This window comes from Doryrhamphus excisus, chromosome 11 (assembly GCF_030265055.1).
Source record: "Doryrhamphus excisus isolate RoL2022-K1 chromosome 11, RoL_Dexc_1.0, whole genome shotgun sequence".
NCBI lineage: Eukaryota > Metazoa > Chordata > Actinopteri > Syngnathiformes > Syngnathidae > Doryrhamphus > Doryrhamphus excisus.
Window position 1 is genome coordinate 12841445 of NC_080476.1, and position 286646 is coordinate 13128090.

The 286646-nt window shown below is 46.8% G+C and overlaps 11 protein-coding genes and 1 long non-coding RNA gene across 34 annotated transcripts; 6 read left to right on the forward strand and 6 right to left on the reverse strand.

The window, feature by feature from the left end:
* The first annotated feature begins 9177 nt into the window (after positions 1 to 9177).
* Positions 9178 to 14297, forward strand: vdac1 (voltage-dependent anion channel 1). The gene is made up of 9 exons (XM_058087895.1): positions 9178 to 9281; positions 10974 to 11043; positions 11175 to 11224; positions 11732 to 11884; positions 11960 to 12012; positions 12082 to 12309; positions 12509 to 12659; positions 13243 to 13300; positions 13503 to 14297. Exons 2-9 carry the CDS (start codon positions 10977 to 10979, stop codon positions 13592 to 13594), a joined length of 852 nt encoding a protein of 283 aa, XP_057943878.1. The 5' UTR covers positions 9178 to 9281; positions 10974 to 10976; the 3' UTR covers positions 13595 to 14297.
* A 471-nt stretch (positions 14298 to 14768) lies between these two features.
* Positions 14769 to 18542, forward strand: c11h5orf15 (chromosome 11 C5orf15 homolog). The gene is made up of 3 exons (XM_058087107.1): positions 14769 to 14907; positions 16843 to 17660; positions 17825 to 18542. Exons 1-3 carry the CDS (start codon positions 14796 to 14798, stop codon positions 17957 to 17959), a joined length of 1065 nt encoding a protein of 354 aa, XP_057943090.1. The 5' UTR covers positions 14769 to 14795; the 3' UTR covers positions 17960 to 18542.
* Positions 18543 to 54217: 35675 nt separating this feature from the next.
* Positions 54218 to 127444, forward strand: fstl4 (follistatin-like 4). 3 transcript variants are annotated; one of them, XM_058087238.1, is made up of 16 exons: positions 54218 to 54357; positions 61672 to 61825; positions 62596 to 62638; positions 89203 to 89445; positions 106155 to 106345; positions 108287 to 108407; positions 114399 to 114565; positions 117360 to 117480; positions 118104 to 118265; positions 120186 to 120320; positions 120469 to 120495; positions 121004 to 121122; positions 121862 to 122011; positions 122523 to 122630; positions 124299 to 124408; positions 124620 to 127444. In XM_058087238.1, exons 2-16 carry the CDS (start codon positions 61682 to 61684, stop codon positions 125317 to 125319), a joined length of 2541 nt encoding a protein of 846 aa, XP_057943221.1. In that variant the 5' UTR covers positions 54218 to 54357; positions 61672 to 61681; the 3' UTR covers positions 125320 to 127444. The 3 variants fall into 3 exon arrangements, with proteins under 3 accessions (XP_057943221.1, XP_057943222.1, XP_057943223.1); XM_058087239.1 differs by lacking the exons at positions 54218 to 54357; positions 61672 to 61825; positions 62596 to 62638; positions 89203 to 89445 and adding an exon at positions 99455 to 100212; XM_058087240.1 differs by lacking the exons at positions 54218 to 54357; positions 61672 to 61825; positions 62596 to 62638; positions 89203 to 89445 and adding an exon at positions 100288 to 100613.
* A 5227-nt stretch (positions 127445 to 132671) lies between these two features.
* LOC131138483 (uncharacterized) lies at positions 132672 to 138174 on the forward strand. Its single transcript, XR_009132093.1, has 3 exons — positions 132672 to 132920; positions 133691 to 133750; positions 137622 to 138174. It is a non-coding gene; the product is annotated as an uncharacterized LOC131138483 (long non-coding RNA).
* A 22109-nt stretch (positions 138175 to 160283) lies between these two features.
* irf1b (interferon regulatory factor 1b) lies at positions 160284 to 164488 on the reverse strand. Of its 3 annotated transcripts, XM_058087038.1 has the most exons (10): positions 163998 to 164455; positions 163530 to 163623; positions 163181 to 163280; positions 162929 to 163096; positions 162815 to 162846; positions 162503 to 162632; positions 162320 to 162433; positions 162193 to 162215; positions 161937 to 162057; positions 160284 to 160853 (listed from the first exon to the last, which is right to left on the reverse strand). In XM_058087038.1, exons 2-10 carry the CDS (start codon positions 163614 to 163616, stop codon positions 160711 to 160713), a joined length of 918 nt encoding a protein of 305 aa, XP_057943021.1. In that variant the 5' UTR covers positions 163617 to 163623; positions 163998 to 164455; the 3' UTR covers positions 160284 to 160710. The 3 variants fall into 3 exon arrangements, with proteins under 3 accessions (XP_057943021.1, XP_057943020.1, XP_057943018.1); XM_058087037.1 differs by having other exon boundaries at positions 162320 to 162632; positions 164002 to 164488; XM_058087035.1 differs by having other exon boundaries at positions 162320 to 162632; positions 163998 to 164482.
* A 4383-nt stretch (positions 164489 to 168871) lies between these two features.
* acsl6 (acyl-CoA synthetase long chain family member 6) lies at positions 168872 to 184765 on the forward strand. 2 transcript variants are annotated; one of them, XM_058087033.1, is made up of 21 exons: positions 168872 to 169077; positions 173643 to 173863; positions 173939 to 174053; positions 175888 to 175952; positions 176066 to 176167; positions 177448 to 177547; positions 177626 to 177804; positions 178011 to 178043; positions 178128 to 178179; positions 178801 to 178874; positions 178958 to 179035; positions 179767 to 179901; positions 179983 to 180117; positions 180217 to 180312; positions 181420 to 181492; positions 182792 to 182880; positions 182965 to 183081; positions 183147 to 183290; positions 183355 to 183456; positions 183584 to 183655; positions 183994 to 184765. In XM_058087033.1, exons 1-21 carry the CDS (start codon positions 169032 to 169034, stop codon positions 184132 to 184134), a joined length of 2169 nt encoding a protein of 722 aa, XP_057943016.1. In that variant the 5' UTR covers positions 168872 to 169031; the 3' UTR covers positions 184135 to 184765. The 2 variants fall into 2 exon arrangements, with proteins under 2 accessions (XP_057943016.1, XP_057943017.1); XM_058087034.1 differs by lacking the exons at positions 168872 to 169077; positions 173643 to 173863; positions 173939 to 174053 and adding an exon at positions 175654 to 175749.
* Positions 184766 to 191893: 7128 nt separating this feature from the next.
* On the reverse strand, positions 191894 to 239701 carry rapgef6 (Rap guanine nucleotide exchange factor (GEF) 6). Of its 12 annotated transcripts, none has more exons than XM_058086628.1 (33): positions 239233 to 239701; positions 231873 to 231943; positions 231378 to 231434; positions 230938 to 231021; positions 225076 to 225145; positions 223639 to 223779; positions 208937 to 209071; positions 207998 to 208178; positions 207788 to 207924; positions 207485 to 207643; positions 206503 to 206655; positions 204595 to 204759; positions 204018 to 204125; positions 203374 to 203577; positions 202936 to 203044; positions 202604 to 202847; positions 201924 to 201935; positions 201105 to 201262; positions 200931 to 200945; positions 200397 to 200637; positions 200149 to 200316; positions 199840 to 200055; positions 199240 to 199451; positions 198968 to 199091; positions 198390 to 198413; positions 196806 to 197026; positions 195963 to 196136; positions 195726 to 195872; positions 195537 to 195656; positions 195125 to 195368; positions 194236 to 194759; positions 193653 to 193967; positions 191894 to 193489 (listed from the first exon to the last, which is right to left on the reverse strand). In XM_058086628.1, the coding sequence occupies exons 1-33, from the start codon at positions 239305 to 239307 to the stop codon at positions 193467 to 193469; spliced, it is 5031 nt and encodes a 1676-aa protein (XP_057942611.1). In that variant the 5' UTR covers positions 239308 to 239701; the 3' UTR covers positions 191894 to 193466. The 12 variants fall into 12 exon arrangements, with proteins under 12 accessions (XP_057942611.1, XP_057942621.1, XP_057942623.1 ...); XM_058086629.1 differs by having other exon boundaries at positions 191895 to 193489; positions 208937 to 209068; positions 239233 to 239700; XM_058086630.1 differs by lacking the exon at positions 201924 to 201935 and having other exon boundaries at positions 191895 to 193489; positions 239233 to 239700.
* Positions 239702 to 241271: 1570 nt separating this feature from the next.
* On the reverse strand, positions 241272 to 246780 carry cct8 (chaperonin containing TCP1, subunit 8 (theta)). Of its 2 annotated transcripts, none has more exons than XM_058086659.1 (15): positions 246614 to 246780; positions 245619 to 245709; positions 245459 to 245538; positions 245227 to 245376; positions 244969 to 245149; positions 244826 to 244887; positions 244614 to 244751; positions 243899 to 244077; positions 243520 to 243586; positions 243183 to 243270; positions 242985 to 243100; positions 242843 to 242914; positions 242607 to 242771; positions 242397 to 242516; positions 241272 to 241527 (listed from the first exon to the last, which is right to left on the reverse strand). In XM_058086659.1, exons 1-15 carry the CDS (start codon positions 246671 to 246673, stop codon positions 241456 to 241458), a joined length of 1641 nt encoding a protein of 546 aa, XP_057942642.1. In that variant the 5' UTR covers positions 246674 to 246780; the 3' UTR covers positions 241272 to 241455. The 2 variants fall into 2 exon arrangements, with proteins under 2 accessions (XP_057942642.1, XP_057942641.1); XM_058086658.1 differs by lacking the exon at positions 241272 to 241527 and adding an exon at positions 242122 to 242252.
* Positions 246781 to 246896: 116 nt separating this feature from the next.
* On the reverse strand, positions 246897 to 250926 carry LOC131138083 (uncharacterized). Its single transcript, XM_058086696.1, has 5 exons — positions 250782 to 250926; positions 249966 to 250279; positions 249612 to 249901; positions 249433 to 249528; positions 246897 to 248116 (listed from the first exon to the last, which is right to left on the reverse strand). Exons 2-5 carry the CDS (start codon positions 250272 to 250274, stop codon positions 247963 to 247965), a joined length of 849 nt encoding a protein of 282 aa, XP_057942679.1. The 5' UTR covers positions 250275 to 250279; positions 250782 to 250926; the 3' UTR covers positions 246897 to 247962.
* Positions 250927 to 252800: 1874 nt separating this feature from the next.
* On the reverse strand, positions 252801 to 262129 carry tmigd1 (transmembrane and immunoglobulin domain containing 1). 6 transcript variants are annotated; one of them, XM_058086704.1, is made up of 7 exons: positions 261906 to 262129; positions 261627 to 261829; positions 257591 to 257801; positions 255724 to 257497; positions 254438 to 254743; positions 253930 to 254321; positions 252801 to 253222 (listed from the first exon to the last, which is right to left on the reverse strand). In XM_058086704.1, exons 4-7 carry the CDS (start codon positions 255800 to 255802, stop codon positions 253211 to 253213), a joined length of 789 nt encoding a protein of 262 aa, XP_057942687.1. In that variant the 5' UTR covers positions 255803 to 257497; positions 257591 to 257801; positions 261627 to 261829; positions 261906 to 262129; the 3' UTR covers positions 252801 to 253210. The 6 variants fall into 6 exon arrangements, with proteins under 6 accessions (XP_057942687.1, XP_057942686.1, XP_057942684.1 ...); XM_058086703.1 differs by lacking the exon at positions 252801 to 253222 and having other exon boundaries at positions 253650 to 254321; positions 257602 to 257801; XM_058086701.1 differs by lacking the exon at positions 252801 to 253222 and having other exon boundaries at positions 253650 to 254321; positions 255724 to 257463.
* slc47a1 (solute carrier family 47 member 1) lies at positions 257172 to 264703 on the forward strand. The gene is made up of 17 exons (XM_058086710.1): positions 257172 to 257466; positions 257680 to 257781; positions 257856 to 257924; positions 257989 to 258137; positions 259326 to 259368; positions 259441 to 259485; positions 259578 to 259675; positions 260145 to 260242; positions 260319 to 260432; positions 260501 to 260568; positions 260632 to 260740; positions 260810 to 260885; positions 260946 to 261015; positions 261667 to 261799; positions 262070 to 262164; positions 262478 to 262543; positions 262633 to 264703. Exons 1-17 carry the CDS (start codon positions 257266 to 257268, stop codon positions 262948 to 262950), a joined length of 1854 nt encoding a protein of 617 aa, XP_057942693.1. The 5' UTR covers positions 257172 to 257265; the 3' UTR covers positions 262951 to 264703.
* LOC131138073 (multidrug and toxin extrusion protein 1-like) lies at positions 264167 to 268980 on the reverse strand. The gene is made up of 15 exons (XM_058086668.1): positions 268867 to 268980; positions 268732 to 268800; positions 268525 to 268673; positions 267454 to 267496; positions 267345 to 267389; positions 267161 to 267258; positions 266897 to 266994; positions 266054 to 266235; positions 265862 to 265970; positions 265686 to 265761; positions 265543 to 265612; positions 265338 to 265470; positions 265027 to 265121; positions 264494 to 264557; positions 264167 to 264426 (listed from the first exon to the last, which is right to left on the reverse strand). The coding sequence occupies exons 1-15, from the start codon at positions 268951 to 268953 to the stop codon at positions 264236 to 264238; spliced, it is 1509 nt and encodes a 502-aa protein (XP_057942651.1). The 5' UTR covers positions 268954 to 268980; the 3' UTR covers positions 264167 to 264235.
* Positions 268981 to 286646: the final 17666 nt, after the last annotated feature.

The following is a 286646-nucleotide window of genomic DNA, read 5'->3' on the forward strand; positions in this document are numbered from 1 at the left end:
GCAGGAAGAGGCCAGGCAGGAAGAGGCCAGACAGGAAGAGGCCAGGCAGGAAGACGTCAGGCAGGAACAGGCTGGCAGGAAGAGGCCAGGCAGGAAGAGGCTAGACAGGAAGAGGCCAGGCAGGAAGACGTCAGGCAGGAACAGGCTGGCAGGAAGAGGCCAGGCAGGAAGAGGCCAGACAGGAAGAGGCCAGGCAGGAAGACGCCAGGCAGGAAGAGGCCAGACAGGAAGAGGCCAGGCAGGAAGACGCCAGCCAGGAAGAGGCCAGGCAGGAAGAGGCTAGACAGGAAGAGGCCAGGCAGGAAGACGTCAGGCAGGAAGACGCCAGGCAGGAAGAGGCCAGGCAGGAAGAGGCCAGGCAGGAAGAGGCCAGGCAGGAAGACGCCAGGCAGGAAGAGGCCAGGCAGGAAGAGGCCAGGCAGGAAGAGGCCAGGCAGGAAGAGGCCAGGCAGGAAGAGGAGGAAGATGCAGTGGCGTGTATGAAACATGAGAGGGCGTGGCGTTGCCAGCCTCCATGATGTGGTGTCTGCGTTCATGACGTTTAGTCCTGGTGTTCAGGAGGAGCGTCGGCCTGATGAGGAGGAGGGAAACGAGAACACGCTTCAAAGTTGTCAGTCGGACCAAAAAAGAGTTTTCATGCATTTTTCATGCTGATTATCTTCCACTTCCTGTTTGAGAAATATTCACACGCGCGCCGTCTTGTTGGACTTCATCGGCGGTCGACGCCCGTCTGCATCTGGGAGGGCTGAATGAAATCCAAACAGACATTAGCATAACGCTGCATATTTATAGAACATGGTGGATGCATATTAATAACCAGATTAAAAAGGACGGTGTCAATGTATGCAAATGTAAATTATAGATGACTTGTGTTGTTTACGCGTCTTGATTAAATATAGACAAGAAAAAGGAAGACGTGAGCTCATTTTCACGCCACCAAGGGACCTTGTGGACACGCGTGTCTTTTATTGATCACCTTGTCCTGATCGCCTGCGCTTTGCTACGCCGTTAATACACTACTTCTTTTACCACATGGATCAACACTTTGGGCAAATAAGTCTTCTACCTGATGGGGGGGGGGGGGGGGGGGGTTGGTGGGACAGAGCCAACCCCCTTCCTGCCCGTTTGAGGCCAGAAGACACGCACACGCCGATATATTGATTACTTATTATTATTTATCATCCCAGGCCTGGAGCCCATCCAACATTTCTTCAGAAGGAGAAATCTTGTCGTGCCCCCCCCCCCCCCCCCCCCCCCCCCCAACCCGCCCCGGAAGCTAACCACGTGTCGAACCACGATAAACAGCACGGAACAAAATGCTTTGAACAACTTGTGTCGTCTTTCATGGCCCAACTTCTTCATTCATATTCAACACTCATTTTGGGGAGTAGAAAACAAACCCCCCCCCCTTTTTATCTTCCTTCAATGTGTCTTTGAAAAAAGATGTTATATGGAATATGGAGGAATATGATTAATAAAAGTCATCAACTCATCCTGCTTCTACCACAGCCAAGCTAACAAGGAATAAATAAGGGAAGGGAAGGAATAAATAGAAACAATAGAAAACATTGGGAAGGAATAAATAGAAACAATAGAAAACATTGGGAAGAATAAATAGAAACAATAGAAAACATTGGGAAGAATAAATAGAAGCAATAGAAAACATTGGGAAGGAATAAATAGAAACAATAGAAAACATTGGGAAGAATAAATAGAAACAATAGAAAACATTGGGAAGAATAAATAGAAGCAATAGAAAACATTGGGAAGAATAAATAGAAACAATAGAAAACATTGGGAAGGAATAAATAGAAACAATAGAAAACACTGGGAAGAATAAATAGAAGCAATAGAAAACATTGGGAAGGAATAAATAGAAACAATAGAAAACATTGGGAAGAATAAATAGAAACAATAGAAAACATTGGGAAGAATAAATAGAAACAATAGAAAACATTGGGAAGGAATAAATAGAAACAATAGAAAACACTGGGAAGAATAAATAGAAGCAATAGAAAACATTGGGAAGGAATAAATAGAAACAATAGAAAACATTGGGAAGAATAAATAGAAACAATAGAAAACATTGGGAAGGAATAAATAGAAACAATAGAAAACATTGGGAAGAATAAATAGAAACAATAGAAAACATTGGGAAGAATAAATAGAAACAATAGAAAACATTGGGAAGAATAAATAGAAACAATAGAAAACATTGGGAAGAATAAATAGAAACAATAGAAAACATTGGGAAGGAATAAATAGAAACAATAGAAAACATTGGGAAGAATAAATAGAAACAATAGAAAACATTGGGAAGGAATAAATAGAAACAATAGAAAACATTGGGAAGAATAAATAGAAACAATAGAAAACATTGGGAAGGAATAAATAGACACAATAGAAAACAAATAGAAAGGAATGAACAATAGAACATCTTGCAGAGTGGAACGTCAACAAATCAAAGATGGCCTCTTCTTCCTCCAGGCGGGGGCGCTGTGCTGCATTTTCAATACTGTATTGCTGTTAGTTGATTTCAAGGTACAACTGCATTACAAGCAGTACTACACAAAGCAGTAAGGGGGTGTGGTAGTGCTAAATGGTAATGTACTGTATGTACAGGATGTGGTATATGTAGTATATGTAGTCCATGTAGTGTATACCTGAACCACGCTGCAACATGTAGTATCATATTCCCTTTTCCGGAAGTGACTTTCTTCAGGTCGGTCATTGGCGCGGACATGAGGTGAAAGTAGCAAGAAATAAGAAGTAGAAAGTAATACTGTAGTTTTCCGCCCAGATGGATGAGTGGAAGAGTTGATCTTTTATTAACGAGGGAACTTCCTAACGAGCTTGGGCGTGTTTGAAAGCCTCCATTGACTTGCTAGCTAGCAGCTTATCAAACATTCATGAGATCTGCTGGTTTGCCGACCAAAACAACAAACATCTTCAACTTTGGGATTCTTTGGGGCTTTCAGTGCAGCTCAGGAAGCCCAAAAGCCTCCGAGAATCCAACCATCGCACGCACGTTGGCATATTGCATCACACCTTGCACGTGGACCGCAAGAGCGTTATGATGAGCATAGAACAGGAAGTCTGGAAATATCACAAAACACATGCCAACGCACAATAAATACACGCATGGAAGGGTGTGTACTGCAGTAAATAAACTGTAATACTAGAAGGGAAGAATAAGGTCATTTTAGTAGCATGAAGCTGAAATATTCAAGAAAAACAGACAACGTATCTGGCCTGTAGCCACGCCCATATAAGGAGGTCCGCTTCTCTGTGATGTCACAAAAGATCATTTTTGCCACGCCCTCAGGAAGTGAGCGTTTTAAGCCATCCCAAACTTCTATCAGGGCTCACTTGGGGAAACCTCATGATGTCATGGTCTGCTGTAGTATTAACATTATTATGTATTATTATGTATTTCAAGTAATGGTTATACAAGGAAAAAGTTATCATATTATGGGGACAATATGGAAATATTATGGAGAAAAAGTCATGTGAAGTGGAAATGTATGAAAAGTATTTAAAAAGAAAGTTGAAGTACTTACAGAATTACTAAACATGAAAATGGAAATAATCGACATGAATGTGAAATATTTGCAAAATGAAGTCAAATAATAAAAACGACAGTAAAAAGTTGCCAATGAAATGTAAAATATTTATTTAAAAAAAGTGAATGAGCTCCGTTAAATGAGCAAAACACAAAAGAGGAGGAGGATCACGCTTGGCCTTTCAGTGCACAGGTTAACCCCCCCCCCCCCCCCCCACACACACACACATGGGGGGGGGGTAAATCTGGCAGGCAGGAAACAAAAGGCCTCGTTAATGCAGAGACTCACTGGGGCCTTTGATGTGGATCCAAACCACACACACTAACACACACACACACACACACACACACTAACACACACACTCTTAGTGCAAAATACCTCCAACACGTTTTAGCAGAAAAAAGGATGGTAGTTGTAGCAAAGATGCTATTATGCTACTAAAAGGTCATGCTACACACGTGAATAAAAACATGCCTTTCTTGGTCTAGTTGCTAACTTTCTGTGCCGATCTTCATTCATTCTTTTAGCTCATGCTAAGCTAAATATGTATATATAAACATTGCACATTCCATCATTGTAACATATATATGTAGACATAGTATATATTTCACCTTTAATCATGCTAATGTGTTAGCATGAACAAATATAAGAAGTAAAATAACAACTAGAATTGGCCTCTGGGGGAAAACTGTAACTTAACTTAACTGTTTGGCGTTAGCTCACGTGTTAGCATGAGCTAACGCCAAACTGGAGCATGATGCTACGGTCCAAACATGGGCTCCAATGCTCATCAGAGTCAGAAAAGTTTATGGACTCAAGAAGAGAATTATAGTAGGTGTTAGCTAATGGGCGTTAGCGCTGAGGAGAACCTCATGGTGATCAGCACATTCGCTCAGAGAGCTAGCCACAAGAGAAGCTGATGCAACTGAGCATTAGCATTAGCTTAAAATCTGAGTCATGACACGTCAATATTACTGGCTAATATGTTAGCATTTCCAATGGAGGCTAAATCAGAACCAGCATTTTCCATTGGGCACAGGCACTAAATGAGGGGCTAGTTAGCATAAGCTCACAGAAAGAACTTAATTTGCTCACAAAAACTGATGTGAATGAGTCGCTAACGGGAAGTAGAAGCTACGGTGCTAGCTTTAGCGACAAAAGGGAGCGTGCACTAATCAGAACCAGAACACTTGAGCGTATTCTGGGATTGTTCCACGGTTTAGCGTGAGGTCCAACAGGAACTCATGGCTCATCACTGTACTCATGCTAAAGCATTAGCATTAGCACAGAAAGAAACATACAGCCAATGCTAATCAGGATACTCCAATATTGATCTCTGGTGAAACATGATGCTAACATGTTAGGAAGCGGATGCTAACGCTAATCCAAACCACACTGAACCTTTGTGTAAGTTTTAGCACGATGGATATTAGCACAATCATTAGCACTTACTTAGCGCTAACACTTTCACATATGCTATCACTGAATGCTTCCACTTTGGATGGCAGGAAGAAACGCAACGGGTCGTTTTGGAAAGATGCACCAGTTCTCAGGAATGCACACGCACACGCATACATGCACACGCACACGCAACATAAATGACGGCGTGTGACAAATCAGCAACAAGAAAAACATCACATTGTGTTGGCGCCCTCCAGAGGGGACCATGGAGTTGGGCGGGGTGGGGGTGGGGGTGGGGGTCTTGTTGGCTTATTAAATGTCGGGTCCACAGTGGTCTCTTTCTAGTGGTGATGGGGTGGGGTGAGGGGGGGGGGGGCACAGATGGCAGTGGCCAGCCTGATCTGGAATCAGTTTTTCCACAGCAAAGAGTCTGATGTGGCCCACGGGAGGATGTGGATCCACATGATGGATATCATTCTTTGGCGAGTGTGTGTGTGTGTGTGTGTGTGTGTGTGTGTGTGTATGCGTGTGTGTGTGTGATTGTTTCCATGCCTTCCAGTAAAGGATGAAAGATGTGTTGCAAACATTTACACAAACTAATCACACAACAATACATGGAAACAATAATAGTTGTATATTCATTCATTCATCCATTTTCTACCGCTTATGCTCCCCAGGGTGGGGGCATGCTGGAGCCTATCCCAGCTGTCTTGGGGGAGAGGCGGGGTCCACCCTGGACTGTTGGATGGTTTGTTGGTTAGCCTGGTCGGCATGAAGGAACCGACCAATGACTGAGGGGCAGTGAGTTCGTAAGTCCCGCCCCTAGTGCACATATTCCAACCATTCCCGCGGACGTCGGTCCCACAAAGGTGTGCACCCAATTTCACGGCTCGTCGTGGAAACACCCTGAAGTGGATGTAGCGCTGCTACGTGAGAAATTTCAAGTCACTGTGACTTATGGCTTTCGATGAGAGCGCCACCATGTGGCGTGTCTGTCCTACAAGTACCAGCCTCGTGGGTGGCACCCGAATGGCAGCCGTTGGCTTGTGCAGGTGTACCTAATGAAGTGACTGTTGCCATCTGGTGCGACACGGAGCAGCCCTTACCTGCCAGGTAGTCATGAAATCGCGATTTCCTCGGCTGCTCCCTCCCGCCCGTGTCTCGGGGCGGACGTCTGGGGTCGGAGGCGCCGGCGCGCTGAGATACCACGCCGCCCCTTTGATGTCGGCGAGGCACCTGGGGGGGGCGATATGGAAGAATTTGTTGATGAGGCTCGACGTGGCGATTTCACGCTTGATGCTGAGGAAACGCTGCAGCGTGACGCGCACGCGTTCGTCGATGTCGATCAGAAGTACGGATCCTTCAGCAGGAGCAGCCGGGAAGGCGGCCATCTTGGAATGCCCCTCTACAAAATCAGTAAGCCCGTTTTAGAGGGCCTCGCTAAAACTCAGCAACATTTAGCATGTCACATCATGTGACCTTTCAGGGGACCCCAACGCAAACACCCAAAACTCACTGGGTGACGCCCCCTTCACTGTTGGTGATGTCAATCATTGTTGTCTTTGTTGGGGGTGGGGTTGGGTTTGGGGGTGGAGTTGGAGTTGGGCTTGCTTCCTGTTCCTCTCCTTGGTTCATGAAAGCGATTGGATGTCCAAAAGTAAAGAAAAAAAAATGTTGTATAACAAACAGGAAGTCGGCCATTTTGGGTGAAACCTATGGCGTATTGCCAAGGAGCCATAGGATGTGGGCGGAGCATGGCAACAGTCTGCCACTAAAGTTTAAAGCTAATAAGCCACGCCCACAAGGTCAGATCTTCATCCTGATTGGTACATCAGATGACGATGACACCTTGAAGCTCCGTGTAGGTCACTTCCTCAGTCCGTCTCAGCGCCACCCCGTGGCAACAGGAAATGGAACCCCGAGTGGCCCGGTGCTCGCCGCTTCATGCTAGCTCATTAGCGCCATGCGTTGGCCCGTGGAGGACAATCCACAAAAGTGTATTGGCGGACTAGCCAGGACACACAACATCTTGATTTGAGATTTTAACACGTTAGCGAGCTTCCAGCTGATCATGTGACTTCATGGCATCATGGCCTCCTTCAAACAACGACCATAAAAGCTTTGGTGTGTAGAAGCAGGACCAGTGGAAGACAGGACTTCCAGCATGACATCATCAGACCTGAACATGGAAGGCAGGGGTGCTCCACTGCTGGGTCGGGTCCCAGAAGGGGGTTGTGGACCTGCCTGGCCCACTCTCATTGTGGGGGCCGCTGTACGTATCAGTGCTACGTATCAGTGCTAGTCAGTAACGTTGGCTAGCATGCTGATGGAAGAATCCGCCAATGCATCCGCCACTGCACCCCCACTTCCCACACGGCAACACAACAGGTGTGTGTGTGTGTGTGTGTGAGAGAGAGAGTCATGCCGTAGGTGTGTCAGCGATGTGCAGATAACCGCACACACACACACCAGGCGAGTGGGAGTCAGACCGCCACCAGGCTGCGACATTGTCTGGCGTCTGATCTAGCGAGGTCGAGACAGGAAGGACGACGTCGCTCTCTCGCTCCTTCCCAGCACGTCAACCGCACGAGACGCTGAGATAAACAAACAAATCAAGATTTATACGCCCTTTATTTCCTCCCCTTGGCTTCCAGTCCGTGGATTTCCACGTCAAACCACACAAACGTCACACAAACGTCACACAAACGTCACACAAACGTCACACAAACGTCACACAAACGTCACACAACGCAGATATCTCAAAGTCAATACAGGAATCCCACTTTTATCATAATGCATTGTGTCCTTCTTCATAAGTGCAACATTTATGGCACAGAAACCCACTTTGGTAGCATCATTAGAGCCCTCCAGACATGAAATAACACCCCTATAGTCACCTATTACCCAATATAGTAGACATCATAAGAGAAAACAAGACATGTTTACCACCTTCTTAATACACTTTTAACATGATTAGAGCCCTGTAGACATGACATAACACCCCTATAGTCATCATAAGAGAAAATGAGACTTGGGAAACCCCAAATTGTCCATAGGTATGAATGTGAGTGTGAATGGTTGTTTGTCTATATGTGCCCTGGGATTGGCTGGCCACCAGTCCAGGGTGGACCCCGCCTCTCCCCCAAGACAGCTGGGATAGACTAATAATAATGGATTAGATTTGATGTCATTCTGGAGACATGAGTTATGTGAATGAAGCTGAATTACTCTCCAACAAGATACAATCCTATTGTTGCTCTCATGTTTTTTCATTATTTGACTTTATTAGCGGAACTTGAATTAGAATGACTTACATGAAAATGATTTGATTTCCTTTTGACTTCTCCGTGCTGTGTAGCGTCAAAGCAGGCGTGAATAATAATGGAATTAAAAAGAAGTCCGGTTAGGAAAAGAGGTGACTTGCCACTACTGACATCTGGTGGCCACGGGTGATCACTACACCACCCACGACCAACAGCTTCACGACAGCGCAGCAGCACCGCAGACAGTCACTCAGACACAGATAGTGTCCCTCACGTGTCCGGAAAAACACCACGCTGAGTTCAGGGTGCAGATTTGGGGCCGAACATGGGCACTATTTTGTTTCACAAGAAGGCCAGGGCGTTTTTTCCGATACAAAATAGAGCCAGTAATATGACAATCCCAGTTGTTAACGAGAGATCCCTACACTTTACCGACGTCATAACTTGACAGCAAATTAGGAGCAAACAGGAAGGGATCCGTCTTGCCCTCCATAGCTCCCGTAGCATCTTTGACGGCTGCTTGCCATTGTAGTGATGGTACGCTTGATTCCTTTTACTGACTCGAGTTTTTTATGAGTCACTCACTGAAGTGACTCGAAAACTCAATCCACTCGAGTTTGGTTTCACTGTGGGAATCCACAGTATTATGCAGTAAAGTCAACAAATTCTGGTTGGTTAAACAATATCACAAGCGACCAGTGCAACAGAAACAAGACGTGGGAAGGAGAATTGATTTGAGTCAAGGAGCAAATGTTTCGCTGTTTTCCACTGGGTTAATACATTTATACAAATGCAATTACATTAATAGTTGCACAATTAATGCCACGTTACCCAATTTCCTTTATACTGTAGCTCATATAGGTGAATAAATTAACAGTGACGTCCCGGTTCAGTAAAAGACTCTCGAGATTTGAACGACTCGGTCAATACTTGACCATCTCTAGCGTATTGCGTGACTTGTAACGTGTGCGACACGGTGCCTCCTCCTTCTCGCCTCCCTTGTTCAGACGTCCACACGCTCCTTCTCGGCCCGGACAAGCAAACCACACCCGAGGTACGGATAGTTCTCGTCTAAAAGTGATTTTATTTGTGGCGTCAATGTGTTACGGTTTAGCATGTAGCTGTGTTGAGCTACTGACGTATGAAGAGCAGCCGTCATGCTCGGCCCTCTGCTAGCTTGGCGGCTAATGACTTTACGGTGCGGTCATTTGGCATGACGGCAGGGTTGAAGGCCAAACGTACCACGCTAAGCCCAATTAGCCGGGAATACCACCCTTTAATTCAGCTCGGGTCACAAACACATAAATGTGCTATATGGGAATCGGTGGGGGCGTTTGCCCGCTGTCCACCTTGGTAGCAAGCTAATGCTAACTGTCATCACCTCTATGTATGGCTCAATTGGACTTAAACCGAAACCTTTATAACCAACATGTCTGTCTTAAACCTCAGTGCCACGTCTTTTATGTAATGCTAAAACACCTCGGCTGCTTTTTTTTTTTTTTTACGGCGGCGTATTCCTTCACTCAATGATCTTTCGGATAGCTTCCTGACCCCCACCAAGGCCATCCATCCCTCAGCCATCATCCATCGTGGGTCACTGCTCAGCTGGAGCCTACTTTGGTGGGGTGCACCCTGGACAGGCCAGTCACGTGTCGCTGATTGGATGTCATACAACTTTATTTCAGAACCATCCCTTGAATCCTCAGTGGCATTGCGGGGAATGCTGGAGCCTATCCCAGCTGCCTTTGTCCAAGGGCGGGGTACACCCTAGCCTGGTGGCCAGCTAATGGCGGGGCACAGAGACAGAGATGTGCCATGATATGGAGAGTCGATGATGCATGAATATATTTTCACAGTTTCAGGCGGCCCCCAGAGATCAATCATAGCTGTCAAGGAGTTTGCCGCCCCTGCTGTAGGGTCTTCACCTTCTGGGCGTACGCTATCAGAGTTGAGCGTCATGTTATCCCGAGGCGCCGTGCTGTTGTAACACGTCTGGGGTAGAACAAAGAGGGGACGTCTTGCTCAACAAACGTCTTTTTACAAACCCGCACGGCTGGGGATACTCGAGGCACGTTTTCCCACAGTGACATCTTTACCCCGGGGTTTCCCGTTCCTTTATGTACTTGTGGTGAGCCACCACATTCCATAGGAAGCCATAACAGACGTGGTCAAACACACAGCGGACGAGATAAGCTGAGGTTCAGAGACACAAAAAGTTACTGACCGCTAACTTTTCCAGTCGGTGGAACCTCACTCCATCCACCTAATGGATTTGTTTTGGGTGGACACGGCAGTGGGATGGGCGGGCGGTGTAATAATATTGTAATAACTATAATTGTAGTAATTGGAATGGCTTGCTTGGTTCCAAATGAAGCAAACGTTTACCACACGCAACTCCGCCAGCTCGGCATTGGGTAAGAACCTCTATATGTTCCAAGATAAGTACATCTCAGTTTTGTCATGAAGGTGAAAAAGCTCATTGGTCATTTCAACTTCACTCTTTAATCTTCTTTCTCTTAATATTTGATTCATTTCAACTTGTTGTAATCATGACTATTCAGCCACAAGCTGCAAATGGCCCCCGGGTCGCACTTTGGACACCCCTGCCGTTCCTGTTTAACCGTTCCTGTTCCCAGCCAAGCGCGCCCGTTTAGGCAGCAGTCTAGTCGGGTGTGGTGAATTGCCGCTCCCAAGCAGTGAAGACTGTGTTGTCCTTAGCGTCACGATGCCACGCCCATCTTTGCAGATCATGGCCGTACCTCCGACCTACGTTGACCTGGGAAAGTCTGCCAGGGACGTTTTCACCAAGGGATACGGTGAGCGCCATGCTGTTATCCATCCAAAGCTGCTGAGTGTCCCTCAGGATGTTTTAGGACTATATTTAGCAGGTCCCGGTCGTCAGACGCACACTTTGACCCCCTCGCTTGTTGCTGTCGTCTCTCCGCAGGCTTTGGGCTCATCAAGCTGGACTTAAAAACCAAGTCTGAGAATGGCCTGGTAAGACGGCAGCAGTAGTGATGAGATTATCTGCTTCACGCGCGAGCCCAGCAGCCTCCTGCCCTGATAACCGCTCTGCAGGGTGCTCATCAACGTTAGCGACATCCCAGCAAGTAGCCCACCCCGTGTCTCCCGTGCGTAGGCGCTATGCTGCGTGAGTAGCGTGGCGTAGCCTAGCAAGCGTGCAAGGAGGCTCACAGGAAACACACGGCACATAAGTATAGTGGCCCAACATGATTTATTTCTTTGGGGGGGGGGTATTTCCTGGCTGCCATCTCATATGAGTGGTGGAATGTCCATAGGATGAGACTTTGGACCTGAGAGTACATTGGTGGAGCTCTAGCAGGACGTCCAGGTAGCACATAGGGGGGCTCCGAGCGAGAGAGCGGACGGTCAGTGGGGATGTTGGGTCATGCCTTAAAGGGTGGTCCAAATGTAAGAGTGGCCGCCTTTGGAGCTAAATCTTCAACTTGAAGACCCATGTTGCTGTTTCGCTTCCGTGCGCAGGAGTTCACCAGCACAGGCTCTGCCAACACCGAGACCAGCAAGGTGGCCGGGTCCCTGGAGACCAAGTACAAGTGGGCGGAGCACGGGCTGACCTTCACGGAGAAGTGGAACACCGACAACACCCTGGGCACCGAGATCACCATCGAAGACCAGGTTGGTGGCCGCTTGCAGACGTAAAACATTTGACATCTTGCTCCTTCCCAGTCATCTGAAAGCTCCTCTTTGCAGTTGGCCAAGGGCCTGAAGCTGACTTTTGACTCCTCCTTCTCGCCAAACACCGGGTACGGTACGGCTTGAGCAGGAAGCGGGACCCTTGGCGTTGTGTAACCTCCGTGCCCTTTGCCCCGCAGCAAGAAGGGTGGCAAGCTGAAGACGGGCTACAAGTGCGACCACATCAACCTGGGCTGCGATGTCAACTACGACATCAACGGCACGGCTGTGCACGGCGCCGCCGTGGTGGGCTACGAGGGCTGGCTGGCCGGCTACCAGATGACCTTTGAGGCGGGCAGGAACAGGATCACCCAGAGCAACTTTGCCGTGGGATACAAGACGGACGAGTTCCAGCTGCATACAAACGTGTAAGCTAGTTTGTATGCAGGCGCTCGAGCGGCTACGTCGTCCAGCTGATGGGATTTAGCGTACCCAGTGGACACAAGCCAGTTAACGGCACACACAGTGGGCAACCGCTCGGCTAAGCCTGTCTGTGACTCCTGGGGTCAGATGGAGTGCATCCGCTTTGCTGTCTCCAATCCTGCTTTGTTTGCTTCGCTCTTGCAGGAACGATGGCACCGAGTTTGGCGGCTCCATCTACCAGAAGGTCAACCAGCAGCTGGAGACTGCCGTCAACCTGGCGTGGACCGCCGGTAACAGCAACACCCGCTTTGGCATCGCCGCCAAGTACCAGATTGACCCCGACGCATCCTTCTCGGTGTGTAAGCTTCACTACGGCTCGCCGCTTTTAGTCTGAGCCAGGGGCGCGTCACAAAGAGCCCAGGGTGGGGGCCTAAACGTTAAAATATTGAAAAATACAATTGAACAAAAAAACTTAATTAACTAATTAAGTTTGTTTCAGGGAAATATCAGTTCCCAACTAGAAAAGGGAGGAAAGTAGCTTTTTATGAAAAAATACATTTTAAGCACAAATACACAAAAATACGCTCTTTGACGCAAATACACAGCTCGGATATGGCAACTACACAGACCACACTAAAAGGCTGCTTTTACATCAAAATCACTGATTTACATATCTAACACCAGTTTCACATTCGGAACTGAACCGTGTGTACACGCGTGTTCATGAGTTCATATGTCCCTACGATGCATTATACCTGCTGTCAAATGCGCTTCTGCCTTCATTTTTAATATATACCTATTCTTTTTTAATATGGCAATGAAAGCAAACAAAACAAAGTTGTCATTTTTGGGAATTGAGTTTGAGGGAAAAAGCGATGATGGGAATGAAGGAAGTCCTACTTTAGACCAGGTTTGATTGACTGTGTCGTCTCTCACAGGCCAAGGTGAACAACTCCAGCCTCATAGGCCTGGGATACACACAGACCCTTAAACCAGGTGAGACCCCAAATAACCTTAGCATGAGCTTTACCTTCATTCCATCTAGCGAGCAGGAGCCGTGTGAGGAGCATCAATTACTTGTGGTGGTCCTGGAGGCAACTCCCACAGGAAGCGGGAATCTGTCGCTGTGTTCAAATGTTGAGATGTTGAAATGGAAATGAATGAGGGCTAATTTGCGCGTCTGATCCCACGCACGCAGGCATCAAGCTGACCCTCTCCGCTCTCCTTGACGGCAAGAACATCAACGCCGGCGGCCACAAGCTCGGCCTCGGCCTCGAGTTCCAGGCGTAGAGGCCGTTGCTGCCAAACACCACCCCCTCCCGCCCCTCCAGCCCTCCCGACATCCCCCCTCAAATTACATAAATTATAAGGATAATGATTCGCCCCACCACCCCCCACCCCGGATGTGCCACGACAGTGGATGAATAGTGGTGGCCTAAGTCGGACCGCCACCCACATTTAAAGGACCACGTTTAAGGGAACATTTATGTTTTGGGAAGAAAACAGAAGCATGAAGGGAACAAGTAGCCTCGAGCACGGCCACCCTGGCAGCCGATCACGTGACTAAAGAAAGATTAGAACACGCAGAAGAGCTTCAGAACCAATAAGCATTCCTGCCTCTCACAAGGCAATGAAATCATTTATTTTTGTTCAGCTTGAGAACAACAGAACAAGATGGAAGCAGCTGGAGGTAGCGCGCGCACACACACACACACACACACACACACACACACACACTCCCATGTGTACATTCTGTCTCTCGTGTCTTGTTACTTCTAGCAACACTAGTTTATGGGCAGCCCCGTGTAGTTGAATCCAGCTGTGAAGTCTTATGGAGGCAAAGGCGGGGTTAGATAGCTGCGTCCTGTGGATGAGAGTTACTGAATGCGTCCAGGACGCGCTTCGTCTTCCACTCATGTTTTTGTGGGCGTCGTGCGCAGTGTTCATGTGACGCTATTGTCATTTCCTGAAGAAATAAACATCTCCAACCAGTCGGCTTTGTGTACTTCTTATTGTGAGATTCCTGCGTCTAAAAGATACAAATGACAGAAGTCTGCCCAGCAGGGCTCACATAAGATTAGGAATTAGAAAAAGAACCAACTTTGTCTTGAATATTTCAACTCTGCTGGTAAAATATGACTTTTTATGTTTTTTAGTTTTCTTGTAAAATTCTAATGTAGCTGCCCGCAAGAGGTCCCCATACCGTATTTTATACACCCCATATATCAGTGCCTGAAAAGCAATGTATATTATAAAGCGATGCTCTTGCGTCACTATGGCAACCACTTCCCATTGACCTCAGTCACGTTCATCTCCATCATAAAGGCTTAACACCTTTACAACACATTTCCTAGTTGTGTCAGTCGAAACGATCACAGCTTCTGTTGTTCGATACTTATTAGTTATTTAAAAAATGCCCACAGTGGTGACGCATCATAGTTTCGCTTAAACCACGCCCCCTCCCCGCCCCCCGTGCCTGCTGCCAGTAAACATGGCGACGATGAGACGAAGCAGGAAGAACATTTGTGCCCTCTCCCTTCTCATTTACCTCCAACTTTTGGTCGGCGGCTGCCTGGCGGCTCCGATGAACGCCACCTCGGAAGGTAAAGCCGTGTTCGTGGCGTTTATTGGCGGCTCACGTGATCCGGAAGTTAGCTTGCCAGGGCTAAGCCGCGAGGCTAGCTAGCTAGCTAGCAGGTCATGCTAGCACCAGCAGAGTCTTTTAAGGCTTTGATTGACAGGCCGACAGCTTCCGTCACAAGTTTCTATTGATGTGACAAACGTTTATTACTTTAAATATATGACATTATTTACAGACAAGACCTTATGTAGAGTTAATATGTGACATTAATTAGTTGCATACTATCTTTTCTTCGCTCGGACAACACTCGGAAAGTTTTAATTGATAAACCATCGAATGTGTTAATTATGCCTGTATCTGTGTATTGACTTACTCAGCTGCAGAGAGCACCAGGCTTTTTATACGCACACAGGGTAGCCAGGTTGTTGAATAACATGTGATCACTCCTCCTCAGATGTACTATACGTGCTAACTATCTCCTCTTTAAAAAAAAGTAACTTCTTTATGATGTACTTATTTTATTTACCGCTAACTGTAGTTTGTGCATTGGAGCGAGTGTACCTGTTGATTTGTCCTATGAAATATGATGACATCACTAAGAGCACATCACTGTTACCAGGAGAAGCGGAAAGGAGCGGAGCCAGGTGCACTGTATTCGGGCACACGCTCCGAGCAGCCGGTGTGATTTGATGTGATTTTTAAAAAATGGAAATCAACGTCCCTATTCAAAACACAACTGTATTGTGTTGTAACTGTGTTCAATGAAAAACATATTTAGAGTCATATCTTTTCATTGTACTTTCCTTACAATGAATGTTAAAATGTCGTCTGGTTCCCCTGGACCCTATCTTATGCATGGACTGGTCTTGTGAGACCCCTAATGTCCCCCTAACGTGTATTGCACAGGCGTGTAGGTTGGGAATGGGTTCCTTATGTGGCCTTTCTACAAAGACGATGTGTTCACTCGAGTGTTGATGCTGGCGCTGCCCCGTGTTGATGAATAGCTCCTTTCTCCTGGTGGACGCCTCAACCCCTCCTGGTGTCCTCTCTCTGAGCAACGCTGCCTGGTGCACGGCATTCATTTAGGGAGCACGGGGATGCTAGATCACCTCACATGGTCGTCTGAATGGAGGTTATTCAACGCTCTTGTTTGCCGCATAGCAGCCGTTAGCGCCACACACTTAGGTTCCTCGTTAAGGCCATCTAGCATATCAACACAGCAGGGGAAACATGTTCTTTTGTCCCAATACGACTTCCAATAATAATAAAATAAGTATATGATAAAGAAGTTATTGAATCATGTTGGTCTTGGCAAGTAGAAAGTATTTGTATTGGTTTGAAAATGATCTCTCCTAAGCATACTTATATAATTAACACAACAGTTTAAATAGTTTTTGACTTTTGGATTATTTGTGTATTCTTCCTATTCAGTTATCTTTTTCAAAGAGGCGATAGTTAGCACATGTAGTACATCTGTGGAGGATCATGTGGTATTCTCCAACCTGGCAACCCTGTGCAGGTATAAAGGGCCTGGTGCTGACCGTCTCCATATTGACCGCATGTGTCTGCTTGTTGAAGGACTTTTTTTGGAATGTTGCCCATCATTCCCAATCGTTATTTGAAACATGAACACACATTTCCTTCCCTTTTGGGTGGATGTCATGGGAAATGCATATTTTGACCAAAACACGGCAACAATGTGGGCAGAGTATTGGGATTTGCACCACGGGGTGTCTCATGAGTAGGATGAAGGTTGCATGTGTTAAGATGACGCTAATAACTGTTTTGGGGTGGTGGGGCGAATCATTATCCTTATAATTTATGTAATTTGAGGGGGGATGTCGGGAGGGCTGGAGGGGCGGGAGGGGGTGGTGTTTGGCAGCAACGGCCTCTACGCCTGGAACTCGAGGCCGAGGCCGAGCTTGTGGCCGCCGGCGTTGATGTTCTTTCTTTGCAGATGACCCTGCAAAGAAAGCAGACGGGCCTCAAAGTCCTCCCCTCGCCGGCATCAAAGACGGCACTCAACCAGAACCTTTGGCAGCTGAAGTCAACGCAGCATCGAAGGATCCAGCAGCACCCAGCACCAACGCCTCGGAACCAGTCCAGATCCAGCAAGTCAACATCACCCAAACGGCATCCAGTCAACCCAAGGCGCCCAAAGAGGACCAAAGCAGCCTGGTCATCATCGGTTCCTCTGCCAACGACCCGAAGCAAACGTCTGAAGGACCTGAGCGTGCAGGACCACAGGAGGCCAAAGCCACCACATCCAACATCGTGGTCACAACAGACAAACCCAAAGCTGCTAAAATCACGCCGGAGACCAAACCACAAGCAGCCACCACCACCTCCACCCCCATCTTTGTCAAAACCCCCCAACTCACCAAGCCCGCAGTGGAGGACACCACCGCCCTGGACTCTAAATCCTTGGCTACTCAGAACCCAACCGCCGTTCTGCAGGACCTTGAGTTGGAACTCCTGCAGCCCGCCGGCAAAGAAGCCACGGATCAATACGGAGACGACGACGATGACGACGACCAGGACAACTACACCGACAGCGAAGATCTGGAGGCGGAGTACGGTCTGGAAGCCGGCGACGCCACCGCCAAAGACCAGACGGTCATCCGAGTGGAGGCGCCGTACAGGAAGGAAGACCCCAGCTACAAGGGGCCCGCCCTCTACAATGCGGACGACGAGGACTCGCACTTCTTCTTCCATCTGGTCATCCTAGCCTTCCTGGTGGCCATCATCTACATCACCTACCACAACAAGAGGAAGGTTGGTCCTCACATATACACTTCCTGTCCGCGTATGATCTGTGCATCCTTTTACTTTGGGGCCGCTGGGGGCAGGGGGGGCATTTAGTTGCTGTTTACTTCTGGGGTTGGGGTAATGCTAACAGGCTGGTATGACATGGTCACATGTTCTTCACCCACGTCCAGATCTTCCTGCTGGCTCAGAGCCGCCGTTGGAAGGAGAGTCTTTGTTCCCGCAACACGGTGGAATACCACCGCCTGGACCAGAACGTCAACGAGGCCATGCCGTCCCTCAAAATGACCCGCGACTACATCTTTTGAACCATGAGTCCAGACCCCCCCATGCTGGCCTTGTTGGTGGGCATCCATGTTTGTTTGACATCCTGATGTGTTTTTCTTATTTTCTACAGGTCTGCATTTCTTGGGTTGTTTCATTTCAAGGGGGGGGGGGTGTTTTATCTGCTTTTATCTCCCCCCCTTCTGATCAGACAACAAATGACACTTTGAGTGTGTACTCCTGGTAAAAGTCCTATTTATGCAGAGTAGAAAAAGAGTTGATTGGAAAGGATGCTGCTACACGCCCCCTACTGGCCACATGCTGCCATGCAGGTCTCCTGGCCGCTCCTCTTTGCTTTATGACTTCGGTGAAGTCCCTGTCAATCAGCCACACACCCCCACTCACTCAGTCTTCACCTTGTGTGTGTGTGAGAGAGAGAGAGAGATGCCTGCCCTGCGGAGCCCCACATTACCAACATGAGTACTTTTGGTTGCCTTACCAGCACCCTGCTAGGCCTTCTGCTGTCACGGTACGCTACTCATTCCATACTTGGCACTTTCATATCACGTGTATCGTTAGCATCCATGCCATCATCCTCCTTTGACAATAAAGCACAAATCAAATGAAGAGCGCTCAGCCTCATCCGTGCACGATGCTTGTTTTGATTTTGAAAAAAAAAGCATATATTTCAACTTTCTCAGCCTCTGTAAAAGTGTTCTCACATTATGAATGACATGACTTTATTTCCATAGTATAACTTTTTTCCCAAGCCAATTCTCCAAAAATGACAACTTGATGTAGTTTGTTCTCATGTATTTTGTCATAATATATTTCAAGCTATTTGATCTTTAAAGGGACCAACGATGCCCATGATGGCCGTGGTATGGAGTGGTGGACTCCTGTAGAGCAGCTACACACCATAACCCGCACACAACGCTTTCTAGATCTTCCACAATCTGCACCCATTCCAGCTCCCAGCATGCCCACCCTGCTGTGATTGATCACGATGGATCCAAAACAAGATCTCCTTATCATGCCAGGAACGTTGGAAGCTTCTGGATCGTCAAGGTTCCATTTTTTTCTCATCAGAGAATCCAACTTTCTTCCCCCTTCCAAGGTCCCATGTTTGATGCTCCCTGGCGATCCCTTTTTTCTTTATGAAAGCCTTTTCCCGCAGATGGCGTCTGATTTGTTATTGCTCCGCAGTCTGTACCAGTAGGGACCTTCGTTTGGGTCCAGAACCGCCCCGTGTCTTGACGGACAGCCCATCCATCCTCCGGCTCATTTTTTTGTTGGGTAATGCTGAGGATCTTCCCTGAATGTAGCCATCAGGAGGGCTGACCGTGTCAATGCCTGATGGCTTTTATAGCCTGTGGTCTTCAACCTTTCATCAGGTGAAAAAAACATTTCACTTTATTATTATTTATTAATGACAAGTTCCATGTTTGATTTCTAAGTCCCCCTTCTTGCTTTTGCATCTCGTAGCTCTAGTAAACCCTCATTAAGGTCCTAATGTGCAAAATGAATATTCATTTTCTACCGCTTATCCTCACTGGGGTGGCGGTGCTGGAGCCTATCCCAGCTGTCTTGGGGGGGGTGTCCCTCCTGGACTGGTGGCCAGCCAATCCCAGGGCACATATAGACAAACAACCATTCACACTCACATTCATACCTATGGACAATTTGGGTGGCCAATGAAGGTAACAGTTTTTCATTCATTCATTCATTTTCTACCGCTTTTTCCTCGCGGGGGTGCTGGAGCCTATCCCAGCTGTCTTCAGGCGTAAGGCGGGGTACACCCTGGACTGGTCGCCAGCCAATCACAGGGCACATATAGACAAACAACCATTCACACTCACATTCATACCTATGGACAATTTGGAGTCGCCAATTAACCTAGCATGTTTTTGGAATGTGGGAGAAAACCCACGCATGCACGGGGAGAACATGCAAACTCCACACAGGGATGCCCGAGGGTGGGATTGAACCCTGGTCTCCTAGCTGTGAGGTCTGCACGCTAACCCCTAGACCACCGTGCCGCCCGGTAACATTTTTTTTTTCTTTAAGTCATAAATAAGAAAGTGTAATTATTTCCAGAATATTCCAACTTTTCAAATGTGTTTTTCTTTTTCCCCAATGTTCCGACTTTAATATTTCCAGTATGCTGCTGAAATGCCAATATGTACCTTCCCCACATTAGAGCCATTGCAGTAGAGGCCTTTGGCCACCAGGGGGCAGGATGCACACAGCAATGGCGGCCGTGTGTAGCCAGAAAAGCACAGCAGGGAAGTTTGATGAAATCAAGGAAAGTAAACATTTGCAGTCTCTGCTGCCTGATAAGAAGAGCAAAGCTTTTTGGGTGGAAATGAAATTAATCCAGATGTTTCTCCACACGGGACGTATTTGGGCTTCCTTCTGCCGTCAATGTTGATGCTTCCTAAAAGGCTAATGTGGAATGTGCCGCCCATCAGCCTTTTCATGTGCACTGTTGGTGTTTGCAGATGAAGGCTGAACCAGTGCCTTAGTGCCTCGGAGCCAGGCACTGCACATACGGGGGACGGGGTGCTGCTCCCGTTCTGGCCAGGCCACGTGGCGGCAGCTGGACTGGACCAGTGGACTGTTGGATAGGTTGGTGGTCAGTCATTATTTATTATTATTATTTCAGCACCAGCGTCTTCCTTCTGTATTTATGGGGGGGGGGGCTGGTCTGAGGCCAGAGCTTATCAGGCTCACCCTGGGGGTCTGGATGTTAAAAAAAACCTCAGCGTGGCCAAGTACGTCCATCCACACAGCGCTATCACAAATCAAAGTCTATCCAGCCCGGGTGCTGTGTGTGAGTGACGGGAGGAAAAGCTCTGACTGGTTTGTCCACTAAATACGCAGAAATACAGTACTGAGGAACTGATGGCTAAGGCACATACATTTAGAGTAGTTACTGAGGAACTAAGACCTTCAGATCTTCAGCATCTGGACTAGCATTCCCCCTGGCCTCCTGGGAACGCTGGCATCACGTTGGCATCACGCTGGCATCATGCCCAAAGCCATCGTTCACCTCAGGAACAAGAATGGCACAGCTAATCACGACTAACTCCTTTTTGTACGTTCCATTTTGAGATATCAGTCATGACCTAGTCAGAGGTCAAAGGCCATGTTCATGAAGTCCATGGTGTCCATCCAGATGTATCTTATGTACGTTACGTCCTCCATCCAGCCACCACTGACGTAAGATGCTCATGTCTCATTTTCTTTACTTGGCTTCCCTCCTTGACGGCTGCCATCACGCCGTCAAGCATCTCCACCCGCCGCCTCGTCACGTCAGCGTTCATCTTTGATCACCTTCTACGTGTGTTTTATTTTTAGCTTAGCATTTCATGGTCACTCTGTCCTCCGTCTTGTCTTTTCTGCAGCTCCGTAGGGTTTTTTGTTTTGACAGGAAGACATAAAACCACAATATCTTTTCCAGCAAAATATCCATATGATAACCGTTTACATTCATGGGATAGCGTTGGTGCTTTCATACTAAACAACCACTTTGGCAAGGGGGCGGGGTTTGGGGCAAAGCTGGGTCCGGGTCTCTTCCCCTACGAGACCTTGACATGGGGGCAAGGGACAACACCCCCAAATCAACTCTGTCAGAAAGCAAAGCCCAAGACATCTCCAACCATTGCTCGTCTCCGTGAGCAGCAAAGCCAAAGAAGGATGCGTCACGTACGGACGAGAGGTATCGCTCGGTAATGGAGGATGGCGTGTAGCTCGCCATCTTCGACTTCCTGCAAAGAAAAAAAGCAGCAAAGTAAGACAAAAGCGTGCAGAGTCGCCGGCGTGTTCTTTGTGTTGGACGCCGCCGTCAGCCGTCGGCCTTTGCCCGGCTTTGAGGAGGACACAATGGAACAGAAGGAGCGGCGGATAAAGCCTCTCAGGAGCTGTGAAAGGAGTCGGAGGCAGCAGAGAAAGAAAAGGTGAAAGGGAATTATTGACGCAGGAACAATATTGAGCTGTGGGAATTGGAAACAAACAGGCGGCTTTGCTGGCCAGACAATAAAAACACGTCTTTGGTCGCCGACTGCTGGCTTCCACGCCGTGAAGGCGTCTTCTTACCAGCCGCCGTCTGGACGCTCTCTATGGCTTCTGGTCTTCAATAGATCAAGTAACTTGGCTTGAGGAAAAACCTCAATGAGGCGCTGATGATGTGGCTATCATATGGAACATGACGTGAGGTCACGTAGCGCCTTTTTCACCACGGCGAGTAAAACCTCGGCCAGATGATGTCCTGCGTGTCCTTCACTCGGAGCCTCATCAGGACCGTCGTCTGCGCCGCTGCGGCGTCCGAGGGGATCTATTGGGGTGTCCAACAAACCACCATCTGCCCTCCACCATTTACCGCCACACGTCTGCCGCGAAACCTCCTTCCCTTCGTCCCCACGCGCCACCTCCATCACGGCGCCACCTGCTGCGCTCCTGGTGGAGGTCTCTCCAGAGAGTCGGACTACTTCTGCTTTCCACTTTGACAGCCCAGCTGTGGCGGCGGCACCACATGCGCACCGCCTCCTGCACCCCGTCTCTTTCCAGCGGCCGCACTTGATGCTAACGAGAGCCGACGGCGAGTGTTGGGAAGGGCGCTAACAGCTGGGGGCTAGCGGCGGCCCTGAAGGACGCTCCGCAAGCAGAGAAGGAAGCTCAGGTGTCAAATGCAACAGCTGCTTCCTCTCTGACTGACGTAAACAAACGAAGGCCAGAGCTGAAACGGCGCTTCGTGCATCAGGGCATATCATAGCAATCCCCAGGCAGCGGGCCAATAGGAGCCCTGCGGCTGTGGGAACACGCCACGTATGGAATGGACCACCTCAAACGCTCAAAATAAGGGGTGTCAAACTCAATTCTAAGGTTGTTACCCCCCCCCCCCCATGTCTCATGAGCAAAAAAAGCAGCGCTTCAGTCTCCATGGAAACGACCCGTCTGTATTTCCAGGGAAGCCATTTTTAAAAATAGCGTCTGGCTCCCTAAAACAAAGACCTTTTAAGACCTTTGGGCCTGAAACGTTTCCGTGTGGATGACGGTTCTTCTCCGACTGCCTAAATGGTCATCTGGGTCGAGCTACAGCGCCACCCGCCACATTACCTGGGAATTAATTTTGAGGTGGCCGACACCACCGCTCTCATTCCAGACGACATCTCTGTAGGACGTCTCACTCTGATGGAAACGTGATGAAGGACGCCTTCTTGCTGAGGAAAATGGATAGCCCAAAAGCAGACGCCATCTGCAGCCTCGTCAGGACAAACGGTGAAGGTTTCCCCGAACATGCCCCCCGTGACTCCGAGATTTATGAGCGCCAGCCACATTCCGTGTTCGGAGCGCTGGAGCCGTGATGAATGTCCGACTCTGCACGTCCGGCGGTCGGCTAAAAGGCGAGCAGGAATCACAGGTGGGAAGGACGCAAGGGCAGAAGTGTTTACACGTGTTACACAACTCCATTGCTCATGAGTACAATGGCAGGAGATCTGCCAAGGTCAATCCAACATTTGGGTGCTTTGTTCCACTTCCTCCTCGTGCTGGTGACTGAGAACAAACAGGAAGCACCAATGCGTGGACCAAAACCCACCAACTAAGGAAGGAACTGAAGATGTGGGGAGCAATCAGAAGCCCCAGACGATCTTCCCCCAGTAGTAGACTGAGCTGGAAACTAAGAATATTCCCAAAAGCGTTGAATGACCTGAAAACTGCACCAGTGGTCCAACTACCTAGAAAATGAGTAAACAAACCCAAAAGCTCCCTGCTTACCTTCCAGTGGAACATTGAACAAACAAAAGCAGGAAGAGGTGCCGAGTCTGGAAGATCTGGAAAGCTTTGTGTGCTTTGTAGCTGCTCTATAGGAGTCCACATCTCAGGACAAAGGCCCAACACCAGCGTCATAGGCCCCTTTAAGGACAGCCACGCTAGTGTGCTGGTACTAGTACTAGTACTAGCTAGTACTCTAGTATTTCATGTGTGGTGCTGCCCGCTGGCAAAGTATGTGCAGCGACATTAACATGCTGCTGCGGCAGGAGTGAACCCCTTCACGGACAACACAATCACCTCAGGTCACATGACCTGTGAAGCAGGAAGTACCTGGCGTGTACAGCCCAGGAAGTAGCTTGTGTGTGTACATCCCAGGAAGTACCTGGTGTGTACAACCCAGAAAGTACCTTGTGTGTACATCCCAGGAAGTACCTGGTGTGTACAACCCAGAAAGTACCTCGTGTGTACAACCCAGAAAGTACCTTGTGTGTACATCCCAGAAAGTACCTGGTGTGTACAGCCCAGGAAGTACCTGGTGTGTACAGCCCAGGAAGTACCTGGTGTGTACAGCCCAGGAAGTACCTGGTGTGTACAGCCCAGGAAGTACCTGGTGTGTACAACCCAGGAAGTACGTTGGAGTAAAAATAGAAAGTGCAGGAAGCAGGAAGTGTTGATCCCAAAGCGAGAGAGACAAGTTGATCCAGCATGGCCGCCTCCCAGCGTGCTAATCTACATGCTATATGTCTTGATATTTATTTAGCATTTTGGGGCGGAAATCCCACATTATCCCGGGACACGGTCTACTTCAAGAAGCGGGAGCAAATCCTCTCCGGGAGGAAGCTTTTCCTCCGCTAGCGATGTCTGCGGCGGTGACGGCAGATTAGGTTAATCTTCAGCGTGTTAGGGCCCGGCGCCACGCTTGTCACTGAAGGCGGGGGCTACCTGCCGCGGACTTCCTGGGCAGATATGGCGTGATGCCTTCATGCTGGGGGCAGCGTGGAGGATGAGGTTTCACGGGGTAACGAGTTCACTGTCGGCTGTCGGGATGAAACGCCGATGGACCGCCAACATGCTGCTGTCGGAACGCGGGAATGCATGCGGCATATCGTCGCTTCCGAGGAGAATATTTCCCCAGCAATTAAGGCGGAGCTTTAAAAGTAGCTTCCCTGGGGTGGCCAAGATCACGTACCGCAGGGACAACAAAGGATGCAACGTAGGAAGAGGATACGAGCTAGCTTAGCTTAATGTATAGACAAACAACCCCCCCCACACACATTCATTCCTATGGACAATTAGGAGCGGCCAATGAAGCTAGCATGCCAGCTCCACATGGAGATGCCAAGCAAAGATCCCAACCCTGGTCATCCCATCTCCTGACTGTGTGGCCTCCATACTAACCACTCAACCACCGTGCAGCTAGTGTAAAGTCCTGGTTAAGATCCCGTTAGGAACGGTGAGGGCGTGTCGGAGGACGTGCGGACCTACCAAAGAGGCGTCGCTCCTAATTGGCTTAGTGACGGCCTTGACAAACGAGGCTTAGTGGCAAACGAACGCATTCATTGGATCAGTTCCGCTCACTTTTGGCTGCTCCCGCTCGTCTCCCGCTCGTCTCCCGCTCGTCTTCTGCTGACAGCAACGTTTTTATGGGACTCGCCTGGCAGGGAGTATATTTCTACTATTTCTAGTATTGTCAGGTACATCAACAATGATATGATATGATGGGATGTTTCCCTCGGTTGTTGGGTGACCAGTCAGCTGGGATAGGCTCCAGCATACCCACCACCCTGGTGAGGATAAGCATGGATCGAACAGCTAATGCTAGCACTGCTAATGCTAGCGCTGCTAATACTGTTTACACCCATTCTGGCTTTAACGCTAAACTTACCATTAAAAATAGCCTAGGAGTCTCAGGGACAGTTTACAATGACTTTAAAGAGGAGGAAATGCTTAGCAGCCATTGAAGGTTCATTGGGTTCAAGTCCAAGTGAACCCCCAAAGACCAACCAGACAGAGGGGTGGTACAGTCGGTCCAAAGCTCACGTTTGTCTTGTCTAGGATGTTACGTCCCAGGTGATCGGCTAATCGATCCTCTAAGGGAGATGAAGATGGTGACGCGTCAATCAACCAGCCTTGTTCAAAGCAGAGGTAAAATGTTCCATTCCTAAGCGGATCCCTATTGAGGTGATTAAATGCCCCCCCGCTAGCTTCCTCCTGTAGTCCCCGTAGTCCCCAAATAACAAGACAGGCTGGGCAGGTGGCATCGCCCCACCCCAACATCTTGCTGTCATGTGGCCCCCAAACACTATTCCTATGGGGGGGGGCAAGGCTGCAAAAGAACACGCTTATTGTTGACATGAAATATGATGATGTAATATACATGTCATGTATAGAACGGTTTAGTCCAATAGCAGCGCTGGATGAGCCCCCCCACACATATTCCCACAGACTGCCGCCTTCTATTCCTCCCTTCTTCTTTCCGATCCGAGGCCGGCTTTGATGGCGCCGTTAAATATTGAGCGTGCATCCATATTTCACAGGCCGAGCCCACACCAGCGGGGTCGGAGGTCAACCTGGTAAAGATGGGAGGGGAGCACGCCGCTCCTAATTGGCCCAACCTAATCTCCTTTCCCAGCGCCACGGCCTGACCTCCGCCGGTGGGGCCGACCCCGTCCCACGCTCAAAATGAACACGGACAACCAGCATGGTGATGATGGTGATGATGGTGATGATGATGATGCCTTCTATAACAGCATATTTTCATAATCCCGCCATGCAGCACGCCTGCCGCCATTTCTTTAGTTTTATTTGTTTCTGGTAATATTTCAACATGTTAAAATGAATTTTTCTACCATATGCTGTAGATATGACATCATAATATTGGGACTTTATTCTGGTAAAATATGAATATGATGGATATCCATATAGCATCCATATAATATTTGGTCTGTCCTGCCTGTCCTCCGTGGCTGAGGTTGTAGAGGTTGCTGGTTGGATTCCCGGTCAGTGAATAGATTCCGTTCCCTCTCCATTGGCATCGCTAAAGATGGTAGCCACCAACTTCCTTGGTTATCCTACATCCTTCGCTAATGCTGACATACGTGACATGTGATGGAGAGGCCGTCACCGCGGCAACTTGAAACGGTGTCGCTTCCCTGACGTCATTTCCATCTCCATCCTAATTTGGCTTTCGCATCCCCCCCCCGGAATAATTCATGGTGGCCTCGGCTTGACGAGGGAATGAAATGGGCGGCGACAAGAAAAGTGACGGCGGGAAGGCAGAGCGAGCAGCCGAGCGGGCGGGAAGCCTGAAGGCCGAAGGGGGGACCGCCCGGGTGACGACGAGGGGGAGGCGGAGCAGCAGCCGCTCGTAAATTCTTCCAAATTAGCCGAGCTGTCATTTGGCGTACGAGCTCCTACTTCCTCTTTGCCTCCTTCGGCGTCGTCGTTCCGCTCTCCGCTGGCCTCGGAGGACGGGAGTCCTGTCTGAATATTCATTGGCCTCATTTGCATATCACACAGATGGCGGGGAAACAGATGCTCGTTACGGCGACTGTCAGTCCTCCAAAAATCTGCTTGGGTGACAAAACAAATAAAGTTACACGGGAGGATGGCGAGGATGGCGAGGATGGCGCGGCGCAACAAACGCCTGGAAAAGGTCCCGCCCTTTGGACCGTCACGTCTGTCCTGTCGGGATGTCCCGTATGAGATGGCGTGCGGCGGCCTGACGTGTTCCTAACATGTTGCTCCTGTATTTTCATCACATCGCGTTAGCATCCCCGGCTTGCTAATAGGAAGCGGAGGCCAGCGTCAACATAGAATATCATAACGAAAATCATGCTATTGGCTAGCATAGACATCAATATGAAGATCATTCATATTTTACAAGTTGAAATATGAAAAACAAACAACAAAATCAAGTTCTTTGGCTTGGGAAAAAGTCTGAATGAAAAAGAATTTGGGGACTTTTCTTAAAATTTGTGACCTGATCTGATGCCTGGTCTGGTCCCAAGGGTCGGGGGCCCGGGGGCCCGGGGGCCTGGGGGCACCCCTAGCGGTTAGGATCGTTTTGGTCTTTTCTGACTTCTGGCGGCGGACTGCGTTTATTTGGCCGTCCTTCTCGTCTCAGCGGCCAACTTCTCTCCTGGGCAGAAGCTCCCACTTCCACGGGCCAAATGTGTCCTCTCACACAGCTGCTTCCTGCTTCCTGCTTCCTGCTTCCTGCTTCCTCCTTCCTCATTCCTCCTTCCTGAGGAACTAATGTAGTAACCAGTAGAGTAGTTAGTGAGGAACTAATGTAGTAACCAGTAGAGTAGTTAGTGAGGAACTATACTAACCAGTAGAGTAGTTAGTGAGGAACTAATGTAGTAACCAGTAGAGTAGTTAGTGAGGAACTAATGGAGGACTAACCAGTAGAGTAGTTAGTGAGGAACTAATGGAGGACTAACCAGTAGAGTAGTTAGTGAGGCCAAGGTCAGACAGGGTGCTTCCTCCTGAGCTAACGGCCTTCCTGTATATCTTATTGTAAAGGGTTAGCAAAGGTGTAAAATGGCCGCCACTGAAGGAAAAATGTGTGGAATTGAACGAGTGCCAGCGTAGTGTTCATTCCCGAGAGGCGGCTGGCTCGTTTGAGTGCCTTTTTTTGCCGTGATGAAAAGTGTAGTACATTTGTGAGTTGAAAGGCGGCGTCCTTCAGTGTTTGACAGTCCTTGGTGTATTTTCATATTTTCATATTTTAAACGCGCCATACGCCGGCATTCGCACGGTACAGCGTGCCATGAAAGGACGCTAATGTGCTGTCACGCTTTCATATCGCTGCCTTTTCATCACGCTCACAAACCAAAACCATGAAAGACACCACGCCGCTGCTTCTTATTTGGTGTGCTTTAATTTTAGAACATCAGCTGACGTTGTTGACGTATGCAACTCACTCCCGTTGTTTGCTTTCCTAGCAAAAACATAAGAGATAGCATATTGGGAGAAGAGCTGCTGTCCAAGAACAAAAACGCTTGACAGTAGCTAAGACCGCACGGTGGACGAGTGGTTAGCACGGAGGCATTATATATATGTTGTGGGGTCTTTTGTGACCTCTTGGGGTCATTTTGGTCGGCCCGCCGCTCCTGGGAGGGTTCACCACTGGTCCATGTTTTGGCCATTTGTGGGTAATGGCTCTCCCTGTGGTTGGCTGGAGTCCCAAAGCTCACTCCATTCCGTTAAGTTGTGTTTAACAGGAGAACAATCACTTTTTTCACATGAAGCTTGTGACTATTAATATTAACCCTTAATAAGATAAAGTTTCATTTCCAAAATTGTCCAGAAAGTGTTGTCATGGACTAATATTGGCATTTCTTTCATCACCTGGAACATTGAAGTGGGATCAGGAAGGGATCAGGAAGGGATCAGGAAGGTGGCAAGTCTTGGCTGATTTTGTCCGTGTTCCTCGTCTGCGGTGATGAAGAAGCATCTCCACAAAAGAATGCTATTTGTTTGGCCGCGCCCTCAATAAGCGTCTCTTTTGTGAGGACGTGATCTCTCCGTCAGGCGGACGCCAGCGCCGCTTCTCCGGCCTGCACAAGAACAATGAGGCCTGAGGAGAAGGTAGATGTTTGATTCTTCAGCCTGGAGGGGAGATTGAAGGCGGCGGCCCCTCCAGGCTGAGGGCTTTCTCATCTTGACACGCCGCCCGAGCACAAAGGCCACGGAAGTCGGAGCCGGGAGCCCCGTTGCCACCGGCGATACGGTCTGGGGATCAATGAGCACGGCCAAGGATCATCACGGAGGCTCTCCTTCTTCTTTTTCTCCTTCTCCTCCTTCTTCTTCTCCTTTTCTACATTGGTACTACAATTCTAGGTCAGAATGTTTTAACAACAGAATACCACCAAAGCATCATAGGTCCCGTTTAAATGAGCAAAGTTAGTTTGATTGATGTTATTTTAGGTGTCCCTGATGGTTTTTCCTGTCAATCAATGTCTAATCAATAAGAGACATCACTGCCTGGATGGACGAGGCCCTGGACCACCAACCCCCCCCTCCTGCTGTGCGTGGAGGAGTAAAGGAACCAATAGCGTGGCTGTGCTGATGGATCAAAGTCACCTTGCGCTGCACTGACCGCTCATTAGACTGTGTGGGGGGCGGGGGGGCACGCCAACCTTTGACCCCCGCCCTGCCAGGTACATTTGTCCTGTTGGCCCATAAATTAATGAGCCGCCGCCGCCGTGTTTGTGCTTGCCTTGACATGCTCTTACTTTGAAGGGCAACATGACGTATGATGAAAGGGTCAGCTGGATGACCTCCAGTCACCTTGGATTTATTTTCCTTTTCTTCTGGCTTATTTAAAAAGTAATACACGGTAATTAGCAGACAACACTTATTTTGAAGGGTCTTTTATAGCCCACAGTTTGTTTTATTCATGAAAGCCTCGACTCGTCCGTTTTTACCTCCAAAGTCCAGCATCCATCAGGACCCACCAGACCCCTGCATGACCTCAATGACCCACCAAGGACTTGGCTTACTTTTACACCTGTATCACACCTCAATGACCCACCAAGGACTTAGCTTACTTTTACACCTGCATGACCTCAATGACTTACCAAGGACTTAGCTTACTTTTACACTTGCATGACCTCAATGACCCACCAAGGACTTGGCTTACTTTTACACCTGTATCACACCTCAATGATCCACCAAGGACTTAGCTTACTTTTACACCTGCATGACCTCAATGACCCACGAAGGACTTGGCTTACTTTTACACCTTCATGACATTTATTTTGACCCCAAAACATATTTGTTCTTAAATATTTCAACTCCATGCTAGTAATACATCTATTTATTTTATCATTAGAAATTGATTTTTTTTTCCTCTACATTTTTAAGATTTTATTCTTGTAAAATTACAACTCCTTTTATTTTGACATCTCTTTCAATTTTTATGCTGGAAATGTTTGTCCCCTTGTCCCCTTGACCGCTTGGCCCCTAGGCCTCTTGGCCCCTTATCCCCTTGGCATAGGGGCCCTGTTGGGGTGGCAGGTGGTAAAAACTCACTTCTGCTATTTTCCTCCCGAGTATTTCCAGTCCTTCTTAGGTGGTCCATCATTGAATGTGGTAGAGGATGGTAGATAGTAGATGGTAGAAGATAGTAGACGGTAGAAGACCGTAGATGGTAGATGGTAGAAGGTAGAAGATAGTAGACGGTAGAAGATGGTAGATGGTAGATAGTAGATGGTAGAGACGGTAGATGGTAGAAGATAGTGTACGGTAGAAGATGGTAGTGCAGTTGTAGCGAAGTGACCTGGGGGGGTCGTGCGTACTTTGACACGCCCCCCAATAGCACCAAAGCATTGAAGGTGGATGGAAGTCTTCATTCACGTCATGTTCACCTTGTCAGTGAAGTGTTCCCCCCCCAGCATCCTATTGATCCAACATCCTACAGACCCCCCCCACGTGCCTTCCATGTAAAAGAGCTGTATAAAGCATCTACATCTCATCTTAATTAGATATTGAAGTCCATTAATTAAAACATTATCTCTGGAAAAACACGAGGGGGCCGACTGACGACTTAATCGATGGGATGGAGGGATGCTGGCGGCTGTGAGGGAGGACAGTTAAACACGCGCACAAACACATGTATAGAGACTGGGGGGGCTGGGGGGGGGGGCTTTGGTGAGCCAATTGACTTGTTTAAGAGGATTTGAGCTTTTTTGTGTGCGACTGGCGGCTGGACACGAAGTCAATGAGCTTTAAAGTGCTACTTTGTTGCTGAATGTCATCAGACAAGCAACATGGCCGCACTCAAAAGACGCTCCATTGTCCCAGGTGTCATTCAAATGGACGCTTGCAGCGCCTCCGACACGGCCCCGCTTAACCCCCCCCATTCTTTCTTTTGTCTCCAGAAGTATCCCATTCCCAGAGAAAACATCATAAGTGGATGCTAACTTCCATACACGGAGATATCCCCCTCAAATGTACAGCAAGGGGGCCCCCCTTTTGACCCGTTCAGGCCCAGTCCACGACTGCAGTGAGAAGTAGAAGTGAAACCTGAATGCAGTAAAAGTACTAAAGTAGGATTCCTAATGAATAACTGCAACATCTGAGCTAACAGGTTCATTCATCAAAAGCATTCCTTGGTGGAATCCCACATTCCTGCAAGCTCCAGCATTTACCAGCCTGGGCGCTTCCATCTGGGCAGCCCCCATTGGGCGGCCTTCTCCGAGTGAACAAATGATGCACCTGCAGCTTTTTGGGGTCTCCGCGGCCCTGATTCCACTTTCCAGAGCAGCCGTGCGTGGCGGCTAATTGCCGGCGCCTTCAAATATTTGCTTTTATTAATGTGGCCTGGCGCTCAAATCCATCTCCTCAACATGGCTGCCATCTGCTCCTCCCTAAAAGGAGGCGCGTCATCAAGATGGATCATGTCGTGTGTGGTGAAGTGTCAATGGAGGCAAAACGCACAATGTTTTGAAGGGCGGGGCCAGGGGGCCACCCGGGGGCTGCCGCCCGGGGGCCGCCCCCTAATGAAAATGAATGTTCCGCTTGGAGCGGCTACAATTCCATGGGAAGCACGACATGCCAGGGGTTGTCCTCCAGGCTCTTGGTTTACGATGGTGGGATGGAACCACCAGGAATGCCACCCAGATCGTCTTTCTATGTCATGCAGAGGAGGCTTTCTCACCCAAGTAAGGGGGGGGGGCTTGTCGGTATCCATCACCCACAAGCCACATGAGACGCCCCCCCACAAATCTACCTTGTTTTGTTTGAGGTACTGTAACAGAATACTTTGGTACTTTGTGTTTACCAACATTTGGCTTTCCCAGGGGCGGCACGGTGGTCTAGGGGTTAGCGCGCAGACCTCACAGCTAGGAGACCAGGGTTCAATCCCACTCTCGGGCATCTCTGTGTGGAGTTTGCATGTTCTCCCCGTGCATGCGTGGGTTTTCTCCGGGTACTCCGGTTTCCTCCCACATTCCAAAAACATGCTAGGTTAATTGGCGACTCCAAATTGTCCATAGGTATGAATGTGAGTGTGAATGGTTGTTTGTCTATATGTGCCCTGTGATTGGCTGGCGACCAGTCTAGGGTGTACCCCGCCTTACGCCCGAAGACAGCTGGGATAGGCTCCAGCACCCCCCGCGACCCTCGTGAGGAAAAGCGGTAGAAAATGAATGAATGAATGAATGGCTTTCCCAGCTTTGGGAACTGCTTAGCCAAATACGCCCTCATTATGAATATTCCTAGTTCGACCACTAGGGGCGGTGCAGGGAGTCTCCCTCAGTAGAAGTATGACTCCACTTCCTCATTCCGCTGAGGAAGGCCTGATGGAGATGAAGACGTTGCCTGCGCGTCTCATTGATTGATTCCTGTTTCAACAGGTGAGTAACCATTTCAAGTATCATTAAATATACAAAAGTATAAAGTATTAATATGCTGATATGCTGATATGCTAATATGCTCTGTTTCTGTGATGTTTGGGGAATATACCAGTGGTGATGTGGCTACATTTGAACATTCTGATATTCCTGCTTGTTGGTGTCATTGATGAAGAGAAATTGTCCTTTTGGCTCCAGACTTTGATGCAATATTGATACAATATTGATGTTCATATATTTGTGACTTTTATATATTTGGTCATGTTTGCATGTTTGTTGTCTTAGCCTGCCACTTCCTCCTTGTCCTCACATGATGCTTCAGTATGCACCATGAAGACATATTTGGTTATTCATGCAAAATTGTCTCATTTTAGTAAGAAAGTGTGAGCTTATGTTTGAAGAATTTCACCTAATAATAATAATAAGAACAACTTATGTATGTCCATGCTTATTGATGCAATGTCAGTCCATTCTGCTGAGGAAGGCTTGATGGAGAAGACATCACTTGCGCGTCTCATTGACTGATTCCTGTTTTACCAGCCACGATGCCGGCCGTGACGTCGACCACGCCAACCACGACGACACCGACCATTTACAGCAGAACTCTAATCCGTTGACGGGATGCCACCCTGAGACCTGCACCACCAACACCATGAACAGAGTGAGTCCTTCTGTCAGTCATTCAGTGTCTTGGTCTCGGCGGGTGGAGGCGGGGCTGCTTGCATACACATAGAGTGCAATGTGACGTAGTAGAAGTTCAACTAGTAAATCCCAATATCTAGATTCTCATGACCCCCCCCCCCCCCCCCCTTGTATTTAGGAAAGTATGACCACATTTTCTATGCTCTAACAGCCAAATATTCCATCCATGAATATTGAATACTACATTATGGAAATTGACTCCTGGCCGTCGGGTCTGGAAGCAACTAACCACGATAGACGAGGGATGATTTGGGTTGTTGGCGTGTGCTTCAACGCTGCAGGGCGAGTCCCAGAGTCCAATCCAATGAGTTTTTCTTCTTTGACCCGGGTTTACTGTCCTTCGTGTCGTCTTTCATTAATGTGCTCGTTTCCTGCTGCTGTGTGCTGGTCTCGTCTTTCTTTTTCTACTTTCTGTCTTGTCTGGCGACAGAATACATTGGAATTCAGCTTTATTGATGACATCATCACATCATGTGTTAGCTAGGGCTGCTTGTAAGGGGCGGAGCCTATTAAGATGATGATGCCTGGAGCGTGCAAAGTGCAAAAGGTTTGCCGGAGACCTCCGTGACGTCATGGCGGCGGCTTGGCGCACGTGCCCGAATACAGTGCACCCTGCTGCGTCATGCTCTATGCTCTGCTTCCTCTCTGCTTCTCCTCTGCTCCTCCTCTGCTCCTCAGTGGCGTGCTAGTAGCCGCGTCAGGCCATTGTGTTTACTGATGAACAGTATCTGTTTTGTGATACTGCTGTGGCATCCAGGAGAGAGGATTCCATTCCTTTCTTTCCAGGATATTTGTGTCAAAATCATTTCATTCCAAAGTTGGCACGTGTGCGAAGGAAGGAAACATCTTACTTCATTCGCTTAGTTCCTCTTTCCTTGTTTACGTGAGGGCCACGCCATGAATTATTAGCAGCCAACATTGAATTCATTTGGTCTTCTTATCTTAGCCTCGCCTTTGCTGCACTTTTACTGCATTTGTCAGCTGCCTCTGTTTCATTTCTTGCTTATCACTTTCTCATTAAGCTCCCTGGAGTCTTGGAGGGCCATGCTGGTCTTGGCTCTTGACAGCATTCACTGACATTCGTGGTCTACGGAACGTTCGCGTGCAGGAGAGAAAAACGTCCTGCTTTATTTTCATCATTTGACTGTCATAAGCAGCGGGAAATAAGACAGAAACAAAACACCCGTGTGGTTTGTGTTGGCTCGTGTTGACTCGTGTTGGCTCGTGTTGGATTGTGTTGGCTCGTGTTGGTGTGTTTTCTTCTTGGAAACCCTTGGCAACCTTTCAATGTACTCTACTGAAATAACATGCAAAAAATTAGCACCCCTATAGTCACTTTTATACTCCTATTAATGGACACAATAAGTGAAAATAAGACATGATATATCCATTTTTTTCCAGGACAGCAAATGTCCTACAGTGGCAATCTTGTCACATGACTGACACCTAGTGACCACCTTAGAATACTACATACCTTACACTCATCCATCACCCATCCATCACTCATCCATCACTCATCCATCACCCATCCATCACCCATCCAACATCCATCCATCACCCATTCATCACCCATCCATCACCCATCCATCACCCATCCAACACCCATCCATCACCCATCCATCACCCATCCAACACCCATCCATCACCCATCCAACATCCATCCATCACCCATCCATCACCCATCCATCACCCATCCATCACCCATCCAACACCCATCCATCACTCATCCATCACTCATCCATCACTCATCCATCACCCATCCATCACCCATCCATCACCCATCCAACACCCGTCCATCACCCGTCCATCACCCGTCCATCACCCGTCCAACACCCGTCCAACACCCGTCCAACACCCGTCCATCACCCGTCCATCACCCGTCCATCACCCGTCCATCACCCGTCCATCACCCATCCAACACCCATCCATCACCCATCCATCACCCATCCAACACCCATCCATCACCCATCCAACATCCATCCATCACCCATCCATCACCCATCCATCACCCATCCATCACCCATCCATCACCCATCCATCACCCATCCATCCATACGTTGTGTATGCATGATGAATGAGCAGCTCGCTGGCTTGGCCGTGACAAAGGTCACAAAGGTCACTCTGTGGGCGTCTGAAAGTGCCGACTCAGGAAAAGAGCATCTCTCCGACCTTCCAGTCTTCCAGAAAAAATCATTTTCTTTGTGATGAATCATGAAGTCCAGCACTGAGACGCCATGAAGATACTTCAGTCCAAACGAAAATAGAAAGTAAAACCAGTCGTGTGTCGGGACCAAGATAACATCAAGATGTCTAGGAGAATGCAGGACCAGCATGCTCACCTGCCGTGGCTTGTTAGCGTGCTAGCATTAGCACTAACGTTGTAATCTTATATCCGCATCTTTCACCTCCACTTCCTCTAAGCTGCACACGAGATTGGAATTCAATGTGCCTGAAAGGTGGAGCTAATATCCATATGGAGTATGTATATGATTGATTTTTGGATATGCCATTTGGGGGGCGGAGGAGGAGGCAGAGGAGGAGGAGGCGTAGGAGGGCTGTCGCACCGTGTACACGGCGCCATCGGGGGCGCCACTCACTAAATGATTCATGGAGTGTTTTCTTCTGCCTGGACTGACATTAAGGTGTGACCCACTTCTTCCACTCCTTGCCCGTTCATGTGGCACCAGCACCAGTGGGCGCCCACTAGGGGGCGGATGGCGATATTTCACCCTCATGTTTTGCTGTTGTTTCCTGATTAATTTATCTCGACCTGCTTTCATGCGGCAAGACGTCATGTGACCCCGTGCGCCACTTCCAGCGGTAAATGACATATTTATACCAACATACAGAAGTTCCTCCACGCGTCGGCAGGCATGCTCTCATGGATTTTAGGAAATATGATTGACATATAATATGAACTATGGTGTATTAATATGCATGTGCTGTAGAGAAACTGTCTGTCTATGCTGGACCAATGAAAACGTCCCATTCATCAATAAGGCTACCGGTAGATCGCCAGCTGGTTTGGGTGGATCGGGTAAACGCCACGTTGACGTTAAGCTCCCCTCCTGATTGGCTCTTGCTGACCCGCAAACGTTACCCGTTCAGTGGTAGAGGCTAACGTGACACGCTAACGTTGGGAAGACATTCACGGATTGGAACTTAGGCTGCACGGCAGACGAGTGGTTAGTGCGCAGGCCACACAGCTAGGAGACCCAAGTTCAATTCCACCCTCGCCATCTCAGTGTGGAGTAAATACTCCAAACTTGTTAACCTTTGGGAGGCACGTCGTCCATCAGCGGCGTCGGCGGGCTGCTTCCGATCCACGCCGTCGCCATCCCTCTTGAGCAGCCTCAGTCTGCACATTGCATCACACCGTATTGATCATAGTGACGTTTCCATGGCAACCACCGGCACCTTTCCATGTATTTCACGGACGCATGTGGCTCCAGCGTGGACATGGAAGTCCCTTTTCTGATGCGTGGTCGAGTGTTGGAGGCGATGCCTTCACTGACATGCTCAGTCGGGGGTCGGGAACCTTTGGGACCATTTCCGCGAGAGGCGGAGCACGTTCTTGTAACATGGAATACAACTACAGGTGTGCAAGCGTTTTACACTTGATTCTTTGGATGAAACGGATGGTTCCACTGATGCTTCCACTGATGGTTCTACTGATGGTTCCACTGATGGTTCCACTGATGGTTCCATGGATGGTTCCACGGATGGTTCCACTGACGGTTCCACGGATGGTTCCACGGATGCTTTCAATGATGGTTCCACTGACGGTTCCACTGACGGTTCCACTGACGGTTCCACGGATGCTTCCACTGATGGTTCCACTGACGGTTCCACTGACGGTTCCACGGATGGTTCCACGGATGGTTCCACTGATGGTTCCACTGATGGTTCCACGGATGGTTCCACGGATGGTTCCACGGATGGTTCCACGGATGGTTCCACTGACGGTTCCACGGATGGTTCCACTGATGGTTCCACTGATGGTTCCACTGTTGCTTCCACTGATGCTTCCACTGATGGTTCCACTGATGGTTCCACTGATGGTTCCACGGATGGTTCCACGGATGGTTCCACGGACGGTTCCACTGACGGTTCCACTGATAGTTCCACGGATGGTTCCACTGACGGTTCCACGGATGGTTCCACGGATGCTTCCACTGATCGTTCCACTGATGCTTCCACTGATGCTTCCACTAATGGTTCCACTGATGGTTCCACTGACGGTTCCACGGATGGTTCCACTGATGGTTCCACTGACGGTTCCACGGACGGTTCCACGGATGGTTCCACTGACGGTTCCACTGACGGTTCCACGGATGGTTCCACGGATGGTTCCACTGATGCTTCCACTGATGGTTCCTCATAAGAGTTTTTTGTCCTAAAATGACCTTTTCTTCTAACATTTTGACTTTATGAGATGATTCCATTTTTCTGATGTCTAGTTAAATGATGTTTAGGGAATGTCCACCGAGCCAATAAAACTAACATATGCGCGCTGCAAATGTCCCCCGGGCTGCATTTTGGACACCACTGTTTTAATGTAATTATTTGTGGTTTGTGACACCCCCCACCCCCATACATGATATTAGGATGATTTCATAATACTGCACTAAAGCTACCATAATTAGCTTTGATTGTTAGCAAGCTGCCAATTAAAGGTGGCAGGCATTATCGCCGCTTCGCTCGGCAGAACCTCGTTTAGAGCCGTGTGTGTGTGTGCGAGTGCATGTGTGTGTGTGTGTGTGTGTGTGTCCTTTGTGTTAGCTGCAGATTGCCTCTGAAAGCGTTTCCATGTGTGATTTCTTTGGCCCGTCTTCATCGCTTGTTGTCTTTTTTTTAAATTCCACGTGTTGCCCCCCCCGCCCCCGGACGCTTTTAGAGGGCCTGGTGGTGTTCTCTACCATCAGCATTCTGCATGTGAGTCCGTCCTTGCCCCCAAGGGTGGACGTACGTGGGCATGCGGTACTGTGGGCGTGTACCAGGTATAGCGTTGACGTTGTCTGGCTTCCGCCACATTTCCTCTGATGGGTGACTTTGTGGAGAGATAGTATCTCATTCACCGTGCCTCCTCCATTTTGGATCGGGGTGCCCCTCTATGCTCGGCATTACGGTAATGATCCAGCAATGAAATGGAACGTTGAAGTCAGCCAAAAGGCGGCAAATAAAAGTATATCTGAGAAGTTCATCCAGGGCGGGGCTCTTCCTTCTCTAGATATCGTTGGACTAGCGCTCCTTGCGTGCTGCCATTTGAGTTCGGAGCACGCCAGCCGTAGAGCATCGTTAGACATTGCTCGTCACGGTGGCTCAACGCCGCCCCTTTAAACATCAGTCATGGGAAAATGGAGTAAAAGTTCTGACCCACGAGGGGGGCGTGGACCTGGGCCGGCTTCCCTAGCCGTGATGGATATTGTCTTTATGAGCTAATCCACGACGAGGGCCGGCACGCCATTAGGCTTTATTGATGTCCGGCGTGTGGCGGCACACCACAACGCCATCAAAGTGGAGCGCTGAGGCCGAGTGATTTAGCGGCGCCATCGGGGCGCTCGGGCCTTTCACCTCCAAGGACGGTCAAGGTTAATGAGCGTGTCGCCGTCGTGCGCTCAAAGCGATGCATCATCACTTTTGGATGTGGAAGTGAAAATGTTGAAATTCCTCCATCTCGCCTCCCACGTCTTATTGGTTTACCGCAGCGGAGCAGCTTGCTAATTCCGCCTCTCTTCACGGCCCCCCCGGGGGCCATGGAACACGTATTTGCAGCTCTCTGCGGGCTTTGGAAGACTAGGCGGCATTAATAATTGCTAGAAAACATGAAAAAGCAGTAGGAAGGCTCAATGGCTCGCTCGCTGGTTGGTGGCGACGCTGCTTGCTCAGCATATTCCGCTCTGGTGGAGCTTCTGGAAGGTGGCGCTCCGTTTGACTGGGACCCCAACTCGCACGGGAATGTCATGGAAGAACGCTCATGTTGGCCTTCAGCTGCTTTCGCTAAACGTCTTCACGTTTTCATCTTTCATGGCCATGCATCATCATCCTCACATCGTCTTCAACACCTGAAACAAAGATCCTCTATGTGACAGGAGCGCTCTGCTCCTTTTTAGGATCTCCTGCCAAGATATGCTAGTCAAAGATCCTCTATGTGACAGGAGCGCTCTGCTCCTTTTTAGGATCTGCTGCCAAGATATGCTAGTCAAAGATCCTCTATGTGACAGGAGCGCTCCGCTCTGTCTTAGGATCTCCTGCCAAGATATGCTAGTCAAAGATCATCTATGTGACGGGAGCACTACTGTTTTTAAACATTTGTTCTTTCGGCTTTTCCCCGATTACGGCATCGCCACAGCGGACCTTTTGATCAGACGTCAACAAGTCGTGCAATCGGGACGTGTGAGCGTCAGGTACGCTAACATACGCGTGAAGCCGGCGGTCAGCGTTTGATGGGAGTGATGCATGCTGGGACTTTTCAGTCCCCACCACCTTTTTCCAGGTCAGCGAGCCAAGCTGGAGGGAGGAAGCGATCGGTGAGCGTATGGAAATGTCAGCGCGTCCCCGGGGAGGACACGCGGGCCGGCGCCGTGCTCCGGGCCGGCGCGGGGCGGCCCAAAGAGGAGGGAAACTAATTGTGAGCGTTATTGATTGCCGCGGCCGATCTGCGGCGTCCGGCGGGCAAACAAGATGGATGGACTTGTCAGCTTGTCATCAGGCCAGCTTTGTTGACGCTGCGCCTCGGGGCGAGCGGCGCACCATCCAGGTTAAGTGAGGCGTCGCCTCGCCGCCGTCTTTGACTTTGGAGGACCGTCCCACTTTACAAAAGCGCATGTACTGTGTAGTACTGATGGAATACTAGCATGTACACACAGTACTTGACTCAATGCAGTACTATTTGAGCCAATTTCTTTCTTTGCTATTGAAATCCTCCTCATGCTATGCTATGCTAGTTTAGATTATAAAATACTCCTCTTTTCTTTATTTTGACTTTCTTCTGGTAAAATGACAGCAAAATTACATCTTTCCATTTTTCATATCTTATTGTAAAAGCTCTTCTTGGAGGAGGAGGACTCTTTTATCATAATATTTTGGCTTGATTATCTTAGACCCTTGGAAGAATAAGCAGTACAGAAAATGGATGGATGATAGATGGATGGATGGATGGATGGATGGATGGATAGTTGATGGATGGATTGATGGCTGGATGGATGGCTGGACGGATGGATGGGTGGGTGGGTGGGTGGATGAATGGATAAATGGATGGATGATGGATGGATGTATGGATAGTTGATGGATGGATTATGATGGATGGATGGATGGATGGATGGATGTATGGATGGATGTATGGATGGATGTCATAACAATATAGCTAGCTACCAAGCCAATGGAAGTTCAATGGAACTTTATGGTTGGACTTCATTCTTGTTAAAGAACTCTGTTTCTTTGAGCCACAAGTGGCCCCCAGCCCGCACTTTGGACACCCCCGGAAACTCGGCTGTGATGTGAGCAAAGGAATATTTTCATTTTGGTTTGGCCTGCATCTTCATCCCCTTCATGCCAAGATGGCGTCCTTGTCACGGCGCGCCTGATTGGTCGCTAATGTGTAGCGGCGGTGATAAACGGTAGCGACGCAGCGACTCGGGAATCGTACTCTGGTCGCCCGGGGCTACTTTGGTGGAGAGGCTCCCCCTTAGCACTGCCCCAGCTAGCAGGATGCTTGACTGGCCTTCAACCAGCAGTGGCGGAGTGAGAAGAGATTTGAAAGTCAACAGATTACGTTGACTTCAGCACCGAGCTTAGGCTGCCATGACGCCCCCCCCCCCCCCCCCCCCTTGGATATTTGGGACTAATGATGCATGTAATACCTGTCCTGGCCCGGGATGACGCGTTCTCCATCAAGACTAAGGGCTATTTGGAGAAGGTCCGTGTGGGCTGAACACATGTGCCATCTTGAAGTGCCAGCAATGACCCGCCCCCAACGGGAGGACGCGCCGTCCTCTCATCAGCATCAGTGTGGCATGGCGGACGCAACACAATTCCTAGAAAAAGCAGCTTTCATCCAACCTTTCATCCAACCGTCTTCATCTTGGCGTAGCTAAGCATTGACTCATGATATCCACAATATGGATTATATTATTGATTCATGTTTAGAATATGACTCTTCTTCTTCCATCATTCCTTAAAGGGACCTACGATGCTTTACACCCTTCTGACCTACAACTGTAGTACCAATGTAGTATTCTGGTGGTAAACCATTCTGACCTACAACTGTAGTACCAATGTAGTATTCTGGTGGTAAACAACTCTGACCTACAACTGTAGTACCAATGTAGTATTCTGGTGGTAAACCATTCTGACCTACAACTGTAGTACCAATGTAGTATTCTGGTGGTAAACAACTCTGACCTACAACTGTAGTACCAATGTAGTATTCTGGTGGTAAACCATTCTGACCTACAACTGTAGTACCAATGTAGTATTCTGGTGGTAAACCATTCTGACCTACAACTGTAGTACCAATGTAGTATTCTGGTGGTAAACAACTATGACCTAGAACTGTAATACCATTCTGACCTAGAACTGTAGTACCAATGTAGTATTCTGGTGTTAAACCATTCTGACCTAGAACTGTAGTACCAATGTAGTATTCTGGTGGTAAACGATTCTGACCTAGAACTGTAGTACCAATGTAGTATTCTGGTGGTAAACCATTCGACCTATAACTGTAGTACGAATGTAGTATTCTGGTGGTAAACCATTCTGACCTAGAACTGTAGTACCAATGTAGTATTCTGGTGGTAAACCATTCTGACCTAGAACTGTAGTACCAATGTAGTATTCTGGTGGTAAACCATTCTGACCTAGAACTGTAGTACCAATGTAGTATTCTGGTGGTAAACCATACCAAAGGTTCCCATCATGAGGTTTCCACATTGGGAAGTGAGACCTGAAAGAAGTCTGGGATGGCTCAAAACACTCGAGACACAAAAACGCTACAAAATGCTAAAATGCTAAAGCTACTTAGCATTGAGAGACGTCTTGAAGTAACGTTTTCCTGAGAACTTGGGACTGTCCAGACGGGATTAGGGATCCAGCACATTAGAAAGGATACATGGCCTTTATGATGAAGTCCTGTGAAGTGGGCGTGGACCTCTCCCACAGTAAAGAGCTGAGCGCCATCACTTCCTAACAAAACGTCTGATGATTCAACTACGATGTCTTTGTTCCGCCGCAAAGACGTAAAGTTGGCCGACCTTGCCACTCGCCGCCGTCCACATATGGCGAGGATCAAACAATTAACCTGCGGTGATTGGCCAGGCCGTCCGACACGCTAATTAGAGCTAAGTGGCCCCGAGACCGGGAGGACTCACTGGGGGGCCGGGGTCTCCGCCGCCTCCAACCGCAGACTCCTTTGCTCCCGACTAATTTAGTCTTCACTCGGGCGGCTTTTTGATGTTCCTGACTGGAAGTACGGAATAACCTCATTTCCTGGGAAAATGCTATGGAAATATTATATGAAAACATTATGGCAATAAAGTCAATATTATATGAAAACCTTCACAGGTCAAAATAGCTAAAAATGGAAAACCAAAAGCAACTAGAACCCAAATAATCAGAGAACTAAGATCTCTTACAGGAAAAACAGTAGCAATTTAAGGGGAATAAAGTGTTAATATTAGGAGGAAAAAATAATCTCATTTTAGTAGATAAGAGTTCAAATAGTAGAAAAAAAATACTTTTTTTAAAGTCAGAATATTTTGAAAAACAAATAGTAAAATATTTTGTTAAAATGAGTTTATAGAAACAGTTGTAATATTCCCAGAATAAAGTGGGAATATCATGGAAATAATACCGCACTGCATCCACTCGGCATTGCAGGAAGCATTAAAGCATTGTCGCTAACGCTACTCGCTAGCAGATACTGGAGAGACACGGCACGACCCCGTGTCCTTGGGGTCCATCCGTGGCGATGCAGGTGAGGGAGCGCGTGGGTAACCGTGGCAGCTGGAGCCTGAAACGGGCCGGCCAGCGCCGCCGTAATGTGCTGCCGAGCGCCAGCCGAGCTCAGCCCGCCGGCGTCATTCCATCTCGCCTCATCCAGCAAATGGCGGCACGCCGCCGTTCCCAAGGTCAGGCCACGCTACAGCGACTCCTGCAAAGAGCGGAGATGGCGGCCGACGGCCACCACGGCGCTCCTGGAGGAGGTGGGTCCGCGTTGAGTAAGAAGTGCAGGCGCCGGAAAATCACTCCTTGCTTGGCGGCGCTCTCAAGTCAACCGCATCAACATAAAATGCAGCCAACACCCGCTAGAGCCGCTTGTGTTGACCCGTGGAACAACACGGATTAGCAGGAAATAGACCTGCAAGAACCTTCAGCGACCTCCGGAAAACACGCTGGAGGGTCTGAGCCTGGCGGGGCGGAACTCGGACAGTAGAACTAGATCTCATGTGGGCTGACTTTGGGGGAAAACAGGAAGAAAAAGCTTGAAGTTGACAAATACGTTCTTACGTAGGTTCTTCTTCTCGGCCTGGCACGTTCCTAAGAGGTCCCAGCAGCACTCCAAAAGGCGTCCCGGGACACCCCCAAAACGGGTGGAAGAAGGAAGTTGATGCCAGTGAGGACTTTACACAACGTTGTGTGTGTCCATGTTAAGTTGGGGGGGGGGGGCTTTCATCCCACCTTTCTTATTGGTTTGGGGGGGGGGTTGTGAAGGCGTCGGTGGTTTGGTGTGGCTAACGTTGTCTAACGACACAAATCAGCCCGTCTTTCACGGCCGTCATGGCGCCGCTTCCCTTCAAAGCGTCACAATAATTCCCCCCAGGTGGAGCGCACGTCGGCGGCTGCTGATTGGTCGCGCCGACCCACCGCAGATGAGATGTCACTCAAGTGTCGGTCCGAGGCGGCGCCAGCAAATGGAGATAAAACAAATGACATATCGCCGCCGGGCCGCCACAAACACGAGCAAATGTAAAGCTTGCCGCCGCCGAGCGATGCCATAATCACATGACATGCTAACGTGACGTTTCACAGCGCATCAAACTGGGGCGTTACAATGACACTTGCGGAACGCCACGCGCATTACGCTCTCATCACATCCATTTCCCTTCAAACGGCCGGGGCCCCGCCCACAGCACAACTTTGCCGAGGCGCTCAAAGGCCGACCGATGCTCGCCGTGATTGGATCGGATGTCGTTTCACACTCGGAGATCACAATCCTTCTTTTGGCTCGTCAGGATTCTACCATCTAACACACACAGCGGGGGGGTGGGGTGGGGTGGCTTGGCCTTCCTGACAGCATCTTTGTAGGTACTAAGAACGGTACTAAGAACGGTGCTAAGAATGGTGCTAAGAACGGTACTAAGAACGGTACTAAGAACGGTGCTAAGAATGGTGCTAAGAATGGTGCTAAGAATGGTACTAAGAACGGTACTAAGAACGGTGCTAAGAACGGTGCTAAGAACGGTGCTAAGAACGGTGCTAAGAACGGTACTAAGAACGGTACTAAGAACGGTACTAAGAAAGGTACTAAGAAAGGTGCTAAGAATGGTGCTAAGAATGGTACTAAGAACGGTACTAAGAACGGTGCTAAGAACGGTACTAAGAATGGTACTAAGAATGGTACTAAGAACGGTACTAAGAAAGGTACTAAGAAAGGTACTAAGAATGGTGCTAAGAATGGTGCTAAGAATGGTGCTAAGAACGGTATTAAGAACGGTACTAAGAAAGGTACTAAGAAATGTACTAAGAATGGTGCTAAGAATGGTGCTAAGAATGGTACTAAGAACGGTACTAAGAAAGGTACTAAGAAATGTACTAAGAATGGTGCTAAGAATGGTGCTAAGAATGGTACTAAGAACGGTACTAAGAAAGGTACTAAGAAATGTACTAAGAACGGTACTAAGAACGGTACTAAGAAAGGTACTAAGAAATGTACTAAGAATGGTACTAAGAACGGTACTAAAAAGGTACTAAAGGTTAAAGGAACCTTTCTGACTATAAATATAGAGCGTAGTGTCCTGCTGTTCCCGTCCCCAAGGGTGGCATCAGGAAGTCTGCACATTTGGAAGTGAACCCTGGAAGAAATTTAGAATGACTCCGAACGCTCACTTTCAAAGTTTTTGCTGACACGCTTTTGGACTTCCTGTTTCCTGTAGAGCCTTTCACACAGGAACATGCATGCCGAGCTCCTAGAGAATGGACTTCTGCCACCCGGTGGCCGCTTTTACTGTGAAGTTGCATCATCACCTCTTTTTGCCATGGTGCAAAACAACGTAAAAGATTCCGTCTTTGGGATCGGGTGTCCGGGATGAAAAAAATGTAGAATTGTTGTCATTCCGCCACATTGGAGGCTTTTCCAGCATCAAGGTCTTTTGAAGGTCATGGAAAAGACTTGAGTGAGGGTGGTAAGAATAATGATATAAGATCATAATGTCATATATATATATAATATTAGATAATAATAGAAGGTTTGTATGGCTTCTTCCTCTTCTGGCTTTTCCCTCCAGGGTCACCACAGCAAATCCATCATGTATTTGTGCGTATTTGTGTGTATTTGTGTGTATTAGTGTGTATTAGTGTGTATTTGTGTGCATGTCTGACGGTAGATTGGGTAGATTGGGACCCCTCGTGCTGCCGAAATTCTCGACTTTGTGAAAAGTCGTGTTGAAGTACGCCCAGCTCCTTTTGTAGTAGCCTGGGGGATCCTTGGCTTGGAAGCTTTGGGAAGACTGGGTGGTGGTCCCGGGTCCAAGGGTGTCATGGTGGTCTTACAGCAGGTGTGCCCGCTGGGCCGTAGCGGATGGGGGGGTGTGATTGCAGGATCATCGGCGATCAAGGCGAATGAGATGGAATCCATCATCTTAGCATGGCGCTACCTCGATGGCCGCTCCTCCGTGAGCTTTTATGAGATGAAGCTATTTGACGTACTTCATTAAGTCAGGCCAGCGTGTCAATGAGCGGCCATTAAGGCTTCTTTCCTTTGGAACGCTTCTTCCACTTCTTCAAAGATCAGCTGCAGCATCCTTTGAAAATGCTCATGCTCTGCTGGGAACACACGGAACACGGCTCGACGTCTCCAAGAGGAGGAGGAGGCACATCTTATGATGGATTTCATCTTCGTCCTTCTCCATGTCTTTAATAATAACTGACAGAGAAGGACCATATCATGCCATGCCATGCCATGCCATTATCAATGACAAACCTCCACATGACAGGTTGGACCTGCCACCATCCTATTTGACTGTTTTTCATTCATTCATTCATTTTCTACCGCTTTTCCTCACGAGGGTCGCGGGGGGTGCTGGAGCCTATCCCAGCTGTCTTCGGGCGAGAGGCAGGGTACACCCTGGACTGGTCGCCAGCCAATCACAGGGCACATATAAACAAACAACCATTCACACTCACATTCATACCTATGGACAATTTGGAGTGGCCGATTAACCTAGCATGTTTTTGGAATGTGGGAGGAAACCGGAGTACCCGGAGAAAACCCACGCATGCACGGGGAGAGCATGCAAACTCCACACAGAGATGGCAGAGGGTGGGTTGACTGTTTTTAATCTGCAATAATGTTATTCAGACAACAATGGCCGCTTGTTGCTAGGAAAGCCTAGAAGCCGTACACGGACTCCTCTAAAGTATATTTACTGCATTGTCTCCTGAGCAGCTAGTATCAGGTATTTGCTGCCAGATCCTCCACATTAGGGAATACTATCCAAGTCTCCGTTTGGAAATGGCCTCAGCCGGATTGTGCAAGTCGGGGGAATTAAGCGGCTAAATGGCAGCACACGTCAAATGCCAGGAGGACCTCATCATGCTAATAGCCCCGCTAGCGGGGGCGGCCGCCCATAAGGACTTTTTTAGTGATTTTGTGAAATGGTATTTTATGGGCTGGCTGTGTGTTGGATGGATGTTCCTTCTGTTGATGGAGGCCATTTGCAAAGGAGATCAAAATGTCCAGTGTGACATTAGTGACATTTCCACGCCGTGGAATGTCCCAAGTGGACTTTGGATGAAGATGTTTTCCACTTCTAGGAAAGATGGCAGAGAAATTCATCTCATTTGAATTCTCCGGCCTTTGTGGTAAATAGCGTCGACGAACCGGATGAAGCCGCGTGGTTATGGACTTTTTGTCCCAGCCTGGTCCTGCGGCGTCCGTCTGGGAAGATGAACTTTGGCATCCGGACGCTGGATTCCATCTGATATCATTTGTAAATAATATCATCTCCCCCTCGTTGATAGCATGCCGTATCTTTGAAGGCTGCAAGGAAATACTGCACGGTGGCTTAGTGCTGACGTTTCTCCAGTGAAGGCCACATCAAGGAGGCAACTTTGCAATTTTGATATTTTATAAAGATATGCTGAGAAGTTATTTATATTTCAAGAAAAAACTGCCTCTCAGCTTTGTCATATCGAGGAAAAAGCCTACTACAGTCGTCCCTCGTTATATCGCAGTTGAAATATCCCGACCACACTGTATGGGACTTCAACATTTTTATAAATGATGACTATTTCCTGCTTGACTACGGCCTGTTATTAATCAATAAATATTGTAAGACAAGTTTTATGTAGTATTTTGGTCAATAAGCATCAGTGATGTTATGAGACATGACTTAAACTATATTACTTTTCACACTGCATGGAGACTAGCTACTGAACTAGCACAGACCAACCCACATGACATGGCTGGGATGGGCATGACATGGCTGGGATGGGCATGACATGGCTGGGACAGACGTGACATGGCTAAGACAGACATGCCATGGCTAAGACAGGCATGCCATGGCTGAGATGGACATATGCCATGGCTGAGACGGACATGACATGGCTAAGACAGACATGCCATGGCTAAGACAGACATGCCATGGCTGAGACGGACATATGCCATGGCTGAGACAGACATGACATGGCTAAGACAGACATGCCATGGCTGAGATGGACATATGCCATGGCTGAGACGGACATATGCCATGGCTGAGACGGACATATGCCATGGCTGAAACAGACACGACATGGCTAAGACTGACATGCCATGGCTGAGATGGACATATGCAATGGCTGAGATGGACATATGCCATGGCTGAGACGGACATGCCATGGCTGAGACAGACATGCCATGGCTAAGACAGACATGCCATGGATAAGATGCCATGCCAAGTCCTGTCAGCACTTGGGAGTGTGACCAACCACAGTGGAGTGGGCATGCCTGGAGGGGGGCGGTTTTGTCGGGAAGCAGGACATCCAAAGAGAAACAGCTGAAAATGAAATGAAAGAGCTCAGAATTACTGCAGTATTCCAATACTTAGTATTACCTATTATTCCGACATACTCTTAAGTGTCGGTGGTACACCATAGTGTATTAGTAATGTGTTCTGTGTAGAAGTACTTGGTAACACGCTAATGCTGGTAATGCTAATGATCTGTGTTTGTCTCCAGCAGGGGGCGTGTCTACATGAAGTGTTATTGTCTTGTTTACAGACTGCAACTCAGCACTTGGTAGATGCCATATAACACACTGTGGTAACTAGCATAGCGATGTGGCGCTAACGTGCTAACAGCTTAACATATCAAACCTACAGCTTTCACTTCATTTTAACATCTGTAGTGAAACCTGAATTTCTGCCGGGGACAAGTTGAAGTGCCCCCTCTACTGGTGGCTTGTATGCAGTGCAGTCCAGCAGTGCCACGCCCATGGGGGACCAACGTGCGATTGCAAATATCGGTGCTAGCGACTCCTCCAGGTGTTAGCGACTCCTCCAGGTTAGCGATTCCTCCAGGTTAGCGACTCCTCCAGGTGTTAGCGACTCCTTCACGTTAGCGACTCCTCCAGGTGTTAGCGACTCCTCCAGGTTAGCGACTCCTCCAGGTTAGCGACTCATCCAGGTGTTAGCGACTCCTCCAGGTTAGCGACTCCGCCAGGTGTTAGCGACTCCTCCAGGTTAGCGACTCCTCCAGGTTAGCGACTCCTCCAGGTGTTAGCGACTCCTCCAGGTTAGCGACTCCTCCAGGTGTTAGCGACTCCTCCAGGTTAGTGACTCCTCCAGGTTAGCGACTCCTCCTGGTGTTAGCGACTCCTCCAGGTGTTAGCGACTCCTCCAGGTTAGTGACTCCTCCAGGTGTTAGCGACTCCTCCAGGTTAGCGACTCCTCCAGGTGTTAGCGACTCCTCCAGGTGTTAGCGACTCCTCCAGGTTAGCGACTCCTCCAGGTTAGCGACTCCTCCAGGTGTTAGCGACTCCTCCAGGTGTTAGCGACTCCTCCAGGTTAGCGACTCCTCCAGGTTAGCGACTCCTCCAGGTGTTAGCGACTCCTCCAGGTGTTAGCGACTCCTCCAGGTTAGCGACTCCTCCAGGTGTTAGCGACTCCTCCAGGTTAGCGACTCCTCCAGGTTAGCGACTCCTACAGGTTAGCGACTCCTCCAGGTGTTAGCGACTCCTCCAGGTTAGCGACTCCTCCAGGTTAGCGACTCCTCCAGGTTAGCGACTCCTCCAGGTGTTAGCAACTCTTCCAGGTTAGCGACTCCTCCAGGTGTTAGCGACTCCTCCAGGTGTTAGCGACTCCTCCAGGTTAGCGACTCCTCCAGGTGTTAGCGACTCCTCCAGGTGTTAGCGACTCCTCCAGGTGTTAGCGACTCCTCCAGGTGTTAGCGACTCCTCCAGGTTAGCAACTCCTCCAGGTGTTAGCAACTCCTCCAGGTGTTAGCGACTCCTCCAGGTTAGCGACTCCTCCAGGTGTTAGCGACTCCTCCAGGTTAGCGACTCCTCCAGGTTAGCGACTCCTCCAGGTGTTAGCGACTCTTCCAGGTTAGCGACTCCTCCAGGTGTTAGCGACTCCTCCAGGTGTTAGCGACTCCTCCAGGTTAGCGACTCTTCCAGGTTAGCGACTCCTCCAGGTGTTAGTGACTCCTCCAGGTTAGCGACTCCTCCAGGTGTTAGCGACTCCTCCAGGTTAGCAACTCCTCCAGGTGTTAGCGACTCCTCCAGGTTAGCGACTCCTCCAGGTGTTAGCGACTCCTCCAGGTGTTAGCGACTCCTCCAGGTTAGCGACTCCTCCAGGTGCGAGGCTGCGAGCGTCCGGCTAGCAAGACGCTTTCATCTGTTAGCATCAAAAGCAGAGCCTGGGAGAAACAAAGACACATTCTATCATGGAGAAATGACAACATCAAAACACTACAAAGGCTGTGTGTGTGTGTGTGCACACGTGTGTGTGTGTGTGTGTGCGTGTGCAAAGCAAACATGGGAATGATGGCGTTTCCTTCAGGGGTGAATTTTCATTTTGTGTGTTGCCACCAAAGTATAAATGTGTGCCACTCCAGCATTTCTCATCGGGGACCTGCCTGGAATACGTGCACCCCAGCGTCGGAGTGCGTGTGGGGTCACGCTCTCGTAGCTCTGGAATGTCGTAATCCGCTCCAATCTACGCCGCCATTCATGGTCCAAAGTTGCTGGATGTTCAACAAAAGGAAAGTAAAACCTTGCGTTGTTGGCTGTGACGATGACGGTGTGGCGTTTCTGTCGTGGGAGTGGGATGCAAATATGGATGGTGGCGATATCTACATCAAGCTCCTGTGGCTGTAGGACGTCGGAAAGTTGCTGCTTTGTTGACGTTCCAAAATATGAAAGCGGCAAGGTTGTATGTTCTCCTTTCTGACCGGCGGGCCTACTGGGAGAAACCAACGCTGCTCTAAAGCGGGCCTACATGACGTACCAGGACTGGACTGAGACCGGAGATGATGCCACCCCTGACCTGCCCCCAGCCCCCCTGTCACACGCCTGGACCTCGTGAAGGTTTTACTTCATTGTGAAAGAGTTGAGCAGCCCACCCAGTCACATCGTGCGAGTGAAATGTTTGGGTATCTAACGTAGACGGATGTGCGGGAGAATCTTCCGCCCCGCAGCAGCGAGGACATAAAAAGGAGTAATGGCTCCGTCTCCGTCCGCTTGCGTCTGGGAAGACGCGAGGAAGACCTTTTATCGCTGCCATCCGCCTCGGAGACGTTGAGGTTGAGGGGGGAGGACATTATGTTTGTGATGTACGGCCGCCAGGGCAAACACGGCTAAGCGGGTGATAGCCCGGCTAATGATGACTGCTAGCTGTTAGCGGAGAGGCGGGCTGGCGGCGTAGCCCCCGGGAAAGCCTACACGCCGCCTTCCTCCGCGTCGTCACGTGGAGGCCGTCCTGCGGCGTGAAGTGGTATTTGCGCCATTTAGCCGTGATTGATTCGCCGCTCGGGCCGCGCCTTCAGCGGCGAGGTTGCGCTCGCTCGCCGTTCGCGCTTATGAATTGATGTCCTGCGGTCAATAATATGGATCCCGACGTTCCCACTGCGAGCGTGAAGACGTGATGTTGTTTGTGTGCGCAGACGGTCTGCCAAGGCCGCCCACCTCCTAATTTAAAGGCACGCCGCCCCCACGGCCGAGCCCCACCCACCCCAACGCCGTCTAAAGATGGAGTCTTGTGTGGCGTTCAATGCCCACGCGGCAGTGAGAGAGCAAAGTGCAAAATAAGCAAGCCCCGCCTCTTTCCGCCTGTAAGCTGATGCAAAGAATGAAAAGTTGAGGCTGATTATTGCAACCAAAATCCACAGAAAAGCAAAGAAACCCCCCAAGGAAGTATCTTTTGGGGGGGGGGGGCAGGTTTCTTCTTTGTGCCTGCAGCTTCTTACTCTCACTGATTGCAATTTTAGGACTAAAGTTGCTTGATTTACTTTTCATTTTGTCCTGATAAATGTTCCATGGAGCCTAAATGTTTAATGCCATATGCAAGTTTGATGGAGGCCCCGCTCCTCTCTTGTTTGGGGGGGCGGGGGGGGTAAGTCTACTCTAGGCTATGTAATTGGGCTTTATCTACACTTCCTGACTGCCGCTCTGGTCCTTCTGGATATTCCTTCATCAAGCGTTCCTTGGAGCAACGACATCCACACCCGGATGTTGGTGGTCTGGGCTGGGGGGGTGAAGAGGAGGTGGAGGAGGAGGCTCCTCAGAGAGCTACCAAGAAACATGGCAGCGGAACGCCAAGAAACGGACTGGAAGGCCAGCATTTATGTGGTGGAGGTTTGGTGCTGCGGTTTTGTGGCCGTTTCCCACCAGCATTAGGGGGTCTACCAGGTCTACCAGGTCTACCAGAACCTTTTACTCACTGCTATAGTCCCAAAAACACATTAGATGTTACCCATGCTGTGGAAAGCTAATGCTAAAATGCTAAAGCTACTTTGTGTCTTGAAGGAACCCCTCTTCTTGAGAACTTGGGATGGTCCAGTCTCTACTTTGGATGGGATTGGGGATCCAACGTATGGATGGATGTTAAAAGTGGACATTTGGAAAAGAACAATTGCTATAGTATTTTTATATACGCTGGTCTATATACTGGTCCGTACGCTGGTCCATACGCTGGTCCGTACGCGGGTCTATACGCTGGTCTGTACACTGGTCTGTATGCTGATCTATACGCTGGTCTATACACTGGTCTACACGCTGGTCTATACACTGGTCTATACGCTGATCTATACGCTGGTCTATACACTGGTCTATACGCTGGTCTATACGCTGGTCTATACGCTGGTCTATACGCTGGTCTGTACGCTGGTCCGTATACTGGTCTATACGCTGGTCCGTACACTGATCTATATGCTGGTCTATACACTGGTCTATACACTGGTCTATACGCTGGTCTATACACTGGTCTATACGCTGGTCTGTACACTGGTCCATAAGCTGGTCTATATGCTGGTCTATATGCTGGTCTATATGCTGGTCTGTACGCTGGTCTGTACGCTGGTCTGTACGCTGGTCTATACGCTGGTCTATACACTGTGGTTGATCAACCACAGAGTGGTATGGTTGTAAATGTGGGCATCCATGACCCATGAATCATGAAAACAAATTCACGTCCAGTTTTGGAAGCAATTTTTCCTTGGCTCGGTTTTCCAGGTAAACGTGAGCAAGTTCAAGTGTCCAGTCATTATTCCTGGATGTCCGAGTGGAACTACTGTCTGTTTGGTGTTAACCTTTTGGGGTGTTACTCACATAGTTTTCTATGGGAAAGCTGCTTTGGTTAGAGCCCGTTTTGGTTTGAATGGGACCTCGATGAATGACGCTAACCAAGGCACGGTGTGGAATCATGGACTGGGAATCATGGACTAGGAATCATGGACTAGGAATCATGGACTAGGATGCTGAGCTTTGCTTTTCAGGCCCATAAAGAGACAAAATACAATGAAGGCAACAATGTAATTGAAGTTTAATGGAATGAAAATGTCATTTAAAGTAAACCCTCAGATAAAAGTACAAGAAGAACATACTAAAATACTTTGTCATCGATCCCCAAGCATTCAATCACGCAAACGGGAAGCAAATAAGAAAGACGATTTTTGAAGTCCTGTCTTCCGCGAGTTGCCCGGTCACGTGTCCGCTGACGTCAGCAGGCCATCAGGTTTAAATAGGGCAGCGGAGGCTGGGAGGCGGGAGAAGAGGAGGAGGAAGACGAGGAGAGCAGCGAGGAGGAGCTGGAGGATGAGAGTTTGCCATCGCGGTGCCGCCAGTCTTTGCACACTTTGGACTTTTACTCCCATTCGTTTTTCCCCTTCCGGTCCTCCTCGGAGTCACGCAGGTAAGATGGCACAAGTTTGCGTGCGTGTGCGCGTGTGTTGCGCCACGGCGAGCGGACGCCAGCGCCAGTCTGCGCCAGTGTGGTTGTTTTCCTCTCCGCGATGCGGTGCAGTTGGTCGGACGCCGGGCTGGCGGCTCGACGGAGACGCTGGGCTCCGGTAGCTACCGGTAGCTTCCGGCAGGTGAGGTGATGGCTGCCTTTCGGCGGGACTCGAACGTTAAGACGCTACGTTATGTCTGCCGGGAGCTCTCCGCGGTGCTGAAAGCTTGTCGCACACCGCTCTCTTTTTTTTTATTATTTGGATCCGCTCAACGCAGAGCAGAGCTGGGGAATTCTCTCCCAGGCTGGAGATCCGCCTTCCCGTCTTCCTGCTTCCCGCTTCCCGCCTTCTTACGTGCGTGCGGAGTTTGCATGTTCTCCTGTTCTCCTGTTCTCCTGTCTCCATCCCCAAAACATGCGTCTTATGTTCACTATACATGCTACATCGGGGGTGTCCAAAGTGCGGCCCGCAGCACATTCTACAAACACCCTCCACCCACCAGCAAAAATAGAAACATTCATAGTCATTTTACAAGAATAAAGTGAAAATATTACGGAAAAAAGTTATAAACTAATAACAGTCATAACTCAATGGAAACAAGAGAAATTGGTGGTAGCATAAAGTTGAAAATATCCCAAAAAACAAATCAATTTGATAAAACGAGGCTGACGTTGTCATGTTATGAGAATAAAGTCAAAATATTAAGAAAAGAAAGTTGCAATTTTATGACAATAAACTCATAATATTATATATATATAATAAGAGAAATAGTTTTAGTTTTATTGGTGCAACATCACCGCCATGGCGGCCTTCTTGTGCAGCTGGGATAGCGTGATACCTCCCGTAGCGTGATACCTACCTCCGGTGGCGTGACATCAAAATTATATTTCATCAAGAAAACCAACAGAAGCAAAAATGGTAAAATCAGCAGCAATTTTACTGAAGTAAAGTCAAAATAAAAAAAATGAAATAGAATGAGGTCATAAAATGATGAGGGCAAATATCATCCGAAATCGAATTTTTAAAAGTTGTAATATTCTGAGAAAGAAAAGAAATACCAGCTGCCATAAAAAGTATGAGAATAAAGTCCAAATGTGATGGGAATAAAGTCAGAATAAAAATAGTAATTTTAATAAATAAGGGAAACTCAAAGTTGGCATTTTGGGAAAGGGAGTTTGGGGCCAAAGTTCTAATATTATGGGAATGAAGAAGAAGAAGGCGAGATGAAGATGAGATCAGGAGATGTAAACGTCTGTTCTTCATCTCAGCAGACCAGAAGGCTTAGCAAAGCCTCAATGAGTCATGGCCATTTGTTTACTCTTCCTGCTAAATATCCATGGAACCTTAGTTTGTCCTACAGCAGGAAGTAGCGGGTGTCGCATATTTGTGGTTATGGGCGGTTCCTACGTCTTATTTCCACGCCGACATTTCTCCTGACGGTCTTTCCAAAGGCGGGACCGTTTGTCAGCAACACGCCAGTCAGCCAACAACGCCGCCGATGCCGTTCCCTCCTCGCCAAGTCCTTTGTCGCTTGTTCGTTTTGTCACCGCTAGCAGCACTTCCAGGTCGTGTGTGTGTGTGCGTGTGTGTGCTGCATGATCAAAGAGCGACACAGTTTATGCGACGTAATACAAGAAGAATGTGAATAATTCATACACACACAAATGAACTCAGCATGCCAGGTGGTTTTGGAATCCCAGGAACAATCTGGGAATTAAAAACAAGATGGCGTCATTTCCAGACGGTATAACGCAGCGGGATTCTAGTTCCAGCGGTCCAGAAGCCCGTGGTGGCCTGGGATATTTCCGACACAGAAAGTTCTGTCACTGCGTCTTCTCTTTAAAAGACCCCCAGCTAAAGGAGTTCTTCTTAACGTTTTTCTTCCAAAAATCGTCCAATTCCTCGGATTGTCAGATGTTTTGTAGAATCTTCACAAAATTCAAACCTAAAGATGTTTTTTTTCCTGGCGGTGCCCCTAACAAGATGACAAATGAAAATATAGGGGTGCTATTTCCTGCCTAAAAAGGCTCTAATCATGATAAAACCAATATTTAAAACAGCTTTTTTTATTCTCCAAAATACCCAAATATTCAATTTATCAACGTTGAATCCAATATCATGGAAATTGATTGATAGTGTTTGGGTCTCTAACGGAGGGAGGGGCCACTGCAGGTCAAGGTTCAAGGTCAATCGGCCGCTATCTCACCAAGTGCTGAACATGATACCGACCGCTATGAAGTAGAATATTCTAATAAATTCAACCCTCCTAGCAAGGCAGGGTCGTACGTAGTACGTATGCAGTAATCTACTACTACAGACTACTGCAGTCTTGAGGGAATAATTCAATTTGGGTAAAAAATGTAGTAATCAAAGTACTTTGATTTTTGCTGTCAGGTTCCGATCCCGTCCTGGTGAGCCTGGAATATGATCCCCCATTTTGTCCGTCAAATTAATTCATTCAAATCTTTCATGTATTTGACTTGTTGCTAAATGGCTGCTCTGGCAGTAAAATCCACAACGAAACGCAAGCTTTTCCTCTCTATGGAAGGACAGCAGTGACAAGCCCCTCGCAGCTCAGCCGCACGAGAAAGGAAGCATCGGCAGTCAAACAAGACGGCTCAATCGGCAAACATTCCCATTTAGTTGATGCTATTATTCATGTTCCTTTCAGGCCCTGCCCCCCCCCCCCTCCCCCCACCCCCCCAGGGTCATACATCAGCGCTATGCGGCCCACCTAAGTGGTGCTCCCATGTGGTCCAACGTGTTGATCTTGATGAAGGACGACGGCGCAGCTGCTGCTGCAGGAATGTGAGATGATGGCCCGTCTTTTTTCTCGTAGATCTCATCTTTTATTTACGCAGCTTCCAGCCGCGCGGAAGCAAAAAGGTGCTGCTCGGATGCAAGCGCCCACGACTCCTTAAAGCCCCGGTTCTGATTCCCAACTAGACGGGAGGTGGTCCAGGTTACCCCTCGTAAACCCTTCTGGAGAACATTTCCAAGATCCTCTCATCTTCTGGAGCAAATAAGCAAGAAAATCCCCTGGGGGCGACCCGTCCTGCTTCCTTCTTTCCTTCCCTTGTTTCCTTTCCTCTGGCTTCCTGGGGATGGTTTGTGTGCCCGGCAAAGAAAAGGCCAATAAAAGGAGGCGTACGCGCATGAGCGACAATAGCGCTGCGTCGCAGACGGCGAGTCACGCTATGCGCCTCATCTTTGGCCGCTCGCTGGCATCCTGGTGAGATTCCCGTTGGACCGGAACGTCATCCTGCCCACAGAGAAGCCGATCTCCGACGTTAAGAGGAAGAAGAAATTGACAAAAAGCAAAAGAATTCTTGTTGTCTTTTCATTCCGGTTGTCCTCGCATCCACTTGAAATTCCGCTCACTAATGTTCAACTTCCACAAATGACCTTTGCTGCCTCGTCCCACTTGAGCAACGACGGCATCTCTCCGCAAACGCTGGACTTTTTACAGCCGGGGTTCTGGGAAAGGTCGCCTCCCTGCAGCCAAATTAGACCTCAGTTGTCCTACTTTTTGTTAACATTTCATTGTTGAAGCGCCGAGCAGCTTCTCAATTCGTGCACACGGTGCTAGCGCCGCTCGGCTCGCAGGTGGAATGTTGGTCCTTCCTCAAATGTCAGCTTTTGATCGGACAATCCGCTTTGATTGCACTGCTAGCATGAGCATAACTCCGGCTAGGACTTGTAAGGTAGCACTAGCGTACATGCGGACACGCTGACTCAATTAGTGGCCGCTTGCCTCCACATGCTTTCCCTGACCCAAATAGCCTTGGGTGTCTGGGCATGTGAGTCTGCCCATCCTCGTGTCTCTTTAAAAGACGGGGCTAAGACTACAGGTTTCTTTATTTAGAAAGAAATGGTCAGAAAGCGGGGCGGCACGGTGGTCTAGGGGTTAGCGCGCAGACCTCACAGCTAGGAGACGAAGGTTCAATCCCACCCTCGGGCATCTCTGTGTGGCGTTTGCATGTTCTCCCCGTGCATGCGTGGGTTTTCTCCGGGTACTCCGGTTTCCTCCCACATTCCAAAAACATGCTAGGTTAATTGGCGACTCCAAATTGTCCATAGGTATGAATGTGAGTGTGAATGGTTGTTTGTCTATATGTGCCCTGTGATTGACCAATCTTGGGTGTACCCCGCCTTACGCCCGAAGACAGCTGGGATAGGCTCCAGCACCCCCCGCGACCCTCGTGAGGAAAAGCGGTAGAAAATGAATGAATGAATGGTCAGAAAGCTGGAGCGGACTCAAAGCCCCCCCCCCCTTTTTTTCCGAAGGCCGCCTCTGCCTTCCTGACCGGACGGAAGGACGGCCTTCAGTGAACACGCAACACGATCACTCTGCCGTGCCAGCGATCCGCTCATCTGGTATCAGCCCCTCCATTTCACCTCACGTTTGGGAGAATGAGCCGGAAAAGAGCAAAAGAGCTGACAGGTGTGTCGGCCTCGGGACGGCCTCTTCTGCTCCCGCTTATCTTCCCGACAACAGGAAGGACGGGAGCTTCCCGGGCGGGACCGATGCCGCCGTGGCCTGCAGAGATAAGGTTGTGAACTGTCGAATGGCGTAATGGAGCCGCCTCGGCGCACCGGCCCTTCGAGAGCTGACAGGAAGTTGACGGAATTTTAAACGCTGGCGGGGAGATATTCCTCTCCTCCAGTTGGACCCCATTAGGAGATTTAATTAATGATGAGGAGGAATAGCAGCGCCTCACGGAGGAAGACTGGATGCCAGTAATTAAAAATCATTTTGGGACGGCCCGTTTATACAAAAGTTTGATCAGGATTAGACGACTGCTACTTGTCAACCAGTCTTGCTCAAATTTGACACCTTCACGGTAACGTGGGGGTTTTGTAGAGCTGTGTGAGAAATTTCAAGTCCACAGCGCCACCATGTGGTGTGTTTGTCACGGAAGCACAGGTAGCACAGTTGCAGCTCATTAGGTGGCGTACCTTCACCCCATGGGGGAGCGCACCTTCACCCCACGGGGGGGCGCACCTTCACCCCACGGAAGGTGCACCTTCACCCCACGAGGGCCGCACCTCTACCCCACGGAAGGTGCACGTTCACCCCTTGGGGGGCGCACCTTCACCCCTTGGGGGGCGCACCTTCACCCCTTGGGGGGTGCACCTTCACCCCATAGGAGGTGCACCTTAACCCCACGGGGGGGCACACCTTCACCCCATGGGAGGGGCACACCTTCATCCACAGGGGGGCGCACCTTCATCCACAGGGGGGGCGCACCTTCACCCCACGGGGGCACCTTCACCCCACGGGGGCACCTTCACCCCACGGGGGGGGCGCACCTTCACCCCACGGGGGGCGCACCTTCACCCCACGGGGGGCGCACTTCCACCCCACAGGAGGCGCACGGGGGGCGCACCTTCACCCCATGGGGGATGACAACTAAATGACAACTTCATCCATTGTCTTGTTTGTTTTCATAACATTACCAGCCAACAAAAAGATGTTTGTAAATATATTTGAATACATTATTATCTCCTGTGGAGACGCCATAATCAGGGAACAAAAGCAGAAAGAAACAAACAAAATAGTCAGAGAAGCTAAAGACAAAGCAAGTAGGAAGTGTATACAGTCGGTAATAAAGCTGCCCAATTCCAGAGAATTGGTATTATTGGACGCTGAATGATGAGTATGGGGGGGGGGGGGGGGTGCTGGTTAACCGTCATGGTTGGAATGGAGGCTAAGCACGCACGTAACGTTGTACTGACGCCGCGCTCCTCAGCGTTGGCGCTCACATGAATGGCCGACTTGTCTGTGAAATGTTAATACGTGAACAAAAGCGGCGGTGCTAAAGTCACGGCGGCCATTAGTATTCATGCCGAAAACTGCACTCAATCCTATTAGCTGCATTTTAAACATGAATAAAATTCATTTCTAAAGGACTGACTGCTGGCAGAACAAGACCACACCTGCACTGAGCAATGAGATCCGTGTGCGTGTGCACGTGTGTGTGCGTGTGCACGTGTGTGTGCGTGCGTATTAAATGAAGCCGTGTGGTAAAAATGAATATTTGAGGTTGACCTGAAAAGAGCAGCAAGAAAGAAAGCGATCCGTCTTAAAGGCGTTCCTGGCGTTCCTCTGGCTCCCGTGATGAGTCCGTCATCCCGTCTTGGAATATCTATATTTCCTTCCATATGTCTCCCCGCAGGAAGTAATCAAGTACGGAACTAAAATCCAAGTGTTTGTTGATGTTTTGAAGAAAGCGTGTTAGTCGAGTGCCACGCTCGCCTGATTGATGAATTTTAAGAGGGAGCGCTCACTCTGCACCTCTTTGTGTGTCCCATTAGGAGACAGTGACTGGCAGATCTCATTTGCCGTTTAATTTCATCAGGGCGGGGGCTCCTTCTGCCCCGGGGTGATTGCCGCTGAAGGCTGGTGGCGAGTCCTGGAAGAGAGGGACTCACTTCCTCCTTCCGTTTGGTCTTAGAAGTCATTAGTACTTCTCCAACCAATACTTCTACTGCATTGTTGGGCTTCCTGGTCTCCTACAGTTCGTGCGTGGGCGACAAAAGCACAGAACGCCAGGCTGTAACTAGCAGCCATGATCAGCTACATGACCAGCTGTGGCTGGAGGCAACCGCCTGATTTCACAGATTTTGTGATATTTTGTCTCCAAGATGGCGGCGTAAACAAATGGGATGTTAAACAAGCAGGCGAACGCAAGCCAAATGTTAGCAAACATCTTTCCATCCATTTTCTATACGCGTGTCCGTATGCTGGAGCCTATCCCAGCTGACTGGGGGCCATTTTAGCTAACGTTTAGGATGTTTGCATGGCAAATGCCGCAACCGGGGCAGACGTTAACCACCGTGACCTAACACGTAATTTGGAAGTTAGCGGGTCATGTGATCATGCGGGTCATGTGACTTGTCAGCAGCAGATGTTGTTAAGCGGAATGAAGGCTCCACGCCGCTTCTCCTCTTCTCCTCAATCACACCTCCACACTTGGTCAGACTTGGTCACAGCAGCCGTAGCGGCGCCGCTCGATGCTAACAGGGTGACTAGCAACATGTGGCGACACGTGGACGTCCATTCCCGACTGTGAGGAATAGCCCAGGACTTGACAAAGTATTTTCACGACCTCCACTTTCTCTCCTACGGTAGAAACATGATGACGCAGCATTTCTAGTATTTCTACTCTTCATCCCTCCTTGGTCAAGTTGGCAGGAAGTCATTCAACCGCAAAGCATCGCAGCCTGGAAGTAATGGAGAGAATCTTTCCTCTTCCTGTTTGCCGTCACAGGGAGCCTCTGATGGGCAGCCTGGCTGTTTGGGTTGCGGTCCTGGCCGCCTTGTCGGGCTGCTGCCAGGCCGGAGGACACCAGGGCGGGCGCAGAGACGACCCGGATGCCGGGCCGCCATCTACGGGGTCGCCATCTACGGGGCCGCCATCTACGGTAAGTAAAAGAATGCACCAAATAATCTACCGTCTTCCTTACCATTATTCCCAAAGGCATGGAACGGGGTCAGGTTGTCCTGGAAGGCCGCTACTCCTCCGCGTTGAGAGGAGCTGGATGAGGAGAGCACGCCTCCCTGGGGGGGTGTTTAGGACGCCTCCCTGGTGCGGTGTTCAGGACGCCTCCCTGGGGGGTAGAAGGCCTCGGGGAAGACCTGGTGGTCCTTCAGTAAATCCTGTTGGGAAAACAAAACGTCATCTTTGCCTTTTCCGTGGTTTTGGGGGGGGCTTTGGCGACCCCAACTAAAGCGGGGGCGGGGGCGGCCGCTGATGAGCTCACCTGGAGAGAAATGGAGGCCAGCAGAGTGTTGCCCTCGTCAAGATTGTGGCTTGCAAACGGCCGTGGTTCATACCACCTCCTCCTCCTCCTGCTCCTCTCATTTGGAGGTGATGAATGGTTAGCATAGCATGAATGGTTAGCATCCTCATGGCTATGGTGTACTTGCTAACTGGAAACGCTGCAGCTAAGGCGGTAGACGCCATCAGGTTGCTACCACGTACTCGATAGTCCTAGAAGCAGCGGCACAGGAGACATTGCCGACAAACATGGCTGCCTCGATGGCGAGCGTCTTTCCAATTAGAGCGAGTGAAGGGCCTCATCTTCCTGCCTGTCCACCTTCTGGCTCATCATCTGCACCGGGGGAGGGGGGCGGGGGGTAGAAATTGTGGCTGTTTTCCTCTGCAGTGACGTCTGGTGTGTGTGTGTTGCAGGAGACGAGGAAGGCGGGCGGCGGCGGCGGTGGCGTGGACCAACGTGAGTACACCTTCTGTGTTGAGGTCCAGCAGTCTTTGTGTTTGTGTCACTTTGCTGGGGCTTTGGCTTTGGGTCGCTTTGACAAAAAAATACCCCCCCCCCCCCATCTTGGGGAGAACTGGCATCATTGGGTCGACTCCCAGTATGTCTGAATGCTGTCCAAAGTGCGGCCCAGCAGCTTTTTTTGGTCCGTAGCCTGCCTCATTTTATTTAGTGAGGGGGGTCACACACTGTAACCTTGTTGTTTGCGATGTCGTAATACATGCACCAATGAATGCTTGCCTTCAGGCCCCTGTAGCGTCTAAAAAAATCATGCATTAAAAGCTGTGGCTGTAGGCAACCTCCTGAGATGTTTTTTTTTTTTTTTTTAACTCATTCCATTCCGGCCATTTTTCAAAAGACAACCCCTTCACTAGCAGCCATTTTGAACAATTTGGACTGATCACACAGAACGTTGTGTTGTGGAATATGGAAATAACAAAACAACGAAACAACAACGCCAACATAAACAACACAAATAAGCATTCATATACGAATATACCATCCACTAGTTACACTTTTATCTTTGGGAACTCTACTGTGTGTTAAAATGTCCCTACAATGCTAACCTTGTGCACGCTACACTCCTCCACGCTTCCCACTTCTTCCTTCCTGTCATGTGATTCTTCCTCTATGATGCTAGCAGCTCTTATCATGTTTTTACTCCTATAGCTGCTACATTTCAAAGTGGGGGTCCTTCGTAGTGAGGAAGCACTTTGGGCGTGTGACCAATCACAGTGGAGTGGGCGTGCCCGGAGGCGGGCCGTGGGTGGACTAAATGAAAAGACGGTTTTGGCAGGAAGCAGAAATCCCATGGAACGCTGCGGACGTTCCCGCTGTTGTTGTAACATTTATGGGAAGCAGCGCTCGCCAAGCGTGGTGTTTATTTCTTGGAACGCTCTGCTTCCCTTCCCGGTCTCGGATTGATTTGTGTTTGCCGACTTCCTCTGGTGTCGGACAGCCAGCCGTGCTGACAGTCGTGGTTTTGTGTTGTTGCAATGCTTTGCCTTCAAGTTTGTTTTCCTTTTTTCTCAGCTCTTTAGGAGAAAAAAAAGTTTCCCGTTCAGTCACTAATTGTTCATCTCCGCTTCCCCGGCAAACACCTGCCTCTTACGTTCCCATCAGCCTCGCACAAATCCCGACAGGACACAGGTGTTTCTCTGACAGGCATCTCCATAACGCTTCTCATCACAGACGTCAACACACACACACACACACTCACACACTCAGCATGACAATAAAGCCTCATTGCTGGCTGTGCAGTCATGTGGAAACACAAAGGAAGTTGACAGGAGAAGAAAAGGATGCCCTAAAGGTGACACTTGCTCTATTTGTGTCATCTCCACAACCAGCGTTTGATTGGGATTTACAGCAACTTCATACTTTGTGTGTGTACGCTCCACTCTCCACACTCCGCCATGTTTGTGTCTTCAGCCGCGTATGCTAATAATAGCATCGGTCGCTTTGCACCTTTTGGAAATTACAAATGGCCACGTTTACTCTGCATGAACTCTTTTGTTAGCATGGCGTGGTAGCCTCGTGATGACACCGCCTACACACTGCAGCATAGCATAGCATAGCATCGCGTAGCATATACGTATCATATGTAATTAATTCTGAAAATGAATAATAAATAAAATAATAAATGAAATAAAATAAAATAATAATAAAAAATATTATTTTATAAATAATTTAATAAATTTAATAAATAATAAAATAATAAAAACACTATGGAATATCATATATCGGAACATATATCATATGTATATAATAACTTAGAAACGGTAAATAATCAAATCTGAATAATAAATGGGCAAACAAAATAAATACTAAAGTAAACTATTTTAATAGTAATAATGATGAAAACAAACAGCTAATATAATGTAATATATTCTCATATAATATAAACATAATAATACATTTAAAAAGGTAAATCATAAATACAAATAATATAAAATCACATTACGAAGAATGATGAAATATACAAATATACATAATCCTGCCCTCTAATTGATCTTTCAGACATGGTGATTAATCATGATTAATTCATGAAAACCCATGATTAGAGTCTAAATATATGATATATTCATTGCAACATAATATGATATAATATAATAGTATTGTATTGTACAGTATAATATAATTATGGTTATGGTTGCAAGATTGGATACACCTTCAGAATACAAAGACATCAAAAATCAAACTTTTCAGTGCTCGGTGCTAAGGTGCTAGCATGCTAGCTGTTAGCATTTGTAACAATTTTATGATTTTCAAAATGCCAATATGTACATGGCAAACTATTACACTAGAACTATCTTCGTATATGCTAGCATGCTAACTTTTAGGAACTTTATCAGGCTAGCTGTTAGCATTGTTAGCATTTGCCTTTGGTTGGCATACGGCCCAGGTTAAAAAAAGCTCGATCAGGCGTAGCAAAAAGTCACCAAGTGGATGTAAAATACCGTCTGAGATGTTAGCAAGTGCTAATGTGTTTACTATCGTGATGGCTAACGTTTGCTATCGCATTTGCTAACACGTATGGTCACTTGTTTATCGTTTTTGTTTGCTAATATGTTTCCTATGGTGTTTGCTATGGTGTCGTGCTGAATCACGCCGGCCCCCTTCTAAGACCAGCAGATTGGCCAAGACGCTGCTCTTCTCTCACATGCAAATATTGTGACATTTAAGCCCCCCCCCCCCCCCCCCTCGTCATTTTCAAATGTCACCAAATATGCGCCACTCGCGTCGTCGTCTTTCCTCGTCCCGTTGAATATCATTTCCGTGTACGGGAGAACGCTGACTCATTCCTTCGCCGGACCTCCGCGGCCTCATCACAGTTTGTTAGCGTCACCAATTAAAACCACGGCAAGAGACGAGGCGCCTAAACCATCGCCCCCGCCCCCCTCGCGCTTCATTTAGACGCTAATTAGGCGAGAATTAGTGCCGACAGGGTTGACCGAGACTCTGTAATAAGTGCAAAACGACTGGGGTTGGGGGGGGGGGTGTTGGTTGAAGGAGCTTCAGGATGAGAAGTTCTCAGTATCAACGATGCTAAATCAGACGCTAGCATTTTGGCTCTCATATTTATTTTTTTTACCTGCTTTGGTACTTTATTTGTTTGTTTGTTTTTTTAATCTGTTATGATTTAGTTTTTATGTTTGATTTATTTACATTATTAATTCATTTAAAAATATTTAGAATATTATGTAATATATTTATAATACTTAGTGTTAAGTATTTTTTCTAATTTTTTCTAAGTATTGGAACTTTTTACATGTTTAAAAATCTTCTTTTAAAATAAAGTAAATACAAATCAAATGTTTTTATTGATTAATCAGAAGGCTATTTTGTGGAAAAGGCAATATGAATATAAAGATTTGTAGAAAAGGAGAATGAAGAAAAGGATGCCAAGGGAAAGCATCAAAATGCCAACAGATGGCGCCGTCTTGTCGGCGCGTTTCAACAGGAGCCGTCATGAAAAGTGTCTGCAAGTGTGAGAACATCTTGAAAAACAATCAGTGAGTCAATTAGCGACCCGGCAGGTTGGCGTGGGGGCAACTTCTTCTTTGGCGACAGGTGGCGAGGCGGCTCCAGCGCTCCGGCGGGGGCCGAGGATGGATGCGGGCCAGCCGCTAATAGAGTCCTCGTCTTTGGCGCGACAGCTGGCGGCGCCGCCTTTAAAACACGGCCGTGCCTCCGCCGCCGTGCCACGAAAGCTTTGTTTGTGTGGTGGCGTGGGCTTTGAAACACACATCCAAAAATCCTACGACACGCCGTGCCTGCCGTGCCTGCCATGGCTGCCATGCGCTATAAAAAGATGAGCCAGGAGGAAGTCGCTTGCTAAAAATAGAAAGCTCGCTCAGAAGCACGCTAGCTTATTTAGCATCAATGTATGACAGTAGAAGCCATAAAATGACTGAAAACGCCAATAAGGTATTAATACTTGCTGAATACAACTTTAGGTATACCTGCACGAGTACCACCATGGCCACCGATGGGCACAGTGATACCAAAGTAGCGATACTAATGATACCAAGCTTTAGTTCCAGTTCATTTCCAGAGATTCGCGGGCGATCTGTTACATTTGTCCACTTCCTGTCTTCTCAGTAGGATTTGTTTTGTGTATTTTACACATAGAAGTATAAGTTTATGTAACCATATAGTGACACTTTCCAGATGTCATTCATGTACAAGTTGAACAGTTTTGGTCCCGGTATTGACCCCTGGGGTACTCCGCATGTAATATTTACATTTGCATGTATTCTCTTAGCTTTACATATTGCTTCCTGTCAGCTAAGTAGTTTAGGAAATAATACTTGAAAATGAATGATTAAAAATAAAAGAATAAATGATAGCTAATAATAAATATCATTTCATTAATAGTACATTATAATATTATAATTAGAGATGTCCGATATTGGCCTTTTTGCCAAAAAACGATGTCGTCCAAGTCTCACTTTCCGTTACCAATATCAGCCGATACCGATACCGATGATATTGGTATATCTACTGTGGTGGAATGAACACGCAGCATTTCTTGAAATATCGCTTTTCATGATCAGGAAGAAAAAACGATACCAATATCAACCGATATCGCATTTTTATGCTGCTATCGGTCCGATTATTATCCAGAATATTAGTAAATAATATGAGGTAAAAATAAAGACAAATCTGTAACAAAATAACTAATAGTACAATATGAAATAATATGTACTCATTTATATTACATTAAACATAATAATAAATAATAATCAAGAAAATCCTAATTAAAACGTACTTCTTATATACACCACAACAAAGTACACGCATACGCATAGTAAATAGGAAATTAGTACCAAAGTACACAATATCAGCCAAATGTACTTCAATATGCCGGTATACTTGGTAGCTCGGCATCATTGTATTTTCTATGAAGTATAGTCGAAGTATGAAGTATAGTTACCGCCAGCATCACGGACGTGATTATCGCCATCGTATCGGCCGAATTCCACAGCGCCTTCTTCCCGATGTCGTGTTGTTAGCATGCTGACATCGTGCAGGTGTACCTAATGAAGGGTCCTGCATGGTAAGCGTCCTTCTGCCGTTATGGGAATTCATTCCCAGCAGGGCTGGAGCTGGCTCCAGTTTTCCCGTCTCCGTCGTAAATCTCGAGGAGTAGCGATCCCATTAGGCTGAGCTAGCGTAAAGACCAACCGGGCTAAAGTTGGCCGCCATGCCAGACCTTGCCAAGTCGTAAAAGTCAAAGGGTCTTTGTTCGTATCCGCCCCGCCTTTGGCGTTACGCTTTGGCGGTGACACGGAATATCCTGGAAAAATTAAACCGTAGCGTAAATTTGAGAGCTTGAAGATTTAAGACGTCACATTTTCCGTTTTTTCTTGTCTGCGGTCGTTAAAACGTGATAGCTTTACTGCTCACGTCTCCGCTCGCCGGCGTGAAAGCTGTAAAGGCGGAGTTAAGGACATTAAGGCCATCTGCTTTAGCACCCTAAAACACACACACGCACACACGCACACACACACACACATGATGACACAATCAACACAAACACCAGCAGGCGGCCTGATTATCTTGTTATCGGAGTCACGCTAGTTTCCTGCCAGGTAAGATAAATGAGCCGTTAGCAGCGGTCACATGATTGCAGGCGCAAAGAAAACATCGTCTTTTCTTCACCAGCTGCTCTCCAACTTCTTTTGGTCCGCCTCTCCAATGTGTGTGATCGCCATGGGAACCGTGTGGCATTAGGGAATTAGCTGCGCTTGGGGGGGGGGGGGGGGGGGGGGGGGCGGGGCAGGTAGGAATAAAGTATCTACCAAGTACCTGCCAGGCCAAGTGGAAGGCCTTGGTGACGGATGAGTTTCCAACTCAGACGGCATCAGACATAAGGACGTAAGGTGTCCACTTCAATAGTCAGATAATAAGAAATATGACTGAAAATGAGAAATATCCTGATGGATTGTGAGTTTTGCTAAAAGCGACTGAAGTCCATTTTATTTAATTTTATTTATTTTATTTAACATATTTATTTAAGTTTTATTGACTTATTGATGTTTTACTTTAGATTTATGTTGACATTCCACTTCTCTTGACATACGTGGACTCCGATTATTATGTCTCATATTTTCTCATCACATTCATGAAAACGTGGTCTTAATAAACAATAGAATCCTCTACTATGGTGCATTATGGTATGGTGTATTATGGTATGGTGTATCATGGTATGGTATATTATGGTGTGGTGTATTATGGTATGGTGTATTATGGTATATTATGGTATGTATAATGTGGGCATCGTGTGTGGTCTGGTATGGTGTATTATGGTATGGTGTATCATGGTATGGTGTATTATGGTATGGTATATTATGGTATGGTGTATTATGGTATATTATGGTATGGTGTATTATGATATGGTGTATTATAGTATGGTATATTATGGTATGGTGTATTATGGTATATTATGGTATGGTGTATTATGATATGGTGTATTATAGTATGGTATATTATGGTATGGTGTATTATGGTATATTATGGTATGGTGTATTATAGTATGGTGTATTATGGTATGGTGTACATATTATGGTATGGTGTATCATGGCATGGTGTATTATAGTATTGTATATTATGGTATGATATATTATGGTATGGTGTATTATAGTATGGTGTATTATGGTATGGTGTATTATGGTATATTATGGTATGGTGTATTATGGTATGGTGTATTATAGTATGGTGTATTATGGTATATTATGGTATGGCGTATTATAGTATGGTGTATTATGGTATGGTGTATTATGGTATGGTATATTATGGTATGATGTATTATGCTATTGTATAATATGGTATGGTGTATTATGGTATGGTATATTATGGTGTGATGTATTATGGTATGGTATATCATGGTATGGTGTATCATAGTATATATTATGATATGGTATATTATGGTATGGTGTATCATGGTGTGGTATATTATGGTATGGTATATTATGGTATGGTGTATTATGGTATATTATGGTATGGTGTATTATAGTATGGTGTATTATGGTATGGTATATTGTAGTATGGTGTATTATGGTATATTATGGTATGGTGTATTATGGTATATTATGGTATGGTGTATTATGGTACGGAGCCTGCATGGACATGTCCTGATCGGAATGCTAGGTATGGAGTTGAAGCCAAGACTGAAAGTGGAGTTGCTGACCCAGCTAAAAGGGTCTGATAGTCTGGTGAAAGGTGGATGTGATGTGTTTGAGTGACAGGCGTGGCTGTGAAGCTGAGCTAGCATCCTGCCAGGGCGGCGTGCCGGTGCAGACCCAGTAATAAGGACTCTAATGGGCCCTAATGGAATCAAAGTCGGGTTGGGAATGCCATTTGTGTTTGCTATCAGCCTCTCGGATGTGACAGGCCGTCGCTATTGTCTGGCTGCTGGCAGCCCGACTAAGCGGGCGCTTTTGCCAAGCGGAAACTTCAACACGCCAGCTTCCTCTGAAGCTCTCGGCCGCACGCACGCCGTTTCTCCATGTTTTTTTTTTCTTTTACGCGATGACATGAAGGCACACAAAAGCAGCAGCGACAGACGAGATGATATGAAAAATATCAAAATACTCCAAGAATAACTTCATAGTCCATCACTGCCGCGTGGATGCACGATTCTATTTTTAAACACATCGCCATAGAATGCTGGAGGTCCTGGGGAGTGAATAGCAACGTGCCTGATGAGAAATGTCTTGGCTGTTAATGACTCAACTATGCTTTTATTAATAAAATCTAATGTTTTATTGAAGCTGAAAAGATGATGAAACATTCAAACTACAAAGCTGAGGCAGGCTGATGAACGTGGCTGGCTTCTGCTTCTCGGCTTGAAGTCCCCTGGTTGGCCCCCAGGTTGGTCCCCAGGATGGTCCCCAGGTTGGTCCCTAGGTTGGCCCCCAGGTTGGTCCCCAGGATGGTCCCCAGGTTGGTCCCCAGGTTGGCCCCCAGGTTGGTCCCCAGGATGGTCCCCAGGTTGACCCTCAGGATGGTCCCCAGGATGGTCCCCAGGTTGGTCCTCAGGATGGTCCCCAGGTTGGTCCTCAGGATGGTCCCCAGGTTGGTCCCCAGGTTGGTCCCCAGGGTGGTCCCCAGGGTGGTCCCCAGGTTGGTCCCCAGGTTGGTCCCCAGGGTGGTCCCCAGGTTGGTCCCCACGTTGGTCCCCAGGGTGGTCCCCACGTTGGTCCCCAGGGTGCTCTAGTCTGAGTCTGAATCCGCTCTTTGTGTTCGCCCACTCCTTGTCTCCGGGGAGGGGGGGGTGAACATGTGTCAAAATGGGCACCCCTACTGTGTTGTCTGTCGAATATTAGCACCAACACCCTACATGGGGGCGCTCCTATGAAACCCCCATGCTGCCGGATTGACTTGAAATTTCTCACACAGCTCTAGAAACCACCCACTGTTACTGTTACGTCATATGAAGGATGTATTGAATCCGTACAAACCACTGTAGGATTTACTGGCACCAGCGTTGAATGAAAGCTAACACGCTAACCTGACGACATTTCACCTCACCACGCACCCTGTCTCGGGTGGGGGGGGGGGTGTTTGGTCACATGGCATGACACCTACATTCATTATGAAAGGTTGAGGTGATTTATGCTAGCATGTCTTGTCAAGCGTTTTGACACGACCAATAGGTGGTACCCCCCGCCCCCCAGGTGTTGTAGTGTTCTTAGTTTGTTAGCATAGAATCTGTAGAATGAAAGACTCATGGACGCGTCAGCCTTCAAGTCTTTAACAGGAAAGCCAACATGGCTGACAGGTGAGAATCTGCCTTTTGTGTTTCGGCGCTTCGGCAGAACCTGTGCTGATGTTTCGTCCTGGGAGAAATGGCTTGTCACCGCCTCGCCCCCTCTTCCCTCGGAATGGCAGCTGAATTATGGCTTCTTCCAGCCAGAGACAGCTCATTCCCGTACGTCAAAATACGCCCGCTCGCCACGCCATCTGATGCGTGGCCCATCCTACCTGCCGCCGCTTAGTGTGGCAAGTCGCCGTTTCATTACGCTCTCCCGCTCTGTCTTCGCTCACCGATGTCCTTAACCAATGACGCCCCAGCTCGTTCAACGCTGGCGCCGTCCTCGCTGATGCATTTCAAAGAGGTGAGCATCCTGGTGGTCTCACCCGGGAGTCTGCGGCTCCATTTGGCACGCCGTTTGCACAAATTGCTCCATTTTGTGTTTGAATATGAAACGCGGTGGCCAAATGCCACGGGAGAACATATCCCCCGCCTCCTAATGGAGCGTTTAAGATGCGAGGTCTTCACTCATACGCCGGCTCGGGTGAAATTGTACGGAAAGCAAACATCCGATTGGGAAGCGCCGTGTTGTCGGATGGAACGGAATGAGTCTGCATGACGGAATAATTAAACAGCGGCACCTTCACTACAGTCGCTCGCAAAACCGCCGTCTTTTCAGAATGTACTCCAGCTGTACACAGTTCAATGAACCGCAGCTCCTCTGTGCTGGCGGCACTCGTGCGGCACGGGACCCAAGACACTGACACCACCAAGGAAGTGGTTTATGAGAACTTTACAGTAAATGTCGGAATTCAAGTTTCTCCTCAATGAACCACAGCTCCTCAGTGCTGGTGGCACTCGTGCGGCACGGGACCCAAGACACTGTCACCACCAAGGAAGTGGTTTATGAGAATTTTACAGTAAATGTTGGAATTCATGTTTCTCCTCAATGAACCACAGCTCCTCAGTGCTGGTGGCACTCGTGCGGCACGGGACCCAAGACATTGTCACCACCAAGGTAGTAGTTAATGAGAATTTTTCAGTAAATGTCGGAATTCATGTTTCTCCTCAATGAACCACAGCTCCTCGGTGCTGGCGGCACTCGTGCAGCACGAGACCCAAGACATTGTCACCACCAAGGTAGTGGTTAATGAGAATTTTTCAGTAAATGTCGGAATTCATGTTTCTCCTCAATGAACCACAGCTCCTCGGTGCTGGCGGCACTCGTGCAGCACGAGACCCAAGACATTATCACCACCAAGGTCGGGGTTAATGAGAATTTTACAGAGAATGTCAGAATTCATGTTTCTCCTCAATGAACCGCAGCTCCTCAGTGCTGGCGGCACTCGTGCGGCACAGGACCCAGGACACTGTCACCACCAAGGTTGTGGTTAATAAGAATTTTACTGTAAATGTCGGCATTCATGTTTCTCCTCAATGAACCACAGCTCCTCAGTGCTGGCGGCACTCGTGCACACTACCACCACCATATGCGACCATAGGTAAGACAGTCTGGCTTCAGGCAAGGCATGGAAGCCCGGTAAAATCTGCTGGTTTGAAAAGGAGTAAACTAGTTGACCTTTGAGACGTTCCGTCTGCGTTAATGATGCACGGCACTTTTATGGACCGCTAGCTCACGTTTGATTGGCTGATCATTCTTTGTGTACGATGCCGTGATTTACCCAGCAGACAAATGAAAAATGAAAGCATCTCTCCTAAAGCGCCCCCCTGAGAGCAGCAGAGGCGCGCGGCCCCCCCATCCCCCACTCGCCACGTCAACGCCGCGCTGACAGATGAAACATCAGCGCGTAAAAAGTGCCAACTCATAGCGGCTGTTAGCCTTTATTATCTCTCTCCTGCCGCTTTCCCGCCATCTGTCCTTAATGTGCCATTGACTCTTTTGATTTGTTTGCTGGGCGACACCGTAAAAGTTAACGGCGCCGCTGCTGTAGACGAGCAGTAAACACGAGCGCTTACGCTGTGCAGCACGTGTCCACGCCTCGTATTTCATGGAGGAAAGCAGCTCTGCGGCACACATAAACCATCGGTCAACTTGCCGCCGCCGCCGCCGAACTCCTGCTTTCAAGGTTTCCCTTTTTGGACACTAAAGCTCAATTTAGACCACAAAGCGACATGATAGGGTTTTCATGGCCATTTAAAACGGTGCCTTTGCTGGTGCTGCTTCTGATAAAACTGCCGTGCTCACCAAGACAATCCTACGGAGGTCAACACGGTCATCTCTCATTAATTCATTCAGGACAGAAATGGCTGGGGAAGTGAAATAACACCTCTATAGTCATCATAGTCCGCATTGGAATCCTCTTTACAGCCCTCTAAATATGCTTTTCAACATTACTAGAGCACTCCTGACATGAAATAGCACCCCTATAGTCAGTCACCTTTAGGCTCCTATTACTTAATATAGTGGGCATCATATTAGGCATTGGAATCCTCTTTACAGCCCTCTAAATATGCTTTTCAACATTACTAGAGCCCTCCAGCATGATATAGCACCCCTATAGCCATCTTGAAATCCTATTACATAATATAGTCGGCATCATATTAGGCATTGCATACCTCTTTACAGCCCTCTAAATATGCTTTTCAACATTACTAGAGCTCTCCTGGCATGAAATAGCACCCCTATAGTCACCTTTAGGCTCCTATTACTTAATATAGTGGGCATCATATTAGGCATTGGAATCCTCTTTACACCCTTCTAAATATGCTTTTCAACATTACTAGAGCCCTCCAGACATAAATAGCACCCCTATAGTCGCCTTTATATCTATTACATAATATAGTGGGCATCATATTAGGCTTTAGATACCTCTTTACGGCCCTCTAAATATGCTTTTGAACATTACTAGAGCCCTCTGGACATAAATAGCACCCCTATAGTCGCCTTTATATCTATTACATAATATAGTGGGCATCATATTAGGCTTTGGATACCTCTTTACGGCCCTCTAAATATGCTTTTGAACAGTACTAGAGCCCTCTGGACATGAAATAGCACCCCTATAGTCACCTTTATATCTATTACATAATCTAGTGGGCATCATATTAGGCTTTGCATACCTCTTTACGGCCCTCTAAATATGCTTTTGAACAGTACTAGAGCCCTCTGGACATGAAATAGCACCCCTATAGCCGCCTTTATATCCTATTACATAATATAGTGGGCATCATATTAGGCATTGGATACCTCTTTACAGCCCTCTAAATATGCTTTTGAACATTACTAGAGCCCTCCGGACATGAAATAGCACCCCTATATTTGCCTTGATATGCTATTTAGGAGGCGTGTGGGTCCAGTATCGGTGGGTGTAGTGGTATAGTATAGTGGGTAAAGGTGTGACCTAGGAAGTGGGGCGTTTAAATGAAGCAGTAACGTCGGCAAAGAGAAGTGCTTCTGTTGCAGGATGAGCGTAATGAATTCGTGCTTCTCCTGGTTCTCCTGGTTCTCCTCGTTCTTCGGGCCTCTTCGGCAAAATGCTGAGCGAAATGTAATTACCTTCATGTATCATTAATAGGCCATCCCGCCTGTTTAGACGGGAGCGGGGGAAGGAGATAGCGTACGATTTAGGCGCATTATGTTTCAATATGGATGTAAATACTTAATATCAGCCCAGAGGAGGTCCGTGGTGCGCCACCCAGCAGCGGAGGCGCATTTGTCTCCCATTATTCCCTTTCAAGTGCAAGAAAAGCTGCTTTTAATTTCTCCAACGCCTTTTTCATCCCAGTGGTTCAAAACAAGCTTTGGATTCTTCCGGGCTACATTTTGGGACAACATGCTAATGATCCGACGTCTGTGGTGGCCTTTTGACCTTCCTGAAGGTCGTGTGCCGTGGCATCCTTTTACCATGTGTGGATGTTCCCAAGCCTGGGTGCTGGATGGTCCTTGGATGGTCCTTGGATGGTCCTTGGATGGTCCTTCACAAGCGGGTGGTGGTCCTCCACACCAGGAACTTCCTTTGCTTTTGTCTGATGGTAAAGCAGGCGTGTCCGAGGTTGGTCGTGGACGTGTAGACGCGCTAAGAAGGTATATACGCCCTATTTCAACATTTCCATGCTTCTTCTGAACGGCAACGCTAGCAGCATCTCCAAGACGTCCTCCTGGCAGCACGCTAGCATGAAAGAAAATCTGTGTCTTCATCTAATTAGCAAACAAACCATCAAGACCTCCATCCTAGCCACGTGTTGATCTCCACTGGACTCGCAGGTCTGGTCTCACCTGGAGATGGCCTCCTGCTGGCGCCTCTAAAAGACTTGGAGACGCTTGGAGACGCTTGGAGCGCGGCTCCGCCAGGAGGAGATGAACTTGAGCTCCATTGCAGAGGATTAGCTTTTAGAGAGTTGGCTTCCTTCTTCACGTCTGCTCTCAGGGAATGTTGGAATGCTGACTGTCTTCCAGTGGCACGAGTGCTACTTGGACGGGTCTTAAAGATACGCTAGCTTGGTCTTCAGGGTTCCCACACGTATGTGAGGATCACTGGAGACAAGAACATGTATTCAGTACTCCAACTGGTACGCCAGGTACTTTGGGGCCATGTTACTTCAACGTTAGTGATTAGTGTGTGAGGCTCAGGGATGAGGAGATGGTCTTCAGGAACGTGTGAGCTTCAATGAACATTCCGAAGAGGACATCCTGGTGTTTATCCATGCTAGCTCAACAAAAAATGTCTTCAATGTTTCCAAAATGGATGGCAGTCTCCGTGTTTGGAACGTCGTAGTTTGTTACTCCGTGTCGGGAAATGCGTGCAGGTTTCATCCATGACCTCCAGGGTGGGATGCAGCGTCTCCGGTTGGCTGATGGATGCTTGGTCTCGGCCAGGAATCAAACCTGGGTTGGACTTTTCCTCCTCTTCAGTCGGTCTGCTCTCCGCAGGGACGGCAGTTAGCTGATAAGTGGTATTTATAGCCGCCACGGAGCGCAGCGCGGCACGGACGGACCAGGAGAGGCTGGACAGGAGGCGGGGGGGGGGGGGGGGGGGGGATTCTGGGAATTGGAGCTTTATTTTTATTAATTGTGTTTGGCATCTCTCGCTCCCCTCGTCCAACCTCCAGCTCACTTTCCTCCCAAACATTCTCAGCGTGAAGAATTGGAAATATTGGAAACGGGATGCTTTCTGCTGCTTGTGGCGGAAGGAAGCAAGGAAGGAAGGACAGAAGGATGGAGGGGGCGAGGGAATGTTTTCCAGGTCAAGGGCAGCAAGGAAGCACCTTGATTTCTGAGAGCAACTGATTGCTTGGCTGCATCCATAAGATGCAATCACGAGACGCCGTTCATGGAGGACGGCTCCGATCCTGATGACTCCTGACTCCGCCCCCCAATCCCCTGTCATCACCTTTAAAAGGTGTACTCCTTCCCAGTTTTGTCCAATTGACCTCCAGCTGGTGTCCTGAACGGGAAAAAGGCGAAGCCGATCATCACGTATGACACGTTTGACGCCTGCCTCTGATTTTTCTGGCGCTTGCTTCATCTCTTTATTGCGTAAGACCAAACGAGCCGCTTTGGGGACGCGTCTCTGAAAGACAAAGACGACGCCCTCGTTAACTTGAGGCGTCCTGTCCTTGGGGCCGCCCCCCCCGAGCCTTTCATCCCCCCAATAACGGGACCTTCCCAAAGGGCGGGTGATTGCACGACTCCCCTTTCTTCCCAGGTAACGACGCCGTAAAGTCGCCGTTTACGAGCAGTCAAGTCGCAGCCGGGATTGAGTCTGCATCCTAATGGAGGCGGGGCCGTTCCCGAGGCTTCCTGGTGCCGACTGACGAGGTTTTACTTTTTCACACGGAAACGACCGATGACCCTTCAAATGAAGCAGGACCGTTTTACTGTGTGGGGGCGGGGGGGGGGGGGGGTCACCACATTTTAAAAATAGTTTCAAAGAAAACAAAAAATGGAAAAATCTGTCATAAAACAAGAAAATGTCAACATTATTTTTTCAAGTTGAAAAAAAACGCTGGTTATCATTCAGGCCGTCGTCGCTGTCGAGTTCGCCATCTTTTGGGTTCATGGAAGGAAGACCAAGAGTGAGGAGAGCCAATCCAGAGCTTTTATCACTTATTATACGGCTGAGTGCGTCCTATATTGCTGGGGGGGCCTCGCAGCCATCCGTCAGACCCCACAGGCAGGGCCCCCCCCCCCCCCCCCCTGATTGGCTCGCATGGGTCACGCTGCTCTTTACTTTGCTTTTTCTGAGGTGGCTCGCATTTGCGCCGCATATTCGCCACCGCTGGTGTCAAAGGGCTTCGTCTTCGCCTTTCTCACTCGCAAAGCCTGCTGGGAATTTGATGTTGGTTTTCCATAATGCATCTTTCTTTAATATTTCATCTTAATGCTCAGAAAATGACTTTTTCCCCTCATAATGTTATTCTCCTTGGAACACGGTGGTCGAGTGGTTAGCATGCAGGCCACACTGTCAGGAGATGGAAACACCTGGGTTGGAATCTCTGTGTGGAGTTTGCATGTTCTTCCCGTTTCTCCTGGACCGCCTCTCCCCCAAGACAGCTGGGATAGGCTCCAGCATACCCCCCTCCCCCGTGGTAGAAAATGGGTGAATGGATTTTTTTTGTAGTTTTCTTGCAAAACAAAAAGATTTAGAATGTGCTGCGGACTGCAAATGAGCCCCAGGCCGGACTTTGGAGAACCCTTCATTGAAGAGGTGGTTGCTGACAGCCGTGATCACAACCAATTAGCCTTGAAAACGTGATCGCTTTCTACTCATTCTCCTTCGTTAAGCTTAAAATCTCACCCAATTCTCACGATGAAAGCCTCGTAGGCCAAACGCTGACTGTATCATTCCCAGCCCCCCCCCCCCCCCCCCCCTCCCTGTCCCCCCCACTCGTCTCTCGCACGGTGCGGCTAACAATGACACGGAGCCAGCCAGATCCTTAACTGGCGGAAATCACTGCGGCGGTGGCGTTGGCGTGCGTGCCGTGGAGGCTGCATCAATCACAATCCAGCCCCCCCCCCCGCAGAATTTTTAATAAGAAATGGAGCAGCGGTAATGAATAACACAAGTCAAGCGTATACTGTTACTAATGATCTGTAGATTAGCCATTATGTGGCGCAAAAGTGCTGCCAGACACTTCATAACTCTCCCGGGGCCACGCGGCCGTCGGAGCCACCAGCTAGCAAAACAAATGATGCCATTGTGGCGGCGTATGGCGTGCGTGCGTGCGTGCGTGTGATGGATGCTTCCAATTATACGCTCATGCGCTTTGCCGTGATGCATCGGTGTCACTGAAACCTTACCAAACCTTTTAGCATGACCACTTCCTGTCCATGAGAGGCCACTTCCTTCATATGTCCAGCAGGTGGCACTGTGCTGAAATATCGCCGAATATATGTACTATGTATGCCAGCTCTCCCTGTCCTTTATCTGCTGTGTTGGCCGCAGAGCCAAGGAGGAAAATGATTGCGCGGCAGGAATTCTGCCTAGCAACAAGCAATGGTGTCCAAAGTGCGGCACTCGGCACATTGTAAAAATAGAATTTCACAAGAAAGGCATTTTTTTTTTTTAAAGAGCAGTAAAAATGGTAAAAACCATAACATCAAAATACTGACAGGAAAATGTTGATGTTTTATGGGATTCATAATTTTAGTAGCCTTGAGTTTTGAAATATTAAGGAAAAAATATGTTGTTTTTGAAAAGTTGTCATGAGAAACAAACGAAACAGAATCATGAAAAAAGCTGCAATTTTAGAAGAATAAAGTCAAAATATTCAGAGGAAAAGTTTATTGGAATCAGAAATGAAGCCACAATTTGAAGACAATAAACTCATGATTTTTCCATATGAGGAAAAATGATGACAATGAAAGGAAAATAACTTTATTTTTATATTTAACTTTTTCAGCAGCCTAATTTCCCCAAAATGGCAAATTGTTTTGTTTTTCTTGGTACTAAAATGACTTTTTGGACTATTTGACTTTATTGCCAAAATTGCCTTTTCCACCTGTGCTGCTGCCGTTTGTTTTGTTTTTGTTAAGTGATGACTTTAAGATGGCGGCGTGGGCCAGTCGCAACATCACGGCTTCCTTCGCCGGCGCTTCCTGTCGGAGAGAAAAGGAAAGACGCCAAGTAGAATTAGCAGCCATCATTTATCATCCCGCTGTTTGTTGTCACTCCTGTCACACTCGGCTTGTGTCAAGTCTTCTCTCAGCCGTCGTGTCGTGAAAACAATCAGGACACGTTTGCCTCCACCGTCGCCAGAGACATATTTAAGAAACGGGGGGAGGGGCAGGAATTAGGAGAGATGTGCAACTGATTTCTAGAAATGAAAGGCAAAGTGAGAAAAAGCGAGCAAGAAGCAACACAACGGCACGAGATCAGACGTGTCATGTGATTGTCCTCCTCCATTCCCGCCATTTGCTTTTGTGCGTCCGTGTGGGTGCTTGGGTGCTTGCGTGTGTGCCGGGTGGGGCTACTATGAGTAGAAACAAACTAAACAAAAGAAAGTTGTCATTTAAAAATAAAACCCAACAAGAGCAAAATGAGGATCCATTGACAAGAATCATGAATCTAGCCAGCTCTCCCTGTCCTTTGTCTCTTCTGTGTGGCTTAGCGGAGCCGAGCATGAAAATGATTGGGTGGACCAGTGGTGTCCAAAGTGTGGCTTACGGCTCTTTTTTTATTGTCCCGTGGTACATCCCAAAAATATCATTTGACAAAACAGCAACAATAAAGTCAAAATGTTAGAAGAAATAAATAACAAGAAAGGTAGCCTGAGGGACAATCTGGCGAAGAGTAAGTCTGGCTACCAAGCTTGGAAGGCAGGAAGTGAATCGGCAGCAGGTGTGAGTAGACGAGGACTGCCTCCTGCCAGTCGGAGGACCGCCTCCTGCCAGTCAGAGGTGCGCCTCCTGCTGGTCAGAGGACCGCCTCCTGCCAGTCAGAGGTGCGCCTCCTGCTGGTCAGAGGTGCGCCTCCTGCTGGTCAGAGGTGCACCTTCTGCCGGTCAGAGGACCGCCTTCTGCCGGTCAGAGGACCGCCTCCTGCCGGTCAGAGGTGCGCCTCCTGCTGGTCAGAGGTGCACCTTCTGCCGGTCAGAGGACCGCCTCCTGTCGGTCAGAGCTGCGCCTCCTGTCGGTCAGAGGTGCGCCGTCTGCCGGTCAGAGGACTGCCTCCTGTCGGTCAGAGCTGCACCTCCTGTCGGTCAGAGGTGTGCCTTCTGCCGGTCAGAGGACCACCTCCTGCCGGTCAGAGCTGCGCCTCCTGTTGGTCAGAGGTGCGCCTTCTGCCGGTCACCGGTCAGAGGTGCACCTCCTGCCGGTCAGAGGTGCGCCTCCTGCCGGTCAGAGGTGCGCTGCAACAACAGGGCAGAAGGTGGCAGTAAAGCAACTACACGGGTCATGACAGGAAGTGTGGCCGGCCGTGATATAAAAGTACATGACTATGCCGTAAATGCAGTAAAAAATGACAATGAGGGTCTCCGAGGTCAAAGCCACCTTGGAATGCTGTCCCACATTCCCATGAGCAAATGATTAGGTTGTTTTAGCCAAAGGATGGCTGGACTCAGCACGGGCGCTGTCCGTGGTGCCCATAAATCAATGGCAGCCTATTAGAGATAAGGCAATGAAGCCATCCAGCTCCTTCCCATTGTGGTGGTGGCGCTGGCTAATTAGCGGCGCTATCTCCTCCTGGCTGGCATGTTCTCAGCCAGCTGAGGGCAAAGCCAGGCCGGCACAAGTCCATCAAAATGCAAATTCTGCCAGAGCTCGTTTGATCCCTTATTTATGTTGACAGGCTGGCACTCATCCTGCCACGTTGCCAAGGTTGGATTAAGATTGAGATGACCTTTTCTACCGTCATGTTCATGAACACATGCTGGTGCATCGTAGCTGTGAGGGCAATATTCTTACGCCACTTGGTAGACTTCAACCTGGGCCGGTCTGTGGGATCGGACCTGTGGCCTTTTGGTCACAGGCCACATTCTTATGCCTAGGATAGTTGGGGGAATCCAACCCGTGTATCTTTGTTGCCAGGGGCTGTCCGGTCTGTAACTGATCATTTGGCACGTTCGTGTCCTTACGCTAAGCGGTGGACTCAAACCTGCGATCCTGCAGTCCTAGTCTGCATTTTCACCCATGCCCAAGCTAGTACCACATTGTGGACGGAGGCTATAGGACCTAGTCTTGGCTAAGCTAGTTTACCTTTGCCCTGGTTAGCAGAATCAAATGTGTGGTTCTTTGGTGACCGGATGGGACAGTGGAACAGTGGACTGGAACCCCAGGCCCTTTCTGAGATGGCCCTTTATCGGTCACGGGCCTCATTGATTTCCTATCCGAGTCGGTTTATACGTTTAAAACATCAAAAATTGCTCGCACTTTGCATTCTCTGCCGATGCCAGTCAGTGGAATCGAACCTGGGACCACTCAATCAAGGTCAACATTGAAACCCTTTGGGGGCAGTCAGCATTCTTGACTCGAATGAAACGTGGATCCAGTCAATCACGGCGGCAGTTGTGCTAAACCTGGTCCCAAAGCCAGGATTCCTGATTGACAGGCCTGCAGCCGTTACCCAATGCCGGCCGCTGGGTCGCCATCTTCACCACTAAGCTGAAGTCTGAGTTGTCGCTTTTACTCGCCTTAACTCCAAGAGTAAACTTTCTAATTCAATCTGGATCGATCCAGCGTTTTCCCAGCCGGGGCTTTGGGGGGGGGGGTAACCATGGCAACCGGCCTGCCCAATGATGTGCCGGTCTTCTCAGGAGCGTCGTTTATTTCTCACTGAATATTCCAGCCTTGCCGACTCTCCCTCTTCTTCCTTCCTTTGGCCCGTGGCGGCATCCCGCATCCTCTTCACGCCCCGTCCCAGCAGACCCCCCCCCCCCCCTCGCCCCCCCGCCTGTCATGGCTGTTTTCCTTGGCGGTAATCGAGCTAATGCTCATCCTGGTGGACGACCGACGGCGGCCATTTGGGTCTGATGCAAACTTTATGCTGGCCGGGACGTCGCCTCGTGAAAATGACGTGGCGTTCGCCGGTGAACTTATTCTCACCCTGATTCGTCCTGAATGATTGATGACTGGCGGGGCGGGGGGCGGCTTTTAGCGTGCCCCTGCGGGGGCTCGCGGGGCTTAGCGCTGCTTCCCTGCTCATCATATCATGGCCGGCAGGCAGACATGTTGACGTTTCTCTCGTTGGCTTATTGAGCCGAGCCTTTTAGTGCTAAACTTCTTTTACCTTAACCGGCCTCGGCAGTCAATGCTAACGCTAACATGAGGCCTTAAAATAAACATTCACTTTGCATCCTTCTGGGGCCCAGGGGGGTCCAAAGGGTTTTCCAGCGAGGGCCACATCGGGTGTGCCGCTGTCATATGTTGTAAAGATATGCCAAGAAGTTATATGCCGCATATAAGACGCATACGTCTCAGCCTTGTCTTACACTGGAGGTGGAAAAGCTGATTCATATCTATATCATTTCTATTGTTGGTTAATATTTCAACAAAAAGAATGAAGTCAAATATGAAGAAAAAGTGCTGACGTTGCACAAATCATCAAAATATCAAAAAAGTGAACTTGATATCAATATTTTTATGACGAAATAAGCTCATCATTTTAGTGTGTGTGAGGAATTAGCGGCCATGCTAGCATGCTAACGCAGCGAGTGGGGAGAGGCCGTTACTGCATCATAAATGACAATGATTTAGAGTGCATGAGAAAGTCGAAAGGCAAACTTTCACCGCGTGGCCATGCAACGCCACCGATGTTGTAATGGTGCTAAAATGATGAGTCAGCACGACTAGCGCCAGCGTGGAACCCGCATGACTGGAAAAATAAAGAGGTTGCCTACAGCCACGCCTTTGCCAGTTGGGGACTGTGGTGGTTATTGGATGTGTAGAGCAATCTCCCAGCGGCGATATCTGCCTTCGCGCTGGTCTTTGTTCCAGAAGGCCTTAAAGGGAAAGCTGGCTGGCGTTGGCCAGCAGACAGGAAGTAGTTTATCGTGCGTTTGCAGCAAGAATGCTAGCTAAGCCGTCAGGAGGTATATTTGTTTGTTGCCTGCGGCTTGAAACGGATTACATGTACATTTTGCCAAAAAACTATTTGGCAGTCATTTGCAGGTACAACTTTTGTGTTGTGTTGTGTGTGTTTGTGTGTGTGGAGGGGGGGGGGGTACACAAATAGTTAGCTTTTTGGCGTTTGTTGTATTTTTTTTCATGTGAATCAAGTCCAAATGTAAAAAGTGCATTGTTTGGGGAGCGCTTGAAGTTTAAGGAACAAGAAGACATTCACACATCCCATCCATTAAGAGCATTAATATTACAGGTACACACTACTCACACACACACTACTCACACTACGACTGTGTGTGTGTGTGTTTGTGTGTGGCGTGCGTGGCGTGTACGTGTAAGCCCCCCCGCCCCCCCCCCCCGCGTGTACAAACTCATTTTCTCCATGGCGCTCCTTCATAAGATATTTACATTGGCATCCATTATGGATGGTGATCAGATTGAAGCTGAGTGTTCCTGTCCTGTCCCCTCGCTGAACCCATCAGTGGGTTTGCACGGGGTCCTGGGGGGGCGGGGGCCCAACAGTCCCAAACAGGACTCATTTTTGTTCCTGAAGTGGGCTGACGTCACCTCTGCCTCACTGTCACTTCCTGTATGTGGGATGACCTGGTGTCCCGATACTTTTGTCCGTATAGTTTATCATCATCATCGTCACGCGACAACTTGTTTGGGATTCCAAGCATCAGTCCCGTCCAAAAAGACCCCCCCCCCCCCCCCCCCAGCTTTCTTTCTGGCCCGCTTCGTCAACGCAGCCTGGCTAATCCTGACATCACGCAGGGTCTTCCAAGCCCCGCCCCTTTAGGCTTTATGCACGCTAACACGCACAAACAGTCTGACCGCTTTGTGGCTGTCCCTTGGAAGCTTTCTCCTTGATTGGCTTTGCTGCTCTGTCATTTTAATGGTGACCATGACGACCAAATATATTTGAAATATCACTATATTGCAGTATCTTTCATACCAGTACCATGTAGTAATGCTATAGTAGCGTATTCTGTCATTTACTTTACTATACGATACTATACGATGTGATACTGTACTATACGATACTGTACTATACTACACGATACTGTACTGTACTCTAGACTAGACTAGATTATACAAGACTAAGCTACAAGATGAGGTTTGTTTTTCCGTGTTAGCAATTACGGAATGACGTTAGTGACATGTTAGCTTCTTCCATTCAGGTTAGCATGTGTAAAATGTACTTCAATACTTGAATAGTACACATTAGTTGGATATCTGCAAAGGCACGGGAAATACACGGAGTCCGCTCGCTAAGGGATTCAAACCTCTACGAGGACACGCGTTTGATGCTAACGAGGCAGCTAGTGGCTGCTCCAACTATGCCGCCATTTTGGCAACACATGGCGGTTTCCTGACGACGTATTTCCACACTGTGGCCGCCATGTACGCCCCCCCCCCCCCCCCCACGCTGTTTTAGCCGTCCTCCTTGCGGCCTACTTTTCCCGTCCATCACTCTCCCGTACGACACCCGTCTGCCCGCTTTGCACGCCGCCGACAGCCGCCTGTCAACGCCTGTTTTCCATGCAGCCTGTTCTGTTTTCATGTATATTCCATCTTTGTGTGTGTGTGGGTGTGTGTGTGCGTGCGTGTGTGTGTGTGTGCACGTCACCTTTCCATTTTTTCATTTTCCTGATGCTTTTAATCCAAAAAGAAGAAAGGGCTACCTGTCTACTTCCTCTCGGGGTAGCTTGAGGCGAGAATCATCACTTGAACATAAGAGCTGTCACTTGAACGGGAGGCCGATGGCGGCTAATGAATTATTCACAACTTCTAATTCCGGGATGTTCCGTCGCCGACTCTTTTGTCTGCTTCCGTATTGTCGCTGTCGGGTGGCGGCCGGGGTCGCCCATAGGATGGATGGCTTGGGGAGGGGGGAGGGGGGGGGGCAGAGCATTCCTTTTGTGGATATTTCCTACAACGGAACATAATCTTTCCCGGATTACTGTTATTGATTTTTTTCCCTTTTCAAAGAGAGCAATGGAAATACAAATAGTCTGTTCCAGGGTCAAACTGGCCACCATGGAACCTTCAGTTGTGCTTTATATATCACTTTTTATGACTTTATATAATAATAACCTTTTGTGGATATTTCCTACAACGGAACATAATCTTTCCCGGATTACTGTTATTGATTTTTTTCCCTTTTCAAAGAGAGCAATGGAAATACAAATAGTCTGTTCCAGGGTCAAACTGGCCACCGTGGAACCTTCAGTTGCGCTTTATATATCACTTTTTATGACTTTATATAATAATAACTACTAATAATAAGAGGTAGAAACATGAAAAAGCAGAAAGATGATGTTACAAATATTTCATACTAAATAATAAAGGATAGAACAAAACATATTTTAAAATGAAATATATATCTCAAACGTTTTACCTAAAAAAATGCTTCTTTTTTTTTAGATGAAATAAATACATTATTTAAACAACAAAAGGGTTATGCTGTCATTCGGGGTCTAGGGGTAGCGGGGGCCAGCTGGGTGACTTCCCCTCCCCGACTTCGAAGTCTTCAGCTGGGGGAGACATACCCTTTAAACGGGGTCATCAGGTAGGGAAGGTCATCAGGTAGGAAAGGTCGTCAAAGCGGGAGGGTCATCATTTTGGGAGGTGCACCCACTTGAAACAGAAGAAGTGTGGCCTCGTAGGCACCCCCCCCCCCCCAGCCCCCCCAGGGTACCGTGGGTGTAAGAGTAGAGTACACATCTGCAGGCTGTGTATTGTTCAGCTTTAGGGTAGAACTCCTTGATCATCACGTCTTTTTTTAAGGAGCTCTTGAGTTTTGCTGATTGCGGAGGCCGTCACCCCCCCCCTCCCACCCTCCCTCCCCTGCCCACCCCCACCCGCCCCACTTCATTTCACAGTGTCGACTTGTAATCACGTTAGCATGCAATAAAAGCGCATCCTCAATGAGGTTAGCGCTAAAAGTGACTTGAAGATGGAAACATCTGCAGCTTTATTTTACGTCTCCGTACGCAACTTTCACTTCTCGGCTTTTCCGTCTGCCGTGCATAAAAAAAAAAGAGAGAGAGTTTGAACTTTCCCTGAACTTCCTCAGCATCTCCTGTTCTTCCGACGTGAGAAGTGGGCGAAGCGGGAGGACTTCTCTCCATGCCGTCCCAAGGACGTCTTTCCATCAGGACGGCTACTGTGAGCAAACATCACGCCGTCTCGTTGATGTAATTGGCCAGAAAACAAATACCTTCCCTAATTAGCCGCCAGGCTGGCTGGGAAATAACGACTTCATTTTCACACAAATGGACTCGTTTAGGGCGCTATCGGACGTGGGGGGGGGGGTGGACTATCTTTGATTAGGAACCATCACACGGCCCCCACTCGGCACCGCTCCACTCACTTCCTCACGCTCGCCCACCAAGCTGCTGGTTCTACTCCATGCGTCCTGCTGCCCTCAGTCTCCTCATGGATAAAATATGCCTCAGATGGTATCGCTGTCTGATACCGTATCTTACCATACGGACGTCTGTATCAATACAATATGATGGATGGTATCACTGTCTGATACCGTATCTTACCATATTGACATCTGTATCAATACGGTATGATGGATGGTATCGCTGTCTGAAACCGTATCTTACCATACTGACATCTGTATCAATACAATATGATGGATGGTATCACTGTTTGATACCGTACCTTACCATATTGACATCTGTATTGATACAGTATGATGAATGGTATCACTGTCTGATACCGTACCTTACCATACTGACATCTGTATCAATACGGTATGGTGGATGGTATCACTGTCTGATACAGTACCTTACCATATTGACATCTGTATCGATACGGTATGATGGATGGTATCACTGTCTGATACTGTATCTTATCATACTGACATCTGTATCAATACGGTATGATGGATGGTATCACTGTCTGATACCGTACCTTACCATACTGACATCTGTATTAATATGGTATGATGGATGGTATCACTGTCTGATACCGTACCTTACCATATTGACATCTGTATTAATACGGTATGATGGATGGTATCACTGTCTGATACCATACATTACTGATAATGCCACCAATGTCTTACAATATGATATCAATGCACCAACGTCTTATATTGATATCAAGGTATCATACGATACAGTATCACTACAGAAGCATGTAATAAAGATGATACTGTATGTTTGGTATCATTGATACAGTAATGATAAAAGTGTCCAACATTGATATTGTATCGTGTCATCCCGTGTAATAACACAGTTATTCATGGTATCGTCTGTAACGACTACACGGTAGCGACTGTATGGTGCCATCCCGTCATGATATCTAATACACATGATATCATTTCTGGAAAAGCTGCCAACGATACCGCCTGATCTTTTCAACCGCTCACATGATATCTAACAAACCGATAACCACAACATTGATATCACCTGGCAGGGTTGGCCTCACCCATCTCATATTGATATCAAGCTGTACGATATCATTGTCATACTGTTATCTGATACAGGGTTGATACTCCAGCAGCATGCTAACATCATATCAACACTGTGATGCTTTAAGGCTGGCAATACAGTAGCAGCACATCCAGATCAAATATTGTGGGGGGGGGGTTCTAGAAGGTTGCAGCAGTGGAGTGTCAGCACGGCGCCATGTGCCGCACGCCGCCATGTGCCGCACGCCGCCATGTGCCGCACGCCGCCATGTGCCGCACGCCGCCATGTCCCGCACGCCGCCATGTGCCGCACGCCGCCATGTGCCGCACGCCGCCATGTGCCGCACGCCGCCATGTGCCGCACGCCGCCATGTGCTGCATGGCACGGAAGCAAATGAAGATATTCAGCTGTCAAAATGTCAAGACGATAAAGAGTCCAAACGGGCCGCAGCGGCGTTGTCCTGCGAAGGCGTGATTAGCTTACACAATCACTGATTGAGAAGTCGCCATCCCCCGACGGGCGGCAGAGGGCGGCCATTGGGAGTCAATACAACAACAATAGTCGCCCGGGCGGGATTAGCGCGTGGCATTTTTAGCCTTTCAAACAAACCCACGCCATCTTTGAGACAAAGCACGGGCGTAAATGTCAAGCGTCTCGCGCCTTGTAGCTAACGTTTATCGCCTTTTGTTGCGTCGTCTTGGCGGGCGTCTCCCTCGCTGCCACGACGGGCTGCGGGAAGGAAGTACGAGGAGGAGATGAAGGAGAAGAGGCGCCGGTGGGCGAGTGCCGCCGCCGGAGGCTCTCCCGCACTAAGCGTTTAATCTCCGGCGCCCGGAGAATACAAACCGTCTTGTAATCGCCGCCGACCTTGGCGTCGACGCAGAGGTCGCCGGGGGAGGCGGCTCGTTTGCATTTCCCAGCGATGGCCAACAATTAGTGAGGTGGATAAGCAGGAAATCAACGTCTCCCCCACAGGCTGCCCTCCTCCTCCCAATTAGGGAATACATCCTTCATTCTGATAAAAGAGCAGCCGCCTCCTTTTACCATCGACATCAACTCAATTCATCTGTTCCAGGGTCAAACTGTGGCCACCACCACATTTTGTCATCTTAGCTTGCGGTGGAATCGTACGTCTCCTTCGTCATCATTTGCTTTGCCTTTCAGCCAAATGAACGCTAGCAGCGGCGGCCGGAACGCCGCCGGTCACCGCTGTGTTTGTTCCCCAAGGAGCCAGGAATGTGGAATGTTGGCCTTGGTGGAGGTAATAAATACTAAAGTAAGTCTCTCCCCTTTCCGTCCTTCCTCCAAGCACCCCCTGGCCCAGACGGCGGTCCCTGCCGGAGGATGTACTGCGGACGGGGTCGTCGGTGCGCCCTGACGGCCGGGAGCGGGCGGGCCGAGTGCGTGTGCCAGGAGAAGTGCCGCCCCTCCTTCGTGCCCGTGTGCGGCTCGGACGGCCGCTTCTACGAGAACCACTGCCAGGTCTACAGGAGCGCCTGCCTGGAGAGGAGGCGGGTCTACGTGGTGCACAGCAAGGACTGCTTCTTCAAAGGTACGCACTGCTCAGGTACCACAGGAAGCGCAGGAAGCGCAGGCGTCCCTCCATTCATTCCATCTCACGTCTGGGAAAACATTATTAATTATTCTCATATATGAATGTGGATGGGAATGGTTGTTTGTCTATATGTGTCCTGGGATTGGCTGGCCACACAGCTGGGATAGGCTCCAGCATACACCCCCCCGGATGGATGGATGGATTTTTGCTGGCTTTCTTTTTTCAAAATATTTAATCTTTCTTCTTAAATAATATTTGTGTTTTATAATATTTTTTAATTCCCATAATATTACAACCTTATTCCCCAATTGTTTTGACTAGATTCTTGTAATATTAAGACTTTATTCCCGTAATATTATGACTTTATTCTCATAATATTATGACTTTATTCTCTTAATATTAAGCCTTTATTCCCATACTATTTTGACTTCATTCCCATAATATTATGACTTTATTCCCGTAATATTTTGAGTTTATTCCCATAATATTATGACTTTATTCCCGTAATATTATGACTTTATTCTCTTAATATTATGCCTTTATTACGATACTATTTTGACTTTATTCCCATAATATTATGACTTTATTCCCGTAATATTTTGACTTTATTCCCATAATATTATGACTTTATTCCCATAATATTATGACTTTATTCTCTTAATATTATGCCTTTATTACCATACTATTTTGACTTTATTCCCATAATATTATGACTTTATTCCCATAATATTATGACTTTATTCCTGTAATATTTTGACTTTATTCGCTTAATTCCTGTCCATTTTTTCTGCTGTGGCCCCAGCTGGGTGAAGGTTTGGACACCCCATTGTGCCAGATGTGTTCCTTTGTTCCTATTTTGTGTGCCTGGAGTGGATCCATTGGATTGACAAGATTCCCTTTGGGTTTCAAAGCTTTTGGCTTTTCTTGGCCCTTTTGGAAGGACGGAACGTAAAAGCCGAGGCCGTGCTGTCCAGTGATTGTGATTTTGGTCAATGGCTGCCGTTGACAGAAGAGAAGGTTCCTGTCGCTGCCAGGCAGCCAAGGTGGTCTTCCAGGCTTCCTTCATGTCTCATTATCCAGGTCAGATTAAATGTCCATCCTAATCCCTCCGAGGTGCGGCTGTGTAAAGAGACTAGCCGGGTCTCTTCCTGTCCTCTCTCATGCACGCTCACATGCCGTCGTGGCGGCGGTTTTAATCAGCGTGTTAAGCCGGGAGGGATTCCTGGTCGACATCACCGCGCATTGCTATTCCACATTAGGGACTAACGCTGGCCGATGTGGTCTGTGGTGGGCTGTGGTGGGCCGTGGTGGGCCGTGATCTTTCAAGGCGTACATGACTATATAAACATGGAAGCTACCAAAAGAAAGATTAGGAAAAAAGTTAGTTTCTACCTTTTTCCCTTCTTTAGTAATCAGCAGTAGAACATAGGTAAGTTTCAGGCAAATATCAGCTCCCAACTGGAAAAGGGAGCATAACTTTCACTTTGAATATTCATTTACAAATATAACACCATCAACTGTTTACTATTTTCCCTTTTGGAACTGAAGCGTGTGTGCACGTTTGTGTGCACGTGTGTGTGCACGTGTGTGTGCGCACGTGTGCCTGCAGTGGTTTTTATGATGGGCTGTTGGGGATGATGCAAAGCTGCAGTAAAATCCTGTTGTTGTGTCCATCAATTCGGGTGCTTGTGTGTCGCCTCCACCATCATAGCAACATGACTGCCACCTGGTGACCAGCGTGTAATACTACACTACTGCAATACTACATTTTTGAATGCCTTATTGGTGTATTTGTCTTGGTTTTATGCTTGGTAATTTAGGAAATAAATATTTATACTAAAATATTTTAGCCAAAGTTGCAAGTGGTGATCATCAATTTCATCAATTCATCAATTTGTAGTCACCTGACAGCCCTCTTTATCTCTGATTGGCCCGTTTGGGGTGCCCGATGTTGGCACTGCCCCCCACTGGCCTGGGACGCATATTGCAGTGCTTCAACCCCCTTTGTTTGGCTACGAGGCGACTTAGCAGGTTCTCGTCAAACAGACGCTCCTGCCGTACAATCAGGGCACGCAGGCCGCATGCTTTAGAAAATGACATTTAGTGTTTTGTCGAGGAAGATGGAACAAATTGCTTAATGGCTGTTTTGGAGCGGAGGCCTTCTGGGAACCCCCCCTGCCCCCCCGCCCCCCCAGCCTTCCATTATCCCTTTGCTGCGTGATCCACTTTGAGAGCCGCTTCTCCACGCCGCTGATTAGTCTTTATTGTGACGGCGCCGCTTATTGCATTAGCCGTCAACGCCGTGCCGTCTCGCTAGCCCTTCGGACCCTGACGCCATTAGCTGGGCCCCCAAGAGCTGGATCGGCTGATCTCCTGGTCCTTGAACGTGTCTGATGGAGGCTGCATGGAGACAGGAAATGCTGGATGCAGGAAGTTAGCAAAGTCAAAACGCCGGAAAGTGAAAAAGTTGGCGGTCTGATAAGAGCTTGATTCTGTCCAGGCGACCCCAGCCCCCCCCCCCCCCCCCCCCCCCCCCCGCGAGGTCCCCCTGCGAGCCCCCCCCCCCCCGACATCCCTTTATTTGTTACAGCAGGCTTATTAACGAGCTGCCCCGCCTCCTCTTTCTCTATTTGAAGCCAACGTGAGCCTTACCTCGTTTACCCCCCCCCCCCCCCCCCCCATTCATTACGGCAGACATCTTTGCCACCAAATGGATGTCCTGTCCCAGATAGAGATGTCCCGTGGTTCCTACTCTGGTCCCTCGCCTCGCGAACATCAGTCTCCACTCCCCCCAACACCACCCACGGACAAGCTGCACGTCACCCCCCCCCCCCCAACCCCCCCGCTGCCTTGAGAATAGTAGAATAGTAAACCGCTGAATTTTAAGTACGACTCCATTGCAGTACTTCAGTACTACAATCACGATTACATGACAGTAATCTATCATTCATGTTGCTGACCTATCATGATGACATCATCATGATAGGGATGGATGGATGATGGATGGATGAATGGATGGATGGATGATGGATGGATGATGGATGGATGATGGATGGATGGATGCATGACGTATGGATGGATGGATGATGGATGGATGGATGGATGATGGATAGACGGATGGATGGATGATGGATGGATGGATGATGGATGGATGGATGATGGATAGATGGATGATGATAGATGGATGGATGGATGGATGGATGGATGGACGGATGATGGATGGATGATGGATGGATGATGGATGGATGGATGGATGGATGGATGGATAGATGGATGGATGGATGGATGGACGGATGGATAGACGGATGATGGATGGATGGACAGATGATGGATGGATGATGGATGGATGGATGGATGGATGGATGAATGATGGATGGATGAATGATGGATGGATGACGGATGGATGGATGGACAGACGGATGATGGATGGATGGATGATGGATGGATGGATGGATGATGGATAGATGGATGGATAGATGGATGGATGGATGGAAGATGGATGGATGGATGGATGGATAGATAGATGGATGGATGGATGGACGGACGGATAGACGGATGATGGATGGATGGATGGATGGATGGACAGATGATGGATGGATGATGGATGGATGATGTATGGACAGATGATGGATGGATACAGGAGGCTGTAATTAATTGAGTCGAGTTATTAATTGGTCATCTTGCCATCATTGCGTAGAGAATGGGAGTGGATGAGAATGGAGTGATATTTGTCGTAATTCCCAGTGGGATGTGTTCCCAATGTAGGAGAAGTAAAGAAGTCCACATGGAGCCAAACGCGTCTTGAGTCATGATGATGTTCCCATGAAAGATGAAGGTCAATGAAACAGACTTCCACGGGAGCAACGGATGTCGTTCCGATACTCCCAACGATGACAATGATGTTTTATCGCGTGCTCGTCGCTGGAAGTTTGTCTTGGTCCTCCTCTGCCCGGCTCGTTTGTCATGTGACACGCGTCTCCCTCTCTGGCCCGTGAGCGTGTGGCTGGCGAGGGGGCTGGCGAGGGGGCTGGGTGGAAGCCTGAGTGTTGGTGTAATGGGAGCTGTCAGATGTGTGAATGTACGAGCGCTCGGCCTGCTGGGACGTCAGACCAGAGGGCAAAGCTAGCTGGCCTCCATTGACGCCTCGCTAACTCGCCGGCTGACTGATTGATCAGCTGAATGGCCGCCCTGCCACTCACGGCCCCCCTACCCCCCACTCCCGGTATATTGAGACCGTAAACATGTCCTATTCGAGAACCCACACCATTCCTTTCTTGTTCCCACACATTTTACAGTTGGATCCCTCGGTGGAGGTCATGGATGCGCCTTTCCAGACGCTAATTGCCAATTATTTACAATATATATATATATATATATATATATATATATACATAATATTTTCACTTTTGATTTTCTATTTTTGCTGGGTTTTATTTGTGGTTTTCTTGTTGAATTCTATTTTTAGGATGACACCACTGAGAGAATTATTGTCAAATGTCCTAAAAGTACCCACATGGATGGATGGTACATTCCCACTCTCATCCAAAGTCAGCCTGCGTTTGTCCCGTGATGTCCGACTTCCATGATGGAAATGTCAAACGTTCACGTGAGGATTGAACGTGGTGCCTTTTGCCGTTGCATTTCCCCAACCCAAAGTGGAGTGCAGCGTGTCGGCCTGCCCTTGGCGCCCGTGGCGCCCTTGGCACCCGCCATTAGCAAGTGCAGCACTTGGGGGGCCAGCGGGTCTATTTGCATCACGGCGCTATGGACTACGGAGAGGCGTCTAATTCGAGGACCCACTGGGAGAGGCGACCCCGCAAGCTGCCTGAGGAAACCTATCAGTGCGTGATATTGGGTTTTTTGGACTTGTTTTTTTTAGCTCATCCCTCCTGATTTCCTCCGAGAGGAAGCTTTTTTTTTTACTCTTGTTTTTAGCGTGGCTACAGGTGGCACCCGCCTTCTGTCCTGGACACCCCCTGTGCTGCCCCCTGCCTGCTGGACACACACCTGCAGGCCATTGTGACCCCCCCTCCGTCCCCCAGTGTGGTGCATTCTAAATATAGAATATAACAAAATAAAAGCAAAAATGGAAAAATGTTTACAAGAATACTTTACATTAGAAATATGAACGACAACAATATCGTAATATTGTATTGCTTTTTCAAGTTAGAATACTATGAAAAATAACAAAATATGAGAATAATATTATATTAATATTATAAAATATTACGGGAATGAAGTCATAGTCACAAGAAGAAGTTATAGTTGGATGGGAAAAGAAAAGAAACGATAGCAGCTCTCATTTTAAGAATGTCAAATATTAAACCATAGAAGTTGTATTCTTACGATAAAAGTCGCAATTTTAGGAACATGAACTTTGCATTGAGTTGAAATATTAAAGACATTTTTTACAGAAGGAATAACATGAGAAACAAAATAAAACAAGGAATATTAGCTTGAGGCAAAGATGATCATATTGTTGGTAAAAAGTCCAAATATGAATGGAATAAAGTCATAATTGGCAGAAAAAAGTACAAAAAAGGAGTTGTCAAATATTTTAATTTAATTTAATTTAATTTAATTTAATTTAATTTAATTTAATTTAATTTAATTTAATTTAATTTAATTTAATTTAATTTAATTTAATTTAATTTAATTTAATTAATTCCATTTTAATTAATAATTTTTAATGTAATGTTCGGATGTAGGCCCGTGAGAATCATATCACGACTATCGACAGTGTATGACATGTCCATTATGGATTTATCTGCTATATGCTATATGCTATCTGCTATCTGCTATCTGCTATCTGCTTCCCAGTCAGCCTTATCCAAGGCGTGTTTGTATGTGATCGTATTCTGTAAGGAGAATACCAGCGTGAACTGGAAAAAAAACCACTGCAGCTTTTCCAACCGCCTTGGAGGAGCAGCTCCTTTGCTAAAAATGCCAACACACACACACACACACACACACACGTGGAACACATTAGAAAAAGTGTCATTTCGCTCTTGCCCGCGGGGTCATTCGTCACGCCAGCGTAGCGAGGCCTCCTGTGAGTGACAGACACGGCAGCGGCGTCCTTTTAGTGCAAAGAGGGCGCGTGGGCGAGCGTCCCCGCAGCTACGCTTGACTCTCCAACGCGTCCTCGGAGCCCTGACATCGCCGTCCAGTCCTCAACTGTTGTCCTTGTGTCCTCTCTCCTCGTTTCCTTTTCCCTTACTCACTCATCCACTTTATACATCAGCATCATCCCGCACTCGGGAATCAGGAGTTTGTTCTGGAAGCTCCCAGATGAGGCGTCCGAACGCTCGCTTTTTCAAGTTCATCTTTTCATGACAGCACGAAGGGAAAGGCTCCTCTGGCGTGGACGCCATAGCATCTCGGACCCGCCTGCCCGCGTATACACAGGCTTCTCTACACATTCTAAAATCAGTCAGCTGTAGATGTAAGGTATTACGATGCAGGAAGTAGCGCAGGAATACAATTAGCCTCATCACAGACTATATTACAACACAGGAAGTAGCCTGCAGTCGTGTCATTGCATAGTGGATCACTAAACAGGAAGTAGCATAAACATACAATTAGCCTCCTCACATTATATAAACATACAGTTATCCGATTACTCGGCAGGAAGTTGATGTAAATGTCCGATTAATGAACACGTTTGATCCTCTAAATGTCTAAATGAAACGTCTTGCTAAGCGGCGCCTGTTAATTGAGCGTTCTTGTAGCACTCCGCCCCCCGTGGATTCATGGAGCATCTTATGTATTCTATCATCATAGAATAAAGGCGTGGGGCCCCCGTGCCGCCACCCCACTGGGACCATGTGCGCCCCAAAGCTCCAGAGCTGTGGGCCCCCCGTGCCGCCACCCTGCCGGTTGAAAGTGGAATTCAAGGCGCTCGCCGTTGTTTTTCTTGGCAAGCGTTTGAGGTAAACGAGGAGGAAGACGAGGAGGAAGACGATGACGTGATGACTTCTGTCGTATGTATCACGTATTTCCTCCTCTTACTTTTCCTGGGAATCAAACGGTGGTCCTGCCGGGCGCTCGTTAACCTTCCCAGGCGACCAGCAGGTGGAGGTCGGTGATGAAATGGCTTCTTGGAGAGATGGCCGCCATCCTCCTTTTGCCTTCAGTGGGCTTGTTGCCATGGGAACGCAACGGCAATGACACCTCAGCTGGTGTGTGTGCACGGCAGGTCGCCAGCGTGCGCAACCTCCAGAGGTTGTTGTTATTAATAATAATAATAATAATCATAATAATATATAATAAGACCTTTACATCCTCCACTGTTAGCCTGCATGATGACGTAACGTGTGTTCATCTCCAAACCAGATCGCCACACGTTGCATTTCAAATGCTGATTTATCTCCATCGGCGAGGGGGCGAGGGGGGGGGGGGTTAGATGGAGATTGGGGGGCGTGCGTCTCGACCAGCATAGATCAAATAGATTGCGTTTCTTCTCGGAAGCTTGAGGGCCGTGGAAAAATTAAAAGTGGTGTTGGGGTGGAGGGGGGGGGGGGGGTTAAGATGGCCGATTGAAAGAGAATTTGAGAATCAATCCGTCGGGAGGTTTTTCTATCAGCTAGCTAGCAAAATATGATATATTTGAGTTATTAAAAATATGATTTGATTTCATATGAACAGTATTATACATTATTATTATATTTGTATCATACATAAACATATTATCCATACTTCCCCAACCTAGTGGCCTGGACTGTTTAGTCACTCACCTGCAGAGAGTACCGGGCGGCCTATTTGTGCTGGCGTTAATTAAGTGGAGGCGTGGCCAACATGTCAACACGTCTGTGACCAATTCAAGTGAAAAGGAAATAGAATTAGCCATGATCATGTTCGATGGCAGTGGCGGTTGGGGGGCGTAATCAGGTCCGTTCCTACGGTGACAGCAAGTGTGATGATGTCACTGGTATGTTTGATGACATCCGTCCGTCCGTCTTCTTGGAATCATGGCTGCCTTTAAAGTAAGAACAGCAAAAATGAAAGTGAAAGACCGGACCAGGATGTGTCCGTGTTTCCAGAATCCGGGATCTCACAGCCTCTGAAAGGATGTTGGAGCAAAACAACATCTCCTATTTGTCGCACACGTTGTGTCAACCCTAAACTTCATACGTCAGTGAGTTGGTCTGAGATATGATGGACAGATATGATGGACAGTACTTGGTCGGGATGGATGATCCCAACAACCAGTCATTCAGAAAGGAAAATCATCTGGTTTTTCCTACCGCTGCATATACACGTACTGTGTACACATACACACATCTCCACATGGAGTATACACTGTACATGCTGTAGGTAGTAGTTGGTTGAAGTAGCACAGTTCCTGGTTCCTGACCATGGTTCCTGGTCCTGGTTCCTGGTTCCTGGGTCCTGGGTCCCGGTTCCCGGTTCCCGGTTCCTGGTGCTGCTGCCCAACGCCACCATGATGAATGCTTGATCATTGAAAAAGAAGTGGATGAAGGACTATTTAATGAAGCACCCCCCCCCCCAAAGTGAGGTCATCAGACCTAATTCTTACTCCAGGTCTCCGTCTGCTGACGCATGGGCTTCCTTTCAGTCAAAGCGCTGAAACTTTCCCGCCTTTCCGCCTAGTTTGATTAAATTCCTGACTTTGATGATCTCCGGTTCTTTATTCTCTTTGAGCCTGGCTTGGCTTTGGACGTGCGGTTTTGTAAGGCGTGGCTGTGGACGTCCAAATTCGGTCATGTCGTCAAACGGCGGCAGCCTTTGATGAACTGGCGAAGCTGGTCTCATCGGGAGACTGAGAGATGATGATAACGGCTGGCGAGGCTGGCGAGGTGCTGAAGGAGCTCGTTATGGCTGCTGATGGATTGGTGAGAGGTTCCGCTCCAGAGTGGCGGTCCCTGGCCAGACGCTCGCAGCGCTCGGCCCCCTTCCATCCAGGTGGTCCGGGCAAACGCTCTTCATCATCTTCATCATTGTGACAACAGGATGGGGGGCTAAGACAATATTTGGATCGTGTGTGAGAGAGAGAGGTCCTCCATCATGCAAAAGTGACCTCCTCACCGCCTCCATCCCACCCTCGCTCCGTGAGCACGCTCAGTACGTGCATCCTCCAGGAGGCGTCATTTTGGGCCTTTTCTGTTTCTACAGCGACTAGGCCAGGGGGGTCCAAAGTGTGGCCCGGGGGCCAGTTGCTGCTCTCGGCTGTTTTTTTTTGTTTTATTGGCTCATGACACATTCTAACCTCTGAATATATAAATATAATCATTTTAACAGCATGAAGTTGAAATATTAAATAGAACAAATAAACAACAAATAAAATTTTAGTTTTGTAAAATTTTATAAAAATGTCAAGTTGGAATAATAAAAAATATAGAAAATAGAAAAGAATACAGCAGAATGAGATTTTTCAGGAATAAAGTCAAAATATTAAGTTGTATTCCAACAAGAAAAATAAGTTTTTATAGGTTTTACGGGAATAAAGTCAGAATATTATGAAAATACAAAATAAAGTAATTAAGGAAAAATTAGGTTGGGGAAAAAGTTATAATATTATGGGAATAAAGTCATAATAAAAGCTTGTTGAAACTTAAAAAAAATAATTTTACTAAGATAAAGTTGAAATATTGAGGTAAACCTTATGTATTATTTTTATAATTGGGGAAAAGTTATAAAGTTATAAGAATAAAGTCAAAATAAAGTCAAAGTATTATGGCAATAAAGTCGTAATTTTTAGAAGAACGTTTAAGATGAAATTGTTGGAACAATTTAATAAAAGAACAACATGATGAAATGATTATGAGAATAAAGTAAAAATACGAAGCGAAAAAAGTTGTATTCTAGCAAAAACAAAGTTATGGTTTTTGAGAATAAGCTGACGATATTATGAGGAAAAATGATGTCATGTGTTGATCGTTAAGCCCTTTGAGGCTCTTTATACTTTATACATAAACTTGACTTGACTTGACCTGACTTAAGTACTTAAAAATGCAAGTCTTTATATTATGAAAGCCAAATTCAAACACGATGGGAATAAAGTTGTATTATCACAAAACTAAAATTGTCCAAGATGATTGCAGAAGGGAATTGAACGGGAAGGCTTCCTTCATCATGTGACACAAAGAGTCCTGACTCCTTATTGGTTCTGATCTGCTTCATATTGAACTCTGTGTGAAGTTCACGGGAAGGTTGGACTCTGGTTATTTGTGGCACTGATCTCACAATGCGGGCCTTTTTTCCTTTGTTTGTTCTGGCAACTCCAGAGATTTGCCATCATGTGCTCTAACGAATCAAGCGGGAGCAATTAATGGTGAATATGGAAGGAAGGGAAGGGAATATGAGTAATTAGCAGCCCAAACACAGGATTAACTGTCATCTTCCCCTGGGGGGCCAGACCCAAATATCAATAATGAAGCCCCCAAAAGACAAACGTTGTTGTTATTTTTCTACAGTTGCGCAATTTCCTAGCCCAATTCGGCAAAAACAGACGCTGATGAAGTGAAACCATCCGAGAAGAAACGTTCCATCATTTTTCTCCCCCCTCAAAGATGAAACGGTTGAAATAAAGTAGTTGATGAAGGCAGGACAAGATGGAGTCCGTCTTTGTCCAATCTTTTGGTGATGAATGTGCAGCTGAAAATCTCGCTGACGCGGCTTAAAAGTGACCCGCCGTGCTCGGCATTTTCATTTCACCTTCCTCGCCAGCAGACAAGCACCTTGGCCGCCCGGGATGGCGCTAAAAACGTAGCTAAAATATGATTGTCAAACCAGATAACAAAGGTAATAATCAGCATGCTAGCCATTAGCATTGTCAGCACAAGTTAGCACTTTTTAGTACATCGCAGTCCCACTCTTGTTAGATGTTAGCATATCTACTGTTAGCGTGTTAGCATTTAACGCACTAATTCCTGATATTCTGCGTAGCACATTGAGATTTACTAGCAACTTTTGTCAATATTTATCTGCTTACTTTGAGATGCAGGCCAGACCCTTGGTGAGGAAAACTTGCTTTGTTTTAATTAAAAGAGTGAAGGAGAATTGAATTAGATTTTTTTTTTTTTAAGTCGGCGCCGACTCATCGTGTGACTCGTGTTTTATGGGCCGTGGCGGCAAATCAGTTTTTGTTTGTTTTCTTGTGATGGAGTGCCACTTAAACTGATGAGAGATTGAAGATGTCGGAGGTATGAAACACACACATGCACACACACACATTTACACACACACACACACACACACACACACACACACGTCACTCACTCTTTCCTGCCGTGATTGGACGTACGGTTGCTTCTTGCTCATTTAGTAACAACAAAGGTCAGTTCTCTGTTTGGTCTTCTCCCGCTGCATTGAACTCATCACCAATCATGCAGCTCGCTTGTGTCAAACGCACTTGTATACGGCCGCCGCCGCAACCCGCACGCTAACAATGGCGGCTTAGCAAGTACGAGGCCCGTAGGACCAAAAAATACAAACATGAGCCATCATTGGAGGGCTTGGAGGGGTCTTCATGTGACACCTAGCATCTAGGTGTCTTCATGTGTCACCTAGCATCTAGGTGTCTTCATGTGTCACCCTACCATCTTGGCGCCACATCGACGTGTCGTGGCCCACGTCGTTCTGCTAATTAAGATATCACGTCAGGGCGTCCAAAGCGTGGACTGTCAGACGTTTATTATTCTTGTTTATTCTTATAATTGTGAATTCATGACAATCAGACTTTTTTTGTCCAAATATTTGGGACTTTGCTTTGCTGTTTTTTGAAATTATTATAAAAAATATTATAAAAAAATAATGTATTTCAACTTTATTGTTGTAATTGTCTTTCGGTCTTCATGACTTCAATGTCAAAATATTTGTAGATTTTTAAAATAATTTAGATAAGTTTTTTTAAAAAAAATTTAAAAAACTTTTCAAAATCTAATATCCTTTTTATTTATATGTTACTAAAACGCAAAGAAACAAAACAAGAAGTAAAATCATTTTTGGAAAAAGTTATGACAATAAATAAAAATTATTAAAATCATTTTAAAAATCTACAAATATTTTGACATTGAAGTCATAAAGACCGAAAGACAATTTACAACAATAAAGTTGAAATACATTATTTTTTTTATCATATTTTTTATAATAATTTCAAAAAACAGCAAAGCAAAGTCCCAAATATTTGGACAAAAAAAGTCTGATTCTCATGAAAAACATCACAATTATAAGAATAAACAAGAATAATAAATAATAAAATAGAAATATTAATAATAAAAATAAAATAAAATAATAAACAAGAATAAACTCGTAATATTATTGGGAAAAATTGAGTCGTTTTATCAGAATAGTTGAGATGCACGTTTTCATGCAATATAGATCCAGTGGGTTGTTAGCATAGTGACATATGTTAATTCATATACTCATTATTCATATGGTGTCATGAATGGAATCCTAACTGTAACATTTGAATAGTAATATTCATGTTATTGAACAATAATACTGCCATATATTTTCCCAGAGACACGCCCCCAAAAGGTTATTTCCTTTTCATTGAGTTTTCTTGTGGTCACTAACGAGCCTTCCTGTGGATGTTCTCTGAAAGCGTGTCGTTGACCTTTGACCGCAGCTGGAATGATATCTTGCCATGATTCCCCGGAACAACACGGAGTATGAAATGGTTTTCCTAGCTGGCGGGGCAGGGAAAGGAAAAGAGAGTCGGTGTGGCGGCAGGTAGAAATGGGGGCTGAACACACCATTAAGCAGAAAACACAGCTAATGAAGGAGCAAATTAACAAAGAGCAAACAAACACGCCACGCGTGCCGAGCGTCTGCCCTCGTCCATACGGTCGTTTGATTCCCTGACGCTAACGAGGGCACGCCGTTCACTGCTGGTCCGAGTCTGGAATCAACCAAATGAAGGAAAACATAAAGAAGGACTGAGTGCTAAGCGCTAACCTCGCTAACCTCGCTAACCTCGCTAACCTCGCTAACCTCGCTAACCTCGCTAACCTCGCTAACCTCGCTAACCTTGCTAACCGGCAAAACTCCTACGTTGCAATAATCTTTGTCATGTCTATACATAATAATAATAATGATCATTAATACTATTACAATTTAATACAAGTGTGAACATTTCAGGCTAAAAACTATGATTTGTACTAATGTTTATTTGAATATGAATATTGAAGAATATTTCTCTTATCGGATTGGGAATGTTTTGCCAACAGAAAGGCACAATGTGGAACAGGGGAATATTTTCCCATTAGATGATATTCCCGTGGCTACGACGTTAAAATGCCAAGTCGACGCTTTCCCAACAAAGTCACAGCTGGAGCGACGGCGCACGACATCAGGTCGTTTTTACGAGCGGCGTTCTCAAGGGACGAGCGGCTCTGCCTCCACGGCAACAAGAGAGACCGCCGCTAACAGAAAAAAAAATGTAATTACCGTCGACGCTTGTTCCAGCTCACAATCAATTAGCCGCAGTAGAAGCTGGCTAATTATTTCCAGCTAAGGAGCGTTCGAGCAGACAGTCTGTCATTATTATCTCCACCAAGCATCGCGTTGGATTGTTTCCCTCCAAACCGCTAAACGTGTTAGCATGACCCCCCCCCTTCCTGGTCAGTACCCCCATGCTGGGCTGTCCATCAGCCTAAAATATCAGACTGTAAAAATGCTTTTTATGTTCAGCTTTCAACTAGAATGCTCAACTTTAGCTGCTGCTAAAAGGTGTTAGCATTAGCTCATTTCTTCGTACAAATTCGCTCCCTTGTTGTTTTAAAAATGTGTTTTTGGGTTGAACCTGCTAAAAAAAAATGCACAATTCCACTTCCTGGCGTCTGTCACGTTGTTTTACACCGCAAAAATCTGCAAGATTTGACAGTCCGTCAAATATGCTAGAACACGTTAGCTAGCCTCACTGGAAGGTAAAACCATCACTCCTAAAAGCTCCTAAAAGCAAAAGTTGGAATGCTCGGCTTTCCCAACAGGACGCTGAACATTCGCCATTTTGGGTACCACCCGCTGAAACGTGTTAGCCTGACCTCACTTCCTGTGTTGTTTTAAAGCCTAAAATATGAACGCCAAGCTAATGTCAGATTTAAAAAAAATGCATATTAAGCATTTTGTCCTGCTAAAAAGCACGCGGGCTGGAAAAGGATTTGAAAGCGGGTCACCCTGAGCCTGAGTCCCAGCAGGGAAGCCTTTTGTTTGTCGGCGAGCGTGCACGTACGCATAAACATAAAGACGTGTGCGTGTTTTGTGGGCGCTAAGGCGCAGCGGGCGGCGGTGTTGTTGCGCTTGAACCCATGTTGCGCTGCGCCGCGCTGACATCTCCAAACACGTCTGGCCGCCTCCTACTGCTAAACCTTCATTTGGGATTATTGGCGCCCGGGTTGATTAGCGTTGAAAGTGGCGGAGCTGCCAGCTGAGATTAGGAGGAAACGGGCGGACGTCACCTCATGGTTTATTCACGGCGGACAAACGCGTCACTCCGACATCAGTCAAAAAGCGTCAGTGGGAGCGTGAAAAGAAAGACGACTGACGCCGCTGAAAAGATGGCCGCCTCCTCCCAGCTGTCGTCTGCCGTTTATTTACTCCGTCGCTATCGAGTCCCTGGCGGCGTGCGGCGGATGCGTTTTGGCCCGCCCTAATTGATTCCGGGAAGTGTGAGTGATGAATAAACGCGGCGTGCGGCCTCATGAAGGTTAGTCGCTAGAGGAGATTGAGACGCTCCGAATGTCCTCAACGTCCATGTTTACCTTTTGTCTTACGAGATTACTGCTAATTACGTCAAATTGCGCCAAGACCGCTCTTTCTGTTCAACACGTTTAGGCTGCGTTCACACTTCAGTTAAAGGTTCTCGGATTTGGGCTTGCGTATGATAACCCCATGTGACGGGATATCGTGGTACTGCCATGGCGACCGTGACGGAGGACCACAATGGATGTAAATAGCGATAACATGAAATCAAAAGCACTAAAGGGATGGAGAACCACCATCCACCAGCACCGGCCTGGACTTTGGTGGACTTTGGTGGACTTGGCTTTTCAGAGAGGTTGCATCCCACAGATAGACATATTGGCATTCAATAAAGTATGAAAAACAAGCATATGGATATAGAATGGATTGGCGATGCCGAGGTCTCATGTTTCAAGATGGCGCCTCCAGTGGTATTTTCCACAGCGTTTTAGCGATGGGGGTTTCATGCTATGGATTCCATGAGTGAATCGGCCGATATTGAGCACATTATTAATCATCAATTTAACTTATACTTCTCCACAATTCCAAAATGGACCCCTGACAAATAGGCCATTATTCATAAATGAACTTTTGGGTGGACATCTTTAGTTTAGTTTTTTTTTCGCCATTATTTGTGTCAAAAGATTTTTGTACTCATTTTTGACTCAAACCTGAATTTTGTCAATTACAGTAAACCTCGGATATATCGGATTCAATTGTTCCCACTGGTTTTGTCCGATATAAGCGAAATCCGTTATATTCGTATACCGGAAAATGTCCGCTTTACGCATATATCGGATTTATATCCGGTATATGCGTAAATCGGATTTTATCCGTTATAAAAAGGCACTTCCTTGACTATGTTTCCAATGTACCTGGACGCGCAGGCAACGCTGCAAACGCTGCAAATGACGTCGTATAGCGGCCTGTCACGATTCGGCGAATCGGAGCGCCACGATGCGGCCATCCGATATATGCGAGGGAAATTTAATGGAAATGCATTGGAACGGGACTGGAGATTTTGTCCGAAATAGGCGAAATCCGTTATAAGAAATCTGATATATGCAATGAATTTTTATTGGAAATGCATTACAGAAAAATCGGTTCTTTTTTATCTGTCCATTGTGAGCGAATTTCCGATATATCCGAGTCCGATATATCCGAGGTTTACTGTATATTGTTTAATATATTGTTTAAGAATTTTTTTAGTTGAAGATAAGATAAAAGAATAGAAATGACTATGTTTATGGAATAATTAAGATAATTCAGCAGTTACTGTAGAATTACCAAGAGTTGAAGCAAATATTCTTAGGTAAGCTAGCGAAGATTAGCTGGTGAGGAACCTCCATAGGAGACGCCACCAAAAGTCCTAATATTATGAGAAACAAGCAAAAACAAAATAATGTTTTATATGGACACATTTTAAGGAACAACTCTTTGAATATTATGAGGAAAAATAAAAATAATGTTGTTTTACTAGCATAGAGTTGAAGTACTGAAAAAAAACATACAAAATAAAGTTGGCATTTAAGAAAAAAGTAGTGTATATAATATCAAGTCCAAAGATTATGGGAATAAATAGTTACTCCTTTTGTAATGGTAATGGTAATGGTAATGGTTTAATTTCTACCCCTCCATCTGGTACTTTTACAATCACTAACTGTTACATTTGTTCACTTCCTGCTTTCCTAATTTAGTTTAAGGTTTTTTTTTGTCTGTTTTTTTTAAATAATGTACCTGTACCGAAGTTTGTGGACATCTTTCCATTCCACCCCAGTTAATGGTTTCCCCTTTTTGGGGGGGTGGTGCGGCCCCAAAACCCCCCAAATACACAAATATGTCCCTAGTTTATAGGTCATAAACTAGGGACATATTAATGTATTTGAATTTTGACAGGGACTGTCCCCGTGTCAGGTCAACTGGGTCCTTTCTTGAAGGAGTTGAACATGAAGATGGAGATGACGGAATTCCAACATGGCTGTGTCTGTTTCTCACGGCAGGCAACGCATGCACCATGTCCGAGTACAACCGTCTGAAGAGCCTGCTGCTGGACATGACGGCCCCGCCCGGGAACAGCAGCCAGCCGACCCAGCAGGGGGACATGGAGGCCAGGAGGGTGCTGGTGGACACCATGTTCAAGTACCTGGACGTCAACCGGGACGCACGACTGGTTGGGGAGGAGCTGGAGAAGGTTGGTTGGATTAAAGCTTATTTTCTACGGGCGTCTCAGGCACATCAGGTCTGAGGTGTGTTACCAAGTGGAGGTGCGGTGCCATCTACGGTACGGCTAGTATGTCGCACATGATACAGCGAAGAAAGAAATGATCGCTATAAACAAGGGACGACTGCCACGTTCCAGTGGCGATCAAAGGGATGAATGTTTTCTGACGATGCATCGCTAATTAGTGTGAAATTTGCCCTGCCATAAGCAAAACGTTGCCAGCGTTGAAGTAGCAGAATGAATACGTGCTGCCAAACGGAGAGAAAGAAATAAAACATTGCAGTAATTAATCTTCTGTCACCTCGCCGCGACTGTCAGCCGCACCACGCATGTTTAAAATTAAAAACTCTTCGTGATTTATGGGCTCACTTTTTCAAGCAGGAATAAAAAATAATAATCATTTTATTCCCGCAGAGCTTCATGGAGATGCAACATCAGATTAGCATCAATTCTAATGTTGACACGGAGGAAGGAATTTATTCCTGTGGAAACTTGCCTAATTCTTTCACTTGTCAAATAAAGATCAATTCCAAGACGAATCCCAGGCCTCCCTGCGGTCCCAGATCCGACCGCTGATGCTCTTTACTTCCTCGCCATCGGCTCAGACGCTATCAGCACCCGCGCGCCTGCAGTCCGCCGCCGGCTAAAGAAGAATAAAGCTGAAATTAAATTTGCCATATTGGTTAATCTGCCTGGACACGTGCACGGCGCCGTGCGTGATCAACTGCAGGAGATAAAGATACGCCAGGACGGGTTGGAGGCATTTGAACCTCCGGAATCATCCTGACTCCGTTGGATGGAAGCGGCATCAAGCGGCAGCACGAATGGAAACAATCTAGTCATCAACGCTTTAGCGATGCACGCTTCAACCGGGGGCGTCACTAGGTTCTGAGGATGGGGGGGGGGCTCAGCTCTGCAACCATTCTGTCCAGTGGACAATTATGTAATATTATATAATATATAATCATCGTGATTGTATTATTAATTAGCCTATTACTATCATCATTATTATTCTTCTGATTATTACTACTACTAGTTTAATTAGTTTAATTTTGTCAGAGATTTTTTTTGTACAAATTCTTTTTTTAATTTTTTTTGTAAAAAAAAAGATATATTTTTTGTAAAAAAAATGTTTAAAAATTTGTAAAAAAAAAAATCTATAACAAAAAAATCAATAAAAAATATAAAATTATTTAGGGGGGGCTTAAGAACATTTAAAATAGGCCTAATGACACCACTGGCTTCAACGTACCCAAACACCCCAAATGAACTGACCAATTTACGGCACCCCCCAACATGAAGGTGGCATCCTCCGTCCATCCATGGGGGGGTGTTCAGGCACCTGACCAGCAGGAGGCCTCGGGCCGCTCACATAAATTTACAAGAAAAAATATAACATTTCATTAAATTATGAACCATCAACTGGTTTAACTTTTTACATAATCAAGCGTTTATTTCTTAAATGGACGTTTTCCGTGGTGCAACTGGTGCTTATTTTAGGGCAATAGAGTATCTAGTATATAGATACAGTTACAGTATCTAGTACAATACAGTTCCAGTATCTAGTATAATACAGTTCCCGAGGGAGTCAAGAAAGATGACATTTAAATGAAATGGTGGATTAGAAATGGAAAAGAGGTCAGTGGGACAACATTTTCTATATCAATATTCAATTAGTCAAAACACAATTAATTAATAAACAGAAAAGCAGGGCTTCTGCTTCACTTGCTGGGTATAAGGTTTTTTTGGGGGGGGGGCACCAAATAATCTTATAATCTTATAAAAACCTTATTTATGTCTTATTTTCTCTTATGTGACTGTAGGGGTGTTATTTCCTGTCAAGAGCGCTCTAATCATGTAAAGTCATTGAGTTTTAGCTCATGAAGGAATTCCTTGTGTCTGCTGCGACAGATCTCCATGAAGGAGCGCCTGGATGAAGGTGTGCTGCGGTGCGCCATGCGGGACCTGCTGCGCTACGACGACTACAACAACGACGGACACCTCAGCCTGCACGAGTTCTACACCGCTTTCCGTGAGTCTCGCCATCGCCACGAGTTGCGTTGGCCAACACCTCCTTTCTTAAGAACAGACATACTTTCTCGATTAGAAAATTCCAATATGAAAAATGTGGGTATTCCATCTACACGTTAAAAATGTCGGAATTCTGGCCAAACTCCAAAAAGTGACTTACAAAGCTGACAACAAGGCGTGGCTTTTGACAATTAGCACGCCAAAGAAATTGAAAAGCAAGGAATAGCTACATCACCGTGAAGTGCTAAGGTCCACAAGGATCTGGTTCCGATCCGGTTTGAGCTAAAAGCACCTGGTAAACGGCCCCCTGCTCAGCTTATTTGCGTTCCCGGGAGTACAGGACGCCCGCTAAAGTGATAATGTCAGCGGTCACGAGGACATGAAAGGCGTAAAGGCGTCCATGCGTCCACCATCATGCAAGTGGGAGGCGCTACGCCAACACCCGGCGATGCAAAGCAGCCTCCAAAAAAAAGAAAGGATGAGCGACTGTGGCGTTGGAACGCGGCCAACCTGTGAAGCTCCATTAATTCCAGCCGCTAATTTAGTTGGCTAATGGCCGCTTGTTGTATCGTTTGGTCACGCACCCGTCACCCTGCCTGATCTTTATGCACATGGCGGTTCAAGGCCGAGTCACGTACGGCGCCGTGTTTGATGTCCAACCAGGAGGGGGTGGGACAGATTAAAGACGCCGCTGACTGCGTGACGCTGAAGGTTAACTGCTGGCCAACATGGCGTCATTAGCCTGTGATGGAAAGGAGCGCCAAAGGGAGTTTTCCGGCCAGGGACGGTCCGGGAAGCAGCCAGGAGGCCCAGGTGTGTTTACCAGCCTGGTAATGGAGGATCCTGGAAGCCGCATGCTGGATCATTGGCTCAACTGATGTGTGGAAGTGGTCTCATCTCAGGCCAAGATGGAAATGAAGCCTTGGTCACGGATGACGTTAGGCCTGCTGTTCTTTTTTTAAATGACATTCTATTTTTAGAATGCGCCCACATCAATCAAAACACCAGCCACGGGGCGCACTTGGGTCTGCCCGGTCTTAGAAGACGTTTGCTGTCGTCCCAGCAGTGTCAGGTCTTTGTGGTTCAAAACACCAGTCATTAAGAGAGACGTGCTGGCAGAGGCCGTCATTGGTTGGAGGATGAACTGAAAGCTTGGAAGAGGTTAAATTCCTTGGCTCCAAGCCCTGAGACTGAAGCTGTCCTATCTAGTCTTTTAGCATGATGTTGGCCTAAGGGGCCAAATGTCTTCTACTTGCTGTTCCTCCTCCAACTTTGTTATCCTTCTCCATGCACCAAACAAGTCTCATCAAGTGGGACACTTTTCCCACAACTTTCCCTGCCGAGCGTCTAATTAGGTTGAATCTACTTTTCCAGAGCTCCCATTGTTCTCCCGACTTCCTCTAACTTCTTTTCTTCTTCTCCTCGCCTGCTTGTTTACGGCTAACCCTGGAATTACAACGGGGAAGCCGAGCCAGTCCGTCGTTGCAGGGCCACTCGGCACATTTGACTAATGAATCTAGAGAGTGGAGCGGCGTGGGGGGGTGGGGGTTGGTGGGTGGGGGGGTGTTAGAGTGTGGAGGATTGGAGCGGGAGATGGAGAGGAGCAAAGAGTTGGGACGGTTACGGAAAGCGGATCACAGCTTTACACCAAAGCCCTCCATCCAAGCATGCTTTGTGCCAAAACAGCCCCGACCCTGCAAATTATATTCTATATGAGACTGAGGGCACCACTAATGGCTAGTAGTGTCCCCTTTTCACTACACGGTAGCCACACAGCTCAATAGAGCTTTGATGGTGCTTTGCTTTTCCTTCCAGGACACTATTATCTTATCCTAGGCGAGACTGAGGGCACCACTAATGCCTACTAATGTCCACTTTTCACTGCCTGGTAGCTACACAGCTTACCATAGGTTTTTCTAGTAGCCTGTTTTCTCTTTCAAGACAGTATTATGTTATCCTACACGAGACTGAGGGCACCACTAACACCTACTAATGCCTCTTTTTCACACCATGGGAGCCACACAGCTCAATAAAGCTTTAATGGTGCCTTGTTACTCCTTCCAGGACAGTATTATTTTATCCTAGATGAGACTGAGGGCACCACTAATGCCTACTAATGTCCCCTTTTCACTGCCTGGTAACTACACAGCTTACCGCAGGTTTTACAACTGGCCTGTTTCCCTTTCAAGACAGTATTATGTTATCCTAGATGAGACTGAGGGCGCCACTAATGTCCCCTTTTCACTGCCTGGTAGCTACACATTTGACTAAAGCTTTACTAGTGATCTGTGTTCTCCTTCAAAACAGTATTATTTTATCCTAGAGGAGACTGAGGGCCCCATTAGTGACTACTAATTCCCATTTTTTACTGAATGGTAGCTGCACATCTCACTATGGTTTTACTAGTGGTCTGGTGTCTCTTTCAAGATATTATAAATTTGTCCTAGATGAGACTGAGGGCACCTCTAATGCCTACTAATATGTCACATGTTGTGAATGTGGGCTAGCGAAGGCAGCCTTCGCATTTGAAGGTGCACAACAGCGTCTTGTCTTGCGGTCATCCGGCAGCCTGCCGGAGAGACAAGAGGCAGGGATGCTGGGCCGGTCGTCATGGCAACTGTCTGTTTAATATCTGAATCATTTATTTAGTGCAACACTTATTCCCCCAAGCAGGAGGAGGAAGAAGGATGCAAAGAAGAGTAGCTGTACAGGAAGTGCATGATCAACAATTAGGGACCCTCACGCTGTGACCCCCCCATAGTGTACATACCGCAAGCAGATGGAACGCCGGCGTCTTTATGGGAGGCGGGAATGGGCGCCGGCCAGTTGGAAAGAAGCGATCATTTACAGGCGAGGCTGAATGAAGAAACACAAGCGTGAAGCTAGGAGGCCATCCATTTGTTTTATAGCAGCAATACACTTATGGTGCAGCCCCCCGCACCCACGTGCTGCCTGGATTTATTCACTACCAGGTGGAGTGGACCTCAGGGGGGGGGGCTCTACGCCGCTTCGCTGGAAAGGCGGTGCTGAATCACGCGTGGTGGAGGTTATTGATTGAGCTGCAAAATAAACTCACTCGACGAACAGGCCCCCTCCGCAGTCAGCCATCTTGCTAAAGCAAGAACACCGGCACGGCAGCGTATATGCCCAGTAGCCTGGTCCTAAATATGATACAACAGGCTGGGCAACCTGAGGCCCAGGGGCCTTTATTGGTCCGCCGCATGCTCTGTGAAGAGAATTCAACAAGAAATGTACAAAATAAGTCAATAAATAAACGGGAAAAAACAGGAGGGCATATGAAAACACGAAAAGAAAAAGGTGTTTTTTTTAATTAAAACAATTAAAACAATGAATAAAATTGTCATTTGGCAAATTTGCTTGCAGAAAAAGTGGTAATGTTACAGGAATAAAGTCATAATAATAATAATAAGAAGAACATTTACAAGAAGGAAGTTGGAATGAATTTAAAGCAGAATAAACCGCAGAAATTTTACCAGGATAGAGTCTAAATATTAAGAGAAAAAAAGTCATATTCGGACGAGGAAAAAGGTTTTACCTGAATAAATAATAAATTATAATGAAATTATAATTATTATGATGAAAAGTCCTCCGATTACCAAAACACTGTTTGCATTTTTCCACCCACCGCCCGCCTCCTGGCACGCCCACTCCACTGTGATTGGTCCCACTCAGCTGGTAGGGTTGGGACACAATACGCTACAATACACAATACACGACGCAATACACAATACAACATTCTAACTACATTTATAGCTCAGAAATATTCAAAAGTCTTATTCTAACAAGGAAAAAAGTTGCAAGCTAACGTGAATAAACTGGTATTAATATGAGGTTAAATAATAAACTGGTATTAATATGAGGTTAAATAATAAACTGGTATTAATATGAGGTTAAATAATAAACTGGTATTATTATAAGGTTAAATAATAAACTGGTATTAATACGAGGGTAAATAATAAACTGGTATTAATATAAGGTTAAATAATAAACTGGTATTAATATGAGGTTAAATAATAAACTGGTATTATTATTATTATTATTAAATGTCATTTTACTAGCATAGACTTTGAATTGTAAAGGCATTTTTTTTTTTTAAAGTATGATGCGAACCCAAATGTTTGTGAGAAAGGCAGCATAATAGCAAGAATGAGAATGGTTGGCTTTTTATTTGGGAGGACATCATGGACCCCAAATGGCGACTCAAAGTCATTCATACCTGCTTTGCTGGAAGACAAATTGCTCCTGATGTTCTTCCGTAGGCGATGCCCAGTGATCCTCACACACACACACGCGCCAGAGCGTGCCCCGGTGTAAAATCATGCTGACGACCTCCCAGCGGCGCCATGCCGGCCGTACTACAAATCTCCATATTCTCATTGTGAGACCTGAACAATCCACCCAAAGTCGCTCCTGCTCCTCGCTTTTCCCTTTCATGGCCGCCCCGACTTTACACGTGTAATTAGCCGCAGACATGCAAATCCATGCAGGAGCTCCGGAGGCTTTGCTTTGACCTGCTAGCCTTTCCCTCTGCTGCCGTCTTATGTTTAATATCCCACCTTAGCCTTGATTCACAGACCAGTCTTACCAGGAATCCTAGACGCTTCCCACATGGAGAACCCGCCTGGCCCACGTGCGGACGCTTGGATGAAGTAGTAGGATTTTATTTGTTGTATGTATTAGAAATTATTAAAAAAAACAGCCGTGCTTCTGTCATTGGGATGATGTTGGAAAAACATGCAGAAACACAAAGATCCTCTATATAGGACAGGAGCGCTCTCAGCATTTTAGGGACCAGAAATGGTCAATAAAGCAAATCCAAGCGTCCGTCCTTCCTTCATGGCAGCCTTCTTGGTGGAGAAGTAGAAACAATGGTGGAAGGATGAAAGATGGCGTTTGTGGAGTGTCTTCAGACGCCATCCAGGCTTCCTCTCATAGTCGGGAACTCATTGTGACGCAATCGGGAACAAATTGGAGTCCACAGGCGACGCTGGCCTGCGGTCCGCATGGCTGGCCAAGGATGTCATGACATTACCTGCGGAATGGCGCCCTGGAACAGCCCGCACACGCAAGCTAGCCATGGCTGTCCCGCTAGCTTGCTAATCAATCTGCAGCGCTAAAGCAGAGGTCTCCTCATTCCCAGGAATGCGGCGTCCGCTGGAGAGCGAGGCGTGATGGGAGGAGAGAAAGGTTGACTGGAGGTGCCTCGCCATGCTGGGAGCGCCAGGCAGGAACGCGAGGGAGCGTGGCGAACAGGAAGTGAGAGTGATGGCCGGCAGAGCACGTACGACATCTCCCAGGAGGAATCAGGAACGCCGCTGTTGCTTCTTCCCATGTTTACGTGGCCGAGCCGAGGAATGATGACGGACAGGCCAATAACGTCCTGCACAGACGCCCTAAGAGCACGGAATGATTTCAAGCCCACATTCATGGACGCCAATATTTCATTTGCTCTGCTCGTCCATTTTCTCCCCGTGGATGCGTGACTTTTCTCCGGGTACTCCCCCCCCCCCCCAGCATTCCGAAAACATGCTAGCTCCATTGGCCACCCCAAATTGTCCACAAGTATGAATGTGGGTGGGAATGCTTGTTTGTTTGAGATGAGTTCAAATGCCTCCAGTAGAATGGGAGCTTGGAGTGTTTTCCAAGACGTGTGCGGATCGTCCAGAAAGACGGATGGCAGGAAGCCATTGTTCCAAAGAGCATCAATTAGCCGTAATGAGAAGCGTGATATTTAGCCGGCCGCCCGTCCTCGGCCGCACGGCCTCTTCTTATTGCGGGGCAGCTGCTTGTCCTCCTGGGTGGGTCGGTAATGAGGCAGCCCCCGGAGATGTATTAAGGCAGGACACTTTGTGCCCCGTCAGCATATTTTCCTTACTTCCCACCCGCATTATTTCTCCATCTTCTCCCACGATTAGCCGGTCCTAATTGCTTCCCGGTGTCAGCGGAACCAACGGTCTCTCCGTCTCCGCAGAGGTTGTCCGGCTGAGCCTGGCGGAGGACCAGCGAGTCAGCGTCTCCACGGTGACGGTGGGCCTCAGCGCCGTCCTCACCTGCGCCATCCAGGGCACCCTGCGGCCGCCCGTCATCTGGAAGAGGAACGGCATCGTGCTCAACTTCCTGGACCTGGAAGACATCAATGTGAGTTTCCTTATTCCGGTTTATCGGCTTTGGAAATGCTAACAATGCAGCGGATAGCATGGATAGCACGGATAGCACGGATAGCATGGATAGCACGAATAGCACGGATAGCACGGATAGCACGGATAGCATGGATAGCACAGATAGCATGGATAGCACGGATAGCATGGATAGCATGGATAGCACGGATAGCATGGATAGCACGGATAGCACGGATAGCATGGATAGCACGGATAGCACGCCGACAGCCTGCGTGGAGCCACATCGGCCCAGCTCAGGTGCTGAATGTCTGGGTGGTGGGGGGGATGCTAACATGCTAAAGCTAGCACCCCATCCTGATGGGTGGTGTCCAACGGTTGTCCCAACGAGGGACACTTTGGTATTTTCTAGATAGCATTATTACCTTTTCCCTAAAATGGACGATGGACTTTAGTTTGGCAAAAATGTTCCAATGTTGAAAGGTTTCTCCGTTTCTGGGAAGACAGCGTGAAGCTGAGGTAGAGGCTGCGTCCTCACGATAGCACGTAGGCTTCTTTATCTACGGTAACGTGGTCACGTGGTCATGTGGTCACGTGGTAACGAGCGTCAGAGAGCGCCACGCGGTCTTGTCTGGACACAGGTGGCAGCACAGCGCTGACCTGTCGTTATGCGGCGCCGGGTGGCCATGTGCTAATGACATGCTAATGAGCTGCCATGTTGACCCGCCGCGATGACAAACGATGTGAAGCGTTGAGGTGGCGAGTGCAGGTCGTTAAATCATTTGCTTTATTAAATTACTGAGGAAAGGTGAAGGTTTCATTTGCAGCATCAAAACAGACGAGGCTGTTGTACTTCCACTTTCCACCACCAGGGGAGCATTGTTCGGTCCGATAAGCTATCTGGTCAAAAGAAGATGTTTTTTTTTATTATTGTTACATTATTATTATTCGAAATAGTGCTTTGTACTTGTGGGCTCCATATTTAATAACGCAGCGTTAAGCGAGTCATCAGGCCGCCAAATCTCTGGGCAAAGCTTTCTTGAAAATTACAGGGCAGTTGATGATGAGACGGGAATGAATAATACATTTGGCTTTTCTTGAAATAATGGCCGCCTTCTCTGGCTTATTTGCGTGGAATGTCATCTGTTGGAAGAAGGAAGTCGGGGGGGCTTTTATTCACTCAGTCTGGATGAAAACACTCACGCCTGACGCTTACGTTTTGCATCTCAAAGTCAAACTAAACTGGAAAAAGAAAGGAGAATGGAATTATCTGGAGTGTGTCTGTTGCCCACCTTCAACGTTCCTTGCCACGGAGAAGCCTGTCATTTCCAAAGAAAAGCGAAAGTGTCCTTTGCTGTGCGGGCCCGTGCATCACGCTTGATGAGCTGAAAGGTTAACGAGAGCTTCCGTTATGTTGGAATCTTCCATTTCCATTTGGGGCGCTAATGTGAAAGCATCTCGCTGAATCGCTTTAAAGCATTAGGCAAACTACGCTAACACGATGCCCACACCGCATTCATCGCACGCCATCAGACGTCCTCCACGCTCACGCTCACATGCGATGGACGTCACGTGTCATGTGACCTGCGTCAACACGAACCAGACTATCAATACTTGGACTCAGACCCAATCCTGGGGACTTCTTATTTTTGTGACCATCCATCCTTCCATTCATCCTTCCATCCATCCATCCATCCATCCATCCATCCATCCATCCATCCATCATCCATCCACCCATCCATCCATCCATCCACCCATCATCCATCCATCCATCCATCCACCCATCATCCATCCATCCACCCATCATCCACCCATTATCCATCCATCCATCCACCCATCCATCCTTCCATCATCCATCCACTCACCCATCAATCATCCATCCACCCATCCTTCCATCATCCATCCATCCACCCATCCATCATCCATCCATCCATCCACCCGTCATCCATCCATTCACCCATCATCCATCCATCCATCCATCCACCCATCCACCCATCATCCATCCATCCACCCATCATCCATCCATCCATCCACCCATCATCCATCCATCAGTAGAACATAGGTAAGTTTAAGCCAAATATCACTTGTCATCAAAAAAGCTTTTGTGAAAAGTGTAGCCATCTACAATTAGCCCAAATATCTAAACAACAATGCCACAACACAAGCAGCACTAAAATGGTTCTTTTACACGGAAAGAACCATTTATTTACAAAGAACCATTTATTTACCAAGAACCATTTATTTACCAGTAACCATGTATTTACCAGTAACCATGCATTTACCAGTAACCATTTATTTACCAGTAACCATTTATTTACCAGTAACCATTTATTTACCAACATAGCACCAAGAACTATTTGGAACTGCAGTGTTTTTTTGTGGGAAGGCTGAAACTCCTGGGAACATTTGTGGGAGCAAGTTTAGCGTCAGAGTGAGACCTCATTTCAAGGGTATAAAATTCATGGAGCTTTCTGCCTTCATCCCGGGACAACAGGCGCCGCCATTCGTCACGCTAATGGGCGTTATATTTTTAAGCCTTGCTATTTATCAGGTGGGCGGCGTGATGACCATCAAATTCCCAAACGTTTGCTTGGCCTCACCGGGGGAAGCCGCTGATTCATGGTCCCGCTCTTTTCCCGTGACGCATCCCTGTGAGATCCCGACGCGTTCTATCAGGATGACCAGATTTCTCCAACACCCCGCCCCCTCGGCCCCAGCCCCCGCATCCCATTCTTTCCCCCTATTCCCCGTCCTCATCTTCCTTCTGCCCGATTGCCTCTTCAGACTCCTCTGACTTAATATGTGATGTCTTCCAGGACTTTGGGGACGATGGCTCGCTCTACATCACCAAGGTGACGACCATCCACATGGGGAACTACAGTTGCCACGCCTACGGATACGAGGACCTCTTCCAGACGCACGTGCTGCAGGTCAATGGTCAGTCATGGCGGGGGCACGTGGCACCACGTCTTTAGTTTAGTCCATGTTGATGACAAACAGGAAGAGTGCAGGGGTGTCCAAACGGTTCTCCTCCAGCCGGGACCACATGGTGGACACATAGTGCAACATGAAATATTAATAAATTTAATATATTATTAGTTTAACCTGACTTTTGAAATAAGGACTTTACAATAAATCAGTTGTTTTGGGGAATAGGAAAGAGAAAGTGAAAAGTAACATTCCACATTTTCCAAATAGAAAAGCCGTTGGTTGAGTTGACCTGTGAGTTGGTGGCTTTGTTGTTGCCCCCCCCCCCCCCCCCCCCCCCCTCCAGCAGGCTGGGTGGCGCAGCTCACAAAAAGAAGAATTTGCGTCCTTGTGAGCAGAAAACAACATTTAACTTTACCTGTCATTCATCCCGGCGTTCCCCCCCGGCGCCTCCAAGCAGGCCAACATCTATTTCATGCAGGAGTCAGTAATGAAGCAGCCCCAAAGCTCTTGGAGTCTTGTTATGTGGGAATATATTTCCGTGCCGGGCGGCTCAAACTAATCCTGTTTGAGTCCCGCAGGAGGGCGGGAGTTGCTGGTGGTCTTACCTTGTGTGTGTGTGTGCTCTCCAGTCCCTCCGGTGATCCTGGTCTACCCAGAGACGCAGGCCCAGGAGCCCGGTGTGTCTGCCAGTCTGCACTGCCACGCCGACGGCATCCCGGATCCCAAGCTGCAGTGGCTGAAGAACGGCGTGGAGCTTCAGCCGCGCTCGTCCAAGCAGCTTTCGCTCATAGGTGACGCGTCTTTCCTTCCTCTTCCTGCTGCCGCTTTTCACAATCACGCAGCCGCCCAACGCCGCCGGGGTCTTGGCAGCGCCAGGACGTCCACTTTTTGTTGGCGCTCTGCTCCCCATGACGACATCCACAAAAGCAGGACCGTGAAAAGTGTGGACTCTGGGAGAGAAGGAAAAAAGGAACTAAAGAAGCCAGACTTCAGTGTTGGTTTTTCCGGCCAACTTGTCATGAAGGAACTTCATTGGCCGGGTGTGCATCGTTACCCGCTAACAGCCGGTTAGCATGCATCACATGCTTCACTGCACCACACCCCCAACAACAGCACAGTGCTCCCGTCACCTTTCACTGACGTTTTTACACTAAATCATTAAAAACAGCAACACATCTTTTCATATAGACATCTTTAGGTTCTTAAAAACAGCAGAGTAGGTCCATCATCTGGAGATCTTTGACCAGCTCCTCAGCAGTACGTTCTTAAAAACAGCAGAATAGGTCCATCATATGGAGATCTTTGACCAGCTCCTCAGCAGTACGTTCTTAAAAACAGCAGAGTAGGTCCATCATATGGAGATCTTTGACCAGATCCTTAGCAGTACGTTCTTAAAAACAGCAGAGTAGGTCCATCATATGGAGATCTTTGACCAGCTCCTCAGCAGTATGTTCTTAAAAACAGCAGAGTAGTCCCTTTGACTTGCGTTTTTGTAGTAGGTACTTAAACCTGCAAGTAGTCCTGTCAGATGGGGGATCTTTGACCATCTCCTTAGCAGTACGTTCTTAAAAACAGCAGAGTAGGTCCATCATATGGAGATCTTTGACCAGCTCCTTTGCAGTACGTTTTTATAAACAGCAGAGTAGTTCCATCATATGAAGATCTTTGACCAGCTCCTCAGCCGTACGTTCTTAAAAACAGCAGAGTAGGTCCATCATCTGGAGATCTTTGACCAGCTCCTCAGCAGTATGTTCTTAAAAACAGCCGAGTAGTCCCTTTAACTTGCGTTTTTGTAGTAGGTACTTAAACCTGCAAGTAGTCCTGTCAGATGGGGGATCTTTGACCATCTCCTTAGCAGTACGTTTTTAAAAACAGCAGAGTAGTTCCATCATATGGAGATCTTTGACCAGCTTCTTAGCAGTACGTTATTAAAACAGCAGAGTAGGTCCATCATATGGAGATCTTTGACCAGCTCCTTTGCAGTACGTTTTTAAAAACAGCAGAGTGGTCCCGTCATAGGAGGATCTTTAACTAGTGTGTGCAATCGGGTCTTAAAAGCGGCCAAGGGGGGATCTTGGACCATGTTTGCGGCCTTTGCTGCTGTACAGAATGAGAAGTAGACTTAGCAGCACTGATGGCTGCAGGCCTGCAGAAGAAGGTCCAAAGGATGGAGCCATGCGTTGCAGAAGTTCAAGATGCGATGAAAGGCGTGTTTTCCCTCGATGCCGCTACCAAGCATTTCACTCCTGATGCCAGCCATGATCTTACTGGAGGGGCCGACGCACAAATTGGCAGGAGGAGTTGGCGTCCAATCACGTAGGAGCTGTGCAAAATGCAGATGGTTGTAAGAAGCTTCTAGGAAGGTGTCAAAGGGGCCGAGCTGCCTTTTGTGTCTCGGCGCCACGGCACCAGCAAAGAGGTCCTCTGTGGCACCTGTCATTCGCTGCCACCCCTCATAACCCCCACCCACTCCCCCCCTCCCCCGTGGCGCAAAGTGGGATCGGAGCGCCGCGTGCGTTGAACATCAGAGAGCAGCTGCACATCACGCCGCTTCTGATGAACACCTGCACGCCAACGCGGTCAGCAGCCATTGTTTAGTTTCAAAAGCTCGCCTCCCCCGTTTACACTCAGGCTTCACCGCAGGTCTTAAAATGCTGCTGTGCCAAGTCATCAGTCAGCTGTGAGTTATTGACAATGTTTTTGTCTCCCAGCAAACGGCAGCGAGCTCTTCATCGGCAGCGTCCGCTACGAGGACACGGGCGCCTACACCTGCATCGCCAAGAACGAGGTGGGCGTGGACGAGGACATCTCCTCCCTCTTCGTGGAGGACTCGGCCAAGAAGACGCGTAAGCTCACAGAAGTTGACTGAATGATTCCATCAATATATTCTATATGATATTGACTTATGACTATATATGTATATATCTATATATATATTTATATATTAACGTGACCTTTTCTCTTTCTGTCTTTTTATTCTGCGGTTGGTCGCAGTTGCCAACATTCTATGGAGAGAGGAAGGTAATTATCTTTATCAGGAAGCTGCTAATTTGTCTTCATCTCCGCTAGCATGCTAATAGCACAGTAGACGTTAGCATGCTAACATGCGCTAAAAGCATAGCAAAGGTGCGGTATGTCTGCCAAGCCTTGTTAGTGACTTTATTGAAATCATATTTTGATTTTGTTCTCATAACATTTTCCTCCGAGCTAATTGTCCCAAAATGAATAAATAAAGTTTTTTCAGTATTTCATCTCTATGATGCAGGTGACAAGTTTATTCTCCTAAAAGTCCAACTTTCTTTCTTTTTTCCCAAAATATTTGGAAGTTATTTTGGTAAAATTCCTTTTTTTTCATTTCTGCTGTTGTTTTATTTTGTATTTATTGTCGTCTTTATTCCCATAACATGTAGAAAAAAGGTCGCCATGTTGGTTCTGGCCTATGTTGCGTTATCGAGGAAACATCATCCCGCTTGAGCATCACCTGCTGTGACCAGAAACTAACATCCCTTTTCTTGCGACCGTGCTCCAGGTTTGAGCGTGGGCAACATGTTCTACGTGTTCTCGGACGAGGGCGTCACGGCGCTGCAGCCCGGCCAGTGTGAGATCCACCGACAGATGAAGAGGACGGAGAGGATCGCGGCGACATACGTGAGGCCCGTTTTATGTACTCATCTTTGATGATCTGGAGCGTGGCGGTCCTGACAGGATTAGAGCCCCTCCTGGGCGTCACCTGAGGAGACGTGGATGTGTAACGGGATTACTGTGGCGCCGTGGAGCGTCCCTACGCGGCGGGAAGCTGTCGCTGGTGAAAGTTGCTTGTTCTGCAAAGAGCTTTGTTCTTTTACGGGCGCCGCTGATTCTATTAGAGATCGATACAAAGTCAATAAGCGGCGTGTTAGCCACTTCCTGCTGCAAAAAAGCACCAAGTGCACTTTTGAAGGAGGAAACGCTCGCTCGATGTTCCTTAGTCATGGCTTTGTTCGGGACCACCGACGCTAAACACAGCAGACATTGGGGTTGTTTTGTTTTACATCCATTGGTGTTCTGTCCTCTCATTCATGTCCTTTCAGTACATGAATCATATTTTCATATGTTTTCATTTTGTGTCCTTTTCTCTTACTGATCACAACTAAATGGATTCAAGCTTGTTCTTTCTGTTATTATGCAGAACTTCTTTTCACCAAAGCTCTATTTTTGTAGACCAGGCATATCTGCCCCCTTCATCTTAACATTAACGCCTCTCAGTGCCTTTAAATGCGCTGGGCCCACTGGACTGCACATCAGAGACCACAACAACGTGGACCACCTCGTTGGACACCCGTCGTTCGGTCCTGCGTCATGAATGGGTCATCAAGCCTAACTAGTGATTATTTATCCACCCCCCCAGGAGGAGATGTGCCCTAAAGGTGAGGGTCCGGCCCCCCAGCGCTGCGTGTGGTCGTCGGCGGTGAACGTGCGGGACAAGTACATCTACGTGACCCAGCCCCTCCAGAGCCGCCTCCTGGTGGTGGACGTCCAGGCGCAGCGGGTGGTGCAGGTGGGTGGTGCAGGTGGGCGGAGTGCTGCGATAATGGTGACCTCCACCAAGGCCTCAAGTAGCCAAAATATTTCGAGAAAAAAGTCCTAATCTAAGGAGAGAGAAAACGTAATTTCATGTGAATAACGTTTGGATATTCTGAAGAAAATTATATAATATATAGGAAAATAAGATAGTATATGATAGTATATAATAGTATATGATAGGAAAGAAAACAGAATAAAGTCATAATAATGTCATTTTAATGCAATCTTTGGAGAATTGGCTTGGATGAAAAGTTCTAATATCCTGGCAATAAAATGGTCAGAAAAGTTCTTCTTTCAAATATGGATCGAATTTGACCCCAATTTTCCCAGGACGTCCTTAGAATAATAATAATAATAATAACCAATCATAGAAGATGATATTTTTTCAAATGTAAGCAATCGAAATCCAAAGAAGGAGCGACTCTTCCTTGGCGGAGGTCACAAGAAGCACAAACCCATCCCAACAGAGTTGTTCCCTGGTGCAGGCCATCGCCACGGACCCCTTTCCAGTCAAGCTGCTCTACGACAAGTCACATGACCAGGTGTGGGCGCTGACGTGGGGCGACATGGACAGGACCCGCCCCACCCTGCAGGTACGTCTGCTTTGTGTTTCCTTGCTTGGTCTCGGGCCTTGGCATCACACGGACGGGGGAAAAGGGGGGCGATGCCCGTTTTGTGCTGAGTCACTGTTGGACAGGAAAAGAAAGATCAAACATAAAAGATAAACATCAAATAAATTGTCTCATTCTATTTTGTTATTCATTCTTCTGATGAATTTATATTGATGGATTTATCAATCGATTTATGAATGAATTATTAGTATTAGTATTACAATTTTTAAATTTTTAAATTTTTAAATTTTTAAATTTTTAAATTTTTAAATTTTTAAATTTTTAAATTTTTAAATTTTTAAATTTTTAAATTTTTAAATTTTTAAATTTTTTTTATTTTTTTATTTTTTATTTTTTATTTTTTTATTTTTATTATTACTCTATGGTTTGTTTCTAGTATTGTGGAAAAGGCATTTTGTCATGGATGGCCTCGTATGGGCGTACCTAATGTTGTGTCCAGCTGAGTGTGAAGGCGCCGCCCGGTGCCTGACGTCCCTTTGGACCTGACCTGTGGGGGCTGGGGTGGGGGCGGTATTGGGGCCCTGTTCCCATGGGGGCTGGGATCCAATCATAGCTGTAGTGTAGTTTACTGCGTCTGCTTAGTTAACAGGCCTCGGCGAGAAGTGATCCTCCCTCTTTGAGGATCTTTGCGGGCAGGTGGCTGCTTTTTGTATTCCGATGCCATTGGAAGCGCCCCCGCCCCCAAACCCCCGCTGCGGTAAATAGCGGCGGTAGTAATAGCTGTGTTTTACATTTGTCGGCGCTGTAATGATATTTATTATTTGTGGATAATAATTCCCGATGCAAGCGCGTCTTCAGAGACGCGTGTTGTTGTTTGCAAATGACAGCGCAGCCTGTAATCTGAAACGAGGCATGTGTAGCGTTATTTTTTCATGACCAAACGGCTCCTCCTGACGCCATGAAACAGGAAGAGTAAAGCCAGCAGCTTTGAGGAACTATCTCGCCTGCCTCATTAAATGTTTTTCTTCTGTGGGAAGTGGCGTGGAATTAGAACGCTGCGTGTCGCCAAGGTGACGAATACAACTTCAAGGAAAGAAAGTGACTTGGAAGTCACGTGAAACACGCTAATAAAATACCATAATTACCATCTTCCACCACCGGGGGCGCTGCTGCACTACACAGAGGAATAATACTTTCTTTTATGGGATGTTAGCTTAACCTTCTTCTGCTGATTCTTCTTGAAAGTAAGGATTGGAGATGCACCACGACCAATACCGATATCTTCCTGCTTGCCAAGACCGATATGATGCTGATAAGTTATCTGCTGATGATGAGCATATATCTGCTTTTTAAAAACCATGGTGGAACACCAGGAAGTACGAAGGTCTGGATGGAATTAGGATGTGACCTAGCGGACCTGTGGATGGCTCTTATGAAATATCACCACACGACTGGAACATCACTGCTATCAGGAGAAGCAGTATTGGCTACATCTGGAATATTTATGTTTCATTTTTATATATGATGCAAATAAGAATATGACATATTATTATTATTATTATTGTCATGACATATTTCCTGGATCGACAGTTTTTAGTCGGACCAGGAAGACCAAGTGGAGATTTTGGTTGCCTGAATGATTCCAATGGAGGAGGGGATTTATTCCCGCTTTCTGTGTTTGACCTTCAGGTGATTCCTCAAGCCAGCGTGGGAGAAGTCCATCACGCCATGCGGACCACCTTCCAGCGAGTCAGCGACTTCTTCATTCCGCCAACCAACCTCATCATCACTCACGTGAGGTAAGGACGCACCGCCGCCGCCGCCATTGACGTCCACAGAGCACATGAGAACGTTAATGAGAAGGTCGGATGCGTACGAATCAGATGGAGAAGATGATGAACCTACCTAGGTTGGAATCCCCCTCGGCCATCAGCTGGGATAGGCTCCAGCAATGGAAAATGGACGATGGAAGGTTTTTCATCTTCCGTTTTCAACTTTCCTTTTTTGCAGGTTCGCCTTCGTCTTCCTGAAAGATGAACCGGCCGTCCACAAGGTGGACCTGGAGACCTTCCACCGCGTCAAGACCATAAGCTTGAAGAACTACAGCTGCGTCCCGACCAGCATGGCCTACACGCACCTGAGCGGCGTCTACTTCGTCCAGTGCCAGACCAGAGGGCGGCGACGGGCTCCGCCCCTGCTCCTCATCGACAGCGTGACGGACGCGGTCATCGGGCCCAACGTCGCCGGCGTCGGCGCCTTTGTGTCGCCGGACGGCCGCCACATCGTGACGCCCGACCCCGGCAGCGCCAAGCTGAGAGTACAGACGGTGTCTTTCCAAGGAGAGATGAGCCTGACACAGGAAGTGGACGACCCGGTCGCCGTCTCGGACTTGGTTTTCCAGCCGTCCTTCGCCGAGTCCAACAGGTACGTGGCGGTGGCCTCCTCGGACTCCACCACAGACCTGCTGTTCGCCGACCTGTCCTCGGGTCGCACTGAGGTTCTCCGGGGCCTCAAGGAGCCCCTCGGCCCTCCTGCCTGGCCCTGGGGGGGCCCCTACCGAGTGGTGGTCTCCAGCGGCTTGTTCGGACAGTACCTCCTGACGCCGTCGGCCGAGTCGCTCTTTATCCTGAACGGCGAACAAAGAACGCCGCACTGCGAGGTGTCAGACATCAAGAGAGGGAACACGGTGGTCTGGGTGGGCGAGGTATGAGTCCGGAAAGAAAAAAGGTCCGAGTAGTTGGGATTGTTCTCCAGATGGATGTGATTGTGGACTCAAACGAGGAGCGTAACAAGTTTGGTTTATGTATTAGAAAAAAGAATGGAATCAATATAAGAGCCCTTGTTGTGATGTTCCTGCTGGGAGAACGCGTCAATGGCGTCCAGTGCAACCATTATTATTGCACTTCCTTCCATCCTGTCACAGCAAGTAGGTACCTGGTTGCCCCCTGGTTGCCCCGGGTTACCAAACAGCAAACTATGCACAATGCTCACTTTTTTAGATGAAAAAAGCTTTCCGATTGTTTTGTTGGTCGTCTTCACTCGTGCTGCGTACGATAGCCACCTCGTGTCCACCGTCTGTCCTGTCTGTGTCGTATCCACATGCCCTGATAGCTTTCATGCCCCCCCCAAAAGAGCCCGACTGGCCCGGTCTTTGTTCGGTCACAGAAGAAAACTAACCAGCAAACGGCAACATCTTGTCTTTCGCCGTGTCATCACGCCGCCTCACCCAAAGTGGACGCTACCATCGCTCCACCGGGGGTGTCCAAAGGCCGGTCTGCAGGGCCACAAAACCCACAAAAATCTAACAAGAAAAAGTTGTCATTTTTCAAGGATCTTTATGAGTTGTATAAAGTTGAAATACTGGGATTAGTCCAGTGTGGAAGGAATCCAGTCCTGTAGCGTTCACTGTGGGAACAGAACTGGAGGAGTCCACTGGTGTGTGGGGTTGTCCTTCCTTCCTGATCAGTTTGTCCATCCGGTTTATGTCTTCTTGCTAGTGCTGCCGATGGATGAAGTAGCACGTTTTCAATGTGAAGAAGCAAGAAGAAATCTGAAATGCTTGGAAAATACCAAGATCGTTTTTCACTACGTGACCCCCAAGACTTTGGACACCCCTGCACTTGGCTGTCTGACCGGCTGTGAGTATTTGTACCACGGGTATCCAAAGCAGGCGGAAGGTACTGCTAGCTTTCTAGTACACGTCGATACGTGTACGATACATAAACGCTGTGCATATGTTAGCAAACATCGCGAAATACGCCGCACACAAAAGGCTACACAACAACCCACAAAAGACAAAAGGAGGTTATGCTAATGCTAATGCTAATGAAATAACGCTTGCTTTTCTGATCATAATAAACCACGGATTGTCGTAGGTTGGACGATCTCTTTCTAACTACCCAAATATTCCAGTCAGGAATAAAGAATACTCCTTTGCTAGCAACAAACCCCCATCAAGAAATACTCACAATAATTCGACTCGTACTGGCGCGAAGTACTCATAATCATTCAACTCGTACTGGCTCCAAGTACTCACAATCATTCGACTCCTATGGCTCCAAATACTCGCAATCATTCGACTCGTACCAGCTCCAAGTACTCACAATCATTCGACTCATACCTAGCTCCAAGTACTCACAATCATTCGACTCGTACCGGTTCCAAGTACTCACAATCATTCGACTCGTACCGGTTCCAAGTACTCACAATCATTCGACTCGTACCGGCTCCAAGTACTCATAATCAATCGACTCGTACCGGTTCCAAGTACTCACAATCATTCGACTCGTACCGGCTCCAAGTACTCATAATCAATCGACTCGTACCGGCTCCAAATACTCGCAATCATTCGAGTCGTACCGGTTCCAAATACAACAGCAGCTGTCGTTGTTTCGTTTTCCTGTGGACAAGATGAACGAGTCATGTGATTTCGTAACATCGTGGGCGGTTCACTGACAGCGATGGTTTTTCTTCGCCCGCCGTTGACCTGCGGCGACATCCGGCGGCCCGTTCTTGACCGAGTCGGTTTGGCTCCGGAACCCGCCTTGAGGCGTGCATGCGACGCCTCAGATACCTTTCGTGGTCACAGTTTATCGTGTCTCGTCACGGTTGTCGCTTTGACCTCGCCCGCCGCGTCCGCCGACCGACCGCGTGAGCTCGCTCGCTAGTCAGCTCCCTGGCCGACATGTGCGAACACAGTGGGTGTGGTCAGGGAAATGTTGTAGATAACATTGTTCATGTTTAGGTCACATGACTGTACAGTTTTCGGTATGCATTTTGTGTCTTCTGGTTTACCAGGAAATTGTTTTTGGTAAGAAAAAAGATGAATAAAAGACATAAAAACCCAAAAAGGCGTCACTTGAGCCCTGCTTTGACCTTTCACCTCTTGACTTTCCCAGGTTTGATGATGCACCCCCCCCCCCCCCCAACCCCTGGGTCGGGGATCACTGGGCTTCTTCCTCCAACAGGAATTGAACTTCACCATGAAACTATTAGTTCTTTGCCCTCATACCATCGTCACCTGCTTCTCTTTGGCGTTTAGCACATTTGGGTGCTGTGATGGCGCCAGATGTGATGCACCCGCCGAGCCTCTTTAGCGCCGCGAGCAGAGGCGCTAGCTAGCACCTGGAGCACCAAAGGTGATAACGTCTGCTTAAAAATAGACCAGGAGGCAACGGAAGTGGAAAACAAACCAAGAGCCCAAAACTAAGCCTAAAACTAAGCCTAGACCTAACCTAAGCCTAAACCCAAACCTAAGCCTAAATCTAAGCCTAAACCCAAACCTACGATAACCCTAAACCTAAGTCTAAACCCAAAAATAAGCTCACCCTAAACCTTAGCCTAAACCAGGGGTGGGCAAACTACGGCCCGGGGGCCACATGCGGCCCACAAAGCGTTTGAATCCGGCCCGCCAGTTGCTTTCTAAGTATTTCAACTTTTAACATACAAACTGGCAACATGACTTGCAAGTCTGATGTCTTATTTAGTAAAAAAAAAACAACAATAAAGTGTAAAATTAAATTACATGGTTTGATGTGGTATGATGTTTAAAGGGACATGAGAACATACAGCTGATAGTAGTAACACTTTTACAGATAAAATTAGACAAATAATTCAAGGAAAATGATAAGAATAAAATAGTGTGTGTGGGTGTGTTAAATATATGTTGTGGCAATTTTGTTAACTCAATGCGGCCCACTAGTCAAAATATTTGCCTACCCCTGGCCTAAACCTAACCCTAAATCTAAGCCTAAACCCAAACCTAAGCTCACCCTAAACCTAAGCCTAAATCTAAACCTAAACCCAAACCTAGGATAACCCTAAACCTAAATCTTAGCCTAAACCCAAACCTGAGCTCACCCTAAACCTAAGCCTAAATCTAAACCCAAACCTAGGATAACCCTAAACCGAAGCCTAAACCTAAGTCTAAGCCTAAACCCAAAAATAAGCTCACCCTAAACCTAACCCTAAGTCTAAGCCTAAATCTAAACCTAAGTCTAAACCCAAACCTAAGCTAACCTTACCCCAATGTGGCCCTGAGTTTCTGCATCTGGCCTAGGGATTAGGGTTAGGGTTAGGGTTAGGATTATCAGGCGTGTATTGGTGTATTGGTGTATTGGTGTATTGGTGTATTGGTATATTGGTGTATTGGTATATTGTTATATTGGTGTATTGGTGTATTGGTATATTGGTGTATTGGTATATTGGTGTATTGGTATATTGGTGTATTGGTATATTGGTATATTGGTGTATTGGTGTATTGGTATATTGGTGTATTGGTATATTGGTATATTGGTATATTGACCGATGCCAAAAGTGCAGCCAATCCATGATGAGGTGAAGCGTTGACGCCCCATAGCAGCTGCTTGTGAAGATGAGGATGAAGTACGAGATGAAGGACTGTGATTTGTCCGACTAAAAGACTCTAAAAGGCTGCCAAGAAAAAGGAAAAGAAAGGAAACTAAAACGTTCCATCTCCCCTGCAAGGCTCTTCCCGCTGCTTCTTCACCGCCCTGTCAGGATCCCGAGGCGTTCCTGCGTCGGAAGCATCGGAAGGTGGAGACGTCAAAGTGGATCCTGATGAATTTGAGCTGTCATCTTCATCATCACCACCCCGGGATGTCACTTCCCACCTTCCCACCTTCAGTCGGGGGCGTCTGCATGCTAGCACCCTCATTGTGTCGGCACAGGTGACTGGCAGCTAGCGTTGGCGTCTAACACGCTACAGCCTCCGTATGGCGTTGTCGCCGTGTGGCCTGCTAATGAATTAGCTAACACGGGAACAACATGGAAGAACGAGCGAGGGCCCCCTACCTGCACCGTCACCTCCGAATGACGGACTTGAGGCGTGAGTATTTTAGCCTATGGTCATCCATGTGGGCGGGGCCTCTGGGGGTCAACCTGATGTAAACATGAATAACTTGGCTCCACAAGGTCAGATCTTCATCATCTTTATCATCGTCGGTGTGTATGATGAGGATGACATCATGAGGTTATGCTTTGGCCACTTCCTGAATTAGTCAGCACGCCATCCAGTGGCAACAGGAAATGACAACAGAAGTGTGTGGGGGGGGGGGGCATTGAAAACTGCATGAACACACACACTTTAAAAACACACCTTCACAGCTTGGGTCTCGGGTCTCGGGTCTCGGTCTTAGAAATGAAACTCCACCCACTGTCGAGGTGTTTCCTCCCAGCCAATGAGGAGCCAGAAGATCCCCTGTCCACATGAAACATGTCAGACCTTCACCCAGGAAATGACTCCTGCAGGATTACTCATGTGATTGACAGCTGGAGGAGAGTCAGGCCAGGTTGAAATACAGGAAGTGATGTCATTGGGATGTTTATGTCCTGCCCGAGCGGAACCTCGGATGACTGCTGTCTTCCATCTTTGGAGAAGACTTTTAAAGCGCCGTTGTGATCTCCTGCACATTTTTCTGTCCGAGGTCTCAAAACTGATGCATGGCGAATGAGGCGGCATGATGGAGAGATCGGCGATGGAGATGCGGCTCCGTCCAAATCCTCTGTGAGAAGCTCCTCAGTCCCTTAGTCAACATCTTCTGAGCCTTTTTTTTCAGAAACCTTCTTGACAAATGAGACCTGGACCAGATGAAGGAGGACGCGGTGGCTGGCTCGGGTTGGAGGTTCTTCAGCGCTTCTAGTGCTCTCCTTGGCTCTCCTTGGTGTCGACCAATGCTGGAAGCACTCGTGCACACTACATGGAGAAGCGTTTCCTTGCTACGGTGTTGTTCCTTGACAAGATATGATAAAACATGTGCTGATATGTTGTCCTTCTAGTCCATGAAGCTGCTGTTGCGTATCAGCAGCTAGGCGGCCACGCTCTGTTTACACTCTCTCTCTCATCTGTTTACACTCTCTCTCTCATCTGTTTACGTTCTCTCTCTCTCATCTGTTTACCCTCTCATCCCTCCACTACGCCCTTCCTGGTCCACTTCACCCTCTCATCCGCGAGCACAAACACGCCAGAGAGGAGAGATGTTTATTTCCATGCGGACTCCAGTCTCTCCGTCATTGGTGAAGACACCTTTTGGCCATCGCAGACCAACGTGTGACCCAACATTTCAGCAGCCATATTTTCAGGAAAGCAACTCACGGTGCCGAGTCAGCGGTCACATGACCCACCAGCGGACCTTTGGAGGGGAAATGTCAAATCAGCATAAGGTCCAGACGAAGAAAGCTGCTAAGTCCGCTGTCTGTTCACGCTGCCCTTTGCTACCATTTGGGCCGCTTTTCGTTGGCAGGATGGGATCGAGTCCTGACACGGCTGGCGACACCCTGACCCAAGGACCGAAGACCAAAGGAGGTTTGACTTTGGCTGCTTTGGATGGCATCAAACACTTTGGATTGGTCTTATAACAACATTTTACAAGAATAAAATTGTGAAGGAGCGGCACGGCGGTTGAGTGGTTAGCGCACAGACCTCACAGCTAGGAGACCAGGGTTCAATTCCACCCTCAGCCATCTCTGTGTGGAGTTTGCATGTTCTCCCCGTGCATGCGTGGGTTTTCTCCGGGTACTTCGGTTTACTCCCACATTCCAAAAACATGCTAGGTTAATTAGCCACTCCAAATTGTCCATAGGTATGAATGTGAGTGTGAATGGTTGTTTGTCTATATGTGCCCTGTGATTGGCTGGCCACCAGTCCAGGGTGTACCCCACCTCTCGTCCAAAGACATCTGGGATAGGCTCCGGCACCCCCGCAACCCTAGAAAATGAATGAATGAATGAAAATTGTGAGGAAAGATAGTAGCATAAAGAGGAAATATTAAAAAAAAACACAATGTTGTCATTTTTGGAACATTGGTCATTTGTGGAAAAAGGTCCAAATTTTATGATGAAATATTTGGAAGATTAAAACAAACTTGCTTACTTTGTATTTAAACTGCTGGTAGATGCTAGTAAAACCTGCTAATATCTTCCACAATGTAAAGCACGTCCAGCTTCACGGGCCAATAAAAAAGATGAACAGGAGGTGAGCCACCTGCGATGGTCCACACGGCCCATAAAGATCTAGCAAGCCTATGGTTAGCTACCAAACAAAACACGGCCCCAACTTGTCTTCTGTTTCATTCATCATCTTTCAGCCGCCTGGAAGCAGAGCAGCTCATTCATTCCATCCCACTAATGTCCGCCTTTGTTGTGGGCCTGCCCCGCGTCCACACGCCGCCTCCAAGTCCTCCGGTCCGTCCGTCCGTCTGTCTGGGACTCCTTTTGCTTTGGACTATCAAAGCTGGTGAAATGACCCGAGGAAGTCTCGCTCTCTCACGCTCTTTCTGCGCTCGGCGCTCTTCAATTATGCTTTGTGTTTCTCTGCTAGCTAAAGGCCTGCTGGGCCCACTTTCAACCTTCTCGTCAGCGTCCTGCCAAGGACAGACGAGGCTGACGGACACAAGGACTGGAAAACCTGATGCAGGCAGGAGGAGACCGAGGAAAGTCCTGCCTTTGCCTTTCCTGTCTTCCAATCATGGCCATCTAACTCAGAGGTCCAAAGGTTTCTCCAGCGAGGGCCGCATCGTGGAAATAGAAAGGTGGGGCTTTGCCGTCTTCATATTTTGTAAAGCAGCACATGTACAGTAGATACGCTAGGATTGTATCTACTGTACACATACTTCCATCATTCCCAATCCTTATGTCAAACATGGACACATATTTCTTTCCTTTTTCTGCGCCAGAAAAGGATTTGAAGTGAGTATTAATAGTATCTTATAGTATAGTATAATAGTATACCATTCTTACCATTTTGCCTCTTTCTCTTTTGTAACATTATGACTTTATTCCCATATATTCCCAGAATATTTGGCTTTATTCACATGAGATGATAACTTTTACCAAGCCTAATTTTATACTACAAAACACTATTTTTCCTCATGATATTATTATTTTTTATTTATTTATGGGTTTTTTTTACGCAGGTGTCCCGCTCTGAACTATTTTGTGTTGGTTCTCCCTATTTCCTGTTTTATTTTGCTAGGACTTCCTGTTTTGCAGTCACCTTGATTTCCTTTCCATGGAAGCTGCAAGTCCCAGCTGGTTCCGATTGGGAATTAGTTGGCTTCTTCAGGAGAAGGTGGCTGGTTTCGTTTGCTGGTTGATTGGGAACGTTTGGTTGGCTTTGGACCAACGTCTGCTTATACGTTTTGATGCTATATGCTACGCTAGCTATTTTTAACTTTTAGCCACGTTGGAAGGAAGCTCGTCCTATTATGAGTTTCTGCTTGTGGTTGCATTAAAGCCTTTTTAGCTGCACTACGCTCCTGTGTCCGCATCCTGGGGTCACGACCACGCCGAAAGGTGACACCATCATTTTATTTTCCAACTAGTTCAACTTCCTTCTTGCTAATTTTCTTCCTGTAATATTATGCCTTTATTCTCATAATCATTCCCGTAATTTCATTGTATTTAGACATTATTCACCTCATGTTTTCCCCAAACTCTTTTTCCAGAAATGACTAACTAGGCCACTAAGTAACCGTGCAAAGCACACCGTAAATGAAAAACGTTGAAAAAAGCAAAGTGTGGCTACTTTGCGGAATGTTAATATAAACCACATTTATTTTATTTTTATTATTATTTTTGTGGTCAAACTTATGTACTTAAACTTATATGGCCTGTACTGTACGTAATTCGAATGTGCTGAGGGCCGATACATGAACAGCCACGGGCTGCACATGGCCCCGGGGCTGCAGCTTGCACACCCCTGAGGTTAACCACTGTAATTATATTCCAGCTGTTTCCTCATGGATCCGGTGAGAGAGGCTGGCGTTCCCTGGATGTAAAAAATCACCGCCATGATTTGACTTTACCGATTTAAGAGCGCTTTCACTCTTCCGTGGAAAAATGTCAGTCGTTGGAGAGGGAAGAGGGAAGAGGGAAGTCTGCCCCGCCATCCTTCCTTTGAGGTTAAATACTTAGCCCCCCCCTCAGACCCCAGCTGTCCTATGCAGTCTTTGAGTAAGACCCGATGAGGCGTGCTCGCTTGACAGCGTCTTCTCAGACCAAACCAAAAGTCCGCCCGACATCCATCCAATTCAGGAGTGACATAATCCAATCTTCTTTTCCAGGTGTGCCAAGTCATTCCTGGTCGGAAGATGAAAGAGGGACTCCAGGACTCCGATTCATCGGTGAGTCCTTTGCTGGGTTTTGCTTCATTTGAGTGGGTCCCTGTGATTTACCGATCGATTTGGGATGTCACATTTGCCGAACCTAAGCGGCTGACGTTGAATGGGAATCTCTAAAGCAGACTCGACAACCGTTTGGCACAAAGCATTCTGGGTAGAGACCATTGTCTTGACGTATGCCGCCCTAAATGTCAACAATTGTTCCATCACGGTTAGCCAAATAGCCGTTTAGCAGGCGTCTAAGCGCCTTATGTTGTAAATAAACATTCGTGCTGGCGGTGGACAAAAGCAGCAGATCACCGAGGACAATGCTGGTCCCAAGAAAAATGTAATCCACTAAAATCCTGCTTGCATTCATTAAGGAACGCCACTGACACAATAGAGACGTTATTAATGGACATTTTCATACTCGCCGCACTTATGGAAAAGCGTCAACTCAGCCGCCAATTAAGTTTCTTCATGTTGACTACTGCGTGACCTTCATCCATAAAACTAGCTTAACCATTACACCAACCCTAAGCCTGACCCTAAACCTAACCCTAACCCTAAACCTAACCCTAGAGTTAGGCCAGTGGTGAACATGTTGACTTGGCTGGCATTGAATAAGTTAAGCTGTTTTTCTTCATTTTTATATGTCTCCTGAGAGGTTATGCTTTTTCCCCTGTTCAAATGTCATATGCAAATGATATGCAAATTAGTCAATAATCAATGGCCACAGTGATTGGGAGACATTCTCCGTTCAATTTGGAATTGGTGCATACGGAAATGAGTCGGCAAGCCTTTCCATTTTCTCATGCACTCCAAATGATTATCAATTAACTTTTTGAGTTTTTTGCCACGGCCTAAAAATGGCACCCGTGTCGGAGGTTGCGCACCCCCGATCCAAACCATCAAGACTTGAAGCAGCAGCAAGTCCACGGGGACGCCGACACCCGCTCATTATTTCTCCTCGCCTGCACTCAAACATTCCACAAACACTTGGTGATGGAAGTATCGGCGTTCCCCGCGTGTTCATCAGCGCGTGAGTGCCGGAATTCTCCGGGATGCTGATGAGGATGATGTGGAGGGTTTTGTTGTCGGGCTTGCTCCATGTGCTACAAATACCAAATAAACCAAAACCTGAGGGACGTTTTCAAATAAAAACAACACGGAGCAGCTCGGAAAAGACAAAAGCTATCATTTACGTCCGCATCCACCTCAGGGCGGCCATTATCTTCTTGGAAAGACGCTTTGCTCCCAGAAGAAGAAAATGCACAAGTCCAACCTCAAATGGCCAAACATTCCTCCTTTGTAGCCAAGAACACATCATCAGTTCTTCATGTGGACCAGACTGAAGCTTTCCTTCAAACACAGGAGGAGGATCCGCTGATCCCTCGTTTATCACTGTTCCGCTGATCCCTCGTTTATCACTGTCACCTGATTCCAGACTCCACCTTGGTCTTGGACTGACCCCAAGCAGGATTCAGGAACATTTTCATAGTCTCGAACCTTTTCACGCCTTTCTGCTCTCCATTGACCTCATTGCCCCCCCCAGCAGTGTGAAGCACAGCGGTGCCTTGGTTAGCATCAGCCTGGTTGGCACGTTTTTGGTTAACAACCAAAAGTTTGCCAAAAGCTTTGCTTTGGCTTGTGATTCATCGTCCGCGAAATGTCTGGTTTGTTTTTGCCGCCATCTTGGTTCAAGTGCCAAACAGGAAGTGTAGCCATGACATTTGGAGAGCGAGCTAAAATTTGGCTACGAGCTGCAAATTAACGACAGGCATAGCCAAGGACATCTATTTGGGGTCTTCTGGCATTTCTGCGCTAGCAACATTAGCATTACATATTATAATTATGACAATTTACAAAAAATATGAGGCTAAAGTTGAAATATTTCGATGATTTAAAATGCAAAAGCAGAACTTGGGGAAAACAAGAGTTCCATCCATCCATCCATCTATTTTCTATGCCGCTTATCAGCCAGAGTGGCGTTAAAATCCATGTCTTTTCACCTACATAACAAAGCTGAAATGCAGTTTTTTCTGAAGTATAAGTACATGAAGTATATGTACTGTAACATCTTAGCATATCTGCATGTTGCTTTACAAAATACCAAAGTTGCATCCTTTCATTTTTCCTTTCATTTGTCCCCCCCCCCCCCCACCCCCCCTGTATAGTGATTGATGTATGAGACATGTAGACAGTGAGTAGCAGAGGAACAAACATGGTGGTGGCATCAACAGCTAGCATGCTATGGTCATCACGATGAGACAAGATGTCCTCTCGCAGTCAAACACACGGCAGCACTCAAGAGGCCAAAGAGGCTGGAAAACACGGGGGGGGGGTCTTTGAAGATGAAGGCTTCTCTCTCTCTCTATCTATCTATCTATCTATCTATCCCTCTCTCTCTCACTCCTGCTCAGCAGGTCCTCAATTTTCCCGGCAAGTGACACCAGCCCATCTTCTCTGAGATGCTGGCCAGCATTACGCCTCCGCTTCTTTGTCTTCTCCTCATCTGGAGCTCTCACGATAATTCCCCCTCACTCGCCCGACCTCTCTCGTCTCGCTGCAGGTTGGGCCTTTCATCCACCCCACCCCCCCACCCCCCCACCCCCCACCCCCCTCGCCGACTGTAGTTTCACAATGGCGTCCATTCATATTACATCAAGAGCTAGTGACACCAATTATTTGAAGGCAACATGAAGCTTCACAAGCTTGTGATGCTGGTGATGGAGGCGGGATGGAGACAGATGGAGACTTGGGCCAAATGAGACTAAAAAGACACATGGAGAGAGACAGAGAGACAGACGGAGATAGAACTTTTTTTCGGTGGGGGCTACAAGAAATCTGACAAAGTTTACTGGTAGCTTCAAAGAAGTACAATCACAACGTCGTAGATCTTTGAACGCCACTGGTCTCAATCATCGGAACACCAATGGTCTACAAGAAACTCAAAGGTCCAATCATGTTTGGTGGTCTTGGGGGTCTGGCGGAGGTTTCCTCACCATTGAAGGGAGACTTTGTCTGGGCTTCCGACCTCATCCAAGTTCAGTCCAAGCGGGAAAGGACAGAGATCGAGACATTGGTGCAACAGTTGTCGGTGGTCAGTGGTTTTCCGACAGCTTCTCACACTTTTGGTAAAAGTGAAACCGGAAGACTCCCCAAAACTTATCCCAGAGCCTCCTTTCATCTTTCTTTCCCGTTCTCTTCAGGCTGACACGTTCATCTCTCAAAATTTGCTCTCCCTTTCCCCGGGCTTGCCGCTCCATTTCTCCGGCCAGATGACAGTCATTGCTTTCCATTTGGGACAACTGGATGCTCTTCAGGGATCTCCGGGCAACATAAAGGGAGATGGGAATACCGGGGGAAGAAGGGGGGGTGGGCCGGGGGAAGCAAACACCCGTGGCCAATCTAGCGCGATGCTTGTGGGAGTGGAGCCAATCTCCTGCTCCATCATATCGTTTTCGACATTCAGCCCAGATGAGCCCACGGCCGCCAGGAGACCTTGGAGACCTCAGGCGGAAGTCCGTTTTCTTCTTCCGAGTCTGAGTCCATCTGCACGGTCCTGCAGACCAGTTCTTCACGTTGCTTTGCTTATGTATGAAGTCACGCTAGGCTTGCTAGCTTCCCTTTACATCAGCAGAGTGGGTAAGGCTACATGCCCCCCCCCCCCCCCCCGCTGTTTGGGTCATGTTTGATTTAACCCCGACCACTTTCGGGACGCGGTGTCCCGGTCGGGCAGACGCGATAGATAAAAATGATAGATCAAAGCCAGATTGCCCCCCCCCCCCCCACTACGTGCTGTCCTGGAAAAGCTAATAACGGCCTATTTATGGGCCAACACCATCATGGCTTTTATGATGTATCGGCCAATTTTCTGCTCCACACCCTGCAGCGCTCGAGAACCCCCACAACACCCACTTGCTTCTCTCCTTCCTTGCTCGGATCTCAGCTGGAGGTCCCGCACGGCTGGAGCGGCGGGGAAGATGGAAGCCGAGATGATGATGATGATGATGATGACGGAACATCTGCCATCAAGGACGGTTCAGGCGTGTTTGCTTTATCGGGCGGCGCGCCAGGTGACGCTCCCGCGCACGAGAAACCGGGCTGGCCCGCCAAAGGTCTACATCCGGCTCGGCCAAAGGTTCTCCAGGGAGAAAAGAAAGGATGTTTTCCAAAGGAAAACTTGGAGATCCGCTGACAGGAGATTTATATTTCATCTCTGCTTTGTCATGCGGGAGGAAAAGATGATTATTCATGATATCATCAACGCTATATGATATCATCGCTCATGATATCATCAACGTTATATGATATCATCGTTCATGATATCATTAATGCTATATCATATCATCGTTCATGATATCATCAACGCTGTATGATATCATCGTTCATGATATCATCAATGCTATATCATATCGTTCATGATGTCATCAATGCTATATCATATCGTTCATGATGTCATCAGCGCTATATGATATCATTTTTCATGATGTCATCAGCGCTATATGATATCATTTTTCATGATGTCATCAGCGTTATGATATCATCGTTCATGATATCATATAACGCTGATGATATCATGAACAATGATATCATAACGCTGATGTCATCAGCGCTATATGATATCATCGTTCATGATGTCATCAGCGCTATATGATATCATCGTTCATGATGTCATCAGCGCTATATGATATCATCGTTCATGATGTCATCAGCGCTATATGATATCATCTTTCATGATATCATATAACGCTGATGATATATACCACTGATGATATCATGAACGATGATATCATAACGCTGATGTCATCAGCGCTATATGATATCATTTGTCATGATGTCATCAGCGTTATGATATCATCGTTCATGATGTCGTCAGTGTTATATTATATCACCGTTCATGATATTATCAGCGCTATATGACATAATCGTTCATCATATCATTATTATACTCGTAGCCAAAAAATAATAAATCAATAAAAGCTTGCCGGAAGCAAACGAGTCAAGAGCTGATGATTATGTCATTCCAAAAAAGTACAAAATAAGTTAAAATAGTTTTTAAAAAAGACTAAATAAAAAATGGCGAAGTGAAAATATTAAGAAAACAAAGTTTCAGTTTTATGTGAATAAACTTCATAATAATGCCACTTGAAATATTACAGAAAAAAAAAAATTTTAAGTTTTAATATTGTGAAAAACTTATTTTCAAAAAAGTTCCATCCTTTCCTCACCCCCCCCCCCCCCCCCCCCTTCTGTGGTGCGTGAGGTCTTTCCACGGGGGAGTGAAAGACGTTACGCGGCGTTGCCTCATAATTTCCCCCACGCCGCTCCTCATATTTAAAAGAGCCGTCCTCCAATCCTAAAGCTAAATGAGTAATTGATCACAAAAACCATGAGAGGAATTTTTAACAAGGACACCTCCGTCTCGCCCCGGCCCCCCCACGGCGCCCCCTCGGCGCACTTGCACCAGGAAGTGATGCAAGGCCTGGCTGGATGATGGGGGGCCCATGGCGCCTTTGCTATCCGCCCCGGCGCCGAGCCTCGCTGGCAGGAAATGAGACCGTAATTTGACAGGAAGTGTGGACGTCGTGACCTTCTTCGGGGAAAGTGTCTTCACGGAATGGCGTTATTCTGCCAAAGACTGATGAGCATTCCCGTCAGCTTACGGCGGTCCTGATAACGTTAATCCCAGCTGTGGACGGGAGATGGATGCTTATGGAATTCTTCATCGGATATCTCCAGTCTTCCAGTTTGGACAAGGAGGGCAAAGGGGGCTGGAAATTGATGAGTCACGTTGGGCCAGTTAACTCCTAATTAATCACAGATGGATATGTTTAATCTATAATTAGTAAAGGGTTGGATAAGGATATCAATTTCGGAAACGTGGGTCATTCTTTTCTTCCAAAAATGATATACGTTTAGAAATCACAGTTTCTGCACATTTCATGCAAGCGGCCATTTGTCCCACTTTGCGTGGCGTTCCTGAAGCATCTCCAGTCTTCAGGTTTCCACACTGGGGCTTCCACTCCAATAAGGAGTTGCCCGTTGGTCAGCGTGGGCGGGGGCTGTAAGTCCATTCAGACATTTGTTTGTCATTCATCACATTCCTTCCACAGTTAACTCCTAATTAATCAGAGCCAGAAATACGGAGAGCAGGTACCTAATCCTAATCCACACATTCCCGTCTCTGTCTTCCTGGACAATCTCCCAGCCGAGTTGTCATGGCATCGATCGTGGCATCGACACCACATTAATCACATCGGCTTTTGCTCACGCTCCGCATCTGGGTGCTCTAAATGCGCTGGACCATCAGCCGAGACCAATTAGCGGCTGAGAACTCCACCATGAGGCGTTCAAGGACAGGTCATCAGCTGCAGACTGTTGTGACTTATATATCTTTAATGTGATATAAATGCTACGTTTATACGTTTACACTTCATGGATGTGATCGCCATGACTTCCATCATGGATGATCCGTATTGGGATCGGCAGCATCGGAACATGTAGTGGACAAATCTTGGGCCCCCCCAGCTTTGACCCATCACCCCCAACTGTGACCATAACTTCATCAACTTCCTGTTGTTGATCAGGCTTGGCCGTGGGGGGGGGGTCAGGTGATGATGGTGGTCTTTAGTTATTATACAGGAAGTACACGCTGCTTTATGTGCTTTATGTATAATTCATGTGATATGAGCTGATGAGTATGAATAGTCTCCGGGTGGCCATTGGCTTATCCTTTAGGAACGTATTTCATATACGCTCAGCGACCATGACATCATCATGAGCGCTGTAGCGAGATATTAGAAATCCATACACACTCCAAACGTGATGTATGGCCGGGCCGGCGTGGAATTGACCGGCGCTTTGGTGCCTTTTCTTCATGGGGAAAAAAAAAAAAAAATCAAGAATAATTTGTGCATTCAGCACGGCGGAAAAGGTCAGACGGCAAAGACGGCTTAAGAATGAGGCGATTACTTTTGATGAGGACTGATGGCGGCGCCCGGCGCACGTGGCTCGTTAAGGGAGCTCAGGTGGCCGCCGAGCTAATCGGGCTCCATTCTCGACGCTTGTCACTGCGCTTTCACAGCCGGGAGGAATGTGGCGTCCGCGAGGAATGTGGCGTCTAAATCATCCCGAGCAGCTGGAGGTTGGCCGGGTGTACCTAATGTTGTGGCCAGGTTCCTTTGCTCCTCAAGCGTGAGCGCCATCATCCCGGTCCTGGTGTGCACTGAGGGAGGGGCTTGCTAACGAAGTCATGAGGTCACTTATGAACGCTACATGGACCACCCAGAAAATGACAACCAGGAATCGGCCATTTTGGAAGATTTTGACATATTTTTCACGGAATAACCATTTTTCTTAAATACAACATGAATTATTTACATTTTTACATTTTATTCCCTTCAACTGGTGAACTATTCCCATTTTACTGTGTCCACTCAACTTTGACCTTTGAACTCCACATCACTGTCCAGCCCGTGCAGGAGGCGCATATTCCCATCATTCCCATTTTCCCATCACTCCCATCATTCCCCTCCGGCCTGGAAGGCAAATGGCTCCTATTGGTCAGACCGAAGAGGTGGCGTAGGTCGCGGCGTGTGAAAAGGTTAATGGCGGCGGGGGGGGGGTCCTTTTTGCTTCGTTAGCATGATGGATATTATTATGGACTCAAACAAAGGGCTGAGGCGGCGACGACGGCGACGGCGGCGTTGACAGCTAATAGATCAAAGATGGACCGTAGACGATGCGACGGAGGCGTCACTCTGCTGACGTTTCCTGTCTGGGGTCTTTCTGGGCCTCCCGTCACGGCGCCGTGTTTAATTGACATTAAAAGGCAGTGACCGCCGCGTGCCGTCTATTCCCGCCAGGCTGTCGTTGGCATGTGCGGCGGCGGCAGAGGCGGAGGCGGTGCCGCACGTGTGTCGCATCCATGCGGCAACCGTGACGGACGGACGTCTCCTTGCTGTCGGGACGGTAGCGTGTCAACGTCACATCTTTAAGGATGTTGGAGCGCTAAATGAAACCTAGCATATGTCGGGACAACAAAAGTGAAAGAAAAAGCAGAAGAGTTGGAATGAAGACATGGAAAAGCAAAGGATGCTGGGGGGCGAAGGGGGGGGGCTTATCATATCCACGATATACGTAGCTCCAACGTCAATACACTTTATTGACATTTGTGTTGGTTGTTGCTTTTCTTGATGTTTTTAAAAGGCAGCTCTTTGTTTCCTGGGACCGTCCCCCCAGGTCTGCACATCAGCAATCGGGGGGGGGGGGCATGGAGACCTCAAGAGACCGCTTTGAATAGACAGAGATTCTTCACAGCGTGGCCCCCACTGGAAATATGTCTCGCTGGTCTACCCACACCCCTACTTTAGACCCGCTCTGCCCGCTTTTTGTTGATGTCAGCATTTCATTGAGTTTGTGTCACTTCTAGCCTCACACACACACACACACACAGATGTGACGGCGGTGCCTCACCTGCAATGGTAATCATCTTTGACCTTGTCAGCTGCTGTTGGCTGGCTGGACGTTTGCCTCGTCTATCAATGATAATCAAAAGTGCGAAGGTCACATGTGGGCGGATCTTAACGGTTTCTCCCAAACAGGAAGTCCTGTTTATAGTCAGCATCTTCCCACGAGTCACATGCAAACATTCAAATAATGTTTTTTTTCAATAAATTGTCTGTTTGGCCTTCAGGCGACTTCACGCCTACCCCCCCCCCCCCCCCCCCCATCCCCCACCTACGCACACAACATTATTTTCCCATCATCCTCCCCTCCCGCCATCACGGCTGTGGACCTCCCACTCATCGGCGCCGTCAACACGTCGCCACAGGAGGATGGACTCCTTTTCACCTTTCCTCCTACCGCCTATCATCTGGTGACGGCTTTTATACCCCCCCCCTCCCCCTTTGGGTACCGCTGTCCTTTTTTATTATTATTTTATTTTATTTTTAAAAATTAAAATTATTAAATAATTACATCAAATTATAATTAAAATGATTTTATATTATTTTATTTATCCTTTTACATTTATTTCATTATTTATAGATGTAATATTATGAATGAATGAATGTATTATTATTGCATTTGCAATTGTTGATTTGATTGTTAATGTATATTATTATATTTGTAAGTGACTATTATTTAATTTAATTTACTATGAATTTATTATTGATTATAATATTCATATTTTTAAGTACAAATGAATTGATTTGTTGGTTCTTTTCTGTTTGCTTAAAGTAGTCATCTACTGTGTTTGGGTGTGGTTGTCATGGTGATCCACCAACTGCAGTCCAATGATGTCAGATGAGTTGGTATCAGTATCGGTATTGGCGATACGGGACCTACGTGATACCGATAGTTAGCGTTAGATAGCATTAGATAGCGTTAGCCTAGATGAAGGTTCTGTCCTTGTAGTGTTCCAAACCCTTCTGAGGAACCTGGAAAAACGCTTGATGTCAAAAGTGGAAGTAAAAATGCAAAAAGTGTCCCATATGTTTTATTCTTTTATTCTAAACGTAAACGAACTCCAAGAATTGACTTGGTGGAGAAAAAGTCCTCCTGCAGGAAAACCCCTCCCCCAACAGAAAGAGCGTCACCCTCCCACTTTTTCAAAGAAACATTTGATTTCCTGACTGAAGGTTTCATCTGGTACGGCCCCCCCGACGGCCACCTTGCAGCTTAGCGGGGGGTTGGGGGGGGGAGCGCTCTCAATGCAAGGCTTTTCTAAACCTTCTACCTCCAGTCAGCACCGGCGGGGGGCCCAAGATGGAGGGAAGACAAGGCCCCGGCGGGGTGCCTTTCTCTGGGGCGTCTCTGGTAGAAATGAATGGTAGAGAAAACTGCTGGCTGTCCTCCTGCTTCTGCTTAAAGATATCCACATCCTGCTTAAAGACCTCCGTCTGCTAAGGCTGGCAGACCACCCGCTTGTCCTTGCAAACGCCAACGTTCTGCTTACCTTAACTCATTCTCTTCAAATTGCCATTTCAGCGGCTAATGCCCCCCCCACCCCCCACCAGGGTGAAGCTTGTGTTGGCACTTAAAAGGTGATGGATCCACATTAAAAAATAAGCACCATTTCATAAATACCATCAGGAAAATGAAGGACATGACGCTGAAGATCAGGTGAAAGTGATATTGAGGAGACCGGGGAACGAAGGGGGGGGCGGCTAGCAGGAACTCTATTAGCAACGATTAAAAAGCCATCATGCTAACAGCTTGAGAGCTCAAACAATCACAAGGTCCTCTTAGCGAATGACTCCCCCTGTTTGCTGATGGGACGGGAGTGCAGGTACTTGGCCACCCTGGTCCAGGAGGTCCGTAATGTCCATGACGAGAGCCACATCAGGGTACACGCCAGGTCTACCTAAATGCCAGTCCCACCCAGCCTGAGGCCACCCTTTGGGTTGTGTCCACCCCTGAATAGTGGACTCCTTCCTCAGAAAGTCCATCATGTCCCGTTAGAGAGGGCAGAGAGGCCAGAAGGAATCTGACAAGGAAAGTCAAGCAATGTCTGCACCCTCTAAGCCACTGGAGGAAGCCACAAAAATAAGTTATAATATGATGAGGATAAATCCAAAACATCATGGAGATGCTCACAAGAAGGACTTTGACAGGAAGGAAGTTGAATTATTCAGAAGTGACTTTGTCCTGGTTCTCCCTATTTCCTGTTTTGTAGTCTTATTTTGCACACGCTTCCTGTCTTGTGTTGTTTTCAGTCATCTTTCCATCTTTCTGAGGCGCTGCCAGGCACAGCTGGTGGTTGGCTTCTTCAGGAGAGAAAGGAGAGGGCTCGTCGTTTGCTGGCCTCCTGTGGTGGAGCATTCCACGGCTTCGCTACTCAACACTTCTGGGAGGGTCCCCCCCCCCCTCCCTTTTGCACCCCAGCTTTGCTTGGCTTGGGTCAGTTTGTGGCTGATTGTGCAGCCATTAAATACTGTAGGTACCTGCACCCCCCCCCCCCCCCACCACCCCATCTCTGCATCCCGAGGTCACGACCCTGACTAAATGTCAAACAACAGAAATGGAAAAACATCTGTAATTTTATTTTATACATACATACGTACATACGTACATACATACATACATACATACATACATACATACATACATACGTACGTACATACATACGTACATACATACATACGTGCATACATACATACATACATACGTACGTACATACATACGTACATACATACATACGTGCATACATACTACATGCATGCATGCATACATACATCCATGCATACGTACTACATACATGTATTCATGCATGCATACATGCATACATACATACGTACTACATACATGCATTCATGCATGCATGCATACATGCATACATACATACATACATACATACGTACGTACATACATACGTACGTACATACATACGTGCATACATACTACATGCATGCATGCATACATACATCCATGCATACGTACTACATACATGCATTCATGCATGCATACATGCATACATACATACATACATACATACATACATGCATACATGTATACATACCACATGCATGCACACATACTACATGCATACATGCATACATACATATGTACATACGTACGTACGTACATACATACATACATACATACATACATGTATAGTACATACAAATACTGTCTTTCAGTGCATTTTCTGAATTTCCTGGACAGTAGTCCCTCGCAATAACCACATTTGATTATCACCACAGGCCATATGGTGTTTTTTTTCCCATGAATGAATGAATGAATGGATGAATGAATGAATGAATGAATGGATGAATGGATGAATGAATGAATGAATGAATGACGGCTATTCGGTGTATAGACTATGGTATATTCTATATTAATTTAGTCGTGTAGCTTTGTGGACAACCAGTCCAGGGTACCACGCCTCTAACCCAAAGTCAGCTGGGATAGGCTCCAGCCTATCTGTGACCCTGTCTAGGAAATGGATGGATGGAGGTGTGTAGAACATTATTCATCATCATATTAGTTCCACATGTGGGATTAAAAAGGCGGAGCCAATTGTGTCAAAAAGCAGAATATCACTGCTGATTATCATTATAATGTTGATTTAGGCCAAAATGAAAATGAGCTAGAATGAACCCCCCCCCCCCCCCCAAGCAGCCAAGAGTAATTCCTTGAAGTATTTAGAAGCCGTGATGGAGCGAAGCCACAGACATTGAGGTCGGACTATAAAGCCTTTTTATTTCAAGCTAGCCATTTTTCACCGCCATTTAAGCGGCGAGGCCCGAGCGCCGACACGATGTGATTGGCTTCTTCTCTCCAGGTTTTCAGTCAACGTAGTCGCCTCTCGATTGAGCCAATCTGACGACGCAGACGTGGCGACGGAGGAAGCTTAATGTGGCGAGCGCCGACAAAAGCTAATGGATATGCGGGAAGTTAGCGGAGCGGGGCCTCAACATCTTTCATGCTCCCCCAAGCACGGCACAATTTGAATTTTTCTGATACGCTACTTATACTCGGCACCGTGGCGGGGGCCGAGTCCCAGACGCAGTGAAGGGGGGGGGGGGGGGGGGGGGGGGGTATTTGTCTTCCATGTTGAATTTGCAGGACAAGAGAAGTGAAAAACGATCACAGCCAATCACGGTCAACCTGACTAATGAGTACTCTTCTCTGAATAAATGATGACGTCATAAAGTTGGTGCATGGAAGTGACACAGAGAAAAAGTGCTGGGGGGGGGGGGTTGAGCAGCCGCCCTCCAAGGTCACCAGCAAAGCAATTTCAGCCTGTCAATCAAACGGAAACCACCGAATAAAAGTCTTTCCTTCTCCAAACCGCAGCCGTCACCTGGCTGGTGGGAGGCCAGGGTCGGGGGTCGGATGACATGAGGAGGTAGGGCAGGCTTAGAGCAGCGGTGTCCAAAGTGCGGCCCCGGCACCATTTGTGGCACATGGTTGTTTTTTTAATTGGTCTGGGGCACATTTTGAAAATATAACAAATGAAGATATCGGTTGTGGTTTTACGTCGTTATCCTTGGAATAGTCACATCCAAGCATCGGGATCATCGTTTGTTCCTTTGTGTGGGAGAGTCACATGACTGGGTTTGGAAGAAACGCGGACGGAATGCACATTCGCGGATTGGCGGTATAGAAAACATCAAATTGGCAAAGTCGCCCTCGCTGGGACCCCCCTGCTTTACATGGTGTCTTTTGGGACAAATGGTTTGGGTTCAAGCAGGTTTGGGTTAGAATCCTCCTGGAAGGGACGCTTCCCATGGTACTAAAAACTTCTCTCAACGGAGCGTCCAACTGTTTGACCGAGACGTCCTCCAGCATCCTCTCCTATTCCCGCTTGGCATCGTACCTCGGTGTTGCCACGCCAACAGCAAGATGCCGTCTCTTTCGTATCCCCATCAGATCGCCTGCTCTCAATTTCTGCCTCTCTGAGCATCGATGGCGGCGGGTCGGCTCGTCCTTGACAACCAAGGAAGGACAGTAGAAGATGAGCAGGAGGAGGAGTGGTCTGTGCTTGTATTTGCCAAGCAACCAGCTGGGGGCGTCGTTCCCGACACGCACACACACACAAGCACACACACACGCACACACACACACGCACACACACACAAAGTGCAAACACGGAGACAAACACCTTCTGGCCTGCTCATCTGCTCCCACTTGGCTTTGAGAAAATAAAAGAGTTTGCTGACTTTGCTGTGACTCGTGGACAGTCCTCCAATTTTCCAATTACTGACCCTTCCCTCCTCCGTCTCACTTTCTGATATTTTCAACCCCCCGCCAGACCCCCTTTCATGCAATGGCGGCCATATGCCACCATGGCGGCGTGATGATGCCGTGCCTTTTAGATTACTTTCACCTCATCAGCCTGCATGTGCTTGGCAGAAGCCGATGGGACTCGGTCTCCACGGGATAGACGTTTGCATTGCGGTGTGTGTGTGGGGGGGGGAGCATGGAGGGGAAGGACATCGGGGTTGAGGTGAGCAGACGCCAGTAAATCATAGCAAAAAAAAAAGCAGCAACACATTAAGTCCTCAGACCTTGGACAGGCTTGCATGCTGTCTCAAAGAAGACTGGAGAAGAGACTTGGAAGTTCCCAACGTTCCCAGTACCCACCTGGTACGTTACTTCCAGAAAAGTAGCTTTCTTGATTTATAAGTGGAATATTTTGGTGGTTCAAGCAAGAAGAACTAATGAATGACATTCTAAATACATCATTAGAGCCCTCCAGACATGACATAACACCCCTATAGTCACCTTTACACTCCTATTACCCAATATAGTTGACATAAGAGAAGATAAGACATCTTGGGCATAGAAAACCTGTTAATGACCTTCTATATTCACCTTTTTAACATCATTAGAGCCTCCAGACATGACATAACACCCCTATAGTCACTTTTACACTCCAATTACCCAATATAGTAGACATCTTAGGCATAGAAAACCTGTTAATGACCTTCTAAATACACCTTTTTAACATCATTAAAGCCCCCCAGACATGACATAACACCCCTATAGTCACCTTTACACTCCTATTACCCAATATAGTAGACACAAGTAGACATGTTAAGCATAGAAAACCTGTTAAAGACCTTCTAAATACACTTTTTTAAACATAATTAGAGCCCCCCCAGACATGACATAACACCCCTATAGTCAATGTTTACACTCCAATTACCCAATATAGTAGACATCTTAGGCATAGAAAACCTGTTAATGACCTTCTAAATACACCTTTTTAACATCATTAGAGCCCTCCAGACATGACATAACACCCCTATAGTCACCTTTACATGTCTATTACCCAATATAGTAGAAATAAGAGAAAAAAAGACATCTTAGGCATAGAAAACCTGTTAATGACCTTCTAAATACACCTTTTTAACATCATTAGAGCCCTCCAGACATGATATAACACCCCTATAGTCAATGTTTACACTCCTATTACCCAATATAGTAGATATGTTAGGCATAGAAAACCTGTTAAAGACCTAAATCCACCTTTTTAACATCATTAGATGTCATGTCCAACCTTACGTGGAGCGTTTCCTGAGGGCTTCTGTGACGGCGGTTCGAGCGCAGATGATTAGTGCCACCTTTTTTTATCAATCATGTACGGCAAAACAGGCTTCGCTGCACATCTTGAAATGAATCAGTAACTGTTGGCATCTCCTTGTCAGAAGGAAGAAACGGACAGGAAATGGGTAAGTGTCGGTAGGAAGTTTGCAGAGCAGATGGTGGAAGGTTCCTGGATGCTAAGATGCATTTGCAGATATGTCGCTTTCACTTTGCCCTTTTACACAAACTATTTCTTTTGGCTTCATCCCTGGGCTGATGTATTCATGGAAAACAATAAGCGTTCCTTTCCTCCCCACGTCACCGCAAGGCTTTGCAGTATCTGCACAAACTTAATCTGCGTCCGTATTAAAATTCATGAGGACAGATAAGAAGGGAACTTTCTTTATTATTAGCGGCAGAGTTGGCAACTTGCCGGGAGGTCAAAGGTGGACGGGGAGCTCAGTTTAGTATGTTGCTCTTTTTTTATTTATTGGACAATAATAATGATAATAGTAACAGAAAAACATTAGAAATTAAAAATGATGGTGATTTAAGGTGATTACTGCCAGCGGGAAATACGTTTCATCCCAACTGTAAGATTTCAAAATAATACAAAATGAAAAATTCAATATAATTTAATTAAGTAATAATGTTAAATATTCATATTTAATTATTATTATTATTATTGAAATAATATTTGTATTTTTATGATTTATTTTTTATTCAATTTTAATAAAATACAATAATTATTTTAAATGAAATAACAATGAATAAATATATGCTGCATAGAGTATACAATACTTTCCTTGTTTGGAGAGCAAATGTGCTGAGTCATGCTTGATGTGCTGTGAGTGCAAACAACGTTTTGGATGCGTCTTGCTGAGCTTAGCCAGCTTAGCATTCAAGCACAAATAAATCCTTGAGTGCGGAGCAACAGGGGCGGGATGGAAGACCATGTTTGGCACTTTTATGGCACGGCCCTTTTTTTCTTTTCTTTTCTTTTCTTTATCTTTCACTGTCGCTGCGTGGAATGACGCTTGGCTGCCTCGCGTCTAACGCGTCTTTTTCATAAATGGCGGATGATTAGCTTGGCTGTCAGGGTATCAGCAGTGGAGTCGTCAACTTGACTGAATCGGGACTTCCGGGTACTTCACCTACTTTAGAAATACTTGATTTCATACTGGAAATACTCTCTCTTGTGAGTCGAGTACCCGATTCACTTCAGTTAGTGATTCATGAGAACCTGAGTCGGTAGAAGGAGTAAAAAAGAAACACTCAATCTCGAGAGTTAAAACGCAAACAAAGACCAGGATTGGACCCAAATTGTTCATCTTTTTCTTGATGGATTCGATTTGTTTTCTTTGAATATTTTGTAAAATTGTTGCTTATTTTTGGGGGTTGTTGTTGGGGTTTTTTCCGTTTTTCTTGGTCAAATGTGCCGTGGGCCGCAAATGGCCCCCGGGCCGCACTTTGGACACCTCCACTGTCTTGTCTGTGTTGGCCATCTGTGCTTCTGTTTTGCTGTTCAATCCTCACATCAGAAGAATAAATCAGCGGCAGGCCGAGGCCTGACTGGCAGCCTCTGCAATCATTTTATTTGACAGGAAAATGGATTTTTTTCTTCCTGCCCCCCCGAGCATCACCATGCAGCCTGTTATTAATAAGAAAAGTGCAAACACACATCACCATCCTAATCCTAATCCTAATCCTGTTCTTCTCTGCTGCTGTGTCATTGTGCTGTAATGGAAGTGCCAAATGCCGTATGGACAGCATACCAGAGAGGTATTGGGGGGGTGGGGGGGTTGTTAGGGTGAGCGTCCCCATGGAAACGACACAAAGAGCTTCCGAAAGCTTCCAAAAAAATGTACTTGCAAATATCCCAACCGTAACCCAACATTTGGGAAAGAAACAACAGAAATGGAAACACCAGGAAATATGACTTGACTTGACTTGACTTTAAGAGAATAAAGTCATAAGCATGTGAGGAAAAAGTATTTTTAAAAGCAAAAAGTTGTAATATTCAAGAGAAAATGTTGTGATATTATGAAAATAAAGTCCAAATATTATGGAATTAAATGTTAACATTACTAGAACATGTTGAAATATTAGGGAAAAACTAATAGCAGAAATGGAAAAAATGAGGAAAATAAGTGTCATTTTGAAAAAAAAAGTATTTATTTCAAGTATTATGTTGAAATATATATATTAAAAAAACAATAAAAAAAGATGATATTTTTGTAAAGTCAAAAGTCAACAACCAGAATGAAGTTGCAACTTTGGGAAAATGACAAAGTGGGACAAAGTCAAGATATTACAAGCATTAAGTCTAAATATTACGGCAATAAAGTCATTACAAGAAAAAATTTAAAAAAACTTTTAAATATTTGGAAGAAAAAACAAGAACAGAAAATGTGATGAAAAAGTGTAACCCAAGAAGAAAAGTTGATATGATCTGTTTTATCACTTACTGATTGTGACAAAGCTGAAACTTTTCTCTTGAAATATGTATATTTATATTTAGGATATGCATATATGAATATGAATATACTCCTATGCTTTTACAGATCCACGTGTCACCCATTCATCTGGGCCGTGTGAGTGACGGCCATGATGGTTTTGGATGAGAACGGGAGGCCGGACGAGCTGGAGATGAGATCCGGGATCATCAAGCATCCCGTCTGTCGATCAGACGGTTCCGCACCCCCGTCGCTCATCCGTAACGACCTGCCTGTGCCTCCACATTCCCAGCTCAAGGTCGTGGATTCATTTCCTTTTTCTCCCCCCCCCGAGCGTTCAATCTTAAAAGGCTGCTTAGAAGGCGGCCAGCCAACCTGGAGACGTTTCTTGGGTCTGGATCAATGCTTATGTTTTGGAAACTCGCTCCAAATTATAGACTTGTTGCAAATGTCACTCACAAAAAGAAGGTATCGATTGTGTGGAAATGTCACAGGCGGGGTGCGCTGGTGGAGCAAAGTGGCCATAAGAAAAGTCGCCTTTAAGTCCGCGGCCTTGGTTCCTCCCAAACCAAACGGTGCTGAGATTTCAGCTCATCATCAGCAACCTGAAGACCAGAGGGGGGGGGGGGCAGGTCCCTAGACCTCAGGACCAGGAAATCTGCCTGGACTGATGATGCTTGGTCCAAGGTTCCGGAGAAACCCGAGAAGCGTCCCTGGACTCCGGGATCACTGAGTCCAGAAACCACTGTCACCAAAGACCACAACGTCTGGCTGAACGCTGTGCTCTCCAAGCTGCGTCCCGGGGCTGTTTGCTGCCTGCAGCTGTTTTTATTTACAGGAATATTGTTGAAATGCGAATAGACAAGGTTGTCATCTCACAAGAAAAAGTCATCCTGTTAGGAGAATAAGGAATATGATAAGGAAAAAAACATTGAAACATTCAAGAAATTACTATTAGAATAAAGTCCAAATATTATGGGAATAAAATCAGCCTACTGCCATCATGTTTTTGGAAGAGATGGCCAAGGGTGGAATTGAACTCAGGTCTCCCAGCTGTGAGGCCTGCGCGCTAACCACTCAGCCGGTGAGTAGAAGTTGTCCCAAATAAACATCCTCATGAAGCAACCTCCTCTAAAGCATCTTAACCTACGCAAGCTAACACAAAAATTAACAAAAACACAAAAAAGCACGTCTTTCCAGTCCATAATGTTTAGTTATCGGGCAGATTGTAATTCCCAGCTTCTACGTTGAGCCAAAGCATCGCTTGGAGAACATTCCCACTCCAACCTGAGTCCTGCCAAGCGTACCGAGTCATCCCAAATGCGGCAGTGCCCTCCAGCGGCCATTGGTGCTACTACAGGAAATTAGTAGCACCAATAATTTCACTTTGACTCTTTCACTTTGATTATAATATCTTGTACGAAATGACGAATGGAACATTGTCAAAAAAAATCAATATCACTGCAAGCGTCCACACAATTTGATGTTGCCGGTGTGATGATGGGCACTTCCTCTCCAACAAGTGGGGCCCGCCCCGGAAGTGAGTGCGCGGTGAACCTGCACACTACCTGCGGAGAAAAGGCTTATTTCTATGGTTTTGTTTGTTTGTTTGTTTATTAGGTGCATACAAATGTGCATTTTTCACATGTTAAAGGTCAAGTTGAGACTTTTAGGGATCCAAATTTGCAGAAAGAAAAAGTGAAAGTAAAATTGCAGTGCAGCGGTTTCGTTTTGCTAGCTAGCCATGGCTGCATTGTGGAATGTAGTCGTGTTTTTTCCTCTACTAGTGGACTACGGTGCAACATTTAAGGTGAGTTTTCTTCTTTCTTTTTTTCTTTCTTTCTTTCTTTTTTTCGCCTCTTTTGTGTTTGCATGTGTTTAGTTACAAAGTCACTGCCGGCGACTGAACCTTTAAAAATATGTACAAAGTGTATTTTTCCTCAATGTTCGACACCGTAGTCAAAATGAAACGTTTTTAAGTCGAAAGTACTTCAGTTTTTAGTTCTATTGTTACATTTGTTTGTTTTGGAACGCTTTGTTTACACACATGTTTGCAGGAAAAGTGCTATACAAATAAAGTTTGATTTGATTTGTTACCGTCGGCCGCTAGGTGTCGCCAAACTCAACATCAGACGAATGGACAATTTGCGAACAAACAGTATTTGGATTATACATCCATCCATCTCCAGTATGCTGGAGCCTATCCCAGCTGGGTGAGAGGCGGGGTTCACCCTGGACTGGTGGCCAGCCAATCACAGGGCCCATATAGACAAACAGCCATTCCCACACATATTTTGGAGTGGCCAATGAAGCTAACATGTTTTTGGAATGGGGGAGGGAAGCACCCGGGGAAAACTCCACACGGAGATGCATGTTGGGATTATTCATCAACAGGTACACTTGCTCACATCCTTTTGGATGGATCCTCTCCAGTTGGAGTAACCTCTAGTGACCACTAGATGGCAGCAAAAGCAAAGCTAGCATTCTGCTTACTGTAAATGGAATGTGGGACAAAGGAAGTGTATCTGTTTCTGTTTCCATCCCCCCCCCCCCCCCCCCCCCCATGTCTAAACAACATTCCTGCAGTAACGCCTTATGCGCTTTCATCATCCTGTTACAGCCTGGTCTTCATGTACGATAAGCTCTTTGAGACATGAAGCTTTCCTTCTTCCTGTGGAAGTAAACGGCAGCGTGGTAGCTCCCGTAGAAATATGAGCATTCATTTTTGGCACCCCCCTACCCCCCACCAGATGTCTGACAGGGGGTGCTGCAGAGTGGCCCGCATGTGTGTCACAATCCTGGCGTGCACACGCGTGGCCTGAGACGTCTTGTTGTTGTGGAGTGGAAAGTTACAAGATGGCATGAAAGGCTTCTCGCTCGAGGCGCTTTATTTTCCGCTTTTTGTTTGGCTGGGAAAAAAAAAAACTTGGACCTGCCCGTCATTCACAATATTTATATCAAACATGAACACATATTTCTTTCCCTTTCCTGTACATAATAACGTCAGAAACCAAGTTAATATGCAGCTATTTAGATGCACCAATGCCCTCTGTGAACAAAGCTCTACTAAGGTTTGATATCCATGCTGGGATCAGATCATGCATGAACATGACACTGATGATGACATGTCATACTTACACTATCTTCATAGTTCATAATTAACACAATGCCCCGCCAAGCGCTGGTCTCAGATCAGGACGCCTCACCGTGCTGGAAGACACGGACATCGGAAGTGTTGTCACCGTTTGTTTCTGGTTGAAGTTCATGGTTGTTGCTCCATAAGTACAAACCCGGGAATAATAACCCAGGAATAAAGTATATGCAGGCATCATTCTATAGGAATTTTAAAGTTTTGTACACAAAAAATATTTGTGTACTTTTTTTGATTGTGTGGGTGAAAGTCAAGGAAAGACCGGTGTGATGGCGGTACCCAACCAGCAGGGGGCAGATGGAGGCCGAGCAGCCAGGGTAGGGTTTCCAGGCTCAGAGACGGTTTCCTGGAAACCGCCTTCTGTTTGCCGGGAGGCGCCGCCTGCTGGAGAGGGCGGGGAATTGCAGGTCACATGATTTAGCAGAACTCTCAGGGAGACTCAGAAGAGCCTGGACTCTGTTTGTGTTGCGTCATCTCAGCATTGGCAGCGTTACACCATTCATATGACAACGCTTGTCATGTGACACTTCACTGTTGGTATGATGATGATGATGATTATTATTTCATCATTGAATGATACAGTGCCCGACCAAAGTCTTGTCCCTTATCCAGGTCGTAGCAACAATAAATAATAACTCCACTTTTAGGTGCTCAGAAAAGATTGTAGCAAAATAAAGTCACCTGTTATTCATTGACTGTTATCCTTTTATTGGATCAATAACATTTTGAATACCAAATTCATGTTATAGTTATGTTTTCCTATGCAAACAAACGAGAGAAGCCAGAAAAAGAAGAGAACATAAAGTCGGGGGGCCTTGGGAAGAAGAAGGAATATTGTGTAGGATCTCAATGACTACCAATATTCCAAAGACCTGTTGGAACCCGCATGAAGCCAAGAAGATGGTCCATTCCGGATGATTTCATCGCTTTGTTTTGGGGTCATTGCTGGGACGTCTGGGGGGGGTCCTGGGTGTCCTCCAGGCTCCTGGGTGTCCTACACGATATTCATTCTTCTTACCAAGGCACCCTGACCTTGTTGTGATCTTTTCCAGGAGACCATGACTTCTTCCGTACATGAATTTGGTATGCGAGCAGACTTTTGCCCGAGCACAATCTGCCCTTTCTGATTAAATATGAAATATCAATGAATACCCGGACCCGGATAAGCGGAGGAAAATGGATGGATGGATGGATATCAATGAATAACGCAAGACTTTGGTTTGCCAGAAGAAGCGTCATGAAGGGTCTTTGACCTTTCCTAATGAAGACCTAACAGTCAGGTCATCATCTCCGCTTCAAGAACCTCGGACAAGCGGCAAGACTTCTGGCACCAGTCAGCCACTGTTCGCATCTCATTTGGTTCCGTGGGAACTGGTTCTGCAGGCTGCCATCTTTCCGTCTTTCCCGCGTGCCCATGGGCACACCCATGAAAGTTTTTATTGAGCAAAAAGTTAGCATTTTCTTTCACCCCTCCGCCCCCCAACCTCCCGGCTTCACGGTGAAGCTGCACACCTGGATCGGCCGCCCGGGAATGACGTGAGACTGAAGTTCCTAAAAGCAGCAGCATGCTCTTGCTATATAGAGGATCTTTGTGGAACGGTGGAAACGTGGCCATCATGTCCGTCATGTCCATCTTGTCCATCATGTCCATGATGGCCACGTTGTCTAAGGAAGCTACCAGTTAGGATTGTTGTGTGGTATGCAGGAGGACTGCGTTCCACTTGGTGCCGTTCTACTCATAAATATTACTGTGTGGGAGTGTGTGTGTGTGCGTGCGTGTGTGTGAACAGTCCACTTCCTGCGCTAACCGCACCGTCACCCAGCCGGCCTGAAGATGTATGCGCTGCAGAGTCCTTTTCTTTTTTTCTCCTGGGGTCAAAGGTAGCAAGTTTGACTGAGGTGTTGGTGTGTTGACCACATCCTGCAACGGAGTACTTGGTAGTACACATTAGTACCTGCTAGTATGCGGTAGTACTCGGTAGTACCTGCTAGTACGCGGCAGTACTTGAGTGCTGTGCCACTGAAGGCATCACATAGCGCCTGTCTGTTGCATCATAGCCGTGATGTAAACGATAGCCACACTCCAGCGTACGTGGCAGCCAGCTAGCAGCTCGACGTGTCGCACGGGACGCTTTTAGAGGCCCGCATGCACGCCCTCTCAGGAAGGAAGACATTGGCGGATGCTGCGCTCGTGCAGCCGTTGGTAAATCACACCAACAACACAAATTGTTCGCCATTCCTTGAGCGACATCGGACTGGTGTGGGTACTGGTATTTTTTGTTTGTGTTGTTTTGTGTAATAAAATATCATTCGTTTTGCTGGCGTAGTTTTTTGGAAGATACCATTAAAGCCAACAACATCCTAGTGAGGCCCGCCTGCTTGCTCTGGGAGCCTTGCCACCCCCGCCTTCCGTCTGTGGGTCCGTGTGTCCGTGTGTCCATTCCAGTGTGGCTTTCTTGATAAGGGCAAACAGAAGAGTGGGGGGGTTTGTGTGTGTGTGTGTGTGTGTGTGTGTGTGTGGTTATGTTTTCTGATCCCATGCAGCTCAGCTTTGGACCTTCCAATAAATCACCTGACTTTCTTATCCCTCCTCCTCCTCCTCTGTTTCCTCCCCCCCCCCCCCCCCCCCCCCCCACACACACACACACACTCAATGCAGTCACGCTTGTACGGAAGACATTTTTGCAAGTGAGGCGCCACCTACCCGGCTGGGTGAAGCGGCGTTGGCGTATGATTATTATAGTATGATGTTATGATGTCAGGTGTTGAGAATGAAGTGCAAGGCAAACGGTGATTGTCCTGACACGACCGCCACTTTGAAAAGCTGTTTTTTTTTTTTTAGCAGACGGGTGCTACAAGTCCTGACTTTTGGCCTGAAATGACCACTTTTGTGTTGATGTGGTTGCTAAGGCTTCTCTGTAAAGTCCCCATCATTCAAATTTTGTATATATGTATGTATGTATATGTATGTATATAGTATGTAGTATGTCAATGAAGGCTCTACCTTCAAACTTTTACTTCATCACATCGATCATAGTCATAAATGAACACACAAGCAAGACTTAGGGTGAAGAAGAATTATGAATATGAGGGAATTACAGTGTGACGTTATACCCATAAATTAAAAAACATAAAAAAATAGCTCCAATAACGGATCATTGACAAAAATGCTCCAATGAGGCGAGATTGAGCCAATCAAGCGCTCCTTTGTAACGTCCACTGAGCTCACTTGTAAAAAACATTCACCTTCCAAAGAAGACCTTGCACGTGCTACTTGGACCAGATGCTCCACCACGAGGGGAAGAACGCATCCAGCACAGGAAAAACCTCGTCAGCCATCTGAAACACCTCACCAAGGCATTTGTAAGTGCAAAAGGCCTGCCGGAGACCTCCGTAGCGGCACGCCGGCTGCTTGGAGCGTGCGTCCGAGTACGGTGCACCTTGCTGGGCAACAGCAGGCGGCTCCTGCCCCGTACTCTTCTTCTGCTGCTAGTAGATAGTAGATAGTAGCTAGTAGTAATGTCATGATATTTCATTTGGACAACAATCCTTCTTACCACCAGGTGTGCATACTAGGTTATCGGTACCATATCGGTCTTGAGAAGCATCCAGAGATATGGAGCATCTCTATGCAAGACCTTTACCTCCTGCCAAAAACACCCAAAACATGAGTCAAAGATGGTTTATATGACAGAAGCACCGGCCTGTTTATTCCCAATCTACTAGCAAATGAAGACATTAGCCAAAGATCCGAGTCGCATCCTTTCATTTTGACTGGGGAAGAAGAATACAGTGTTTTTGTTTTGTTGGGGTTTGTGCAATAAAGGTTGTTGAAAAATCTTTGGCTTGAATGTCTTGAAGAGGCGAAGCGGCCATAGTTTTCCAGCAGTTCAGCTTTGCCATTTCCTGTAAATGAGCTGACTGATCTCGCTGCCCACGCACGCACTCGCCCTCGCCCTCACGGGGACACGCCCACAGAGAGTTGCATGGGCGCCACAGCCTTCGTCCAGTCCCATTGGATGCTATTTTGAAGGGTTGCTATGCAAATTGGAAGAACAGGTTGCCTGCAGGTATGCTTCTTTGTGATTGTGACATTTTTGGCGCGGCCCCGCCCTTGTTAATCAGATGGCGGTTGATGTCGTGACTACTGAAGCATCCTGGAAGACGTCCAGCGTGAGCGTGTACGCTTTCTCCCGGCGTTGTTGGGATTCTTGTGAGTTGTAGTAACTGAGCCGAATTCAATGAAGCGGAATCGATCTGGATCGACGCCACTTCATTCCGTCATCTCCAATTATGGACGCCCATTGACAAAATAAGGAAGACAAATAATCATCCTGAAATCATTGAGGTCCTGGAATGGTGTCATCAGGACTCAAACCGTCCGCCGTGGTTTTATCTCTGCATGCGCTGTGGCGTCATCAAGGTTGTCGGGTTAATGTGCAACCAACACAAGCTACTTCCATAGTGTTGGTGTCGTCTTTCCCAGCCAGGGGATTTGTTAGGATCCACGTCATTTGGCGGCTTAGGAGGTCAGATTGGGAAAAGAAAAATGGATGACTTTATTCTATAATTCTTCTTCTAATTCTTGTCATTTCAGAAGTTTCTTCTCTGAAATGTACAACTTTACTCCCCTAAAATTACAGCTTTTTTATTTGTAACTTTATCCCGGGAAACGTGACTTTTTATCTTGTAGATTTCCCACTTTTTCTTCCATCATTATTCTCGTACATTTTCTACTTTTTTCTTCAAAATTTCCCAAAATGTTTCCCTCTATGTCCGACTTGATTCTCATGACATCATGGTGATCTATTCTTGACCTTTGGTAAAAATGCGGCCGTAGTACCGCATGGTGACAAGCCACTAATCCAGTAGATGAGAGTTGGTCTGGCGTGGGATTACCGATCTCTTCGCTGCGGCTTCCTTTTCCGTGAAGACGATGCTCCAGGTTTGTTTTCTTCGAACCATTCGGGTGGCATTGGTCATCAATTTTCCCGCTGCGTGGCCTTCACCCACGCTACACGTTGCGAGCGGGACAGGAAGTGTTTATAGTGGATTAGTAGTTTTACACTCGTCAATCATGATGTGGCAACCTGCAGCCCTTGAGCAACATGCGTATATTTGGCTTCCCGTGAAATTTCAGCCGTGACCGCATTGTTGCGAGAGATCACGGGAGAGAAGAAGCCCCTCCCCACCCCCCCCCCCCCCCCCCCCACCCCCGAGGAAGACCGACGCGCTGACTTGTACTTCTCAAGGACGTCTGGGGAGGAAGTCACCCGGCATGGTGCTGCCTGTTGCACCAAGGCCATGGGTGTTTCCACCACCCTGTGGAAAGCACCAGAGATGCCTCACCAGGTCCCTGAAGGCATCGCTCCCCCTGTGGAAATACCGCCTTCCACAGATACACAGTACTGCAGTACACGACCCACTACTGTAATATTTCAATAATAAACAATACACGTGTATAAACAATACACGTACAGTATTTGCCTCTATCCTATAGTTAGTAGTACAGCACTATATGTAGTACGTTATATGATATTGTATTACAGTATGTACTCCTATGGGTCATGTGTCATCTTTCATTGCTATTGTAGTAGTAATATCAGTAGTATTTCTTTGCACATATTGCCTGGCTCACTGCCTCTGTGGCACCAGATAGCTAGCTAGCTTGAGCGTTATAATATTAATAATATTATTGCATAGAGTATACTGCATGCGATACAGTATATGTATAGCAGTATCTATCAAAACATCCTGCTAGTGGTAGTAGTTATGATTAGAAATATATCATCAAGCCAATCAATCATCAGCGTGGTTGACTTTGGCTTCTCATAACTTTATTGGTAATGCTAACTTAGTCGGGAAGTGTAAAATGATGATAAAGTTGTAGTCCTTCAAATGTACGTTTTTAGTTTTTATTAAAAAGACACAGATACACAACATCTGACTATATACATGTACATTTACAACCTTTACATGGAGCGTTGGGAAGTGGAGCAAACGTTCCGTGTTTGCTGCAGGGCTTAGCGTGTTGACTGGCTGAGATGTAGCTTGATGAATGGAAGAGAAGATGCTAACAATGGCAGACTTCAACTCGGAGATGAGTTGAAAGCACAAAAGTCCACGCGTGTCCTTCAAGATCCATTCCAGACGGCGAACGCAGCCCATCTGAGGAATTTATGGGACCGCCAAGGAGCTTTTCCTGGTCCAAACAGGAATGTGGGCAAAGCTGGATGGACCCAACAGCAGAACCTTGTGGGACCTTCACCACGGCTGATGCTTGCTTTTCCTGAGCTGGTCAAGTCAACAGTCTTCAGAGCGGTCTCACCAGTTCTTCACATGGAGAGCCTCGTGTCCAAGTAGTAGGTGGGGCAGAACTCGCCCAGGAGGCTGTCCCCCACGTTCGTGAAGTCCGGGCCCAGTGTGGTGTACTGCAAGTCGTCTACTTCGTCGACTGTTCGGACTGAGTGGGCGCAGTCTAAAGGATCCACAGAAGAAAAGGAACAAAAGAATTCGGACGTCAAAAGAAATTCATTTGCCAACATTAGCTTGGCCTGACTGTGCGGCCAACATGCAAACCACTCGACCACCATGCAGCCCCTGACAACATGCATGTTAGCTTCATTGCCCCCCCCCCAAATTGTCCATAGGTATGAATGTGAGTGTGAATGGTTGTTTGTCTATATGTGCCCTGGGATTGGCTGGCCACCAATCCAGGGTGTACCCCGCCTCTCCCCCAAGACAGCTGGGATAGGCTCCAGCATGGCCTAATGGGGATGAAGCGGCATTATTATTGCCTTATTCCCACTAATAATAATAATGTTACAACTTTCAACCAATAAAGTATTTTTTCTTTAATATTTCCACTCAAAAAAAAATTTCAAAAAAAACTTGAATTTTTTTTTTAATTACAGCTGTTTTTTACAACTACTTCAACTATTTCTTGTGTATTTTCTTCTCATGATATTTTGACTTTATTTCTTTTTTGTTTTGCTTGATTCCCTTAATATTACAACTGTTAAAAAAATGAATGATTCTTTTTTTATATTTCAACTTTACACTTCTAAAATGACATTATGTTTCCTAGTAATATTACAGGTTTATTCTGGCAAAATGATGAGCTATTTGTCTTAATATTTTGACACATTATTCTTGTAAAATTGCCCGCGTTTCCCTGGGGTGCCCTAGTTTCTGTTTCCATGCCCTCTTGGAGTCACTTCCTGTGTTTGTTCCCGCCTTTACTTTCTTACGTACGCGTACTACCTGCATCTATGTTTCTGTTGTGTATTTACTTCACGTTTCCCTGCACAGTCATGACGGTACATACTGTAAATATACGTTTTTACCTGCTCTCTGCATCCTTTGTTTTTACTCCGGTTGTTTTGTTTCCTTTTCGATGTTAACTTCTATTTTAAAATGTGTGTGCTGCACTACGGTCACCCCCATTCTAGATCATTGGAAGCCCTTCTACGTGTGTTAGAACTGGCGTGGAGCAGTCATTGCACACGCCCCCTCCCCAATCTGCTGACCCAGGGGGCGGGGGGCTGCACCCTGGCGTTACCTGAGGAAGTGTCGCTCCAGTGGCTCCCCGGGCTGGTCGATGCGTCATTGCTCAGGAGCCCCTTGATGTCTAAACAGTTCCTGCCGAGGCTTTGCGCGTCTCTCTCCAGTTGCTTGCAAATCTAAAGAAGCGACACGGCAGTTTTTAGCGCGTCGTTTGTCTTTTGTCGATGCGACAGATCGTTTAGAGCAACACGGGCGTTCCTGTCAATGAGAGACACGCCCGGTGCGAGCCGGAGCGGGGCGGCGATGCTCACCTCCACGATGTCGGGGTCGTACTCTGGAAGGATGCGGGTGGCCGGGAAGGAAAGACACAAAAAGGCAGAATGATTATTAGTTTCGCTCGCCGTTTAGCGTCCTGTCGGGTTCGCGTTGTCTCCTCACCGGGGCTTTGGTCGGGGGAAATTTGGAAATGGTCGAGGAAGTTGTCCTGCGGCCTTCCCGCCGCCGTCTCAGCAGGGAACAAGTCGGGAAAGTCGAAGGGCGAGGTGGCGTAATCTGAAAAGATTGGCCAGGAGTTAGAAAGCGGCGATGCTGGTTTCGTCCTTGGTTTGCGTACGCCCTCACCTCGAAGCCCCACGTCCACCGTGCTGTCCACCACGTTCTCCTGAGCGGACGCGGCGTCCACCCGCAGCTGCGACACGGCGGGCGGCGACTGGGTGTCGCTGTAGTCTGTGTCCTCCTCCGCCATCTTGACCTGAGGGACGCCACAAATGATGATCAGGCCCGGCCAACATTTGGACTCCTCGTAAGCGTCCATTTCAATCCCAAGGAGCGATGGAGACGCTTCTGGGGGCTATGTGGGCACCAACGCCTCCCGGGCTCGTTTGGACTGAAATGGGACGTAAAGTTTGGCCAAGAAAGAGAGAGAGCGTTCACCTGCTTCCTGGACTTGACTCTGCTGCGTTTTTCTATGGAATGACAAAGAATTCCAACATGTCAGACGTCTGCTAAAGACGCTTCGGAGCAACGTGGCGGCAAGCGGGAAATCACCTCTGGACTTCTGCACCACGGGCAACATGCGGAAGACACGCATGGCCGACTGTCCCTTGTTGACGCTCTTGTCCTTCACCTCCTCGATGTCCGGCAGCGAGTTCATCGCACAGCGGAAGTTGGCTTTCCACGTTTTGGCGTCTCGGGATCCGCTCTCCCCGTATTTCCCTGCCGGGAAGATGAAGATGAGTGAGCCACTGAACGACTGACGTGAGTGAACGAGTGTGTGTGTGTGTGTGTGTGTGTGCTAACCCGTGTGAATGGCCCACTGCTTGAAGAGACAAGCGTCCTTGTCCATGTCCCAGCCGTGTCGAGCCGCGTGCTTCCACGGGATGGAGAACATGGTCTTCTCCTGGAACGCCATTTTGCCTTTAGTTTTGGTGCTTTGACGCATGGCCCGCCCCCTCCCTGTCCGTCATTTTGGTGACCAGATACAAGCACTCGCACCTCTGAAGCTCAGGTTATCCCCCCCCCCCCCTTGCATGGTGGAACATGACATGAGTGAAGGAGATGGTGGCCCTAAAGGCCAAAAAGGTCAACACATTTTCTCTTTTATGTGCCAAAATCCTAACATCTTCCTCATCCTCTTCCTCAGCCTCACCTTGTCGATCCAGGCCAGACCCGGGATGGTGTTGGAGTTGATCATCTTCTCCAGCCACGGCCTCATCTTCATCCTGGTAACGGGCATGTTGTTCCTGAACCAGCAGAGGAGTGGCATACAGTACGTGAGGAAAACTACAGCCTGGAAAAGGTAAAGGCCCACAGACTTCCTCCCCACTTGTGGATTTATTGCCGCCACTTGTCGGCGCGGGAGGGCAGAAGGAGGTCACGGCCATGGCGTGCGTGGGAGCGTGGGGGGAGTAACCCCGGAGGAGATAGTTTATTACTTAGCGGGGTCATGGGAGCTCATAAAACACTCATTGATACTTTGTATGGTCTTTAAAAACTCCTTAAAATAGTTATAAAGTTGAACATTTAAGAAGCATTTAATGCATTATTACATTCAAATACGTGGAATATTTGAAAGACTTGAACAAACTGCATGCAATAATACCAAGTCAATGCGCACCCACTAGCTTGTGATCCTCTCCAGACGAAAGAAATCCAACTGTAATCCGCAATAGAAGTTTGTCTCGGTGACAGTCCTCCTTAGACTTGTTGTCCTTCTTCTGAGAGCTGCTGCGGTGCAAATCCAGCAAGAAGTGTGTCGGCGGGTGAGAGCTGGCTCCTTTAATAGGCGCCACTGGCTGGGATTTCCCTGGCGGCCGCTGTAGGAAGTGTCCTACCTTGTCCGCCGCGCCGCCGTACGAACCTCACGTCTGCCTTTTTTAAAAGCGATTTCACGTGGAAAATCTTGTCAAAACTTTAAACCAGGCATTGCAAGGAGCTTAAAGTGTGTCAGGTCACCGTTGTGTAGCAAGTTATTATTCAGCCTGACAAAGAGGCGGGCTAGCGCCGAAAAAGTAGCTTGTTTATGTGTCTTTAGTTGTATTAATTTGCATATGAAACGTTTATAAGCGTATACTTTCCACGCACGTCCATAACAATCGAGTCCACAAGCACGCGGTGGTGTTTTATTTTGTTTTTATCCTCTTTTGTTTCCTTTTTAGGTCGTTTAAACACAAAAAGCAAAGGAGCGCGTTGGATATTTTTTACAGCTCGCGCATGCGTAGTGGGCTCTCCCCGTAACGTGCAGCCTGGCTGTTTCTGCGAAGTCACGTGGTTTCACTCGACAAGGAAGTTGTCTGGCGTTGGTATTTACCGAACCTTCTTATGCAGCACGACACGTCCACGTGCAATAAATGCTGGACTAATTACGGAAATTACATTATTTGTATGCATTCAACGTTACAAAAACGACATTATTCGTGTGCATTAAATGGTTTTTAAAAAGCTCAATTCAATGGTAGAAAAATTGCATATTTCATGTGGATTACATCACAAAATCACATTACACGGTTGAAAAATAACATTATTTATGCACATTAAAGTGTAGAATAATCACATTAAATAGTACAAAAATGGCATTATCTATTTTTTAAACATTATTATTGTGCATGACAAAAATTGAATAAATCAGAATTAAAAATCACATTATGTGGTGGGGAAATGACAAATGACAAATAGTTTTTTGTTTGTTTCTTTATGTCCGTTAAGTTGTATAAAAAATGACATTATTCACGTGCATTGAATGTTATAAAATGACGTTAAATAGTATAAAAATAAAACATATTTGATGTGCATTGAAGGAAATACACTTGACAGTATTCATGTGCATATTAGTGCTATAGTTACTCAAGTAACATAAGTACATCTATGTAACTTACTGCACATTATACTGAAGTCATGAAATAATAACATGAAATAGTACTCTATTTATTAGAAACCGCGCCTACGCCTCCCATCATGCGCCAAAGTTCACCCACAGGATGGCGTCCTCCTCATCGTCATCTTCATCACGCTCTTCAGCGCAGGCCCGCGCCTTCGTGGAAACGCTGCAGTAATTAAAGCGGCCACAGGGGGCGGTGTGCTACCTCGTAATGTGCAAGCCTCGTGCCGGTGACGTCACCGACACAGTGTGGGAAAGGAGCTGTGGGTCTGGCACCGTTTATGACGTCACCTTTTACTTTGAGCAGTTTCATGCATGTCTCAGGAATCCACCAGGAAAGTCCAGCCTGGATGTGTGCACGCTCCCGGTCTCCGGGTCCTTCAGGGGCTTCCCGACAGTACGTGGGGAGGGGGGCGGTGCTGTTGTGGACTTACAGAAGCGAGATGAGTTTTCTCCTCGGCATGACTCCCATCTTTATCCACTTGTTGTCGGAGGTCCGAGATGCAAACAGAAAAATAAGTACCGTAGTCGGTATTTTCACCCTTTTTCTTTCCAAATGGGGGGCGGTTCCAGTGTGAGGGGACCCAGACCCAGGGCCAGGAGGGAACAGATGTTGTAGCTGCAAGCTAATCGCTGAGTCATGCACTTTTTGGCCAGCATGGCACGTGGTTGACTTTGGATTCTCACAACTTTATTGGTAATGCTAACTTAGTCAGGAAATTAACACCAGAATACTACATTCGTACTACAGTTATAGGTCAGAACACCCCGAATCAATCCGGGGGGAAGACACCCTCTCCCAATTTAAAAGTCAACTCAAAAGTCACCCCAAGAGTGAGTTTTTCCTTGCCTCCATGGCCAAGCGCTTGGTCAGTGGGCTTTCATTTGGTTCCCTGTCTTCATTTATAACTGCTGCTGTACACATAAAGTTGAATTGAATCGAGTTAAATAAACATTATTCTAGGGACGCAGTAATTAAAGCGGCCACAGGGGGCGGTGTTCTACCTGCTAAAGTGACGTCACAAGAGTCGGTTGAAAAATAAAGCACCATTTATGACGTCACCTTTTACTTTGAGGGAAGTAAACAAGAAAAGAAAACAAGCTTCTACTGCTTTTGTGTTTCATGTGCGGCTCAGGAATCCACTAGGAAAGTCCACTCTGGAGGTGTGCACGGTCCTGGTCTCAGTGGCTTCCCCACAGGGTATGTGAGTGTGTGGGGGGGGGGCAAACAAATGCAAATATTAGTCATACCAGATCCATAAATACTCCCAAGTTGGACATCATGGAGGGTGTGTCAGCAAAGAAGAGTAAAATGTGGTGGTGGTAGTGTGATTACCTACATTAAGTCAGCCATCAAACCTATTTTTAACTTCAGAATCCATACATTGGAGGCTAACAAGTTAGCTTGATAGATTGCTTGATAAACCTAGCACAATGTACTGTAAACTAAGCTAGCAGTATTGTCAGCATGTACGTCCCGTTCGTCATCGTGAGGATGGATGATATCAATCTATTTTTAATCCCATGTGATCAGACACATACAGTAAAGGTACTACCATGACTAGGAACCTTTCCAATGCAAAACGGTGAGTTATTATCATGTTGACCGGTCCAGGGTGTACCCCGCCTCTCGCCTGAAGCCCGCTGGGATATGCTCCGGCATAGAAAATGGATGCTTATGTCTATATATGAAGTAATATATAGTTTACAGGTGAGCATAGGGGTGTTATTTCATGTCTACAGGGCTCTAACAGTGTTAAAAACAACCTTTTTAGATGACCATACAAAGTTGTTTGATGCTCTAACTCCAACAAATATGGCATTTATTAATATTGAATCTACGGCCGCACGGTGGACAAGTGCTTGGCATGCAGGCCACACAGTCAGGAGACGGGAAGACCTGGATTAGATTCTCCACTTGGGCATCTCTGTGTGGAGTTTGCATGTTCTTCCCGTGCGTGGCTTTTTTCCAGGTACTCCGCTTTCCTCCCCCATTCCAAAAACATGCATGTTATCTTTATTCTGGCCTTCTCTCCATTCTCGTCCTCCTCGGTCTTAGCACAGAGTCTGATAGCATTTCCACACTGTCCTCTTGGATCGCTTAGCCTCCATTGGGGTCTCCGGCACAGCCCTCCAGTGTTTTTATTCCCACTTGTCCCACCGTTCACATGTTATTCAAAATGCCAAATCCTCATGCTCACCAATCATTCATGGTGTCCCTCAAGGGTCAGTCCTCGGTCCCCTACTTTTTATTTGACGACTACTTTTGGTCCTTGGGCTTTCAGCTGCTCAGTCCCGAGACTCTGGAACACTCCAGAGTCCACCACACATCCATTTACTGGATTCGGGACACATTTTCCCATCCCAACTTAAGCCGGTGATGTAGGCCGTGCACGATGAGGTTTGTGGGCGGAGTTTATTCTTCCGCATTTGGAGGAATTTCACACCTGAGGGGCGTGTTACAGTGCTCCATTTCCGCCTTCCGAGCTCACATCCTGATCACTTAATCCCGACATAAACCTCCTTTCTGATCCTGTCGCGTGAGCGCCCTGCACGGCTAAAAGTGACATGCTCCCGACTTCCTTCATTTTCTCTCAAGTCATAATCCATCCATCTTCTACGCCGCTTATCCTCACTAGGGTGGCGGGGGTATGCTGGAGCCTATCCCAGCTGTCTTGGGACGAGAGGCGACGTCTACACGACCTTCTAAATATGTTTTTAAACATTATTAGAGTCCTGTAGACATGAAATAACAGCCCTATAGTCACCATTACACTCCTGTAACTTAATATAGTAGACATAATCAGACATCAAAAACCTGTTTATAACCTTATCATTTTTAGAGCACGTTAGACCTGAAATAGCACCCCTATGGTCAACTTTACACTCCTATTACGCAATATAGTAAACATAATAAGAGAAAATAAGACTCACGCTCATGTGACGCAGACAGGAAGTGATGTCGGGGTTCAGAGTTGAGTTTCAGCTTGGCCCGGGTAAGATGATATCTTTACTGACATCTAGTGGCCAATGTTGTTTGGACATAATAGCAACTTTTTTTCTTGGTAAAATTTTACTTTTATTTCCTATAAAATTACTGCTGTTTTTTAGTTTGCCCATTTATTTATATTTTTAGAACGTGCCATTAATAAAACAGCTGCAGGCCACAAATGACCCTGGAGCCACCTTATGGGCAAAAATAGATCATATTTTCTTTAATATTCATATTTGTGGAGTAATAACATGGCTGTATTGACATAGGAAACAGCATGATTGATGGATTCATATATGAAGACACTACATTATATGCATTCTTTATTATTGACTTTTCCTTTTCAGCTCACTTCCTCTTCCTTCAGAGAGGTTACTTCAGTTCAGGGGGCGTGGCTTACACTGTACCGCGTGACCGTGACGCAATGTAGGCCCATGTCGGCAAGCGTGCATTTCAATGAGTATATTTTTATTAAAGCAAAATGTCATCCTAATCAGTTTTGTTTTATTATTATTATTATTATTATGTTGATCATTTGCAACAAATTTCAAGTCACCTTGCCTGACCGTTTTTTTTTGGGGGGGGGGGGTTGTCCTACCAGAAGTCCCTTCTTCTTCTACTGTCAAAGCAAAGCATCCTCTCCTCCCCCCCTCCGCCCCACCGCCCCACCCCCCGTCCTCCGGCGTTAATCCAGATTGCCGGTGTCTTTGCTGCAGTCCACGCTGCGGTCCTGAGCCTGCACGGGTGTGGGGGGGGCATCGCCGCGTCCACATGAGACAGACATGCTCGCCTTCGTGCTGGTGTCCTGCTCGCTGTGGATCATTTTGGGTGAGTGGCGCATTCCACGCTCGGTCTTCTGCTTTGTTTGTCCCCCTTCCCTCTTTTTTGGCACCTTAACGGACGCACGTTCGCGTGCACGGTGACGCACCTGTCCCCCCCGGCGGCGTCCTAGGCCTCGTCTTGCCGACGTCATTCATTGCCGGCAGGCCGGGTTTTCATCGCCTGAACCTGCCGTTGGGGGTCCGTCGTGTGTCGATCGGGGGCGTCGAGTGCACGGTGCGCGTGCGTGTGTGAATAAGGTGCGAAAGGACCGGCATACCGGCCACTGTGGAGCTCCTCGGGGCGGGGGGGCCGCTAGGCTAAATAAGCGCAATTAAAGATGGAGGAAGTGACATTGGGTGCAGGGCACACGTGACTAAAAGACACATAGCTAATTGTCACCCCCCCCCCACCCCTAAAAGAATGTTTACCTAAATGTCCATTTGGTTTATTAATGCATGGTAACGTACGCCGTTCTTGTCCTCCAACATCCCCCCCACCGGCCATCCTATGCCGTACATGTCCGCCATGTAGGGGGGGGTGGGGGTAGGACGAGGAGCGATGATGGTGGTATGACGCGCACGCCAAAGAGGCAGCTGATTGGACGGAGCTGTCCACGACAGAGTGGTGCTGAAATGAGAGCAGCATGGCACCCCGCCCCGGCCCACCCACCCGCACTGGGGGTGGGGGGTGGGGGGGGGTCATTGACCTCAGTCATCTGGCAGGCCACAACATTAGGGACACCTGCACCGATGGATGGATGGATGAATACATGAATGAATGAATGAATGTTATGATTGCGTTAGTCATCTGTCAATGGTGTAGCATCATATTGTTTCTAATATATTGTGCAGAAACTACAATAAATTCATATTGTTGAAAATTTCCTTTAAAAAATAATACTAGCTTACTTTTAAGTTAAGTTTAATTTATTTTATAACTCTATTTTATATATACAGTATACAGACAGTGTATTAATATGAACTTATTTTCTTATATTAACATTTTTGGCTGATTTTTTTTTACAAATATGCAACCTTTATTTGCCCCCCCCCCACCCCCATAATATTCTGATTTATCCCAAAATATTTGGAATTTATTCTTTTTTTCTCTTGACATTCTGACGTTGAACAAAAAACGACGACTTTATGCTTCTGAAATATGTTTTTCTGCATAACATGAAGACTTTACTAAAATAAAATAAAAATAATAATAAGTAAAATAAGGACCTTTTTTCTTGTAGGATTACTGCTTTTATCAATTTTTATGATATATTATTGTTATTGTAAGTTCCTGCTCCTAATATGTTGACCTTAATCTCATTTCTTCCATTTCTGATGTTGATTGTTTTAGTTGTATTTAAGTGCTGAAAAAAGGTAAAACATATTCAATTCAAAATAAATTCATACCAATATGAGATATTGTAAATATTCAAGGTATGTATAAATAAATATTAATATTAAAACTATCCATTATTCTTTCAAACAAATACCATATAAGTCCATATAATAATGTAAGGAAAAGACAAAGTGAGCATCATAATATGACAAAAAGGATTTGGTATTGCAGGCGGTTCGAGGACACGTGTCACCTGTCACCTGGCGTGTGCCGTCAATAATTCACGGCGCCTCTCCGCTCCTTCATGTTTCATTGAAGCCGTCCCAGTTGGAGGGGCAGGTGTACCTAATGAAGTGGCTGGTGTGTGTGTGTTTCAATACGTTGGAGAATGAGCTGGAATCTTCCAGACTCTTAAGTGCTCCGTTGCTGTTTCAGCATCGAACATCTGCATCGCTTTGTTGGCGGAGCGTAATGGCTCCGCCAGAAATGCCGAGTCGGCATCGTGCGCCAGCGTGCTGAGTTCAAGCCCATCGGAAAAGCTTAGATTCATCAGCACCAAAGGCATGACTGCGACTTCCCAGGATAGAATACAACGCTACCAAGGCGGCCTTGAATGCAACACAGACAGGATTGCTACCAGGGAGATACTCATCACAACACACATTGTCACCAAGTGGATCATGAATGCAACATCATTCTGCGAGGTGGGAACCTGAACGCAGCACAGCAGTGCATGACCAATATAGCCTCATAAATGCAATCACAAACAATATTTTGAAGTTGGTCAAAGATCCTGTGTTTAAGGACCTCCTGCAAATAATCAAAGATCCTCTATATAACACGAGTGCTTTGTGGTTTTTAAGGACCTCCTGCAAAAATACTAGTCAAAGATCCTTTATATGAAAGGAAAGCTTTTTCTGTTAGGAACCAACTGCCCAAAAAGATTCAAAGATTGTCTATGACAGGAGTGCTCTGGTGTTTTTAAGAACAGAGGAACACTCTGCACACTTTTTTGTAAAAGAACTCTGCTCTGCTGTTTTTAAGAATCAACTGGAAAAATAGCTAGTCAAAGATCCTCTATATGACAGGAACGCTCTTTTTAAGGGCCTGCTTTGTGAGTCACGGATCCTCTATTTGATAGGAGCGCTCTGCTCGACAACGCTAGTCAAAGATCCTCTACATAGCAGGAAGTTGCTGCTGTTTTTAAGGACCCACTGCCAAAAACACTAGTCAAAGATTGTCTCTATGACATGAGCGCTTTGGCATCGCTCGACCGACTGCGCTATAATGCTAGTCAAAGATCCTCTAAATGGCAGGAGTGCTCCGCTGTTTGGAATTTGTAGCAGTTGAATCCTGACTTCTGAATTTCCCGGCATTTGTTTGTGTGCACGTGTGCGACCTTGCGTGTGCGGGCGTGTGCACGTCACTCAGCCGGGATGATGAGGATACCGGGGGAGGGACCGGCCACATCTCGCACGCCTCGAGGTCTTAATCTGGCTGTTAGCAAGCACATGCTAATCGCCACAAAGCGTGGCCTACTTCCTGTTTAGCTATCAGGCTAAATGATACAACCGAGCAAAACGGCGCTTTAGTGTGCTTTTATTTTGAAGCAGGCCACAGGACGTCAGCGGAGACGCAACACGGTGGGGGGTTGATGATGTCACAGGGCGGCTCTAAAGCCAGCATGTGTGTGCACGGCGAGATAAGCGAGCGAGAGAAAGGGATCCAGGTTAGAGCTGTCCATCCGTCTCAGCGCTAATGAGCTTTGGCGTCTTCAAGCTGGCCCCTAATCACCGGAGACGGCCTCCTCCGTGGCCTGATGGGGCGGGGCTTATCCAGGACCGCCGCCCTTTTTGGTGTGTTGTTTTTGTAGGATCATTATCATCTGTGTTTCAATGGGAGTCCAAGGGACCCAATTGGCCCCGAGGGTAAACCTCCTCCTATTTCTTTGCCTTTGCTATGGAAGGGAGGGGGGGGATCATCAAGGTCCACCTCGAGGCCAGCTGATGGACTCCGAAGCGGTAAACTCAGAGACCCGAGTCGTGTTTTCAACGCTGACTGTGCGTCTCCCCTCCGTCCCGCCAGCTGCAGCAACAATCTTTGTAGGAGGCCACATTCAGGACCTCAAAACTTTTGGAGTCCCTGTGGAGTCCCCATGGAGTCCCCGTCTGTTCTTCAGCGTTTAAGTTACTACAGGACAGGAACACTACATGCACCTTCACACAATACTGCCTGTTGGACCCTGAACGCAACACAATGCTACTGCCTTAGACAGTGAACACATCAGGCTCTGACCCGTCGTCTTTGAACGGCTTGCTTGGACATGAACACAACGTGATGCTCCACAACAGACATTGAACGCAACACAATGTTGCTGCATGAGACACTGAACGCAACTTGATGCTCAACGACTACTTCCTCAGTCACCGAACACAACGCCACCTCCTTAGACATCGAACACAACGCGATGCTCCACAAATGACCCTGAACGCAACACAACACTACTTCCTTAGAGACTGAATTCAATGCGATGCTCTTCGACAGACACCGAATGCAACACAATGCTCTCTCAGACACTGAATGCAACATGATGCTCCATGACAGGCACTGGATGAAACGTAACGTTGACATTGAAGGCAACCTGATGCTCCACAACATTGAATGCAACGTGATGCTTGGCAACAGACACTGAAAGCAACACAATGATACTTTTTTAAACACTGGACACAGCAGATGCTGACTTAGTCTTTGAACGCAACACAATGCTACTTCCTTAGATATTGAAAGCAATTTGATGCTCTACGATAGACACTAAACGCAACACCACTTTTTTTAGACCCGGAATGCAATGCAGTGCGCCAAGACAGACATTGAATGCAACACAATGCTACTTCCTTTAGTGCAGAATGCAACATGATGCTTCACGATAAGACACTGAACGCATCGCAATTCCCCACGATGGATTTTGTACATAACGCAATGTTGCTTTCTTTAGACATTGAATGTGAACTGATACCGCATGATAGTCAGTGAATGCAACACTGAACACAACAGACACTCACCTATAGTCTTTGAACACAACGCAATTCTGCTTCCTTCGACAGTGAACACAACACGACGTCCCTCATACTGAACGTGATGCTCCAAGATAGACACTGAACGCAGCAGAAAAGGACCAGTCGACAGTGAACGCCAAGACAGGAAGTTGATGTGTTTGCTCCCCTCCCCTCATGCAGAGCTGAGTTCCACGCTGGTGGAGAAGATGCAGGCCCAGGAGATGATGAGCGGCCTGAGGGTACCAGAGATGGAGGAGCTGGGCCAGTTCTTCCGCTCGCTGCCCACCTCCACGCTGGTGGGAATCGGCGCTCTGGCCGCCATGCTGGCCTACTGGCTGGCCACCAGGCCCCGCCCCATCAAGCCGCCGTGCAGTCTCCTCCACCAGTCTGAGGAGGTGCCGGTAAGACTCTTAAGCTTCTAGCGCTGTTAGCGAAAATTTCAGCCAAAATAAGCCAGCCGTCTTCTGTGTCGTCAGCACGAAGACGGGGGTCGGCGGTCCATGATGGGTGACCCTTCCAAGCTGCTGACCCACTACCATGACGACGCCAGGACCATGTACGAGGTCTTCCAGCGAGGGCTCCACATATCAGGTGGGCCTAACGTCTGTCACACTGGCCACAACATTAGGTACACCTGCTACCTCCAGGGGCGGCCAGGGGCGGCTCATAATCACCAATGAATAGTTTGCAAAGGAACACATGGAGATATGCTGAGAAGTTAGAATCTAGATTACTGATTCCCAAAGTGTGGGCCGTGCCCCCCTGGTGGGCCGTGGTGGTACTGCAGGTGGGCCATTAGAGGTCATTAAAAATATTTATGATTGGAACGTAGCTCTCTGGTCATCATGCCAGTCTTGGATGCAGTTATGAAAAGTATGAGAATGAATTAGATTAAAAGTGCTGAATCTTAATCATAATAATAATCATAATAGTAATAAGTTAAGTGCTCTGAGAACACAGCATTTCATCAAGATGGGCTGTGGACATTCTTTAGATTTTCAAGTGGGCCTGAGTTGGTCAAGTTTTGGAACCCCTGTCATAAGGGGTTAGTATGTCGGTTTTTTTTTTTTGGGGGGGGGGGGGTGCTTCTCATGCACTTTTCTGGTAAAAAAAAACAGGGAAAGCTCACACACACTCAACAGGGGCCCCCGAAGCACCCAAAAACGGCATAAAATGGCAGCTTTTGAGGGCGGTGATTTTTGACAAAAATCATAAGGGGTTAGAACAGGGGTGGGCAAACTACGGCCCGCGGGCCACATCCGGCCCGCCAAGTGTTTGAATACGGCCCGCCCAATCGTTCCAAAGTATTTCATTTAAACTCAACATACAACCTGGCATCATGGCCTGAGCCAACCTTTTGATGGTTTTATCAATTTCGTTTTTTGACATGGTCTGTTGTTTACAAAGTGCTCCTGAAAAAAGGGACACAAGCACATAATAATAATAACAATTATAATAATAATAATAATAATAATAATAATTATTATTATTATTAGATTATTAGATTATTAGATTATTAGATTATTATAATTATTATTAGAACTATTATGACTATTATAATTATTATATTAATGCTAATTATTATATTAATTATATATAATATTATTGTTATATTTGCATATTTTACATAATAATAACATAATAATTATTATTTTAATTTTATTGTAATTATTATAATATTTTATTATTTTTAAAATATTTAAATATAAATATAAAATAATAAATAATAGCAGATTGCATGACAATTTTACAGATACAATAATACCAGGTGGACTGTTACGTGTAAAATATATAGTGTGCCCCCCCGTAAATTTTGTCATATCAATGCGGCCCGCGAGTCAAAAAGTTTGCCCACCCCTGGGTTAGAATGTTGATTTTTGGGTTTTTTTTTTCAACTTGCTTCTAATGCACTTTTGTGGACCAAAAAAAAGGTGTCAACTGTCACGATCCTCAAGTTAGTTATTTTCCGCTTCTTCTGCCTTAGTTCCTGTTTTATGCTCTTATTGTGGTAACGTTTCCTGTTTGCCCTGGGTTTTGTCCGCCTGCTTTGCTTTCCCCTTTTCACACGCACCTGCTGCTATTTGTGTTCCTCTTCTATATAGTCCAGGTGCGTGCACCCTAGTTTGGTGTTGCATTGTTTGTTGTAGCTCCCCACGCTAGTCCAACCGTCCTGCTGCTGGATATCAGCCATAATCAATCAACTTAATCAATAATCATTTCACTTATCTGCACTTGGGTCTCCTGCTCTCTGCATGCTGGGGTCGCGTCACAATGCCGAAGCCAAGACGTAACAGAAACCTCACACACACTCAACAGGAGCCCCAGAAGCACCCAAAAACGGCATAAAATGCCAGTGTTTGGGGGCGATGATTTTTGACAAAAATCATAAGGTAGTATCTCGTTTTTGGTGTTTGTTCCTGTCAAGGTGACGGACCCTGCCTGGGCTCGCGACTCCCCAACCAGCCTTACAAGTGGATGTCCTACAAGGAGGTCAGTGTCGGCCACTCAACAGGAAGTGGCCTGCCTCGCGACCTAGCGACGCCACCTTCTGCTAACATGCGGTTACGTGCTGACTGACCACAGTTGTCCTTCCCGCCTCGCAGGTGACGTCCCGGGCCGAGCATCTGGGCTCGGGCCTCCTGCACCAGGGCTGCCAGCCCAACCCCGACCAGTTCATCGGAGTCTTTGCCCAGAACAGGCCAGAGGTGATTCATGCTCTTTTTTTCCGTCGTGGAGTCACCTCGTTGTTAAGTCAGCAAATGTAATGTTAGCATTGGATGGAAGTAAGCTAATGGATTGTTAGCATTGGATGGAAGTAAGCTAATGTATTGCTAGCATTGGATGGAAGTAAGCTAATGTATTGCTAGCATTGGATGGAAGTAAGCTACTGTATTGCTAGCATTGGATGGAAGTAAACTAATGGATTGTTAGCATTGGATGGAAGTAAGCTAATGTATTGCTAGCATTGGATGGAAGTAAGCTAATGTATTGCTAGCATTGGATGGAAGTAAGCTAATGTATTGCTAGCATTGGATGGAAGTAAGCTAATGGATTGCTAGCATTGGATGGAAGTAAGCTAATGTATTGCTAGCATTGGAGGGAAGTAAGCTAATGCATTGCTAGCATTGGATGGAAGTAAGCTAATGTATTGCTAGCATTGGATGGAAGTAAGCTAATGGATTGCTAGCATTGGATGGAAGTAAGCTAATGGATTGGACGGAGGTAAGCTAAGATAATGTTAGCATTGTCCAGAAGTAAGCTAATGTATTATTAGCATTGGATGGAAGTAAGCTAATGGATTGGATGTAAATAAGCTAAGATAATGTTAGCATTGTCCAAAAGTAAGCTAATGTATTATTAGCATTGGACGGAAATAAGCTAAGATAATATTAGCATTGTCCAGAGGTAAGCTAATTTATTATTAACATCGGATGGAAGTAAGCTAATGGATTGGACGGAAATAAGCTGAGATGTTAGCAATGTCCAGAAGTAAGCTAACGTATTATTAGCATTGGTTGGAAGTAAGCTAATTGATTGGACGGAAATAAGATAAGATGATGTTAGCATTGTCCAAAAGTAAGCTAATGTATTATTAGCATTGGACAGAAATAAGCTAAGATAATATTAGCATTGTCCAGAAGTAAGCTAATTTATTATTAACATCGGATGGAAGTAAGCTAATGGATTGGCCGGAAATAAGCTAAGATGTTAGCATTGTCCAGAAGTAAGCTAATGTAATATTAGCATTGGCTGGAAGTAAGCTAATGTATTATTAGCATTGGATGGAAGTAAGCTAATGGATTGGACGGAAATAAGCTAAGATAATGTTAGCATTGTCCAGAAGTAAGCTAATGTATTGTTAGCATTGGATGGAAGTAAGATAATGGATTGGACGGAAACAAACTAAGATAATGTTAGCATTGTCCAGAAGTAAGCTAATGTATTATTAGCATTGTCCAGAAGTAAGCTAATGTCTTCATTGCAGTGGATCATCTCGGAGTTGGCGTGCTACACCTACTCCATGGTGGTGGTGCCGCTGTACGACACGCTGGGTCTTGACGCCATACGCTTCATCATTAACACAGGTAAGGCATGCTAGCATCCATGCTAATGTCGCAAAGTGAGCATTCCTGCGTTAAAACTGCGTGCTGACGCCCTCGCAGCCGACATCTCCACCGTCATCTGCGACAAGACGGACAAGGCCCAGGTGCTGCTGGCTAACGTGGAGCGCGCCGAGACGCCGGGCCTGCGCCGCATCGTTCTCATGGACGCCTTGGACGCCGCCTTGGTGGAGCGAGGCCGCGACTGCGGCGTCCACGTGCAGGCCCTGCAGGAAGTGGAGGTATGACTGCGCCGTACTTCCATCAGCAAACACGACAAACGGGTTTGTAGCTTTTATTCTGACGCGAAGGTGAAAGCGTTTATACGAGATGGCGTTGAAGTGAGGTCAAACATTCCGACGGCTGAGTCGTTACAAGAAAGTGCGGCTCATGCAACACAAGTCTCACGTGTGCTGTTGTTTGTCATGTCTGCCTCTTTGATGGACAGGCGCTGGGCAGGGAGCACCACGCCAAACCCTCCGTAAGCACATGACCTCATTTGCATACCGCACATTTGCATACACAAGCCCATCCCGTGCAACTATTGTTTTGTTGTCCTGCTTAGCCGCCATCACCTGATGACCTCTCCATCGTCTGCTTCACCAGTGGAACCACAGGTAACACGATGAGTCCAGGACCTAAAATCTAGGACCTACAGTCCCTACTTCCCTGACTTCCACTTCATACTTGCTGTTCCTGACGTGATTTAGCAATCCATCAGGTGTTTGATTTCGTATCACCTGAAGAAATTCTTAGCGCGTCTTCAACAGGACAACAGTGCTTTTATTTTGTAGTACTCCAGTAGTCAGCAATGCAGGAGTTCATGTGAGGACATCTTAGCCATCTTAGCTGCTCACCATGATGACAAAGCTGCCCCCTGCTGGCTAGAAGCTGGCTTGACAATAAAATTAATACTTCACACACATGCAGAATTATAATACATACACAATACACGCATATGCACAATTATAGTACATAATAAATACACAGAATGCAGAATTATAATAGATAAGTCATACACATACAGTACATATACGTATTGTCATGAAAAAGACATATTTCATCTTTATGCAATGAAAATTGACATCCTACGATACTCTTTATGATGACATTATTGTCATGTTCTCCTAAAACTATCTATGCTACCACTATGGCACTTTAATAATCAATAAGAATATTGATGTATTTGTACCAGTATCCTCAGGTGTACCTAATGTGTCTGTGGTGGGCCTCCACAGGAAACCCAAAGGGGGTCATGCTCACCCATGGGAACGTGGTGGCGGACTTCTCGGGCTTCCTCAAAGTGACAGACGTGAGCGACTCCTCCCTCCTGGTTCGCCTGCACTTGACCTTGACCTTGGCTTGATGCTGACTCCTCCCCTTCCTGCTTTGTAGAAAGTCATCTTCCCCAACCAGGACGACTGCCTCATCTCCTTCCTGCCGCTGGCTCACATGTTCGAGCGCCTCATTGAGGTAACGTCTGGGGGGGGGCAGGAAGCACGTGTGTGTGTGTGTGTTGCATCTCCAACTAGCAGTCAAAAGCTGCACCTGACATCATCTTTTATTATCAATTTCTATATAATGGGTAACCCCCTCACCCCCATCCAGCCATGTGGTATGTGCCAGTCAGGTCCTGGCAGGTCCAACCAGCCTGGTTTGTTTGCCTGCAGGCTATTTGTCTGCCAGGTGTGTGTGTGTGTGTGTGACATGGAAAAACACCTAATATCGCCAGAAAGCTGCCCATCAGGTCTCACACACACACACCGCTCATCATGTCACAACAATGCGAGGAGGCGGAGCCTCTGCCGGGTCGTGTCCTCACGCAACCTCGCAAACAGGAAGCGGTTTGCTTCTAATGTTTTTTTTTTTTTTTCCCCTACAAACCTCCACCCGGCAACAGCAGCTGTGATGGAAGTCCATATATGGGCGACGATGTCACATGTCAGCGTGGAAGTGTGTGTGTGATTCTTGGACTGTACGCCTGACTTGAGTCCTCCTAAGTGAAACATCTTGTCAGCATATCTACGTGTTGCTAAAAATGTGGCAAAGTTGCATCCTTTCATTTTTCATAATGTGCCAGTCAAAGACTTTCTATATGGAAAACATGGAGAGGTCGCCTACAGCCACAGCTGTTGTTTTTTGAGTGATTGTGTCCTTCCTGGTTTCCATCCTGTTGTGCCAACCGTGTTCTTTCATGTCCCCAGTCGGTGGTGTACTGTCACGGGGGGCGGATAGGCTTCTACCAGGGCGACATCCGCCTCCTCCCCGACGACATGAAGGTCCTGCGGCCCACCATCTTCCCCGTGGTGCCTCGCCTGCTCAACCGCATGTACGACAAGGTGCGTTCAGCAGCTTTCAGCGTTTGACTAGGCTGGACGACGCCACGGTGAATGAAGGTGTGGATTTTTTTTTTTCCTCAGATTTTCAGCCAGGCCAACACGCCGTTGAAGCGTTGGCTGCTCAACTTTGCTGCCAAGAGAAAAGGCGCCGAGGTCAGCAGCGGCATCATTCGCAGCGACAGCGTCTGGGACAAGATCTTCTTCAGCAAGATCCAGGTGAGATTCCTTTAGGGTCTGGGGGGGGGGGGCGTGTCAGAGTTCCAGCGCCTTTCCTGGAAATGAACGAGGCAATCACACGTTTGGCTTCTTCGGCAGGCCAGCCTGGGCGGGAGACTGAGGATGATCATAACGGGAGCGGCTCCGACATCGCCGACCGTGCTCGGATTCCTCAGAGCAGCTCTAGGATGCCAGGTCGCATGCACGTGCACACACACACACACACACACACACACGTCTTTCAGTACAGTGGGGTCCATTCCGTACCCCCAGGAGGTGACACCATATTGGAGTCACAAATGTCAGCATAGAAAATCATTATTTGATTTTCATTGTGTCATTCTAATATTAAATTATAGTCATTGATTTCAATTCAAAGGGCACTTTATTGATCTTTATTGATAAATGTATCAGTTCCATGCAACACCTTCACAAACTCCATTAAGGAAATGGTTTTATTGTTGTTATTTTATGATAAAATGATGAAAATATTCTTAAATGTTGCCCATCATTCCCAATCCTGTTGTGAAACATGAACACATTTCCTTTTTCTGTGCATTAGAACATGAAAAGGAGTTAATATGATATGTATATCTTAGCAATGGACGTTATGGGAAATAGCCATTTTGTTGCTAAAAAATGCCAACAATTTATCCATTTCCATAAGTGACGTGTATATTAACCAAGCTACAGCCATATTGTTATTGTAGCAGCTAACACGGAAAACTATATTTATCTCACCAGCCACTCATGTCAGTTTATGGCCAGACCCGACCGTGATCCAAGTAGGATTCCTTCTTTAGAAATAGAACATTTGGGGACTTGGAGCATAGAAAACCTGTTTACTACCTAAACACGCCTTTTGGCAGTAGAGCCCTCTAGACATGAAATAACACCCCTATAGTCACCTTAGTGACACATGGTGACCAGTGTAGAATACTACATACTGTAGTATCTTATGAAGACATCTTCTGAATGCCTTATTTTGAATATTTCATTTAGGTAAAAAAGTAAACATTTGCTTAAATATGCATATCTATTTTTTTTCACTCAGACTGTATTCCACCGAAAACTAGAATTATTTATTACTATATTTTTAGAAAAACATTCAAGGCGCCACTGTTCTCATCATTTGGATGATTGTTGTTGATTTGATAATTGCAGTACGAGTTAGTAATTAGCGATGCTAATGTCTCCTTTAATGATGTGTTCGGGGATCAAACTCTGGTTTCATGTTTGAAGTAAGAATAGCAATCATAGCCAAAGGGAGGATCCAGTACTGAGCCACGGTGCCCCCTGCAGGTGTACGAGGCGTACGGGCAGACGGAGTGCACGGCGGGCTGCACCTACACCACACCTGGAGACTGGACGCCAGGTGAGATCCTTGTTACGCAACACGGCATCTTATCGCCGTCCGTCTGGGTTCAAAGGTCTGAAAGCAGAAGAAGAATAACAAAAACCAAATGGGGGCTGGAGAGGCGGGAATGAGGTCACCACAGCGCCCCCCTGCAGCCAAGGCGGCACGACGGGATTCTTGCGGCACGCCAGCGTTGGGCTGGGTGGGCTTAGGGGGCATTATCTTAGCAGATGATGTCTCACTTGGTGCTTTTTCACGGAGCACATCCATTTTCTTTGGATTGTTAATGTCTTCATCTTTATCATCTTCATCATGTTGACAGCAAGCGTAGGAATTGGTCTCCTCATGTTGTGGTTGATGTTAGGGTGGGTGGGGCCAAGACACGACACCCCCAAGTATGACCTTTGAACTTTGTTGTGGGAGGAATAAACATAGGGAAGCTCCATGCACACTGCAGTCCAGCATTGCCCCCAGCTGGTCGCTTCCAGGACTACACTCCACAAACTGCAACCTGTACAAACACCACTCAAAGATCCTCTCTTTGACAGGAGTGTTTGCCGTTTAAGAACTTGTCAAATATCCTCCATGTGACAGGCGCATTCTGCTGTCTTTAAGGACCTCGTGCTAGTCAAAGATCCTCTATACAACAGGAGTGTTCTGCTGTATGATGGGAGTGCTTTGCCATTTTGAAAAAAAACTAATGCAAGTCAAAGATCCTCTACGTGGCAGGAGCACTTGGCTGTTTGTAAGGACCTACCGTTGGTGAAACATCCTCTCTCGGCCATTTTTGGGAATTTACTGCCATTCAAAGATCCTCTATATGGCAGGAGCACTCTGCTGGTTTTAAGGACCTACTGCAAAGAAACACGAGTCAAAGATCCTCTCTGTATGACATGAGTACTTTGCCATTGTTGTGGATTTACCGCTAGTCAAAGATCATCAATGACAGGAGCGCTTTTGTAGTTTGTGAGGACCTACTGCTACTCAAAGATCATCAATATGACAGGAGCATTGTGCTGTCATCAAAGATTTTGCCCTGCAGTGTTCAGGAATTGTCGGTCAGTCTTTTGGGGTTCAGGGCTCTGGAAGTAGACTTGACTTGAATAGACAAACGCAGAGGCTGTTTTAAAGACCCACTAGTCAAAGATCCTCTATTTGCCAGGACGTTTTTGCGGCTGTTGGTCTCTGCCGAGGTTTAATGTCTGAGGTGGGCGTGTTTTGGCCCGCGTGCGTCCAGTTGACGATCCCGTAAAGAAGGCGTGATCTTCCCATGATTGTTTTTTTTTCTTGTTGTGCTTTTCCCGATGACCACTGAAGGCCACGTGGGGGCGCCGCTGCCTTGCAACCTCATCAAGCTGGTGGACGTCCCCGACAAGAACTACTTTGCCTCCAAAGGGGAGGGGGAGGTGAGCGAGTCCACGTTCGTAGCGCCGCTTTCCCGCCGTGCGTCTCACGTAAGGTCCGCCCCCCGACCCCCGCCCCCCCTGCAGGTGTGCGTGAAGGGACCCAACGTGTTCAAGGGCTACCTCAAAGACCCCGAGAGGACGGCGGAGACGCTGGACGGGGACGGTTGGCTCCACACGGGCGACATCGGCAAATGGCTTCCCGTACGTGTTCCCGGCGACGCTTCCGTGTGACGACTCCAACTTTATTGACTTCCTTTTGTGGACAGAACGGAACGCTGAAGATCGTGGACAGGAAGAAGCACATCTTCAAGCTGGCGCAGGGCGAGTACATCTCCCCTGAGAAGATCGAGAACATCTACATCAGGAGTCAACCCGTGGCCCAGCTCTACGTGCACGGAGACAGCCTCCAGGTGGGGGTGCCCGCGACCTTTGACCTCTTTGACCTTGACCACTAAATCCGCTTCCTCTCTGCAGTCCTGCTTGGTGGGCATCGTGGTGCCCGACCCCGAGGCCATGCCCGAGTGGGCCAAGAAGAGGGGCATCCTGGGCACCTACAAGGACCTCTGTAAAAACACGGTGAGTTCAAGTAGGTCAGGAAACTCTAGGATTATATTACCACTACTAGTACTACTACTACTACTACTACAAGAGGTACTTGTAGGATATACAATGACAAAAGTGAAGATGACTTTCTGTGTAACAGGAGCTTAAGAAGGCCATCCTTGAGGATTTGGTGCGTTTGGGCAAAGCCGGCTGTCTGCACTCCTTTGAGCAGGTAACGTGGAACAAGTCTTCTATGGTTATCATCATTAATTCGTATTATTACAATTATTATATGGAGCATTGTTATATGGAGCATTTAAATATATACTATATTTCTAATTATTGTTATTAAAATCAGGGCTGCACGGCGGTCGAGTGGTTAGCACACAGCCCTCAGAGCAAGGTCACGCGGGTTCAATTCCACCCTCGGCCATCTCTGTGTGCAGTTTGCACTTTTTTGCACACGCTTCCTGGTTTTAATAATAATAATAATAATAATAATAATCAGAGATCCTGCATATGACAAGAGTGTACTACTAAGTCTATTCTTTTTTCCCCCCCAAACAAAAGGTGAAGAACATCTACATCCACAACGAGATGTTCTCCATCGAGAACGGCCTGCTGACGCCCACACTGAAGGCCAAGCGCCCCGAGCTGAGGGAGTACTTCAAGGAGAAGATTGAGCACCTCTACAGCAGCATCTCCATGTGAACGCCACAACCACGTATCCCCCGTGGCATCTGGACACCAAAAACAAAAAACCAACAAAAAAAGCCACTTCCTGCGGGGCTGCTGTAGCTGATCAGAGCCCGGCAGCAAAAAAACAAACAGTCACGCTCCATTCATGCACATAGACGCCACCCATCTGCACTTCGTCCATGCCGGCCCCCGGAAGACCGCCCGCCTGATGAGGACGTGGCCCCTGCAGCTCATGCCGCTCTCTGCCATCCCTTTTGCCCCGAGCGTCAGGACCAGGCATGGAAAGAAGAAAAGCGGGCGTGTGCTTTGCTAAACATCAGTCAGCGTTCACCTTGCATCCTTTTCTTTTCACACAAGTCACGTAGAAGCTTCACAGGGCTGATTCCCCCAAAGCGTCACCAGAGGTGGGTGGACGTACGTGCGCCAGGACGGCGACACCTAGACGTTAGCGTGTTTATTACTCCTCAGCGCTCTCAATCACCGCCAGGATTTGGACTTGTACTTTTTTCAAGAGTGTCTAGTGACACCGATTGTACTTTCTTGAACTTTTCAATTTTTTTTTTTGCAGTCCCAAAAAATCGGCACCATATCCTTGTAATAACCAGCGGGGGTGGGGAGGAGTTGGGGTCATCAAATAAAGACATTCTGGAATGACTTCAAGGTTTGTGCTGTTTTGTCTTCCGTCCATCCTTCCATCTTCTCCGGTTTCCTGTGTTTTTTTTTTTTTTTTTTACCAGAAAAGTGCATTAGCAGCAAGGTGAAAAAAAAGGACATACTAACCCCTTACGTTTTTGTCAAAAATCACCAAATTCAAACACTGTTTTTTTGTCGTTTTTGGGTGCTTTATGGGGCCCCTAATGCGTGTGTGTGAGGTTTCCCGTGTTTTTTTCACCAGAAAAGTGCATTGGCAACAAGTTGAAAAAAAAAAGAAAAAAAAAACGACATAGTTAACCCCTTACGTTTTTTTGTCAAAAATCACCAAATTCAAACACTGGCATTTTATGCCATTTTTGGGTGCTTCTGGGGCCCCTAATGCGCGTGTGTGTGAGGTTTCCCGTGTTTTTTTCACCAGAAAAGTGCATTAGCAGCAAGTTGAAAAAAATGAAAAAAAAAACGACATACGTTTTGTCAAAAATCATCAAATTCAAACACTGCATTTTATGTCATTTTTGGGTGCTTCTCAGGCCCCTAATGAGTGTGTGTGAGGTTTCCCGTGGTTATTTCACCAGAAAAGTGCATTAGCAGCAAGTTGAAAAAATGAAAAAAACGACATACTAACCCCTTACGTTTTTTGTCAAAAATGACCAAATTCAAACACTGCATTTTATGTCATTTTTGGGTGCTTCTCAGGCCCCTAATGCGTGTGTGTGAGGTTTCCCGTGTTTATTTCACCAGAAAAGTTCATTAGAAGCAAGTTGAAAAAAATTGAAAAAAACGACATACTAACCCCTTACGTTTTTTTGTTAAAAATCATCAAATTCATACACTGCAGTTTTTGTCGTTTGTGGGTGCTTCTCAGGCCCCTAATGCATGTGTGTGAGGTTTCCCGTGTGTTTTTCACCAGAAAAGTGCATTGGCAGCAAGTTGGAAAAAAATGAAAAAAAAACCGACATACTAACCCCTTACGTTTTTTGTCAAAAATCATCAAATTCCAACACTGCATTTTATGTCATTTTTGGGTGCTTCTCAGGCCCCTAATGCGTGTGTGTGAGGTTTCCCGTGTTTATTTCACCAGAAAAGTGCATTAGCAGGAAGTTGGAAAAAAAAGAAAAAAAAACGACATACTAACCCCTTACGTTTTTTGTCAAAAATCATCAAATTCCAACACTGCATTTTATGTCATTTTTGGGTGCTTCTCAGGCCCCTAATGCGTTTGTGTGAGGTTTCCCGTGTTTTTATCACCAGAAAAGTGCATTGGCAGCAAGTTGAAAAAAATGAAAAAAAAACGACATACTAACCCCTTACGTTTTTGTCAAAAATCATCAAATTCAAACACTGCATTTTTTTTCGTTTTTGGGTGCTTCTGGGGCCCCTAATGCGTGTGTGTGAGGTTTCCCGTGTTTTTTTCACCAGAAAAGTGCTTCAGCAGGAAGTTGAAAAAAATGAAAAAAACGACATACTAACCCCTTACGTTTTTTGTCAAAAATGATCAAATTCAAACACTGCATTTTATGTCATTTTTTGGTGCTTCTCAGGCCCCTAATGAGTGTGTGTGAGGTTTCCCGTGTTTATTTCACCAGAAAAGTGCATTAGCAGCAAGTTGAAAAAAATGAAAAAAAAACGACATACTAACCCCTTACGTTTTTTGTCAAAAATCATCAAATTCCAACACTGCATTTTATGTCGTTTTTGGATGCTTCTGGGGCCCCTAATGAGTGTGTGTGAGGTTTCCCGTGTTTATTTCACCAGAAAAGTGCATTGGCAGCAAGTTGAAAAAAATGAAAAAAAAAACGACATACTAACCCCTTACGTTTTTTGTCAAAAATCATCAATTTCAAACACTGCATTTTTTGTCGTTTTTGGGTGCTTCTGGGGCCCTAATGCGTGTGTGTGAGGTTTCCCGTGTTTATTTCACCAGAAAAGTGCATTAGCAGCAAGTTGAAAAAAATGAAAAAAAACGACATACTAACCCCTTACGTTTTTTGTCAAAAATGACCAAATTCAAACACTGCATTTCTTGTCATTTTTGGGTGCTTCTCAGGCCCCTAATGCGTGTGTGTGAGGTTTCCCGTGTTTTTTTCACCAGAAAAGTGCATTGGCAGCAAGTTGAAAAAAATGAAAAAAAACGATATACTAACCCCTTACGTTTTTTGTCAAAAATCATCAAATTCAGACACTGCATTTTTTGTCGTTTTTGGGTGCTTCTGGGGCCCCTAATGCGTGTGTGTGAGGTTTCCCGTGTTTTTTTCACCAGAAAAGTGCTTTAGCAGGAAGTTGAAAAAAATGACATACTAACCCCTTACGTTTTTTGTCAAAAATCATCAAATTACAATACTGCATTTTATGTCATTTTTGGGTGCTTCTCAGCCCCCTAATGCGTGTGTGTGAGGTTTCCCGTGTTTTTTTCACCAGAAAAGTGCATTGGCAGCAAGTTGAAAAAAATGACAAAAACGACATACTAACCCCTTACGTTTTTTGTCAAAAATCATCAAATTCCAATACTGCATTTTATGTCATTTTTGGGTGCTTCTCAGCCCCCTAATGCGTGTGTGTGAGGTTTCCCGTGTTTATTTCACCAGAAAAGTGCATTAGTAGCAAGTTGAAAAAAATGAAAAAAACGACATACTAACCTTACGTTTTTTGTCAAAAATTACCAAATGCCAACACTGCATTTTATGTCATTTTTGGGTGCTTCTCAGGCCCCTAATGCGTGTGTGTGAGGTTTCCCGTGTTTATTTCACCAGAAAAGTGCATTGGAAGCAAGTTGAAAAAAATGAAAAAAAAAAAACGACATACTAACCCCTTACGTTTTTTGTCAAAAATCATCAAATTCCAACACTGCATTTTATGTCGTTTTTGGGTGCTTCTGGGGCCCCTAATGAGTGTGTAAGATGTTTCCCGTGTTTTTTTCTCCAGAAAAGTGCATTGGCAGCAAGTTGAAAAAAATGAAAAAAACGACATACTAACCCCTTACGTTTTTTGTCAAAAATGACCAAATTCAAACACTGCATTTTATGTCATTTTTGGGTGCTTCTCAGGCCCCTAATGCGTGTGTGTGAGGTTTCCCGTGTTTATTTCACCAGAAAAGTGCATTAGTAGCAAGTTGAAAAAATATGAAAAAAACGACATACTAACCCCTTACGTTTTTTGTCAAAAATTACCAAATGCCAACACTGCATTTTATGTCATTTTTGGGTGCTTCTCAGGCCCCTGATGCGTGTGTGTGAGGTTTCCCGTGTTTATTTCACCAGAAAAGTGCATTAGTAGCAAGTTGAAAAAATATGAAAAAAACGACATACTAACCCCTTACGTTTTTTGTCAAAAATCATCAAATTCCAACACTGCATTTTTTGTCGTTTTTTGATTTTTCTGGGGCCCCTAATGCGTGTGTGTGAGGTTTCCCGTGTTTATTTCACCAGAAAAGTGCATTGGCAGCAAGTTGAAAAAAATGAAAAAAAAAAAAACTACATACTAAACCCTTACGTTTTTTTTTCAAAAATTGACGCCCTAAAATTTGGGCATTTTATGCCATTTCTGGATGCTCCTGGGGCCCCTGTTGAGTGTGTGTGAGGTTTCCCGTGTTTATTTTAACAGAAAAGTGCATTTTGAGCAAGTTGAAAAAACTGAAAAAAACGACATACTAACCCCTTACGTTTTTTTCAAAAATTGACGCCCTAAAATTTGGGCATTTTATGCCATTTCTGGATGCTCCTGGGGCCCCTGTTGAGTGTGTGTGAGGTTTCCCGTGTTTATTTTAACAGAAAAGTGCATTTTGAGCAAGTTGAAAAAACTGAAAAAAACGACATACTAACCCCTTACGTTTTTTTTCAAAAATTGATGCCCTAAAATTTGGGTATTTTATGCCATTTCTGGATGCTCCTGGGGCCCCTGTTGAGTGTGTGTGAGGTTTCCCGTGTTTATTTTAACAGAAAAGTGCATTTTGAGCAAGTTGAAAAAACTGAAAAAAACGACATACTAACCCCTTACGTTTTTTTTCAAAAATTGACGCCCTAAAATTTGGGCATTTTATGCCATTTTTGGATGCTCCTGGGGCCCCTGTTGAGTGTGTGTGAGGTTTCCCGTGTTTATTTTAACAGAAAAGTGCATTTTGAGCAAGTTGAAAAAACTGAAAAAAAAAACGACATACTAACCCCTTACGTTTTTTTTCAAAAATTGACGCCCTAAAATTTGGGCATTTTATGCCATTTCTGGATGCTCCTGGGGCCCCTGTTGAGTGTGTGTGAGGTTTCCCGTGTTTATTTTAACAGAAAAGTGCATTTTGAGCAAGTTGAAAAAACTGAAAAAAACGACATACTAACCCCTTACGTTTTTTTTCAAAAATTGACGCCCTAAAATTTGGGCATTTTATGCCATTTCTGGATGCTCCTGGGGCCCCTGTTGAGTGTGTGTGAGGTTTCCCGTGTTTATTTTAACAGAAAAGAGCATTTTGAGCAAGTTGAAAAAACTGAAAAAAACGACATACTAACCCCTTACGTTTTTTTTCAAAAATTGACGCCCTAAAATTTGGGCATTTTATGCCATTTTTGGATGCTCCTGGGGCCCCTGTTGAGTGTGTGTGAGGTTTCCCGTGTTTATTTTAACAGAAAAGTGCATTTTGAGCAAGTTGAAAAAACTGAAAAAAAAAACGACATACTAACCCCTTACGTTTTTTTTCAAAAATTGACGCCCTAAAATTTGGGCATTTTATGCCATTTCTGGATGCTCCTGGGGCCCCTGTTGAGTGTGTTTGAGGTTTCCCGTGTTTATTTTAACAGAAAAGTGCATTTTGAGCAAGTTGAAAAAAATGAAAAAAACGACATACTAACCCCTTACGTTTTTTTTCAAAAATTGATGCCCTAAAATTTTGTCAGTTTATGCCATTTTTGGATGCTCCTGGGGCCCCTGTTGAGTGTGTGTGAGGTTTCCCGTGTTTATTTTAACAGAAAAGTGCATTTTGAGCAAGTTGAAAAAACTGAAAAAAACGACATACTAACCCCTTACGTTTTTTTCAAAAATTGACGCCCTAAAATTTGGGCATTTTATGCCATTTTTGGATGCTCCTGGGGCCCCTGTTGAGTGTGTGTGAGGTTTCCCGTGTTTATTTTAACAGAAAAGTGCATTTTGAGCAAGTTGAAAAAACTGAAAAAAACGACATACTAACCCCTAACGTTTATTTTCAAAAATTGACGCCCTAAAATTTGGTTATTTTATGCCATTTCTGGATGCTCCTCGGGCCCCTGTTGAGTGTGTGTGAGGTTTCCCGTGTTTATTTTAACAGAAAAGATCATTTTGAGCAAGTTGAAAAAACTGAAAAAAACGACATACTAACCCCTTACGTTTTTTTTTTCAAAAATTGACGCCCTAAAATTTGGGCATTTTATGCCATTTCTGGATGCTCCTCGGGCCCCTGTTGAGTGTGTGTGAGGTTTCCCGTGTTTATTTTAACAGAAAAGTGCATTTTGAGCAAGTTGAAAAAACTGAAAAAAACGACATACTAACCCCTTACGTTTTTTCAAAAATTGACGCCCTAAAATTTTGTCAGTTTATGCCATTTTTGGTTGCTCCTGGGGCCCCTGTTGAGTGTGTGTGAGGTTTCCCGTGTTTATTTTAACAGAAAAGTGCATTTTGAGCAAGTTGAAAAAACTGAAAAAAACGACATACTAACCCCTTACGTTTTTTTTCAAAAATTGACGCCCTAAAATTTGGGCATTTTATGCCATTTCTGGATGCTCCTGGGGCCCCTGTTGAGTGTGTGTGAGGTTTCCCGTGTTTATTTTAACAGAAAAGAGCATTTTGAGCAAGTTGAAAAAACTGAAAAAAACGACATACTAACCCCTTACGTTTTTTTTCAAAAATTGACGCCCTAAAATTTGGGCATTTTATGCCATTTTTGGATGCTCCTGGGGCCCCTGTTGAGTGTGTGTGAGGTTTCCCGTGTTTATTTTAACAGAAAAGTGCATTTTGAGCAAGTTGAAAAAACTGAAAAAAAAACGACATACTAACCCCTTACGTTTTTTTTCAAAAATTGACGCCCTAAAATTTGGGCATTTTATGCCATTTCTGGATGCTCCTGGGGCCCCTGTTGAGTGTGTGTGAGGTTTCCCGTGTTTATTTTAACAGAAAAGTGCATTTTGAGCAAGTTGAAAAAACTGAAAAAAACGACATACTAACCCCTTACGTTTTTTCAAAAATTGACGCCCTAAAATTTGGGCATTTTATGCCATTTTTGGATGCTCCTGGGGCCCCTGTTGAGTGTGTGTGAGGTTTCCCGTGTTTTTTTCACCAGAAAAGTGCATTGGCAGCAAGTTGGAAAAAAATGAAAAAAACGACATACTACCCTTACGTTTTTTGTCAAAAATGACCAAATTCAAACACTGCATTTTATGTCGTTTTTGGGTGCTTCTCAGGCCCCTAATGCGTGTGTGTGAGGTTTCCCATGTTTTTTTCACCAGAAAAGTGCATTGGCAGCAAGTTGGAAAAAAAAGAAAAAAAAACGACATACTAACCCCTTACGTTTTTTGTCAAAAATCATCAAATTCCAACACTGCATTTTATGTCATTTTTGGGTGCTTCTCAGGCCCCTAATGCGTGTGTGTGAGGTTTCCCGTGTTTATTTCACCAGAAAAGTGCATTGGCAGCAAGTTGAAAAAAATGAAAAAAAACGACATACTAACAGTTAGTATGTCGTTTTTTTTAGGGGGCCCCAGCAGCACCCAAAAATGACATAAAATGCAGTGTTTGAATTTGGTCATTTTTAACAAAAAACGTAAGGGGTTAGTATGTCGTTTTTTGTCATTTTTTCAACTTGCTGCTAATACACTTTTCTGGTGAAAAAAACACGGGAAACCTCACACACACTCATTAGGGGCCCCAGAAGCACCCAAAAACGACATAAAATGCAGTGTTGGAATTTGATGATTTTTGACAAAAACGTAAGGGGTTAGTATGTTGTTTTTTTTCAGTTTTTTCAACTTGTTGAAAACAAGTTGAAAAAAATGAGTGTGTGGGGTGTCTGTGTCTGGGGCCCCTAGGGGGCCCCTAATGAGTGTGTGTGAGGTTTCCCGTGTTTTTTTCACCAGAAAAGTGCATTAGCAGCAAGTTGAAAAAAATGAAAAAAACGACATACTAACCCCTTACGTTTTTTGTCAAAAATCGCCAAATTCAAACACTGGCATTTTATGCCATTTTTGGGTGCTTCCACAAATAAAAAGGCTTTCATTTTGGCGCCCATGACATGGTGAAGCCGTACCTAATGTTGTGGCCATCAACCAAGACAGGAAGTTGCCTTTAATCCGTCAATCAACAATGAGGAGACAAATAGAACACAGGAAGGGTTGAGCGGTTTTATTCATTCCTAATTCTAATTCATCAATCAGTAGACTTTTTCTCCTTTTTGCTTCCTTTTTTAAACAACGTGTTAAAAACAGCAACTATGTACAATCACTGGTAAAAAAAACTAAATACATACAAAGCCTAATGGAGTTTGTCTTTGTAAAAGACATAAAAAAACAGCAACCAGGCGAGCGCCACTTTTAAGTCATGAAAACTTTTTGTGGCGCCACATTAAAAATAATAAAAAGCTTCTTGTGCATTTCTGCCGGCATTCACTCGTCTTATGAAACAACATCTCACGGGACAACGGAAGGGCAGAAAAATGCTTTTTACAAGCTTTGTACAACACTTTCACACCTACACAAGACTCATACTGACATGTCCTTGACAGGGGGCCTTAATAGGTGCCATGAGGACCCCCGACAGGCTCAGGACTCCCACTATAGGGGCCAAAAGGAACCACCAGGGGTCTTGGTGGCAGAATGATCTAGGAGACCATGGATGGTTCCAGGACACCCGTAATCAGGGCTCAACGTGGAAGTCCACGACAGGCCTCCGTGACTAAGGAGCCGTCCAGGGTGACTGACCCACAAGGTCCAGGACACCAAACACAAGTTGGGAAAAGTCTAAGAGGGAAGATCCACAAGTCTAGGGGGTCTAGGAGCACTAGGGGGTTGGCGGGTCAATCAACATTCCTGAAAAAAACAAACCTGTATGCTTTCCCTTTTCTGTTAGACACGCACGCACGCACGCACACACACACAGACACACATGCACGCACGCACACACACACACACGCACACACACAGACAGCAGCAAGTTGACAGGTAGATGAGGCGCTAGCAAAAATCAAAAACATTTATCTGATTGTTTTATATTTAAAAATATTCATTTTCAGACACCTCCTGTCTGTCATCAATACATGATGATGATATCATACGCCCTGATATCATACGCCCTGATATCATACGCCCTGATATCATATTTAAATTAGTGCTTCAAGTCTTGTGAGTGACGCTAAGGAAGCAGACGGACCAACACGTCCACATCATCCCAAATTGTCCTCTTGGGAATATACAAACATGGAATGACAAACAATGGGGTCAGCCAGGAATGGGCGGGGCTAGCGCTCTCGTCCAATCAACACTGTAAACACAACACCTTTTAGCCTTATGGTCTAATCTTGGCCAAATAAAGGCTTGTTCCAAAAGGTCCGGGAGGTAGGAGGCTAGCTAACATAGCTAGCATCAAACGGCGGCGTTTTGAGGAAAAAAGCAGGTCTTTATTCCTCCACGTGAATCGTCTTTAAGACGAGTCTTTCAGGCCGGGCAGGTCACATGATCGCAGGTCGTCTACACAGCCGATACGTGTTCATCTGGAAGATAAAAAAAAACAAAAACCTTCAAAATAAAAGCCATAGTCATGTCTGCAAACTTCATTTTGAGCAGGAAATGGTCGGGCCGCAGTCGGATTGTAGACACACAGACAGGATTTACAATCTTATCAATCATTGCGGGGGCTGCGAGCAGGTGACGTACCCTCCTCGCTGTCGGTGGTCTCCTGTGCCGGGAGGTGGTCGGCAGGCGTGCCGGCGCGGTCGCGACCCCCGGGGGTCCCGCCGAGCCTCCGGGCCACGGCCAGGCCGCCGGCGGCCGAGGGGCTCTGCAGGAGTTTACTCCTCTGCATGGCCACGCTGTAGTCTGGCGGCCTCAGGTGGGGGGGCCTGGGATGTGGCGTGGCCCCCAGCACCACGCAGTCTTTGAGGTCCCCCAGAGCCAGACCCTGGTAGCCTGGAGGGGTGGGAGGAGGGGCTCGGTAACGCTCATCCTTGGCGGGGGACGTGATGCAGTAAACTGGATGGAGGGGGGCGGAGTTTCCCCAAAAAAAGAAAACAGGAGGGGGGTGGAGGGAGGGGGGTGGGGGTGGTGGGAGGGACCAGAAGGAAATAATAAATGAAATGAAAAGTGAAAGAACACAAATGATGCTAAACATGAAAGGAACGAATGAATGATGGAGGCTCGATGCTAACACACTAGCTGAAGCTAACCAGGAGGAGGAGCTAACGTTTGGCTTTCTAAGGGGAGGGGCCTACTTTCTATCACTCGCCGCCTGAGCCCTCACCTATCAGACCCTTGTCTGTGCTCGACGTCACCGTTTTGTAGGCGGGGTCTGTGCTCTGTCCTCCCTCGTCATTGGTTGCCGAGGACAACGAGGGCTGCTCCGCCGCCGCCCTCCTTTTGACCGTCCCGTAATTCCCCTCGTAGGCGTCCGACAGCGACCCGGACGAGGCCCAGCTCTGCCGCGACAGGCCGGCCAGCTCATTTGAGCCGGAGTCCACGTTGGCGCGGACGGCGGCGTCCGCCTCGATGGCGACGCCGGCCGGCTGCGTGGGTTTGAAGCCACCCAGGTGGGGGAGGAGGCCCAGCGGGTGTCCGTGGATGCCGTGGTCCCAGGGGCGGCAGGAAGACGGCAGCAGGCTCTGGAAGGAGTCGTGGGAGTTGGAGGAGCAGGACGTCCAGCTGCCGCGCCCGCTGTCGGCCACCGAGTCCAGGGAGGTGAGGTCGGGGGTCAGCTCCTCCGTGGAGAGAGACGGCGTGAAGGTGGAGGCCCGCGTCGCGTAGCCTCGAGACCCCGCGGACGAAGCGCTACGGAGGACGGCACAAAAAAATTGTCAGGAAGTCCGGAAATGCGAGGTCCCAACTTCCTGTTCCTTGTGTATGAAAACGACGTGTATCAATAAAACAATAAAGCTGCGGCTGTAGGAAACGTCTGATGTATTTTTATGACCGCCACCAGATGGCGCCATCCGCATGTCCTGTGATGTGTTTATGGTAGTCGTGTCGGTGTGAAAGCCACACGTGTTACACGTCATTCACAATCAACTCATCAGCGCTACTGATGGCGTTTGATACAACATCGGTTGCGCTGCTGCGGCGTTGTACGCCATCCTCAAAAGCAACACAACCCAAACACGGTACGCTCGGACAGGAAGCTAGCCCGGTTTGCCTACCTCGTGCTGGGTTGGCTGTAGTCCACATTCAAGTGCATCGCCGCCACGCTCTCGGGGGTCGGGGTGCCGACAGACACGGCGGCGGTGGCGGCGCTCGTTCTGACGCCGAGGCTGTTGCTGCAGCGCTCGTCGTGGCCGGGAGCGGGCACCGAGTCAACGGAGCAGATGCTGGAGCGTGACGAGATCTCGCTGTGGCTGGAGTCGGACAAGTTGTCTGCTTTGCCGGGGGGCAGCACGGCGTAGCCTGCACAGACCAACCAAAATGGAGACTGCAGCATTTGGCGTATGACGCAAGGATACGCTGTCAGCGTCACGCGTGTTACGCTACCAGTATCACGCGTGTTACGCTGGCTATTCCAACATTGGTTGTGTCATAAAGCCGCCATCAAATGGCCACACACACCCCCCCCACCTATGCCGTAGCTCCGCAGGCTGACGGTGCTGGCCTTGGTGCTGGCCTCGCTGGTCAACGACGAGGAGGAACCCGACAGGTTCATCTGGCCGGTGGGCTGTACTTTGACCACGCCCCCCACTGGGAGGAGCAAAGAGGGAAGGCGTGTCAGTCACGGTCGAGGCGACGCCCGCCACAGATGCAACCGACCTTTGCGGGGCGAGCCCTGCGGTGACGCGGTCGGGCTGGAATGCAGGGAGGAGACGGTGGAGACGGTGTCGTCCGAAGGTCTCTTGGAGCTCCACTCGTCTGCCGAGCTCACTGGGGGCTTCTTCCCACCCAGGGGGGAACTGGAGTCTGGAGCGGGGAAACAACCGGCATCGACGTGGATTAGATTGACTTAATTTTTTTCAAATAAATGCTGAACTCTTCAAATCCGGCACTCACTGGGGGGGCCCACGTCTTTGGCGGTACTCTTCTTCCTCAGGGGGTTCAGAGGGACCTGCACCTGGAGGACTTGTGAAACCCTGTTCTGGGTCTTCCCCGAGGGCAGCGCCGACCGCAGGGACACAGGAGACATGTCCGACTTGGCAGACCGCCTGTCACTCAGGTTCTTGGAAACTGTCAGGAGAAAGGAAGCCATGTTGGACTTCTTCATGGTTCTCAACACGCCAGCTTTTAGAAGGTACATGCAGGTAGGATAAGGGCGCCATCGGACAAATCACACGGAATGTTTTAGTGAACGTGAAGCGTCCACCAAACTGTTGCTGAAGCGCAATATGGCTGCGCTCGGCAAACACGGACCTACAGTACGAGTCTCCAGCCAGTAGATCAGGAGCTCCCTGAAGGATCATCAACTACAATACCCACAAAATTAGAATGTGGGGTTTGGCAGTAGTCTGGAAGTACTTGGGAGTGACCAATGACAGCCAAGTGGGCGTGGTCAGAGGAGGCCATGTGTGGAAGAAATTAAAACAGTCCGTTCTGGAAATCCAAGGAAATCCAGTTGGAATAGGTGCAGATTCTGGAGGATCTAGAACGTTCTCTGTGCGGGTTATTGCGTGTAGCTGCTCTATAGGAGTCCACAACTTAATACAACGGGACAACAATGAGCATAATGGGTCCCCTTTAATCTGCTAGCTAAAATTTGTGCGAGGATGCTAGTTGCGGGCAGGCATGTACTACACCGTAGAAAGGTGCCTTTTGGTACTGGACCCAACTTCAGGACAGAAGAAGTCCATTTTTGGTACCCCTCCCTGCGGCGGTTGGACCCCAAGCAGGTCAACTCACTGGTGGTGTAGGTGGGCTCGCACTGCAGGGACATGATCTGGTGCTTGTCCTCGTCCGTCTCCACCGCCAGGTTGGACAGGTACTGCTTGACCTTGCGGGCCATCTGGGCGTCCTCGTAGAGCTTCTTGGCGTTAAGCAGCGAGCTGCGGCGGATGCGCTTCTTGTGGGCGCCGCCCTGCACGTCCAGCATGTTGGAGTTGGTGCTGCCTTGGCTCAGAGACCTGGGATGGGGGGGGGGGGGGGGGGGCGGGCGGGGGGGACAGATGAGGCGCAGAGACAGGTAGTGTCGGACAGGTGATGAGGGAGGAGACCAATGGAGGAGGATGCAGGGGAACAGGAAATGGGCGTACAAAGACAAACTAGTAAGAAATCAATAAACCTCGCACACATTTGGGCAGCCAATTAAAATGCACGAGGGGCGTGTCCTTTTCACAACAATGAAGCGCTGTCGATGCAAACTGAGCAGTATTATGTTTCACGTCCATGCAGCTAGCCGCTCACGATGCTAACACACACAAAACACAACTAAAACAGCTTAGTGGGACAAAAGATGCTGACGCTTGGATCGGGGGAATATTATGGGATGTGGATGTGAAGCGACTGGAGTCCACATACCATCTATAAACACTTCTTGTTTTATCGTTATGTGACTATTTCACTCACATATTGTGTGCGCTATTAATAACCTCTCCTTCATGACGGTTCATGGGTTGCAGACACGAGCATCAAAGTACCATTCCTTAGTTATAATTGGAATATTTCGTAGTTAGCGTAGAAACCCCGTTTACGACGATTTGTAACATTAGAAGAGCCCTGTAGACCTTTTAGGGGTGTCACCAGAGGATGCGGTCTACAAGAAAGTGCCGAGATTTTAACTTACTTACAAAGTACTCATTCATTTCTTGGGAGCCCCTGTCCGCACGTAGGTGGGTGTCTCATCAACTACGTTATTTTCCACGGTTTGGCCCATCGTCCACACCAGCATGTGGATATTTGGTATTAAAAACCAAGGTTTTCAAAGCCTCTGGCCAAAGTGTGGATTTGGGGAAAAATCTGATTATGCGTTTGGGGATGGACGCCAATAACCAGAGTTTTACGTTTCGCAGCTTTACTACCTGCGACAATGTAACTCCTATGAAGAGACAACCTTGGAACCTTCTACACACACCTTTCAAGGCTATTAGAGCCCTCTGGACATGAAATAACACCCCTATAGTCAGCAACATAGTAGACATGATAAGACATGGTATGTTACATGGTATGAGCAGCTGAGTGAGGGGGGGGGGGGCAGGAAGTGACGACGGGGGTTCAGAGTTGAGTTTTAGCCCGCGACAGTGGCCTGCGTTAGGGATGACCTGAGTCTAAGACTCACGGATGCACGTTAATGTCATGACGAATGATGAAGAATGATGATGACGGACTGTGTGGGTCAGGTGAATGTATGCAGGATTAATAATCACACACACACACAGGCATGGTGCAGAGGGAGTCTGGGGGGGGCGGGGCATGCGTTTCGGGGGATGCACGGTGAGGTTTTTTTTTGCCACTGCGGCAAAACAAAATGGACACGGGGGACAAACTTACCCTAAACTCTTCCACCTCTTCTTCCTGCAAGCAAGAGGTGCGAAGATTGAAGACAACTTTTTTTTTTGGGGGGGGGGTGGAGGAGGGTCAGGAAGGGGACAGGATGTTCATAATGGAGGACATGCCACCATGAAGAAAAATAATACATGACAGGACATGGGAGGACAGCACACATGGGACATGTCCCCACGTCGTCCTAGCAGGTGTGCATCATGTGACCGGGATTTGATGTCTTTATATTTTGTTGCACCCGCATGGGACACAAGTGTTGGGACACGCTGCTTACAGCCACATGGCCGGGCACTGCATCTGTGGCGCCCCCCTCGGGCTGGATGAAGAAAGGAAAAGGGGAGGGGCTTCCCCAAATGCAGTGTCCCAACACTTCCGCCCACTCTTGTAGCACACAAGGAGGCTCAGCAGGGGGCAGCGGTGCATCACGCTCCCCCACGCCGCATCCCGCACTTCCCTGTTCAGTGCTGGCGTGCTGACGTCCCAGCACAGGAAGTGAACAGAGCAGGAACAGGAAGCATGTCCGACATAACGATACTGATCGAAAACAGGGAAAAAAAAAAATGTACCTCTGTCGGAACATGAGGGCGGGGTCCATGTTGGCCGACGTCATCCTCACCACATGTCGGATCTCCTTGGCGATCATCCTCAGCTTCTCGAAGTTGACCAGGCCGTCCACGGTGGAGTCGTTGCCTGGTCGGCACCAACAAATTCAAGAATAAGAATCTTTGATTTTGTAGCTTTTTGTATCTTTTATCATGTTCTTAATTATTATTCATGTATTATTAATGTATTAAATAGCGCTTAACGACAAAACAGGAAGTGTTTGAAAACGACGCACCTTCATGGAGAAAGGTGAGGTCCTTCTTGACCACGGGGAAGAGCGGGATGATGGGCGGCTGCATGCTCTGGCCGCTCAGGACGTTGCGGTACTTGGCCATGTTCCGAGACGGGTCAAAGACGTCCTGCAGGTCGCCGAACAGCTTGTCGTACTTGCTGGGCAGCTTCTCCCACGAGCTCCGCAGCCGCGCCACGGGGGCCAGGTTCAGGCCGCTGTGGACGCAAAGTCTCAGTCTCAGTCCCTTCACACTGGCAGGTGTGGGAAAGGGCAGTACGCTCGCCCCCATTTTACCCTCAGGGGGGTCATGGACGGTTAGTTTAGTTTAATGACAGATGCCCTCCTTGTCCTCCAAAGAAAATTCATCAGTTCATCATTTTTGGCAAACCTTTGGACACCCCCGACACACTCACTCCCACAGTTGCCGCCAAACCCCACCCCAATATTTACCTTGGTCTTCTTCCACCCTGACCACTTCCCACCACTACATGCCTGATTAGAAGTTTGTCCGTGGCCAAAATGTCAAGTACTGAAGGAGCTAAGTTCTGCTGACTGTCTACATGGCCTTCTGGCGCCCCCTGCTGTCTGAGTGTGAGCACGCACCTGATGATGGCGAACATGGAGTTGAAGTTCTTGCACTCCCGGCAATGCAGGGCGATCTTGATGAAATGCTTGATGGTCTTCATCCTCTTCAGGGCGTTGGGCTCCTTCAGGATCTCCGTGGCCACCCAGAAGGTCTCCTGGTTGATCACCTCCTCAAACTGCTTGAGATTGCCGCTCCCCGCCGACACGTCCAGCTTGAACAAGTCGTCTACGTACCTGACAGACGGACAGAGAGAGGAGGATGGAGATGCCGGGTCAGGGACTCGATGGCCGACGCCGTTAGATGGAATAAAAATGCTGTGTTCTCACTCGGTGGACTCAATGTTCCTGAAGAGCTCAAAGTCCCTCATGGAGAGCTGGGCGGCGACCTCCATGGTGCTGAGCTGCAGCAGAGAGATCTGACTCTCCCGCAGCAGGTCCTGAGCATCCTCGTCCGAGCACAACGTCTCCGTCTCCATGTTGTTTTTCAGGTAGTACCTGCACGTCACACGTCAGACTTGATCTGCTGCTTTCAAGGTGCTTTGGTGGGCGGGGGTGGGGAGGGCTGGTGGGCTCACCTGCCGTTGAGCTGGATGCGGTCGGCCAGTTTGGAGAGCTGGTCGGGAAGGCGGCGCTGCTTGATGACGCCCTCAGGGCTGACGGACACCTCGCAAAGGGAGTAGGTGTCGGAGCCCGGCAGGAGGCCGAACTCGTGGACGGTGTGGGCCACCACGTCCTTGGCGGTGGTGTCCTTGCTGATGATGATGTAGCAGCTCTGCTGGTCGGCCTTGAACACGCGGATCACCTGGTCCGGGATGTCTGAGGGGGAAAGACATGCCACTAAGGCGGGGTCTCTGACATCATTCTAGTCTTGGCATGCTGGCCACGCGGTCGGGAAGATCTGGGTTTGAATCTCTACTGGACTTGATTCCCCGTGTGTGCATGCCCCCCCTCATCAAAAACATTACAATGGTTTTGCATATCCAATGAAAACAAATCCTTGACTTTTGCCTGTATGAGGCCCTCTAGGGAACAAGGAAGATGTTTGGACACCCCTAATGGGACATGTCAGCACAGTCAAGAGTGGCTGTGAGAAGCTTCCTTCTACTCACAGTAGAGTCCCAGCGCTGGAGCAGCAGAGAGAGAGAAGACAAGACAGGAAACCAACATGAGAGAAAAGAAGGAGTGCTGCAGGAAGACAGATGGGAGTTGGACGCTCTCCCTGAGTTGTCCACGTGCTAAATGGACATGTACCTAATGTTGTGGCCTGGGAGCGGGCCTCCTACCTGCAGGGTTGGAGAAGTCCAGGATGCTGGAGGCCGGCTGGAGAAGGTCTGGGCTGCTGGATGACAGATTTCCAGGGATGGGCATGATGGCCACGCTGTGGCGACACTGCTTGGTACCCACGATGCTGTCGTCCTGGGACTGACCCAAGCCTCCGTCGCTGGGGGTGGGGGGACAGGAGGTTAGTGGTGCCCTGCATGTACACCCCCCATCCACGTATTCCTCGTACATGATAGCAAGGTAACGAGAAACATTGTCTGTAATACTGATGAATGGAGACGCTCCATTACATGCAAACCATGTGCATATGTGTGAATATTCTTTACAAATATTAATTTATGATTCCTGCAGGGAAGTATTTCGCTTTTCTTTTTTAATAATCGTCAGAAATTATTCCAGTAACATTATACGATCTTTTCATAGAAATAACATTTTTACTGTAATATTTCAACGCTGCTACTAAAATGGCATTATTTTCTATCAGAATTTTCCCAGTAACTTTAATCCCAAAACAGTTTTTATTCTGGTAACACTGTAACTTTTTCCGCAACCTAACTGAAAAATACAAATAATAGAATCTCAAATATGAAAATGCATGAAAGTGAAAATGTAATATATAATCAACCCGATGTAAGATGTACAAGTGTAATAATAAGTATTACAGAATCTCAACTTTCAAAGTATATATGAGAGTAAAACTTACTTCGTGTGGTATGTAACGTGTGCGTGTGCGTGTGCGTGTGGCTGACACATGCACGTGTGAGGATGGGATGTGATGTGGGTGAGAGCGAGCGAGAGACACACGGATGAGGAGATCTTACCCAAAGAGGCCCCTGAAGCAGCAGAGAGCATATTGCAAAGCGTGGAAATTAAAGAAAAAAAAAAGACAACATAAAAGAGAATCCGCTAAAGAGTTCAAAACCGAGCGGCAAAGTGTCCCATACGCTGTACGGCACGCAGGCGTGGGATCCAGCTGGGAATGCCGCTGGCCGCTTTCTATCACGTTTAGTTGCGTCGCCTGTTTTTAAATCGGATGCGTTTTTTGTGAAGCATTTGCCGCAACGTCATGGCGTCTACACCAGCGTCGCCCCACTGACTGCTGACGCCCATCGGGATCTGCGTACGATCGTACCAGCAAATAAAAGCATCCTTGTTCAGTTGGATGCTAACGGGCTAGCTTGAAGAAGTCCTGAATGGACAGGCTGGATGGTTATGATGACCAAGTTGAATCCCATCCTCTTGCTTCCGGTAGCTCAACACGATGACGCTAAATACAATTAGCTTCTACACGTTAGCATACTCGTGCTGGACTAGGGCGCCATTCCTCCTTCATCTCCCGGCCTGCAAACCGTTACTGTTCCCGGGCCTCTGGGAACGTGCTAAGGGCGGCCGGCAGATACAAGAAGTTTACGGTAAGACGAGTCACGTGTCGTTATCATCATACCTGGCCACAAGAGCCAGGGGCGGGAGGGGGGCATCAGACCCCGCCTGAGCGTCTTACCTGAAGGGTTTGGGCGGCAGGATACTGAAGCGCGTCTTCTCCAGCATCTTCCTGATCTTGTTGCGCCCCCCCGACACGGTGTTGGCCTTCATCTTCCTGGTGGCCTTGTGGTCGGTGGGGAACTCCATGTCGCCGGGCAGGTCCGGGATAGAGAAGCGGTTGCCCTTCTTTTCCTGGATTTTGGGAATGTGCGGGCCGCCATTCTTCTTCTCGTGCACGATCCTGCTGAGGAGCTCCTTGAAGACTGCGCACGCAAAGAGACAGGCGGCTCGTCACCTCAGATAAAAGATGGCGGGGCCAGCGTCCGTTCCCGATGAGGCAGGTGTACTCACCAAAGATGTTGGTCTTCACCGTGAGGGACAAGTGCGTGTTGTTCCTCATGATGTCCACGGCTTTGGAGAAGGAAATGTTCTCAAAGTTCTGCCCGTTGATCTCCATAATCTGAAAGAAGGCCACAATGTGGTCAGGTTTTCCCCGAGTAGGAATCACACCAAAGCTATGATAGTCTCCACCTGGAGGGAGAGCGTGGAAATGTATTTTATTTGCTATGAAAGGCAGAGAACATGGAGATCAACCTTCGGCAGGCCTGAATGGAGAGACGCTCTTTACTCTTTAATCTTTCATGGCACGTGACACCAAAAAAGGAAGTGTGAGGCGCACTGCGCTTGCGGTTTAATGATGCAGCAGAAAAGTTGCACTTTGTGATCATTTTAGAGATGTGGCTGAGTCGGGCACCGCCCCACTTGGCCCCTGAATCGAGGAGGCCTCACCTGGTCTCCCCGCTTGAGTCCCGCCTCGGCAGCCTTGCTCCCCTCCTCCACCGACGCCACGAAGATGCCGAAGCCCCGCTCGCTGCCGCCCTGCACGCTGAAGTAGAGCGGCGCCTCCCGGGACGCCTTCTGCAGCGTGATCTGCCGCCACTTGGCCTTGGCCGCGCACGCGATGTTCAGCAGCCTCAAATGGCCTTTCATTTTCTGCCAGGCGCATGGCCAAAAGAAGAAAGCATTTTATGTATACACGTATAGTTAGCATATATAGTATACATGTGTAGTTTATACATTCTGTATATACACACGCATATATTCTAATTACATTCCTAAACCTTAACACTAACCCCAACCATTACCTTTAATCCAACACTAATCCTTAACCCTAAAGTTGTATGACATCCCCTAAGCAGTGAACCCAGTCCCCACTGGGTGTCCTGAGCCCAGTTCTGGTGGGATTTGAGTAAAGTAGTTCTCGCTGGTTTTTGGGGACAGTAAAGTAAAGTTGGCTTCTCACAACAACACGCCTTCAAATGCATCATTCATGTTCCCCTTCAGGATTGGGAATGATGGGCTTGATTGATTCCAAAAAAAGTGCAGTTGCTCTTTAACATCGAACCCTAAATCAAAGACGAACATGGCCTTACCGTGCTTTCCAGCAGCTTCTCAAAGTCCTCCAGGAAGCGGGTCATGGCCGTGTCGCCCTCGAAGTCGTTGAAGTGGTTGTTGACCCACAGCAGCACGATGCGCGTCACCTGCCGACAGACCAAAGACGTCAACGCCGCGTGTTTTCCACCGTGACCGCGGGAGGCGGGGTCTGCATCAATCAGGGACCTCTGCTGGACACCATGGTACTGCGCAGCACTTCTTACAGAGGAGCAGACTATTCCCATTTCTACAATTTGTAAGAAACGGATGACCCATCCAAACAAAAGTGTACTTGGTCACTAATGGTTGGGAAGGGGATGACAGCAGCACGCAGTGAAGATGATTGACAGCAGCGTGGACCCATAGCAGCCCTAAAGCTTGATGGTCAACAGGAAGACCGAGGACAGCCCATCCTGCTTAGCAATCCTGCAGCTATCACTACTTGAATTCCAGAAACGGGTGAAATTTAGCCTGGGAAGGGCTGACTAGAACCAATAAATCAGATTTTAAACCGTTTTATTCTGATATACACACACACACACACACACACACACACACACACACACACACACTGACCGTGTCCCTCAGGATGTCCATCTGGAACCATTCCAGCAGCTTCCTGCCCACCTGCATGGGACTGGACAGGAAGGTGCGGTACGTGAGCAGGAAGTCCTCGATGTAGGTGGGATCCACCACCGATGGCTCCTCCACCAGGTGCATGATGAGACGCTCGGGGGTTCCCTGGGGTGACACACATGATGAGCCAGCAGGAATAATAATAATAATAATAATAATAATAATAAGTCAAGTAGTCATAAAAAAGAAAAGAGGGATGTTCCCATCAGGGTTGGATGCTGCTGATGGCGTTCCTTGTAAAAAAAAAAAAAGCCTTGGGTAGCTGTCATGTATTTATCAGATAATAAATGTTTCTACTTCCTGTCCTGATATGGATGCAACGTGTTGACATGTCCGCTGGCCTGGGGTCATTCATGTCATTCCTAAAAAAAGAAGCTTCTTGGAAGGAAACGATTCTTGGGCTTGAGGAAGTGAAAGCAAAAAGCATCCTCTTCTTGTCTGACGGCAAAAAGAGCCAAAAGCAGCCTGGGAAATGCACTGGGTTGCACCGCTGCGTCTTCCAGAGGTCCATTAGAGGATCCATGCCGACGGATGAAGGGATCAGAGGTCCTTGGCGGACCAGAGGAGCTTCCTATAAATCACTGGCAAAGAACGCCGAGTGGCTGCATTAATGCTCCAAGTGAGGAGCTGCTCCCTTCGATCCCTGACAAGATGCTAACTGCTAATTGCTCTCCTCTGCTCGCTGCCGCCCGACCTTACCGGTCCTGGTCCAAGGTCAGGATTGGCGGCCCGGACTTAAACTTTCAACTAGGATGCTCTGATTAATCGATATCGTCCGATTTCTGTGCATGTGATCGGCATATGCCGATAAATACTCTACTCTAGTCACTTCACTGCAATACTGTACATATTACTGCTATTATATATTGTCATATCCATACTGTTTATAATCTGTATAATCTACAATAGCCATATTATAGTCATTTCCATACCCTAGTCACCCCATTGCAATACTGTATATATTATATTATATATTGTCATACCCATACTGTTTATAATCTGTATAATCTACAATAGCCATATTATAGTCATTTATATCCCTGTACATATCCTCACTGTATTATAGCCATAGCCTGTATAGTTTTATTTACATAGATCTGTCCATACTAATGTACTTATAAAAAATTGCACTTCTGGTTGGATGCTAACTGCATTTTGTTGCCCTGTACAAGTGACATGAGCAATAACAATAAAGTTGAATCTAATCTAATCTAATCTAATCTAAATGCCTTCCAATGATGATCACAAAAATCGATCACCCGTGGCGAGCACTACTGCAGCCCGTAGCGACCAAGTGGAGTGTCCGCCCCAACCAACCCACGGCAGCGTCATCAGGCAGGCATTCCAAAACAACAACAAACATGTCTGCTGTGTGGGACTTACCTGCCGACACATGAAAATATCTGGCCGAGGCTAACACGTTAAGAAGCTGACATTGAATACGGCTTCATGGATCAAACAGCAGCTAACACTCGCCTCTGCCTGCGTCACAGAAGGCCAACCTAATAACCCCCCCACTTCCTTTAAGGCGCAATATTATGAGAATTGTTGTGTAATCAGGTTATGTGAAAATATAATCCTGTTCCAAGAGTAAATATTACGGAAAGGAAGTAGTAATTAGAAGAAGAACATTAGCAAGAAGAAAGTATGACTCACAATGAACTAGTAACTACTAGAAGTACTCCGCTTCGGAGAGCAAAGTCATACCTTGGGAAAATCGGGATGAGTTAAGCGAGGAAACCGATGGGGAAAAAGTGTGGTCGGGTTAAGCAAGGCCAACAAAGAACATGACAACAACGCCATCAGCATCAACACGAAACCAAGGGGGTTCCTGCCGAGGTCTGGCACCTTGATGACGATGTGTCCCTTCCTGGTGCCGCTGCGGTCCAGCTCGCGGTGCTCCTTCACCATCACGATCTCGCCCTCCTCCTCCACCTTGTGCGTGTTCTTCTCCACGTGGTTGAGGATGCGCCAGTAGTCCTCCTGGGCCACGCACACGAACTGCGAGGAAGTGAGGACATGGGCGGGTCAGCCGGGAGGACTTTCTTAAAGACGGACGGCGGCGGCGGCTTCCCTTCGCTAAACCCTCGCCTTCTGCTTTCTCTTGAGCGCGACCTCTCTGACTTTCTGGCGGTCAGGGGACAGGAAGTGACGCGCAGGACAGAGGAAGTGGGATACTGTATGACTCAGCCCCTTTCACACAAAACCCCACCATGTGTTTTTTCTTGTTAAAGCCACTGACATGGAAGGGAATGGTTTCAGGTTCTTACGTAAGAATGAACCAAAACAACTCTACAGCCACTGTACCCCACTCCATAGATAGATTGCAGGCCTGAGGGAAAACCGAATAGAAAACTAATAATAGTAAATATTGGCTCGCTATGAGGGAATTATGACACATTAAAATAGGCATTAAACATTCAAATAGCTCCAATATGGAGCCGCCATGAGGGGAAAGATCCCATCGAGCACACAAAAAACCTCATCAGCCACCTGACACGATGCAGCATTTTAAAAGTGCAAAAGGTTTGCCGGAGATCTCTGTGGAGTCACACCGGCTGCTCGGAGCATGTGCCCAAATACAGTGCACCTTGATGGGCCACAGCAGGTGGCTCGATACTCTAGTTCACCTGGTAGTAATGTCCTCATATTGGATTAGGACCAATCTACACTTGATCAAATCCTACCTTGTTCCAGTCCTTAATAATAATAAAAATAAAAATGAAATGAAAAGACAACTAATCCAGATGTGCCTGATAGTAAGGTGTTTATAGATGGAGGTAGGACAGCATTAATTTGGGATTCCAACCAAAGGTCTTTGTCGGTGTACCTGGCAGTCGTCCCCTTTGGTGCGGACTTCTCCGTTCATGTGCTGCTTGTCCAGGGAGGGCGAGATGCCAAAGCTGTTGCCCATACAGAGAGTCTCCACTCTGCCCTCCAGGTGGCTGATCTCCACCGCCCCGTTCAAGATGACGTACCAGAGGTCCAGCTGTGGAAACCAACACAAGTGAAGTGGGATCGAGTGAAGCCAAAAACTCTTTTTGCCTCCTTAAATGTTTATGTAATTATGCTAATGAGCCCCTCCCCCACCACAAATAGATTACAGCCCTGTGGGAAACAGTGAGCGTCTGACCTCCTGCTTGTCGTGGAGAATGATGGTGGCGGCCTGCTCCACCACCTCAAACACCATCACGCCGCACAGCTCGCGTCGCACCAACATGGTCATGTTGGCGAAGGCCGGCAGCTGGTGCATGAACTCCAGGAGTTGCTCTGAGGGTGCAGAAGATACCAGTCAGGAGAAACGCACAACCTTGCCGATGAGCAGACGTCAAAGCAGACTGACCGATGTCGTCGTCGTTACGGTCGGCCGGGTCTTTCTCCAGGCACTCCCGGACCAGGTCCCGGCTGAGGAGCGCGTCTGAGGCTCTCTCCAGGTCCTCGTCCTCCTCTTCTTCCTCCTCGCTGTCCACGGGGGCCTCGGGAAGACCGGACAGGTCCACGTCACCCAGCTCGCTCTCTGTAGCCTGGAAGGAGAAGAACGTTGAAATAGTTCACCATTACAAAAAGAAAAAAACCCAGTCCTAACTGGGAATAAGAACAAAGCCAAAGTGTTCAGAGAAAAAAGTACTTGAATACTAGTAATTTTCCAAGAATAATGATGTAGTATCACGAGGACAAAGCATCATTTTAGTGGCACAAGGTTCAAACATAATTAAACAAGTAAAAGAAAAAAAGACCAGCAAAAGTGGAAAAATCATTTTTCTAATGTCTAAATACTAGGGAATCCAGCTCATTGTGACATCACAGGGAGCCGCTGTTAGAACCTCCCTGGAACTGAGCCCTTCAGAGCCCTTGACATATATGAAATTATGATTATGATATTAGCGGCATTTGCTCCCAAATAATGTTGACATATTATAATATGTTAACAATACAGTTACGAGCCGAGTGCTGCCATCACCAGGGAGCTGCGGTTCATTCATTGAGGCGAAACACTCCGATTGTGAAGCGGACTAGTGTTGCACGCCGGACGTGCAACATGGTGTCCGCCCGTCGGCCTTGAAAGGTCAGGTTTATTTCCTGCGTGCGACCTTTGCTCCGCCACGGGAAGTAGCGAGGGGGACCCGCCGCTGCGGCGTGATAATTGGCCGCTATTCCGAGCGTAGGCAACCTTGGCAGAGCTCCACACACGAGGCAAGCTTCAGGTGCTGGGAAGGACTACCCTTGGCTCGCTTTGGTAAGGTAAGGTAAGATAAGATAAGATAAGGTATCACTCCCCCACCTGGTAGATGTCCGACAGGCTGCTGCTCCCCGAGTCGCTGGCGATGCTGCAGCCCGACTGGCTGGGGGGCACGTGCATCACCTGCTGGTGGGCGTGGTCTGTCAGGTGCATCTTATTGAGGTCGGCAGGAAGCTGCTGAGACGAGACAGGAAACCAGCAGAGAGGGGAGGGGGTGAGAAGCGGCGTGCAGAAACGTAGCGGTCGGTGCTCCCTTTCACGACACAAACGACCTTCTTTTGCTTCGGGTGGCAGGGAATTTCATTTTGCTAAATATGATATGGAATAATATGCAAATGACCCATGACCCTAAAGAAGAGCACAGACACCTGACCCTTCCATTAGTGATTTACTACCTATATCTATGTTTCTATATCAATATTCTACACATATTTGTTGGGATCCTCATGTTTGATCACCTTTGGTCTCCCATAGCGTGCATGAATGTGACGCCCTGACCTCCTTGCTCCCAAACCACAGCCACAGATATATCGTAGCCCTGAAGGAAACAACAACCTGGACAGGCCATGAAGGAGGAGTCCACGCCTGAAAATACACCAAATCCCTTCCTATGTGCCAGCCCGGTGGGGGGAGGGGTCAGAGTCACACCTTACCGGTTTAGACCGCGGCGGCGCGAGGTTGAGGGATGACGTCCTCCTGCGACACGGCGACACCCCGCAACAAGCGTCCTCCATCACGGCACCTCCCACGACCGCCGTCGTCGTCGTCGTCCGAGCGCACCCGTTCGCTAGCTAAAGCAAACATGAGGCAGTGATGCGAGGGCGCGGCGAGGGAACCTCCACGATGCCAGCATGCAATATTAAAGAAGTCTGGGTGAAGTGCCGCCCTCTCATAGGCCCGTTGTAGAGCGGGACCCCGGCAGTGGGACCCCGTGGGTAGCGAGGGGGTGGAGCTTAGGGAAGGTCAACAGCATGTTCTTAAGGAAGTGCTGCCAGTGTTCAGTGGAGATGCATGGTACCATGTTGGCTCTTTGGCTAGCTTGGAATCTCATCCGTTATTATTATTTCTAAGGTTGTCCTAACTTCCTTTTGGTTAATTTTCTTCACGTAATTATGACTTTATTCTCATAACATTGTGACTCGAGTCATTGTTTTGAGTATTATCACCTCCAGAATCGACTACTGCAACAGCATTCTCTACGGTACACCATCCAAAACCCTCAACAAACTACAATATATTCAGAACTCCGCTGCCCGCCTCCTCACCTCCACCCGCTCCCGTGAACACATTACCCCTGTCCTCCAAAACCTCCACTGGCTTCCCGTCCCCCAACGCATTCACTTCAAAATTCTTCTCATCACCTACAAAGCCCTCCACGATCTGACCCCCCCATATCTCACAGACCTCCTCCATCCACATAATCCCCCGCGTCCCCTTCGCTCCTCAGACTCCAACCTCCTGGCACTCCCCTGTAAGACCAAGCTCCGAACCTGGGGAGACAGAGCCTTCTCCATCGCTGCCCCCACTCTCTGGAACTCTTTGCCCCATTCACTCCGTGCTTGCCCTGACCTTCCCACTTTCAAAAAACAACTCAAAACCCACCTCTTTAAATCTGTTTTTAATGTCTAACCTTCTATATCTGACTGCTGTGCCCCGCCCCGCTTTTTTAACTGTGTACTAACCAATGAATGTTGTATTTTGGTGTGTCTTTTATTCTGTTTACTTGCTCTATTCAACTTCATTCTTTTGTAAAGTGTCTTTGAGTATCTTGAAAAGCGCTATACAAATAAAATGTATTATTATTATTATTATTATTATTACTCTTCAATATTTCTACTTTTATGCTACTAAAATGACATTGCTGTTCCACATAATATTAGCAGTTTATTCACCTAAAACTGTAACATTCTCCCATTACAATATAATTTTTCCTCTTAATATTTTGACGTTATTCTTGTAACATTATTGTATTTTCCATGACAGCACGTCTTGTCAATATTTCTTAAAAAATATAACTATTTTTCTTGTTGGAATACAACTTTTTCTCTGAATATTTAGAATGTATTCTAATTAACTAAGCTGTATTTTTCTATTTCTGTTGTTTTTTCCATTAATATTGAAACTTTCTCGTAATTGTGAGTTCATTCCCATAATAGTTTGACTTTATCCCCATAACATTAGAATTTGTGTACATCTTTCTGCAACTTTAGTCATTTTAAATAATTCCATCTCTTCATTATTTAAACTTTCTGCTACTAAGATGATGTAATTTATCATGATAATATTCCGACATTCTTCTTGGAACATTACAACTTTTGTGTCTTTAGATTTGGACTTGGTCAAAGGGGGCCAATCCGAAAGCAGCCATGGGATTCATATCTTTACCTTTATCAGCTGCCATCCTCCTCCTTCCATCGTTCCATCCTCCCATCCATGAGGTCATCAACTATTCATGAGCAATAAATGATGCTCAGTGCAAGCTTCCGTCTACTGTCCCTGTTTGTCTTTCCTGTTCAGGTGTCGTCTACCTAGATTTGACACTTGAACAAACACGCCCCAGTCCTTCCCGTCAATGCCCCCCCCTCAGGGTTGTGAGGCCCCCATGCTTGCTGCAGAAAGAAGCAACAGCACTTTCAGTTGAAAACTGTCAGGAAGGCCCGGGGTGGTCTTCCCAGTCCAGTTCACACCTCGCACTTAATCCCACATTAATCCCTGCCCCCTTCCGAGCAAGAGCGGGTGAGGGGGGTCTCCGATTCTCCTCATGCATAAAGGATGAGGGCGAGGAGATGAAATATAAATGTGTCATCTTCCTTCAGATGCACAATTCCATTAAGCCAACACGGAGCACGCTGGGATGCTCCTGGATGGGTCGCGGCCTGGACCACCAAACGGACGAGGCTCTCGTAAGAAGCTACTATCTTAAATGGCGCCAGTGAAGTACACTAATCCCTGCTTTTTGGATGTTCATTGGCTCCAGACCCGACGGGTCAATTCCTGCACGGATTCCTGATTCATGAATAGAACTTATAACCTTCTAAATATGCTTTTTAACAATAGAGCCCTCCAGACATGAAATAACACCCCTATAATCGCCTTTACACTCCTACTACACAATATTGTAGACATAACAAGCTCAAATACGACATATTGGACATGAAAAACCTGTTTGTGAGCGTCTAAATAAAGTTTTGAACATTATTAGCCTTCACCTACAGAGCTTCCTCAGTCTTCCAGCGCTCACTTTTCATTCCACTCTCTCTTGCTTGTGGTTTCCTCCCATTTCTGGCATTCTTTTCCTTTCCCTCCCCCAAAAGGCATGCATTATGGATGCAGCCTGTCGGCCCCACACGTGCTGTTCCGCATGGAAGTCAGGAAGGTGGAATAAAAAAATAAAACGTGAAGAAGCACAGCAAGCCTAGAAGCATCCCAACGTGCACACAAGCGAACGCATCTGGGGCGTCACGGTGGACGTGATGGGCATCAGAAGGAAAACTGTGGCCCCCGGCACATCCTAAACACTTAAAAAGAAACCTTAAAGAAATAAAAAATGCCAGAAAAAAAATTGGAAGCATCAGCAGTATTCTTCCCAGAGAAAAAGGGTGGACTAACTTTTGGAGTCATGAGCCACATTGGGTTCAAACATTGGGCCAGGTGCCGTCTGTATGTACGTACATGGGCGGTCATCATCCACAGCAGATGACAGCATCACATACACCAAGTAGACGTACAAGTACCACTACCACCACGTGGCTGTAGACGACCATGCGCCAAACAAACAAGTACATCCACCGTACGTTTTCAACAAGTCCAGCCAGCGCCATCATGGCTCCAATGCTGGGAACCTTTCAGAAGAGGAAGGATGCTGAATTAGCCGTACGCCCCCCAACTCCGTTGCGGTGAGGAAGATAATCAGCCATCTTTGGAGGACGCCAGACGTTACCATCAGGCTGGGGCGTTTGTGTGTGGCAGCCATGCGGCGGTTGCTCGGTCCAGTCAGACGGGAATATCCACAGACCCACCGCAGCCTATTCCACTCGGGCGAGGAAGCTTTATTTAGATGTGATGTGTCAGGAGGAGAAAGCAGAGGTCTACCGCTGCAGATCAAGCAACTTTTAGAGACTTGCCAGCCTGTTCCTGCACGTGTATTCACTTTTATTTTTCTACATTTTTGCCTTTTCAGCATTTCCTGAACCTTCCAATCTTCCTGCACCTTTTCCCATATCCTACCTAGCATTTGCCGCTTTTGCTTTCCCTTTTGTTTGCATTAGAATCTGAGAAAATGAGTTAATACGAGCTAGCTAAAATGCACGTCATTGGGTCATCTCAGGGTCACTCACAACATTGGGTGAGTAGGTAGGTAGGTGGGTAGATAGGTGGGTAGCTAGGTAGATACTTTATTCATCCCCATAGGTGACCATTGGCAGGGGAAGGAGTGAAAAAAACACGGACAGTTCTATTGGTCCACTCCCAAACCCGCCACAGCCCTCTGCTGTAATCAATGCGTCCCATCTCGTATTGATGAACGGCCCTGAAAATGACCCAGTAAGAATCTCTGCTTGGACCAGGATCGATAGCAAGGAGATAATGGGGCTGTGTGACGTTGGGGGGGGGGGGGGCGCAGGGTTTTGTGTAGAAGGTCAACGTGTACAAAAGACAAGGGAAGTGTTTTGGTCTAACACGGGGGTGTCCGCAGGATGAAAAGATTAAAACTTTGCCACTTGGATATTTTGTAAAGGTTAGTCTGCACTTCTTGGGGAATTTTGCCCATCATTCCCAATCCTTATGTGAAACATCAGCGCATATTTCTTTCCTTTTTCTGTGCATCAGAACAGGAGAGAACAAGTTAATATGAGCTAGCTAACAATGCTGTCATTGTTGGCTAGCTCATATTAACTTGTATATCTAAATGTCTTCATGTTTCAAATGTCCCAAAAAGTGCAGTTCCCCTTTAAGAAGTTATACATTTGAAGAAAAGAGGGCATCCCCGCTTTGCCATTCCTGTGAAAAAGACTATTTTTCCACTTCGACTTCACCTTTTTCGCCCATATTATGGAAATAAAGACATAACATTACAAAAAGAAAATGTACAACAATTATTTGAGAAGAAAGCCGAAATGTTAGGAAAAAGAAAAAAGCAGCAGATAAATGGGGAAAAAGCAAAAGGTCGATATTAATAGTTTGTCAGCTATACCACAAATATCTTATATAAAAAATATGAAATATTTTCTTTTAAGAGGCCCTCGACACCCCGGCCTGGTGCGAGTGTGGCCTGGTACTTCCTACGCCGTTTTTCTAGAAAGCCGTCTAGGATGCGTACATTTCTGGCTGGCGGCAGGCGATGTGACACGCATGGCCTGGTGGTGTCACCTGACCCACATCGATCTTCCTCACCGCTACTTCCTGCGCGTGTGGGCTCCCCGACGTCCCGCCACATGCCTAACAGCTCTCAGTGGAGGTGGCGTCGCTTTACTTCCATATTTGGACTTTTGCCCACAAGCTAATGTTCCAAAAAGGTTTATTTCTTCAAAGAAAACATTGCATCTTTTTAATATTTCAAGTGGATGCTACTAAAAGAAACTTTTTTCTTCTAATATTATGACTGTCCTTTTGTGTTGATTACCAGTGAGCGCTGCCCAAGCCGCCGTTTGTGGTCTGTGCTCCTTCACAAGGAGTTTCCCGATGTTTTGTGTGGCTGATTGAGCCCGAATCCACTCTCGCCGCCGAGGTGACTCACTTGACCGCCGCAGCCTGACAGCGAGGACGATCACGGCCACGGAAGCCAGGAGGCACCCAAAGCCAGATGAAACTCTGGACTAAAACCACAAGAATCCTTCTGACCTCCTCAGTCCTGAATCCACTCAACATTTAGGGAGCATTAAAGTGTTGATCCATCGCTCTCATTGCCCTCCCCACCGCAGACAGAAGCACATGGTAGGGTGGCAGGCGGGTGGACTTCATTAACCTTTCCAAACGGGGGGGCTCATTACTGGCGCCAAGCTGGAGGACACCCCCAGAAGGCCAGGGCATATTGAGGTCTATGTTGGTCTATGTTGGTCTATGTTGGTCTATGTTGGGTTGGATTCCAGCTCTGTCAGCGTGTTGCATTCTACTGTGACTGCATGGAAGACGGGGGTGACCAATGCCCGGCCTGGGGGCCACTTGTGGGCTACAGCATCCACTACTTGGTGGGTCCTCGATACAGTCGTCTCTTAGCGCTTTGACTTTCACGGCTTCACTCTATCACCATTTCCATATTCATCAATACATCGTTATGATTCATGGTTCAACACTTAGGTCAAATATACGCATATTTAAGCAGGTTAAATAAGTAAGTAAAATAAGTAAAAGACAAATAAACAGCATTTAGAGAATGTGTGATGTAGATTTGCACACTGGTCACTAGGTGTCAGCAAAGCTACTGTGATGCTACATGAGACACACAAGCACCAGACTTGATCACCAGAAACGACAGGCTTTTATCACAGCGTTGAACCATCTCACTAAAGGCATAATCCCTTGAGTTGCAGTTTGGCGTGGATTACGATGGCAACCGTAGCCCGTGTTAGGGATTACTGTGTGAGATCATTCAAACCTGCAATAAAAGCCTGTTGTTTTGGCGATCAAGTCAAGTCTGGAGCTTGTGTGTCTCTTCCAGCTTTACTGACACCTAGTGACCAGTGTATGATACTACACACCATCACATCACATCACACATCTTCTCAAAGTCTAGGAGCATCCCAGAAGGATACCTCCACATGATCCCCAACCGTGTGTTTGGGGAACGACCACCCTACCACCCCTGCAATGGAAGGATGCAACTTCGGCCAGACCTGGAATTTCCTGGCCTGCACTTTGTGAAGGTGACAAGGTGGCACCCTTTTTCTTCACCCCCCCACACTTGACCACATGTTTATTCTTATGAAAGAGCACCAATAAGAAGAAAAGCTAACATTTTGCTCCATTCAGCAGGATGAGGAGCACACACACACACACACACAGCAGTAAAAAGGGATTACGACATCGCTTACTTTGGAGGACCACGGCTGCAAGCAGTTGGCATAGCAACGGACCAGGAAAGCCATCGCTGACAGAAGGGAGGAGGGAAGTTTCCCCCTCGTTCGCCAAAAGGTGGAAAAAAGGAAGGAGGAACACTCCCTGCTTAAAAAAGGAGCCAAAAGAGAAGAATCCTCAGCGCATGGACGATGACGCCAGCCAACGCTTGGCAGGTATTCCCACAGAGGAGACTTTTCCAATTTAAGGTCCAAGTTGCCCACTAGAGAGCATCTTCTGCTTTGCAGATGTTCTTCTCCTCACAGGATGAAGCAGCAGCATCTTCACGGTGCTTCCTCACCACCACCACCAGCCAAGGAGCCCACCTCCTCCTCTTTGGCAACTCCTCTAGCGAGCTCCAGGCCAGCGTGAGGCAACCCGCCGGTGAGGCTCCATGGCCGGCGGCATGCGATCCCCGCCCTCCTCCCTTCCTCTCACCCGCTACGCGAGGCTTGCTCCTGACATTCCTGCCCCCTCCTCCTCCACACACTTTGGTTCGGATGAGAAAGAGAGGATGCTGCACCTCGGCGGACCGGGACGCTAATGAGGGATGGCGGCGCCGATGGCGAGGGAGGGAGGGGAATCCAGCTGGAAAAGAATGACATCACCTGTACAGCCAGCGAAGGGGGGAGCGGGGAGGATGGGGAGGGGGAGGGAACTGCATTAGATGGATTGGCTGGCGAGGGAGGAAGGGAGCAGGAAGTAAGGAAGGAAAGGAAGGGAGCATCTTTATTGATTTGCTGGTAACATAAAGCCTATTGAGGCAATCCCCCACCGCCCCCCCGGACCCCCCAAGACCCCCCACCCCCTTTTGTGACCGGTGCCATAAACTGAAGAATATATCACAGTGCCCCCCCTCCGCACCCACCCACCCACAGGACAGATGCAGCTGCACAAAGGCAGCTGACTGATGATGAGGACGATGAAGATGGGCTTCCCCCCCTCCAATAAACACGGGGCAACTTCCTACTTGCGACAACTGCGGGCACCTTCGCCCATTTTTAATATCCAGAACATCCTGTCATCATCTATAACATCATTAGAGCCCTCTGGCCATGAAATAACACCCCTACAGTCATCTTTACACTCCTATTACCTAATATAGTTGACATCATGAGACAAAAGAAGATAGAAGTGGGACACGTGGTTGATTCCGCGTCAGTCTACAAGACAAATGTATAAACATTGAACATGAGGCTTTATGCGAGTGGCGGCCGCGGTGATCCTGCGGTAAGAGTGGTGCCTCTGACAAAGTGTGTCTGACAATGAGTGCTCCTCCTCGGGCAGGCAACGTGGAGGCCCTCACGTCCGGCTCTCCAAAGGTTTGCGTCATTTATTATCTACTCCTATAGCGACAAACCCCAAGTACAAAGTGGGGTTCGGCAGTAGTCCAGAAGTATTATTATTATTATTATTATTTATTATCTTCTTTTGTGTCTGTTATTATATGGGAGCCAGGCAACGACATTTCTTTGGCAATTTCACTACTGTGTTTTTGTGCAATGACAATAAAGGGAGTCTATCTATCTATCTATCTATCTATCTATCTATCTATCTATCTATCTATTCCGTAAGGAATGTTTGGGAAAGTCAAGGAAAGACAGCTGCAAAAGGTGCAGATTCTATAAAAGCAGGTTATTGTGTGTAGCTGCTCTATAGGAGTCCAACTCAGTACAGACGGCCCAAAAGAGCATCATAGTTCCCCTTTCAAAATAAATCAATTTGGAATATTTCATGTTTTAGTGTCATTTTGGACCTGATGTCTGGGACCCACCGAGCATGGATCCACCCCCCCGCCAGTTTGGACCCACTGATCTACAAGATCTTAAAAAAAGCAGAGCGCTCCTGCCATATACAGGATCTTTGGATAGTGGTTTTGCAATAGCTTGTTTCAAAAACACACACACACGCAACTGAAAGTTCCTGTCATATAGAGGATCTTTGACTGTCATTTTTGCAGCAGATTGTTGCTCGTGTGACGGGCTAACTTTACGTGACGACGACTGGTGTAGCTTCTTTCTGGACTAGCGTCAATTTATTCTACTAAAATGTTTGTTTTTCAATGTCTTCCATTTGCATGATTACGTTTGGAGGAAGAGTGGAGGAAATGCTTTTGCTTTTAGTGAGATGGTCAACCTCTTCATGGAGGCTGCTGGAGTCTCCATTCTCAGTGTGTGTGTGTGTGTGTGTGTGTGTGTGTGCGTGTGTGCGTGCATGCGTGTGCGTGAAACAGCCCTCCCCTCCCCACGCAGATGCCAGGGGATGACATCATGGTTTTCGGGTGCAGCCAATGGGAAGCGAGCACATGGAGGCCTGCCTTCGGAGGAGGACGGAGGATGGAAATAGATAAAGGAAAAAAGACAGCAGATAAGAAGAGGTTTCAAAAATAGATTGGGGGTTAAAAAAGAGAATGAAAAGGGGGAGGGGCTACAGACTGATTTCAATGTTTAAACGAAACACTGGCAGGGTGAAAGGCGAGTGAAAGCCAATGTCAGCCATCTTGATTAGCCATGAAAAGCACGAGGATTCTTGCTCTATCATGACAGTACATCGGAACCAGAAACACCACAAAGCTCAGAGAAGGCAGACGTGAATTTCCACCCTTTGATGAGGATATCCGTCAAACTCAGCCCAGGAACAGCATCTCCACCTCAGCTACCTTTGTCCTTCTCGTTACGTTTTTGTTCTAAATCCACAAACTAACCTTTGCCAACTAAAACTAACCAGAGTGAGAAATGAAAGTCCTTAAATGCTTGGACCAGCCTTGGTTCTTCCCTTTATTGATCCATTTGAGTGCCTGCTACAAATAAAGGTACGTTGGTTTGGACCGAGATCATGATGACAACAACATAGCTCCTAAGAGTTCTAACTCCTAACAGCCCATATCTGGCAACCTCCACCCACAACAATAGGAACAACTGGGCCTGGCGGGGGGGTGGCAGCGACACATCCCAATCTCGGTTACCTTCGGCACGTCAGTCAAAATCAACAGTCTGAATGAAATACACAAAGAAAACAATGAAAAAAAAGTCAAAATATTAAGGGAATTAAATCATAATTATGAGAAGAACATTTTAGAGGAAAGGTTGTTTGAAAATAAATTTAAAAATTAAAATTTCTGAAAATAAAGTGAAAATAGGAAGAGAAAGATAATGTCCTTTTAAATAAATAAAGGTGCTATTTTAGGAAAATTTGATTGAGGCAAAACGTTGGCATATTATGGGAAAAAAGTGGGAATTATGGGAATTAAAGAAGAAAAATGACAAAAACGGTTTAAGAACAAACCCAAAAATGTGGGAAAAAATACTGTATATAGAACTTCTTTGGAGAAGGTTGGGACTCCCCTGAATTAGCCTGACAGATGTGATTAGCTGAGTGGGGAGCGGGCGGTTGGCAGTGACAACAAAAATACAAAGTTTGTCTTTGAAAGCGCTCGCCTGACGCGCACACACGCCACAAAAACAACATATGCGACAGGAAGTACTTCCTGTGCCGCGCGCATCCTGTTTGAGACGAGACGGCGCAACGTCGCCCTCGGAGGTGTGCAAACGAGTGCGTGTTCTTCCTCTTTCGTTTCTGTGAAAGCGCTGGGGGGGTGAACACTTCTACACTCTTTCAAAGTAAAAGTTACCATCGATGTGGTGCTTCTCCAAGACCACCGAGACGCTGAAAAGACACTTCGGCCAATCAGAGAACAGCCGTGTCATGCCGTCTCACCGTCGTGTACCAGTGCGCTACTGGGCAACGGCAGTGTTTTAGCATCCTTCACAACATTTGGCAACCCAAACATTTCCCAACCAAACAGAAGGGGGGCGGGGCAATGGTGCAGCATTATTGATGCAAAAACCAAAAAGAACAGACCTGCAGTGTGAACATAGCCTTACTTTCCGTTTGTTACTTTATTTAACCGATTTCAATCATCAAGTCTGGACCTTTGTGAACAGATTCACAATCATCCACATCCAAAAATAGGACTTTTCTCGCACTGCATGGTGGGAAGACCAGGCAGGGTAAACAACGTCGGACAATGGATACGCCTGGTGGAAACGGTACCATCCAGGATGTGACGTCTCTTGCCGTTTCTCCAAATATGCCATCACGAAGCAGCACCGGGCCATGAAGGACACAAGATACGGAAAGCGTATTCCTTCAGCATCACCACGCCAACAAAGGCTGCATTGGTGTCGGTATGCACGTCCAGTTCAGCACAGGACAGGAATTCCTGCCATTTAAAGCAGCCCCTCCCTTCCTGGAGCCCCCCCCCCAGCATCCATGTTCCTGTACAGACACGAGGGCAGCTGACCACCGCCCGAACGGGAAGCTGAAGGTGGAACGAGGGAGGCAGGAGGCCTCTTGAGCATGAGAGACGTTGAGAGAAGATGGAAGGAGAGTTCACCGAGGTTGTCATCTCGCTCTCTTCCTCGCTGATGTCATCCCTAAAATTAGCAGCCCATCGTCCCGTACTGTAACAGGCAGACGCTCAGAGGCGTGATGCCGCGGACGTCAATACATTCCTGATGAGGCTCTCAAACTGATACGATTATGCAATAATGGCTTACAGCCTTAAAACATATATATATTAAAATGACTTTGGCTACTTTGCGCATTTCACTGATTGTGGGCTATTGTGGGTGAAACCCTACCCCCCCGCCCCCAATAAAAGTCCTCATAGCATTTGTAGCAGCTAGCTCCATTCCAAACATTATCTTATCTTAGATCTTATTTAATCCTAACACTTCTCCATGATGGATGGTAGAGTCATTAGATGGGAAAGCTAAGCTACACCATAGTACAGAACCACTGCAGGAAACTACTACTACTACTACTACTACTACTACTACTACTACTAATACTACTTTAGTTTTTTAATAACCCCCCACTGAATGTTGGAATAAACGGCGCCCTTCCACTGAGTGACCTTCAAACCCTGAAGGTTGACGTGTGATGCAGAGGTTGAGTCACCGGAATGATGCATCATGTCATCGCGTATCCAACCATGACATTTAACCTCAGTCCCGACGCCGCCTGATTGACTTTCAGCAAATGCGATAGCCCGCCTGAGTCAACGTGAGGTCAAGGTGATGCTAATGGGACAAAGATGGGGGGGGGGGGGGGGTGTCATCTTAACAACCGTAGGCTCAACATGTGGTGAGTAATGGTGCAGCGGAACCTCAGCGTGTTTCTCTGTTTTGGTCAGAATTTGGACTCGGTTCCCTGTTAGCGTGCAACAGAAACGTTTTCATGAATCTGCTATGCTAGTCCAACTGTTCTTAATGGGGATTATTTTAATCACAAAACATCCTACTGGCGCACAACGGAAAGAATCTGTTTGGGGTTCAACTTCTTATTCAGACGCCGGCACACTGTGGTCAAGCTGTGGGTTTCTGCAGCCGGCCCAGGAGCTCAGGAGCCGGACTGGAGCTGGCACAGAGCTGCAACGGATTCAGTGTGAGCCCGGGGCCATTCCTACAGTAACGCACTTGCGAGGTCTGGCACTGGGGTTAGACGAGAGCAGTCTCGGAACTCATCCCACAGGTGTTCAAGTGGCGGTCGGTCGAGTTGAAGCGTTCGACCCTTGGATTAAGGGCGGGGCCTGGTTTAAGGTCAGACGCATGTAAAATAGGGATGTATATTTCTTTGTGGAAGCCAACTAGGTGGCCCTACAAGTTTGGACAGGCCTGAATTAACTTCCTGTATGAAATTATACTGCAGTGCAACAACACGTGGTGGCCTTGATGGATCAATCAAATATCCATCAATATATTGAAAGGTTCAGGGCATCATAGCAGGGATGTTCTTGTGAGGAAACAAGCAAGCATGTAGTTTTGTTATGTTATGCCTGTTTTGGCTCATTAGTGGAGGATGCGCTGGCACTCCCCGTAGAAAAAAAATGGAAGGATCGGGTTTCAGAGTCGATGCGGATCGATCCCGAGCAGAGCCATGTGAGAAGATGAATAATGCTAACGAAACAACACTGGAAAAAGAGCGCATCGTTCTTCCACGAGCCTTTTCATCCCCACAGATCCACGCATACTTGGACTTTTAGACCCAGATCCTTCTTCCTTGGACCGCAAGGTTGGAAAAGACGCAGCCATTCACTCATCGAATCAAATCATCTGGCGCCTTCATTTCATTCACAGCACGGCCATGGAGGGACTGAGCCAACAGCGAGGATAATGGATCACTGACGTCGTTATGATGCCTCCTCCGTCAACAACATCCCCCAACGCTCCCCCTACCCAAAACACGGGACAAATCCGAGCTTCAAGGAAAGGCTCCCCAGACGTCTGTCAAATGCTTTGTGGTCCATATGACATGCATCTGTTTCTGCTAAAAATAGCCCCCTTCTTCCCTGCCACCCACGTGCGTTCCCAAAACAACAGGTGCCCCAATTCTCCCAGTTATGGATCGAAATTCAAGTTCTTCAAGTTCAATGGACAGCTTCAAATGCTACAAAGGTAAGCAGTGATGTGCCGGAGGGGAAAAAACTAACCAAAACAAAAGGTGAAAATATACACAAAGGGACCACAAAAAGGGTTAAAGGGGACCTGTGATGCCCATTTTGGGCATTACAAAAGTGCTGCATACAACACATAGAGTATGTGTTCATTCCACCACGGGAGATATGTCATATATGTCATATCACACATTGAGAGTTGGACAATATCAGCAAATCACTTTTCAACTAAAAAGCCAATACTGTATCGGACATCCGTACATAGAATTAATGAAAAAACTACTGAACCAATTATTAGTAAGTGTTATCAATAACATGGCTTATGGCCACTAATGTGTTATATGTATGTGTTATAATAATGTGTTATGGTGACAGGCCTAGCGTAGGACGGTGGAGGTTTCCCTGACCTCCTCAGACAGGAAAGTGATGTTTACTTTTTCTTTCTATTTGTGGTCACATGTCTCATGACTCATTGGCGGCAAGATGTCCTCTGTTTGTGACGCATCCTGCTTGTTTGTATGCGTACGTGACACTGCATGGACTTTGCCAACAGCAGCGAGACGGTGTGGGGGGGAGGGATAAGTAGAGGTGGTGAAGAATCATCCTGAAGAGGTGGCCAGGGACACTTTGAGCTTTATAATGCCCCGTGTAATTCCCCATCGAGTATGTGTGTACGCGTGTGTGTGGCAAGTGTCGATTAGAAAGCCCCCAACTGTCACATGATCCTATCAGGGGCAGGGACACCCTCTCACGGGCGTTTCAAAAAGGACACATTTGCGCAATTTCCTGACGAGAGAAGCTTTTGACGCAAAAATACCTGCACCGCCTCATAGCGAGCCAAGGCGGGACAGGCCCGATTGGGTTCGGCTGTCGTGGACTGCAGTTCCATTCCATCACCGTAATCCCTCACTTATCACTTATTCATCGTTTGCAGACCCAACGGTGACAAGTCAATGTCAAGCCAGTTCGGGCCCAGTCCAAGTGGACTTGACCTCCCACAAGTGGAAATAAATCCAAACTACAAAGGCTGTTCCCATGGATGCTTATTATAAGCAACTTAAGTCCTAATTGGACGACAACAACGTTGTAAAAATAACCATTTTAGTACCATGACATTGATATATTAAATAAAAAACTAAACAAACAAAACTGACAAAAACAAACCAAAGTGAAGTTGCCATTTTTGGAAACAAACATGCGGTCACGTGAACAATGAAGAAGCAAGCGTCTGTCCTACCTTGTACCCGGGCGGTTCCTGTCCATCTGTGATGAGTTCCCGCTCCCCCCTGGGGTTGATCCTTCTGAAGCGGCGGCGGGAGCGCCGCTGCGAACCGTCCCTTAGCAGGGAGCCGTCGTCACCCTCGCCGCTGTTGTCCACCTGCAACACACAGCGGCCAGCCTCCTCAGAACAGCAACGTCTGACGGACCCGCGTGACCCCGCCTCATCCCGACAGCCCTGCGAGCCAGCTCCACGCAGGAGTTTGGGCTTTTGGATCTCTGGAGCTGAACTCCGACCCGAAGGGTTGCCTTCTGGGCTCTTATGCTCCGCGCTTTGGTTGTTGGGGTTCTGCTCTTCCTCTTCCTGGGCCTCTGGTTCCGGTCTGAGAGCTTCCGAGGTCCGGCCCTGCTGGTCGGCCTCCTCCTGGTTGAATATCCAGCTCCTCCAGAGCACAGAAAGTCGATTCCAGTGGAACACACTCATCCGGACTGCAGCACAGGATCACGGTGTGCGGGAAATACCACCAGAGAGGAAGAAAACTGGATCCCAATTTCAGGAAATCCTGCATTTACTGGCCATGCCGCCACAAGCCTTCGGCCTCGGAGTTGTCGACCGCCGTGGAGAGTTCCATCTGCTCAACACGTTGCAAAGTCTCAGAGTGGCTCACATGCTCGAGCACACGCTGACGCCGCCGCTTCCTCCAGGAAGCTACACAAACATCCTCACGAGGCTCAAGAACAAGAAGCAAAGAAAAAAACAAAAACACCAGACTGGGTCTAGACTAGACCACGCATTCCCAGGCTGCTGTTTGTCAGCAGGAATGTGTTGTTTTGTTGCCGTGTGGGATGGTGCTGACTGACAACAGTCGTATTGTGTTCCCGCGGTGCAGCCTGGGAGGAGCCCTACGAACACTTCATGACGTTGTATCACTAGACTCATTCAAAAGTGTAAAACCTCATCCACTACATTAGGATACTTCCAGTGGATGATCTCCAGCATCTTCTATGCTGCTTATCCTGGTAATGTATGATCACCATAATACAGTAATAATCTATAATGATTGTTTATAAACTAGTTTCATAATTAGACCTGTTTCTCAATTCATCTTTGGCTCCATGGCGGGCTATTGGCCAGTCTCACGGTATGGGAGTCATGAACACAGTTTGAGCTCAGTTTGGGCTCTGGATTCTGTAGAATGTTACAGTAACGCATGGATGGACCAGTTTGTACTGTGTCGGATCCTATGAAAGCCCAGATCAAACACTGCCGCACGTTTTTGACTGTAACGTCTCCAATGATCGCTAAATAGATGTCATTGCACTATGATGCAACTACATCCTTAATGCTAAGCAACCACTGCATTTAACCTGAATACAATCGGACATGGGCACTGACAGCTGATCCGGGACCAGCGGCTCTGGGAGCAGGAGTCTGGAAAGCGGCGGCGGCGCTTACCACGATCATTTCTGACGGCTCCAACGTGATGCATTCACAGCCTCGCCGGCCCCCCAGCTGCTTGCCGAAACTGAGGAGAGAGAAACACAAAAGGAGTGGGGGTCAAACTTTGACGATGAATAACAGCGCCCCCGTGTGGGGTGCTGGTCACGAGCGTAGTGGCGCAGGCTACACGGCAGGGCTGTCACCCTTTAGTGAGCAACAGTCCAGGAGTAGAAGCGTTATGTCGTAGGGAGTCCTGCCTTCTACATGCACACCTTTCCCGACAGCGTAGCGGGACAAAGATTGTGATGATATCGTCCGTGATCAACAACAACGTCTTTTCTCCCCATTTTGCTGCTGTTTTTTTCTTTCACTAGAAACGTTCTTAAATAATCTAAAATGTTATTGTGTTTTGGATGCTTTTATTTCCTTGTTAAAGTAAGTATTTCCAGCTTAAAGGTTCTGCTTATTTTAGGTCAAAAAATCTTAAACCTGGGATTTTGGTCCTGCTTATTTCTAGATATAGAAATTTTCATTGTAGATTTCTTACAATCTTCTTCAAAACTACTTGCTGCACGAACATCTCACTAGTCTGGAGTGCTTTTTTCACCCAAATCTAGTCTTATTTGGCCAGCCCTTTTTTGCAGTGCAGTGGTATGCAACCACCACGCGTTAGCAGCAGTTTCACACACACACACACACACAATGCCAGGCTTTGTCTGCTTTGTCTGATAAGAGGGGGCACGGAGGGCGGGGGAGCAGCTGACGGCAAAGGACGAGACCATGCGGGTCCTTTCTGTAGGTCACATGGCCCTACTTGCCGGGCCACGCAGAGTGCACGTGAGGTGATGCGCGGTACACGGTGTTGCCGCGCGCTCAGCTTCCACGCACGCCAACAGAACCCACATGACCTTCCAGACATACCACTCTGAACCCGCTAGCCCCCAACGGTGTATCCCACCCGGCATCTTGCCCTGAATGAGGGCGCTGTCTGCTGGGGAAGGTCGTCAGGTACAACTTCATCAGATCACAAGCAATGAAAAGATGTCATGTGGGGACCATGAGAGAAATGATGGGTTAGCATTTAGCATAAATTATGTTACATGCTAACCCCAATAGGTTGTGTTGAAAATGCTCTGGAAGACATGCTAGCATAAAAACACCCCCGCACCCCAAAGCTTTATGATCATAAGTAATGAGTCTTTGGGAGTTAAGTGGCATGAAGGTGAAATATGTAAGAAAATATGTCATTTTGGGGGACATTAGGTTGGAGAATATTATGGGAATAAAGTCAAAATATTATGAGTCATAATATTATAGAAAGAAAATTTGAATTTTACCTAAATAAAGTCAAAATATGGAAGAAAAAAGGTTGAGAGAATAAGCGTGTAATTGTAAGAAAATTAAGTTGTGGAACACATTGGGAATAAAGTCAATGGGAATAGCTGTGTGAGAAATTGCAAGTCAATTTCTGCTCCAGCATGTGGTGTATTTGTCATCCAAATAACAGCACATGCGACGCAGCGGGGGAGGGGGGTGCACGCGTTGGCGCACTTTCACCCTCGTGTGTCCGACACTGCAGGAGTAGAGGCGTCACACGGCGGTGTCCAACTCCCGACGCGGCGCCCAGACCGGCCAAGCTAATAATAAACACGGCCAAACGATGTGTGTAGGATTCCCTGCCAACAGATTGCCTTTCTCAGCGTGGCGACTCAGCATTGTTGGAGCAGCCTGGGTGGGGGGGTTGGGGGGGGGGGGGGGGGGGGGCAAGCTAAGCGGCTGCTTTTAATTATGGACGTGTGCTCTGGTGGCGTCTCTGTCCCGATTACAAGCTGACATTCTTCCCTCCTCCCGCCCACTGGATCGTCTCGTCTCTTAAAACGTTGGCCTTCGCCGCGTCACGGACGCCAACTCTAAAGCTGGAGGGACCGATATTTAAACAAGGACGAGAAAGTCCAGTGCAGACCTGCTGCCAAGGGCCTGGCATCACACGCTACTTAGCACGCTGGTGATTAGCATGCTGATGTGAGGGAATTGTGATGCTAGCCAGAAGACGTATGCAAGCTGAGCCAAAAAAATGTTAACGTTAGCCAAAAAAAAAAAAAAACATGACCGGTCCCGCTAATCCAAAAGTCAAATCCACGCCACGCTTGCTCACCCGCAAGTACATTCATTCACGCCATCGCTCTTGTACCAGTAAACGAGGACACCACCATCCTGGGGACGGTCATGGGGTCCCACCCCCGCACGAATCAAGTGGGAATTTTTGGTCATTTTAGTTTCAGGAACGTGAGCACACGGCCTTCAATGCTGCTGCCAGAAAATTGCCAGCTTTTGCAGTCCCGACTCAGCAGAAGTTATTGTGGGATGTTGCGTGCCCAAGTAAATATCCGCTTCTTCCTCCCCCTCATTGAAGGACAGGAGTTTACTTTATCTACTTTATTTACAGAGGCTCAAATCTGTTAAAGCGCAGAGACAAAACCGCACCATCGTGTTACAAGATTTTTTGGAGGCGCGTTCTCGTCAAATGTGGCGTTTGAGGAATGGCCCTGAAGGCATCATGCGTGAAGAAGAAGAAGCTCAGACGGAATTGGACCTGCTGGGCTCCAAAAAGCCACCAGAATGAAATGAGCCAAGCTACGCCGACCACCCAGGAACGGCGGGAAGTCTTCCCCCGGCCACGCTTGCAGTCTGCCGAACTCGGGACTCTGACTTCTCCGCCAGCCCTTTAGCCTGGGAGGTGAAGGCGGCTGGTGACAGATGTTTCCACACTCCAGCGAGGCCAGACGCTGGGCCCGCTGTCAGCGCTGGCGGCTCGGCTCAGCGTGTGTGTGTGTGTGTGTGTGAGACAGATTGGAGTAGGGAGGGAAAAAAACACAACTTACACCACGGATAAAAAAGCAGCAGCTTAAGTGTTCTTTAAGCGCATCATATTTATCTTTATCATATTTATCATATTGTAACCACGTGTCATAAAGAACCAACACCACAGCCAATCCGACACTTCTCCACGCTCCACGCATACTCTCTGAACCCTCAAGGTTCCATGCTGCCACTCGCCCCTCCACACACAGTCTATGGGGGCCCTAGGGACCCTTTGTGACCCATGGCGGCCCGTTTAGGCGACTAGTTGGATGAACAAGCATCTACTGTCCTAAAAACATCTTCTCCATGTTGGCCAAGAGACTACTGTGTTACTGGGACGGCGCTGCTCATGGCTAGGGGTCCTCACCTCCTGTGGGGAAGGGGGGGTCACTGACAGGTCCAATGACAGCTGCAGTGCCACGGGCAATAAACCGTGGCAGGCAGCATAGACACAAATGCCACACACACACACACGCCACGGATGCAAACGAGATGAGGACTACCAAAGGAGTCCAGCAGTCAATGAAGTTGGGATCATAACAACGACAAAAACTTATCCTCACATATGAACACCAATAAACCAATTTTTCAAAGACACCAGCCCGCCGTCTGACTTCCTTGTACGTTTGTGGTGGGGCTCTTGTTTCCACCCGGGTTTTGGACGGTGCAAGGCCACAGCGTTTTATTCTGGTTCAGGGGCGAGGTTTCGCTACCCGTCCTAAAATGTAGCGACTGTCCCTCAGTCAGCCACAGATGTATGTTAGACCACGCTAAGCTAGCCCAGCTAGAACGTCACGGTAGCGCGCGCTCGTGCCCCCAATTGGCAGGGTTCTGCTGTGAGCGAAAAGGAGACCGTACATGGGGGTGGGTGGGGTGGGGTTGACGGGGGTCAGTTTGGCAACCTTGTTTCCATGGTTACAATGACCAGGCAAAGCACAGCAACGGAAACAAAAGACACACACACAAACCGTTCCTTTTGGTTTCAGTGTTTGGCTGACTGATGCTGACCACACACACATACAGACACACACACACACACATGTACGCTTTTTACGAGTCATTTTCAAAACAAGAGTGATGAGATGATTCCAAGCTCAGCTGCTGCAAGCCGTCAATGTGGCCGTTTTTTTTACATACCCTGAAATTGCCCCAGCAGTCTTGTTAATGTTTGAATGGGAAGCAGGAAGAACATTCCACCATTTACACCATCAGTGGACAGAATAAGCTCAGCTCTCTGTGTGTGAGTGTGTGTGTGTGTGTGTGTGTTTTATGGCAAAAAAGGGGGGAATTCCTGCCTATCCGGGAGTCAAGATTGTCCAGAAGGAGCGATGAGAGAGGGAGTTTTGAAAAACGAAGCGCACACACACACTCACACACACACACAGACAAACGCTTAAGTTGTAAAAAAAAAAAAGAGCGCCAAAGGAGGAGAAGTTTGAGGAGCACCAACCAGGAAGAGGATAAGAGGATGTTCAGAACGGGTCCACTTGCTGGGAGTCCATGGACGTGACGTGAAATCCAGCATAGTGATCCACAATCAAGACAAGTCCAAATGATCTGAACGCTTGGCCAAAGTACTTTCAAAAGAGGGAGGAGTGTGTGTGTGTGTGTGTGTGTGTGTGTGTGAGTGTGAGTGTGTGTTGCTCATTTCCTGCCTGGGATGTGCTGGTGGGCTCCAGGCGGCCAGGCTGCACAGGAACACATGGCCAGCCGCTGTTCCGCCGGACCCTACACATTCCACACACACACACACTGACCTGTTTCAACACCCCCTGCTGTGGCCACGACCAACACACCCCTCCCCCACCAGTGTTATCCAGCAGCTAGACGCACGTGAACACACGCTAGCTAAGCTGCCCTGAGGTTATTGAGAGTTTTATGGAGGCCAGGGGTGTCCAAACCTTTACAACTCATTTAAAAGTATTCTTCTTTAATATGTCAACATGAAGCTGTTAGAAAGACCTTTTCCTGCTAATATCATCACTTTATTCTCTAAATATGAAGAGACTTTAGTTTTGGTTTGTCTCTCCTAATATTCCAACTTCCAAAAAGTATTTGTGTTTATTTCACCATGCCATATACAGTAAACCTCGGATATATCGGACTCGGATATATCGGAAATTCGCTCACAACGGACAGATAAAAAAGAACCGATTTTTCTGTAATGCATTTCCAATAAAAATTCATTGCATATATCGGATTTTTTATAACGGATTTCGCCTATTTCGGACAAAATCTCCAGTCCCGTTCCAATGCATTTCCATTAAATTTCCCTCGCATATATCGGATGGCCGCATCGTTATGCTAATCTTGTTGATGTCACTGGCTATTGTCTTTCTCCTGGCTCCAGATTTAGGACAAATATAAAAGTGACGTCAATAGTACTAGCACAGCAGTGAATGAGATCTTAACCTCACTATTGGAAATAACGTAGGCCTGACGGGCGTAACAGGGCCTAGCTTAATTAACAATTTGTTATGCTCAGAGTCCAATAAAGTTAAATTCTCATTACCTTACGTCTCTTTTCATTGCCCAGTCATTGGAAACATAGTCAAGGAAGTGCCTTTTTATAACGGATAAAATCCGATTTACGCATATACCGGATATAAATCCGATATATGCGTAAAACGGACATTTTCCGGTATACGCATATAACGGATTTCGCTTATATCGGACAAAACCAATGGGAACAATTGAATCCGATATATCTGAGGTTTACTGTATGTATATATATATATATATATATACACCATATTATTTCCTCATAATATCACCACTTTTTTCCCCATAGTTGACTTCATACTTCAACTACTAACTACAATTTTGCCAACCTAATTTTCAAATACAGTGAATGTATTGTGAGTTTTGCTAGTTTATCATCTTACTATATTTCAACTTTATGCTGCTAAAATGTCATTTTCTCCCCTCATAATACCATGACTTTATTCTCTTGAATTTTTCACTGACGCAGTTTTTTTTTTTTATTCTGGTGTGTGTGCGCGTGTTGAGACCTACCAACACCTGGCCAGGTACATGTGCTCCTTGACGAAGACGGAGCCGGAGAGCAGGATGTACCAGCAGCTAGCGATGCTGTCCGGGCTGCAGAGGAGGAAGAAGAGAATGTTTCCAAAAATAATAATAATCAGGCTTCGCTGCATGTCTTAACATGAAACCTGGAGCACTTTGCATTAAATGGTGTAGATTATGTAGAATATGCTAACCGAGAGTAGTGATAGCACTGTAGCATCACATTGCTATGCTAACGATGGAGATTTGAAGTTGGGGATTACTCATCTGAGCACTTTTAAAGCCCAAAACAGTAGAGGACACGACATTGTTGTGTAAAAAAACAACGGTGGTCTGTCATGGAGAGGATCTTTGACTGTGCTTTAAGTCGGCGTGGCCAAGATTGGTCATCGGAGTGCAAAACTGGGAGCGAGCAAGCGAGCACTTACTAGAAGAGGATGCGGTTGGCCTCGTGTCTCTCATACCTGGCCGAGGTGCACATGGACCTGGAGGAGAAACACCAACATATTCACACGCTGGCTCACTGGTGACCACAAGGGGGCGCTTCCTTTGCAAGACAATTGCTCCACAGCGGAGTTCAGCGTCAAACAAAACATTTCAACGCAGGATGCAACACCAGACCCCCTACATGAGTGGCGCCCGTCTATCTCTCAAAGTCACAACTCCGGAATGCTGTTGTGCAAAGTGGGTGAGATCCCAATCTCCTTGAAGAACGTCCGAGCCCTGGTTGGACTGAAATGTTGCCGCTGTGCGGAGCATTCCAGACATGCTGTGCATACTGGAGCAGTTGAAACCTGTTTGGGCGGGTGAGTCACCTTCACGTGAACGTGGGCCTTCCGGCAGGTACTTAGCATGTTTGACTGGCCGCCCTCGCCAACGTGCTCTTATCTGTTCCGTGAGTGTTTGCGGCTGCTGGGACAAACCTGAGCTGGTGCTCCCTGAGGTGAGAGAGGACGTCCATGTGGTAGAGGTGGCAGTAGATGGTGTGCAGGTCCTGCAAAGACACAAAGCCATCCAATAGTTGATTTCATATGCTTTATAGGACATCCAAGTCATACCCATCATCTCCATGACTGCACCATATTGCTCATTTTATGGAGAAGCCGCCATTGGTCAGCTTGTGTATCTGACGGAGCTGTTGCCCTCAAAAATGGCGGCGACCATGGGGTAGTCATCCACATGAGGTGGAAGTATGTTGGGAATGTTAGGACGCCGGTGTGATGAAAACCTAGCGCACGCGTCAACACGCCCGGCTAAACCGTAGTCTCTCGTCAAAAACGGCAGCGTCAACAAGCTGACAGGTGGGGGGGGGGGGGGGGGGGGGTGAGGGGTGACAGCATCCTAAAATAGCTCTCAATGGGGACCAGCTGTCAAAACCCTAAGAGGTTGACAGAGCGAGGATGCGCCTCGCTGAGGAGGTGGGACGGGTGGAGAAGATGCTCTCGGATCACCGGCCGGCATCTCACAGCCGAGGAACGCCTCTTGGTGATGATGATGATGGAAAACCGGAGCAATATTCATCACCTTAACAAATAAAGGCCTGTAGGGAAACACGACAACAGTGTTGTTGTGCTGTCTTCTTCCGTACCAGGTCACGGGGGGGTCTGGTAGCAGAAACCTTATTGACGCCATCGTCCATCTAATGGGGTTAGTGAAAAATGTAGAAATACGTTCCTGGCTCGCCAAGCCAAAAAGGTTCCCACCCATGGATTGGATGGAGCGTTCCTGCGTCGGGACCACCAATGAAAACACCACCAGCCTTCCCAATATTCCCAGTATTTTCCCCCACATTGCATCCCTCCAAGTGTCACACTAGCAGAGACTCAAAATCTCCATCCCACCCGCCGCGTTCCTGTTGCTGCGGCTCAAGAGACCCGCCTTCTGTTCCTACAGCATTTCAATTCTGAAAGAAGACAAAGACAACTCTACTTTTGTCAGACCCGCCCACCAGGGGGCGACAGGCTGCTCCCACTGAGACTCTCATGGACACGAGAACGGGCAGAACAAACATCTGGGCCGCATGGCCGACCTCAACATTTACAGGAGCCGCAGGGACAAGGACTACAGACTCGGTGCTGTGATGGGACGTCACATCATGGGACGTCCATGAAGAAGGAGAGCCAATACACACGTTGTCACTTTCTTATGGGGGGCTGTCATCGGTTCACCTGACCTTTGTTTAGATTCAAGAAACCATAGGAGGGCGCCATTGGCTCAGGACCAGGTTCTTCCTCAATGCATCTTTTTAAAGATATGCTAAGAAGTTATATACAGTAAACCTCGGATATATCGGAAATTCGTTCACAACGGACAGATAAAAAAGAACCGATTTTTAATGCATTTAATGTAATGCATTTCCAATAAAAATTCATTGCATATATCGGATTTTTTATAACGGATTTCGCCTATTTCGGACAAAATCTCCAGTCCCGTTCCAATGCATTTCCATTAAATTTCCCTTACAGCTTTGTCATATGGGTGAAAAATAATATCATTTACATCAACTTCCCCATTTTTGCTGGGTTTAAAATTTTCCAAATATTTCAACTTCCTTCTCGTATTTTGCCTTTATTCGCATGAACGTTTCTACCGCTTATCCTCATGAGGGTCGCAGGGGCGCTGGAGCCTATCCCAGCTGTCTTGGGGCGAGAGGCGGGGTACACCCTGGACTGGTGGCCAGCCAATCCCAGGGCACATATAGACAAACAACCATTACCACCCACATTCATACCTAATGACAATTTGGGGGGGGGGGGGGGGGGCAATGAATCTAAAATGGCATCTTCACCAGTGATAGAAAAACCAAGGAGCCCGGCCTCAGTCCTCGAAGACCCGCTACCCGTAGCACCGGGTCTGTCCAAGCTCTATTTTTAGTAACAAAGCTGACACATAAAAAGTCCGCCCCAAGCGTGGATGGTGGTGCGATCTAATTGAAGCCACATGGGGGCGATCAGCCGGCAAGTGGCTTGGAGCGGCAGGCTGGAAGGAAACACTGGCTTTTTACATAATAAGGACTAAAAACGTCTCAACCGTCACCTGGAAACTCTTTTTAGCTCTCGCTGGACGAGCGTGAGGCCCAGAAGGCGTCTGGGCCGGCCGCCACCCCCGCCGCCCACTTGCCAAAACCACGCTGCCACCCCATGGAAACTATGAGGCTGCGTGTAATTTCACCTAGAGTGAAGGAAGTGGGGGGGTGAGGTTTTGTGAACATTCTGGGGGCCAGTGGAGCGACAGTGTGATCATTTCATCACATCCCGGCTTTGGCTTTTCCGTGTCAGACAATCTCCCCCAAAGCACCTCTTAAACATGTCAACCTTTTGAACTGACTAATTAATTCATGATTATTATTTACAGAACTAAGGTTTGTGTAATCCTGCTGACTAATGACTAATAGAAGACGCCAAGAACCCAGCCAAGCATCCCAGCTACAGCAACAATGAACACCTGAACGCCTCTTGGTGATTGGCTGAATGGACAAACAGGAACAATCTGACTTTAGGCTGGAATGTGCTTTGCTTCTGAGGGCGTGGACGGGCATCATCTATTAAAACGTGCGTGGAATTCTGAGCAGACGTCTGCGTATGACCGAAACCCAAAAGGCGTCCGGACAAACATATTCAGTTGTAAAAGGTCGCATACGCACACACTGACACAATTTCTGTCCCGTAGATTCCAATTGGAGTAGAAGCGTGCGTACACCACTCCCCCCTCAGAGTACACCCGTGCCACCAATGTTGCAAGTCAATAGTTGTTGTCTTTGCGTGTTTATTTCTAGTATCTCGCCTCGCTTCACCGCCTAGCATTGCCAGCTACAAAGATGGCGTACGGCTGCACACATTCTCACGCCGGGTTGTGTTTGCATGAAAAACGGCCTTTGGTCTGGTGCATACGCAGCCTTTATAGAGGCGGCACCAGAACACGCCAAGATGGTTTCACACCAAGTTCATTGCCGTCATCGTCTACCAACGCTCAAAGACTGGATTTCCACGTCGCGTTAAAGGATTCGGTCTCGTTAGGTCACACGTTTATTTGACTTGGAAATAAAAGTCAAACGAGATTGAAAAGGCGGGTTACCGTAATTGTACAGGATGTCTTCAGGGCAGCACAACAGGAGTGGAGGGCGTAGTGTATTATATCTGGTCTATGGAGGAGGTTCAATGGCTCCAGACCCCACCCTGACAGTGCCCTTCAGCAAAGGGGGCGGGGGGATGTCCTGATTCATGCAAGGAATCTTTGGGTGGTTAGATGATAGAAAAACTGTTTACAACCTTGTAACATTGTTAGAGCCCTCTCGGCATGGCATAGCACCCCTATAGTCACCTTTACACTCCTGCTAACCAATATAGTACAACACCTGCTCACAGCATTCTAAATATGTTGAAGATTATTAGAGCCTCTAGACATGGCATAGCACCCCTATAGTCACCTTTACACTCCTATTACCCAATATAGTACAACACCTGCTCACAGCATTCTAAATATGCTGAAGATTATTAGAGCCCTCTAGACATGGCAAAGCACCCCTATAGTCACCTTTTCACAGCATTCTAAATATGTTGAAGATTAGAGCCCTCTAGACATGGCATAGCACCCCTATAGTCACCTTTTCACTTGTGCTACCCAATACAGTACAACACCTGTTCACAGCATTCTAATTATGTTGAAGATTATTAGAGCCCTCTAGACATGGCATAGCACCCCTATAGTCACACGTCAGACAGACTTTGTGTTAATGTCTCCCATTCATTCCTGATTTATATACATTTAGAATAGTTTTCTGCCAATTAATCGATAAGTGTAAAAGTACAAAAAGGCGTTTGTGTTAATGTTTGCGTTAGTTAGCAAAGAAGTACAGTCAGCCGCTGGTGACATTAGAGACGGGCGACCGAGCCGACTTCCACATCCTGTTTCCATGTATTATTATTAATAATAATAATAATAAATAAATTAGCACGCTAATAGGACGCTAACAAGAAGGTTTTGTGGTAAAACTAAATACTCCATGTTGTACGCTGTCAGTGTTTCCCTTACATTCATCTATTTGTGGCGGTGCGCCCCCACACTGCAGTCCTTTGGGAAAACCTGTCATACCTGGACACGCCACAAGGCTGCCATGTTGGGCAAACAAACGAGCGGCCATCTGTGAAAGCACTTAAGTCACATCTTTCACTTCCTGTTTTGTCACACCAGGAAAATGGAACAAAAAAGAACTTCTTAAAGTCTTTCTTTTAAGAACCACCGCAGGACGGGAAGCGTACGTGTTTGTCTTCTCTGCGGGGAGTTCCAGGAATCCCGCTGTCACATTCCCAGCATTCCAGATGCGACGGCGGCACATTCCAAAACACAACCTGCTGTCAGAGCGTTTGATGACGGACAGTAGACAAAACCACCCAATGGACGATAACGCTGACATTACGGTTCTTTTGGACTGGCTGGACGTCCAAAACAAAAAGTACACCACTGCTCTCCAAAGTGCGGCATGGGGGCCATTTGTGGTCCGCAACAGTTTTTTTACTGGCCCGCGGCACTTTCTTAAAACTATAAGTTAACAAAGACATTTAAAAAAACTATTTTACAAGGAAAAAGTCCAAATATTAAGAGCAAGAACAAGTCGGATGTCATATTATGAGTAGCAGCATCAAGTTAAAACATGAAAGAAAAAAGGAGGTTTCGATTTTTAAAGTCAGAAAAAAAAACAACAACTAAACTTTTGGAAAATTAACTTCAATCCAAAAAAATCAAAAAAAAGTCCAAATATGAAAGGAATAAAGTCATAATGAATAAAGTCATGGCTTCCCAGCCATGTGCCGGCATTTGGGTATTCCCTTAAACGCCCTCTGCCACGACTACCGAAGGCATCACGTGGTGTCATCCATAGGCCGGCAATAAATGGCCACAAGATATACATACACAAACATTGTCGTCACGGTAACCTGGGCTATGATTGCCTAACTCAACGTTGCAAAGGTGAGTCTACGTCAGCATCGAACACGGTCAGAGCTGACGCTGATGCGTTGTTGGTGCCTGCCGCCCTGCATGGAATGTACTGACAATCTACACACACACACACACACACAGTGCGCACACTCATGTGCTTGCTAGGCTATGAGAGTCACGGCGCCTCCAGCTGGCTGCCCACAGGAAGTGGTTGTGTGTATGTTTACGTTCAAACAATAGCCAGCAGGCACGGCATCAAGCTTCCTGCTGCAGCACTTGCAACACTTCCAAACAGGTTTTCTTCTTGCGAGGAGGGGAGACCACGGCAAAAAGAAAAGATCAACAAAGCCAAGCAAAAAAAACACAAAAAAAAGACAGCTTGGAAACGGTCAGCTGCGTAAAAACTATCATTATCAAGTCCAAACAATACTAATTTCAGTGTGAAAAAAAATTTGCCAGACAAATCTGTAATCTTATTAGAAGAAAAATAGGGAAATATTGTTACTTAAATGTTGTCACTTCAGTGGCATCAAGTTAAAACCAAGTCATAATGTGCTGAAAAAAAAAACTAATTAAAGATGGCATTTTTGAAAAAGTAGGCTGGGGAAAGTTATAGTATTATCCAAATCATGTTAAAATATTACAGGAATAAAGTCAGAATATTACAAGAAGAACATTTACAATAACAAATAGTAGAAGTATATAATAGTAAAACAAACAGCAGCAATGGAAAAAATAGTTAGCATTTTACAAGAATAAAGTCAGACTTTTAAGAGAAAAAATGTGTCCATCCATCAATCTTCTATGCCGCTTATCTTCACTAGGGTGGGGCTATGCTGGAGCCTATCCCAGCTGTCTTCGGGCGAGAGGCGGGGTCCAGCCAATCCCAGGTCACATATAGACCAACAACCATGCTTTCCGCGTTTTGTCTCCTCGGGCGTCCATCCAAGTGACGTGACCCATGATGCTAATGTTAAGCAACAAGGTGGCCCCGAATCCCGTTGCCAGCCTTGCAGCCATGTAAACAACTTCCGCCCAGCCTCGTAACCTTGTCAACGGTCAGGCTACGCCATGATGGTGGAAACGCCCCAATGCGCTCTTTGGGTTACTGGCGGCGCAGGGTTCGTGGGCGCGTGCACAAAGGGTCTCTGTGGAAGGTGTGAAAGAGGCTCTCTGACCGCCGTGCAGCCGCAAACCAACAAGGGATCAAGAGTCATGAAGTCAGGCCCTTTCAAAACACTATGATGAAAAGATGACAAGGACGCCATCAAAAATAAAACTACAGCAAAAAGCTGGCACGATTTTTGGGAGGAAAAAGCTAAACGCACGATAACACGCCAACTGTGTTTCCATGGAGGATAAACGTGAAAGCAGCATTCATTCTAACTTATTATTATTATTCATTCATTCATTTTCTAACGCTTATCCTCACAAGGGTCAAGGGGGTGCTGGAGCCTATCCCAGCTGTCATCGAGCGAGAAGCGGGGTACACCCTGGACTGGTCGCCATGCCAATCACAGGACACATTATCATTATTATTATTATTATTATTATTATTACACCCTCAAAACACTCATAGTAACGGCACTGACCCGCCACCTTCAGTCGTGCTAAAAGCCTCCTTTTAGTGCTTCTCAAATAGTGAAGTGGAAGGGGGGGGAAGGCTCTCAATATTGGTGTAAACCTACTGGTCAAAGATCTTCTATATGACAGGACAGCACTGCTGTTTTTAGAACCCCCTGCAAAAAATGACGAGGCAAAGATCCTCCATATGAGGGCCAGTGTGTTGTCTTCAATGATCTAATTCCAATTTGCCAGTCAAGGAGCCTTCATATGACTATGCGGTTTCTAAAGAGGACTGCTCAAAGATCCTCTATACGACAGGAGCGTCCTGTTGTTGATCTGCTCCCAGTCACAAAGCCACCATATGACAGGAGCATGGTGCCGTTTTAAGAAGCATCTGCCAAAACTGCTGAGTCAAAGATTCGCTATATGACAGGAGGTTTCATGTTAGGAATAAAAAAAACATCTGTAAAGCCTGTAAAGACTCCAAGTTGGTATATTTGCAGATGACGAGGCTGCATGTTAGACAAGTGTTAGAAACGCAAACACACTACCTTTCAACTTCGATAAAATCTAAATAAATGCTATTTGGCAATGGTAGAAGAGACAGTCAAAGTCAAATATAAATAGATGCTGTATTATGTATAATGCTGACTGTGTGGATTTATGTATATATGACAGTTTACTTTAAATTACATCACAGCGAATGTTGTGTTTGGAACGAAATGTTAGCTAACGTTGGAGTAAAGCGATGCTAATTACATGCGCGATGGTTTTATGTACCTCTGCGGTCCGCAGGGAGGGCGGCTTCCTCAGCGCCAGTTTGAAAGAAGTTTCCATCGCTCCGGTCATTTTCATAACGTCAAATTCCACCGGGAGGGATTTTTCCTTCCTCTTGAGACAAACTTTAAGCTTAAGACCACATCACACCCCCGCGGAGTGCCTTTTCCTAGCCCAGGCTTGCATGGATGGTGGAGTTTGGAGCTAACTCCCACAAACCGGGCAGTGCTTGTGGGGAGAACAACCCCCTCCAAAAAACTTCCTTTTTGGCTAAAGCGTGGCAGAAAAACAGCGACAATGTTTTCAAAGTGGCACAAACTTGTATCCAAGCGATTGTTTGTCATGGACGCCGTACATCCTCGCTCAAAGAAGAGACGTCCATGTCGACAGCAAGTTGAGATTTTAGTTCCTCCTCCTCGGGACAAGCAGCGAATGTGAAGAGTTGACGACATCTGTTTGCCAGTACGGTGACGCCGTCTTCACGTGAACTGGGACAGGAAGTAAATGGGCAGTGACAAGGAGGGTTTTACCTTGGCACTCACATAATTTCCGCTTTATTTCACGTCTGCGGTAAACTAAAAGATGATAAACAGATTAAAAAAAAACAAACCTTACTAGTTTCTATCGAAGTCTGACATAATGCTATTTCATTTCTCAGTGCTCTAATATGGATTATCCAAAGTACGCACATTTTACGGAGTCCCTGAATGCCTCCCAGACCGTTGACACTTTCAGTAGCACATGAGCTTTTATTATTTTATTGTTTACCACAAATAATTCTTTTTTTTACGTGGCACAGAGTTAGCAACCTCCAAAAAGAGATTGTGTCAGGAAAAATGTTTATGTAGTAAAAGCAGGGCACTCCTTATAATGCATTGCATAACTGGTGGCGACCTGCGCTCGTTTTGGTCTAAATGCTGCGCCGCCGGAGGGCGGCACTGAGGCGGTGAACGAGCCAGACAGACCGCCACCAATAATAGTAATGCTATCACTATTAAATCAATCTACATTTAATTTAAAAATAGCATTTTTACCACTTACCAAAGCTACATGCCTTTTCAAACCTACTTTACAAATAAAATGTAGTTAATTGATTGCATGCCTTAATACTCATTTTACATTTCCAAAATAGCTTCAAATATATTTAACACGACCCTAAAGTCAAAATGCTATTGAAAAATGACAAAATGTACAATACTATGAATTAACGGAACATATACCAAAAGAATACAAGCAATGAATAGAAAATAATAACTCCAATCTAAAGTCCCAGTTCCTTCAAATGTGCGTTGGGGCACATGGGCAATAATATTCCAATTTGAGTGCGAGCAGCTGCCTTGACGAGGTTTCCATTAAGACTTGGCTGCTGTGGTCTGCAGCTCGCTAGAGGAATTGATAACACTTTCTGATCAGGCAGCTCCAGATGAGACATGCTGCACCATCTGATATCATCCACCATGGAGGCAAGAATCAATCAGCTGGGCCTCGCACACATTCTTGGCACCAAGTATTCCTTAAACATCCCATCGGGCTTGATGAACAGGAATTACAAGCGTCACCTAAAAATAGAATTAACCATAAAACTAAATATGGATAATCGGCAGTAATTTTACAATATAGGTCAGTTTGGTTTGCATCGCCAGAAGTAAATCGGACTCGGGTCCAGTGAGGATTGCACGTCATTTACCACAAATTCTGTTCATTTCTTTTATGGACAGAATTTGAAGGTGCAACCGAGGCGTTGAGGGATTTCGGTTTGGTGGCTGCAGGATTGGGTCTCAGATGATGTGGTCCTGCTGACTTCGAGTCACGACCTCCCACTTGATTGGTTAGCAGCCGGGATGAGAATCAGCACCTCTAAGCCTCGAGTCCACAGTTCTCGTCCTGGAAAAAGTGGAGTGCCATCCTCCTTTTGCTTTACAAAATAAGATTGTCAAAGCCTCACTACTTGGCCCTCACTGAAGAAGCTGTGGACATCCCAGCATAAACCTGCACCAACCTAGCCAAGGCTAACCGGGCTACAAGCCAATAAATAATACCGCTTAACAGCGCAAGAGGCGTTTATTTGAGAGGAAGATAAAAAGCCATCCATACACATGTTGTCATCACTGCTGTTGCTGGGAGGACCTTCTGCCAAATAAACCAACCTGCAAAACATTAAATAAACACGTAGAAAAAAAAAAACAAAAAAAACAAGAGTAGGGCGTGTGTGTAAATGCTGAGCGCTCAGTCGTCTTCATCAAAGTCTTTCTTGCCCTGCGGAGGTTTGGGTCCTCCTGCCGGTTTGGCCATGATGATCTGAAAGGAGAGCGAGTGGAGAGTGAGATGGAGTAACCCAGGGAGTTAACCACCTGTGGCCAACACCTCCTCAAACCGGACACTGTGCCATCTATGGGGAGTAAGAAAAAGCCAGAGAAGGTCTTTGAAGTAACCATGAGGACACATGGTGTCTCGGTGCTGCAAAGGCACACCATGCTGCACATCACCTGACCTTCCTAAAAACCTGCTGATTACATGCGGTTCAATGAGTGCATGCGGCATGCAGTCACACATATTATTCACACTTTGTCTAACAGGGGGGTCCAAACCTTTTCCAGCAAGGGCAGCATACTAATATGCTAACAGCTTCTATATATTTATAAAGAATTGTCATATTGGTGGAAAAGTACCTAACCCAACTTCTGCAGTGGCAGCAGTATGGACACCCCTGGTGTGACCTGCCTTACCCCCCCCCCAAATGTACTGCAATATTCACTTGTAGTGGTGTTAGTGGTGGCAATCAAGAAAATAAACTTTTCACACGTCAGGATACGGTGAGCGGAGAGTGAGTACACACTGTGCGTATTTCGGGTCCGCCCTCCCCCAGACAAATCACAGGCACATCCCAGGACCTACTGATGGCATGTGTGCGCCCTCTAGTGGTGAGTTTCAAACTTATCAGGCTCCTCGTCCCAATCGTCCTTGTCCCAGTGGCCCCTCTGCTTGGGAGCCTTGGGTCCCCCTGCGGCCTTAGCCATGATGATCTGGATCGCACACGTACACACGCTGACGTTAACTAGCCAAAAATAAAACCCGTCGGGATGTTCCCGTCTGGACGCAACCGGCAAGTTCAACAGCACAGTCACATTTCTTGAGCGTACAAATGAAGCGTCTGCTTCGGCACCCACCTGGTCCACTCGTAGCACCGTGATGGCGGCGTTGGTGGCCAGTTTGATGCCCCAGTGCTTGACGAGGTACGGCTCCAGAATGCCGGCCTCGACTACATCCTTCACGGACGGGCCGTCTCCCTAAAAGACAAGTCGGCAGACGCAATGGTGACGTAAAAGCGGCCATATTGTCTTTGATAATGTGCGGGTATCTGTCGGGGATGCACGCACCTCGATATCAAAGCCGATGTTCTTGTTCCCCTCGTGGTGCGCAGAGTACATTTTGGAGATGAGCTCGTTGGCCTTCACGCCAGAGTTCTCAGCCAGGGCGCGCGGCAACGACTCAAACGCCTCGGCAAACTTTTTGATGGCGTACTGCTCCAGGCCAGGACAAGTCTGAGGAGATGGATTAAAATGAGGTAGTGAAGAAGAATCATCTGGACTCGGTTCCAAATAAATGTGCCCACCTCTCCAAACGAGGTGATCTGCCTGGCCAGCTCCATCTCGGTGGCTCCTGCTCCAGGTACCAGACGCTTGTCCTGGGAATAGCCAAGAGATCACGTGACAGGCTCCTTCCTTCTTCACATGACAGCACATCGTCCTACTCACCCTGACGAGGACCTTGAAGGTGTTGACTCCATCGTCGATGGCTCGCTCAATGTCGTCCATCAGGTTGTCAGTGGAGCCTCGGATCACCACGGTGGAGATGGCGCCGTCTTCCTTTTCTGATGGCACATCAAATAAGACTTCAGCAGCAGGAACATCCATCCAACGTAGGACAAGGTGGCGGCAGAAGACAAGACGCACCGTGTTTGAAGACCACCACCTGAGTGTCTCCCACCTCTGTCAGGTAAACGCTGTCGCAGTGACCCATCTCCTCAGGGGTGGGGGCGGTCTGGGGTGTGCAATTAAGAGTGGATCAAAGATGCTTGGAAGCAAAGAGACCAGGGGTGGCCAAAGTGTGGCTCGGGGTCCATTTCAATTTTGTTTTCATGAAAATAAATTCAAACAATTATGAAGAAACTGTCATTTTAGTAGCATAAAGTTGAAATATTAAAGAAAACCAAAAAATAGGGCATATTATATTATATCTATATTATATAAACCTTTGGACACCCCTGAAAGACACAAAAAGGACGCTCACCAATCTGGGCAGAGCTACAGCTCCCACCGTCTTGCATAACCTCCTCAGGTCCCACTTGGAGTTCAGTCTGAGGGGGCACAAAAGGGGTAAGCATTCAAAAAATGCCTCTACATATTGCCTGATTGTCTACATTAATATTATCCATATATTTTTCTTCAGATTTGAAAGGCTGCATTGATGCTGCAAGTAAGCCACTAGGGGGCATATTGAATATGGGGTTAGGTATCATTTGTTGTGATTTATGAACTACTGTAATGGCCAACATTTTCATGGCAGGAACTGCCTTACATGTCAATAAAATGTTGACAAAAACACATGAGCTGCAAAACGCTTTGCATATGCATAGAAGATGTAGCCCACTAGAGGGCAGCGTTCCTACCTGACCACCATGAGCTTGTACTTGTTGGCGTAGTGCAGCGCCATGTCGGCCACTTTGCCCCCCGTCACCACCACGTTGGCGCCCGCCTCCTTGATGGCTTTCACTTGCGTCTCCATCATGTTCTCCTCTCCCTTGCTGAAGTCCATCAGCTCCTGTGCGTTGTTGATCAGCACCGTGCCCTACGTTGAAATATGAAGAAATATATATATTAAAATAGTGTAGTGACAGCTCTACCCTGCTACACATGACCTCTAGTTCCATCATTTCTGGCAGCTCATTTGCATATTCACTTCACTGCTAGCAGCACTGTGCGTGGACCACACGTTCACCTTTAATGGGGTGTAAGATTTAGTTGGAGTTTGGTCAAAGTATGCCTAGGATGCAGCTTGGTACACTGAGCCTTGAAAAGACCACATTTATGCATGCGTTTATTCTTCTATAGTTTGGTGTCACGTGGTTCCATTTAGGTGTTCACAGCGCCACATGCAGGTGTGCCGTGTGGAGTATTTTTCATCAAGCATTAAGATTACGCAGTTTAACGGGCGGGCCTTGAACTCACCGCAGTTCAAGAGTCAAAACCAGGTAGCGCCACGTCTATGTGTATTTGTGGAGTGTGGCTTCCAGTGAAGGGGAAGCAGGCAAACAACATTAACATGTGGACCCAGACCCAGGTCGAGTACGCCCTTCCAGGGTCCACATCTCCAGCCTTGCTCACCTTGGTCTCTGTGACCATGCAGTCAAAGGGGCAGGAGAAAACTGCAATCTTGCTGTCTTTAACCGAGGTGATGTCTCCCTCGGCCTCCTTTTTGAACACCATACCATGCAGCACCGAGGATGCCGTCACGCCACAACCCTAAAAACAAAACAGTAAACATGAATTCTGAAGGAGGCAAAACAGCACCGATCCAATCAGTGGAGGATACTCACCAGAATCTTGCACACTCTGACGTTATCAACATTAAAACTGCCAGACTCTGGGAAGATGGACACTGAAGCCCAAAAGGAAGAACATCAGAAGATTGTACAGTACGTCCAAATATCTGAGGAGAACTTGGATATATTTCACTCACCACAAGCCTGCGCGATGAGGTTGGAGAGGAAGTCCTCGTTACCGTACTGCTTGCTCATGACGGCCGTGCGGATCAACGCCGTGGCTTCCTTCATGTCGTGGAGGTTCTTGGCCGAGGAACACACGCAGTCGGGAAGGATCTCCAGAGCCTTCTTGCAGGCCTTCTCGTAGCCTTCAATCACCTGTAGCCACACGGCTAGTCATTTCTTTGGAACGTGGAAGACGCTTGGCTTTGCCAGACATGTTTATCATCACGTACCTCTGACACGGAGAGCCCCATCCTGAGTAGCTCCTCCGCCACCTCCAGCAGAGCGCCGGCAAACACCAGCACAAAGTTGGTGCCGTCCCCCACCTCTTGCTCTTGCATGTGGGATGCCATGACGACCATCTTGGCCGCCGGATGCTGCACCTGATATAAGACATGCATGTCAATCAATCAGGAGCAGGTGGACATGAAAGACAATCATTTATGACACCGCCATGCTACTCACTTCTAGCTCTCTGAGGATGGTGGCGGCATCATTAGTGACGAACAGTTTCTCCAAGTGGTTGATGACCATTTTATTCATGCCTGAAAATATGATAAAATCACACAAAGTCAGATGGTGATCTTCCTGATATGAGCAAATACAGCATATTGATGAGGATTACCATTGGGCCCGTAAGCTGTGCGTGTCGTCTGAGAAAGTTCCTTGCAAGCTCTGATGTTGCGAAAGACTGCCTCTTCAAGACCCGAGTAGTGCTGGAAGAGAAGACGTCAGCATGATTACAAAGGGACCCGTTAAGCTCTTTTTCGGTCCTTTGTTTTGAGTTGTGGACGCCGATAGAGCAGCTACACATAACCAGAACAGAAAGGTTTCTCCATCTTCCAGAATCTGCAACTATTCCAGTTGTATTTCCTTGAATTTCCAAAACGACCCGTTTTAATTTATTCTACTCACAACCGCCTCCAGACACGCCCATTCTGCTGCGATTGGCCCCACTCAGCTTGTACAGCAACAGCATGTACCCCAGTACGCCCATATAAGGACGCCCGGTCACTGTGGCGTCACAGGGAGCCGGTGGTAGAAAAAACTAGCCGAAATCAAGAGTTCAGCGCTCACGCAACAACCTCATCTGAATCTTTGTATACAACATTCTAACAATATTTATAAGTCAAAAAGTCTAAAAAGGTCGGAATAGTGCTGGAAGAGAATCACATATTATTAAACTACTACAGGGGGACAGATGTCCCAATATTTCCGGCCACAAACACTGGAAGTAGAACAATCTAAACTACTGTTCCAAAAAGGGAGTGTCTACTGAAACAAGTCAGGTGAAATGACAGCTAAACGTGCTAGCTAACAAATCGTTAGCACGCAAGCTGAAACGTCACATTAGCCTCCGAGTCACAGCACGAGTATTGACATCTGCCTTGCCGTTACACTAAGAAATATATTTCACAAAATGGACAGGCAAAGAATGGAGACCATCCCAAGCCGCCCCGGGTGAAGAGTAGTAGCTAGTAGCAGCCATGCTACCTTCCAGAACTCTCTGGCATGTGAATCGACGCGCTAACTCAGCGGCTAAAGCTAGCTAGCACGCTGCTTCACAATTAGTCATAGGATGCGGAGGAAATTCTACGTAACACCAGACATTATCCTCACCTTGGCGCCATCCTTCAACATCTGGGCAAAGCCCGGGGCTTTGGGAACGTGGAGGGCCATTTTAGGGCGTTTGTCAGCCTCTGTTGTGTAGAGAAAGCCGCCTCGGCGTGGACAGTACAAAGCCGGAGAGACTCAGGAAAGGGCGGGGCCAAATGAATGAGGCCTTTTGACGGAAAGCGAGGAGGGACAAACTGCGAAAGTCGCTTTTCCCGCAACATCAAATAATATAGTAGTATAGTAATATTCTACTATAGTAGTGACGCATAAAGAACGAAAAGGAATAAATAGTTTACTGTCTGCTTTATTTCACATTTCCCCCTTTTTCGTAGAAGGGTGGTCTATGGATGTGTACAAATTAGGTTGTAGAAAATTATATAATGTTAAAATAATAAAGTGAAAATATTATGGAAATAATATCCTAATTAGAGGAGAAAATGTACAAGAAAGTTGGGGAAAATACAAAAATAAAAACCGTAATTTTACAAAGAAAAGTCAACACATTCACAGAAAATAGCATTTTAAGGAGAAAAAAGCAAGAATAAACTAAAAAAACAATGTATTTTTTTTTTAAGTGAAAATATGAGAATCAAACTAAGCAAAATAAAAGTCATAATTAGTATTAGTACATTCTTCCCAATAATACAACACTGCTCTGGTGCTAAATGTTTAGCTGCTCCCAAGAACTCAAGGGCCACATTGATGTCCTTCATGGGCCAGAGTTGGCTCACAGGCCGTCAGTTGAACAGACCCAGCACCATTAACCTCTTTGAAACACCAGTACACAATGAGCCATTAAATCCTTTTCACATTATTGAATGCTTTCTGTACATGACAACACAAATCAAACAAAGGTCACATTGTAAGTGCCTGCATTGATCTCAGGGAGATCCAGAATGTAGAAAAAATACATTAAAAAGTGTATAAAAAAGGCACATGCATATGGAAGACAAACATAATAAAGTATAAAACAAGTGAATGAAATACTATTGCATCTGTATTACAAAGAGGGAAATACGTAACGTCCCTGTACGTGTTAGTGTTAGCCCTACATATTTCACGTTAAAGTGGACCCTAGACACAAAAGTTAAATGAGCTGTAAGCTAAACGAGTGTTCTCAGAAATGTAACATGTTTGGTTGTAGCAGCGGTCACAAAGACGTACACCTTTGGTATAGCTACAGAGGAGAATTTAGCCATAAACGTGTAAACAAACAATAACGATGCTAAATATACACAGCATGTCCCCCAGCATCACTACTCAATGTTTTCTACGTCTAAACAAGGTGGCGCCTTCGTTTGGCTACAAAGAGGTCCTTTACGTATGTTGCACACAGACGAGCTAAGTTGGGATCATTTGCGTAGGGTGCTCACAGCCACGTGGGCCCATCCGCCCAGGCGCTCCGACATCCGCGAGGCTCGGCGGCTCAGGTTAGAGCAGCTGAGTTTACCGCTGGGGTCCAACTTCCTCATCACCGAGCCGCCATAGTTCTCCTTTGTTTTGGACCTGCGGGGACAGCAGAGTTCATTGTTATGGGACCTTTAAGAGAAATCATAGAGATGGTCATTCATTTATTCGGTAAAATACATTTGGATGGCTACTGATAGGTTTGGTGAGGCTGACTGTTAGAAAGCATGGCTTTTGTTAGCGTATGTTGGCTAACTTGCTGCTAGCACTCTGTGTACCACTCACTGGTAGCCTCGCATCCAAGTACTGAGGCAGAGAGGCTGAAAAACTAGAGCCAAGCAAAACAAAAACGCATGCATGGGCGCGTCAATTCATTGAGGCGGGCAAAATTATTCAATTTGTTAAAAAAAAAAATCATTCCATTAAGCGACGATTGTGACAAGCCTAAACATACAGTAATTAACTGGTTAACTCGTTTTATACTACCTACCTCCAGGTCAAAAATGTGTATTTTGTGTAGTGACGTTTTCATGCGTTGTCAAATTATGTGAATATAAAGCGACAAGCCAGGATGAGAAAAGAATGACAATATCACAGTACGCAAAGGGTTTATGATGGTGACAGTTTGACCCTGAGACAGATTGTTTCTATTTTTGTGCCAAATTCCAAGCTAGTGTCCTGAAATAACATACAAGTACAAATGTGTTGTTTTCACATGCATCGCAATCGCATGCACAACCCGAGCGAGCATTCCGTTGTTTTTAAGCAGGATTCGTTAGTTGGCATTTACCTTCTCCCCTACGCCATTTGGGAATAGTCGAAGTGCCTGCGGCAGGAGGAAAGTAGAACTTGAGCACCGAGAACATTCCATGTGACCAAAGTCACAAAGTGTGCCTTGTGTTCCTGACTCCACATTTTGAACGCCACAACAGGAAGTGACGCGAGAGCATGCCAACAGCCCTCTCAAGGCACATTCTTGGAATCCCATCCGGCCCGGCCCCACCCACACGGCCTTATCCCCCCTCCTTCTCCATTCCTCCGCATGCTGTCTCCCCTTCATTGTCTTCATATGCGCAGTTTGAAAGTCTGGCGGGAAGAATGTGTGGGGGAGGGAAATCTGGGGATTGATTGGCTTTTCCCAGAGAGGATTCAACTTTGCTGCTTTACTAAAATTATATTATTTTTCATCATAATACTTTATTCATGTAATATTACAACTTGTTTCGCAAATATACTGTATTTTTTAAAATATTTTCACCATATTGTCATGAAATGTCATTCTTTCATTTCTGCTGTTTTTTTTCAATTCTCCAACCACAAATTTCTTCCTGTAGATTTTCTTCTCAACTTTTTCTGATCACAACTCTCCTGAGCGCCATTCAGTTTGAACTGACCAATAAATGAGAAGGCCTTACTTGTCGTCTCGTCCAATGAGCTCATCGAAGGCCTTGGAGAGGTGCTTGAGCCTCCTGAGTCCACTTGACACCGACTCCAGGTCTCGGTCGAACCTCCTGTCACAGCGAGAAAAGATAAAAAAGAAAATGTCAGACTAAAGCGAGCGTACTGAAGCGTGCGTGCATCCTGGCCGACTCACAGCCGCTGGTTCTGCATGTTGGGGGACGCAAAGGGGCTTCGCAACGCCGCCACACGAACCAGCTGCCTCCTGCCTCCTCCGTGTTTCACTCCACGCACACCGGCGTCGGGAGTCCTCCTGCCTCTGGAGCCCGGGGTGCGTGCGGGTGTGGCTGCTGACCTGGGGGTGCGTCTCGGGGTCCGGCCAGGCACGTGTGAAGGTGATGAGGCGGGCTCCTCCCCTTCGCAGGAGCGACCTGGCGTAGCCACCAAACACTCCTCACGGGAGAACTGTCTGGTCCTCTGCAACTTCTGGGAATGGACAGAACCATGTCAGCAAGAGGCGTACTTGTCGGGAATACCTGACTGAATCCACCTGGTACACTCCAGTGATGGAGTTCCGAGCACTTCGGCTCATCTTCCGGACCGTGCTGGTTTTGGGTTGCTCCTTCACAGGCCCAGCGTCTGGGTTCCCGGGAAGGGAGTTGGCCTGGACGGTGCGCAACGGGAGACGCTTCCGCAGGGACATGTGCATGGAATTGAGAGACGACAAGGAGCGGAGCTTGCGGAAACGTTCAGGGGCCTCGGGAGAACTCTCTGCGCCATCCGACTCATCCAGGGTGGTGTGCGCCCGCCAGACTCCAACCATGGCTCGACCCACTCCATCCATCACCGAAGAGGTCATTCAGACTGCATGAACGTTTGAGTGATATTTCATATTTATTTAAAGTAAAGCAGCAAGAAATGAAAGGACTATGACTACAAAGACCGGTAATATGCTCTATGGAACAACCCAGATAAAGAAAGAACATAAAGAGACATTTTTCACGAGCTTGTATGAATGATACAAATGGTACGTTCACTAAAAAGGGACATCCTAAAATCCAGTTCGTGAAGTTATTGCTGCGAAAATGCTAACGAATGTTACAATGTTGTTAAAAGCCAAAAATAACACGGTCAGTCATCGATCTATCGTTTTTGGGAAAGAGTGCAAACAATGACGGCTAACAATGGGTCGACGTAGTGGGCGAAACGAGTGATTTTCAGACAACAAATAAATCAGGCTAGCGCCCCTGAACGTACCGTTAGCTTACCGGGAGCCAGTAAGCTAGTAAGAGTTCTCTACGCAGCGCCATGGAGATACAATGTAAAAAATAAATAAACAGCGTTTCCAAACGTGAATCATCCTTACCTGAAAGAAAGAGTAGATGTGTGAGACGATGCTGTTCTTCTCACCGGAGTCAGCAGTTTGAATTTGGCGGTGAAGCTCAACACGCCCTTCGAGCTCAGCCCGTTTGTGTGACGTCACAAAGAAGCCCCACTCCCTGTTATCAAACGCTGTCACTGTACTTCCGGTACTGGGGTGAGCTTCTTCCGCTATGCTGTCCAATCTGAATAAAATTCTTACTTCAAATCTAAAATATGAAATATTTGATTCGTTGTGCCGTAACTGTGATTAGTAAAAGCATAAAGCATAAAAATGTTTGAAAGCGTTTAGAATGACATTCTAGTCTTACGTCATTTGACCGACAGATGTCAGTAGAGTCTGTGTTATGGTGTCCAACCCTTGGCAGCACTTTCCTATTTTGCAAAGCAACAGATGTAGATATGCTAAGTTTCAAGAATAAAGTATTATTAAGATTATTAAAGATTATTAGCATCAACTTTGGGCGTGGTCGCCCTCCCCCAATTTTGTCAGTTTTTCCCAAAATGTTCACCTTCCTCTTTGTAAATGATTTTTCAAATATTATGACTTTATTCCCCTAATTTTAGAACGTTTTCCAAACTTAATTTTCCCCCAAAAAAGTATTCTTCCGAAAAATAGTTTCTCATGATTTTACAAAAATGTACTATTTTTAATATATTTCAATATTTCAACTATATGCTAGAAAAATGACATTATCTGTCCTCATAATATTAAGAGTTTACGCAATTATGATTCTATTCCCATCATATTTTAACTTCATTCTCATCACATTGTATAACTGTTTTGGCAACCTAATTTCCAAGACATGACAACTTTATTCTTTGTTTAATCATTCTTTGTCATATTATTATGACGTGAAACGACCTTTTTCTTTGATGCTTCAACTTTATGTGACTAAAACAATATTTTTTTTCCTTATAATATTACAACAATATTTTTGGTTTTTATTATTATATTATTATTATTATGCTGAGTATCCCGTGTTTTTTTCTTCTTAAATGACATTTATAGAATGTCCTGTGGGCCAATAAAAAAAGAGTCCCGGCCTCCAAATGGCCCCCAGGCCGCACTTTGGACACCCACGGTGTAAAGCCGTTGCAAATGGGATGTTTATGGGGGTCTACAGTCACCATCTGCTGTATTCGTCTTAATAAGCTTCATGTTGGAGCACAATAGCATCAATTCAATGAAATGGTAATGGAAATGAAATGGTATATGTCGGCATATGTGGTGTATGCCATCATATGTTGCATTAGTCATGATCCCACGGAAGACCATGTCAATCCAGGACATATTGATATTACCACAGTACGTGCATCCACACATGCAAGCAACACAACCTGAACCTGCTGATCATTTAAATGTATCACCATGACATGAACCTTTTCAAGCGACTTCCAGGCGACGTATGATTAACCACCAGAGCATCCTCACAGTCAGGCTGACGCACGTGGCATGCCTGCTTTTTATGTGAAAGTCTGCCGTTATTTGCTTTTATTGGCCAGAAGGCCGAGACCTCGACCTTGAACGTTGACAGGCTTCTTTTGTCTCGTTAAAGGTAAATATATAACGCCATTTTAACGAGCGCCATCCGTATTGTTGAGTCAGGAGTTAAAGTTCAGCGGGAAAAGTGGAAACAATCCCACTCTGTTGTGTGGAGGTAAACTTACATTAGACATCATGTAGTTTTCCTTGCAGTGTAATACAAGGATAATACAAGGATAATACAAGGATCTGTGTTTGTAAAACTTTTTCCAGCGAGGCCACATAGTGAAAAATGATTTTTTTTTGTAAACAACACATGTAGAAATGCTGAGAACAGACCTGATGTAAATCTTAAGAGCAATATAAAAATAGCTAAAATTGAATTTGGACCTTAATGATGTTTTCAATATGCAGAGCAAGAAAGGGAAGTGAGACAAAGAGCACTTTGAAAAAGTCATTTATTGAAAAGAAGAACCACCTGAAGCTCTGGTGTTCCATTGAATGGAAAAGCACCCAGGATCATGATGGACCCCCCCTCCACTGTGCCTGGTAGAAAACATCTCAGGTGGATCTCCTTGTCATGCCAGCAACGTTGGAAGCCATCTGGGCCGTCAAGGTTCCATTTTTTTTCATCAGAGAATACAACTCTCTTCCAAAATTCCAACGTCCCATGTTTGATGCTCCCTGGCAAAGTCTAAACGGGCAATTTTGTGGCCCCACCAGCCCAGATGAAGGTGAGACGTACACCACATGTACGTCTGCTCCTGTAGAGCGTTTTTTTTTTATTTATAAATAACCGACATAATAAATGAGAAAGTACGTAAATGGAAAGAAAATCACAGTGGGTGGGCGCCTGCTGGACGCCTCCAGCAGGCGTCTTCATGACTCATCATTCCCGCTGCCGCCGCCGCTGAGGAAGTGACGTTTAGTCACTTGCAGCACTGTGGGGAGGAGTGGAGTCACGTATTAGGAGGTGCGCCGTGCCACCGGAAGCGTTCCGTGACGCATGGAAGAAAGTATCGGGACATGTCCCGTCTGTGTCAAAAGGCGGGATCTCTGCAGCTAAGACAACTTCCGCTCTTCTGGGAAGACTCTGATGTGGGGGGGTCACTGATGTCAGACCCAGTTCAACCAGGACCTCCAGAACCACTGTGGTCATTTTGGAAATCTAAGGAAATACAACTGGTGCAGATTCTGGAAGATCTAGAAAGCCTTTGTGCAGGTTATTGTGTGTAGCTGCTCTATAGGAGTCCACAACTCAATACAAAGGGCCAAAAATGAGCACAGTGCCCCCCCCACCCCCCTTTAAAGTAAAGTTAGAAAGGTTAAGAAAGGTTACCCAAGTTAATGGTCCAAATTGTTTTTTATTGAGTTGTGGACTCCGATAGAGCAGCTTCACACAATTACCACCACAGAAGGCTTTCTAGATCTTCCAGAATCTGCACCTATTCCAGCTGGATTTCCTTGGATTTCCAAAGATGGTCTGTTTTACTTTACACCCACGGCACACCCACTCAGCTTGCCCAGCTGGTATCCGGGTACGCCCATATAAGGAAGTCAAGGTGCCGTGGCCCTTGAAATCTGGACCCCCCCATGTGAAGATGAGCATTAAGATTCAGGGGAAGCGAGGAGATGTGTGCCGTGTTACCTTGGTGATGGTGCTCCAGCGTGAGATGATGGCGAAAATCCCCGTGAGGACCACCACCACGGTTCCGGCAATGATGGGCATCAGCGGGAACTTGGTGGTCTTATCTGTGACCGTGACCTGGAAGACCCTGGTCCTGGTTCCGTAGACGGGAGAGTCCGCCGTGCACCGGTACCGGCCTTGGTGCAGGCGTCTCTCCACGCTGGCGACGCTCAGCTGGCTGACGAAGCCGTCGTTGGTCAACGTGAAGCCGCCTGCCGAGAGGTCCACCGTGCTTCCGTTGAGGGTCCACAGCGGCGACGTGATGGGCGGGTTGGCGAAGACGTCACAGCGTAGGACGAGCGACGACGCCACCTCCACCGACACCTCCTCGGACCCCGACGCCGTGGGAGGATCTGAGGGGAGAATCATTGGAAAGATCTTCATATAAATATTGCTAATAATATTAATAATATATCCAAACTATTGGAATTGATAACTAATACTCAAATCTTGCATTTTTGTGACTCACATGTGACGTTCAAGGTGACGGAGGCCTGAATGGAGGCGTTCCTCCTCAGGTGGCAGGTGAAGGTGGCGCCGTTGTCCTGGTGGATGACGGGCGTGACGCACACGCTGCTGCTGCCTTTCTGGTTCCCCGCCGCCAGGCTGACCGCGGCGCCGTTCCTCAGCCACACCAGCTCCTCCTCCTCCCCGCCCTCACTGGGCGGAAGGTGGGGGGCGGCGCTGGGGCGACACACCAGAGACACCGTCCTCTCCAGCTCGGTCTGGATGGTTCCGTGTGGGCCTACGTCTGGCACCGACTCGATGGTGACGCCTGGAGATGAGGCCTCAGTCGGTTAATACATCACAGCATATCATAGCCCCCCCCCCCCGGAGAGCATGCCCAAATACCCAAAGACTTAACTTCCTGCTTCCTGGTCATGACATTCATGTTAGAAACTCCTTCAAATTAAAAGCATGAGATGAATACGTGGCCACCATCCACCAGTACTAGCCTGGACTTTCTTGTACAAATATTCATATTAGCACCAAATAAGGTCATCAAATATTACCTTTATGTATTCCCATATAGTATCAGCACTGGGGGGCAAATATGAGGGGGAAGGAAAAGGCTAAAAATCCACTATAGTGTAGTTGAGATGGTGCATTCAAGGACCATGGAACAATGGGTGACAAGTCGGCGCTCATATTAAACATGCACAAACTGTGGGTTTTCTAACGTTATATTGTTTATTGGATCATATGAAGATAAGCGATGGAATATAGTTATATACAGATGAAAATGAGCATGTATTATTTATTATTTTCACATTTGGAACTGATCACGTATAAAAACAAAGTTTACAATGAAAGGTTGGAGTCTAACCATTCTTTTTGGAGTATACCATGTCTATTTATTTTTTTTGATTTGCTTCTCATAATATTAGGCGTCATTTCCTCAACGTGATGCTACTAAAATGTTATTTTTCCTCATAATATTATGACTTTATTCTTGTAAAAATACAACTTTTATTGGTGTAAAAGTTTTGCGGTTGTTTTTATTTGTTATTTTTAGAACGTGTCGCGGGCCAAAAACAGCTACCGCAAATGGCTCCCAGGCCATACTTGAACACCACTGGTATATTTGAAGGTCAAGTCCACGTATGGAAATGGAGAAGAGTCAACAAATGCTATTTTTCCAGCGTACGGATTAGCTGGATGGTCTCAAGAAGATAAATAATTGAAAGCTAAACAATCAACAAAGATGGACGTATGAGTACACACATTCTTACAGTATGTGTACTGCAAACTTACTCATTGTCTGCGCTCCGCTGACGAGCAGCACCAGCAAATACCAGGACTCCATTTGACTCCCTGAGGACGGAGAGACCATAGTTGGATGATTGGATATGATTATAATATGATTTCACTCACCACTTCAAGTCAATCATTCAAAAAGCGTCTGAGCCGACTCACCTGAGGATCGGAGACGTGAGGATGTGGAAGGTAGAAGGTAGAGACTGATCACACCCGAGGATGAGGGGGGGGGTGTAACGTCCTCCCGGCCACGGGTTCGTGTATGTGTGCTTTTATTGTTGTGTGCTTTTATGGTTTTTATGGTAAGTCAAATAGTGGACATAAAAAAGGACCGCAGTAGACATTCAGCAACGAGTCGTCACGCTCGATGGCAAGCGGTACTAGAACTAGAACTAGAACTAGTTCAAGCAGAATAAGATCTAGAACAGATAGTCTTCTTGCTGTTAGCAGGAATCTGCACCTTTGTTTGCATTTTTTTGTATTTCATTATTTCAGTTTTTGGAGATATTTATTGTTATTATTTTTAAAAGTTTCTTACATATTTATAATGTTTTTATTTGTTTATATTTCGGTGTAAATTAATTAATTAAATAATAATTTTTTTTACAGTGCATGCTATTTTATTTATGGATATTTTCCATTTTTTTTATATTTTTGGAATGGTCTTTAAAGTGACTAGTGTTTGAAAAAAGCTTTAATATAATTGAAAAAAAAGCCAAAATATTATGGGAATAAAGTCAGAATATTACGAGAAGAAAATGAAGTAAGATGAAACAATAAAAAAGTTGCTGTGCTGTAGCGTTTTTGTATCCTTGTTAAAACTTATTTCTATAGTAATCCTGCTGCCGTCGTCCTCCTTTGAACGGAAGATTCATTTACAAGCTAGCAAACAATAGCTAGCGATGACACGTGCAGGAGACACAGCAGGGCCGCACGAAGGAGATTGATTGACAATGGTCTACAGCTAATCAGGATGAAGAAAACCTGAGATGTAGTTTATCTTGAAATACGGAATACTGCATAACATCTGCATGTGTTGCTTTGTAAAACATCAAAGTGGCAGAGTTGGATCTTCTCCTTGGAGCTTCAGGCTGCTGGACTTAACAGTCGGGGGAGTTGGAGCCCCGGCGTGGGACCATCGCTCCGCTGTGACAGTCCAGACCTGATTTTGGACTGTGGGCTTCTCCGGCGTCATCGGGGACATCTACTCATTTAGTCTGGTCACCTGATGAGCTGGTCGATGACAATCTCATCCAGACCATCAGTCTGGATCCAGCTCATGTTCCTCTGTGTCCTCCTGAGAAGCTGCTTCCAAGAACAAACTCCTGATCTCAACGAGTTAAATCCAATCAAAGTTTGTAGGACTTTCACCGGAATTCCTCATCAGATTACCGCTGAGCCTTTTAAGAGCATGCACACATCATTAAGACCTGAACAACAACCTTCTGATGCATGCGTGGAGCCCAGCTTTGACGTTCACGCAGCACCTCCTCTTCTGCTTAACTCGGTTATCCAATCAATGGACGCCAATTACGTGGTATGTTAAAAGACCAAGATGGACACATCGCGTCACTGATCCTACTCGCCTCTCCCGTGGAGAAGATGCCTTCCAGGCCGGACTCCTCCGTGCAGATCCCGACGAGGAGCCTCCAGGAGGGGACCTGCTCCAAACTTTTTGGGTGCTTGCCGCCGGCCTACAGGGAGGAACTCTCCCACGTGTTACATCTCACGGGTCCGCTGGTGAGTAGAACAATGATGAAGGGTGAGAGACCTGTTTGGGTTAATCATGAAAAATTAAATACTAATATTGTGACATACTGGGATCATGTTGGTCTCTGGAAGTATTCATCCCGCGTGAACTGACCTTGGACTGACCTTGTGGTTGAGGAGAACTTTGACCTTGCACAGCATCGTGTACATGAGAGGCTTTGGGTGTTTTTGTTGTTTCTTCAGCTGCTGTTTCGGATTCTGAACTTCCTGCTGCCTCTTGTGATCACCATCTTCTGTGGACACATCGGCAACGCGGAACTGGCCGGATACGCTCTGGCATCAGCGGTACTTCTTTCTATCTCAACCTGCATCATGAATATGGAATGTACTGCATTAGTCATCCGAGTATTTCATCGCAGACCATCAACGTGAGCACCACGGCCACCGCGGAGGGCCTGACGCTGGCCTGCGACACGCTCATCTCTCAGGTGGGAGGACTTCCTACGCTTTTGGCGAGAAGCCACTGACCGCTGACCGCCTTGGCCTCCGCAGACGTTCGGCAGCAAGAACCTGAAGCGGGTGGGCGTGATTCTGCAGAGGAGCTTGTTCATCCTGCTGCTCTTCTGCTTGCCCTGCTGGGCCGTGCTCATCAACGCGCACAACATCCTGCTGATCATGCGCCAGGACCACCACGTCGCCGGGTGACCGACTACCCAAATCCTGCTCCTCTTTTTAAACTTAAAACGGATTAAAATGTTGTTTTGGTTGACACTAAATATTCACAAAATAGAAAAATGTGTAGTTATACAAGAAGAAAACAGTCATTTTATGATAATAATGTTGGAATATTAATAGCTGCTGAACCGCGAGTAAGGGTGGGTCACTATTTAGTTGTTTTATTTATTCTTCTAAACCAGGGGTCTCAAACTCAATTTACCTGGGGTCCACTGGAGCTCGGATCTGGGGGAGGCTGGGCCGCATCAGGTTAAAAAAATAAATAAATAAAATTAAAAAAATGAAAATTATATATATAAAAGAAAAAATAAAAATAATATAAAAATATTAATAAATATTAATTATATTAAATATTAATAAATATATATAATATAGTCTTCAATGCTTCTGCTATACCCTCCACTTTTTCAGTGCTTTGGTTCTTTGCAAAAGCTCTGATAAAACATTACATTATTATAAATTATTACAAATTATTACAAATTATTATAAATTATTATAAATTATATAAATAAATGTGTATTTGTTATTAAATTATTAAATAAATGTTTAATGACACAAAATAAGATGGAAAAATAAATAAGCAAATCAAAAAACTAATGAAACAAGTGAAACAAATGAACAAATTAATTTTTATTTATTTTTTATTTTATTTTTTATTTTATTTTTTATTTTATTTTTTATATTTATTTTTATTTTTATTTTTATTTTTATTTATTTTTAATTTATTTTTTTTATTTTTTATTATTAAATTATAAAATACATGTTTAATGTAAATTTTTATTTTTCAACACAAAATAAGATGGAAAATAAATAAGCAAATCAAAAAACAAATTAAACAAATTAAACAAATTAAACTTTCATATCAAGGCGGGGGCCTCAAACTAGCGTCCCGCGGGCCGCATTTGGATCGCGAGCCATGAGTTTGAGACTCCTGTTCTAAACCGTGTATTATTGTCATACTGCCACCTAGTGGCCTGGCATGCACATTGCAGCCGTTCTACTTGGGTCTTGTTCAAATTTCTTAATCATATTTCCTGCTAAAATATCTTTAAAAAAAGAAAAGAAAACATGTTTTTTGGCAAACTAACATGGCCGTCATTGTAGTTATTCCTCAACTAGATACGGGAGATAAACCTGATTCCACTTTGCTCCAGGATCGCCCACATCTACATGATGGCCTTTCTACCAGCTGTTCCAGTGGGTACACACACACACGCCGTGTACACCCCCCCCCCGGTACTTGTTCATAGAACATATTTGTGTCTCCAGGCCATGTTCCTGCATCAGCTGCAGGTGGCTTACCTGCAGAACCAGGTCATTGAACGCCACATCACGGCCCGTTTGTGGTTTGATTGAACCTTTCCACGGACATCTTGGTCCACGTCTCGTTGCCTTTTGTCCTCCAGGGTATCATCCTTCCTCAGATGTACACGGCGGCAGTGGCCAACGTCTTCAATCTGGGGCTCAACTACGTCCTCATCGTCAGCCTGGAACTGGGCGTCATGTGAGTGTGTGTGTGTGTGTGTGTGTGTGAGTGTGTGTGAGTGTGTGTGTTCTTGCTAGAGCTTTCATCCAATAAGCAGTCCCATTCATTATGAACAATTATCTGGTGTTTATCGGGTTTCCATCTCCTGTGTAGGACTCTAATGTCTGCGTTCTTCATCTAATCCACGGGCGCCCAAACGTTTTCCACATGGTGAAGCAACTTCCATATTATCAGTGGTAGACACGGGTCATTCATTTGTTTTTTCCAGCCCATGATAATTGTGTTTATTAGCTTTATTAGCTCCTGTGACCAGCTGTTGTACAACTTACTTAAAGAAGGATATTACTGCCTAAGAGCAGGACTTATTCCCATATTTCCAAACAAGGAGACAGAGTGAGGTGTCTGTCAGATATAAAAGCTATGATAACGAGCGCCACCAGGAAGAGAAGCAAATACAAGATGGCCGTGTTGCTTCCTTTGTGTGCAGCGGCTCGGCGGCGGCGAACAGCCTGGCTCACGTGACCTCCTGCCTGCTCCTCCTGGCCTACATCCGATGGAAGGACCTCCACCGGCCCACCTGGGGAGGTGAGGCCTTCGCGGCGGTGCCTTCACTGACTTGTGCGATGCGATGGCGGCCTTTGCTGAGCCTGTTTGTCAGCAGGCTGGTCCAGCGAGTGTCTGCAGGACTGGGGGTCCTACATGAAGCTGGCGGTCCCCAGCACCTTCATGGTGTGCTTCGAGTGGTGGATCTGGGAGATCGGGGGCTTCCTGGCGGGTGGGTGATGGTGGGCGTGGGTGGGTGGGTGACTCCGGCCCCTTTTTAAACACGTTTGCATCACGCAGGCGTCCTGGGAGAGGTGGACCTCGCGGCCCAGCATGTGATGGTGGAGATATCGGCCATCACCTACATGGTACGCGTCCTCCATCGGCGACTCAAGGTCTGATTCATTCACCAAACCGCGGGGTCCTTGCAGTTTCCTTTGGGCGTCCAAGCGGCTGCCTGCGTGCGTGTGGGCAACGCTCTGGGAGCCGGAGACACCGCCGGCGCCGTCCTTAGCTGCAAGGTGGCCCTGATGCTAACAGGTGTGACTGCGACGCACGCACTTCCTGGACACTTCATTAGGAACACAAGTCCATGCTTTCCCTCCATAGGATTGCTCGCCGTCTTCCAGGGTGTCGTCATCGTCAGCTCCAAGTCCGTCCTGGGATACGTCTTCACGTCGGACGGGTGAGTTGGCGTCCTTTACAAATTTCACACGTTTCTGACCGGATTCTCGTCTTCCTGCAGAAACATCGCCGCCATCGTGTCCGACAACCTGAGCATATACACTTTTCTACAATTCTTCGACTCCATTCTGGTACCTTTTACGGTCTGAGCGTCTTGACCTGGACCGCCGGTCCCAAATTGCTTTTTTTTCAACATTTAACATCCAAACTGTATCTGGCAACGCAATAGCAGCGCTTTTGGGGCAACAGCAATTGGTAGCTTGTAGAAGCTAACCTCACCACACGTCTACGTCAACATCTACTCCAGCGGGTGGGGGGGGAGGGGGAGGGTTGGTACACCATCTAGCCCCACATAGCTGGCCAAACACATGCCTGCAACAGAAGAACCAACTGCGTTCGTGGTTTCTCTCGTGTGTATAGATTCTATACAGGCATGTGTTTGGCCAGCTATGTGGGGCGGGTTGAGCATGACCTGTGAACCAGGAAGTGCGGGAATCGGTGTGTGTGCTGCGCTCTGGTGGTGGAAGTGTGAAAAATAAAGTTGACTGGAAGCAGCCGTTCGCCGTGTTAGTACCGGGTATCGTACTAACGGAACTAATTATATCATAAAAGACTAGAAATTTGCCGGGAAATGAAAATAGTATCGTAATAAGCAGTAATTCGTTATAACCGATATCGATATAACGAGACTTTACTGTAACTCAAAATAGCCCCCCCCCCCCGTACCCCCCAGTGGTTTGACCTGGTATGAACTCTCCGTTTCCTCGTCTTCCGTCGCTCAGTGCGTCTGCTCCGGGATCCTGGTCGGCTGCGGCATGCAGAAGATGGCCGCCGTGTCCAACCTGGTGGGCTACTACTGCATCGGGCTGCCAGTGGGCGTCGCCCTCATGTTTGCGGCCCGCCTCAGAATATTCGGTAAGACCGTCCTCCGCTGTCAAGGCCTTCCTAGGAGAAAGAGAGAACATTGTGAGTGAAAAGGACCTGATGTTTCTAGTAGAACTGGATCCTTTCACAGAAGTACATGATTTCATGGAAGAGCTGCACGGTGTCCTAGTGGTGAGGATGTTGTGGCCACGCAGTCGGGATATTAGAAAGATGAATGAATGACCGTCTCCACATATTTGGAACAGATGAAGTATGAATCATGGCAGATCATTTTGGTGAAATCCATGTCGTGTTTTCCAGGTTTGTGGCTTGGACTCCTGACGTGCGTCTGCCTGGAGGCCGGATTTTTCCTCGTCCTCATCTTCAAACTCAACTGGAAAAAAGTCACACGAGAGGTAGGACTGCCCCGCCCCTGACCCCGCCCCTCCCTGGAACCCTTACGGGAACATTTGGTCAGGTGGAATGTCATGCAGCATTGGGAAAAAAATAAAAATGTCCGTCATTCCCAATCCTTACTGAGACTTGAACGTAGGTCTTTGTCCTTTCTGGGCCTTCTAAAGGTATACAAACAGATACAAACAGATTATCTGGTTGGTCTGTTTATTATTGACATAATAATAAGACGCATTATTAATCACTATAATATTGGACATATGATAATGTTATTATTTTCATTATTATGATCTTTATTGTGTTTTTCCCTCTGAGGCTGAACTGCGAGCTGGGGCAAATATTCCAGACGCATCAAAGTGCGGCGTGCCGAACGACTCCATGGTGCGTGACGACCCAATGAGTGGATGTGCCTCCTGGACGGCGTGATTGACAGCTCTGTGATTGACAGCTGTGTGATTCCAACATTTCAGGTGGACGACAAAGAAGCTTCCAGAAGCGGCGAAGGCGGGACGCTGTCATCATCAGGCCGTGACAAAGCCCCGGCGCCGCTGTCCGTCACTCAGCTCCTGTTGAGGAGAGGACTCGCCGTCTCTGTCGCTGTGCTCATTTTAGCCGCTGGCGTCGTTATGCGCGTCACCTTTCCCGTTCCGGAAATTGTAACATCGATGGGGGTTAACTTTACCCAAAGCTGGGCCAACGACTCCACCCCCACGCCAGCCGCTTGGACCCGGCAGACCACCGACATCGGAACGCCGCTCAACCGCTCAACGACTTCATCCTTCAAGTAAACACCAACGTGTCTTTAGAAGTACCTTCAAGTATTTTCAGGAGGCATTCTATTAGGGCCAAAACCAGTTTTATGACAAACAAAGAAAACCAAAATAAAATTGTAATTTGGGGGGAAATTTAAAATTTTTGAGAATAAAGTCAAACTTTGATGGGAAAATTTCATAATTATAATTATTATAATAATTATTATTATAAGCTGTAATAATAATAATAATAATAATAATAATAATAATAATAATAATAATAATAATAATGTAATATGGGGGAAAATGACATCATTTTAGTAGCATGAAGTTAAAATATTAAAGAAAATATACATTGGAATATTATAAGAAAAATAAAAGAATGTAAAAAAATCAGCTGTAATTTGACGAGAATAAAGACAAAATATTAAGAGAAAAAGTTATGAGGACAAATAATGTCAGCTGAAATATTAAATAAATAATGCACATTTTTAAAGTAATTTTTTGAGAAACAAAAGAAAATAAATGAGCTATTTCTCTAGGCTGTTTGGAAATGATTTTGGAAACAGCACCATCTGCTGGTGTTGGGGGGAATGGGGGGCACTAAGCGGCGCCAACATAACCCAAATAGTGTAAAGATATAGATTTCTATTGAATAGATCAGATTGGAGGGGGGGGGGGGGACGGAGACAAATGGAGTATTTCTCAAGTTGCTGTACTCTCGGTCGTCACGCCAACGACTCCGCGATGACACTTAATGGCGGCACGGCGGGACGCTGATTGCGGCCTCCGCAGAGGAAGCTTTCCCGACATGACGGCCTCTGTGATGTCAACCCGTGATGAGCGACGGTGGCAGGCGGCTGATTTCATATGCAGCTTAACAATTAAACAAAAAAAAGCAAACGTTTATTACCAACATCATGCGTGGGTCAAAGGTCAGCACTCCAACCAATATGGATGAGGAGAAATGATGCTTATTGTACTTTTATGGTCTTCCATGCTTCCTTGTTTGTCTATATGTGCCCTGTGATTGGCTGGCCACCAGTCCAGGGTGGACCCCGCCTCTCGCCCCAAGACAGCTGGGATAGGCTCCAGCACCCCTGGTGAGGATAAGCGGTAGAAAATAAATGAATGTATTTCAGTAATCATCGGCCGTGGTCAACCACAAAGCAGCGCTGATTTATTAAATATGTCCAAAATGACAGTTAACGAGCCCCCTCCCCCTCCCCCCCCTCCCCACTCCCACCCCAACCACTGCTGATTCGCTCCTCGTTAGTTCCACAGTGGAAGCACAGACAGACTAGCGAGCGTCTCCTGACCGTTACTGGCCTAACTGGAGCTGGACGAGCAGCTCGCTGACGAAGACGCCGGCGAGGAGGAGGCCGATCATGGCGAGCACGGCGAGTCCACGCCGTAGCACTAGCTGTCTGACAGATAAGGCCGAGCCGTCCGACCGCGTCCGCTCGGAACCGGACTCCGCAGGACTGGATGGACTGCGGTCCTGGTCACATGCTGGTGGGCGGGGCGTAGACATTTTAAACGGGGTGTTTTGTTGCTAGGCAGATTTCAGTCAGGTTACCTTTGTTTTCTATGACAAAGACCCTGCTTGGTTCTTGGGGGGGGACACCAGCTCGTACCAGCGCCTGATCCGGGACACATCACAGCAGAAGAACAGAAGAATGACAACGTTCCTCCACGGCTGGAAGAGACTCATTGCAAGTTAGCACAGCGGCTTGATTGCAGTTGATTGGCTTTATTTTCACCCTTAATAATATGAATAAAATAATAAAAATAATATTTTGCTGTCTTGGAAATTTAGATCCTGTTTGTTTTCATGCTAATAAAAGAAATAAAATTCTCATGTGACGTGAAGGTGGGCACACGGTGGGACTCGCTGTGACATCACAGTGAGCTGGACTTCCTTATATGGGATGTTGGAAAAAACTGAAATCCCAAACTTCTATCAGGGCTTACTTCCAAATTCCTAGACCTCGTGATCTGAACCTTTGGAATGGTTTAACGGTTTATTTTGAAAAAGTGGATTTTGTGAGTCGCTGGGATAGGCTCCAGCACCCCCGCGAAATGAACGATGAATGATTTTGTGAGTCCAACCTCCACTGTGGCTTTCTTCCAGTTGAGTCGGCACAAGAAGACGGTGTAGAAGAAGGACTGGATCACGATGCAGATGAAGAATCCGGCCCACAGTCCTGCAGTGACAAGGATCCATCAGGACCTGAATCCATCGTAATGGTTCTATCTCGCTAAGTGAAAGAGTTCTTTTTTGCATTCCTGGATCTAGACGCTAATCCGGATCAACGGAGGCAAAATTGAAAGTATGGATGGGGGGTTGCAGCCACGAGACCCCATTCCAGATATATGCAGTGTAAATTCACAGAAGGTCCAACCCACCACCTCATCCTCACCCATGATGCCCATGTGGGCGGGGAACATCAGCGACACTCCGATGGGGAAGCCCACCACGTAGTAGCCCACCAAGCTGCACACGGCCCCCACCATTTGCTTGCCGGCCCCCCGGACGATGCCCCCGGTCACGGCCTAAGGGGGGGGGGGCGCACACGGCATCTCAGTGGCGCTTGACCAGCAGCGCTGTCTGGTATCTTTGCTCACCGCGAAGGCGTCGGCCACGTGGATGAAGCTGTACAACTTCAGGATGTCGGCAACCCTCGCCACGATGTCCCTGCATGCCGACGGGAGCAAAGGATTGTGGGTAAGGATGCTGGATGTCAGGCGTGCTGGCCATGGAGGCTTACGTGTCGGTGGTGAAAATGTAAGCAATGACATTCCGAGACACGGCGAGGAGAGCTCCGACGAAGCAGGAGATGATGACTGAAAAGGAGGTTTGGGAAAACGTTCCAAGATTATGGGAATAAAGTCAAAGCAAAGTAGATATTCCACGTTTGGCATGTGACATTTTGGAATATCGTACGTGCGCACGTGAGGGCGACCTTGCCGGACAGCTTGGCCTGCTCCGTGTCTCCGGCGCCGAGAGCGTTTCCCACGCGGACGCTGCCGGCAACCGAGAAGCCTAACGGAAACTGAAGGATAGAAGACAACAAGACGATGACATCACGTCACGGATCAGCGTGACGTGATCAGCGGCACGTCAAGAACATCTCACCGTGTAGATCATGACGGCCAGCTGGTACACGATGGACTCGGCTCCCAGCTCCACCTCGCTGATCAAACCCGCCAGGAAGCCGGCCACCTCGTAGAGCCACCACTCCAAGCACGTCATCAGCATGCTGGGCAACGCCAGGCGCAGGAAGGGACCCCATTCCTGAAAACTGTCTGACGACCAGCCTGGAGGAGGACAGGAAAGACGTCGGTTCATCACGTGGATCTTCTGTCTTCACCACTCAGAAGGTTCTATGTTATTTTTAGGGCTGTCAAAGTGGAAATGTCTCGGGATGACGCAGGATTAACGTGTGCAGGTCTTGTTTGATCCTCGGTCCGCACCGTAGTTAGGTGGAGCCACAAGCGGGACCAAAAGGTCAGCAGAAATGGAGAAAGAAGAGCGTCGTTGGAACGCTCTCTCCACGAGACCAAAGTTATTTGTGTCTCCTGTCGATGTCAGTTGAGTCGTCATGGAGAACATTGACCGCCAGGACAGGTGAGAAGGTCCTGGACAAGGTCCTGGACAAGGCCCTGGACAAGGTCCTGGACAAGGTCCTGGACAAGGTCCTGGACAAGGTCCTGGACAAGGTCCTGGACAAGGTCCTGGACAAGGTCCTGGACAAGGTCCTGGACAAGGTCCTGGACGCAGTTGGTATCTTCTCATGGTACCTTGGCACACAAGTGTCAAAGTGCAAACCGCCTCTCTGATGATGTTTGGCTTTGAACTGCGAGGTAAAATGGCGGCTAGGAGCTACGTGACCATGGGTGGGCGGGGTTATATGTTATTGATCACATGACATCGGTCGCTATAAACGATGTGTGAAGTTCCATGCTCGGCGTTACTGACCGTCCCACGTGGCTTTGTGTAGGCCCCTGGCGCTCATGTAGACAAACAGAAAGACCGCCAAGGCGTACTGAGAGATGGCGTTAGCCGCAGCCGAGCCACTTTTTGGGGGGGAGACAACAATAACAGCAAGATCAATGCAGACACTCAATATGAGGTTAGAAGGAAGGGAGGGGAGGGGGCACAAATTTATATATATAGAAATATATTTATGGGCGGGATTTAAAACGGCGTCCCAAAACATGAAGAGGCGAAGTGCGTACTCACGCCACCCCCAGCTCCAACACCCCCAGGAAGATGTAGTTGATGATGGCATTGAAAGCGTTCCCGGCGGCTCCGGTTATCACCTGGGGCCACATGATGCCCTGAGAGCGATAAGCGGGCCGCTCATTGACGCTCACACAAAAGGCACCGCGCCGGCAGCAGTCAGTCACGGCGTTATTACACGCACCTGATTCTGCAGATAGCGCCCCTGCAGCTGGTACATGAAGGCCGCCTGCCATGACGGGAGTCAATTAGATCAATAATGCGGCACACAAAAAGGCCTTTGTGGGACTCACCGGCAGCGCCGGCATGAAGATCTTCACGTAGAGCTGAGAGAGCCTGAAAAGGACGAGGACAAAAACGCCATCAGCTCAACCTCGCGGGACGTTTCTGGGAAATGAGTGAGAACGCCACCGGATGAATGAAAAAAGCCAAAGAAGCAAATGGCTGAAGGATGACAATGCTGCTGAGTACATCACCGCATATCATAGCATCAGTCATAAATAGCCAAAGTAGAGGAACAATCATGGGGAAATAATAATAATAATAATAATAATAATAATAATACATTTCCAAAGCAGAAAAAAATAAATAAATCAATAAAAAATAATACAAACTTTTCAAAGCAGAAAAATAAATAATAAATAAACAAAAACAAAATAAGTCCATAAAAATGGAAAAATCCATAAAAACCATAACCATAAAAATATTTTAAAAATCTATAAAAAATGTCAATAAATAAAAATAAAATTAAATATATTCTTTAAAAATCTATCAATCTATAAAAAATGTCAATAAATGAAAATAAAATTAAATATATTCTTTTTTTTTTAAATTAAATACAGCGGTGGTCGAGTGGTTAGCGCGCAGACCTGACAGCTAGGAGGCCAGGGTTCAATTCCACCCTCGGCCATCTCTGTGTGGAGTTTGCATGTTCTCCCCGTGCATGCGTGGGTTTTCTCCGGGTACTCCGGTTTCCTCCCACATTCCAAAAACATGCTAGCTTGATTGGCCACTGCAAATTGTGAGTGTGAATGGTTGTTTGTCTAATATGTGCCCTGTGATTGGCTGGCCACCAGTCCAGTGTGTACCCCGCCTCTCGCCCGAGGACAGCTGGGATAGGCTCCAGCACCCCCGCGACCCTCGTGAGGATAAGCGGTAGAAAATGAATGAATGAATGAACATTTCCAAAGCAGAAGGAAGTTATAAATAAGTGATGCATAAATTAATACAAGTATTTTAAAAAGTATAGAAGTACAAAATATGTAAGCAAATAAATGTATGAAAAGACGAACATCGTGGGGAATGACAGTGATGCGTATCAGCTTGATACAATTCCTAAATATACGTATTTCCAAAAAGCCCACCTGGCAACTTCTGCATTCTGCCCAACAACCAGCAGGAGGGGCTGAGTGTTGACCAGGACGGCCCAGCAGGGGAAGCAGGCCAGGAGCAGGATCAGAACCCCCCTCTGAAGAATCACGCCCACGCGCTTCAGGTTGCCGCTGCCGTACGTCTGAGAGGAAGTGGAAGCGGTCAACACAGGAAGTGTGAGGTGCGACGTCTCGGCCTACCTGAGATATGAGCGTATCGCACGCCGACGCCAGCCCACTGCCGATGGAGATGCCGCACACGTTGATCACCTGAGTGGAAACAAGGTAAGATTACCGTCAAATCCGAGTTATTCAAAGTGTAAGAATGAGTCTCACCGCTATGGCTAGCGCTACCCCGGCTAGCTCGCTTTTCCCCAAATGACCGCAGAACACCAAACTCACGAAGCCGATCAGGAAGCTCATCAGCTGGGAAATGAACTGGAAGGACAAACGTGAACACCCATCAATGCCTCAAAGAGGTCATCAGCCATTGGCTCGTGGTTCTTGGGTTGTTTGGACCAGAACCCTGCGTCTGGGCCGTCATTTCAGATCAGGAAAAATTGAACAATACTGACTGAACAATACGGAAACGACTGACCCAAGATCAGTAGATGTCTCGACTGGCTGAGGACGAACAGGAGCAGTGGAAGATGGCGTGATGACAACCACAATAAACCTGTAATGGCGGGGGCCCGTGTGACCTCTTCGGGCCCCGTGGGTGTCGGCCCGGCCACCTTCAGGCCTGTGACCCACCAAACTAAGTCCATTGTGTATTTGTATTTGTATTTCAACCTTATTCTACTAAAATGACCATTTTAGTTAAAGTTATTGATGATTTTTCCATTTCTACTCATGTCTATTTTTAGAATGTGCCTCGGGCTGCAAATGGCCCCCCGGCCACACTTTGTACACCAGGGGTCTCAAACTCAATTTACCTGGGGGCCACTGGAGCTCGGGTCTGGGTGAAGCTGGGCCGCATCAGGTAAATAAATAAATAAATAAATAAATAAAAATACATAAATAAAATGTACATATATTAAAAACAGAAAAAAATAAAAATATAATTAAATTATTATTAAATATTAATTATATTAAATATCAAATATTAATAAATATATATATATAATCTAATAGTCTTCAATGCTTCTGCTATACCTTCCACTTTTTCAGTGCTTTGGTTCTTTGGAAAAGCTCTGATAAAACTGATAAAATTATTATAAATAATTATAAATTATTTTTTATTTATTAAATAAATGTTTAATGTTAATTTTTATTTTTCGACACAAAATAAGATGGAAAAATAAATAAGCAAATTAAAAAACAAATGAAATAAATGAACAAATTAATTTTTATTTATTATCAAATAATTAAATAAATGTTTAATGTTAATTTTTATTTTTCAACACAAAATAAGATGGAAAAATAAATAAGCAAATCAAAAAACAAATTAAACAAATTAAACTTTCATATCAAGGCGAGGGCCTCAAACTAGCGTCCCGCGGGCCGTGAGTTTGAGACCCCTGTTGTACACCCTCGGTACGGCATGGCTGCCTTGCAGAGACCAAATCACGGTGATGAGTCGTCACGGAAACGCACACGGACACAAGACGGGATCTCACCACAGGTCCGGCCAGCTTCAGCAGGACAAGAATTTCCTTCTTGTGGCTTTCAGGGATCTTCAGCTTGAGGCTGCGGCCTCTGTTGGAGTCTCCACCGGACCTTTGAGTCGCCGCTGGGTCCTCCATGGCGGAATGAACGTGGGCACCAGCCCGTCATGTGTCATGGTCGCCAATCCATAACCTATTACCAGCCTGCTAATCAATAACGTGGCTTCCTTGCAGGGGATGCTTCCCTTAAAAGGAATCACGTTTTTTCTGGAACGCTGTAAGACCGCCACTGATTCACCGAGGGAGAGTACGCAAGCGTGACGACCGTTAAAGACACACTCAGGAACACGTGTCTCCCACACGCCAACAACAGGAAGTCTCGGAGAACTCAGACGACAAAACGTCTTTCTTTCTTTTTCGCTGAATGATTTGGAGAACTTCAGAACTCAACTGATACTGATACAGTATAACAGTTGTACACGAATACAGTACAACAGCAACAACGTAACCTGACTCACAATGTCATCTGTCAAACAACACTTGTCTGTTAGCACTAAATTCAGCACACTGCAAGTTATATGCAAATATACAAACATCTCCCAATAGGACTTCAAAATAAAGGCAAACATTTTTTCACGCCACTGTGGGTACGTATGTAGTATGAAGGGTACGTATGTAGCATGAAGGGTACGTATGTAGCATGAAGGGTACATGCGTAGCATGAAGGATAGCATGAAGGGTACGTATGTAGCATGAAGGGTATGTATGTAGCATGAAGGGTACGTATGTAGCATGAAGGATAGCATGAAGGGTACGTATGTAGCATGAAGGGTACGTATGTCGCATAAAGGGTACGTATGTAGCATGAAGGGTAGCATGAAGGGTACGTATGTAGCATGAAGGGTACTTAGTATGTAGCATGAAGGGTACTTAGTATGTAGCATGAAGGGTACGTATGTAGCATGAAGGATACTTAGTATGTAGCATGAAGGGTACTTAGTATGTAGCATGAAGGGTACTTAGTATGTAGCATGAAGGGTACTTAGTATGTAGCATGAAGGGTACGTATGTAGCATTAAGGATACTTAGTATGTAGCATGAAGGATACTTAGTATGTAGCATGAAAGATACTTAGTATGTAGCATGAAGGGTACGTATGAAGCATGAAGGATACTTAGTATGTAGCATGAAGGATACTTAGTATGTAGCATGAAGGATACGTATGTAGCATGAAGGATACTTAGTATGTAGCATGAAGGATACTTAGTATGTAGCATGAAGGGTACGTATGTAGCATGAAGGATACTTAGTATGTAGCATGAAGGATACGTATGTAGCATGAAGGCTACATATGTAACATGAAGGGTACGTAATATGTAGCATGAAGGATACGTAATATGTAGCATGAAGGATAAGTATGTAGCATGAAAGGTACGTAGTATGTAGCATGAAGGATACGTATGTAGCATGAAGGGTACGTATGTAGCACGAAGGGGACGTAGTATGTAGCATAAAGGATACGTATGTAGCATGAAGGATACGTATGTAGCATGAAGGGTACGTATGTAGCATGAAGGGTACGTATGTAGCATGAAGGGTACATATGTAGCACGAAGGGTACGCAGTTTGTAGCATGAAGGCTACATATGCAGCATGAAAGGAAGCATGAAGACTACATATGTAGCATGAAGGCTAAGTATGTAGCATGAAGGCTACGTACGTAGCATGAAGGGTCATATGGGTTTTATCGTCATTTGGTAGAAGTAGACCCAAATGGTTCCTTTCATGCTAAAGTGGTCCACCCCAATCCAAACCTCGAGGGGGCTTCCTGACCCGAATCCTAACCCTAATCGTTGGGTGTTTTTGCTAACCCCACCCCCACCCAAACCTGGTCCTGGTTTTAAAGAAGAAGAGCGTCATCCTATGGTTCCTCTTGAGTGCGTTGATGTTTTCCTGATTGCTTTGTGAAAGCCAGGTCAAATGTCACGGCGGTCATACGGGATGAGCCAGCAGGGCGGCGTTCTTCCAACATTTCACAGACTCCATCTTGGGCTGAGTGTTCTTCTTCTACTGCTTTATTAGCCGTAGCTAATGGGCGACAGGAAGCGAGTGTCACTCATCTCCTCGCTCCAGTGATGCAGCCCACCAGATCCGCCCCTTCGCCAAATTGTGCAGCTCATCCCCCCTCCCGCCTCCACACAATGCTCCACCAACCAGCGGCGCCGTCGTCCGCCGTGACGTGTGGCCGCAGTGCTCCCCGCCTCCACCGGGTGGCAGCGGCAGGTCGATGCTGTCAGGGGTTTGATTTGAGGTGTGCAGGGTGGGCGTCCTTTGCGCCGGATGGGTAGGTAGCTAGTGCTGGGGTAGCGGGGGTAAAGGAGGGGGTGGTTGATTGGTGGGGGCAGGTGGCGGCGACATAGCGGGGGGTGGGCAGCCGTTAAAATGGCAGATTTGGTGGAGGGAGATAAGGGCGGATGACGGCGGCGGTGGTGGCGGCGGCGTGATTAGGATGATGATGGCGGTGTTTGGAATGGGCCTTTTTGGGAGGGGGCGGGTGGATGTGAGTGTAGGTGGTGATTTTACCCCCCCTGCCTCCAACGGTGAACCATAGCAGATAATGGCCGCCAGCGAGGGCACGGCGTGTCACGCACCAACAGGAACAAGAGGCGGAGACAAAAGGAGTGATGGAGAGGAGCCAAAATGGAGGCTGGTGGAAGAAAGATGGGGGGGGGGCACGTTCAAAGATTTTCAACATCTTCTCGGATTCGTCGTTTGGGAACAATGACGTATTATTGTGGTGGGGGTGGAGACGGGGGTCCGGGAGGGGGGGGGGGGGGGGGTCTGTTCCAACTGATAATGACGCCAACGTTATCGTGACGCCAGAGCGTCGTGGCGTTCGGCGTGAAGGTGGTCAGATGCAGCAGGCGAGACACAAAGGGAGGTAGACGTGTGGGGTGGGGGGGTGAGGATGATGATGGTGAGGGAGGGAGGGGGGGGCGGCTGTCACCTGCAAACACTTCACATGAGCGTACATTTGCTGCCATTGGGGGCCACCAATTTTGTGTAATTTGCACGTTTATCAGTGCAGGCGGGGGGACAAAGAGCACGCTCACGAGGTGGGGCGGGGGCGGGGGTGTCGGGGCGATGCTCTTATTTTGGAGCACGTTTAAAAGACCAGGAGCATTAAAGATGAAAGGTAATCCGGCGAGTGAGTCACATGGTGCTGAGTGCCATGTTGGAGAAACACTCCTGATAAGCATCACAACAGCGGCCCATCGAGGCGGCGGCGGTGGCGTAACGCGCTTAGATGTGATTGCGCCTTAATTAAGTCCTTGTCTGACAGCGGCATCATGGGAAAACTTCCTAATTCTGCTGCTCGACAAGCCCCCGCTGACGCCGCCGGCCCCGATTTGTCTTCCCGTGACTCATCCGCCCGACAACGCCGTGGCGTCACACACCGTCCTCCGCCCGGCACCCTCGGGTGGCGTCCGCTCGCCGCCGAGGGTGCCTCAGACGGGCTTCAGAGGACGTCCGGCCGAGTGGGCGGAGCTGAGCTTTGTTGGCTGAAGAGGCTTGTTGACTGCTTGACCTTGCGGTAGAGGTCGGCCGTTTGGCTCACTTTCATTCCAGACTCTCCGGGGCCGGGAGGGAGGGGCTTTTGTTCCGGCTTTAGCCTCTCCTGACGCGCGTCACTATTTGACCCGTCCTCGCGTGTTAGCCAACAGAAAGCAGGACTTGAACGTGGCACTTTGTTCTGGAAGGTTCGTGACGCAAGTTGAAGCGTTTGCGTCACAAACGAATCGTTCTCAATCGTTGACAAGTTTCATCCTGAATCAGGACCCTCGGGGACCCGCGTCTCTCATCTTCTTCACTTCCTCCCCCCGCTAGCGCTCGCTGACAAAAGACAGGAAGCCAGCCAACATGTCACGGCGTGATTGTATGCGGAGTCGAGGACCCGATTCACCGATTCAGTGAGTGACTCATAAGTTCTTGAGTCAGTAAAAGGAGTCGAGCTTCCCATCGAGATGTTGCTTCTTTAAATTTTGACCTTGAAATGTAGAGAAAGAACGACGAGGGCTTGTTTGGCCTTGGGAGAGGTCTGCGCTCCGCTGAATGACAACGCAACTTTTAGGGGCGTGTCTTTTCCTATGTTCGCCTAAAATAAAACTCCCAAGAGACAAGCGGTTATTTTTACATCCTGGCGTTTATTTCCGTTAGCGGCCTTTGCGGAGGAACGATGACGGCGGTGACGTGAACTTTAGAATCCCCGCCGGTCACGATGTAATCGCATCCACTCCGTCACCGTCTGGCAGCAGCCAACAGGTCTGTGTCTCGCCCGCTGCTTGGCTTTTACCCAACGGCTTGGGCGCTTCAGACGTCACGCAGGCCACAGCATTAGGAACACCCGATGGGGTCCATCCATCCAAACGTTCCGCCTCGACTAACAAACACTTTTCACGACGCTCGGTTTGCGTTTGTTGACGGCCTACAAATGCTGACTTGTTAAGAATCGACATTCAAGAATAGACATTGTGTCCACACAGCATGTAAACCCAATCCGGATTTGAATCAGAATGTGTCAAAAAATGCGACAGAACGGCTTGTGGTGGACTCCATTTGGTGGCCCTTGATGGGGGGTGAAGGGGGGGGGGTGCAGTAGAGGATGGGCGGAGGGCGAAATTTGAATAAAAATCAATACATCCTTCATTGATGGTGTTGCTATGGCAACACGACGAGGGGGAGGAAAATAGCTAATAGCTACTTTCACACCTGCAGCCGCCTGAAACTTGCATAAACCTTTTAAATGGAACATCCCGGAGTAAAATGAGATGCTTGTACCCCCCTACCACCCCCTTCACCCCCCCACAACCACAACGCAAGAGCATCATCCTCATGGATGCACACACACACACACACACACACACACACATGCACACGCACACGCTAATGGTATGAGTGAGCTTCCAGTGCGAGGAGGAGATGGCTGATAAGACAGATTTTGGGCTTGGGGACGCAGGGCGCCCGTTCAGGGACGCTGATTGTGCGCCACGGGCGACTGCAAACACAAATGGACTTGGCTTCATTTGATTCTGGTCCAGAGACATAAAAGTGGAGGGAGGCGGTGGGGGCGGGCCAGTTTAACGGCGAGAGAATTAGACCCAATGTTTGCCTCCTTTTTGTGTCTCAAACACACACACACACACACACACAACCTGGAATCTAGCATAATAAATACAGTGTAACACGAAATGTTCATTATAATTTCATTCACGATTTACTTAGCTAATGTTTAGCATTGTTATTGTAATACAGCACACACAGTCTACTCAAATATGCATCTGCTTTTCTATCAGCCTTAAAGTGCCCTGCTTTACATCCCATAATAATCACCTCTAAGTGCCTTGTCTTCCCCTTTGCACAACATCATTACATGCATATTTAGCCGTTAGCCGTTAGCTATACATACTGTATGCAGTTTTAGCTATTATTTCTTTCTTTGCTGATTATATCACCTCGTACGAGGTACATTATTAAAAAAAAAAAACAACAAAAAACAAAAAAACCCTTAAACTGTATTATGGAAATCAGGAAGTGAACAAATGTAACAGTTACTGATTGTAAAAGATTTTTAAAAAATTAAGTTTAAAAAAATTATATTAGAAAAGCAGGAAGTGAACAAATGTAACAGTTACTGATTGTAAAAGATTTAAAAAAAATTAAGTTTAAAAAAATTATATTAGAAAAGCAGGAAGTGAACAAATGTAACAGTTACTGATTGTAAAAGATTTAAAAAAAAATTCAGTTAAAAAAAAATTATATTAGGAAAGCAGGAAGTGAACAAATGTAACAGTTAGTGATTGTAAAAGTACCAGATGGAGGGGTAGGATTTAATAAGCTTTGCTTCTTCCTACTCCTTTTGGACATGTGGAACTGGGAACTGATTATGGGATGCACTCAATTGGAATCTGATGCATGTTCAAATGAAATAAAATCATTAGCGTTATTATTATTATTATTATTTACATATTATTATGTGCAGTGTTGAAGTGTGGAAAAAGTGTTTAATGTCTAAAAGGCAATTTGGGGGACATTTTTGCAATTTTTTGTTTTGTTTTTCTTCCATGTTACGCATGAGAGCTGCCATTTTTCCTCCCCTCGCCGTCACCATCGAGACACTTTATGATTTGATTTGTTTTTTATTTATGGTTATTATTTGTATCGCTTTTACAAGACGGCCATCACCGTCAATAGATCTACCTCTTATTGTCTCCTCTCATGAGTCGGCCATCTTTGTTCCTCCTTCCTATATCTGACCCGTCTCTGCACGTCGACAAGGCACCCCGTAGGGAGAAGGAACGCATCCGCCACGGCGCTAATGTTCCCTCTCATGTTGTTGCTGCGTGACGTCAGCAGCATTTCTCATTGTGCAGGTGTACCTAATGCAGTGGCCGAGGAGCGTGCGGCCTGAAGGCGTTCCGACATGGCATCATATGATTTTCATTGTCCTCTGTTGTCACGCTCGTCTGAGGCTGCCATTGGCTTGGTCCGTCACCCGTGGCAACCGCATCCGGCGCATTCCTCGACGATGCTTTGGCTGCCGTGCCGCCGATTGTGCGGACGACGTGACAAAGCGAAGCGTTTGGCGTTGTCGAGGGAGACAATGTGGCTTTGTTGGCGGATTACAAAGCTGCTAAGCCGCCGAGGGGGGCGGGGCTTGTCTCTGTGTGTGTGTGTGTTGCCTTCAGGTGACTCATCGTGCTGCCGATGACCACGATGTGCTGCTGCTGTTTGAGCATTTGAAGCTCTCATTTCTCACCCCTCCCTTCTGGCTCGCTTCTTTTTTCTCATCCTTTGGCACCGTGTCTCACACACAAACACACACACACACACACACACACAAACAAACACACACACACAAACACACACAGTGTGCAACTTTGCATCTGTGTGGTTGTTGTTCACCCATGTGAGGTCACAATGAGCCGTAATGTCACGTTGGCACCAACAGTGGCGCAGTGTTACAGGAAGGGGGCGGGGCTAATGGAGGCAAAGGGGCGGGGGGGGGGGTTAATGATGATGAGGGTCGGTGATGATGAGGCGTACAATGACACACACACACACACACGCAAAAGGAGGTGAGAATCTCCATTTGTGCATGCCCCCCCTCCCCTCCCCTCCCCCATCAATCATACATCCACTTACCCCATCACTCTTGCTATTACCGCCTCCTCTTCCTCCTCTTCATCGCCCTCCTCGTCCTCATCCACGTCAGCGTCCCGTCTCGTCCTCTTTGACTTTGTCCTGTCAAAAGCGGAAAACTTCACATGCCGCCAATGTTTGCTAAACGCTCCTTAGTTACGTCATCAGATGCTAAAGACCTGATTCATATTTACTTTCAAAACAAAAACAATATTTAATATTCATTTATTTTATATATGTAAAATATAGAAATAATGTAGGTTCCTTTTTGTTATTGTATTTATTTTATGATATAGAATAATGTATTATTTCAAATTTTTTATTTTCATTAAATTCTTGAAAATATAAATACAACACTTTAAAAATATATCACGTTAATATATTCATAATTTCATAATATTCTGAATTGCCCCCCTTGCTAAAACATAATGTAACTGAGATTCATCCGTGTGAAAAAGGTTATGAAGCCATTTTTGAAGCTTTGGGACTCCAGCCAACCACAGTGAGAGCCATTATCCACACATGGTGAAAACAGGGAACAGCGGAATGGAATGACTCACCCAAGAGGTCACAAAAGACCCCACAGCAACATCCAAAGAACTGCAGGCCTCTCTTGCCTCGGTTAAGGTCGGCGTTTGATGACCTGAAACATTAAAGGGTATCAAACATGAAAAAACATAAGACATCCGGAAGGGGGGGGGGCAATATTTTGAATACTTTAGTTTTCAATATAGCTTATTCCCATGATTATATCAAAATACTGTGTTGTATTTATTTGTGAAATAATATGGCATACAATCAAAAAATATCAATATTAAAATGTTTAATACTTTTCAATAGCTTCATATATTATATTTATATTATCATATATAATATTTTTTCATTTGTAAAATGATTGATTGGTTCAATTATCACTGACTATTGAATGGAGTAATTATGAATACAACTTTGTCTTGTATTATATGGATATTATATGTACATATGTACAGTATATGTATATGTCCAGACAGCAAGAACATGCTCTATATTGAACAAGTACGGGAAAAATATATTTAAAATGTAAATATAGTACAGTAAAAATACATTTAAAATATGAATATAGTACAGTAAAAAAATATATAAAATGTAAATATAGTACAGTAAAAATATATATAAAATGTGAATATAGTACAGTAAAAAAATTAAAATGTAAATATAGTACAGTAAAAATAAATTTAAAATGTGAATATAGTACAGTTAAAAATATATATAAAATGTAAATATAGCACAGTAAAAATATAAATAAAATGTGAATATAGTACGGTTAAAAAATATATTGAACAAGTACGGGAAAAATATATTTAAAATGTAAATATAGTACAGTAAAAATACATTTAAAATATGACTATAGTACAGTAAAAAATATATATAAAATGTAAATATAGTACAGTAAAAATATATATAAAATGTGAATATAGTACAGTAAAAATATATATAAAATGTGAATATAGTACAGTAAAAAAAATAAAATGTAAATATAGTACGGTAAAAATACATTTAAAATGTGAATATAGTACAGTTAAAAATATATATAAAATGTAAATATAGTACAGTAAAAATATACATAAAATGTGAATATAGGCCAGTTAAAAAAATATATAAAATGTAAATATAGTACAGTAAAAAATATATATATAATGTGAATATAGAACAGTAAAAATATATATAAAATGTAAATATAGTACAGAAAAAATATATTTATATATAAATATATTTATCCATAAATATTTTTGGTTGTCTGTTTGAGGATGAAACGTGCCGGGAGGTAAAGGAAGGGCGTTACGTAAGCGTTCAGGTCACCTTTATTTTGATAGCAGTCAATAAATAATCCTGTTAGGAGGCCATTTCAACTGGAATGAATGAATGAATGAAAGCTACTGAGCACAAATAGATGAACCTAATCTCTCTCGCTCGCTCGCTCTCTCTCTCTATCTCTCTCTCACACACACACATTTCCATGGTAATCACCCCTGAGTCTCTCAGGGGCCCTGTGGGGCCTGAGGGTGAAGACGGTCTCAGAAGAGTCCCAGTTGTCCCATTGAGAAGATCATTAGCTTGCTTAGACTAATCCACAACAAGACCCCCGCCGTGTGTGTGTGTGTGTGTGTGTGCGTGTGTGTGTGTGTGCGTCACTCGTGCAGCGTTGCGTTGAGCGGCTGTTCAATTGACTCGGGGGGCCCCGTGTGACGTGGACATTAGCTTTATTGCTGGGATCTGAGGAGTTGTTTAGCGGCAGCTGGGATTTGGACCCGGGGGAGCGAGCCTGATGATTCATGATAGCCAACGTGAATGAAACAGGAAATCGGCGTTCAATTGGGAGGCCTAAGGGCTGCGCTTAAGCAAAAAATGGGAATTCATTGAAAAAACAAAAAAAACCTGCGCTTTGGAAAGGAATTGTACATGTTTAATTTGGTATAAAGCAGGGGTGTGCAGAATGGGGTCTGGGGGCCATTTAAGGCCCACAGCTTGTTTTTTTTTTTGGAGCCTTGACATATTAAAACATGATTTCCACTAAATAAAGACAGTTAAGAGACAAATAAATTGTTACTCACTGCTGGCCCTTCTGACTCTTCCACACCACCAAGTAACGTTGGGAAGGCGGAGGGCTTCAGTTTGGGGGCGAGTCCAGCGGCATAGCGGCCCATAGAGTTTCTATATTAGGAAGTCCGCCCCTCTGTGACATCACAAAGGAACAGTTTTACCACGCCTTTTCGGACCAAGTGTTCCCAAACCTTGTGATGTGAATCCTTGGCGTGTTTTAACAGCAGGATCCAACATTCCAACTACATTTATACCTTGAAGGCGGAAAAGCATCATAGGGCCCCTTTTAATAGTTGGGGGGGGGGATGGGGAAAAAATAAAATGCAGGAATGGGAAAAAAATAAAAGCAAATTTGAAAAAAAAAAAGTAAAAAAAAACAAAAAAGAGTGTGTATACTGTGTATACAATTAAATAGGTAATATTATGATAAATGGGAAAAATAGAAATAACTAACACATTTTAATAGAAAATAAAGAGTAAAATGAATTCAGAGAAAAAATTTAATGAGAAATTTAAGAAAAATGATTCCATTTTAGTAGCATAAAGTTAGAAATAAAGAAATATGAATTTAAAAAAATTGTAATATGAGAAACTGATTTTTTTTTAAAAATCCTGATAAATAGAAATAATAATCCTGATAAAAAGAATAAATAAAAAATATCACATTCTCATGATGAAAAAAAGAATAATTCCATAATTTAGTGGCCTAAAGTTGACATATTACTTATAAAATGTTTTGTTTTGCAATGTGACACATGATAAAAAAACCAAAACAAAATAAAATTGTTGTTTATGATGGAAATAAAGTCTAAAAATACAATGGTAATGAGGGGATAATATTTCAAAAAGAAAATATCCGACTATTGAAGAAGCAAACGTAACCATTTCATGTAGCAACTAACGACTAGCAACTAACGACCAACAACACAACACAATCATTCAGCACAACAATCCTCTTTTGTGTATTTGCTACACAACACCAATGATAAACCGGGCCAGAACCCACACAAGACATCTAACATAACAGTGGCGGCAAGCTAGCTGCTATAGCTTTGTTTGTATTTTGTGTGTGCGTGTGTATTTGTGCGTGTGTGTGTGTGCGGCCTCTTTCAACCAGCATGACCTCGTCAATCTCGCTCTTTGAAAAATAACACTCTGCCATTTTCCTGCCGTGTTTGGAAAAGGGAAAAAGTGAAAAGGCGAATGTGGGGGGGCAGGGGTTGTTTTAAGGTGGAGGGTGGGGGGGGGTGGCAGATAAGAAGAAGGAAGTGGAGGAAGAGGAGGCCGACTGATTGCTGCTATTGTTTCAAGTGAAGCTTGTGAGCTTCGAGGGCATAATTGGCACCCGGGGGGGGGGGGGGCATGGCAGAAAGGCTGCAGACGCACGCAAAGAAAAACAGCAACGCCTGAGCTTTGACTAAATAAAACAAACGCTCACACCTGTACCGGGCCTCCAACGCCGCCGTCACCATCTTGGCTGAGGAGGCCAGTGGAGCCCAAAGTACGCTAACTACCTGGAAGAGAACCTGAAAGGTTTATGCTAGGCTAGCATGTTTTTGGAATGGGGGGGAAACCGGAGTACCCGGACAAAAAAACCCCACATGCACAAGGAGAACATGCAAACTCCACACAGAGATGGCCGAGGGTGGGATTGAACTCGGGTCTCCTAGCTGTGAGGCCAGATAGTATATAAATTGTATTTCTCTCATATTAAAGCTACAGTAAGTAACAACTGGACGATTTAGCGAGGAGGCTCCCTCAGCAGGTGTAATTGAGTTTGGAAGCCAATTGTAGTAAAAGACATAAACATCTGTTAGATCACATGGTCTCTTGCTAAGCTAAGCTAGTTCATATCGTACAGCACAGCATAGCACAGGAGCGCCCATTCAAGTACGCTAACACGGCATCAGAGGTGTCCAGGCTAGTCCACCAAAAGCACAGAGAGTGGAGGATGGAGTGTCTCCATGGCAACCACGAGCCACTTTTGGGCAGCCCGATGAGTTTTAGGGTACAAATAGGACTTAGCGTAGCTTTAAATTACCTAAATTACCTAAATACTGGTAGAACAAAATACATTGCTCATATACATGATAGATACAAATAGAACTGACGCAGTATACTGTACTGTACAGTATACTGTACTTTACACTATACTGTACAGTACTTTAGCGCACATGCTAGCATGCTAACACAACATTAGAGGCTGCAAAGCAGCGCTGATGAGCATGCTAATGAGTTTTAAGCTACAATAACCACATAGTGTTGCTTTAAATCCCGTTTGGACAATCTTTTTGGTGCGGACGCAAGCGGCGGGAGTTGGACGTGCCTTGCTAATGGGACCGTGGTGTTTCAATTTCCATCAGTAGACAAATCCCTTTTTATTTATTTCATTCATTTGCTCGCTGGGATCACCGCTGGCTCAGTTTCATCTCTTTTCCTGGTCTGGTTTTATCGTGGACGCACTTAATGCCCCCCCACTGGCCCGGCCCCCCCGCCCCCCCCAGTGGCCCTAAAGCGCCAACGACACGCCGTAAACAAGAAACGAGGCCTCGTCAATAAACGCTACAAGCTGGACAAACACGGATGACCTTTTATCCGCTCCGCACGTCACCACCGTCACGGGGCGTTCTGACACCCCCCCCAAGTGTGTGTGTGTGTGTGTGTGTATTTGTGTGTTGAATTATTGAAGAATAAAGACATTTATTTCACTTGGAATATGACGACAAACTAGCAAAACAAAAAGTTATGATCTTCTAAAAAAAGGAGGTTGCATACGGAGGGTCATGTTACAAAAAATGAAGTCATAATTACACACAAAATTAAGATAAAGTAATTGGAATTTCCTCATTTTAGGAGGATAAAGATACAGCAGAGAAACAAAGATGCATTCTAACCAGAAAAGGATCACTTTTATGAGAATAAATCATTTGAGTAGAAAGGAGTTGGAATATTACAAAAATATTGCCTTCGAAAGCCGTACTATTAACAAAAGTTATCATTTTGTCAAATTAGGTTGTGTAAATGTGACATGAGATGATGGAAGCAGCAAGTTGAACCAGCAGATTAAGCAGCCAAAATCCAAAATCCCAAATCCAAGATGACACCAGCAGCTTTTCCAGCTCACAAAGCGGCCATAAAAGCAACCTAGCATCCTTTTTGTATCCTTTGGCTTTTCACTGCTAAAGGAAATAAACGGTGACCTTTTATTAGCGATGCACGTCACCACTGTTGCACTGTACATTCTGACCAATCACTGCTGGCCTCTCTGTGTGTGTGTGTGTGTGTGTGTGTGTGTGTGTGTGTGTGTGTGTGTGTGGTGGCGGTACAGTATCTCCAAGGCGTTATTCCCAAACAGCATCCATGGCAGCCCAACAATCACCACATGATGAGAAGGAAGGTTTGGGCCTCACAATGTAGGAAACATCTGGAAGAGCCACTCGTAAGACCGTCATTTGTGATATGATTGCGTGTGTGTGTGTGTGTGTGTGCGTGTGTGTGTACAGTGTGTCCAAATTGGAAGGCTGTAATTAAATGCGTAGACCTCTCCACTATCTCCTCCTCCAGCCAGCGCCAGTGACGCACAAACCGCAGCACCGCCATGAGTCATCAGGCCGCCAGCATCAGCACCACTCCCCCCCCCACCTCTCCATCCTTCCAACCGGCGTCTCAGCACACATTCCCATGTAGACCCCCTCCCGCCCCCCCTCCCGGTACGCCGCTTTATCTCCCCGCACATCTGCCGACACCTTTGGTGCCTTTATCCGCCACTTTTAACACCCCCACTCCAGCCCCCACCCTCCACGGGCGGCTACGTTGGCCCCGGCGAGGAGGGGACACGAGTGGGAAGCGAGGAGGAGCAGCGGCGGCACAAAAGTGACTGGAATCTTGAGAGAGAAAGGGAGCCAGAGCCCGATTGGCCACCCGGCGGCCTGCATCATCATGTGACTCATGCAGACATCTTATCTGCACGCACGCGCACGCGCACACGCACACGCACACGCACACGCACACACGCCAGAAAAACAAGCAAAGTGGGAGTGAAAAGAGGAGTCAGCGCAAAGTGAAGGATGAGAGCGGAGGAACTTTTAAACATCTGCCATCATTATAGGAGCAGCCAGGGGGCGCACTCCGCCTGGATGACTCACTAGCACCGCCAACGCCCTGCAGAGAGACTCACACCCACTGCTGCATGGGGGGGGTGGGGGGGGTGGGTGGGACGGGAAAGGGGGGATGGGGGGGCAGCACGGTGGAGGAGCGCTTCTCCAGTTCTAGTGCCGCCTCGTGCCTTTCCGCGCCAATTTGGTACATCCGGATTGTCCAAAAACACAAAAATACGCCTTACGTGAATGACAGCAAGTACTCCCAGCATGCTTTGCAACACATGCTTGGTTGACCACATGAAACCTGCACAGTTTAAGACAATAGGTTGTCTTAAATTGCCTATCGATTAAAATATTTAATCATGATTAATCACATGATGTCCACAGTTAATTGCAGCATTGAAGACAATAAGTTGTCTTAGATTGCCAATTGATTAAAATATTTAATCGTGATTAATCACATGTTGTCCACAGTTAATTGCAGCATCGAAGACAATAAGTTGTCTTAGATTGCCAATCGATTAAAATATTTAATCGTGATTAATCACATGTTGTCCACAGTTAATTACAGCGTTGAAGACAATCAGTTGTCTTAGATTGCCAATCGATTAAAATACTTAATGATTAATCACACGTTGTCCACAGTTAATTGCAGCATTGAAGACAATAAGTTGTCTTAGATTGACAATTGATTAAAATATTTAATCGTGATTAATCACATGTTGCCCACAGTTAATTGCAGCATCGAAGACAATAAGTTGTCTTAGATTGCCAATCGATTAAAATATTTAATCGTGATTAATCACATGTTGTCCGCAGTTAATTGCAGCGTTGACAACAATGAGTTGTCTTAGATTGCCAATCGATTAAAATACTTAATCATGATTAATCACATGTCCAGTTAATTGCAACGTTGAAGACAATAAGTTAAGTTAGATTGCCAATCGATTAATCGTGATTAATCACACGTTGTCCACAGTTAATTGCAGCGTTGACAACAATACGTTGTCTAAGATTGCCAATCGATTAAAATATTTAATCGTGATTAATCACATGTTGTACACAGTTAATTGCAGATAGAAATAAGTTGTACCTATATTAAGGACAGATGGAAATTTCTTTGTAGTAAACTCTATTTGATTTTAAAACACGTATGTTGGATTAAGGACAAATAGAAATAGGCTCCGCCCCCCCCACACTGGATCAGCCGTGCAGGAAAAGGATGAAAGTCTATCGGATGATCCAATTAGTCACACGGAACGCCACGCAAGTGTTTCATCGCCGCCAGCCGCCTGATGAAATCCGAGGTTTCGGGTGCAAGAGCGCTAATAGGTGGTATGGTAATGGCGAGCGGAAGGATGGACGGCGCCGTCCCGCGAGTCCTTCAAAGCCTTCCTGTTCCTGTCACAGACGTTGCGAGCGGAGCGTTGATTAGCCGCGACAAGGCCGGGCCGGCTAATGTGAATGGTGTTATCTGTTATCTTTTATCCCACACGCGCACATTCATCACGTGCGCATCCTGGACGCCCCTGATAAGGCCCGCCTCCTTTGGAGCGTGCAAATGTCTGTTTGCACGTGGCATTATGAGCTTTATGGGGACGACCTACTTTGCCGGAATAAACAGTCCGATAAATGACCCGCATGCTGTCCTTTGTCCCAAGTCGGAATGTTGGATTGTTGATTGATCATTGCAATGAATTCTAAACGGCAGTTTTGGTCTTTCACACGGAAAACATTCCTTATTTTTACTTTGGACGCAAGCTACCTCCCACATCGAGGATCACATAGGTCCTTACTGGGGTCAGGGCTTTCCAAAGTGGGGGTTGGGGGGCATTGGCGGTTCTAAAAAATCAACCAAAAGTGGGTGTGGTTAACCAGAAATGGGCGGGGCTTAAATCAATGAACAAAATGACACAAAAGAAACATTCTTCAGCTGGAACCACAATTTGGCTGCGACACACAAGCACCAGACAAGCTACTGTTCGGTCTTAATCCACTCCAATATAAAACTCAGCTCTGAACCTCTGACATCACTTCCTGTCCCCCACGTCTGGAACACTTTTATGGCAACATCCATGAACACCAGTCTTATTTACGTCTTAAATGTCTTGTGTATGTCTTATATCCGCCAGAGGAGTGTAAATGTGACTATTTCATGTTGAAATGTATATTTACAAGTTGTAACTACAAAAATATTCCATTTATGAATAACAAATCCTACTTGGCCATAATTAAAGACGTATCGTTAGATGTGGACATCCAACATCGTTGAGAACCGGGACTGACATTCCAATTCTCCCGGGATCGTTCATTTTTTTACATTTCGATTCCTACTTTGGGTGATGGAACGGCCCGCCGACCGGACAAAATGTCCACATAACAGGAAGTGTTTCAGCCATGGACAGGATGTGACAGTTTCTAAAGACATATGTATAAGGTGGTGTGCTCCCAAAATATTCCATATTCCCTCTCCTAATATGATGTGTGTCTATGTAGTATATTTCTATATATTTCCTCAGGCTGCGTGGTGTTCTTCTTGGCAGACATGCTGAGATAAGAGCCACTAGAAATGGAATATACAGCGGCGTGATAGGCACGAGGAGGAGGAGGAGGATGAGGGTGGGGGGGG

Bases quoted from the DNA above. Each gene is read 5' to 3' on its own strand.
- vdac1 (XM_058087895.1), top strand. From the start codon at position 10,977: ATGGCCGTACCTCCGACCTACGTTGACCTGGGAAAGTCTGCCAGGGAC. The intron at 11,885-11,959 runs GTTGGTGGCCGC...TCCTCTTTGCAG, and splicing joins AGATCACCATCGAAGACCAG to TTGGCCAAGGGCCTGAAGCT. The intron at 12,013-12,081 runs GTACGGTACGGC...TTTGCCCCGCAG, and splicing joins TCCTTCTCGCCAAACACCGG to CAAGAAGGGTGGCAAGCTGA.
- LOC131138083 (XM_058086696.1), bottom strand. From the start codon at position 250,274: ATGACCTCTTCGGTGATGGATGGAGTGGGTCGAGCCATGGTTGGAGTC. The intron at 249,529-249,611 runs GTGAGTCGGCCA...TCGCTGTGACAG, and splicing joins AACATGCAGAACCAGCGGCT to GAGGTTCGACCGAGACCTGG. The intron at 248,117-249,432 runs GTAAGGCCTTCT...CTGTCCCCGCAG, and splicing joins CTCATTGGACGAGACGACAA to GTCCAAAACAAAGGAGAACT.
- c11h5orf15 (XM_058087107.1), top strand. From the start codon at position 14,796: ATGGCGACGATGAGACGAAGCAGGAAGAACATTTGTGCCCTCTCCCTT. The intron at 14,908-16,842 runs GTAAAGCCGTGT...CTTTCTTTGCAG, and splicing joins GATGAACGCCACCTCGGAAG to ATGACCCTGCAAAGAAAGCA. The intron at 17,661-17,824 runs GTTGGTCCTCAC...ACCCACGTCCAG, and splicing joins CCTACCACAACAAGAGGAAG to ATCTTCCTGCTGGCTCAGAG.
- rapgef6 (XM_058086628.1), bottom strand. From the start codon at position 239,307: ATGAAAATGACCGGAGCGATGGAAACTTCTTTCAAACTGGCGCTGAGG. The intron at 206,656-207,484 runs GTACACCGACAA...ACTTCCTCGCAG, and splicing joins CCAAAGGGGACGACTGCCAG to TTCGTGTGCGTGGCCCAGGA. The intron at 193,490-193,652 runs GTACGTCACCTG...TTTATCTTCCAG, and splicing joins GACCACCGACAGCGAGGAGG to ATGAACACGTATCGGCTGTG.
- fstl4 (XM_058087238.1), top strand. From the start codon at position 61,682: ATGGGCAGCCTGGCTGTTTGGGTTGCGGTCCTGGCCGCCTTGTCGGGC. The intron at 89,446-106,154 runs GTACGCACTGCT...TTCTCACGGCAG, and splicing joins CAAGGACTGCTTCTTCAAAG to GCAACGCATGCACCATGTCC. The intron at 108,408-114,398 runs GTGAGTCTCGCC...CCGTCTCCGCAG, and splicing joins CGAGTTCTACACCGCTTTCC to AGGTTGTCCGGCTGAGCCTG.
- slc47a1 (XM_058086710.1), top strand. From the start codon at position 257,266: ATGTTAAAAGACCAAGATGGACACATCGCGTCACTGATCCTACTCGCC. The intron at 257,782-257,855 runs GTACTTCTTTCT...ATTTCATCGCAG, and splicing joins GATACGCTCTGGCATCAGCG to ACCATCAACGTGAGCACCAC. The intron at 261,016-261,666 runs GTACCTTTTACG...TCCGTCGCTCAG, and splicing joins AATTCTTCGACTCCATTCTG to TGCGTCTGCTCCGGGATCCT.
- acsl6 (XM_058087033.1), top strand. From the start codon at position 169,032: ATGCTCGCCTTCGTGCTGGTGTCCTGCTCGCTGTGGATCATTTTGG. The intron at 181,493-182,791 runs GTGAGATCCTTG...TGACCACTGAAG, and splicing joins ACCTGGAGACTGGACGCCAG to GCCACGTGGGGGCGCCGCTG. The intron at 183,457-183,583 runs GTGAGTTCAAGT...TCTGTGTAACAG, and splicing joins AGGACCTCTGTAAAAACACG to GAGCTTAAGAAGGCCATCCT.
- LOC131138073 (XM_058086668.1), bottom strand. From the start codon at position 268,953: ATGAGCTTCCTGATCGGCTTCGTGAGTTTGGTGTTCTGCGGTCATTTG. The intron at 267,390-267,453 runs GTGAGTCCCACA...CCGTCATGGCAG, and splicing joins TCTTCATGCCGGCGCTGCCG to GCGGCCTTCATGTACCAGCT. The intron at 266,236-266,896 runs GTCAGTAACGCC...GTCCTCCTCCAG, and splicing joins ACACAAAGCCACGTGGGACG to GCTGGTCGTCAGACAGTTTT.
- tmigd1 (XM_058086703.1), bottom strand. From the start codon at position 255,802: ATGGTCTCTCCGTCCTCAGGGAGTCAAATGGAGTCCTGGTATTTGCTG. The intron at 254,744-255,723 runs GTAAGTTTGCAG...CCTCATCTCCAG, and splicing joins CAGCGGAGCGCAGACAATGA to GCGTCACCATCGAGTCGGTG. The intron at 254,322-254,437 runs GTGAGTCACAAA...TTCTCCCCTCAG, and splicing joins CGTCACCTTGAACGTCACAT to ATCCTCCCACGGCGTCGGGG.
- irf1b (XM_058087037.1), bottom strand. From the start codon at position 163,616: ATGCCCGTTACCAGGATGAAGATGAGGCCGTGGCTGGAGAAGATGATC. The intron at 162,847-162,928 runs GTGATTTCCCGC...GTCATTCCATAG, and splicing joins CGTGGTGCAGAAGTCCAGAG to AAAAACGCAGCAGAGTCAAG. The intron at 160,854-161,936 runs GTAACGCCAGGG...TGGATCCTTTAG, and splicing joins CTGGAGCGACACTTCCTCAG to ACTGCGCCCACTCAGTCCGA.
- cct8 (XM_058086658.1), bottom strand. From the start codon at position 246,673: ATGGCCCTCCACGTTCCCAAAGCCCCGGGCTTTGCCCAGATGTTGAAG. The intron at 244,888-244,968 runs GTGAGTGAAATA...TTTGGGCTTCAG, and splicing joins CCTCATCGCGCAGGCTTGTG to TGTCCATCTTCCCAGAGTCT. The intron at 242,517-242,606 runs GTGCGTGCATCC...CTTGTCTTTTAG, and splicing joins ACATCGGCTTTGATATCGAG to GGAGACGGCCCGTCCGTGAA.